This window comes from Dermacentor andersoni, chromosome 1 (assembly GCF_023375885.2).
Source record: "Dermacentor andersoni chromosome 1, qqDerAnde1_hic_scaffold, whole genome shotgun sequence".
NCBI lineage: Eukaryota > Metazoa > Arthropoda > Arachnida > Ixodida > Ixodidae > Dermacentor > Dermacentor andersoni.
In genome coordinates, this window is record NC_092814.1 from 95,125,413 (window position 1) to 95,343,729 (window position 218,317).

The 218,317-nt window shown below is 44.7% G+C and overlaps 1 protein-coding gene and 2 long non-coding RNA genes across 3 annotated transcripts; 1 reads left to right on the forward strand and 2 right to left on the reverse strand.

The window, feature by feature from the left end:
• Positions 1-31,216: 31,216 nt before the first annotated feature.
• LOC126545817 (uncharacterized) lies at positions 31,217-40,073 on the reverse strand. Its single transcript, XR_007602445.3, has 2 exons — positions 36,406-40,073; positions 31,217-31,421 (listed from the first exon to the last, which is right to left on the reverse strand). It is a non-coding gene; the product is annotated as an uncharacterized lncRNA (long non-coding RNA).
• A 20,527-nt stretch (positions 40,074-60,600) lies between these two features.
• LOC126545794 (uncharacterized) lies at positions 60,601-216,556 on the reverse strand. The gene is made up of 21 exons (XM_050193791.3): positions 216,470-216,556; positions 201,493-201,644; positions 200,996-201,293; positions 197,707-197,910; positions 194,585-194,881; positions 184,066-184,202; positions 183,861-183,988; positions 179,931-180,135; positions 157,208-157,352; positions 153,745-153,828; positions 150,214-150,501; positions 134,975-135,236; positions 134,469-134,908; positions 130,968-131,120; positions 129,508-129,741; positions 119,200-119,328; positions 118,502-118,731; positions 105,331-105,584; positions 89,724-89,971; positions 88,801-89,083; positions 60,601-74,354 (listed from the first exon to the last, which is right to left on the reverse strand). The coding sequence occupies exons 3-21, from the start codon at positions 201,290-201,292 to the stop codon at positions 73,285-73,287; spliced, it is 5,088 nt and encodes a 1,695-aa protein (XP_050049748.1). The 5' UTR covers position 201,293; positions 201,493-201,644; positions 216,470-216,556; the 3' UTR covers positions 60,601-73,284.
• LOC140216115 (uncharacterized) lies at positions 129,581-133,833 on the forward strand. The gene is made up of 2 exons (XR_011892782.1): positions 129,581-129,665; positions 132,099-133,833. It is a non-coding gene; the product is annotated as an uncharacterized lncRNA (long non-coding RNA).
• Positions 216,557-218,317: the final 1,761 nt, after the last annotated feature.

Here is a 218,317-nt window from a genome sequence, read left to right on the forward strand (position 1 = left end):
GCCTTGCTCGCGTTTCCTTTCTTGAAAACTCGGCGCTCGCTACTTTCCTGTCGAGAATGCGATGCCATGCTGATAACGCGCATGCCGTTCGTGACTGGGAAGTACCGGGCTCGCCGCGTTAAAGAAAGGAAACGCGGGTAAGACAGAGGACGATTATTGTTGTGGGACAAGATACGCCCCAAAGGGTGTAAATTTTTCTAAGATTGTAAGAGTGCAGGCATTTTCTCGCACACTCTTAGAAAAATTTACACCCTTTGGCGCTTATCTTGTCCCACAACGATAATCGTCATCTAGCTGTCTTGCCCGCGTTTCCATACTTTAACGCTGCGAGCCCGGTACTTCCCAGTTACGAACGGCATGTGCGTTATCAGTGTGGCGCAGCATTCTCGACAGGAAAGTAGCGAACGCGGCATTTTCAAGAAAGGAAACGCAGGCAAGGCAGATGATGATTATCATTGTGGGACAAATATACACCCCAAAGGGTGCAACAGTTTTAAGGTTGCACTCTTAAGCAAAATTACACCCTTTTGTCACACCACGATACTCGTCATCTGCCTTGCTTGCGTTCGTTCATGTTCGTCTGTGCACGCTGACACCATGCTTGTTAATGTAGTCAGTAATTTTGTTAAGCATATACACTTGGAACGAATTCTGAGAATATATGGCACCGGTTTCAAGATATGTGCCGTCAAACTTGCGATAAAAATGCACTGTTATTCCACTTACATTGCTATGAAAGTGATTTTTTATGCACTGAACACAAACGTAACTGGAACGCCAATTCATTTCGTCCGACACTTCAAAATGTATCTCGAAACTGCTGTAGTCTTGAGAATTCCTTCCAAGTTGATGCACCTTGCGAACTCGCCTGAGATATAATGCGTAGATTGAAATATGTTCTGTAGGGTGATTAATCAAAAACGTCAATTAGTCCAATTATGTTAATTATTGAATTAAGCATTTTGATTTCTCGAAGAAGTAATTGTCACCTCGTCGTGTAATTTAGCTCAGGGGTTAGAATTGTGCTATCTCCCACAGGCAATTTTTAAAATTTTGGTGCAGCTAAAGAAACACCTGGTATAAAAACAAATACGTATATAAACGAGCGGCCTACCAAATTTTGCTAATTAACACCGGGACAAGCGTGGACCTACTGTGGCTAACAGTTGGCCAGGTTGGTCATTCAGGTGGGCCCAATGTCGCTGGCCATAACGTCGACCAACGCGAGTCCAGTGTCAAAGCCCCAATGTGGGCCGCGCTCGGCAACTGACCATAGGCTGTTAGGAATGGCCGTACGGGGTGGCAACGTGCCAGCTATTTCAGCCCGCTGCACGTGTTCCAATCCAACCAGAAGGGGCGCACTTCAGAGAACTGCGGATAACCGGCAGCCACGTGGCGTGGGGTCAGCTCAGGAATGTGGTACCCGGCCGCGTCACCCGGGACGGAGCAGAGTTCTACGAAGCCCCTCTGACGTCTGCTCCAGACCTTTACACCTGTGTGTGTGTGCAACACGAGTATGTGAGGCCGCCTCCTACAAAAGCGCGGGTCATCTTCGGTGACGTCGAACGGTGACGTCGAAGGATGACTGGACGAACGTTTCCGTTCACTTGGAATCAAGGGGGGACCAAGTGCTTATAAGCAGCGGTTGTCGGTTGCTAGTGCGTGCTCGTTGTGTGCTCGTCGTAGTGAGCTGTGTGCTCGTTGTGTGCTCGTCGTAGTGAGCTGTGTGCTCGTAAGCTGTTTGCTGTATGTTAGTCTTGCGGGCTCCATATGGGAGTCACGCTAGACTGTCGATGTATATGTCTTGTCTAAAATGTAAATACTGCTAATAAATCCTGCTCGCCTAGCCCTGTCGTCCCAAGGTCCTCCCTACAACTACGACCGCTCCAATCCCAATAAGGCCCATAGGCCGAGTTCGGTCAGGTCGGCCAGTGACATCGGGCCAACGTAGTGCCGAGCACTTTTGTGCCATTGCGAAGCGAGTGTTTACAACATTATACGGCCGATAAAACTAATATATATCCTTACTTATTATGGATATGCCTACTAATTTCCTATCGCAATCGATGCTTCGTCTTTCGGACGAAAGTGTGAATTTTTTATAGCCTCGTAGCGCCTCTACTGATGATGATGATGATGAGGTGGTGCCTTTCGCTTTGAAGACAAGCAAACAAGAAAAAAGTAAGGCCAGTTCCACGCAGTGAAAGCTGTCAAAACAGCGAAGCTGGTGGTCGTTTTCGTAAGTTTGAACTCGTGTTTAGTGCGATTTTCATTGAAGTCTTTTGTCTCCTTGTCGTCGTTTTGCTAGATTCGAGCTTCGGTTCGGGATTGCGCTCACTCTTCAGTTGCGTGAGGTTGTGATCAAACCACAAGTCTATCTCGCAGCTTGCAGCTGTGGCCGCACTCACGGTCGAGGAATTCTCTCTTAAACCACCTATCGGAGCCCTCTGGGTCGACGTCTCTGCTCGGCCTACACTGTAAAATAATTTACACCCTAAAAAGTGAAAAAGGGGGGTGTAAATGTGTCTATAACTCACACCCTTATAGGGTGTTATCTATATAACGGACACCATAAGGGTGTGAGTTATAGACAAGTTTACACCCTTATTCACTTTTAGGGTGTAAATTATTTTACTGTGTACTATCCTCGAAGTTGGTAGCGTGCCTCTGCTGGCGCTTGGCTTGGGTTGCCTTCTCTTGAAAGTGGGGGCTGGCTTGCCTCCACCGGTGCTTGGCTTGCGCTTCCCGTTCCCGATCCTCGGTAGTAGCGGCTTCCCTCTGCTGGCGCTTTGCTTGCGTTTCTCGCTCTCGAAGCTCGGGACTAGCGCGACGTCGGCACTGCTGCTCGTGCCTTGCGGAATCCATGAGGCGAAAGGGGCTCGCGCCGACGAAACACCTGCACATATACCCCTCTCCTCCCACCTCCCCTGGCGCGCCCTCTGATTGGTCCGCTCCCATCCTGGTTGGGCCCCGGATGTATGGATGGATGGATGTTATGAGAGTCCCCTTTGGAACGGGGCGGTGATTTGCTCCACCAAGCTCTTGTTATTTTATTGCCTAATGTCCTACCTATGTTAAATAAACAAAAAAGAAACTACGATCAATTCTCATAACCAAAGTTTCCGGACCCCTATTGTAAACTTTGTTTTTGTACGCCTCCGTTGTTTGTCGTGTCCCTACTTTTATTCTACCAATCTTACAATCGCCACTTACTAATCTCTACTGCGGACATCTGTACTTTCCTCTTGCTCTTACTGAACCCAAGGGCTTCAAGGAGGCCAGTAATACTTAAATCGACTGCTGGGCAGGTATCTTCACATTCGAATACAACATGCTCCATCGTTTCGCTAGCTTTACTGCAGCAAGCACATGCTTCTTCTTCCTTCTTATATCTCGCTGTATAAGTGCGTGTTCTAAGGCACCCTGATCTCGCTTCGAAAAGTAATGAGCTTCCCTTTGAGTTATCATAAATTGTTTCTTTCCTGATTTCGTTTTTTCCTCTTAAGTGGAAAAAACTCATGGCAGGTCTCCTTTCCATTGCCGCCACCCGTGCGATTATCTCAGCCTCTCTGACTTTCCGCTTGACGTTCTTTGTTGCTGCGTTGTTCATCATACGTACAGGCCGCATACTTGCTGGTAAGCTTCCTATAGTTATTTTTCACCACTGTGAATTAATGTTATTCCTATACAAATACCTGAGCACTCTACCAGCCCATTTACTTTCTTCCATATTCCTCAGTCGTTCTCCATAGTTAATTTTACTGCAAGCTTCCCTCACTACAAAACTTGTCCAGCCCATATCACCCTGCACAGCTTCATTTGTAGTCTTCCCGTGAGCGCCCAATGCGAGGCGTCCCACTGATCTTTGGTTGCCATCGAGTCCTGATTGTACCCCTGATTTCAAGCAAACAACCGCATTTCCAAATGTAAGTCCTGGAACCATTACACCTTTCCACGTACCCCGGAACATCTCCTACCAATTGTATCCCCATAGCGCTCTGTGTTCCATTATGGCCGCATTTCTCTTCCTTTTTACTGTTATTGTTTTTTCCTGTGTTTCCACATATCTATTGCCTTCGTTTTTCCATATACCAAGGTATTTATATTATTTTACGCGAGGTATTCCCTGGTCTTGTAATGTCACTGTCTGTCGTTCGGAAAGCTCCGATGCATGAGACAGGCAGCCGAGACCGTGAACTGTTTGGTGTACATCCCTCCAGACGCGACTAGTGAATTCGCGGTAAGCGCTGGGTTTTTTCATTTTCTTATTTTCTTTTTTTCCACACTACCTTTAAGTGCTGTTCAATTCCGCCGACAACATATCGTGTATCTAGCCGCGTTCATGGCCGCTTGCGTACGCGAGACTCCGAAACCACGATGTTAGAACCATTTAGAAATACTATGCCGTGCCACCTGCCGCGATCATCAAAACTCGTATACCGCGGATAATTCAAGCATGTTTTCAGGCATTTGAGATATACTATTGGAGTTAAACTGACTCCTCTACCAACATGCCTCACGCTGACTTTTTAGTGAGAGCCCCCCCCCCCCCCCAAAAAAAAAGTTGTAGCACTAAAGGAACAGAAAAATTGATGAGAAGGTTTGCAGTAGCACGCAAACAATAAGAAAAAATAATGTAATGACAACAGTTGCCAAGTTCACATACAGATTTTCATCAAAAAAAAGTCGTAGTTTGCGTCCAGTTATTTCTACATTTTCACTTATATTCGTTTTCGCGAGTTTCCGTTTGTACTCCTGTAGATCACAGGCATGTATTAGCAACTGTGAAAGGTCGTCGGTACGCCTGTAGGGTTGGCCTAGTTGATTTCACGGCCGTCTACGCACGTGCGATTCCGGAACTACGATGCCAGAACCATTTAGAAATCGTTCTATATTACGGAGTTTTAGAATAGGGGCCCCAATATTTTGGGGCCCCAAAGAGCTTTGCGGGTGTTAGCGTTGGGGCACGCACGAGTGAAGAGGTTTAGAATAGGGCTTTGCGTTTGCAGATAGCGCCTTGCGCTGACAGCGCCACTACGGCGTCTAAGAAAAACGATTAAAAATAATTAAATAAAATATACCATCTTATGATATGAATAGTAATTTTGACTTGCGTGTATTCGCGTTTAATTACAATTTAGAGGTTATTCTTCAAGCAGCAAACAATTAGTTGTGCTTAGTTTGGAGCAACAAAACCAACTTTACGTGCCTTCACCCAAGCTTAGCCGTGTTAGGCCTACGAGCCATAAAATCCACACTCGAATTCGGAACCAGCGGCGTCTAATGAATCAATCTTCATAACACACGCTAGTTGAGAGAAAGCGATAACTGCAGTCACTTCTCCTAGCTTGCGAACTTCACGCATTACCGCGAATCGAACCCAGTTTGGTGCTAGGTTAGAGCCGTCGCTTAGATGGGTGCCGCCATGTTTGTTGACGCAAAGCTTTTGGGAACGCTATTTGAGCTCCCGCTAAATCGGTGAAATAGCGTTGCCAACGCAAAACCCAAACGCAGTTTGCGTCTCGCGCATGCGCAGTGGCTTCGACGCTATTTCTTTGGGGCCCCAAAACGTTTGGGGCCCCTATTCTAAAACTCTCTATTAATTAAGTTACCCATCGCGATCAGGAAAACACATCACGGATAAACCAAAGAAGGTTTTAGGCACGTAGGGCCCTCTGGGCTGTACTCGTCGGCGATAAGGTAGCTTCGCCACCTAAGGGATTACCTTAATGAGCTATGTCGAATGCTCGGATGCCATAGTCAGAAGTTCGAATCCTTCTATAAGGGTCCTTTTAAATTTTAATTTGACGACAGGGAACTTGAAATTCACCTCCTCCAGTGCACTACATCTGCAGGCTTGGAGTAACGCCTCACACCGGCAAAAGATGCCGAGAGCGAGTGGGACTATACTGATCCAGGTACAACCAAATTAGGAAGGCCCGCTAAGCTTCAACAAGGACACTCCCTCACCAGAACAGCAATTCACCTCCCTAGTGCAGTATTCGGCAATTACCTCTCAAATGATTCCTACAATTAACGCATGGCCTTCAGTACCCAGCAGCTGGAGTGCAACTGACCAAGGCGGCGGTCAGACCTGTAACGCAGCAGAGCGTGCTAAGAATCTCTGGGTCCGGACAGGTAGCAAATAAAAACTGACCCTGTCAACCTTTAATTGCCGAACTCTGTCGAGTGAGGCCAGCTTAGCAGTACTCTGAGGAACTATCAGACATGATTTGGGACATCATCGGCCTATGTGAGATTAGAAGAACTGATGGCTTATACAGTGCTGACTAACGGCCATGTCCTCTGCTATAGAGGTCTCCCAGATAAGAATTAAGCAATACGGTGTAGGATTCCTAATCCATAAGGACATAGCGGGCAACATTGACGAATTCTACAGCATTAATGAGAGGGTGGCTGCAGTCGTAATCAAACTTAATAAGATGTATAGAATAAAGGTAGTACAAGCCTACGCTCCAACATCCAGTCACGATGATGAGGAAGTAGATCAGTTTTATCAAGATGTTGGATTAGCGATGAGAAAACTGCAAACTCAGTATACTGTAGTAATTGACGACTTCAATGCAAAAGTGGAGGAAAAGCAGGCTGATGAACAAGCAATTGGCAACTACGGCGTCGATTATAGGAACGCTATAGAGTAGAGATGCTGGTAGAATTCGCCGAAAGGAGAATAAGCTTCGAACAATGAACACCATTTTCAGGAAGCGTAACAACAGAAAGTGGACCTGGAAAAGCCATAATGGTGAAACAAGAAATTAATGAAATTGACTTCATACTTTCTGCTAATCCCAGCATAGTTCAGGATGTAGAAGTGATACGTAGGGTAAAGTGCAGTGATCATAGATTATTGAGGGCTAGGATTCACCTCAATTTGAAGAGAGAAAGAGTAAAATTGGTAAAGAAGAAACAGGTCAACCTAGAGGCAGTAAGGGTAAAAGCAGACAAAGTCAGGCTGGTACTTGCATACAAATATGCAGCCTTAGAACAGAGAGATGAATATCACATAGAGGTAATGAATGAAACCGTAACTAGGCCTTCAGAGACAGCAATTGAAGTGGGAGGCAAGGCACCGCGGCAACCAGTAGGCAAGCTCTCCCAAGTAACAAAGGACCTAATAAGGAAACGACAAAAAATGAAAGTCTCCAACTTAAGAGATCAGACAGAATTCGCGGAACTGTCAAAAGTGATCAACAAAGCGAAAATTAGTGATATTCGAAACTATACCGTGAGAAAGACTGAAGCCATAAAAATGGACGCAGCCTGAAATCAGTGAGAAAGAAACTTGGCATAGAACAAACCAAGGTGTATGCACTAAAAGATAAGCAGGGTAATATCATCAGCAATCTCAAATATATAGTAAAAGCAGCGGAATAATTCTATACTGACCTGTACAGTACCCAAAGCAGCCACGATACCTCCATTCGAAGTAGTAATGAATAGGTCACAGAGGCTCTTTCTATAACTAGCAATGAAGTTAGAAGGACCTCGCAAGATATGGAAGGGGGCAAAGCGTCAGGAGAAGATGGACTACCAGAAGATGAAAGAGACATAATGCTTGAAAAACTAGCGGCCCTTTATACGAACTGTCTATCGACTTCAAGGGTCCCAGAGAATTGGAAGAATGCCAACATTATACTAATCCACAAAAAGGAAGACATTAAAGAATTGAAAAATTATAAGCCCATTAGCTTACTCCCAGTATTATATAAAATATTTACCGAAATAATCTCCAATAGAATAAGGGTAACACTGGACTTTAGCCAACCAAGGGAACAGGCTGGCTTCAGGAAGGGATACTCTACAATCGATCACATCCATGTCAATAATCAGGTTATCGAGAAATCCGCAGAGTACAATAAGCCTCTCTATATGGCTTTCATAGATGACATTTTATATATAACATTCATAGAAAATGCATTTGATTCAGTAGAGATACCAGCAGTCATAGAGGCGTTACGTAATCAAGGCGTGTAGAACGCTTACGTAAATACCTTGGAAAATATCTACAGAGCTTCTACAGCTGCCTTAATTCTACACAAGAAACGCAGGCATATACCTGTAAAGAAAGGGGTCAGACAGGGAGACACAATCTCTCCAATGTTATTCACTGCGTGCTTGGAACAAGTATTCAAGCTATTAAACTGGGAAGGCTTAGGAGTGAGGATAGATGGCGAATATCTCGGGAACCTTCGGTTTGCCGATGACATTGTTCTATTCAGCAGCAATGCAGGCGAGTTGCAACAAATGATTCAGGACCTTAACAGAGAGAGCGCAAGAGTGGGGTTGAATATTAATATGCAGAAGAGAGAGAGAGAAAAACTTGCTCTGGCCTGCAACTCTACTCTGGGGAAAAGAGACGGGGAGGGAAAGGGCTGATGAATGATGATGGTATAAGGAAGAGATGCGTATATACAAATTCACAGAGTTGTGGTATCTCTAAAGCCGTGCGTCCAGCCCAGTGGCTTGGAGAAAAGCTATAGCGGCTCTTGTTACCAGTGCTGCGCTGGTTGCATTAGGCCAAGAACCTAAAAGAAACTTTGAGAAAGCTCTTTTTCTTGCTTTCCTCCTTTTTCTGTTTTCGACGGCGATGCTCTTCTGACGTTCCCCTAGGAGACCTTCTTCATTACTATCTACTCTGACCTCCTGAGCGCCCGCGGGCCCCTTAAAAAAGCAACAGCGCGACCACCAAGTCACCAGCCCACTTCTCGTGCCAGCCTGTAATTGAAGTGGATCCCGTCTCATTTAAAACCACCACAACTTCTCACTTCCCTGTTTACTTCGACAACCTCGAAGCCTTTCTCTCGGCTCATTTTCCATATTGCCTCATTAGAGCCGCTACGGCTCTTTGTATGTGACTGTCACGTACAGGCACCTCCGGCATCGTGCACACCACGATCTGAACCTGAGGGGATAGCTCGCGCAAGTCGTCCACCCCCTTCTCCAAGCGCTGGGCTAGTCCCGTCCCTTTCCTGTTTAGGACGTCATTTAGCCCACCTGCTACTATGACAAGGTTGCGCACTTGGGCATTTTCTGCGAGCTTTTCTTTTGCTCGCTCCATGACAGAACTCAGTGTCCGCCCTGGAAATGTCCCTACCGCCACTCTTTTGTCGCCTTTCACCCTCTCCACAATTGCATTTGAGCACCCAGCCAGGTTTGAGTCGCCAGCGATAATCACCCTTTCACTCTCTCCTACCTCGCCCTGCTTCCCTTTGTCCTTTTCCGCGTGATTCGGACTCGACAAGGGGCATTGTCCCCTGGGCTCCTGCTGTTTCCGCGTGGCGGCCTCAAGGTAGGTGCTGCTCTTTCCAGGAAACCCTTCATCACCCTGCATGCGTTCAACGTATTTCGCTGACCCCCCCTCGCCTGTCGCGTCGGGGGTCTGCGTTCCATTGTCACGCACGTTTTCGTTCACAATGGCGGCCCTGTTCAGCTTTTCCTCGGCTGCTTCAAGTCTCTTTTCGACTACCTTCCGTGCATCACGCTCCCTGTTTAGCTCATTTTTGAGCTCTTGCACCTGTTTGCGAAGCTCTTCCTGGAAAGCCTCCATTTTCTGCAACCTAGTATCGGCATCACATTGTGTGCCGGTTGATTCGATGCCCTCTCCGTGCTCATCCGTCTCCTCATCTGCCTTGAGGGACCCCCCGCGCACTGTTTGCTTTAGCGTCTTTCTCGCCATGTATTGCACGGCTTTTTGCAAATGCTACAATACTACAATAATGCTACTACTGATGCAAATATTATAATACTATATCAATGCAGAGCGCGTGCCTTTTAGCAAAGACCGATACGCACACGATCCAAATCCTCCAGATGTCGCAAAGCAACTCTCACCACTGTTTCCAAAACAATCAATGCCGCGGAGACAGAAGGTATGACACGCTCTCGCACGCGCTCAACCACGCGGCCACGCTCTCACTTTCCTACCAAAACACGCACAGTAAAACCACTAATAGCTATTTGTCTTGCCACTTCCAAGCTACCATTTAAAGACTACAAATACTCAACGTCCCACCCGGCTGCACGTGTTGGAGCACGTGGCACGAAAGGACTCTCTAACCATCCTGCAATAACATATGTACACGAAGCACACCCGCGCACTCGAAATACGAGAGACAAAAAAACAAGGAAAGCAAAAGAAAACCACCCAATTACTACTTAAAGGCAAAAAATCAGCAAATAAAAAACAGAAGCAAGCTCAAAGCATGCAGAAACACTTACGATTTCGTCGCCGCCACGGAGCCCCGAAAAGCACGTCCATTCGCCACAAAATCCAAACAAGACACCTGATTTTAACATAGCGCCCTCTGGCGGCGAAGTCCGTAACATGCCCCCCTGCGCGACACCGAACGCTGAACGGCGAAGGCTCGACTTAGAAATACAAAGGTGTGCTCCACGATGAGTGGACGACTTCGGGCCCTCAACGCAGACCCACACTGCCACGAATACAATTCTGCCCCGGTCTTTCATTGACGCTTTTGGCAGTCACCTGCTTTGCAGTGTTGTTGCGCTCCACTTTTCAAGGCGTCGCTTAGTTCTGGACACTGCTTAAACCACTTGATAATTTTAAAGTACTGACACTCTCCTCTGCGCGTCGCCTTCCTCCTCGATTCTCATTACGCGCTGGTTGTGTGCGATGCAAACGGCACGCTTTTTCTCCTTGGCTCCCGCGGACGGGCCGGAGCAGTCGATGTAGGCGCGTGATTCCGGGCCAGTTGCGCGGCCCATTGGTGTAGAAAATGTTGCGGAAAAATGGTGATAACAGCATGCTGGTTTCTTTCCTAAAGCCGTATGAATGGGACATAGTGATGTAAAAGAAGCTTTGAGGCGAGTTCTATACTCCAGACAAGCACGTACCCAAGGGGGGGCTCGGGGGAGCCCCCCCCCCCCCCCCCGAAATTAAGACGCATACCCCCCCCCCCCCCCTCCCCGCCCACGCCACCAATTTTCACACACATTCTTAAAGCGCCGCGAAATCAATGTTGAAACTTGACAGCAATTCGGCGGTCAACATTTTGCTGCCTTTTTCACTCCTTTTGGATGGCGGTAGTTATCGGCATTTTTTGGGGGGTGTGAAGGCCAGTTTCCCCATCGATTCGGTGCGCACGTGATTAACTCGAGATGCGTTCAGTTGTCACCATCTTTTCGACGGTCACGCGCTTCGCTGTTGCTTCGTTAGTGCAACCTTCTTCGTTTAGACTCATCCAGGGACCAAGAAAGGGATTCGGTTCGTGATCAGCTGGTCTGTATGCACGTGGAACAAGTTGGGGCCAGAGAAAACGTCAATTGCGTTTAGCTTTTCCTTTTGCTTCATTATTTCCTCGAGTAACGGCTCGCCGCGACGCTGACAGATTCTCGGAACCATATACCCGCGATATGGGTTAGATAAGGTGAAAAATAAGATAATGCGAAACAGCGTCCATCATCAAACCCTGCAATAACCGTTAAATCCATAAGCAATATGAATGCAATCCGTTACCTCGTCTGATTTTTGTCTAATTGTAGAGCACTTTTCATGCAAAATTGCCAACCGGGAACAAGAGCCGCAAGGTGTTAGAAAATTAAGCGATCTACTAAGGAATCCATTGTCGGCAATCGAGGCAACAGCCAAACAGGAAGAAAAAGCGAAAGTTAACAAATTTAACCGTTGTGTATGAAAATATGAAAAGAAATATGAAAATTGATCAACATCTTTTTATTCAAAGAGGAAGTAGAAAAAACGCCGCCGGAAGTGGAGAACAATTCCTTGTGTTTTGAATGACACTTCTACAGTTATCAGTCGAGCCGCCTGACGTAGCCACTTCTCTGCTGTGCTTATGTAAGTGTCTTTCTAAGCTTCCGCGGTGGGCGTAGTACGTCTAGAATCGCAGCGTCCTGCGCTCTACGAGGTTGTACTGGACTGGCAGCCACGCATCATTACGTAACTTCCCAAATAACAATACGAGTCATTTGCGGCACTTGGTAGAACATAAATGAGGGATCCAAAAGAACTGTGACGGTTCCGCAAATATATATTTCTCTATAGTTCTTCCAGAGCTAACTCAAAAACCGCTACTATAGTCGGATACAAATGAAGTCTGCAGTGAAGCCTCTCCACGCCCTCATAACCGCCAGCCACTGTTCCTCCGGGAGGCTGCAAATAATTCGTACTTCAAACTTCTTCTGTTATCCAAATAAAGCGGTAACCACAAAAATAAAATGATTAGCGCGTAATTCTGTACCTTTTGCCTCGCCTATTATAGTGGAATGGCCAAACCCTAATTCTTTATTGAACTGAAATAATATGCTTGCTTTGCTGCAACTATTTATTGTCAAGTTTCACTTTAGTTGGCAGTGAAGTTTCATGAGTAAAATGGGTTCAGCAGTAAAATGAACGGCACCGCAGACTTTTGAAGAGTGAAATGCTCAGACTCCATACACTTTGTCCATGTCTATTGCACACCTCATTGCTTCCGCCGATGAAAAGACTCTTCAAGAACAGTAGACGCTCCGGAGGTATCAAGTACGACGCCATTTTGAAAAGGCCGCATGACGACGATTTTATTTGCTTCTGTGATTGGCTGGCGAAGTAAAACAACCCCGCGCGGTTTGTGTGCCTTGATTGCCAACTGCTGTTTTTTTTTTTAAGTTGTATTCTACTAGAGTAATCTTTATTTTACACTTTGGCTCCTTTACTTGTCCTTGGCAGTGTTCTTCCTGCGCTTCTTTCTTGCGCAAGTCCCTTTGATGTAGTTCCTTGTTTGCCAAGTGAAGGAGAGGTGTATCGCACTGGGCGTACCTGTAAATATTTTTTCATTTCTCCTTTGTGGGTTTACGCGTTTTTATGACGAATGGTGGACGTTATTCACATTTGTACTAGTTAAGTACCCTCATTTGCATAAAAGTTAACTTGGGTTGCCCCCCCCCCCCCCCCGAAATCCTGCGTACATGCCTGACTCCAGACATTTATCTGCTACATGATAAGATTCTTTACTTTGTGCATCTGATCTAGTACTGCTTGTGGCACATACCTCTGTGTTCGGTTTTTTTTTTCTTGGCGGTTCTTGCCGACTGAATATAACAGTTGACGACGTCCTAGGTGATGGAGTCCCACCAGAATATTCAGCATACTGAGGACAGCCCCATATGTTTACGCAACGCACAAATTGTCGCAGCAACAACGCTGATGAGCAGGCCGGAATGCTTTGATAGCAGCAATAAGAAAGGCGCCTTACATCGCAAACACTTTGTCGGAACAAAGTTATTTCGACCACTGCTGTCCAGCCACTGCTTCTTGCGCAAGCCGTCACGCTTTCCTTGTGGCATCATAAAAACTGCATAACCATCTTCAGGCTTCTTGCTGCCGTTATATGCGCTACGTACAGCACGGCACAGCGCTAGCACAACACAGTTACGCAGGAAACACAGCGTGCAACGTTCGCTGCGCCAAGCCAGCCACGCTGACAAAAATTACGCCAACGAAAAAGAACACAAACAAAACGCAAGGCGCGCGTGTTTCCAAGGGCAACAGCAGGGAGACCAATCTAAGACCATAAGATGGAACTTTGGGCGAGCCGGTGATTCAATATCGACATGTTTGCACAGCGCAAAAGACGAGGACTGAAGGAAGAACACAACACAGGTGCAGACTTCAACTGATCTTTATTAGCTGATTAGCTCAGATGAGAACACACAAGCCACAAAAAATATTGTCGGCTGTTTCACTCCGTGAATATGGTTAACCAGAGAAGCTGAAACGTGTGGCCCTGTGTTTATCACTGAGTTTATCCCGAGGGTTCATTAAAGTATTTCTCAATTATGAGGTACATACACAATCGGCTGCGACGGAGACAACGACGTCACTGACGGTATGCCCGCAGTCCGCCGTTGTCGCTTGCGTTCGATGTCTCAAGTTTGCTCGGCGGCGTGGTTAGCAGCCTTCACCCGCCATTTGCCCCTTGTGATTCTTCAAAAGTAAATCTGTCCGTTACTTAAGACAATGAGTGGCTCATGGTTTCCCACGGGACATCCGCGCCAAAATCACGGTCCGACCTATACCCAGAAACTTACACCCCGAAAACAACAAGGGCAGATGACAAGCGAGAGGACAATTCCTCCTTAACCAAGCCTTGGCGAACCGCGAACGCTCAGCTTTTGCGGACGCGGCGGCATACGCGGGAAACAAAGCTTTCGCAGTGGCGGTTGTGGACAGCCGCGGAAGACATGCAGCCATGGTAATTGCAAGGAAGCCTGAACAGGCTGCGATCGCTGTTGCGCTCACCGACGACAATCTTTCTCACATCAACAGCGACTCCATAGCCGCTATCAGGGCTTTCCAAAAGGGCACGGTCTGCGCAAAGGCTCTCAGAATTGTCACAAAGAAAGAGATTAATAACCACGTCGTATACTGGTTCCTGGCACACTTAGGACCAAAGATCGGCGACGTCCCCAACCTTAACGAGGCGGCACACGAGGCTGCGCGCGCGCTTACAGACTGCGCGGATTCACCCGACCACTCGTAGAACAAGGATGCCCCCACTACATACAATGAAATCACTAAACACTAATACTTACAACGTAGAGAGTATAGCATGCCACACCACACGCTCACTCGAGCTCAAGCGGTTACACTCAGAATGCTACAGACAGTCACATACCCCACGCAAAACAGACTACACCACTACATGCCTGAGCTCTATGACAAGTCTTATTGCAACAATTGCAATACATCCCTTAACGTCTACCAGTTCCTCTGGCCGTGATCTCAAGCTCACATAAACTCCGAACCGGACAAGCGCAAGTTTGAAGAATCAATGCGGAGCGATCGAAGAGCTCGCTCCCCAACTCTGGGCCGTCCAGCAGGTCCACGACGCTGCCAGGAAACTCAACCTCCCGGTTCCGTCGTGGGAGACGCCCATTCCATGAGAGCCCAAAGCTCTTGTGGCCTGTAGGGCCTTGAATAAAGTTGATTTCCTTCCTTCATACTCCCTTAAGCAATGGCTCATACCCCCGTAAACGCGGCCTCCCTATTACGACGAATAAATTGAAATTCTACGCTGAAATGATGAACGGCAACGCAGTGATCTGTGGAAGCTAGACGACGACGATGAACGCGGGAGCAGTGGCACGAGCGCGTGCCGTGGATTTCGCAGAGTTCCCGGTCGGCACGTGGAATCGCCGTTCCACGCCGATCGAAGCGTCGCATTGCTGGGAGCACAGAAAATGTGGCGCGCCGAACTGTCGACATCGTTCCTATAGCCGAAACTTGCCAAGGTTGACGACTGGGCGCGCATGTCGGTATAGCATATTAGAGGTTGGATTAGGCAACATTTTGACGAGACACACACAAGAGAAACACACACCACAGAGCGCTATTTGCAACTATCGTTTTATTCCCTTGTCAGTGGAATAAATATAGGAAGATACTCAGGGGGGGGGGAGGGCGGTAGCGACAAAAAAATAATAAAAATAAATGAAATGTTTGTCACGTTTGTCAAAACATTCGTTTTATTTGTTTTTTTGTCGCACGGCAGCTGGCACGATTTCATGAGCCACGCTACTGCACGGAGACCCCATCTCATGGGTGAGCCTCCGAAGAAGCTGCATGGGAAGAGGCCGAAGAAGTCAGTTCCTGGCTTCAACGACGACTCGGAGCACCGACCCAGGTAGCACACAAAGTCTTGAAAACGTCGTATTACGGGATTCAACGTCTGAAACGGATTTTTGACCAAAATCGACGCATCAAAGACGTCCCAAACAAGATAGCTTAAAAACGAGGGGTGAATACGTTTTGATAACGTTGGAAGCCAGGCAGCTTAAAAACGAGGGGTGAATACGTTCTGAAAACGACTCAAGGCGCCACCGCCACGCCACGGCGCGTCAGCCTCTTTAGCGGCTTCTACAATATTCAACAAACCATCAACGCGATCCAACCTTGCGCAAGGTGGCGATACCGTCGTCAAATCATGTGACCAAGATGGCCACGTGATTCGTGATGCCGGGCGAGCCACCTGAACATCGCCCCCGAGGGCTCCGTGGTCGCTGCGCATGCGTTAGCTGAGAGAAGGTGAGAAAGGAGGACAAGTTGGCTTTACCGGATGTGACGTCACATTGTTGTTTGTTTTTGCTTTTATGAAATAACTACTCTCAAACTCAGACGGCACGGCTCGCGTCTCGTTCGCGCGCGTACGTATGGATGTGGGCTTGATGACATTTGTTGCCCAGCTGATGGTGCTACCGCGACGTACTTGGAACAACGGTAAGTGTTGTGCGATTACCCGTTCTCTTGCTGACACGTAAAAAACCGGTTGCGCATTCGAGCTGTGGTCGATGTGATCTCGAAATTCGAAGGAACACGAAACGGTTGTCGCAGGTGCCGCAGTGATCGCAGTATAATTTATTCGTTCGTGCCTTCAACGCTGCAGTTCCTATGCGTTGCACCGATGTAAAAAAATGAACAAAAAAACAGCGACATCTTCCACGCGCCAGAAATGCATGCACTCAACTAGCGTGGATGTAGTCCTATGATGTTTATCGCGTTCTTAAGTCTATTTTTTTCCATCTCTATAGGATGACTACGCTATGCCCTTCTTATTTACCCATGCAGCGCATTGCTGCATTGAATTACCTTTCTCACTGCTGACCGCGGTATGGGCGTCAGAGGCTTTCATTCGTTGCAGTGAGATAACGAAAGCGTATTTCCTTCACTTAAAGCTTCTTAGTAGCTCCTTTGCGAGCCGTGGAGTTAAATCATACAATGCGTACGTTGTGAGCGAGCTGGTAAACGAAACCACTTTGCTGCTGCTACTACTATCACTAAAATTTTACGGGAACTTTCAAAATTAAACATATATGAGTATGAATCGGCTCACCAAACTTTATATGCACGACCGTTGCTTTCGTTCATAGATCATGTGCGTAGCTTTGCAACCGTGACCGATATTGTAAAAACAGTAAGACAGATGACACAAGTAATGTGTCTGCTTTAATTGTTGTATGTGCTGTGTTTAGAATATCAACCAACCCCGCGCAGTCGTGCTGTTTACAGCTAAAACGTGTTTTTTCTTGTTGCATGAGGAGCATTTGCTTCTAATTGTGGCAGTAACGTTGTGAATTGTCCTCGGCCCAGATCGCTGACTGTCTGCAAACTTGTCTAATTTGTTTCACTTTGCTGCTGTCTTTACAGCTTCTGCTTATTTCCTCTGCCTGCACCTTATATTTGTTGTGTTTATCGAGACCTGGCCTGTCTCTGCCTCGTTGAAGACAAATGGACACAAGTACTGGTTGCTGTTGGTTTGTTTGGTTTGCTCAGTCTGAGCGTGGTATGTATATCCATGCTCACTCTGAGCGTGGTATGTATATCCATTTGCTAAAAGGGTATGCAGCTGCATCTAATGCAGGTACTGCTCATCTAAAGGTAGATTTAATAAGTAGTGGTTTGAATGAGAATTAGTTGCTTTGAGTGATGTATGACACCAGAGAGTTATTGTTCTAGAAAGGTGACAAAGCTGGTCCACAAATTTAAGGTATGGAGATGCTGAACCATTTAAGTGTTCTAAGTTGCCATGAAGTATTACACACATTTAAAATTTCAATTGCAAAAGACATAGTAGAAGAAGAATCTAGAGGATTTGCTGCCAGATGTCTTGCGACAATAAACTAGAGAAAGCATTATAATGTGAGCTGCCAATGATTGTCGTCAGCTCTAACCCATTTTTCTATATAGTCACTGTTGCTTCATTGTCTGTTGCCATCACATGCTTGTTATAAACAAAAAATTGAGCTGCATGATTCCCCTGATTTTTCTTGCTCATAAGATACAAATGTTTTGATTTCGGCTGCCTTGGGGCCTCATGGTAGAAAACGAGTGTTTATTAGCCAGTTGTCAGCTTCTAAGATCATGTGCTTTGCAATGTGGGTGTTTTAAAGGATACTACACGTCTGCCATCATAACTGTGAGTGCTGCTGCCTAGCACTCCCACGGCTTTGCTTAGTACATATGCGCAGCTATCCAAGAAAATTGACGTTGGGACAACTGCCGTTGAAGCTCACTTGGTAGAGCATTGCAAGCACAAGGCAGAAAACGTGGGTTCAGCTTCGTTGTCTCTTATGCAAAGCATTATCATGAGCTGTCTCCTGGCTTCTTCGTACATCCAGTCAGATAGGCTCAATAATAGTTAGTAACGTGCCTGATAGTGGGTCGTTAATCTGGGTCGTTCGTGCAGCAGCCCAATTCTTTACCCATTAGGCTAAAGATGCATGCATAGCGCGCCAGATTAATCTCATTGGTTCTCTCGTAGCTAATTTTTTCAGATGTTATGTGACACAGAGTTTGGGATTCACCCGTTTCAGCTCAGACGCAACAAAGCAGGTGTTGTGTCTATTTCGGTGAGAAGTGTGTGCAGTTGTTTTGGTTTCTCTGTGTTGACGTAGTGTGCTTTGTATTTCATGTGGTGTTAGGCATTACCTCAATTGCAGCTTCAATGCTGTGCCCATAAAAGCAGTTGTAGGTAGGTGCTCAGGAGTAACGGGAAGCTCATTCTTCCTCATTCTCTCTTGCATACAGCAGGTAGTGCGTCCAGTTTAGTGCCATGCACCTGTGTGGGGCATTTCCTCGTTCTTATTCTGCTGATGTGTTGTACATAGGGGGAAAGTCAATCCTCTACATCATGGTTGTCAGTGCCCCTGAATACAGTGCAGTCTCAGTCTCGCTGCCTTGAAATGTCATAAGAGGTGACATCTGGGGGTAAAGTAGCATCTTGCTGTACCTTGTCATCGGGCATAGCCAATGTTGTGGTTGCGCAACCCAAGGATCCTGGAACTTTCTGTGGGACCAATGGCACCGATGTTGAAAAGTGGGTGGCTATATACGAACGTGTGAGCGGAATCAACATATGGGACCCCACGCATGTGCTAGTTAACCTGTTGTTCTCCCTAAGAGGCATGGCAAAGGTGTGGTATGAAAACCACGAAAAGGAGCTAACCAGCTGGGACCAATGCAAAGAGAAGTTGACAGAGTTGTTTGGCAAACCAGCCGGCCGTAAAGTTGACGCAAAACAGGAATAGGCCTCCTGTACCCAATCTCCCACGGAGTCCTATCTCTGTACATCCAAGACATGCTGGCACTTTGTCGTAAAGCAAACCCGATCACTCATGACAGAAGCTGAGAAGGTCGGGCGTGTGCTTAAGGGTTGCTGACGACGCCTTTAATCTGCTCATGTGCAAAAGCTGCTCTACAGTTGATGTTATCTTTAAAGAGTGCCAACAATTCCAGCACGCCAAAAGCCGATGCGTCTTGCAACCATTCGCCAGACTTCCCACTACTGCTGCAACGCCAACGTGTGAAGATCAACCCACACAGCAGCATGCGTCGCCATCGGAGGATGTGGTGCGAATCGTTGACGTGAACTGGATGCGATGGCGCCTGCATTTCTGTTTGCCTATCCCTGATGCTACAACATTTTCAGCCCCCTTCTTACAAGCCATCATTCACCAGGAACTTGAAAACATTGGCTTACGTTCTGTCTGTGCTGTTGCCAATCCCAGAGCTAACAAATGCCCTTCTACTATTTTTGCTCCACCCCGACGCTTCTCTCCGCGTTATCGCAACCCGACTGAGTAGAGAACTGCGGACGACCAGCCGATATGTTTCACCTGCTGCCACATTGGTCATGTCGCCTGATACTGTCACAACTCGTGGCCCTTAACACTTTGCATGCCGACCAACCTGAGCCGTTGTGATGAAAATGCCCGCGATGTTTCGCCCACCGCCGAATCTAACAGCGCCAACTCTGCTAGGAACATGTGGTACAGTCGCTCACCATCGCCGCACGGACACCAGTCTCGTTCACCGCAAACACGTCGCCCATCTTCGCGTTCGCCACAGCCACGTCGCCTTTCGTCCCCTGTGGCGTTTGGCTGCACCCGTTCGTAAAACTAAGAAATGCAGCCCTCGGAGGTGGTGCTGCATTGCCTAATGCTGCAGCAAATCCTCTGTCTATGCACACAAGGAGAAGTGTAATTGGCGTTAAAATAGACAGCATAGCTGTCCAAGCACTCATCGACAGTGGAGCCCACATACCTGTGATGAGTGCTAGCCTGCATAGTCGTTTAAAGAAGGTCCTCGCCCCAGCAGCTGCCCGAGTGCTTCATATGGCTGACGGTGGAATGCTGGTTCTTGGAATGTGTACTGCAAGTATAGCTGGCCGCCCTACTTCTGTTCTCTTTACTGTGAGCAACATCTTCCCTCACAACGTTATTCTAGGATTTGACTTTTTATCCACTCATTCTGCTCTCCTCGACTGCACGGCCGACGTTCTTCAGTTAGAACTGCCTCAACTCGCCGATGCTCCGAGCACCGCCCCACCGCACTTGTGCTCGCTTCGTGATGTGCGTCTGTCACTCGAAGCAGTTACTTACGTCACTTTGACCGCCCAGCCACAGTTTCCTGATGGTGAATATGTGCTTCGCCTCATCATCGATGTGCTTTGAACCGGTCACGGTTACTAATAATGACATTGTTTTAACTCTTCTGAATTTGAGCCTGTGCCCTCAAGTGATTCCGGCCAGCATGTTCTTGGACAGCGTTTCTAGTGGTTCTGAATTTGATATTGTGAGTCTGAATTCTGAGAGTGGTTTATTAGTGCCAATCGCAGCGCCCAGCTCTGGTTCCTTAATGGACGACTTTGCGAAAATGACTGCACTTAACCTCACCTCTGCACAGGCCAGGGACATACGTCTCCTGCTTGAATCGTACAGTGGAATCTTTGATTTCGGCAACAGGCCTTTAGGCTGAACATCTGTTGTTCACTACCATATAAACACTGGAGACACAAATCCTATTTGTCAGCGTCCCTATCGTGCATCGCATGCTGAACGTCGAGTCATCCAATCAGAGGTGGGCAAAACGCTCCGCAAAGGGGTCATCGAGCCATCAGCCAGCCCTACGCCTGTCGTCCGTGTGAAAAAAGAAAGATGGTGCCTGGCATATTTTCGTCGATTATTGCCACTTAAATGAGATCACGCGAAAAGACGTCTACCCACTACCATGCATCGATGACGCCTTGGACTGCTTGCACAGAGCTAAATACTTATCGTCCATCGATCTTCGATCCAGCTACTGGCAGATTTCGGTTGATGAAATAGTTGGAGAAGACAGCCTTCATCACACCGGATGGCTTATATCAATTCAAAGTCATTCCCTTTTGCCTATGCAATGCACCTGCGACATTTGAACTTGTGATGGACTCTCTTCTGCGATGCTACAAATGGACCACCCGTCTTTGTTACCTTGACGAAGCTGTTTTTCCTCCCATGTTGGGCAGCTGCCTTACCCGACTCACTGCCATTATTGCGGTCTTCTGAAAAGCTGGCCTCCAACTCCACGAAGTGTCAATTTGGGCACCGTCAGATTACCGTGTTGGGGCACCTCATTGATGCATCCGGTGTCCAACCAGATTCGGAAAAAGTTCGTGCCATACGCAGTTTCCCTGTGCCACATTCTGCTTATGACGTGCGCTGCTTCTTCGGCCTGTGTTCTTACTTTCATCGTTTCATCAAAAACCTTGCCAACATTGCTCGGCCTTTGACAGATCAAAAAGAAGAACACACCATTCTCATGGGGCCCGGAGCAGGCTCATGCGTTTGCCGCTCTCATCAGGTTTCTGACCACCCTTCCCATACTTGCCCACTCTGATCCATCTGCACCGACCGAAGTCTACACTGGCGCAAGCGGCCATGGCATCGGCGCTGTTCTCGATCAACAACAGAATGGTACGATGTGCGTGATAGCTTACGCCAGCCGCCTGCTGTCACTTGCCGAGAGAAATTACCCCATCACCGAGTGGGAGTGCTTCGCTTTAGTTTGGGCTGTCGTCAAGTTCCGGCCATATTTGTACGGCCGTACATTTTCGGTCGTTACAGACCACCACGCACTCTGCCGGCTGTCTTCCCTCCGGGACCCGACAGGACGGCTTGGTGGCTGGGCTTTGTGGCTCCAGGAATTTTCATTTATTTTCAATTACAAGACTGGATGCCTCCACAAGGACACTAACTGCCTCTCGTCACCCCGTGGATCCACTTGATCCTTCTGTGCATGATCCGGTGACCTGCGTGATGGCTTTCACTGACATGACTGACATGCGCACCGAACAACAACGCAACGAGTCCTTAAAGTCCATCATTGCCGGAGTGCAATCACTCCGACAGCACTGACGGCACATGCCGCATGTTCTTGCCGCGCAACGGCAACCTCTACCACTGCAATATGAACGCTGATGGCCCTGAGTTGCTCCTTGGCCGTCCTCATCATCTGCAATCTGTTGCTCTTGAACAACTTCACGATGCACCGACGGTGGGACACCTTGAAGTTTTGCATACATACGATCATGTACAACGCCGGTTCTTCTGGCCAGGTCTCTACTGCTTTGTGCACTGTTATGTCGCAACTTGCGAATTGTGTCAGTGCCGGAAGAAACCTCCCCTACCACCTGTCGGATGACTCCATCCAGTTGAAGTTCCCTGTGAACCGTTCTCTCGCTTAGGCCTTGACTTACCTGGCACTTTTCCGACGATGACTAGAGCTAACAAGTCGACTGCCATCGCTACTGATTACACGACACGCTATGCGATAACAAAGGCGTTGCCGACTAGCTGTGCAACAGACGTCGTCGATATTCTCCTCCACGACGTCATTCTCCACCATGGTGCACCTCGACAGTTATTACAGACCGCAGCTGCTCATTCTTGTCTCTAGTTGTCGACGGCCTCGTCCGCTCTTGTGCCACTGAGCATAAGCTGTCCACCGCCTACCACCCACAAAGAAACGGTCTTATGGAATGTCTCAACCGAACAGTCACAGAGATGCTGTCGATGTAGGTCTCCAACGATCACCGCGACTGGGACACCACGCTGGCCTTACTGCAGTTTGTGTATAACTTGTCCCGACGTGACACTGCAGGATATTCACCCTTTTATCTTTTGTATGGTTGCAACCCCACTTTGCCCTTTGACACCATAATCCCTTCTGTGCCACGTGTTGCAACTGACCATGCTCATGAAGTCATCGATCGCGCTCACAGGGCATGTCAAGTCGCCCGATCTCGTTTATTAGCCCCGCAGCATATACCAAAAGAGTTATGACTGATGCCATCGCGATGTTAAGTTCGCACCAGGTGCTTGGATGCTCCTTTGGTCACCATGTCGTCGGGTTGGCCTCTCCCAGAAGCTTCTCTCTCACTACACAGGGCCTTATGAAGTCCTAAGTCAAGTTAACAACGTAAATTACGAGATTTCGCCACTTCAGTTTGATGCATCCTCAAGTCTGACGCCTGTTGACGTCGTGCATGTTTCGTGGCTGAAGCCATACTTCGCTCGCGATTCTTTGCCTACCATGAGCCAAGACGGCGCTTCACCTCCCGGGGGTCCTGTTACGGAAGGATGAAAAAAGAGAGGAAGAAGACCGCAGCACGCTGGCTGCTGCGTGCTGATGGTGGTCAGCCATCTTAACTACTCTGCCTCATCTTGTATATTGACACGTGTACTTCTTTATCTTTATTGGGTGAACACTTCTCGCCGCCTAACAAATGTTATCGCACAGCACAGGACGCGCCTGCATGTAAAAGAAGGTTCTGGAATGTTATCGATGGTTCCGTCCACTGTCTTTCACTGCAACTTGTGTTATCTGATTGCATGTGTGCGCGACGCGAATAATGTGGAACATTGTGGAAGGCACGCAGGTCCCAGTGACTGCTCTGGAACATTCGACGACAGATGTATAAAAGCCGACGCGCTTGACCCGCTCATCAGATTTTCGACGACCGCCGATCGTGTTCGCCGCTACCATCCTTCTTTGAGTGTAGCCTCTTTTGAGGGCACAAGTTCGCCGAATAAAACGCTTGTTTCGTTAATCATAGTTTTGCTGCCTTCTCAACCGTCACTACCACGTGACAATATATATTGTAAATACAGTCTTTCTATACTCCCAACATCCCCGTAACAGTATGCTTTGCCTCTGGCATGTTCATGATCTCCGATGGTATATAAAACTGATGCAGACTAAGCTTCACAAAGAATTATGTTCCGTCTCTTCCTTACAGGCTGCTGTGTTTCAGCTAAATCTGCTTTTCCTGTGTCCAGTGGTCTTGTCGCTCAATTAGTGCTTGCCTATTTCTGTTACACTGCAACCTCTCTTCTCCTCTCTCCTCTTGTCCTCCTGTCCTTTAAACTGCTGCAAGCTTTTAGATTTCAATACTCGAATGATTAATACAAAGATTGATGCTACCATATAATATGTGACGGCTGTCATGACGGCAATAATTTAGGTGGACCTGAAACTAAATGAAAAAACAAAAAACAAAACAGGCATGTGTGAATAGGAATAACTTCCTTGTGACAAAACTGACTCCATGCTAAACTTTGCCTCAAGGAAATTGGTCTTAAAAGTCTCAAACCCATTTGCGCATACTGCATAAGCCAAGTTTTCCACTCGTCAAAACAGCAGCCGCCACAAAGTGCTAGGAAAGAGGCAAAGAAACCATGCCTTTGCATTCGTACTCTCCTCACAAAGCTTGTGTCATATATGCAATCACTCACCATACACAAACACATTGGTCAACACTGCAATGTTTGGAAGAACCCGAACCAACACTATGTAGCCATTTACCTGCAGTATGCCTCCTGTAACATGAATCCCCACTGTGCTTGGAATCTACATAACTTTTTTTATTTTCTCAGGCATTTAGTGGTAGAGGCCAATGCATTAGACAGAAATCCTGCTGCACTGCAGCAATGTTCAGAATGTAGTATGATGTACTCTGTCTGGCTGGAAGTTGAAGATAGAAATTGTATTAGTCGTTAAAATATAGTAGCCAGTATTGAAACTACACATGCACTCAAGGCTGAGCCACATCATGGGAACACGGAAGAGCAGACACACACGGTGGTCACTTGAGCTGGCATTGTGTAGCTTTACCAACAAGCCCAGCTGTACACTGAAGTAAGGCATGTTTTGGGCTAGTCAGCTCGTAGCTTCAGCAAAATTTTAAACTCTGCGAGGAAGACAGGACATGAACAAAAACATAGATGCATGCACAAAGTGTAGACTTCCGACTGGCTTTGTTTGGTGAAGGCAGAGAGTTTATAAGGTTCTTCAAAATGGCAAAACAAAGAACATTCGCAAAGAAATTGTGCACGAGGAAGTGACAAAAAATAGCAAGGCCACCTGTGCACTAAGAGCGCAGTAGAGTCCCAATGTGCCCATCTAAGAATTCTATTTCTTTCCTTGATAGGGATCAAGAAGGTGAGCTAACTTAGTTGTCACACCTTTTAGCGATGTGGAATGCATTGATGACTTCTCTTTCTGTTCTTGAGTTTGCCTTCGAAAGGAATTTATTCTGTTCCTCATAAGGCAGGCAGCTTTTGCTGTCGCAGCTCCTACACTGCAAGAGGAGATTCTCAAGGAAAGAATTGAAGTCTTAGATGGGCACATTAAGACTCTCCTGCACTCTTAATGCATACATGGCCTTGATATTTTTCGTCAATACCTCGTGCACAAATTATTTGCAATTGCTCCTTGTTTTGCTATATTGAAGTACCTTATATATTCTTTGCTTTCACAAAATAAAACCAGTTGGAAGCCTGTGCTTTGTGTGTGTCTATGTTTCAGTTCACGTCCTGTCTTACTCGCGCAGTTTAAAATTTTGCTTAAACAGTTGTCTAGCTTGTGTATACGATGAGTAATTAATATTATGATGACTGCAGCACAGCAATGGTCTAGTGGCATAGTGTCGACATAGTATAGAGATGGTACTAAGTTAAAAATTTGGAAATGCCATAAATTGTGCAATCAACCCTTATCCCTCGGTTTCCTACAGCTGCAGAGCACTTGACCACTGCAGCAGTCAAGCATGCTGTATATTGGGCAGTGCCAGGAATTGCGAGATCAAGACAGGCTGCCACTAGAAGTTCCTTGGGCCAGGTGATAACTCAAATACATCCAAATATTTCTATATTTCACTATATGAACCTTTGTAGAATGAGGAGAGAGAGAGAAACTTTATTGAAATTGTAAAGATTTGAAGGAGGGGTGGTCGGAGCCTCTCAGTTTAGGGCCCCACTGGCCTCTGCCGCCTGCTTGACCTGGCTAATTAAGGACTTTTGTCCTGCCAGATCGGAGCTGGCGAGCTGTGCCTCCCACTGCTCCATTGTCCTACTGGTATTTGGCCTATGAGGGTGCTTAGTGCACTCCCAGGTTATGTGTATTAGGGTAGGTATGCCACCGCACCAAGGACAGTTGGCCCTATAACGAGTGGGATACATGGCGTTTAGCAACTTTAAATGGGGGGAACACCCCGGTCTGTATTTTACGCCAATCGGCGGCCTCTTCGCCGTTAAGTTGTGGGTGAGGCGGCGGGTATTTTCTTCGGACTCCACGCTGATCAGCAAGGATGTCTTTGGCATTTAAATTGGTGGAATTTTGTGAGGGGTAGTGCGGGTGGTTGGGGTTAGAAGAGGACGCCGTCGCTCGGTTAGTGAACCCTCGAGCTAACGCGTTAGCCTTTTCGTTCCCCTGTACCCCCGCGTGGCCTTTGCGAACGCTCCGCGTGAGCGAGTGCGATCGCCACTGCTAATATTTCAGCCGAGGTGGGGGATCCCGCCGTGGCCGACGCGGTAATATGCTGTTGGCTGATAGCGTTCATGACTGCCAGGGCGTACCTCCTTTGGTAGCGCTGCCCGGTCGCCTCTGCATACAGAGCTGCATCTGTGTAGTACGTGTTGTACCTATGGTTATTAGAGTAGGCTGATTGAATGTGTTGTGCGTGCGCTTTGCGCCTTTCTTTGTTGTACTCGGGATGCATATTCTTTGGAATTGGGGCTACTGTAATTTTGGATCTAATCGAAGGAGGGAGAGGTACGGCCTGCTCTGTGAGATAAATGGGGTATGCTGGCATATTGAGTCTAGCCAATATTGCCCTACCAGTTTTTGTGAAGCTGAGGCGCTCCCTCTGTCGCATCAGGGTGGCCTGCCTCAGTTCGTCGAAAGTATTGTGCACTCCCAAAGCTAACATGCGCTCCGTTGAAGTACATTTAGGCAGGCCCAGAGCAGCTTTGAAAGCGGTTCGGATTATTGTGTTAGCCTGCTTTTCCTCCTCCCTGTTCAGGATTTGGTACGATTAGCCATACGTTATTCGACTAACCACTAAAGCCTGTACGAGCCTTAGGGTATCGTCTTCTCGCATTCCCGCTTTTCGATACGTCACGCGACATATCATTTGGGCTATGTTGTTGGCTGTGGATTTGAGGGTCTTGAGTGTCTGTACTGCTCTCCCGTCGCTCTGAAGCCACAAACCCAGGACTCGCATCGTGGGTACCTCTCGGACTGATCGGCCCTCAACCACGATGTTAATCGATCCTCTGGATTTGTAGCCTTTCGTGTGTATCCGGATAACCTCAGATTTTTCGGGTGCGCACTTCAGGCCACTCCGTCTAGAAAATTTCTCCACCGCTAATACTGCACTTTGGAGCGTATATTCCTTATCCCCTAGTGAACCTCTGCTCGTCCACAGCGTCATGTCGTCTGCGTAGAGCGTGTAACCTAGGTCGGGTATCCGATCCAGATCGCGCGCGAGGCGACACATCGCCATGTTGAAGGGAAAATGAGGAACTTTTCAAGGGTGAAGTTGTTTCACACAAAGGAAAAGTATTACTAAATAGTGACCAGTTCCTTTTGTTTTGTAAGCCAGATTGCATGTATTTGACATTGCTTACTGACTCTTAATCATTCTCGCTGTCCAATACAAGCATATGCACTCACATATGTTTTCAAACAAAATTATTGTGTGGAGCCATGTTTGTGGTGGAATAAAATTGGTCCCAATACAGAGCTTTGTGGCACACCAGATCTTACTAGCGATCGCGGAGAAGAAAGTTAATTAGTAGTTACAAATTGGTACCGGTTAGTTAAGAATTTACTAATCCAATTCGTAGTCCTGTCAATTCGAAGTTTACTGTCGTTTGTGTATCGGACCAAGCCGATGACCCCTGGCCTGGGCGGTCCCTGGCGCTTCACCTAGTGGTGGCCTTTGAAAATAGCAGTGTGGCACCAGTGGTTGCATCAGGATCTAGGCTCATGAAGATAGACAGCAACGTGCACAGGGCAAGGAGTTTGGTGGCCTGGTACTCGTCACATTTGTGGAGAACACTATAGTTTTTGCGAGTCCTAGCCCCTACCTAGGGTACCAGTCTGTGCACTGCGCGTGTGTATATATATATATATATATATATATATAATATGTTGTGTAGGATTGCTCGTTGGCAGCACGTGCTCATGCAGCAGCTGACGGGCCTTCGATGTGTTTCGCCCTGGTAGTGCGGTCGTCTTTGTGGTTCTAGAGCTGCGCTGGCATTGCCCAAGAACAGGATATATTGGCATGGTGCAGAATTGCAGAGTGGGGCGCTCCATTCTATTCCCACTTCATTCCTTCAGAGTTGTGGTTTATGTGATTCCAGTCCTTTTGTTGGGGTTCTGACAGTTGAACCATTCCCACTCCTTGAGTGGTCGAACTAATCTGCTCCAATCCTCCAATTACAGTAAATAAAACGCTTTCTGTATAATTACTTACTACTTGCGCCCCGATGCGATAGCGTAGAGGTAGAGCATCTGCCTCACGTGCAAAAGGACTGTGGTTCAAATCCCGGTGCCACGCAATTTTCCACTGGATAAAAAAAAATCCACATGTTGATACAGCTGTATAAACAGGCCTGGTGGCCTGACCCCGGTGACCAGAACCGGTAATGCACTCCCTCACCAGAGCAGGATTGACCACCTTGGTGCAGTACTTGGCCAGTCCTTGACCTTCTGTATGAATAGAACAATCAAACCTCGGCCCTCAGTCCCCAGCAGCTACTAAGCAACTGACCATTGCGGCAGTCAGACCTGTGATGCAGCAGAGCGTGCTAAGAATCTCTGGATCTGGACAGGCCGCCATTGGAATCTGAACCTGGCAATGTTTAACGCTAGAACATTTTCTAGTGAGGAGAGTCTAACAGTGCTATTGGAGGAATTAGCGGGCATTAAATGGGATATAATAGAGCTCAGTGAGGTTGGGAGGACAAATGAAGCATATACAGTGCTAAAAAGCGGGCACATGCTGTGCCACCAGGGCTTAGCGGAGAGACGAGAACTAGGAGTCGGATTCCTGTTTAATAAGGATATAGCTGGTAACATACAGGAATTGTATAGCATTAACGAGAGGGTGGCAGGTCTTAATTGTTGTGAAACTTAATAAGAGGTACAAATTGAAGGCCGTACAGGTCTACACCCCTACATCCAGTCATGATAACCAGGAAGTCGAAAGCTTCTATGAAGACGTGGAATCGAGCTAGGTAAAGTCAAAACAAAATACACTATACTGATGGGCGACTTCAATGCCAGGGTAGGCAAGAAGCAGGCTGGAGAAAAGTCATTGGGGGAATATGGCAAAGGTTCTAGGAATAGTAGGGAAGAGTTATTAGTAGAGTTTGCAGAACGGAATAATTTGCGGACAATGAATACCTTCTTCCGCAAGCGGGATAACCGAAAGTGGACGTGGAGGAGCCCTAATGGCGAGACTAAAAATGAAATAGACCTCATACCCTGTGCTAACCCTGGCATCATACAAGATGTGTATGTGCTCGGCAAGGTGCGCTGCAGTGACCATAGGATGGTAAGATCTCGAATTAGCCTAGACTTGAGGAGGGAATGGAAAAAACTGGTACATAAGAAGCCGATCAATGAGTTAGCGGTAAGAGGGAAAATAGAGGAATGTCGGATCAAGCTACAGAAGAGGTATAGGGCTTTAACTCGGGAAGAGAACCTTAGTGTTGAAGCAATGAACGAAAATCTTATGGGCATCATTAAGGAGTATGCAATAGAAGTCGGTTGTAACTTCGTTAGACAGGATACCAGTAAGCTATCGCAGGAGACGAAAGATCTAATTTTAATACCACCACTTATACATAGCTTTCATTGATTACAAGAAAGTGTTTGATTCAGTCAAAACCTCAGCAGTCATGCAGGCATTATGCAGTTGGGGTGTAGACGAGCCATATGTAAATATAGTGAAAGATATCTACAGCAGCTCCACAGCCACCGTAGTCCTTCATAAAGAAAGCAACAAAATCCCAATAAAGAAGGGTGTTAGGCAGGAAGATACGAACTCTCCAATGCTATTCACAGCATGTTTACAGGAGGTTTTCAGAGACCTGAATTGGGAAGAATTGGGGATAAGAGTTAATGGAGAATACCTTAGTTACTTGCGATTCGCTGATGATATTGCCTTGCTTAGTAACTCATGGGACCAATTGCAATGCATGCTCACTGACCCGCAGAGGCAAAGCAGAATGGTAGGTCTGAAAATTAATCTGCAGAAAACTAAAGTAATTTTTAACAGTCTCGGAAGAGAACAGCAGTTTACGATAGGTAGCGAGGCACTGGAAGTGGTAAGGGAATACATCTACTTAGGGCAGGCAGTGACCGCGAGTCTGGATCATGAGACTGAAATAATCAGAAGGATAAGAATGGGCTGGGGTGCGTTTGGCAGGCATTCTCAGATCATGAACAGCAGGTTGCCATTATCCCTGAAGAGAAAAGTGTATAACTGGTGTGTCTTACCAGTGCTCACCTACGGGGCAGAAACCTGGAGGCTTACAAAAAGGGTTCTACTTAAACTGAGGACGACACATCGAGCTATGAAAAGAAGAATGATGGGTGTAACGTTAAGGGGATAAGATGAGAGCAGATTGGGTGAGGGAACAAACGCGAGTTAATGATATCTTACTTGAAATCAAGAAAAATGGGCATGGGCAGGGCATGTAATGAGGAGGGAAGATAACCGATGGTCATTAAGGGTTATGGACTGGATTCCAAGAGAGGGGAAGCGTAGCAAGGGGCAGCAGAAAGTTAGGTGGGCGGATGAGATTAAGAAGTTTGCAGGGGCAGCATCGCCACAATTAGCGCATGACCGGGGTAGTTGCTGTTTATTCAAGCATTTTGCAAATGTGGCTTGCTTCTAAGCACCCCTTCTTATCTCTAAAAAAAAAAAAAAAAACAGAAATGAACATCCAGTATTCTTTTTTAACTTTCACTAAGCTTATCGTATAGCTCAGTGTTAACATACAGGTTAACATACAGTATTTACAGGTGAGGTTACAGAAAGCAGTAATAATTGACAGTAAACACTGCTTGGGTGGTGAAAAACATGGGAATCAGGTCATTTTATTTTCGACAATTTTTTTTGGCATAGGAGGCTAAGCAAATGGTGATGTAGCAACACTGTAAAGACTGAATAAGATGGATGTGGAATGCCTTGATGACTTCTCTTTCTGTTTTTTATTTTGCCTTCGAAAGGAATTTATTCTGTTCCAGATAAGGGAGGCAGCTTTTGCATCTGCAACAGAACATTGGTGGATGTTGTGTGAAGCACTTTCTCCATGCTTTTTCACTACCTGAGCAAGGTAACTTTCTTGGTGCTTCATCACGCAATTTATACAATCAACTTCCATTAATTCTACCCTCACGAGACTGACGGGTCGAATTAAGATGCAAAAACCTGCTGAAGCACTGTTGATTCATTTGGCAATATGTGCTTGAGTAAAACGCCTCTGAAACGAATGTGCATCAAATTCTATTCTATTCTATTCTATTCTGTTCTATTTGTCCACAGTATAAAACTAAAGTAGAAATGACTTAACTCCAAACCAAAGTAGAAACCTACGCGTACCTCATTTTTTAGAATGCCAGCTGATTTTCCAAAGCCAGCTTCGCCGTATTACAGCCATGATATGTGGTAAAGCATATGAATGGTGCAACCACGGTTTTAGTTTCGCAATCGATTGCACAGCTAGGCAATTTGCGTCTCAATGTCCTTCGAAAACAAAAAGTGTTCGTTAGAATCAGATAAGTACCACAATCGGACATTGTCAGCTACCGTTACTGCTTGAAAATCTTTCTCGGGTGGGTCAAAAATAGGCATTTCAGAGAGATGGCATTTGTTTAACGCATTCACTGTCCCCTAAGCTCTACTGAGACATGGGCTGCCACTAAAAGGGGTCATTATTGGGGTCTGGTCAAGTTCGCATTATCCGGCAAATGCCAGTTTTAGGATCGAAATGATGAATGTTTAATTCCATAGAAATGCATGGGCGTCGGCCAGGTTCGAATTAACTGAAAAAATTAAATTAACCGGAGTCAGATTATTGGAAGTTTACTATACACCCTTTTCTGTTCTCCAAGAAGTTGCCATTTTAATATGTAGTCTTCTACTATCAGTGTGGCAATGGTGCTAAATTTAGCATTTGTTTGAATCATCCATTGTTCCAAGGACAATTAAGCTACAAAGTAGGGGCACACTTTGAGACTTGAAACATTTCCACATATAAAGGCAGGGCATGTTAACATCTGTACAATTAACATAAGTTGGCTGTATTGTCTACATAGCATGTGGTTGCTTTTTTGGAATGTGGTCTTTCTGTAAAACAAAGTTGCATATGTTTCAAATAAATTGCTGAACCATTGCTTGTGTGTTTTCCTGTGCTCTCTGTGCTGATTGCGCTTTTGAAAGTGCAGTGAGCAACTGCAGACTGAAATGCACAAGGCTTCACTTTATCATGCCAGGAAGCATTTTGGCTTGACAAAGGAGCCTTAATGAACCCCTTCCATGCACACACTTTTTTTGTATAAACACATCAAATGAAAGACAGTGACCTCTTCTCATGTATTTTAAAGCCTGGCAGTGTTAAAGACAGAGTGAAGTTGTACAAATACAATTTACTGTTAAGTATTGCTGCTAAAACCTCATGCTTGTGTATAGTATATGCATGCAGTGCTGGCTATGCCGTGGTAGAGCCGTGAAACAGCTTTCACTACACTGTTTGCTATAGCATTGCTGTGTTCTGCAACCTGAGGTCAAAACTATAAATCTCTAGATGTTCAGCAGCACAGTTGACAGCTATTTCCGTATGTTCGATGCACTCCTGGCCAGGGACTTCTCGTCCTGTAGGCAAAATAGATGGCTGCCTCGGATGCTGTTTTGGAAAGAGCGCAGCATACCTCGAAAGCTTGCTCACAATGCTTCACCAGCAGGTTTTGCCAGCGAGAGTGGAGGGGGGCACAATAATTTGACTTTACATGGTGTGGCACAATACCTTAAAATGCTGCTGCTTCTGGCTTCCACTTACTATGACATGCTGGTGCACCTCAACATGGAGCAACCCCATTTTACTAAAATTCTGAATTCTTCTACCAACATGGTGTGGTGTGGCTATCTATGATCACTGTATAAAACCGGGGCAAACAGCATGTCTAAAAAGTACAAAAGCTGGTATAACTGTAATGAATGACCTGCAGTCATCCGAAATGTGCAAAATCGCAAGAATTGGTCAAACTCAAACACTGCACAGTTTAAGTAGTCCTGGCACAATTTTTTTCTTATGCGTGTGTAGCTGTCATTCAGTTAACTACACTACAAAACTTCAAATTCCTTCTATGCGCAACAAATATATCCTTAATGCCAACATTTAAACATGTGCCAAAGGCAGTATGGCCCCATAATCTGGTGACAACATTGCATGGTAGGTCACAAACAAATGATGCATGCTGCAGTTGTTCATGAGTAAGCCATGCCATTATTAGGTCATTGAAAACTGAGCATGTTAGGACCACTATGCAGCACAACATTGGTCTTTGTCTTGGTGCACACTGTGGAGTGGGTGCATGTTAAAAACCTCAGGCGATTAAAGTTAAGCCGGAGTCTGCAACTATGGCATGCCTCGTAATCGTATCGTGGTTGTGACTTATAGAACACTAGAAGTAAATTAATTTGAATTTAGATGTTTGAGAAGAGTCATAAGAAAATTTATTTAGTGAAGCAAGTCTTAGCACACATCAAGAATCGCTCAAAGCACATGCAGCTTTCAGTGGCATGGTGTGGCCATAAAAGCTGCCATTTGGAACCAGATTAATATAAAAAAAATTCAGTCCAAAAGTTTAATGTCAGTGCTCCTTTACATGTAAGCATGAGGGACACATCTTTAAAGGCATCATCTAAATCCTGTGGAAGTATTTATTGGTGAATATCAAATGCCCTACATCTAAGGAAGTTATAGGGTGTTGTGATAACAGGAAGCCACAAGATTTTTGTTGCGCACTCTTCCTATATAGGAAGAGTGCACAATATAGGGCAGCAACAAAATAGTTGGGCCTAGTTAAGAATTCATTCAAGATCCTTGCCAATTTGGCAGGTTCACTATGATTAGAGATAATGAAGGCCAAGCACCTTGAAATGCATGCCCAAACCTCATCAGCATTGCATCACTTATTTCAAATAACTTTCATTTTGTAATTTTGCCAGATTAAAAGTTCTCAAAAACCTGCTTGACTGGTTTCAAGAACTTTTCGACAACGGTTTGGTTCCATTCGAATGCAGCATTGTCAGTCTTTAGTGAACTAGACCCATCTTTACTGATATGCAATTAGGTAGATCAAAGCAGATGCTGTCAAAGTGCATGTGCAAGTGTGTTTGGAGTGGGCATGCCTGGGTTATGTTGCCAAGAAGGGAGTTTTGAGCTTAATGCACACAGCAGCTATAGATATGAAAACCAGCACTTTATTATTTTTTTAGATACCACAGACCTTTAGCAGGGCTTGAGCTAATGCTGGTCATAATCTACTATAATTTCCACCATATATGGCCCTTGTCATCACAAGTTTTTTTATGGTCCTACAGTTTATTCCCGCCGTGTACAATCAAAATCTCTGCCAAAGACAACAGAAACAGTATGATTGGAAACTGCAGAATTCTCCATCTGCGGAGGTGGCTGGCTGATTGCCGTATTAGATGCTTTGTGAGCTGGCATTGATGTGTAAATCTCAACTCATCTGCAAGCATACAAAATAGGCTTTGGGATACTTTTACCACAAGAAGAGAGACTAGGATGACTGTTGCCTGTGACATATGGCACATACCCATGATGAGGGATCGGCTAGGATTCCCCATGGATACAACATCAAATAGCTTTATATTCCCACTAACTTGATAGTACATAATACTGATATGTAAGAAAAATAAACAACAAGGTAACTGAAAAACGAACAGGTATACTACGATTGAGCCACAAGGGGAAAGATGGAAACATTTGTGTTAATTGTATGAAAAAAATGTGCCTAAGATGTCATCTTCCCAGCAGCAACAATATGATCATGCACAAACTAGCATTGCTCTTCAGGCACACACCAGGCTGCTCACACCATTTTCTACAAGATTTGAAGCCCAACAGGCAAAAGGGGTGAATACCTTCAGCATAAAAGAAGAAAGTTATTCTATTCCATATCCTCACATGAAACACAGCAATATTGTTACAAGCCATTTTCACACATTGAAGGCATCAGCAATGTGATGAAGACAATTGAAGCACTCGTGTTCTTATTTCCATTGCAATACAAACCTACACTTGGTCATATGAAGGTGCATGTGCCAAATTCAACCGTGTACTGTTATGAGGCACATGGAACAGACATTCCAAGGAAGTGAAATATTTGTAATGCAGTTACTTAATTTGTCCAGTCAGAAGGGCAATGCGCTAAATACAAAAAAAAACCCTACAGGCCCACTATGCAATGCTTTTGCCAAACTATCCAAAACTTCAATGTGTGCAAGTCCACAATGACCAGGAAAAGAAGTAAACAAATTTCTTGAAGATGGAATGAAAAAGAAATGTTGCAACAATTGAGAAATGAGTTCCTTGCTTTTCAGTGGCACACGGATCCGTGTGCCACTGAAAAGCATCTGACCAGTAAGTAGTTGAGCATGACTAGGGGAAATATGATCAATTTCACAAATAGCACCATTCCAAAAGAACTGGCACACTGCATTGATTTCTCAGGTGACAACTATTTTTCGAAAAGCCTCTGAGCGCGTTAATACAACCTGAGGCAGCTTAAATCTAGGTCACATGGAATCGAAAAATACAGCAGCGGGTGTAACACTTAAATTTGCTATCTCGCGAACATGAGCGAAAACTTCAATTTGAAAAGGTTTGCTCGAAAGGAAAACTCACGGCCGTAACGCTGCTGCCCATCGCCAGTTGTGTGAATAAAAAAAAAAACATCTGCACGATCAATAGACACTTCGTCGATATTTGAAGCAGATCGTTAGTGAATATCAAGAAATGTGCACTGGATAAGAGCGAAACATCTAACCGACTGACTGACGGAAGTAAGGCTCACAGGATAAGTTTTCTCTATCTGCACCGATAATGCAGCACGTACTGTGCAATTAAATCGCCCGTAATGCGCAGCAATTACCGCACTCGATTGAAGTCACCATCGCAGCGAAGCGCTATTTATTTCAGTACCACGAAAAACAAGGTATTCACCTAAGTACAGCGGCGGTTTACCTGTCGGCAAGCCCCTAACTCGCATATGACGAAAGCAAATGTCACGGAGTCCAAACCCACGATTGCTCAAGTCAAACTGCGCTCGCACGAATATCGCGCACGTTATACGCTTTCGACACGCACAAAAGCGCGCCAAGCGCGCGCAGAACGTCTTGCAGCCGACACGACGGCAATGGCTAATCTACGTTCGAGAGTAGCTCTTTCAAAAAAGTAAAAACAAGCAACAATGTGACGTCACATCCTGCGAAAAAGAGTTGTTCTCCTTTCTCACCTTCTCTCACCTCACGCATGCGCAGCGATCACGGAGCACTCGGGGGCGATGTTCAAGTGGCGAGCCGGGCATAGTCGCGTCGTCATGGCGTCGTCGCGTCACCGCACTCGTATTGCGCTGTGGTGTGTTTGCGGCTGTTCTGAATGTGCTGCCGCTGCCCTTTGCTATGTAAGTGTTGCAGTGTTTTGCTGTCAAGAAAACGATATTCTGTGATCAGTTTGGGTTGTGCGATATGTTTGTGTGGTTTTAATTTGGAAATCAGTAGTGTTTTCAATTGTTATGTGACCAAGGCGGCCATGTTATTCGTGAAGCCGGGCATAGTTGCGTTATCGCACTCGCATGGCACTATGGTCTGTTTGCGACTGTTCTGAATGTGCTGCCGCTGCCCTTTGTCATGTAAGTGTTGCAGTGCTTTGCTGTCAAGAAAACGACATTCTGTGATTAGTTTGGGTTGTGCGATCTGTTTGTGTAGTTTAATTTCGAAATCAGTAGTGTTTTCAATTGGAGGGCGCGGAGTGGAGGGCACTAATCAGCTCTTCAAGTTCATTGTCATGTTATGTGAGGTGCCTTTTCACTGACGCTGTAATTAAGGCGTTAAGGGCAGTATAAGGACGAAAGTTAGAGGGACGAAATCGTGCCTGTGTGTCCCTAGCGTCGGGATCGGCCGCTATGCGTGATCCTAACAAGAAAGCATTTTGCAGAATGCGAAGAAAGGCGGCAAAATTTCTGCCTGTGCGCACCTTGCCGATCTCCGCAATATAGAGCCGTCATCGTGGTATTTTAGTCTCCCGTTTAGCAAGACTGTTGCAGACAAGGGAACTGGTTCAAACAGGCTTTTTTTTTAATGATTCAGTACTAGTGCGGTATCCCAAAAGGTGAGGTCAAGTGCTCGCCCTATTTTCTTCCCTCGCGCTACAGCGCACTGACAGAATTTTGCGTGCACCATACCGTGCTTTTATCGTTTGCGCTTCAGGTTCTCGATTGTGTTTTCGCCCCCTTTACCCACGTGATGGGTATTTCATGGTATTACCGGGTACCACATGTGTCCATATATTGTGTCCAATATATGAAACGGCCAAATTCGATTTTATTTGACGCCTCAAATGGTAGTAATGTATTGAGTCCCTTGTAGCTTTGTGCTTGTTATCAATTTTACTATTTGGCGAATGGATACAGCATGTACGCTGCATAACTCGCTTGTGGATACTGCATACATGAGTCGAGTATGCCCTTGGTATAAAATAACTTGTATGCTTTAGGTAGTACGATTGTTTGCAGTTTGGGACGTGTGTCGGAATGTACGCTGTGCGCCCTTCGCGCTTTCGGCGGCCTGGCGAGTTCGTGCGGGTGCCATGTGTGCGCATGGAGTTCGCGAAGCGCTCTCGCAGTTTTTTTTTATATATATATACATGTGTTCTGTTCGCGCGCTTCGCACAACAGGGCATGTCGCAGTTCTTTGTCCTTGTGCAACACATTTTCCTAGCGTACGTCTGTGCATTATTTGATACCGGTTTCACACGGGGCTCTTTTAGCCGCTATCCAGTCCGTTACAAATCGAATTTCTCGGTCGTGATTGGCTCCTCTGCGCAAGCTACGAGAGTGAGCCAGTCGCATCGATAATTTCGATCCGGATCGGGCGTGATCGCGATCGAGAGTGGTCGTGTGACACCGGTTTTACACATGGCTCCCACATAGGGAACATTTTAAGTTCAATGCTACTGAGTGAAGAGCAAGTGCATATATATATGCCAGTGGTGGTATGTGGGCAAATCTCTCTGGTGAAGCCAATACTTGTGCATTCAATACATTTTAATTACCAGCGTAGTGCATCAATGTGTCTACTTCGACAAAACGGAGCACCAGTGCAGATATCTGAGCATACCTGTCCAGGGCAGCAAGTGTGTCTACATTGAAACCACTACCAGCATATGCGGCAGTTCTATTTCCAGCAGCGGGACTGCACAATAATCAGTAGGGTGCTCTCAAGCTGTTTATCTATGAAGCTCTGCCTGGACTGTGTGCCAAATATTTTTGGACGTGAAAGTGGGGGTGAATTGGTAAACATCAGTGGAACTGTGCCTGGACTTTGTGGCAAATGTTTTTGGATGTGAAAGTGTGAGTGAACTGGCAAAGAACTTGCTCTGCATGGGCTACATGCGTTAAACGTTTTTCTCATTCAGAGTGCTTTTTTTTTACTTTAGGAGACTGGAGATGTGCGCAAAGTGTGACATGTCAGTGTGCTAATTAATGTATTTGCTGGTTTGCAAATTATTCGTTGCAACTTTGTTTTTGCCAGAGAGGTACAACTTTGCCTCTTGTAAAGGGCTTTTTAGATAAAACACATACTATTTATTATGACCATTGCTTCCTTTGTTACACAAATGCAGCTTCCAGTGCATTCCAGTTTATTTCCATGTTTATGTAAGTTTCTAATATGAGGCTTGCATATTCATTTCTCACGTTCTGGAGTGGCAAGATGCAGCATTACTGTCTCATCGTTCGCTGTACTACAGTAGTGTTCACTTGTTACACTGAATCCCCCGTTTAAGTATTCTGTACTAATTTCACTTTTTGCTTTTTTGTTGTATGGTTATTTTTTCTCGCCATTACCTTCTTTGATATATCCTAAAGGCAATATTTCCAATTTTGCATTGTTCCCATTTTTTTTATTTCTGTCACAGGAATGGTATGCGGTGGTACTTCTTTTTATGCTCTTTTCAAGCTTCTAGCTGATAGGTAACATTGCTTGGAGGCAGTTACCATCCGATTCATACTCTTGCATTTTTCAGTCTACTTCTTCCATTCGCTCCGATGTCACTTCTGCATAACTCTAGTCCATCTAATAGCACGTGCACTTTACTATGATAAATTAGGCACTTTAGTACACTCCAGGTTTTTCTGTTCAATTTTGTATGTGTACTTGGAATTTTGTTTATGTGCTAGTGAATGTTCACTTTCGAGTTCATTACGAATCCTTTCTGCGACTTCTGTCATTGTTGATGTACCTTTACTTCTATTTGCATTTCTCACACAGTTTGTTCGAACCTTGCATAAGCATTACATTTTAATAAAGTGTTTTTGCTTTGTCACAATGTTCTCATTTCATGCACTCTTGGCATGAAGGGCTTGGTCTGGCCACCTGCCAAGACGTGGCCATTTGTTCTTTGCAGGATGTCATTCCCATTGTGGTTGTAAGCATCGTAGCTTACTAAAGGCGGTATTAAGGATTTATTATTCCTAACAGGCTCATTTTCGTGCGACTTGGTAGAGGATGCGCCGGCCATGCGGGGAACAGTGCTTGGCACTGCGCCGTGGCTCTTACAGTCAACACCGACGCTTCGACTCATCTGGGGCGCGATTGGAGATCGTTGTTCGAAACGCCCGATCAGTTTCACCTCACGCGATTGGCCTAGGCCGTGTCAACGGGTGCCGCTGACGACGTCTGCGCGGCATAGGCCAGTCGCGTGAGGTGAAACTAAACGCGTGTTTTGAACAACGATGTCTGATCGCGCCCGTCACCCGCGAAAATTAGCTTCAGGTGATCGTAAACCTTTCAAGACCGCTTCTAGACCAGCTTTTTGTTAACGTCCTAAAAACGTTTAGAAATTGGTTACGAATAGTTTTGCCAAAGGGATTACTTGTGTCTTTCCCAATCCTATTTCTAGACCAGCTTTTCAAATACGTCTTGCAGACCTGTTCTAGATCGTCTCACGAAAGTAATTAAGCCGGACATTAGCAGAGATATACGACGTTTTCCCGCCGAAGTTCTCTCATTCGTGTCTTCTTTAACCCGTTTTTATCGTCTTGGATAAACGCTACGAAAACGTTACGTATCTCTTTTGTGCTACCTGGGGACGAGCCCGGCAGCACCAGCCACGTGGACAGCAACCACGCACCGGCAGATCGTCTCCAGCGTTAGGATGGGAGCGCGGGCTGAAAGCACGTACGCTACGTGCACTGTCGGCTGACTCGACGAGCTCCATGCCGTCATGCCCGCCTACGCAAGTGAGTGCGACGCCTTCCGCGCGCGCCCCAATTGCCCTGGATGCTCCCTTCCGCGCGTTTCCATTTGATGCGCCGAAGACGACTCCCAGCGGCCAACACGCCGCACCGTCCGCTTCAACGGACACCACCGCAGAGGCCCCCACCTCGGCTGCCTCTACCGACGACGGTGCCAGCTGCCCGTCGACCGGCGACACCGACGAGAGTGCCGGCACCTTCTTCTTGCCAACCGCAAGCATGATTGGTGCCGACACTACGTCCTCCCGTACGGACGCGACCACCTCGCCCGAGGCAAGTCCTGACCGGCCGGTTTCTCCACCACTGTTGTCGCCGGCGGCCTGCTCGTCGCCCCCGCTCACCAACACCGAGCCCACTGCACCTGCGGCGGAGAAGGGCTCGCGCTCGGCGGCGGTGGCTGCTCCCGTCGACGACGACGACCCAGCTGACGGCCCCTCGTACAACGAGAGCCGGCCGAGAGCGCCCACCCCTGCCCCAGCTGCTGAGGGAACAGGGGAGCTCACCCCCAGAAACTCTCCGCTGCTGCTCGCGGCCGCCGAGGACGCCCAAGCCTGCCAGCCGGCAGTGGTACAGCCAAAACAAGCCGCAAGAAGGAGACGCCGTTACCGACGGTTCGTCGACTTCGAGCCGTACACCCCACCCGTTGACGACGGCGTCGCTCGCGATACCGCCGTCACGGTCCTCTACCGTCCCATCGGGCGCAAAGCGACTTTTCTCGCACTCTCAAGGGACGGTATCGCTGCCCAGCTCTCCTCTGTGCCAGGCGTGAGACGCGTTCGCGTGAACTTCCGCCGGAATGTGGTGGCTGCTGACGTGACGCGCGGTGCCGACTTGGCGCCCCTCCTCGAAGTGTGCGACATCGGCGGCGTGGCGGTGCGCCCCAAGGCGCTACACAGCAACTCCTGTGTGGGTGTCATCCATGGGGTCGACACTTCTTTCGACGCCCGCACGCTTCGCGAAAACCTTGAGGCCCCCGTCGCGGTGCTGTCATGTTCACGGAGTGGCGCGAGCGTCACCGTAACCTTCGTCGGGAGCGTCGTACCCACAAGCATGCGGCTGTTCAATCAGCTGCGCGCCGTTCGTGCTCGTCTGCCCCGACCACTCCAATGCGACCGCTGCGGCGTTTTCGGCCATGTCGGCGCCACCTGTTTCTACGACGCCCGCTGCGGTGAGTCGCATGCCACTGGAGACTGCCCCGCAGAGAAGCCACGGTGCATTAATTGCGGCGGCCGTCACTCGACGACTGAGCCGAGCTGCCCTGAGTGGCAGCGCGAGAGAAAGGCGGCCATGTTGCTGTCATCGTCCGAGCGGCCCCTTTCGCGCAAGAAAGCGTTAGAGCTGGCCGGCGCCGCATCGACCGAGCCGCATACAGCCGCTCCGTCCACATCTCGCACCCCGCAGGGCCGATCTTACAGTGACGCCCTGCGCGGCCGCAACATCCAGACAGCCGCCGCTGAGCCATCACTCGGCCCTTCAACCGCTCCGAGCAGCGACCCCAGGGACGCTTTGATAGCCGCTCTCGCGGCTGCACTCCGTGCCCTCCTTGTCCAGTGCCCAGCTATCGACGGCAACGTACGTCAAATGTGTGACGCGGCTCTCGCCGCGCAGGAAGCACTGCTTCATCATGACTAGGCGCATCACCGCGCCACATAAGCGAAGGTCACCAACTTGCCCGCGCACGCCATTCTGGCCGCCGCCGCCGCCGCGTCTCTTTCACCCCTCTTTCAATTCCCTCTCCCTCTTGTACAGCGCGGTTGAGGTGTCCTCATCTGACAGACAGTTACTGCGCTGCACTTTACCCCATGTTTTTCCTTCCCAAACCAAGAATCTCTATCTCACCTCTCCACCCGAGCTCTCTTCCGCTGAGCGCTTCATCGCCGCGGCTGATGCTCACAGGCCCGATTTTATGGACCCAAAGTTGGTTCTTTATTCTATGATGGGGTCCGCACCGAGTTCGCTACATGGGACCTTTGCTCCCGCGACTCCTCGTTCTCGCGCTTGGTGGACTGCTTACCGGTTTGCCCTAGCGCAGCGGGCGCGCGTACTCGATCGGTCTTGCGGTGAGCCTCTGTTCAGTCCTCTGTTCACCCTGGGCGAAATCGGGTATCGTTGCAGCGATACTTCGGAGCACGCGTTCGGTTGCACCGCGCGTGCCGAACAAAGATTCCCGATTGCGCCCTCGTATCAAGGACCTGTCTTCCTTTCTTGCTATTTCGGCAGCCCGGACGATGAAAAATATGCTGTCTTCCAAGCGTCGTTCTCGTCTGAAACCGTTCTGTAGCTCTGTGAGACGACACTCAGATTCTGCCCAGCCTTCAATCCATCCCTTCAAAGCCCGACTCTGTATAGAGGACGCTTGTTACCGTTATGGGTCGGTAGTCTCAGAGCTTCTCTGCTTCTCCTCCGCATTTCAGAATGAGGGACACTCTGCCCTGGCGCCAGTGGCTATAGGTATTGTCATTCCAGTTAGGATTCCCGTGAATAAATCGGCCACCTGTTCTCTTGAGTTGGGACCCTTTCACAAGGCGGGCCGAGATGCCGTCCTGATCAGACGCTGTTTGTGTGCGGATGCACGATATTGCACGATCAATGTTGGAAAGCGTAAACTCCCACCTTGGTCTCTCGTTATCATCGTCTCGGTCGATCAGTTCCGACTGCATCATTGTACATGGAAACTCCGCTGCATTTAACCAGTACATTCTCTCAAAATGGTAAGTTACGCATTCCTAACTGAGGTCCGTGACTGGCTGGCCTGTTACATCTGTTGTCTGCACAGAGTACCGGTTCTGTCTATCCAAGAACCGGACATATCACCAGAAACTCTGCGCAGTCGATTTGCCGTCGGCCCGGAGGCTCGAACATTTGGCGCACGTTCGCCTCCGCAAGTTTAGCCTGCACCATCGCCTGCATTACTCTCTTGGGCTGGATGTAGTGTTTCCAGGTAATTCCTGAGGACTCCGCATCCCCGGCTTTGAGTGTTCGTCGATGCTCTTCGTTTGCCTGGCGTCTCGCGCGCCACGTCTCCACAACCTCTCTCCCCCACCATCCGTTTCTTCGTGCTTTCCGACCATACACCAATGCATATATGGCGCCGCATGATCCCACTGAGCACTGATACATATTCCTCGTACGACGTTGCAGCACGCCGCTCTCCACTCTGCTCAAACTCCGTGGCCACAAGTTCAACGGCACTGTTAAATTTGGTAGGAACTTTCTACACATGGGGTGCCCCGATTGTTCTATACTGCTTTGCGCTGATCCCGGCTGAAATACGTGCTGCGCAGGCGGTTGAGATCACTTCTCAGGCCGTGTATGCCTCCCTCGTCAATAGCAACGATGCATGTCGCGCTGCCGTGCGCGCACCATGTGTACTGTCCTTGACAGCGTGAACTCAAGCCAGGCGCCGCCTTCTATTGAGGACTGCAGGGTATGGGAGAAAATGCCTGCACTCATTTGTGGTGCGAGTTCGCATATTGTTTTTTATACGTAATCTTGCCGAATATGCTGAGGTGGTTGCCTTAGACGTGTTTTTACCGCATCTTCTGAGTGGGATGCACAAAGGTTATCCATCCGAGTGACACTGTGCCGTCTATTGTTGACTGCACCAACAACCAGCGAACGAGGCAGCTGCTCATGAGAGTGTCCTGCGATCCTTGTATTGCTGGGATGGGTGTACTCGTTTTGTTGTCCTAACCTATACGCGATGCTATGCGTCTTGCCTTCCCGCGCTGCATGCCTGCGATGACAGCGTAGAAGTGCCGTTTAATATGTTATGTCGTCGACGGCGGCCTGCGCGGCGACGGAGGATCGAGACGCCGTAGAACAACGGGGATCGCGCCGCAGGTCGTCGACTGACGACATGGAAGGAACAAGTGAACGGTCGAAGAACCCCTCGTAATATCTATGGTTTCACATGGTTTAATCATGGCGACGCATGTATAAATAGGCATAACACCAGGTGACTCCAACGGCTCTTGGTCAGTGCCGCTCTGGGGCGTCCCAGTCGGTGCATAATGGACGACACCACATTAAGACCTCTCGGCGTACTTTACTTTGGCTCTGCTGGGTTCACTTTCCGAACGGAAAACTCACGGAGGTCAACCCGTACCCAAAACTGCGTTTTGAATACGAAAGAAAGGTAAGCGGAAAGCGTCCGGGATCGAGTGTCGACTTGTACCGATCAGTGGAGTAGCCAGGAATTTCGTTCGGGGGGCTCACGTTGCAGTTCGGCCTCCTCCTTACAGAATTTGTCGAGGGATCAAATACATAAATAATAACTGCATTGCAATTGATGCTGCAAACGAATTTTCGAACGCTACGCACTGTCAAGACAAGTAAAATATGTATTTTTTCATAAAAGAATATACTCGTATGTCCCAAAAATTGTGCCCGAAATAACTTATATCAATGCTTCCATGTTTTTTTTTGTCTATTTAATAAATAAAGAAAATATCACACGAACTTTAGAACTATATCAGTTCGAAACCAGCAAAGCAGTGCATGCCGCTGATATGAAAAATGTCGTGAAATGAAGAAGTTGAGGACAAATATTTTAATGAAACTTTGTCATTCAAGAACCTTGTTTACATTTTTGTACAGATGCAACAGCCAGGAAAAAATATAAATGACGCTGTCCTTCGTTCCAATGTATTGCGCAAAAGGAGCTGTCACCGCACGTGTATTGTGAGTAATTGCGCCGAAATTATAGTCTCAACAGAGAGCACATATAAAAAGCAGGAGCTCTGCAAAATATACGAAGGCGAGTCAAATGAACGTGAGCCAATGCGAATATGACAAACGGGGCACTTCATTTCAAGGTAGTCTCCATGAGCATTGAGACATTTGTCCCACTGCCTGACGAGTCGCGTGATTCTCGTGTCATAAAGCTTCTTAGGTTGCTGCTTCAAAAAGTATGTCACAGACTCCTTCACGTCATCGTCCGACACGAATCTGATTCCTTTGAGCTGTTTTTTTTCGATTGCCTAATATTGTGGAAGTCGCAGAGCGACAGGTCTGGGCTGTTTGACGGCTGTTGCAGCGTTTCGCACTTGAACTTTGCCAGTTTTGTGTTAGCCACATCAACAACGTGGGGATGGGCATTGTCGTGGAGCAAGATGACCCCATTCGTCAATTTTCCACGTCGTTTGTTCTTGATTGCGACACGCAGCCGATCCGGCGTTTCACAACATCCGAAACGATTGATAGTGTCTCCAGGTTTAGCAAATTCGATCCAGTAATGGCGATCCAGTTCAGTAATGGCCTCTGACGATCGAAAAAAAAAAAAATTCAACAACACCTTTCCGGCGGAAATGACGGCCTCTTCTAAGAAGATTTTTGGGGGCGGTGACTTCGAATGTTTTCACTGTAAGCAGTGCCGTTGTGTTTCAGGCTCGTAATAGTGGCGCCATGATTCGTCCCCGGTCACAATTTCAGACAAGAAGTCGTCACCCTCATTGTGATACCGGATCATATGAGTCAAGGCAGCGCCGAACCTCTCCGTCTTCTAGCGGTGGTTCAAAATCTTGGGCGTCCATTGCGCACAGAAAAGCCGATAACCGAGATGTTCATGAGTTATGGTGTGAACCGAACGATGACTGAGCTCACACTCTCTGCCAGTTCATCGATGCTTATCCTCCATTCTTGTCTAATCAGCTCATTAGCCTTTGCAATACGTTGGGGCTGATTGCACGGTGGAGTTTGGCCCGGTCTTGGATCGTCTTTGCAACTTTCACGTCCTTCTTTGAACCATTTGCTCCAATTAATGCTTCACAGTGGCCAATGAAATGCAACGTTCAACGTACACGGCAGCCATACGGCGACTAATATCGTTTATTGGAAACACCTTCAGCTGTCAAAAACTTGACGACACTACGCTGTTCAACTTTTGGAGCGTCCATTATGTCCCGCAACCATGTTCAACCCAGTGTATGAGAGCATTAAAGAGCATTTATCCTCACACCTGCGTGTCGGTTTTCGAAGTGAGAGATGCCTGTGTGCTACGCGCATGCCTCGCAGATAATGAACCGAACCAGTATTGCGCGGGGTTGGTTTACTCACTTTCATTTGACTGGCCCTCGTATACTAGCTAGAAATGAGAAGATACGATGGAATATACAAATGCGAAGATACAGCTTGATAAGGGGCAAAGTGTCACTGGAAACAATTTAAAGTTCACTGCACATATACACAAAACCTTGCTACAAGATATTTAAATATACGTATAAGTCTCCAATAAATCTACATATCTAAGAAAGTCACTGTATATAATGCGTCAAACAAGGCAAATAAATATTATGCAAAAAAGAGGTGAGGCGTGCAGACAGGACACAAGAGTAGAGAAGTGGACAACACGAACGCCGGCTGTCAACTCAAGGGAGCACTGAGGCGAAAAAAGAAAGAAGACACAAAACTCGTCTGCACAAGCTGATCAGGAATGGTATCACCACGTGTCAGTCGGGTACATGTGCCGGTCTACGAGAGAGATAACTGTTAAGGCACTTAATCTCTTCCTTATGTAAGGTAATCAAAGGCTGGCTCACGCATGCACTTCCACCATTATAGATATGCCATGCCTCTACCATATAAGACGCGTATCTTCATTCTTATGCCTGTACAATATCGCACATTCATCTAACTCTGGCGTGCAGTTACAATCTTGGCAATGTAGCGAAAGATTAGAAGGCGATCCGCCAGTTAACGACCTTTTATGTTCCATTAGCCTCTGATTGATACAACGTCCCTTTTGCCCTACGCAGAACTGGCCACAGCTAAGGGGAATTTTATGAACCACACCCATACGACAGTCAGTAAAACTGTTGTTCTTATTGTGTTTCACTGGACAAATATCTGTTCTTATTTTTTTTGCCTTCTACCTGCTCCTTTTCCCTCTGTACGGCAGCGCATATCTTACCTAGCTTATTACTCTTACTTATTACTTAGTACTCCCCAAGATCTTCGAAGCCGTTGCTAAACTTTCAATCCAAGCATTCCAAAGTAGTAAAAAAACGCTTGGTGTTGGGCTGCTGAGCACGAGGTCGCGGGATCGAATCCCGGCCACGGCGGCCGCATTTCGATGGAGGCGAAATGCGAAAACACCCGTGTGCTTAGATTTAGGTGCACGTTAAAGAACCCCAGGTGGTCGAAATTTCCGGAGCCCTTCACTACGGCGTGCCTCATAATCAGAAAGTGGTTTTGGCACGTAAAACCCCATAATTTAATTTTTAATTAAAAAAAAAAACGCTATTGCCATGTCATGCCTTAAGTCTTCTCTCACCAGATCCTGCATGCACAAAATGAGCGCCAGCTTTAATGCGCAGGTCCGGCGCCTTAGAAGCAGGTTATCCCAGTGTAGCAGTGGCCACTGTGGCTGAGCGCCTAAAGAAGTCGGTTTCGAGGGGGGCGGACGTGATTACAGAAAGCAGTAATAGCAAAAAAAAAAAAAAAGAGTAGTGGCTATTCCGTACATGCATTCAGTGTCGCACAGGCTTAAAAAAGTTGCAAGTAGATATGTTAATGTTGCTTTCACTGCTCCCAATAAGCTAGCTAAGATATGCGCTGCCGTACAGAGGAAAAAGGAGCAGGTAAAAGGCAAAAAGAGAACAGATATTTGTCCAGTGAAGCACAATAAGAACAACTGACTGTCGTATGGGTGTGGTTTATAAAATTCCCCTTAGCTGTGGCCAGTTCTACGTAGGGCAAACGGGACATTGTATCAATCAGAGGCTAATGGAACATAAAAGGTTGTTAACCGGTTAATCTTTCGCTACATTGCCAAGATTGTAACTGCACGCCAGAGTTAGCTGAATGCGCGATATTGTACAGGCATAATAATGAAGATACGCGTCTTATATGGTAGAGACATGGCATATCTATAATGGTGGAAGTGCGTGCGAGTCAGTTTTCGATTACTTTACACAAGGAACAGATTAAGTGCCTTAACAGTTATCTCTCACGTAGACCGGCACATGTATACCCGACTGACACATGGTGATACCATTCCTGAGCTTGCGCAGATGAGTTTTGTGTCTTTCTTTTTTCGCCTCAGTGCTCCCTTCAGTTGATAGTCGGCGTTCGTGTTGTCTACTTCTCTACTCTTGTGTCCTGTCTGCACGCCTCAGCTCTTTTTTGCATAATTGGCTTGTTTCTTCCTTTCTATGTTGCGCTAAACCAGTTTTAGAATGCAATACCAACTCGCCCAATCCTCAACCCTAGTGCACGTCCAGCCGCCAACTTGTTCAGCACTACCGCGCCCCGCGACTTATGCAACACTGCAGTCAGAACTTTCCCTCTGACGGTACGTCGAACAGACTTTCTCGCGCCTGCGGCGCTGGTACTGGCCGGGTCAGTCATCGTTACCGGCGGCCTTTCAGCCACTTGAGGTTCAACCGCGGTTGCTAAGGCGCTCTGCCTTCGAGATTTTCGATATATGCGGCCCGGGCACCACTACGGTCGTTACTGATCTCACAGAAACATCTGTGATGTTACTTACAAGGTACATCGCCGTAACGCGCGAGAAAGCTACGATCCGCCACGACTTAGCTGGCTGCTTCACCTACTTCACCGCGCCAGCAGCCAGCGTCCGAGCGTAAACAAATTCGACCCCACTCCGCTTGCCGGCACGCCTAGGGACACACGCCTACAACACGCGCTAACTAACCTCCTGCGTAGCACATACATTCGAGGAGCAAAAGCCCCCAGACTTTCTCTCGCGCCCGCTATTACTGGCGCCTGCGCACAAACGACGTACTGGCAATCCCTCAAATGAACGTCTCGTGAAGTCGCGAAGTTGGTGTTTTGGCGCGTATTTTTGAAGCACCGTAAACTTTGTGTGCTCGACCCGTCCGCACGAGAAAAACAGCGAAAACAGGTATGTACTACTTCTGATTGTTAATATGTAGGCTAAAACAAACTGTAATATAAATTTAATCAAGTCATGTCTGTTTAAGGTAATAGAAAGGAAACTGAAATGTTGATACTTCGCGGAGTAACTGTGACACGCCAACTGTCGCAAGTTACCCGACTGTTTTTAATTTAAATTATATGTTGTTTTGTTGATTTTGCAGCGTTTAAGAGAGATGAGGAATTATAAAAGGAAGCTTGGTGCACGGCCGTATCAAAATTATACCCAAGAAACGTTGAATAATGCCGTTCAGTTGGTCCTTTCAAAGAAATTGTCATTGAGGGCAGCATCTGAAAGGTTTGCGAGTACTATTAAAACAACTTTCTTTTTCTTGTTTTTAGGCCCTTACCTATGCATTACCGTTACCTATGTCTTATGTGTTTTGTTTTTCCTCTTAGGTTCAATAATCATCGGAAAACCTTGTGGTTGAAGACCAAAGAGGCTCGGGGTTTAGTCGTTCGACCGGCTCAAAAAGGTGGTTGTCAACCTGTTTTTACAGAAGAGGAGGAGCAGAGGTTGATTGCTCATGCAATCGCAATGTCTTCATTTGGCTTCCCAATGACTAAGTTTGTGGTGAAGGCGTATCTCTACCGAACGGGAAGAAAAGTGTCTGCTTTCAAAGATAACTTTCCCGGTAAGGAGTGGGCAAACTCTTTCATGAAACGACACAAAGATATCCTCTCTGAACGCGTGTCAAAAAACATCACATATGCAAGGGCCTCAACGGATGCAGAAGTAATTGACATGTTTTTCGGCCATCTGGAGAAAGAGCTAGATGGTATTCCGGACGAAAACATTTGGAACTACGACGAAACAAATGTACAGGATGATCCAGGGAGCCAAAAAGTGATAACTAGAAGAGGAGCCGAGTATCCAGAAAAAATTCAATGCATCAAAAGCCTGTACTTCGATTATGGTTTGTGGAAGTGCTGTGGGAGAGTTGACTCCGCTTTACATCAATTACAAAGCAGAAAAGCTTGGGTCGACGTGGACAGAAAATGGACCAGAGGAGGCCCGGTATAATCGAACGAAATCTGGTTGGTTTGATCCAACTTTTCAAAGACTGGTTCATGTCACCTATGCTCCCCATATTGAAAAAGCAAGATGGTCCAAAAGCTCTAATCGGGGACAATTTGAGTTGCCACATTAGCCTCGAAGTGCTTCGTCTGTGGGAAAAAAATAATGTAAAGTTTATCACGCTCCCATCGAATGAGACTCATCTACTGCAGCCTCTCGATGTCACCGTTTTTCATAGCCTAAAAATAATTTGGCATTCACTTTTGGCGGAATGGAAAGAGTCAACCTCTGGAAGCCACTGCACATCCGTGCCAAAGGACAAATTGCCCGGTCGACTAAAAAAAATGACGATCAAATTGGAGGAAAGTATTAAAACAAACCTGAAGTCAGGATTCTGGAAGACCGGGATTTTCCCCCTGGACAAGACCAAGGTTCTCCAACTGCTTCCTAAATCAGTCCTCGAGAAAGGCTTGAAATCCATGACAGATGTTGTAGGGGACGTCTTTTTGGAGGAATTAAGAAAAGAGGTGACTGGAAAGCGGGCCACCAAGAGGAGGAAGATGCTCAATGTACCAGTGGGGAAAAGCATATCGGTTGCCGAAGTAGAAGAAGCCAGCAGGATGGGAAAACCGACAACCGGAAAGAAGGGCAGCTTTTCCTCCGGTATCAGAGCTAGACGACCTAGGAAGATCTTCTCTTGAGGACGACAGCGCAGAAGAAATCGGTGACAGCGAATCGTCTTCAGATGGTCAGCACGGCGACAACAAAAGGTGGTTGGAAGCAGATACAAGTGATTCCGAGGTACTCTCCGGAAGTCTTCACAACCTATCGCAAATGGACACTCGTACCGCTTCCGCGATTCCAAATACTAGCAACGTCCTGAGGGTCCGCGATACGGGTTCCGGAGAAAGCCCCTTCAAGGGGGATGACTTTGTTGTAGTAAACTTCGGACAACTTTTCCCGGGAAGAGTGATGGAAGTCAAACCTGAGGGGTACATCGTCAGCACTATGGAGAGGACCAAAAAGAATTGGAGATGGCCGGACCGCGAAAACACTGTTGTACTCAAAAGAAGAAATTTTGTACACAATTGAATTCCCTAGGCCGGTAGGCAAGCGAGGCATCTTTGAGGTAAAAGATCTTGATTGAGGAGGTACATGTGTGAATAATTTGTAATACAATTGTAATGTTGCCAGAGCAGAAACCAACAGTAGATATTGCAAATAAACTTTTGATGGGGTAACTTTATGCCAGCCCCTTTTTTTTCCAATCATATTCAGCTAAAAACAACGTTGTCACAAAGTTGCCCCACACGACGGGGCAACTTTGTGACAGCTTTTAACCTAAATATAGGTGTTTGTATTAAAGTTGCAGATTTGTAGAACATACCGTCGTGTGAGGGAAGGTTTTAGCAACGTTGTGCCATTATTCATTCGCCTTTATGTTAATTGTTCAGCGAGAGAATGAAAACGTACAAAATCTCACCAAGTAACCCCATTTTACGCTAATGTTGCTGTGTGTGTTCGTTGTTCGTGTGAAATGCTGCTCATATACTTGCTTCGTGTCAAAGTCTTACATAAACATGTAGGAGCTAGAGGTTTCCCTGAGACTGTATGTAGCTTACCGAATATAGTAAAAAAAAACTTTTATCATACTCGTATTTCGACCATATTACATGCTAAAATCACATGGTGATCGAGATGAAAAAGCAGGGTAAAAATGCAGCACAATGTACAATGGTAGCATGCAGCTCAAATATGATACGCGTCTTTAAAAAAAAGTATAGCATACGAGATGTCTAGTCTCTTTCATACAGTGCCCCAAGCCTGAAGAAGCATGCATAGTTAGGCAGATCTTGGAAGAAAGCGTGACCAACTGCATGGCGTCGCTTCATGTAGATGCCAGCTAGAGTCTAGTCTGCCCATTTTTTTTTATTGATTTTTTTCCCATGCGAGCATTCTGAAAACTCTTGTAGGCATGCAGCTGCATGGTGCTCACCCAAGAAGGTTACAAATGTAAAATATAAATATGATATAACCTCCTTGTGCTCCCCCTAGCAAAAATCCTAATACACATTTGTATTAGTCTAAATAATAAAGCATTTATTTGTGGCGATGCTTTTTTGGCATCGCCATTCTGTATACAAGTGGATGTGACCATGAAGGTGCCTGGAGTGAGGAGAAACGTGTGGCGTGACCTCTTGGATATGGATGATGCGAGAAACTAGGAGAGGCCAGAGCATTGACTGTTTGTCCCGTTGTGCGGCCTCAGTCCAATTTTCCCAAGTGGCATTGTGGGGGACGTAGAATTTCTTGAGTAGAATGGTGATGAACGTGATCAGGGGCAGATCCAATACGTGTGGAGAGTGTCAGGGTAACCCCCACATGCCATTCTGAAGCAACTTCAACCTTACCTAGAATCCAGCGACTTCTTTCCCAAAACAATGTTTGGATTCCAGCCCAACCTTCCTACCCATGACATCCTTCTTTAGCTGAAGGAATAGGCATCAATAGGCATCGACTCGCTCAGAACCCCGACATTACCGACTCGCAACAAAGGATCCCCACAAGGTGCTATTCTGTCACCCACCCTTCCCAACATTGCTATGACGAAATTACCTGACACAGTCGATGCAATACCAAGATTCAGGCACGCAATGTATGCCGGTGATATCAGTATCTGGACCACCACTGGTTCCGAAGGAGAGCAACAATACGCTCTCCAACAAACGACCGATGTCGTCCAGCAATATGCAAAAACAAGTGGTCTCCGATGCTCCCTCGAGAAGTCGGAACTATTAGTCATTTGACAGAAATCACAAAGAAAACTCAATGAAATAAGTTGTTTACGATGTAAGCAACTTATTGCCTAAATTAGTGGCTACAAATATTCAGGGATGCCTTAATTTCTGCAGTCATTAGTTGGACTTTATAAGGCAGGTGGTGTAGCATATTTATCATTTCTCTAGCGTGCAGTTCATGATCTGGTCAAACATCTCCTTTACTTTTCAGGTTGTCAAGGGCTCGCCGTGTCATAGAAGATGTTTTCGGCATATTGGTGAACTGCTTCCGGTGTTTGCACAGTTATCAATGCATCTCTAGAGAGAGCGACTGCCATCGTCAGTGTGGCATGTCTGCTGCACAACTTTCTCGGCAACAATGTCATCAGAATGCCAGACTTAAGTGTCGAAACAAGCCCTGCTGGGTAACTGCTGTCCGAGCAACCAGCGTCGCATGGTAGAATTGGTGCTGTTGTGCTGCAGTGCGTGATAAACTTTGTTCGTTCTTCAATGACATCAATTTGCCCACTCGTATGTGAGCATCTACAGAAAACTTCGGAAGTGAATGTAATTGTCAACGCTGAAATGGAATGTACATTTTAGTTCTCCTGTATTTTATTAAACTTGCATGTATTGTTCCATAACCTTCAGCATTTACATTTGGCATGACAGATGCCTTGGTTTGGGTATTGCCTGCATGGTCACAGCGACAAGCTTGCCAAAGTGTTCACAAGCATCATGGAACAGTGCAGGTTGTGCTGGCTGCATGTTTACAGTTATTTTCTCGAGCACTTTTTGTCGCTGCAACCATATTTCTTCAGGTGGCAAAAGGGGATTGCAATTTCTCTTTTTTTTTTTTCGGGTTGGTACATTATTTAACATGGATGTACTTGGTGGTGCGAAGAGGTTGGTGTTGGATTCATTCTCTCTGCATGGTGCAGCCTTCATCATCTAGACAGCCTCATCCACTGCGGCCGCCTCTTGTATCTCAGCAGCGACATGCCACAGGAAGCTGTAACAAAGGGGTTAAGACACAAATAAATTGCAAAAGAACGAAATGTTTTGCCTGCAGCAAAAACAAAACATTTTACTGCAATTACATTAATGCTTGGCAGGACCAAATTCATTCTCGTAATGCGTAATATTGGATGCATCTGAATATGGCTACAAAACGTGCAGTCATTATTGAACACAACTGAATCGCCCTTCTGGGCACAAGGTGCATCTTGAAATAATATTTAATATTTCAAAAGACTGGCAACGAGTTGCTTAAAACATACCATTTCTGGCTTGGCCATCTTTTGCCGAGGTTGGCCCATTAATGAGCGGCATACTTCAGTTTTCACAGCATCAAGGAATTTCAACGCCTTGAAGAATTTCCATCGGCCTACAGAGACGTTGCTGGCGGGTTGGCCGCTCTTAGTCTGCTCCATTTATTTTCCACTCCAACCGGCACATTCTCCTCTTATTATCAAAAAAAACTTTTCAGCAACTCTGCAGTAAAGTACAGTAATTAATAACACTCGCGTGGCATCATGCATTGCTACTGAACGCTCTGTTGTCACTATTCTGGTTGAATCACTTCTTGCAGCCTGGGCATCTATATTGTAGTGATGCTTTTACCCATGTTGCCTCTTCATATTTTTCATGCTTCATAAGTGGTCAAAGTGACGGTACACCCACGAGTGGGCGATGCACGACTAGAAAGGCTTATAATAGAGCAGAAGCACCACTGCAAAATAAGGCCCCTGCATTGTTTTCAATGTCAGTCACGGAACAGCAAATGCATTGTCTCAAGTTGCTGTAACATCGTATCGCTTTCCCAGGCACTGGAATATGTCAAAGTACTTACCGAGGCTGTATGACCCATAGGTTGGCCAATTCTCCTTCATCTCTTCGATGATCTGTTCTCAGATTGATTGTTTCTTTACAGTGTCCGCATAATCTGCATGGCTGAGGTTCCACAATCGAGGAAACTCTTCCACGATGTGGATGAAATAAAAGGCAGCATCATTGCACAAATTCATTGTTAATTAGAAGCTGTATAAATGTCATTCCACTACGAATGACGTGAAGTATGAAGCACTGAGATCAACTGAACCATATGCCAACAAATGAACGACTGATGCTGATTGCCATGTGGCTGCCCTCGAGCAGGAGAAAAGTGTACTCGTTGTCAGACACTGCGTGTTTATAAGCCATAGCTGCAGCTTTACCCTGCCAGAATCCAGATGTGAAAAGGGGGTTGGCATTATCCATTGAGGAAGGAAAATGGTAGGAGGGAGCATACTGCAATGCGACTGAAGCCAACCTGGTGGCCCGACACGTGATCGCAGGTCAAAGTTTGCGGTTAGTTTTAGTGTTCCCACTCTGCAGACAGAGCCACGGCAAGGCAGCTGAACAAGCGCGCACCGAATAAAAACTACCGGAATAGCTACTGGGAACCAAATGCCTCGGCAAATCTTGATTCTTCGTCCGTGATATTGACGCAAGAAGTCGTGTTGGGCCACCACTGTGGCTTCACGGAGTGTTCGTTTACCAAGGCTGGCTGCATGACTTTATGCTCGCTCCTATATTTTTACTTCCTCCATGGCATTATCCGTCTGCGCTACTAACGGACAAGGTGCAGACGAAGCAAATTGCTGATGTGGGGTCACGTGACGTGCCGTCCAACGCTGCAAATCTGGATTTGGTCCATTGTCTGGATGCACCATAAGCCGCATCCGCATCCTCAGCCTCCACATACAACAGGACAGCCGAGGTGAATACACCATCCAATGTCTCAAGCAGACCACCTTCCAAATTATGCATACGGTCAGCCACATCACCACCAAACAATATGGATTGAAAGACGACATAACACAGCTCGTACAGGCCCTGATAATCAGCCACATCGCCTTACACAGCCCCGTACCTAACCCTCACTCCCAAAGAGAAAGATCAAATAGACATACTTCTGAGGAAAGCATACAAGCAAGCGCTCAGCCTACCACCGGGAACAGCCACACAGAAGCTTGAAGCCCTAGGACTCCATAACACAATAAGAGAAATCATAGACGAGGCGCAGAGAATCGCGCAGCTGGAGAGGCTGTCGAACACCGTAACGGGAAGACGAATCCTAGACATGCTCGGGATTCGATATCACGAGGCGCGTGGACTGAAGGAATCACTGCTACTGGAAGTCAGGGACGCCATACAGACGGAAAACATGCCGAAGAATATGCACCCGGTGCATGACGTGCAAAGACTTATACACAGGGCGGTAGCAATCCTCGAGAAGCATGGAAGACGAGTAGGCGTCCTCTTTGTCGATGCAGCCAGGTACCCGCGACCAGTCGGTGACTCTGATGGCGACGAGGGACGTCGACCACCACCGCCGCTACAAGGGAACGTGTGAGACGAACCGCAGTTACCAGCACCACCATCACTACTACTATTACGACAAAAATGGCAGCAGCAGCAGCGGCAACATCGACACGGCTGGCCGATGGCGGCGGCGCCCGCCTTCTCCATGGCAATCGTAGATACAAAGGGAACGATCCGAGTCGCGGCATCAGCGAGGCTGCCGTCGGCAGAAGCAGTGGAAGAGATGGCCATAGCCCTCGCGGTACTCCATGGAGATGCGGAGGATAACCTGATCATCAGCGACTCCAAATCAGCGATTCGGAACTACACCAAAGGTTGGGTGTCCGCCGATGTGGCGCGCATGATCAACACCCAGGCCGGGGACTTCGGATCTGGCACGATTACAAACAAGTCCCTCAAGTGGTTCCCCACGCACATCGGGGAGCTTGGCAATAACAACAACAACAGCCGCGACAATAATGACAACAATGCTAATGGCCGAAGACGCACCTACACTCCACCCAACCACAACGAGCGTGCCCACCTCGTCGCGAGGCTGCTTACCCGCCGCGACGCGGTCCCCCAGAGGGCAGCTGCTGCCGTTGTTGTGCGGGACCCCAGCAAAAGAGTGACGGCGGCAGCCACCCCGTCTGGCCCGGCCGCTGTAGTTACCAACACAACACAAATCGCGGCGGACGGAGCTGGGGATCACGCGGATGCCGACTGTGATGTCAAGGAGTTTCCGGCAACGTACAGAGAGGTGCTTGGCCACTATAGGAAAGAACGAAGAAAATATCCATAACCCCACGGGCGCCTAGACAGGTCCCAGGTGGTCGACCTGAGACGGTTGCAGACGGGCACTTTCACCAACCCCTACCACCAGCACCGCCTGTGGCCCGTGCTGCACCCGTCGCGCGGCTGCCCTTGGTGCGAGCACGAACGGGCCGATATGGCCCATGTGCTTTGGGAATGCCAATGCCATGAGGAAGAAGGACAAGGATGAAGGAAGAAGACAACATCAGGACCCTCTAAAGCGGGGCGCCTCAGTGAGATGGCAAGCCGCCCTCCTGAGCGAGGCACCCGAAGACCAGGAGTGGGCTGTCCAGCGGGCCAGGGCCGTTGCCGAGGATCTCGAAAAATTTTCCTCGGGCGATGGACCCCTGGCAGCCAAGCCCCGGGCACCAACATCAATAACTGTTGGACAAAAAAAGTTTATTCCTATCCTATCCTATAGACGCCCACCTCACAAGCCAATGAGACCGAAAGAGCGGTCCTAGTGCACCTAGGCTACCCCACACAGGGCAAAGGCCATGAACAAGCAATCTATCTGGCCCCCACCATCCGGGAGCACACCAAGATAGCCCCTATCCCCCAGAAGCATGCACCCGGAACATGATGCCCCACCTTGGCCTATTAGAAGGAGGGAGGGGAAAGGAGGGTGCAAATCTAATGTCGTCATCAGTTCCATGTCCATGATGGCCTTTAATGTTGCTTTTGCCTACTATAGAACAGGAAATTGTGCTGCCTGTCAGCTATGCTTCGATCATTCAGAATCAGTCAAAATAATGCAGGCCTTTCCTTTAAATTAAAGGCGAAAGGATATGTAGGCGGTAGAACCTTTACTGACTAACCATGTTTGTTAGTGTCCCGACTCGTCAGTGCCTACTGCCTTGAAAAGCATAGTACAAGATCTTTATGGAAGTTTTCTTTTTGAATAAATAAGGTGTAAATGTTTCAAGGTGCCTTTGTGCTAAGGAGAGCTTTGAGAAGAAACCTACACATTTATGAATGCATGACAATCAACACATTGTGAACTTTCTTGTACAAAAAGAGAAACCCGTCAACATTGCTTCTTTGCACCAGTTAGTATCATAATGTGTACTGCATGGTTGCAGGTACTTTGAGCTGAGCTGTGATAAGTGTGATAAGCAGTTATTGAATACCGTATTTACTCTATTCTAAGCACCCTCTTTTTTTCACGATCGCGATGCCCGAAGTGAGGGGGGGGTGCTTAGATACGAAAAATCTAGAATGACCCCCCCCCCTCGCTTTCTCTTTTCGCTGCGACGGGTGCGAGAAATAACATTTTATTTTGCAAACATTCAAAAGAAAAATCAGTGCAGACAGTGAACCAACCGCTTGTGTAGGATTCTCAGTCACTATCACTGCCACTCGAGTTCGTCACACCGCTTGAACCGCTGCTCTCGGTATCCCACAGCAGGTCGTCTTCCGTTCCGTCGAAGTTGTTTGTGATCGAGCACTTCTTAAATCATTTGACCACAACGTCCACTTGGACCCTCTTCCATGCGTCCGAAATCCACTTTGCGATGGTTGATGGGGACGCTTTCTACAGCTTTCCCGTCGGCGTCTTCTTCCGGTCAGGGTTTCACATCCACTCTTCCTACTCCTGTCGGAGATTGGCTTTGAAGGGCTTGTTGACTGAAACATCGAGGGGTTGCAGCACTGGCGTCATGCCACCCGGAATCACAACCTAGTCGCTATTGATGTTCCGAAGCTTTGTCTTTAACTCCGGGGTCATATGGCCGCGAAACGCGTCGAACGGAAGCATCGACCGCGTGCCTGCAGGTCCATCGAGCAATGATTCCAGAGTGAGCAAGCTTGTTTGGCGGCCTTGGCTACGCGTTCTTCCTAACAAATAGGGGGGTGCTTAGATTCGCATGCAAACTTTTCTCCAAACTTTTTCGCGAAAATAGAGGGGGGTGCTTAGAATCGGGAGGTGCTTAGAATCTCGAAAATACGGTATATAACTAACTATGATAGGTGGCTTTTCATTTCACATTGAATATCCGTGAAATGTCCCAAGGTGGACTGCACACAAAAAAAGAAAGTCAATTAGGAGGGAGGAGAGGGGGGCACTGCAAGGAAATTCGGCCCCCTAATAAAAAGCCCTGCACCTGCCTGTGAATAATGCCTGTACAGTTCGATAGTGCTTGCTGATAGACTAATCGAAATTCCAGTAAAGAAATAAACATGGGTCCGATGGTTTTTCAATAGGACACCACACTTAAATTGTTTTGTGTCTGACTGGTTCCAATTGGACACCAAGATGGGTCCAATTGGTGTTGCGATAGTTCCAAGTGCACAATGTTATGGGCCCAGATGGTATTTAGCATTCGAATAGGACATTATATTGCAAATACAATTGGCATTAAGACAATTCCAATTAGGCCTTGTTGCTTGTACAGTTCCAAATGTTTCTCGTAGTGTGTCCCATTGGGAAATATTTGAGGGGAAATGTTGCTCAATCGTGTTGTGTCGTTGAGCAAAATAGGGGCGGAAGGGAACAATGTTGACTGAACAGACGCTCGATCGGTAATCCAGGGGCTTCCAGAGGCACTGTTAGGAATCTACAATTATCTACTGGTCTTAATGGGACCTTAAATGACAGCTGGTTTTGATTAGACTTTTTTTGTATGCCAATTGGTCTCAATTTGAAGTCACGCAGATGAGCGATGCCATGAAACAACAAAATAGTTATAAAAATATTACAACTTAAGAACAAGTCTTGAATTGGTTGTTGTAGTTTGGCATGATCAATTGAGAGCAGCATTTAGCTCTTTTGGGTTATGTCAGAGATAAACCTTTTTTAAAAAACTAGTGTTCCTATCTGGGCCAGAATTTGCTGCATATATATTGCGAGTCAGATTGCATTTAGAGAAATGAGGGGTGCCTCAGTGAAATAATTAATTTTCCGTTCCAGTTCAGTACACATGCAATGCATTCATGTGTGTTCATGCAATGATCGAACAGGGTAATTATAAGAGTGCTTGGAAGGAGTTTGAACTTCCTTAAAATTAGATTCAGTAATACAAAAGCTTAGCACGTTATTGCCAAACTATTTTATTTACTGCCAAGAAAACATGACAACCGACGGATGTAGTTTGCAAAAGAACACTGTGACATATCAGCACAGCTTGGTTCATTTCTGAACTTGCCCAGGTGAGAAAAAAGATAAAGAAAGAACAGACACATGCACATACAGTCAATCCCGGATATTTCATACCGAAAGGGTGTTACAAAGCAGTTGGGTATACTGATAATTCGAAATACAGCTCTTTGAAGCTCATCTGAAAACTAAGCATGCCTTGGGCAACTGCCCGAGACCATGAAAAATGGGAATTTACCTATTTGTATCAGCAAATGCCATGTTGAATGAACAAAAGTTTTCTAATTTTACAGCAAAGTTGTTAAAGGGAGTTCTGCAATGGTTTTTATGCAGCGATGGTGAAAGCTGTCCGTGAAGTCCGGTGTGTGACAGTATCAAAGGTCAATGAAACAGCAGCAATGCAGCCTCCGTCGCAGTTCAGAATTTCGTTCGAAATGTTTACCAATGATTATAAAATAAAAGCTACCTTGCATATACCTCACTCAAATAGGGAACTTCATTGCATGGCTTATTTTAGCCAGTAATCCTGGCTAAATTTTTAGCCAGTAATTTTTGTTCCTCAGAGTACGTTTCACCCGCTCCACGTAGGGATGTCAGCTAGGAGGGATCGAAATCGACAAGCATTTTGCAGATGTTGTTTCTGGGCCTTTTGGCTAAGGTAAGCTTTATCAGCAGTATGTCTGAACTGCCCCCTTCAGTAGACAAATCAGCATGCTCTGAGGCCTTTGTGAGAATGCTGGATTTTGTGGCCTTAGAATAAACTGTTTCACTTCTTTTGGCCATTGTCCATGGGACTGCTTCACGTGGCTTCTAGTTATTGCTGGTGCTTTTTGCCTATGGCACAAATGCTGCGATGCAGTTCCCACAGGCAGTCGTCACCACGCTTTTTGCCATCCTAGAATGGCTGCATTCCGAGCTTCTATCAGTTCTCTTGGAGGAGCTCTTCTTCCTCAGTGTAAAGGAATTCCTCTGGCGATGGACCGGTCCTTCTGTTCGTCTCTGATGGGCACATGAAACTTGTTTTTCAGCTTGCCTGGTTTTGGTAGGTGGATGCACTCGTTCTTATTGGTAGCAATGACATTTATATACTTTAAATGTACATATTCATGCCTCATTCCCATGTTTGTCACTAGAGCATCAATGTACATATGTATACCAATCTGTTGCATATCCATTTTACATGTGTACATATCTGTGACATAATTTGTACATGCTGTTACATCGATGTCATTGTCTATGTAAGTCTATGTGTCAAGCTTGTGGGTTACTGTTTTGTGATTCTTGTGGAACTACAGTGCACTGGACAAGCATTTTCCAGGCTGTGTACAAAATATAGGGTGCATTGCTGTTATTCGATTTTGATCGTCTATGAAGCAATAAAATACTTCTAAATACAATCTGTTCTATGAGTATGTTCATGCCATACCATATTTTTTTTTTTTTTTTTTAAGTATGCGGCAGTTTGACCAGGGTGTCAGTGAGAATGTGCAACTGGACACCGGCTTCGGTAGAGCCGGTATACAGAAGCTTGTGTCAGATATAACGAACAGTATAAAAGTACTAAGCTACAATGTAGTGAAGTGTTTACAAAGTATTGGTTAGATTTCAGGCAATAGCAAAACAAACCTCTGACTTCCAAAAGGTGTGAAAACTTCTTTGTACAGCTTTGCTGTCTTTTACTTACGAGTCGCCCGAATTGAAATGCATCTGCAAGGGTTATTTTTGCACACACATGTCGCAACTCGCGCTGCAGGATGGTTTTTGATGTACCTTCTGTTGCAATGTTACCGTAAATAGCCTGCATTGCCTGGCTGCAAGACTGGTGCACCTTGCGCGCATTAAAATACACTTGAACCTCGTTATAACAAAATGGGATACAACAAAGTAAATTCTCCTTGAAATCCCCATAGAGATCCATGTATTTAAAATCTTGTTTTAACGAAGTGAAATTGTGCTGCCAATGGATATAACGAACTAGATTAGTTTCTAAAAGAAAAAAAAATACCCGACCATTGAGCACCGAGTACATCGCTTTCCGCAGGGTTTTGCACTCATTCGCCGCGGCAGTTCAAAACTCCCACGTCCCCGCAACAAATACGTCATCGAGCAACATTGGTCTTTCTCACCGCCACGCGTAGCTGCCTGCCTGTGCAGAAGGAGCATGAGCTATCGCACTTTTCCACTGACCTCTCTCTCTTGCGCGTGCCTGGCTGTACGAGCCGTGCAGCTAGACACCGCGGTGCGAAAGATTAGCACATTTACTTCTACTGCGTAGCACACCCCACAGGCAGGCAGGTGCAGCTGGGCCTGCCCTCCAGGATCTCCTGGCGCAACCTCAGGGGTCACACGCAAGCCTGCACGGGTGACGCCATGCTACGCGGCTCAGCGCAGCTACACATTGTGGTGCCAAAAGATTAGTGCATTCACTTCTCTTTCGCTACTGGGCCTGGCCTCGGAGGTCTCCCCAGTGCAATCTCGGAGGTCATGCCCAGGTCGTGCATTCACTTCTCCCTCTCCCTCCAGCATGCCGTGCGGGCTGGTGCGGCTTCAGAGATCGCATTGGCATCGGTGGAATCTCGGAGGCCACAAGCCACGAGAGAGGGGTGCGGTGCAGCGTTCGTTATATTGAATGTGCCGGTGAACGCGAGTTTATACAGGCATAGTACGGTGGCATACTTTTGCATGGGATATCCAAGGGCATGTTAAGACTTTGATATAGACAATCATTCAATATGTTCACGCTTGATATATCCGGGATCAACTGTACGAGCACATACATAACATGGTTAGAGTGTTATATTTATATACAGGATATACAAGTTGCACTTATAACAATACTAACATTGTATGAAAATATTTACATATGACAACCTTTTTACAAAATATTCACAGCATTTATAATGATATATATACACAGGCACATTCTAGCATTTACTTGAATGCATTTTAAATGTTTCAGCAAGGTCCACAAGCCACCTGTTGTCTATGTAGTCCCACAAACAGCAGGGAAAAATGGAACTGCAGGTGGTGTCAATTGGAAAGAGAGACAGAATTAAGCCCCACAGTTATTGCACAGCTGCTTCCTGTGGTTTGTCACTGAGCCGTTGGCACCTCTGAGGCTTCACCAAGATGGAGTGTAATCCGCTTCCAGAAGGAACATGTCACAACACTTGGTCCGCACTCAAAACAGCACGAAGTAATGCTGTGCCAATCATTCTAACTTGTCAATGTAGCAACCAATGCATAAAAGATCAAGATAACATACAGCTTTCTTTACATCTCATTCAGATGCGAACATTTTTTCATTCCGATGCGAACATGGTAAAAACTTGTGATCCAACTCGGACACAATAGCAGACGAGATACAGGTGTATCAAGTACCATTGTTCCATATGCTGGTGCTGCTTAGAACACAGACAAGATGTTTGTGTGCTGCCTTTAATACTCGATTCTGCAGTACTTTTCAAGATCGCCGTGTCTGAGCAATGACTTCAGTACCAGTCAAGAGAATGGGCCAGCAATTTACCAGCAATCTGCACACCACTGGAATAAATATATCGTTTTTTCCTGTTATATAGGGTCATGTTGCCAGCACTTCTCAAAGACTCCAAACAAGTAATTTACAAAAACAGATTTCAGTACGTAGCATAGTCATTGAACCGTGTAAGTATTGGGTATGAATGTAAATCATGTAATCAATTAAAAAGGCCTTACTCAAACTGAATGAAAAATGGAACTGTTCCATGCTCACAGCTTGGCAGACAAAACAGGCACATACTGCACAGCTTGAGTAGGGTTGTATAACTATTAAATTTTTAGAATATGAATATTTAACTTCAAATACAAATTGAATAAAGAAATGCATTTACCACAACTTTTTTATTTAGCACACTGAGATGTCAATTATTTGAGAATGAAAAATTAGTGTCCAATTACGGTTAATATTTGTTAATTTGACAATCGCTAATTCAGATTTACCGCCTCACCACCAACCTGTCTACGATACTATGGCATCAAACATTATTTTCTTTACCTCCAAGATATTTGGCCCAGGAATGCAGAATAAATGACAAGGAACAAGCGAAGTAAAGGTGGAGACAAAAAATAATGAGGTGCGCTTGGTTGTGAAAAGCATGCTTCTTCAGATGACGATGCACTTGCGTGCTGCTGCATTCACTGCATTGTGAAAGTTCCAAGGCCATCACCTCTTTACCGGTTTTCCTGACAGTTTCCGGAAAAAGTCAGATTTTTGATTCCCCATTTTGCATTCTCTGCTCTTGGAGAAGTTCCTTGTCAGGGGTTTTGTGGACCGCAGCTGAAAGGTGTCTACGCCACTATAAGCCACCTCACCTCTAGCCCACTTGTGGGAGGGAGACAGGGCTGACAGCTGCCTGGTTCATTGGCAGTGTTGTATGCTATCAAAACCTTTTGTGTAAATGTGCATTTAATGTAATATTACCTTTCTAATTGCAAGCATTTCCATTATACAAATTGGCCTGTGGAGAGCTCACTCTAAAAGTGCAGTATGCCATGGCATAAGTGTGAGAAGCAGTATGAAATTGGGCAAATGGTCCCAAAACTGACATAAACAAACAATGCCTGCTGCTGCACGGTTGCCAATAACAAATTATGGCTATAGCCACCACGCTGCTATGCCGATGAGCCTTGCAAAGAAAATCAAATTAAAAAGTAGTGCTTGAGAATGTACTCTCGAATTTTTATTTGGTTCTCAATATTGTGTCGAATGCATTAAAGCTATAGAATCCACAGGTTTTCACTGAATATGAATATTAAAAGTATATTAGATTCATATTCAAAACTTTACACTAGCAAATACCTAGCCTTAGGTTAATGGATGTTTAAGTTCCCATAAATTTAATGAAGGTTTATATAATGCTTCACCCATAAATTTTGTTACCACACGACACCCCTATGCATCGCTCTTTTTATTAGGCGATTTTAATTTCCCGTCAATTTCATGGACTGCCATACTTCCGGCATTAATCTTGTCCTCTACTCAATGTATCGAATTTTTAGACCTGTGCTCTTTATTTTCGTTATCCCAACTAATTCGTAGGGCCCACTAGAATCACATGTGGAAGCACAAATACCCTCGATCTAGTGCTGACTACCAACCCCAAACTTGTCTCTGAAGTATCTTACTTACCAGGACTTCGCAATCACTTGCTCTTCTCATTTGAAGTTAGCATCCCTGTCACAAAAACAATCAGCAAAACTAAACTAATACACGACTACCGCAACGCAAACTTTGAAATTATTAACATCGAACTTTTCCGCTTTCTTGGCCCTTTCCTATACAACTTTAATGAAAGAACGGTTGAAAATAACTGGAACGCCTTCAAGAACAAAGTGCATGAGATGACGACAAAATACACTCCCTTGAGTAGTCTTCGTTCTAACCCAAAAGCATCATGGTACAACGTCCGCCTTAAACGGCTATCTAATCGTAAGAAACGTTTCTTCAGGGCAGCTAAACGCTTTCCCTCCGAACAGCGTAGAGCTTTCTATAAGCTCGCTTACAGTGCTTACATTGACGAACTAAGACATGCAAAAAGTAATTACCGTCAATACACATTGCCCTCAATGCTTAATAACGATCCTAAAAAGTTTTGGCGCGTTATTATTCCTCCCAAATATAACTCCATTCAGCTAGTCGAACCCAGTGGCTCTCCTATACCAAATGTCGATTGCCCATCTGCACTCAAGTGTTTTCTGTAAAAATTTTGTAACCTCTTCTAGTAATTTGCCTCATTGTGAGGCCAACTATGAGTACCTGCCAATGAATACCATTATAATTGACCCACATGGTGTTGCCAAAATAATTGAATTGTTGAAAGTGTCATCAAGTCCCCGCTCTGACCTTATTACTGTTAAGTTCCTAAGGAGCACTGTTTTGTATTCGTCTATTATTCTGGCTAATATTTTTCAGCAGTCACTGGACACCCACACAATCCTTGCTGATTGGAAGGTCGGGAAGGTGGTGCCCATCCATAAATCCGGTAAAAGGACTCGCCTAACTATTATTTACCCATATCACTAACAAACCTACCAAGTAAAATCCTCGAACACATCTTGTACTCACATTTAGTAACTTTCCTTGAATCAAATTCTTTTTTTTTTTCACCTTATCAACAAGGTTTCAGGAAGACTTCCTTGTGCGACGCTCAGTTACTCTGTTTCACCCATAAACTTAATCTCATTCTAGATCGCAGCTCATGTGCAGGTTGCCTTTTCCTCTATTTCTCGAAAGCATTCAATAAAGCCTGCCATAAATCACTTCTCTTTAACCCTTTGAGGGTCAATGACGTAAATATATGGTGCCGCGAATAAGTCCAAAAATGGTCGGTGCCGTATATTTACAGTGCCGTCTGTACAATTAAAAAGCGCGCCAATTTCTCAATTTTTTCTTTTCTGTCATGTGCTGCCACTATGTGGGAATACAGGGAATTTTTTTCGCACACCTGCCTCTCTCAGTTTTTGCTGCATAGTTTGTTTTAGAGCTAGTTTGCTCCTACGCGTCATTACACTACCGCTCGCGCATTGGGGCGCGCGCGGGCGGGCGGTGGTTTGGGCTTCTTGCGCCTGCAAAACTGATGGCTATTTTGTTACTAATTGCTCAAAGGGCAACCGCTTGTTTCGCTCTCGTTTAGTGCTCACAGGGGTATGCATAGGAAGGATGCCGCCGTGCATGCATTTCTGTTGCTTCTTTTTTTCTTTTTTTGACACTCGCGAAAACTAATTGCCTCTGGTTGGCGATAAGATTAGCAGAAGTTTGTCACACGTTTTGCTTTTTTGGTGGGCACAAAACCACACGGTTTTCTTGAGTGCGCGCACCTAAGCAGTTCGATTACGCTATGAATGTACATGTTAGAGTTCAGAGCAGGAACATTTGAGTCTTGCGAAATATTCTCGTGTGTGCATTTTCAAAGCCTTGAACTATGTATATAACAATGCATCATATTTTAAATTCTTATAAGTTTATTTACTTTTTTATTGTTGTTATTCATCAATTAAGAGTACTTACCATATTTACACGATTGTAAGTCGACCACTTTTTTTTAAATTTGAAAATCTGAAGTGGGGGGGGGGGGGAGTGGAGGGTCGACTTACAATCAAAACCAAAACATGGCACCGCCAAAAAAGCGAGACCAACGGGAGCTACAACGTAGTTACAATTTTATGTTTGCTCTATGGCCCTATCCGTAGCTTTTCGCTATTCCGCGTGTTTGTTCGCTTTCCGGAAGGTTTTTCAACATTTATGAGAGTTTTACAGTGCACGCAACAATTATGGGGGGGGGGGGGGTCGATAGTTGATGGGAGCGCCGCTGTTCCCATTCGCGGCGCCACCTTCAGAACGACGGCGCTTGCGGGAGTAGACACCGCTCGCGGGTTTCTCTTTACCCGTTGCGGTTAGCTTTGTTTGACGCGTTCCACTTGACTGCCGGCTACGTGCTACTTCTATGCTTCCTCAGTCAGTGGGTGGAAACTCCCCGGTCTCGGTGGCAGAGGTAATTGGTGCCATCTCTGTATTGGGCGAACCCGAAAAACCGTTTCACTTGCATGGCCTCGTAGATCGTCGCGCGCACGCGGGCCGATCGTGGTGGCCGAGCCCTTCCCCTCAACTCCTCTCCAATCGCCCTCCCTCGTTACTCCCTCCGCGCACGCCATGCGGCCCCGCCGGCCCGGCGCCAGCTCAGCCCGCTGCATGACGTTTCATGTTTCGTTATCTGCTGTTATCGCGAAGCGTGCGCTGCTGTGCGTTCACCGGCGTGGGTAGTTTCGTCAGTTTCGTGGTCCTCGGTAACTGTGTGCTTGTGCTCCGCGATGTTTCACCCGTTTCACGACTCGTACCGCTCGTGCATCGTGCAGTGATACACAAATACCTCAAAAAACAAGCCCTGCAGGGTTGTTCCGGGTGCCTAAAGACAACAGGTGAGCGCTCAGACCCAAGGACATCAGAAGGCGCATGTACACGAACCCAGCCCTGTCCATGTGTGTGCTTCATGAGGCTCCGGACGTTGTTGCACCTTGATTGTGCTACACTTGCCTCTTGCCGGTAGAGAAAGCTGAAAAATACATGTTCCTGCTCATTGTCACCTGGTCTATGACTTGTGTTTTTCTGTGCCAAGTCCAACTTCAGTAACTTGCCCAGCTTTCCATAGCGCCCTCAGTGCTTTTTCTGTGTGTCACGTTCTACAAACGTACTAACAGCTGAAAAATTACTGTTCGTGTTTGTGTACTATCTCATTAACCGCCGATGGGAAAATCACGCGAACAACCTTCATGTGTAGGCATGATACGCTTTTTTTTTCTTCTGAAAAGCATGAGCATTGCAAGTGTCCTACATGCAGATTTTTGCAGTTCGTGTTTATTATACAAAGGAGAGTGCCCAGTAGGAACCGACTTAGTGCCTTAAGTGACGTAATTTTATTGCTAAGCATTGCATTCGGGTCGAAAGAAAAGTCGTGTTGTTGGCTTATTTTACCTGGTCTTTGATTGAGGAATAAGCCTTTCTGCGAATGTTTTCTATGTGCTGCTGCAAAGGCCGACTACCTTCTGTTCCCCTTGCCACCGTTACTCAAGTTGTGGCGAAGTGCAAAATAATGTGTATTTCAGTTTTTAGCACAATGTTTGTTCTGCCATGTCTTTTTCAATTTATTCAGCAGTAATGAACATATCACGCATTTCATATACTTTCGTGCAGATTTATAAGCTCTTTTTTTTGGTATGGCTCTCCATCAATGTTAACATTTTGTTTTTTTAGGTATATTGCGTGTCATTGTTTTTGCCATTACCAGTGAGTTTTCACTTTTTATAGTTGTCATGACTATGTCATACACGCCGTCCAATTTTGTGCAATATCTTAGTGCATATATCAGAAGCTCGTCTACATTTCAGTCTTGAGGGCGTTATATAAACATCTTTTTTTTTTTTATGTGTGTGTACATGAAACGGCCTTCGCGTTTTCTAGCGCTTTCTTTTGTTATTCCACCGTCTGTGAACTTTTGTGTTTAGCACTCTTGTATATGTCATGCACCTTTCACTTTTGCTCATTTTTTGAGCGTGTATCTCACCACGTTATAAGAAAAATCTGTTTTCGGAAACGAAGTCAATAAAGTGAGACTAAACATCTGTTGTGTTGGAAGTGGAATTGTTTTTATGTCCCGGCACATGCTGGTATAATATAAGTATGGGCAAGACTGCGTGCGTGCCAACGCATAGCCCACGCGCCAGCTCGCAAGCAATGCCAATGCGCTGCGTAGCGCGCGCATTGCTTGCGAGCTGGCGCGTGGTGCGCCGTAGCACGCCCGCGATAAAAAAAAAAAAAAAAAAAAAGCGCGCCGTGTACAAGTAAAAGGCGGGGGGGGGGGGGTAAGCGGCGCGCGCGGCATGGGGGAAAGGGTGAAAGTGAGCGGAGCGGGTCGGCATAACAAACAAAAAGAAAAAAAAAACGTTTGGAAGAGGAGGTGTCGCGCGGCTACTATTCCTGTTGCCATGACAACGTAAACAATCGTGTGCGCCGCCATTTAGCTTCTGCGTCGCCCATTGGTTAGGGCCCTAACTGAAGGGGACCTTGGCTCTAGCGTCGAAAGAGCGTCTGCTCGAAAACAACCAATGGCAGCCATGCGGAGATTCACCCCCCCTGCCTCAGTCGTCATGAGTGCTCCAGGCCCACTAATCATTCGGCACCCGTTCACAACAGCGTTCAAGGGGGCTGCCTTCCTTTACGCCGAAGAAACAAATCACTGCGCAGCAGGCCGCAAGTTCGATGTTTCTGAACGGGTGGTGCGAGAGTGGCGACTGCAGCGAAGCGAAATTTTCACCTGTGACGGCAAGTGAAAAATTTCCCACGTGCCGAAGTCTGGACGCTTTCCGGAGCTGCAGGCTAAGCTTGCGGCGTACGTCACTGAAATGCGTGATCGGTCCCTGCCAGTGAAGTGCGACATGGTCATGAACCAAGCCCGGACCTTCGCCTTTTAAGGACCTGCTCCGCCGTGAGTACAACGAGTGGCTGGCGGCAGAAGACCGCGAAATTACGCCAACCGGACCTGTCAAAAGAGCCTCCCTGACGGCTGCGTGTGGTTGGGTGCATTCGGCGTGGGCTGCTGTTCCACAAGATGTCGTGGTGCGGTCGTTTGCCAAATGTGAAATTTCGCTAGACGACGACGCGCTGTGGGACCGTAGCAACGGTGACGATGGCAGCACTAGTGAAGACGAGTAGTCCAGTGACCATGTCAGCTACTAATAAATTTTCGTTATCGAATGTGCCCTCGGGTATGCTCTTTTTTTTTTTTTCCTGTCACGCGATATGGGTGGGGGGGGAGGGGGGTCGACTTACAATCGTGTAAATACGGTATATGCCAACGCAAAATATTTTTTCTCACTTTACGGTCACCCTAGAAAAATAAAGGTAAATCTTCGAAATAAGTCCCCAAGAAGAATTGGAATTTGCAATAAAAAAAATTGACCCTGGGCGGTCGCATATGGCGAAAAAAATCGACCCTCAAAGGGTTAAACTTAGTCAATTTAACATAGATATTAAATTTTTTTTTTCATGGATAGAACAATTTCTTCTGAACTGCTCGCAGTATGTAACATGTAATGACCAAGAATCCTTTTCTAGCCCTGTTCATTCTGGGGTGCCGCATATTAGGTCCCCTTCTCTTTTTGATTTATATTAATGATCTTCCTGCTTGTGTTTCGTCTAATATTAACCTGTTTGCCGATGGCTGCATTGTTTTTCGTGAAATTACAGACCATAACGACATTAACATGCTACAAAATGATATTGATGCAGTGCCTGCATGGTGTAGGAAGTGGCACATGGAACTGAACACTACTAAATGCAAAGTTATGCGTGTCTCCTGTGTGGCATCTTTTCCTGCCCTCTATCATCTTAACAACGTACTGCTTGAAACCTAAACATCATACCGATACTTAGATGTTCACATAATATCTTCACTTTCATGGTCCCTGCACATTGAACAAATAGTTACCAACGCCAACTGCACGCTTGGCTACATTTGTCGCAACTATTCATCCGCCCCGATTTCACTGAAGACACTCTTGCACACCACTTTAGTAAGGGCAAAATTAGAATACGCTGCTTCAATATGGTATCCAGGGACTGAAGTTCTAATTAAATCTCTTGAACTCGTTCAGAGCAACGCTGCACGGTTTATTACAGGAAATTACAGCAGAGCAGCCAGTGTAATATCTATGAAAAATACATTGCGCCTGCCTCAGCTCGATTATCGCCGTCAGTATTTTTGTCGTTGTTTATTTCATAAAATTTATTATCACAATCCCTACTTGCGATCCATCTTGATATCCAAACCTTCACATGTCTCTGCCCGCACTGATCACCAATATAAAGTTACACTCATTTCTTGTCGAACAAAATTTTGTTTTCAGTCTTTCATTCTCTGTACAGCATAAAACTGGAACCACCTTCCTGGACCAACCGCCACCATTGAAGACAATTGCCTGTTTCGCACTACCTTAGCTAATACTGTTACTTCAGGAGCCACCTAGATATGTTATACACTAACTTTTTGCTGCATTTTCTTGTTTTTCAAATTTTTGTACCCACCCCCTTCTGTAATGCCTTTGGCCTTGAGGGTAAATAAGTGAAATGAAATGAAAGTTGATTCATTTGACCGTTGCAACAGTAACCAAAAACAAATATAATGCCCCATTTGTTTACTAATGATATGACCTTTATAAAAGCTGCGACAAAAAGGAACCTGATTTCATGCTACATCTTATCAAATCCATCCCATGCAGGGAAGGCTATTGTGTCAACTAACCAGGAAAGAAAACCAGAAGAAGGGCTTCGCCACTGTGATCCACTAATCTACTGCGCAACATAAGTTAAGTGGAATGGTCACAGAAGAGTCAGTAGCACAGAGTGGACAAGTCCTTCTCCCTTCTTTGAAACCAGCAGCTGGCTTTTGTTCCAGATTGGCTGACACCAGCCATGGCTTTCCTGCATTGCATTGCGCAGTGTTGGAGTGATGGAGTATAGTTTCGAGTTACTTATTCCACTTTAGATGTATTACATGCGGCTAGAACGTTCGGTGCTTGTCATTATCTTGTAAAGGCAATGTAACATTGTTCTATGCAATAGGGAAAGATATTTCCACCTTACACACATCTGCTACCCCATGCAAATTTTTCCTCATGCAAGACAGAGAGACAGAAAGTAAAGAAACAAAACAAGACACCTAAATAAGTAGAAAAAGATGCTGCACGGTGTGGGTACCTAAGAGGGGAAGGCAACAATGGATTTGTAATTATGTGCTGACAGACACTGAAGAGTTATGCACATCGAAGAGGCTATGCTGTAAAGCTGGCAAATAACAAGAAACAGTTCTATCATTTTACATGGCTAGCTTCTGCACTGTTGCATAAGATGACTCTGACAAAACAAAACTTCAATACACTTATATCAAGAAGGAATAAGAAGGGACTTAACACTTAAATATACTACAGCACTTGAAACCACTTTCATTCACACCAGGTTTTAACATTCAAAATAAATACTTGCACTTTGTTAGCACATTCACGTAAAGAGAAGTGTGAAACTACACGTCACACATCAGGTTTCTGGCTCTTTGGAAGTGGCCTCATCTCCTTTGTGTACCCTTCTGATATGTACCATAAGGTTGCACTTCTGAGTAAACTGACTCCCACATGCATCACATTTGAAAGGTTTCTCACCAGTGTGCTTGATGAGGTGCACAAGTAGGGCATTGTTCTGATTAAATGATTTGTTGCACAGGTTGCATTGGAAAGGTCGCTCACCCGTGTGAATTCGCTCATGTCTCTTTAGTTGGCTAGGCTTTGCAAATGCCTTAGGGCACTCTTGGCATTGGTATGGAGCTTTCTTCCCTTTATCATCCTTGCTTTTGTGCGACTCTAGATGCTCTTTGAGATGGCTGGCCCTTTTGTAGGATTTTCCACACTGATCACACACATGAACCCGCGCTCCATCCCCATCATCCGCCGTTTTCCTACGTTTCTCCCCGGCACCCTCTGTAATGGCTGCAGGTGCCACCAGGTCAGCTGCATCTATGACTGTGCTTTCCATGAGACTGCCTTCAGCTGCAGCCAGCTCATCAAGGCCCAGCTCAGCAGCAGCCACCTGTGCTGCAGGCTCTTGGTTTGGGCCAGTGGGCTCCACCACTGTAAATGTCACTGCTCCATTTTTGCCCTCTGATGCAACCAGAGGCAGCGACTGGTCAAGTACTACTGAGCCACCACCAGAACCATCCTGCTGAATAAGAAATGATGCAGCATCTAGTTGCTGCTCCACATCTGTACCACTGGAGTCTGCTGATGGAGTTATGGAGATGTTGATGTTGCCCTGTTGCTGCAGTTGTTGCAAATGCTGCAGGAAGGTGGCATCAATCTGCACTGTCTGTGTAGAAGGGTTGAGGCCTGTAATCTGGATACCTGGAGCTAGCTGCAGCTGTATCTCCTCCATGATTCCCTCTGCATCAGTGGGCTCTTCCAGAATGGCCACCTGTGGAGCCTTCTCTTCTCGTGGCTGCAGACGACTGCGGCGCCGCACGCCTCCACTCTTGAAATGTGTCAGAATGTGGCTTTTGCGATGACCAGATGTCCGAAAACGAAGGTCGCAGTGGGGGCACTTGAAAGGACGGGACCCTGCAAGTAAAAGAGGGAGTGAAACAAGCACATTTGGAGACTGTACCACTACTATATATCGATGAAATTAAAACATACACTTGCCAAGAGTACAATGAAAAGCCAAAAAGTTGACATTTTGGGGTCCATACCAGTCCCTTGTTCACAATGACAGCAACTAAAATTGTCTTGCTCAAGTACGGGCGAGATGGCGCACTGTGCGGGCATAAATTCTGGGCAGATTACCATGTGTCCTGTTAATTGCTTGGCACGTCGTCTATTGATTGTCACGTTCTAGCGACACTGAAGAAAGCAGCAAAACTGGGAATGACGAAACTAGTGTTTTATTGGGCAAACTTGTGCCCTCAAAAACAGGCTACACTCAAAGGACGGCGACAGCAGCAAACACAGTCGGCGATCGCCGAAAATCTGATCTGCCGGTCAAGCGCATCGTCTTTTACACACAAGTCATCGAAGGTTCCAGAGTAATGAGTGGTGCCCGCGTGTCTTCCTGAAAGTTCTACACAATTCGCATCGCACATGCAATCAAATTACACAAGCTTCGGTGACAACAGAACTATCGATAACATTTGAGAAACTTCCGATACATGCAGCTGCGCCCTCCGCAGACCGATAACATTCGTTAGACGGTGAAAAGCTTTCGCCCGTAAAAGATAAACAAGTCCACGTGTCAATATGCAGCGATTCTAATAGTAAACATGAAAGTAAGAGCTTCTCCGTGGCGATAACAGGCGTCAAGTCCCAGTCCATGGTATCTCATGGTGCTCAGGTAATGTGTTCGAAACAGTGTCGCCTTCTGCGACGTCGTATTGATGCTGCTTTAGGGACCTTCTGAAGTTTCCAGATTTGCTAATATAGGATGCACCATATTCTTTGCATGGAACTTTATACATAATAATAACTTCATTTCCATCAGTGATGGAGGAGACTGCGGGTAAAAGTTGCTTTAGAGGCAAGCGACTTGACTAGAGCCCGCAGCCTCCTTTACAAGGCAAACAGCGATTGAACAGGAGATACATATACATAGCAATTGACCACATGTGAAATTTGCACAAAAAATAAACACAAAAACACAAATTACCTGAAAAACGCTCTTCAATTATTTAAGAAAGATTGAGAGACAAAATGTTGACGTAAAGCTTGTACATCAGTTATATAAATATCAAGACTTGATTTCAGAAACAAATTTAAAAGTGTACCATTGGTAGTGTGTATGATATCTTTTGTGTAGAATAATTGGCACGCGGAGTGACTGCCTTCCACTGTTCCGTACACCTTGTGATGTAAGAATGTGTGTTCCTGGTCAGATTAGATAACTCATGAAGAAACTTTAAATTCTCTTTTATCTCCCGTTTGAAAGCTTGACTTAACTTGTAATGATAAAGGTTAAACACGGGCATTATATTTGCTTTCGGAAATAAAGTCTGATGTGTGGGCATTGTAAGGCAGGTTAAATAGTACTCGCAAAAACTAGGATAAAGCAATCTTGCCAAGGGGCCCTTTATACACACCAGTTGACCAGGTAACTTGCTAGAAGGGACATGTGCTGCCCAAACGTTGTAGTCATTATAGTCGGATAAAACATAAGTCTGCAGTAAAGTATTGCCCACACCCTCATAACCGCCAGCCACTGTTCTTCCACGAGGCTGCATATAGTTCGTACTTCAAACTTTTCCTGTTACCTAAATAAGGCAGTAACCACAAAAATAAAGTTATAAGCACGTAATTTTATACGTTTTCACTCGTCTTTTATAGTGGAATGGCAAAAGCCTAATTCTTTATATGAACTGAAATAAAATGCTTGCTTCACTGCAATTATTTACTGTCGAGTTTCACTTCAGTTGACAGTGAAGTGTCACGAGTAAAATGGGTTCAGCAGTGAAATGAATGGCACCGCAGACTTTTGAAGAGTGAAATGCTCAGACTCCATACACTTTGTCCACGTATGTTGCACACCTCATAGCTTCCGCCGATGAAAAGACTCTTCAGGAACAGCAGACGCTCCGGAGGTATCAAATACGACGCCATTCTGAAAACATCACATGACGACAACTTTGTTTGCTTATGTGATTGGCTAGCGGAGTAACACAATGTCATGCAGTCCGTGTGCCTTGGTTGCCAACTGCTGTTTCTTTTTAAGTTGTATCCTACTATAAACACTCTGGTGAAAGCCTTCCTCATGACATGTGCATAGGAAATGGCAGTGCGTTTTTTTTTTTTTTTTCTTGGCACCATAGGTGGTTGGGTGTTGAGGCATGACACTCTTGCTCCCTAAGCAGTTTAGGTGGGTAGCCATCATTGGTCAGGGCCTTCCGTAGCAAGATCAACTCTGCTATGCACTTTGTAGGACTTGAGCAGTGATGGAAAGCGCGGTCGAACACTGTAAACTTCAAGGATGTAAAGAAGATACCGTATTTTCCAGTCTATAAGTCGCACCCCCCTTAAAATTAGTTTTTCAGGATTAAAAAAAAGAGGAAAAAAAAGACGTATATAAGTCACACTGATGTATAAGGCACCTGTTCATTCAATAAGCGATTTAAAAGATATACAGTGATGTTTCACTTCGTGAATGCGGGTCATGCGCAAGCGTATCGGTGCCATTTGTATAGAATTGTGATAGCAATGATGTGGACACTCCAGGCGCATTTCTGCTGTCGTGGTTGGTGCGATGTTCTGTATAAAGTCTAAGGGCCAAAGCATCGTCCCCACATGTCCAATCCTGTATGTGCGAGTGAAAGCGTGCAATGGTGAGCAGAATCGCGCAAAAGGGAGGAAAGCGGGAAGGCAGCTTGGGACGGAGGGAGGGTGGCTTTTACTCTGGTAGCAACTGCATAGTTTGCGCAGTGGTTTGTGCCATATCTTGAAAGCAATCTGCCGATCCAACGACTTTTAGAGTTGGTCGACTCGCGGTTGCCGCCGCTTGCCTTGCTGCTCCACCCTTCTAACACGGCGCTTGGTAACTCGGTCACAAGAAGAACCTGGTACCTCTATAGCCCGCACACAACCCGTAGAAACTGCCAAAGGAGGTTCAACACAGTGCGCTTCGCATGGCCATAGAATCTAATCCAATTTTGATGGCAGTTTTTTCCGAAAAGAAAAAAAATGCATATAAGTCACACCATTCTGTAAGACGAACCGACAAAAAATTCAGAAAAAAGCCGCAAGTTATACACCAGAAGATATGGTAAATATATAGCTGAACACCGAAAGACTAGAGCATGCAGTCCCTCACATATGCCTTTGCATTAGTATTTTACAATGCCAGTAACTAAGTGCTGCCTCTGCACTTGGCAACTGACCACGGCGGCGGTCAGACCTGCGACGCTGCAGAGGGTGCTAAGAATCCCTGGCTCCGGACAGGCCACCATTGGAATATGAACCTGGCAACGTTTAACGTTAGAACGCTATCTAGTGAGGCGAGTCTAGCAGTGTTATTGGAGGAATTAGAGGGTAGTAAATGGGATATAATAGGGCTCAGTGAGGTTAGGAGGACAAAAGAAGCATATACAGTGCTAAAAAGCGGGCATGTACTGTGTTACAGGGGGCTTAGCGGAGAGACGAGAACTAGGAGTCGGATTCCTGATTAATAAGGAAATAGCTGGTAACATACAGGAATTCTATAGCATTAACAAGAGGGTGGCAGGTCTCGTTGTCACACCTAATAAGAGGTACAAAATGAAGGTTGTACAGGTCTACTCCCCTACATCTAGTCATGATGACCAGGAAGTCGAAAGCTTCTATGAAGACGTGGAATCGGCGGTGGGTAAAGTCAAAACAAAACACACTATACTGATGGACGACTTCAATGCCAAGGTAGGCAAGAAGCAGGCTGGAGACAAGGCAGTGGGGGAATATGGCATAGGCACTAGAAATAGCAGGGGAGAGTTATTAGTAGAGTTTGTGGAACAGAATAATATGCGGATAATGAATACCTTCTTCCGCAAGCGAGATAGCCGAAAATGGACATGGAGGAGCCCGAACGGCGAGACTAGAAATGAAATAGACTTCATACTCTGCGCTAACCCTGGCATCATACAAGATGTGGACGTGCTCAGCAAGGTGCGCTGCAGTGACCATAGGATGGTAAGAACTCGAATTAGCCTAGATCTGAGGAGGGAACGGAAGCAACTGGTACATAGGAAGTCGATCAATGAGTTAGCGGTAAGAGGGAAAATAGAGGAATTCCAGATCAAGCTACAGAACAGGTATTCGGCTTTGACTCAGGAAGAGGACCTTAGTGTTGAAGCAATGAATGACAATCTTGTGGGCATCATTAAGGAGTGTGCAATAGAAGTCGGTGGTAACTCCGTTAGACAGGATACCAGTAAGCTATCGCAGGAGACGAAAGAACTGATCAAGAAACGCCAATGTATAAAAGCCTCTAACCCTACAGCTAGAATAGAACTGGCAGAACTTTCGAAGTTAATCAACAAGCGTAAGACAGCTGACATAAGGAAGTATAACATGGATAGAATTGAACATGCTCTCAGGAACAGAGGAAGCCTAAAAGCAGTGAAGAAGAAACTAGGTATTGGCAAGAATCAGGTGTATGCGTTAAGAGACAAAGTCGGCAATATCATTACTAATATGGATGAGATAGTTCAAGTGGCTGAGGAGTTCTATAGAGATTTATACAGTACCAGTGGCACCCACGACGATCATGGAAGAGTGAATAGTCTAGAGGAATTGGAAATCCCACAGGTAACACTGGAAGAAGTAAAGAAAGCCTTGGGAGCTATGCAAAGGGGGAAGGCAGCTGGGGAGGATCAGGTAACAGCAGGTTTGTTGAAGGATGGTGGGCAGATTGTTCTAGAGAAACTGGCCACCCTGTATACGCAATGCCTCAGGACTTCGAGCGTACCGGAATCTTGGAAAAACGCTAACATAATCCTAATCCATAAGTAAGGGGACGCCAAAGACTTGAAAAATTATAGACCGATCAGTTTACTGTCCGTTGCCTACAAAGTATTTACTAAGGTAATTGCAAATAGAATCAGGAACACCTTAGACTTCCGTCAACCAAAGGACCAGGCAGGATTCCGTAAAGGCTACTCAACAATAGACCATATTCACACTATCAATCAGGTGATAGAAAAATGTGCGGAATATAACCAACCTTTATATATAGCTTTCATTGATTACGAAAAAGCGTTTGATTCAGTCGAAACCTCAGCAGTCATGGAGGCATTGCGGAATCAGGGTGTAGACGAGCCGTATGTAAAAATACTGAAACATATCTATAGCGGCTCTACAGCCACCGTAGTCCTTCATAAAGAAAGCAACAAAATCCCAATAAAGAAAGGCGTCAGGCAGGGAGATACGATCTCTCCAATGTTATTCACAGCGTGTTTACAGGAGGTATTCAGAGACCTGGATTGGGAAGAATTGGGGATAAAAGTTAATGGAGAATACCTCAGTAACTTGCGATTCGCTGATGATATTGCCTTGCTTAGTAACTCAGGGGACCAACTGCAATGCATGCTCACTGACCTGGAGAGGCAAAGCCGAAGGGTGGATCTAAAAATTAATCTGCAGAAAACGAAAGTAATGTTTAACAGTCTCGGAAGAGAGCAGCAGTTTACAATAGGTAGTGAGGCACTGGAAGTGGTAAGGGAATACATCTACTTTGGACAGGTAGTGACTGCGGATCCGGATCATGAGACTGAAATAATCAGAAGAATTAGAATGGGCTGGGGTGCGTTTGGCAGGCATTCTCAGATCATGAACAGCAGGTTGCCATTATCCCTTAAGAGAAAAGTGTATAACAGCTGTGTCTTACTAGTACTCACGTACGGGGCAGAAACCTGGAGGCTTACGAAAAGGGTTCTACTTAAATTGAGGACGACGCAACGAGCTATGGAAAGAAGAATGATAGTAACGTTAAGGGATAAGAAAAGAGCAGATTGGGTGAAGGAACAAACGCGAGTTAATGATATCTTAGTTGAAATCAAGAAAAGGAAATTGGCATGGGCAGGACACTTAATGAGGAGGGAAGATAACCGATGGTCATTAAGAGTTACGGAATGGATTCCAGGGGAAGGAAAGCGTAGTAGAGGGCGGCAGAAAGTTAGGTGGGCGGATGAGATTAAGAAGTTTGCAGGGACAACATGGCCACAATTAGTACATGACCGGGGTAGTTGGAGAAGTATGGGAGAGGCCTTTGCCCTGCAGTGGGCATAACCAGGCTGCTGCTGCTGATGATGATGAAGTGCTGCCTCTCATTGTTGCCCGTGAAAACCATTCTTATAGTTACACTTATGGCACCATTTCAAAGTGCCAGACAATTTTTGGAGTTTAACATCCAAAAGCAGCATGCACTGTGGGCTATGAGGGATGTGGTAGTGAGGCTTCTACATCAATTTGGACCCTACGGCACTTCTTCACATGCACACACAAGCATCTTTGCATACCCCCAATATGGCCACCATGACTGGACTCATCCAACATTCCACCAGAATGTTGTCCTGAGGTCAGCAAGGCAACATTCTTTAAAAAGGTACTTGAAAATTTTTATCTTAGTGTACGAAAACCACCAAAGTAGAGGGAAAAAAGGGTTCAAGTCCTCGCTACAAGGTAACATGCCAGTTCATGGCTAGCAAGATCAGATTGAGCTCTTGTTCAAGAACAGATGTATAACTAAGAAAAGTAGTTTATAGGTAGGGTACTTCAGTTTTCAAGTAAAACACGATTATGACGCACTAGTTTTGCCGAAACCTGCAAGGTGGAGAGAAGTAATTAATAAAGAGAAAATGATACATCCACCCAAACGCAGCTAAGTGCTACAAAGGAAACCCATACGGGCTCCTTAAAAGAAAAGCTTCGCAGCTGAAAAAAAAAATTATTCAAGTGCAATGTTTTCTTTCGAGGAACCTGTACGGGTTTCCTTTGTCGCACTTAGCTACGTCTGGGTGGATGTGTCATTTTCCCTTTATTAAAACACGATTATGCCATATTTTTGCACCTTGAACAAGTTTTATGAAAATTGGGTTAAACCCGATTTCTCCCCAAAGATCTGCCCTGCCTGATGGGCAACAGGCATTACAAAAGCAGTCAACATTGCCTGCCTTATGTGAGCAAGTGGTCAAGATATACATACTATATGGGAACAAATATATTCTATTGCGATAAATATTGCAACAATGTCAGCATGAAGTGGGGGCATGACATTGCAGAGAAATGCCAATGATACAGATGACAATAATCTTAATGTATGGCGACTCAGTGCAGTTTTGGCTGCCTGTTGGAAGTAATCCTTCATTGACTATGCCTCTCTGCCAAGTTACGTCAATACTGATGTACTTTCTCTAAAGGATGAGTCTGAACAACATTTCTGAGAATGAAGCCCCGAGTAGAGCATTCACATGTTGGCCTACTGGCAGGACACCATTGCCCGCTACCCTAACCTAGCGAAAGCAGCGCTGACACTGCTCTGCATTACGGACAGCAACTGCCACTTTGAGTTGTTTTCCCAATTAAGGTATGCAAGTTCAAAGGCCCAACTGATATAATATAGACACACAAATGCTCAAAATGTGAATGATTATGTATGTCAACAAGAGCTTGTAAGATAAGAAAAAGCATCACGTCTCTTACAAAGTATGCCTATAAGCACTACTATTTGTCATTTTGTCCCCCTTTGTTTTTAAAGTAAGTGCAGATAACAAAGTAAACAAGGTGTCACCAAGCACATCTGCATTTCTTTTGTTCATGTGGCTTTCTTAAAAAAGTTGCAGTTTTCCCCTAAAGGGGAAGCATTGATTGCAAGAGCAAATTATTAGACAGCTATACTAAGTAATGTTAGTAGTTTATCGGTCGTGTATGGTGCAGTAAATTTTCACTTGCTAACTAAATTAACAAGCGGTCATGCGTGCAAAAGAAAATATGATCAGATCTCACTTGATGAACCCGGACACTTGCTGTGAGAACGCTGGCATGAAAAAAGCAGCAGCAGTAGTGAGCGAATGCTTCGTGCTGCCTCTAGCTTTAATGTGCCTCTGAAACTTAATTACGTTACCTCCAACACTAGGTGTGCAAGAACACAGGACACACGAAGCCACAAGCCATTTCAGGCCCCGGAGCCTTTGTACCCGCTGCAGATTACTTCCAAGATAGGGAGCGCATGGCCACGCTCAGTCGTGCCACGCGCAGCATTAATTGGGCTAGCACACTGACTTGCTACCTTTTATCTTCCACCGCCTTTCGCGCACAACAGTGGTTGAGCGGAAAGACAGTGCACATCAAGCCACCTTCCTTCTCAGCTCGTCCCTTACGTTTTCCCTCGCACCTACAGCATATGGTGCCGGGAGCATGACAGGATCTTAACGCATTGGACTTTACACGAAACATCACAGCCATGGCGATGACAAAAATTCACCTGGTGTGTTCCTATAGCTGCTATAACAATAAAAGTGCAAATAAAGTTGGCCAACGGGGATTTCTATATAGATAAGTTCATCACATGACTTCGAGAAGATTTATTTTTGTCATTATATGTTGCTGCGAGTGAGTTTAATTGTTTAAATGAAATGTTGGTGTCCAAAAGCAGACCATTGCTTCAGTTAATTGTTTGTGAAACTTCCAGAAAAATCCCAAACTTTGGGTCACCAGACAACAAAAACTATTTCTCCTCGATATTCCTATTTAAAAATAACACCCGATTTTGCCGCCCAATATTTAGAAACATACAGGGTTTGTCTAGAAAGTATGGGGAACAAGTGTTTTCCGACATTACTGTACGTCACAGCACGTTTGCACTGTGCATGCACCGCGCATGCACAGTGTTAAGGGATGTGACCTTCAAAACACATTAAGCACCAGTCGCCTGCAAGCGTCCGTTCAGGTTAGATTGTGTTTTCAGTGGACTTCCGTAGAGTCAACTGAAAAGTAGTGGGTGCAAGCACAAAATGCAACAAACAATTGAACAGCGCTACTCCACCAAATTTTGTGTTGGATTAGGGAAATCAGGTACGGAGACATTGGGCATGATTCGCCAAGTGTTCAAGGATGAAAGCTTGTCACAAACTGCAGTTTTTAAGTGGCACAAGCTATTCAAAGATGGCTGAGAGAGTGTAGAGGATGAGCCCTGCGCTGGAAGGCCGTCGACGTCAAGAACCGACGACAATGTGCAACGTGTGCATGAAGTGCTGCATTCAAATCGTCGTTTAAGTGTGCAGGTGGTTGCAGATGAAATTGGCATTGATAGGATGACAGCGCACAGTATTATAACTCAAAATTTGGCGATGCGCAAGATCCGCGCTAAACTCGTCCCGAATGCCTTGATGGACGAGCAAAAGCAGAGGTGAGTGTCTGCGTGCGAAGACCTTCTGTAACACATTGAAGAAGATCCCGGCTTTTTGGACAACATAATCATGGGAGACGAAACTTGGGTATTTGAATATGACCCGGAAATAAAGCAGCAAAGTTCCAAATGGCACACTCCGGCATCAGCTCGTCTAAAAAAGGCTTGAATGAGCAAATCCAGAGTGAAAGTCGTGCTTATCGTTTTCTTTGACGCAAAAGGGGGTGGTCCACTACAAATTTGTACCTGAGGGGCAGACAGATAATGGTGCTTTTTACCTAAAAGTGCTAAGGAGACTGAAGAGAAGGGTCAACCGGTTGAGGCCAGCCAGCGCCAGAAATTGGAAATTGCATCACAACAATGCAACCAGCCACATCTGCACCAACGTCAGCGGCTACATGATGATAAACAGCATTGCGACAATTCCCAAACTCCCTTACTGCCCTGACTTGGCACCAGCAGAGTATTTCCTATTCCCAAAAGTGAAATCCTCCCTCAAAGGACACCACCATGGAAACCTAAGTGCCCTCAAAGAAACTTGTACGTGTGCCCTTAAGGACCTTCCAGAATCCACCTGCCTTCAAGTCGTGGAAAAGCTGTTGGCAAAAGTGCGTAGATGCTCAAGGGATGTGCTTTGAAGACTTTTGAGGCATTGTAGCAATATATCTAATAAATCTATCTTTCCGAAACATTTCCCAATGCTTCTTATACAAACCCTGTAAAACCAGAAAACGAAGGACCCTACTTATAGGCCCTAGTAGCAGTAAAATACAATTAGGGTTCAGGCTGGAATTGAAGAGTGAACAATGCTAAGTGCATATGCAGGTTGAATATTGCATGCCTCAACTGCCAGCTACACACCAAAACACAATAAGAAAATTCATTATTTCTCCATGCTAACAGTTCCCAAAGTATTGCCAACATTGCATTTAATGTAGTACATAACTGCAATGTACACTGCTGTAAAATGTGCATTTGGTGTGTACAAATGCCCATTTCTGACGTGGAAGGTTTGAGTTTCCACTGCATGACCTACCACAGGAAAGGTTGTTCAACATTATTCCTTCTTTTCATTGTCATGGGAAGTGAACTTTGTCTGGTTTGGTGTTTGTGCTGGTGCGAATGGCCATTGGCGAATTTTTTTCCCTGCTCCCAACATTTACAAATGAGGGGATGCAGGCCTTAAATGAGTGAGGGTACGCCATATATGAGTAATATGGTATTACTGAACATTCCACACTTGTTGTTTATGTACTAACTTCTGAACTGTGCAAAATTCAGTTTAATTTCATTACATTTACTGCATTATAATGTCACTGCAATATTTTTTCGCAAAGGCAACAACATTACTGTAGAGCTTCAATAAAACTTCAATTGGGGCTAGTTGGTACATACTCTTATGAAGGTGAAAAATTCAGTCCAAACCCAGGATAACCCACAAAGAGGAGACGAAACAAGCACTGGCGCTGCTTGTCTTGCCAGTGCTTGTCTAGTCTCTTCTTTGCTGGTTGTCCTGGGTTTTGTGCTGAATTTTTACTTTCAAATTACCATAGAGCAACGGCTCAAACGGGTGGGCCGACACGATACTGCACTGGTAAGTGCAATCAACTACTATATATTGATTTAACAACTTCATGTTTCTATGTGCACCCAGATCGTGCTTGGTCTATGGACAGCTTTCCTTGCTTCAAAGGTACCTTGTAAACCACACCTTTCAAACCTTCCACATCACCTGGCACTCTCCTGGTGGTAGCCATACTTCTGAAGATTAACAATATTTGATGAAAGAGGTCAAATTTCTTGTGATTATCTGATTGAGTAATGGATTGACTGCTTGAATGATGAGTCTTAATGTCCCAGAGAAACACAAGGGCTGTGGGAGAAGCTGTATTGGAGGGCTCAAGATTAATTTTGGCCAATTGGGTTTCTGTATAGTAATGCATGTACAAAGCTCAGTACATGTTTCTGTATTCCACCCCCATCAACATATGACTTCCCCAACCCGGAATCGAACCTACGACCTTGTGCTCAGCAGCAGATCGCAACAAAGCCAGATTCTGCTGGCATCCTACTGGCAACACTGAAAATCAGTATAGTTAGTCCTTGCTTTTGTGATGATATTGCCTTGTCTCTTACTTGAGTACTTACGCACACAAAAATGCTTCAATTTTTTAATTCATTCATCTTCATGCAAAGGAACTGCCATGGTGGCATTATGGCTATGGCATTGTGCTACTAAGCTTGAGGATGCGAGATCCTATCCCGGCCGCAGTGGCCGCATTTCGATGGGGGTGAAATGCAAAAGAACCCCAAGTGGTCAAAATACATTTGGAGTCCTTCACTACGGTGTGCCTCATGATCAAATTTTGGCTTTGGCACTTAAGACCCCATAATTTAATTTGCTGACATTTTTCTATGGGTATTACACCTTCAGGATACATTTAATTTCCTTTATTCATTATGGTGTAATGTTTCATGGTACAGTAAAACCTCGTTAAACCGTACCCACTTAAACAATAGTTTCATTTTAAAAGTAGTAAAGTCAACTCTGACTCAGCGGCCATTGAACAAAACACGTGTTGCATCCGCATAAACCACACCAGCTTATTGTGCACGTATCGAGTAGCACATAGTTTTTTTCATTTTTCGTTGTGCAATCACGGCAGTGCGTCATCCCTATTGAGCGGCCTGGTAGAACAAACCTCAGAGATTGGAACAACGGCCTCCAAGCTCCCTATACTTTTGAGCCTAAAGCCACATCAACATCATTTCAGCACCGTGCCAGAGAGCATTGTGGCCATGGTTGCGGCGTCGTGCAAGCTAGGGCTGGCATCACGACGAAGCTCGGATAAAAACATCGGGTGCTCAGCATAAAAGAAAAATTGGACATCATTCTACTATCGAACGTGGCACGAAGAAACCGGTGCTGGCATGCGACAGGGATCTACCATTGACTACGGTGTGTGGCATTTGGAATACGAAGAAGTTGCTTGGCAGCGCTGCTGCAACAACGAAAAGATGTCAGCTACGAGGTTAGACTTTTCGCCATCGTAACCCCTGCTGTTGCCAAAGCGTCGCCTTACGACAGTGATAAAGACGACACGGGAAGCAACAAATTCAGGCCCGACAGTGGCAAAAGAGAGAGAGAGATAGAGAGAGACTCTTTATTAGAAAAACAGAGAATTTTGCCGGCGCATATATAACCGCTCGTATATGCATTATGTCAGCCTCATGAATGAAATTGGCACAAGAACAGCACCCTACAATGCAAAAGGCGCCCCGCGACTTCTACAGCGCTACCGTGCCCGTCCACAGAGAATATTCAATGCAAATGAGGAATCTGTCATGCAAATGTTTGCCGAGAAGAGGGGGCTGGCTGAAAAGCTGGCTCGCAGCTTTGAGTTTAAGGCCTCTGTCGTCGCTGCTAAGCCGCTGCAACATGAAACGAAAATACCACTTTTGTTGCACGAAGTGAATAAATACTGCATGTTTTTGCCCCTTCATCGCACTCTCTCTGAGTTCCCATTTCTGACAGGTAAGTGGGTGATCTCATGCTATTTCAGTTAAGCAGTACTACCGTTTAATACATACTTTTTCAGAGCTCTGGCCAACTATGGTTTAACGAGGTTTCACTGTAATTCAAAAGATGCTAAATTTACTACATGTTTGTTTTTCCAGACTTCTCTTTTTTTTTTGTGAAAACAGTATGGAACCGCATGGATCAGGGATGTTGTAGTAGAAAGTAACACATTTTTTTTTAACTACTGTATTTATGTACTATTATAGCAGACAACTTTCGGTGCAATTTTCTTTTTAAGAGAAGGTGCGCATTAGAATTGGGTAAATACCACAATCCAACATTGTGAGCTACGGTTATTGCTTGAAAATCTTCCTAGGGTGGTCTGAAAATAGGTGTTCTTGACAAGAGATGACATGTACTCAATGCACTCACTGTCCCCTGAGCTCCCCTGGGAAAGATGTCGCCACTAAAGGGGATCGCTATCTGGGTCACTACCTGGGTCACTATCTGGGTCACCATAAGGGTCAGGCGCATGCGTGCTGACTGGGCAAGCTCAAATTATCCAGTAAAGACCAATTTTAGGATCAAGATAATGAAAATATGGGCCTATAGGGGTTTCGCATGCACACATTCTTGTGCAGATGCAAAACCGGCAGTGCAGATAACATGCTAGCATCCATTCCCCTCGCCTCACCATAAATTCACTGTTGCTTGCAAGTTCTCAGTTAGGCTCAGTTCATTTGAATAATGAAGGCTTGTGCTTCCTCTACTCTTACCTTGACCACAAAGGCTTTGTGATAAAAGTTCTCTTTCCTAAAGACAATATGGCAATTTTACATTCGTAGGCCCAGCAGGGAGGCCTCACTGTAGAAATGTCAGTAGGTGGACTTCTCAAATGAGTGCGTTTTTTTTTTCTCAAAGCAGCAAAATTTTGCTTGTGGCAATAGGAAAAAGGCAAAGTCATCACAAACTTTTCCACTAAAACCTTTGTTGTTGTTCCACAGCTGTGGTGCTGCGACAGTGAAATAAGCCCATGAGGACGAGAAAACAATCCAGACTACTTGGCGATATGATACATGTGCACAAGCTCCAAGCTTGCAGCTTTCACTTCAATGCCATAGAAAGTCATCACTGGGTATAGATAGCCTCACTCTGTACAGCATCATACAAACGGCCAGATAATGTCACAACAAGGACTAGTGTAAAGAGTGCAATCAACAAGAGGCAGTGTCCGGTGACTAGGAAACCAAGCCATCAATGCTGTGCCAGGTTTGTGTTGTGTTTTGATTTGGCCATCAGAAAGTGGATACTGCCAAATCAAGGAATGATGTTAAAAGTGAAAGCATCACTTGGTGCCTGGAGAAGTAAGTGTTCATTGCTGCAAATGATTTGCATTACGCCTTTTTGGTCATCAAATGGTGCTGGCGAAGCAAGATTTCTGATGTTAAGTGCACTCAAGAAATTGTCTGACTATGCCAGAGAGTGCAGTTTCCACTCCCATCTCCTGCTCCAAGCTGAAGGATAACAATTTCTCTGGTAGATGAAAGTCAACACTGCCAATAAGCAATGATCATATATCTAAGAAATGAGACAGGTTTCATGGACTTAAACAGACCTAGCTGACTAACCTGTATGCAGCCGCATGTGCACTTTGAGGCTGCCCATGGTGGAGAAAAAGGAAGAGCAGATGTGGCAGGGGTAGTTGCGTTCGCCTCGGTGGGTGCGACGGTGTGTGTCGAGAGTGGACTTCACCGTGAAGGACTTTTGGCATATCTCGCATGAGAAAGGCCGCTCACCAGTGTGGATGCGTATGTGCCGTGCCAAGTCACTTGGCTTCCGAAAACTCTTGGGGCACATATCACATCGGTTGGGGTGCTCAGCAACGGGTGGCTTTTCCCACTCTTGTGTCTCCTGCACACCATTAAGGTCCTCACGATTGAAACGTACAACAAGGCTTAGTTTTAGCAAAGTGAACAAAATGCGACAACTAATGTTTTCATTGTTGTCCACTACTCACTACTACTGTCATTATCTGTAATTATCTATCTACTGTCATTTTGATCATACATTATGATAAAAAAATTAACCTAGTATATTTTAAATTCCCTTAGAGATAAATAAAACGACTGGCCGTTTAAAACAATGAGACAATGCATGTGCTAGTGCAGTGGAAGATGTACCCACGAAGACTTGGTGGTAAAAGCAAAATTCTAATAATAAAATACTAGTTATGTTGCTCCTTTTCTGGACGTCATGACAGAAGGTGAACACAACTAATTAAAGTAACCAATTATTTGAATTAAAGTATGCGAGTTAATGGCAATAAGATTTTTACTGTATGCCCAGTACTGTTACTTATGCTTACACGTTTGTTTTCACTATCTTTCATTTATTTCTTTATTTTTAAGCCCTCAACACTGCTATTTGTTGGCAATCTAGCCCTCTGGCCCAAAAGTTTGAAGATCCCTGTGCTAGTGAAACCTGCAAACCATAGCCATTACCCAAAGTTTTTAATGCTCAAATATTTCATACTTGATGCTTATGTTCTCACCCGATCCTTTTCAGCAGCAGTAGCAATCAGGGCTCTTTCCGAAACAGATAAAGTAGATTCTTTAGGATCCTTCTGTGCCAATTCTCTTGACTGCTCCTCTGTAAATTTGACAAATTTACGTTGTGTGCTTGAAGCATTCACTTTCTCAGCCAGACGTTTTGACACCCTTTGAGATTCATCAACAGCCACAGTTGGCTCCGTGTTCTCAGCCGGTAAGTCTTCAGCTGCCTTTTCTTTGTCAGCTGCATCTAAAAAAGAAAGAGAGAATTACTAAAAAAAATTCTGCCCTGCGAAGGTGGATGACCAGTGGAGCTGTAAACATTATGGTAAGAAAACTTGTGGTAAAGACTTTATTGCATCACTCATTGTCAGTTAGTAATGACGGTCACAATGGCTTTCTGGTCGCTATGATATACACTGATCAGCATACTTGCAACTGCAGGCACATTCTTTGATAATGTCAAATCGATGCATGTACACTGCTGGGAGGTCGAATGGGTTGGATCAGTGCAGCATCGTAAGCGAAGTGTCTTTAACATGAAACGCGTAAACAGCTCCCTTTTCAGTCCTGACACATCCACATTGAAATCACCCACAACTACAAGAAGTGTAGTGTCATCGCAACTAACTCACGCAAAGTGAGTAGCCATGTACCTTTCGAGATCGCATTTCGACATCGAAGAGACTTTTGTGTCTTTGCCGCATTCTCTCATTTGCGACATGCGTCGTCCCACCTGCTGAATCTAGCTGAATACACTAAGACGTCAACGTACTGCTGAATTTCGTCCATCAGTGCTTACCGCCACTAGAGCAATTGATCAATGATACTTAGGTGAAGCACCTAATGTTAAAAAAAATAAAGAAGTGTGAAATGAGCCTTGCTTGTGTTTCCTTTCTTCAAAACACTGCACTCACTGCTTTCGTGTTGAGAATGCTATGCCACACCGATAACACGCATGCCGTTGTTCGTCACTTGGAAGTACCGGGCACCTAACACTTGGAAGTGTTAAAAAAAAAAAAATGCAGGCAAGACAGATGGCGCTATTGTTATGGGACAAGATACGCCCCAAAGGCTGCAAACATTTATTTTAAGAGTTTACTGGCCAGTGTGCTGTGCAGTGAAGGGTGATAAATTGTCCAGTTCACTTTCAAGGCCACTGAAAATTTCCTCAATTTAAACACAATTTTATCAAAACACTATGGAACATCATCTCATTATATTCTAATCAAAGAAAATGTTTCACTGGCATCTCGATTGCCATTGTCCTTTCAATGCTGGAACCTCCATCCAAGACCAGCTCACCACTGATAATGGGCTTCTGTGCACCTTTGCACATTTTTGGTGCTAGAGCAGCACTGTTGCAGTAATATAGTATCTGCATTCTACCTTTACAGCCACTTAACAAGAAGGAAGAACTCAAAACCTGTTAGTACAAGAACTTCCTCACCTTTTGCTGAAAGCAAGACACTGTCAGGCAACATTACTCTTTTTCACCAGACACATTTCATGTGGGCAATATGTCGCCAATAGTACCTGCTTGAGAAAGCCTCGAGAGTTCTTGAACTCCAGGGGTGCACACATTATTCACCAGAAAATGTAGTGCAGCAGTCAGCACTTGGGCTGCAGCTTTGTGACTGGCATGCTTGGTATGTTGGTATGTACACTAGCACAAGCTGCCATGTCAGTGGTTTGAATCGTGGCAAGTAATTGTTTTCTTTCTTTTATGCTTTCTGCTTTGACAGCAGCGATAGGCCCAGTAAGTGCTATCATGTGGTTGATACGTTACTATAAGCTGGCTGTACACTGTCTGATCAAAACTCATGCAGCAATATTCAATATTGCAAAGATTATGACACTTTTTTCCATGTATAGTCCAGCAAAGCTGCTCTAGAGGCTAGCTGGAATGTTGAAAGAATAGAGGTAGTAATTTTGGTCCGAAGTTTACTAAATAAACAATAGACATGATGAAAAAAAAAGAATAGTGCACACACAGTAAGCGCATCCCGTGCTTATTAAGTGTGCACATTGTGTTTGACATGTACATAGGTGTAATGACCAGAAAAGGAGCAAGACTGACTTCGTGAATGAGAAGAAAGAAGAAGGACAGGGCAGAGAAGAAGAGGACATATCAATCTCTATGACTGTTAGAGATGGCAGAATAAACGGAATATTATATTTAGGTGCAGTTGCACAGCTTTGTGATATGTGGGTCTCGTTCATGATTACCCGACATGAAGACAGCCATCTACTTGCCAAGACATACTAGGAAGACGGAGACGTTGCCATCGACCTTCCAGAACAGGTCAGCAAACTGGACTTCTTGATGTTTTTAGCTCACAAGGCTAACATCACCCTTGAAGAAATGGACTTCAAAGGTTCAGTCAGAGTTCTGTGCAGGAGACCGAGTTCGAACAGTGGGTCCACAGACCAAGTAGCCATGACATAGTGACAATCAAGGAGCAAGAAGTTAGCCTAGTTGTGCAGCACTTTTTGTGTAAACAGGAGCAGCTAATGCAACAAAGTGAACAGCTGCTGAGGGTTTTAATGCCAGCATTCAACTTCCCAAGGCATGCAACGCGAGAAGTGGTAGTTCCAGATTTTTTTTTTTACGGTACACAATTGAGACCCTTGGTCTGGCTTCAGTTTTTTGAGTATGCATGCTTGCAAAATAATTGGACTGATGAATGTGATCGCATCAACAATATGCATCGTTTTCTTGCGGGAAATGCTAGGAAATGGTTCAATTTGAGGATACCAAACCATGCATTGGAGCTGTGGGTCGAATGGAAAAACTGTTTCATTCATGCATTTGACCAGAATTCTATTGAATGTTGGGACAAGGCTATTTCTTTCGAGCATAAAGAGGGAACAGCTGTTGACTACTTCTCTGAAAAACTATTCTTGCAACTTGCCGACTGGAACCTATCTGAACCATCCATAGTCATGCTAATAATTCATGGGATGATGAAGAGTTCTCAGCACAAAGTTCTTCCTAGACTACACGCAACAGTAGAACAACTATGGCATTCCCTGAGGAATATTTCCACCAATGTGTTACCACCCTTTTACCAAACAAGGAACGGCAACGGCCGATCACCTGCCATAAGTTTAATGTGTAACCAGAGGTACTCTTGCTGCAACAATTCTTGTGGTCACACCACAGTGCAAGAATCAGATTTAAAGGGTAATCCTGAGCAGAATGACTGGGAAAATCAGGGCGCTCCATTCTACCCAGCAGCACAGAAAGAAACAGTTCATTTGGCAAAGTCAGTAGAAGGTTTGCTCTACGCCTGAATAACCATCAACGGAAGGCCAACCGAAGTCTGACACCAGGGCATCGGTCAGCATTGTCAACCCCCCGACTGATTTCTCCAAAAAAGACATTCACCGGCAAGGTTGTCGATGCGCGGAGCTACGACGGAACCTCTCAAATAACTGATAGATGAGCGAGGGTATGTGTGGAATACCAAGGCAGCAAGAAGGATGTTCAGGCACTCATTATACAGGACGCTGCATACAGTTTTCTCTTGGCTTGTCCTGACTTGGAAAGGATGCAAATAAATATATTGTGGCGGGATGATGTAGAAGTGGAGCACTCGTTTGAAACAATACATACAGGTGCTGGAGTGCAAGCAAAGCTAGTAACTGCAAATGAAGAGATGCCGAACCAGTACCCACAACTAATATGCGTCGGACAGTATCCACCAGGGGCCAAAGCTCTAAAGGTGACTTTCAAGCTCAGGGACACGACTGCTGTCCGGAAGAAACCACATGGCATGTCCTACGAAAAGAAGAAATGGTTGAAGCAAGAATTGCACGACTTACTCAGCGCTGAGATTATTCAGCCTTCTGCACCTTCGTTCGCGTCAGCGATTAATATAGTGCCCAAAGACAACAGGACATTTAGAATGCGTACTGACTACAGACTCGTAAACTGTCAGACTGAGTTATTTCCCTACCCAATGCCAAGAATCGATGATATAATCAACGAAACAGGTGGTTCTTCCTGGTTTTCCCAAATCAATCTTTGCAGAGGATACTGGCAAGTTCCGCTCTAGAAAAGTTCAAACACTTCACAGTTTTTGTCACGCCTTTGAATGTCTTCGAATATAACAGGCCATCATTTGGGTAGAATTCTGAAGCATGGTTCCAAAGAATGATGAAGAACATGCTTCGTGATTTCACAGGTAACTTCAGCAACATCTACATGGATGACATCATTGTTTACTCGAAAACATATGACGACTACTGCTCGCGCTTGTCCAAGGTGTTAAATGCATTAAGTGAAGCCGGACGGTCAACGTTGCTCACAGGCTAGGACAGGAGCTGCATGATGCCTACACAAAGTCAAGGCTACTGATACCTCCAAATGCCGAGAGGCATGTGAACCAACTTCTCTGGGACGGCACGGAAGATATGGCTTTCAAGGATGGTAGACTGCACATTCCTAATATGAGCATCGTAAGAATCTTGCAGCTTTACTATGACTCCCATGATTCTGGTAGCCATGACGGTTTCTGGAGAACATACTGGAAAATCAAGCAAAAATTCTACTGGAGCACAATGAAGCAGAATATATCTGAATATGCCAGAACTTGTTACCAATGCCAAATCAGCAAAGCAAAATTCAAGCCTCGCGGGAGCGTAATGATCCTAACAAAGTATTCAAGCAAGCCTTTTGAAACTGTGCACCTTGATTTCGCGGAGCTCAAGAAAAAACGGGAGGGAGTGAGAACTACGCAAGCATTTCTTTTGGCGATCAACGAATGCATGCGAATGGTTACGTGTAGGGCAGGAAAAGAGGATGCCAACAGTGTCATATTGCTACTCAGTCGTAAAATGTTCAGAAATGTCGAAGTCACTGTGGCTGACAATTGTCCTGCTTTCAGAAGTGAGTGCTTGAAACAGTGGACTAAACGAAATATACAACATCGTTTTGCTGCACCCTATCATCTGAAAGCCAATGGGTTGGCCGAGAGAGCGATAAGAGATATAAATTAGTTTATCACACTCTATCTGGAATTCCAAGGTGGTTGGAAGTGCACTCTTGAAGCAGCTGCTAATCACCATAATCACTCTCATACGGCTTTGGGATCCATATTTCACTTACGATGGGAAATTGAACTGGCTTCCAGCTGATCAGTTCCTTGGCCTCACAAACGTGTTGACCCTTCAAGAGCGCAAGAAATCGGTAGAAGAGTACGAGAAATATAAGGTCGCCATGAAGCACAACTATGACTGTGATTACTTCACAAAGGCACCTGACGTCAAAGTTGGAGATTGTATTCTGGTTCAAAGAGGTTTACAAAGCTTAAAAGCTCCTTTCACAGGTCTTTATGTCATGCTGAAGATAACCAGCCAACAAGGATTCTTGAAATCCATTTGGTACAGTGGACCAAAAAACGTGACAGAGAAGGCAACGGTCGGCAATGTGGTTGCTTAACAGCCCAGGAGAGTTGACGCTCAAGGGGGGCCTGTGTAACAACCAGAAAAGGAGCAAGACTGACTTCATGAATGAGATGAAAGAAGAGGGACAGGGCAGAGACGAAGAGGAAGTATGAATCTCTCTGACTGTTAGAGATGGCAGAATAAAGAAAACATCATAATGTGTTTTAGTAAACTTTGCAGCATAAATTGCCGGTATGGTTTTTAAAGATCCTTTGCTTACATAAACCTGTTTCGTTTTTCATATTGTTACATTACATTTCAAACAACATTACACCTATTCATTCTTGAACGTCTTAAATTTAGGGGCGTTTAAATACTAAAATTTAAAAAAAATCAAATATGAATATATGGAAATTATTGGCTTTAAACAATAGAATCGAACACCTTATAAACATTCAAGAGGAAAATAAGAACAGAGTAGGTAAAAAAAAGAAAAGAAAGAAAGTTGCTGGTAGAGACCCGTTGGTCTGAATGTGGAGGTAAATGAACATAAGACCAATTGCATAGCTCAAGAATGGGAGGCATTCGAAAAATGACTGCAGCTCATGTGACCAACAAAATAAAAACAAGAGAACACAGTAAGGACGCACAATCCAATACGCACACAACGTTCCACTGAAACCATAACTTGCAATTTAAAATGGTATCATTTCTTCTAAAAGGTGACTAAATTTAACTTAGTAGTACACACCACTATATGCTATTTTACTGATGCAAATATAGCATGTGGACTCCGCCAGGTGAACCCAAGTTTATTCTGTACTAAAAGTTTGCCAAGAACATTAAAAAAGAGACTTTTTCGTCGGACAACCACAAGTTCTACATGCTTGACTTCACTTATGCGGCAATGGCATCCTCCTGGAGCCAAAACATTAATTCACTTGGAACAGAGCTTGCACAAAGGGCTAAGTACTCTAACTGATTGGAGTTAAGAGGAAGCTTTAGCTCGAGGCCAACTTCAATGCAGACTATTCAAATACATTTGAAAGACAAAAAAGTTTTTTTGAGATAACCCCTAAACCAATTTTGATGAAATTTGTTGCATTTGATAGAGAAAGTTAAATTCTAGTGCCTCCTGGAAGCGGAATTTCGATTTAGGGCCTCAATTTTGTTACAAGAATTTTCAAAATTTCGAAAGGTTGAAAAAAATAGAAGCATTAAATTTACAAATAATTAGCTCCGCGTCAAGAAGAGATATCACGGTTCTGTAAATGGCATCCATTAGGTCAATCAAAGCGGACAGATTTGATATGTCATTTTATATCTTATGTGAATTTGTTACATTGTGCACAAGGGTTCTGCAAAACCTGTATTTTCATATTACAAAGTTTTCAAAGATTCACGTGTAACATATCAATTTTGTCCGCTTTAAATATGCTATTAGATGCAATTCATAGAATTCTGGTATTATTTTTCATTGCTGAGTTAGAGTTGTAAACTTCATAGTCTTGATTTTTGGAAATTTTCCATTTTGCCCATTTTTAATAAAAAATTGACGATATAAATAAAAAATTTGAAGCCAACAGTTACTAGATTTTACGTTTTTCTTTTAAATGCAACAAACCTCGCCAAATTTGGTCCAGTGGTTGCCGAGAAAAACGAATTCTCCTTTTACATGTATTTAGATAGGAGCACCCGAGCTAAAGCTTCTTCTTAACAGCAAACAGCAGGCTTTTTGACCTGCCACACAGTTTACATTTATATAGATGTTTGCCTCGTGCATCGCCTCGTGCATCCATGTTTGCCTTGTTACCCATCGTGATCAGGAAAACATATCTATCGCGGATAAATCAAAAGTTTTTGGGCACGTAGGGCCCTCTGGATCATACTTGTCGGTGATAAGGTAGCCTCGCCACCTACGGGATTATCCGACTGAGGTATGTCGAATGCTCGGTTGCCATAGTCGGAAGTTCATATCCTTCTATCAGTTTTTTTTTTTTTTTTTTGAAATTCACCTCTTCCAGCACACAACATCTGTAGGCTTGGAGTGATGCCTGACACCGGTAAAAGACGCCGAGAGCAAGTGGGTCTATACTAATCCAGGTACAACCAAATTAGGAAGGCCCGCTAAGCTTCAACAAAGACACTCCCTCACCAGAACAGGAATTGGCCTCCCTGGTGCAGTAGTAGGCCACTACCTCCCAAATGATTCCTACAATTAACCCATGGCCCTCAGTACCCAGCAGCTGCGGAGCACCTGACCAAGGCGGCGGTCAGACCTGTGACGCAGCAGAGGGTGCTAAGAATCTCTGGGTCCGGACAGGCCGCCAATGGAAACTGACCCTGTCAACCTTTATTTGCTGAACTCTGTCAAGTGAAGCTAGCTTAGCAGGACTTCTTGAGGAACTATCAGACACTCTTTGGGATATCATCGGCCTTAGTGAGATTAGAAGAACTGGTGAGGCTTAGACATTGCTGAATAACCGCCATGTCTTCTGCTATAGAGGTCTCCCGGATAAGAAGCAATAAGGGGTAGGATTCCTAATCCATAAGGGCATAACGGGCAACATTAACGAATTCTGCAGCATTAATGAGAGGGTAGCTGTAGTCGTAATCAAACTTAATAAGAGGTATAGACCAAAGGTAGTACAAGCCTATGCTCCAACATCCAGTCACGATGATGAAGAAGTAGATCAGTTTTATGAAGATGTTGAATTAGCGATGAGAAAGGTGCAAACTCAGTATGCTGTAGTAATTATGGTCGACTTCAATGCAAAAGTGGGGGAAAAGCAGGCTGGTGAACAAGCAATTGGCAACTACAGCGTTGATTCTAGGAACGCTATAGAGGAGAGATGCTGGTAGAATTTGCAGAAAGGAATAAGCTTAGAATAATGAACACCTTTTTCAGGAAGCGTAGCAACAGAAAGTGGACCTGGAAAAGCCCTAATGGTGAAACAAGAAATGAAATTGACTTCATACTTTCTGCTGATCCCAGCATAGTGCAGGATGTAGAAGTGGTAGGTAGGGTAAACTGCAGTGATTATAAGTTAGCGAGGGCTAGGATTCAGCTCAATTTAAAGAAAGAAAGAAAGAGTAAAATTGGTCAAGAAGAAGCAGGTCAACCTAAAGGCAATAAGGGTAAAAGTAGACAAATTCAGGCTGGTACTTGCAAACACATATGCCGCCTTAGAACAGAGACATGAAGATGACATAGAGGTAATGAATGAAACCGTAACTAGGCTGGCTTCAGAAGCAGCAATTAAAGTGGGAGGCAAGGCGCCAAGGCAACCAGTAGGCAAGCTCTCACAAGTAGCGAAGGAACTAATAAAGAAAGGACAAAGAATGAAAGTGTCCAACTCGTAAGATAAGATAGAATTTGCAGAACTGTCAAAACTGATCAACAAGGCGAAAATAAGTGGTATTCGAAACTATAATGTGAGAAAGACTGAACAAGCTATAAAGAATGGACGCAGCCTGAAATCAGTAAGGAAACTTGCCATAGGACAAACCAAGATCTATGCACTGAAAGATAAGCAGGGTAATATCGTCAGCAATCTCGAAGATATAGTAAAAGCAGCGGAAGAATTCTATACTGTACAGTACCCAAAGGAGTTGGGATACCTCAATTAGAAACAGTAATGAACGGGATACAGAAACTCCTCCTATAACTAGCGATGAGGTCAGAAGGGCCTTGCAAGACATGAAACGAGGAAGAGTAGAGGGAGAAGATGGAATAACAGTCGATTTAATCAAAGATAGAGGAGACATAATGCTTGGAAAACTGGCGGCTCTCTATACAAACTGTCTATCGACTGCAATGTTCCCAGAAAACTGGAAGATTTAAAACATTATACTAATCCACAAAAAGGGAGACATTAAAGAATTGAAAAATTATAGGCCCATTAGCTTACTCCCAGTATTATATAAAATATTTACCAAAATAATTTCCAATAGAATAAGGGTAACACTGGACTTTAGTCAACCAAGGGAACAGGCTGGCTTCAGGAAGGGATACTTTACAATGGATCACATCCGTGTCATTAATCAGGTTATCGAAAAATCCACAGAGTACAATAAGCCTCTCTATATGGCTTTCATAAACTACGAAAAGGCATTTGATTCAGTAGAGATACCAGCAGTCATTGAGGCATAACATAATCAAGGAATACAGACCGCTTACGTAAATACCTTGGAATATATCTACAGAGCATCTAAAGCTACCTTAATTCTACACAAGAAATGCAGGAAGATACCTGTAAAGAAAGGGGTCAGACAGGGAGACACAATCTCTCCAATGCTGTTCACTGCGTGCTTGAAAGAAGTATTCAAGCTATTAAACTGGGAAGGCTTAGGAGTAAGGATCGACGGCGAATATCTCAGCAACCTTCGGTCTGCGGATGACATTGTTCTATTCAGCAGCAATGCAGGCGAGTTGCAACAAATGATTGAGGACCTTAACAGAGAGAGTGTGAGAGTGGGGTTGAAGATTAATATGCAGAAGACAAAGATAATGATGAATAGCCGGGCAAGGGAACAAGAGTTCAAGATCGCCAGTCAGCCTCTAGAGTCTGTGAAGGAGTATGTTTACCTAGGTCAATTAACCACAAGGAACCCTGATCATGAGAAGAAAATTCATAGAATAAAAATGGGTTGGATCGCATATTGCAGACACTGTCAGCTCCTGACTGGAAGCTTATCATTGTCATTGAAAAGAAATGTGTACAGTCAGTGTCTTTTACCAGTGCTGACCTAGGGGCAGAGACTTGGAGACTGACAAAGAAGCTTAAAAACAAGTTAAGGACGGTGCAAACAGCGATGGAATGAAGATTGCTAAGCATAACGTTAAGAGACAGAAAGAGAGCGGTCTGGATCAGAGAGCAAATGGGTATAACCGATATTCTAATTGACATCAAGAGAAAAAAATGTAGTTGGGTAGGTCATGTAACGTGCCGTTTAGATAACCGTTGGACCATTAGTGTTACAGAATGGGTACCAAGAGAAGGGAAACGCAGTCGAGGACGGCAGAAAACAAGGTGGAGCGATGAAATTAGGAAATTCATGGGCGCTAGTTGGAATCTGTTGGCACAGGACAAGGGTAATTGGAGATCGCAGGGAGAGGCCTTCGTCCTGCAGTGGATATAAAACAGGCTGATAATGATGATGACTGCCTCGCACAGGCACTAGTTATACCTACCTCATTATATATTCACCCAAATAAAAAATCATAATATATCAAATTTTGGAGTCTAATAGTGGAACTATAACATTTATATTCGAAATATTGAACATTCACCCAGCCCTATTTGAATTGTTTTCTAAAATTGTGCACATTTCTTCTCCTTTGCTATTCACTGCTCTCTATCAACAACAGTACTAACCTCAACTTAATGTGAATTCAAGCTCCTCCCCCAGAGACACTAGTCATCTCACTTTCAACCTACTATATACAGCTAAGCCTCGATATAATGAACTTGAATATAACAAAATTCTCAATATAACGAAGTATTTAACTTTTAGTAACCTCTTGTCCATAGAACACCAGGTATTTAGAACCTCAATATAACGATGTGTGTTTGTATGCAATTTCAATATAATGAAATTTCACTGCCACCAAAAAGGAATGCCGAGACAATACATGGAAAATGGAAACTTCCATGGACACAGATGGTCAAATGATTGAATTACAAGCGGTTGCTTGCAAATGCACCTCTCAAATCCGCCGAAGTGAAGCCGCACCATGTTCCGAAAGTCCAAGTGTGATAATATCCTATCGCACCCAGCGCACTGCGTCTTAGATGCGAGTGAAAGTGTGCGAGGGTGAGGCAAGAAAGATGGTGGCTTCACAAGTGATCCCGCGTGAGAGAAGGGAAAGAGAGGCAGGGGAGTGAGCTTCTAGTAACGTGATCAAGTGCGCACCACGAAGGTGTGGGCCAGGGGGTGGATTGGGGGGTAAGTTGGTGTGTGTCGTCTCGACTGTGGCTGCGCGCACGGCTGAGCACATATGCAGCTGCGTACCCTGCTTTAGAGATCATCTGCCGCGTGTGCAAAGAGTGGGCGTGCCGAGATGGCATGGCACCATGTAAGACATCTTCCTATGCATTTAGTATAGGAGGTTGCGCAATCTCGAGTTTCGGTGACCCGTTGGAGTGCGAGGCAGATGAAGAATTCACTACTCCCTGCTACCAGCGCTTCTCCTGGTAGCGTCATCGCAGTGCGGGCGACAATATCAGCCGTGGCGGCGGAGTGCACGCGAAAGCACGGCTGGCTTCACTTAATTCATACCTCCAATGTGAAGATATAGTTGACTAACTGATCTGCCGGTCAAGCGTGTCGGCTTTTATACATGAGTCATCGAAGGTTCCAGAGTAATCACAGGTGCCAGCATGTCTTCCAGAAAGTTCTACACCATTTGCATCATACATGCAATCAGATTACGCAAGCTTCAGTGACATCAGACAGCAGATAGAACCATCGATAACATTCGAGAAACTTCCAAAACATAGGGGCGCATCCCGCGATGAGTGATGACATTTGTTAGACGGTGAAAAGTGGTCACCCAAAAGAAAGATAAACAAATACACATGTCAATATGTACTCCAGATGTGATATAATATAACCACATCTGGTGCACGATTACAATAAAAGTAAATGAAAAAGAGGAAAGGCTCATCCCATATGCATTTAGTCGAGTTTAGTGCTCATTCAAAAGGCTACAGACAATACTAAAGCACCAGGTCAAATAATAAATTGCTTTGTTTTAACCGAGACAGCGAGTTAATAGGCTGCCTAAGATGAGACATCGTTACTCGATGGCTGTTTGTGTGCACATCTCCATTTTCATCAAACTCTTTCCCTGTAGACTGGAAGAACTGTTGCTGTCCCTCATAGTATTCGTATGAAACTATAAGAATGGGCCTTGAGGATGCATCATAGATCCGGGTGTTGAGGTGCCGACAATGATAACAGCGGCCGCACCGTTCCGTGCTGGCTCCCTTTTTTTCCTCTGTACACTTTCTGTATGTCTTTGTATGTCTTCGGAGAGAGCACGACATTCACATTGTATTGCAAAAATTACAACTTCAACCTTCTAGTTTATAGCCAAGAAAGCAGCTAGCAATTTACATTTCACTCAGTGTTCTGCTTTTTTTTTTTTTTTTTTTAAGTAAAAGCAAGACATTGATCTTCCTCAACGATGAACAAGGAGAGTTTATGCTAAATACCTCGACATTCTCTCTTACACGACTGCAAGTGGCGCAGAGTTTTGCGCCGATTTGGAAATGTCCAAATCATGCACATTGTGTCCTAGAAATATTTATATTTCTAAAATAAAAAATTACTGTAATTTGCTTGGAAGTGCCAAACGCATATTGAACCAAGGCACGCAACAAAAAGGACATTTCCCCTGTTGTTAAGCACCGTTTAGCCACGCAATGAGATGGTGACAGCATTGATACTAGTGACCGCAGTGTTACTGTTACAAGAAGCCGTACTGATGAACTCGTTGGTTTTCTTATTTTTCCTTCTAGAGAACACTATCATCTTTGCTATCCATACATGCTGGTGTGTGTCTTATACGGTTTATCTAGTAATAGTGGCAAGCTGACCCATAATGGCTGAATTGGGAGCTTTAACAGACACGGTGATTCTGCAGAGCCCATGAAACAATGTTTTGGCCATGGGACAGAACTGGTATGTCTGAGTTCAGAAGTGTAAGTATTCCTGCCTAGGTCTATCCACATTATAGCATGCAATGCAACTTGGGAGTAATCACAAACTACTAGTGGGGTGTGCTGACTGAAGAAGTAAATATTTTGAAGAATCGTTTATCTATTGAGGACCCATATATGCCATTGAGCCCCTTATATATATACACAGTGGAATCTCGATAAATGGAAATCACTTAACCGGAACTGCCTCTGAAACGGAACATCATCCTCATGGTTGGTTGGTTTTGTATTCATCCAATCGTATTTCAGCTTTGTCTCTCAGTAAATGGAACTCCTGATAAACGGAATCAATTTCTCTGGTTCCTTGAGGTTCCATTTAAACAGAGTCTACTGTATATATGCTTGAACCATTTCGTGTCGAACCAGTAACCATTATTATTGTTTTCAGTCCACGTTTTGTTCAGGTTCAGGCACATTCTAAGCATATTGGTTAGGGTTTGGGTTCAGTTCTGGCTAAAATTGTTGTTCGGGTACGGTTTTCGGTTCGAGTTTGGGTTCAATTTGACGCCCTGGTGCTGGCATGTGCAAAATGGCCATTGGAAACAGTGGGGCTATGCTGTTAGTAATCACTAGGTGGGCCAATGCAGAAGTCTGCAGCCTACCACAGAAGGACCACGAAAGATTCTTTTCTGCCATGTCTTTGTCAGCAAGATGACTGCTTCCTCTGATGCAGCTATCAATGCTAATCCATCTTCACAATTGTCATATACCCTCAAGCAGTGGCGTAACGAGTCTTACAGTGTTTCGTGAGCATGCCAGTAGAGTGGTACAAGCTTCTGATTTCATACAACACTCGTCAACACACACAAGCATATGCTTATAAACAACAAAAAAGTATTTCTTAATGCTGGCATCTAGCGATGGGCGTTGTATTGAATGGGAGACTACCAGCACTCTACCAGCACATTAAATAAATGCTGATATCTGAGCAATCGGCGAGAACATGAGCAGTGCTTGCTATTTTTAACAATCCATTTCATTTTGGATTAGAAAACGTTCATTATGAACTAAAAAAGGTTTGTTATATCCATTTAAGAGTATTTTTTTCTTTGTTAAAACAGTATTTTAAATGCCTGTTTTAATTGGTACGATTATTCCATCACATTCGTTAGTTTGTTATCATCCATTTCGTTATGAGATTTGACTGCAGCTTCTCAGCATCATGTGAGCAGGCAAACTGTTTAGTTTCTGTGAGAAATAACGCATCCTACATTTAGCCAACCTGACACGTTTACTCTGCCAGTAGCAGAGTACCACAATTCTGTTTACTCTATTATGAGCAGATACACTTTACTATGCATTAGTAGGGCATTTCTGTAGTGTCAAGTATTAGCCTTTACAACACCTGATCATGGGCACCAGAGGACTACACAGTAGTACTCATAGAAGAATGAAAGTTTGAGCTTTTGCACGGGAATGTCAGAAAGTGCATCTATGAAGTTAGAGCAAAATGTCATTAGTGTGTACTGAGAAGTGATAAGACCTAACGCAGACCTGCCAACCTTAAAACTTGAAAAATACTGCAAATAAAGGTAAAAAGATACCAAAAATTCTTCCACTACTCATCCTGTTGACTGTTTATTACATAAATTGCAAACTGTGCTTTCTAAGGATGCAGTTCACTCTGCCCAAGAGCAGCAGCCAGAATGATCTGTGCCACAAATGGAAATATTCATGAAGTTTATTCATGAAATATTAATGTAATAACAGCCTAAATATTAGCTGTCATTATACATTTGTTCTATGCAATGGGTGGCAGTGCTATGGGTAGATCCTATGCAATCGAGTACGTCTGAAAAATCTGGTGCTACAAATTGAATTCGTGATGGTTTACACAAATCGGTCTTTCTTTAAACTGTATGCGGATAAAAAAATTTGATATTATTTATGTAAGTAAGACAATTGTACACAAGCTCTAAAAATTGTTCATTTTATGATAAAAGTGTAATAGTTGGCAGGTGTGCTAAGATTAATTTAAGAGTAATCCCTTTACTGCAGATATCTTTTCAGAGGCTACTACAATAAGAGATTGTTATCGGAAAACAATTGAAACTTTCGAGACAAACATTATGTTAGAGAATCAGACATCACTTCGGTAGCCTTCTTGGAATGTAATGCATCCGAAATTACTGAACTGCAAAAAGATAGAGAGAATGGCTTTCCTGTTATTGATAGGTTGTTTGATGGTGTTCCGATGTTCCAAAGCAACACTGGACTGCAAAAGGTGCAGTAGTGGACGGTTGTGGAATAATTTTGATTGCCTGGGCTTCTTTATCACCCATGTAAATCTAAAAGCATGGGCATTTAAAAAAAATTTTTTAACATTTTGTTCCCCCTGAAGTGTAGCCAGAGCGGCCAAGAATTAGATAAGCAACTTCACACTCAGCAGCAGCTTGCCATAGCCACAGAGCCACCGCGAGTTTGCTGCTACTAAGAAAATTCTATCCGAGCAACAAAGCAACTGCAGATAAAGCACAAGAAGATTACTCACGATGCTGACAAGCATGTCGTCGAAGCTCTGCAGCAGTTGGTACAGCAAGGGAGCAAACTGCGCAGATATAACTGTCACAGTGCAACTCCTGCGTGTGACTAACAGCATGTCGTTTCAGAGAGAAAGCTGTGGTGAAGCATGCACCGCATTGCTGGCATATGTAATTCTTCTGAGAGGCCATGCGTGCAAAGTGGCACCGCATGTGAGACTTCAGATATGTAGATCGCTTGAATCGCTTGTCACAGACTGTGCACCTGCAAAGAACAGAAGAGCCTGCTAAAGTAATATGAATGGAAAACTGCTAGTCTAGGACATCAAGGTGGGCTTGCTGGCAATTCCAGACCTTCTTCATGTGCACTGTTAAACAATCTGCCAGTCTAAGTTGCTGCAATGCTCTATGCTGCAGTATCTTAAGAACAGCAAGAACACAAGCAACCAGCACCCATCACAGGAGGCTGGACAGTCAGCCTCCTGTGTGAAAAGATGGAGTATATTATGGTTGAGCTGGGATTGGTAATAAGAATATGTGTGCAAGAAGAGACTAGTGGAATAGGAGGATGAAGCAGTGAGTAAGCATGTGACAGGACTATACCAAATATTCATGTTCCCGCACGTAGTTCAAAGCTTTCTATATACACGAGAACACACACACGAACTTGCTACGCACACTCGTGGTAGTTGCTAGCTGGTCGCCTCAGATTCAAGCGGCACTTTAACAGCAATCAAAACATTACTTGTGACCTGGAGACCGATAGCTGATGAGCCGCCTGTATGAACATGTCAGCGGCACACTTTTCACAGCGACTGGTGGCTTGTTATCACATCAGCCAGCAGGCAAATTTTGTGATAGGCACACACTGCTTCATCAGGTGTCGCCATGGAGTAGGAAACAAAATAGGAGAGGCCCTGATGTTTGAAGCGGGATGGGAAGGCTACACCACCATGGTAACACATCGTCCTCCACATCCTTTTTCTATACTTTCTGTCACACCCTTTCCCAAATACCCACAAGTTTGCCTCACCTCAGCCGCACAAGCCTGCCATGCAACCGAGCTAGCGTTTCAGTGATTGCCGTCTACAGTGCCAAAGGAAATGGTATGCAAACACACTGTGCGCGATGCCAGCATTGCATGTGCCACTTCGGTGCATTGTACAAGCTCCGACGAGTCAACGGTCTTGCACACCTCACCTGAATAGGCGACCAAGATGCGGCTCCTATTACAAATTTGATGTTTGGACCTCCAGTCCCGTCTGTTCCATCTGTCTCAGTCACGCCATGTTCACTGCAGTTACTCATTTTCTTCAGATATGTACCAACCAGCCCAAGTTAGCATGTTATCCCATTGTTCCTTTGCGAAAACGATGTGCAACTTCCGCCACACTTTCTCCAACCACTGTTCCAATGCAGTGAGGCTGGCCAGAGCTGCTTTCCTTACATCGTGGGTATCAGCAATTTATGTTGCGATTTGATGCCAAATCGATGCAGATCTATTCACAGTGGATGCACGACATTCAGAAGGCCAACAAACTGCCTCACCAACAAAAGCAAGTCTATGGGATGGCACCAATGTTGTTCACAGCCACCAGCTTTGCAACACACCATACAGCCAGTACGGCTATCATTGGTTCCAGACACTGTTCGTAGACATATTGGTCCCTCCTATTAACTTCAAACACCACATCACAAGACTAGCTTTGCATTTACGCACCGGGCATGAATTGACATACTGCGCTGAGTGCATTTGCACAGACTGTGGGCAATGCACAAATTTTCAGTGGCCCTACCGATTTCAGAACCTTTGACAAGTAGCAAACGATGCCAAACCTTGCAGTGAAAAAACATCTACCCTTTACTGCCTGTGCTGTGGGCAGCCTACCTGTGCTGTGCACAGATGTCTATGCGTGGAATGGTGAGGTTGAGGCATGTGATGTGCAGTTTGTGCTTTTGTATGTTGGCCTTAACAATTTGACGATAACCCAGAGAACCCACATGTGAGAAAAATGGAAGGACTAGAAAGCAAAACTTTCTCAGCAATACTAATAGAATGCTATGAAGCACAGCTATGAAGCACTATTAAACTGACACTATTCAGGACAACATAACTCCACTATATCTTCAGCTTCAAAGGGAGAAAAGCACTTGATTGTATTCAACAAACATTCTATAGATTTTTAAAAAATTTACAGACGTTCATATATGAACTGAGCTGTAACCAGTGCTGGGATATTAATTTGGTGTTCCCTTTAAAAGGGGACGTGGGTCCTAAAACTTTTTTTTCTTATTTTTGGGTGAATCTTTAATAAACTCCACTGTCTGCGGTAATTTTTCGTGCTGATTTCAGATCTGTAATTAGATTTTTTATAGCTGTAGCAGTTCAAAAAATATTGAGGTGTGAAGTCAAATTAATTTCAATCTCGATACGGGGCTTTTTGATGATTCCTTCTTGCTAAACCAAAAACTAAATGCATGACACCATTGCTAAAGACCTACTGTAGGGGTTGATGCTACTTTTATTCATTTGGAGGCATTTTACGGACAAGAAAACAATTTTGCATTTATTATGAATTTTTTTTTCTAATTAGCAGCGAGTACTATACCTGAATGTAATTTTCATGACGGCGCAAGAGTAATAAAAAAAAGCATCACCCCCCAGATCATTTTAATACGAATAAAATGATACGACCCTTATCATTTTTGGCCAAAAACAACCCAGACAAAACAGCTGTAAGGCTGAGTACGGTGTGCAAAAACATCGAACTGAAATAAACACATATGAAGTCAAACAAATGTAGCTTTCGCTGAAGTGAATCTACAGCAATACAAATGGCACCGTTTTGAAGCTCTATGTTTTGTTAGAATGGCCATACTAAATGTGTGACTGCACACTCTCAAAATAATAGCACACTGGCCACTGAACTAGCACAAGAAACATTATTAGGCACCATTCTCTACAAAGAGCATGGTGCCTGGGTTTCAAACCGAGGTGCAGAACTCTGTGTGGGCATGAATATAGTTCCAGTGTTGTACCTGCAGGCTGCCTGATTGATAGCAGTCTCCAAAACAATCAGTGAGGCATTTCTTTTCAATTTGCAGAATTGACCATGTTACTGAATGAAGGCTCTGAGTGTAAGTAGCCTTCCAAGTCATCTTCACCTAACAATGACTTAGGATCAGAGAGCCAGTTATAGATATGCAGCTGCTAGGTGCTTTCCAGAATTGTACTTTTGTATGATGCCCCGATCACTTCTGCAGCCAGATGCTGTGCCAGCCCAAGGGGCCTAGTTAAGAGCTGATGATGAGGTTCTCTTTATGAAGGCGGGGGGGGGTATGATAGATATTGTTACGAGCTATTGTGACAATATGATCATAGAGTGAACGCGCAGTATGCTTGGTTCCGGGTCCGAGATGCCGACGCGCGAAATGCCTTGCCGCAGATACAAGGAGTCGACGCTCGATGTGCTTAGATGCGCAGTCCGAGGTGCAGACGCGCGAAATGCCTAGACGCGGGCTCGAGGAGTCGACACTCGATGCTCTTGTTCGCGCAGTCGGAGGCGCCGATGCACAAAATGATTAGATGAGGATCCGAGAAGTCCGCGCGCGATGTGCATGATCGCCGAGTCGGAGACACCCTATGCGCGAAATGTTTAGCCGCGTGTCCGAGGATTGCGTGTGCGACGTGCGTTGTCCCGAATTCCGAAACACCGAGTGCTGAAAGGCTTAGCCGCATGTCCGAGGATTCCGCGCGTGAATCTTGGTCGCGAAGACCGCGTCGCCGATGCTCGGAATGCTTAGCCGCGAGTCTGGAACGTCCACAAGCGTAGGAATCGGCCATGCTACTGCGATGTACGCGTAGCGCCCGTTTTGACACGTCGAGATTACGGCGAGTGAAGACGTTCAGACTCGCGCGGTGTAAAGAGCCGAGCAGACGACGCGAGCGCTGGCCCAATGGCGAACCACCCTGGAGTCACGTGGCGGGCGCGGCCAATCGCAGACTCCGGTACGACCTTCAATCATTTGCTTTTTGTGCGCTTGTTACTGTATGGAGGACATCGCTGAAGCGGCAAGTTCGAAGACGGAGAAATGCGCTTTTCAACGAGACCAAGATGGCGGCGCTCGCGCGCGCCGTTCAGGAGATATTGTGGCGTGAAAAACGCTGTTCTTTCTTGATTTCCGCGAAATTTTTCGCCACCTTGGCTGATAAAACAAATTTTTTAGAGCACTTCTCATGGTTTATATGGATGATATATCGGAGTCGGATAGAAAAAGAGTTATAGAAACTGAAAATGTGATTTTCAAAAAATCATTTTTTTTTGCCATTTTTCGCGATGTAAAACCCGCGTCCCCCCCAACATGAGTAGGCCATACTGTACATTTTAATTCCCAGTTGCGAAAGTTATTGATAGCTAGCAACATTCTCCTATGCAATGAGAGTAGACTCCCGGGCATGTGCAGCATCTGGTTTTCTTGAGTAAAATTTATAGGCATTACACCTTGCGTTCGTTTTCTCATATCCAATTTGATATTTGGCTTTTTCTTATTTTTGCTTGATTCTATTACATTCGAAATTTCCTATTTGGTATTTACACACCCCTAATTTTTATTGCTATCAAATGATCATGCCTCTCAGGCCCAAAAGTAGAAACTTCTTTTTTTTAAATCACCAAAAAATTTATGCGTTAAGTTAGAGTCACAGTGTCTTTCGCCACTTCCTGCCGATCAAATTCTTGTTCCCATGGCCTTCACAACCACACTTCCTTTTCCTTACTGAAGGCTTCTTCGCCCTCTGACGTGCACCGCATGCTTTGGAAGCATTAACAGCTTTTGAGACTACATAGTTGCACCAATTTCATGGCGGCTTAGCCAGAATTCATCTAAGCAATCTTCTACATGCTTATGTTCAGTACGTACACCCATAAGCGCCGACTTAAGTTTTCCGAGGAAAGGGGGGGGCAAATTCCCACCACCCCACCCCACCCCCTGCGTTGCTGAAGTCCACGCCTCCTTCCCCCCCACCCCATTCCACCCCCCCACAGACACACCTAAAGTGTCATTACCAGAGCTTTGTCACCCACATCATCTGAGGTTTCTTTTGACTTGCCTCGACCTTTTCACTTGAAATTTTATTCGGGCTAACGGCTTACTTTTAATTCGTACTTCCGCTTTATTTCTGCAAATCCTGACACTAGGACAACAAGCACATTAGAAGCACTAGCGGTGGCTGCCTCATCCGTATTTTCTCACTTAAACATGGTTTTAAATTTCCACTGTAAACACCATGTGCATACACAATATATTTAAATATACACACAGGACAAAGTTTATTATATTTTTGAAAGAGAAGGAGGTAACCAATTAAAAATTATTTCTAAAGGTACGGATAGCCTATGTCTAGAGAAAAAATACGTTGCTGTATGTTCACCTCACTTCAAATTGCTTTGCACACATTTCTGACCATGAAAAAAGCATATAGACTTCAGTGATAATTTCGGAAGAGTTTTTTATCAACGGAGTGTGAAATGCACGTGAATGATGTGTGTCTGAGTAATGCTTGTCTTTCCAGTAAGCAATGCTAATGACTCATGAAAAAAAAAAAAACATTTCTAATAATTTACATTTATTAGGGATGGAAACATTGTCACTTGCATGCAAAGGTCATAAATATATACAAGGTGTCCCAATTAACTATCATGCGCCAAGATTTAAAAATAGAGCAATGTGTAACTCGAAGAAAACCTAGTGCATATTGTTTTCAGTACAGTGGAGTAGCTGTCAGTAATTTTTTTTGTTACTGAGATTTAATTAGGTAATCATAATTATCTAACTCGAGACATACCATCCTCATTATCGAAGTGTCAATGAGGCATTTGCAGGCACAACCAAGGGACATCTAACTGCAGTATTTTCAGCGACGTACTAATTGCATACTAACTTTTTTTGCGACTGATAAACACCACGAAATATGGAGAATACCACGTGACTATGCTCCCACCCAGATCATAAAGCAGCGCCCTCGAATAGGGTCCCTTTGAGTTATCCAGAACGAAATAAAGAAAAACATCGCAATCAAGCTAGTGCCTTATGTGCTGCGCCCCGATCAAAGTAACACATCGCATTTGGTGTTAGTTGGAAACAACCTGTGATAGCTGTTGTCTTAGTGTAGGTAAAGTGCACAAATGTCACCACAAAAGTGAATTGACAACGTTAGTACAGAGTTTAAAGGTGAGTTTTGTTTCGACCCAGTCGCCATCTCTTTCTCTAATGAGCAGAAGGCAAACATGATCCTTGCCTTGGGAGCTCCAAATGGCAACAGGAGGAAAGCCGCAAATATATATCAGTCATGGAAGTGTGGTGGTAGACCAAATGCATCGCCTATTATCCGAAATTATGAAAACCTGAGACAAACCGGCAGCTTCCAGAAACAGCAGCGGAGAACTCCATTTTTGAGTCCTAGCCTACGCATGGATGTTCTAGCATTTATGGCCTCTAACCCTCGTACTAGTGTGCAGGATGTGGCCACCCAGGTACCAATTTCCACGTCACCAGTTTGGAGGATTCTAAATGATGGCCTTTCACCCATCCCACCTTAACCAGCACCAATGCTTGGAAGATAGGTACCTGTAGAATGGTCTAGATTTCTCAAATTCGGTCCTCACAAAAGCCGATGAGTCACCGGACTTTTTGAGAAACATCGTGTGCACAGATGAAGTCAATTTTTGCAGGAACGCCTAGGTAAATTTGCATAATGCACACGATTGGATAAAGCGCAATCAGCTCCAGTACCAGTGGTCACTCAATGTGTGGTTCACAATTTATGCCGGTGCTATAATCGGTCCCATCTTCGATCACACACTGACTGGTCAGCGTTACATGAACGAAATCCTTGAAGGAGAGGTGGATGAGTTTCTTTGCGAAGCCCCGCTGTCATGTCTTCCCTTTCTGTGGTATCAGCAAGATGGGGCACCCGCACACAGCAGCAGCTGAGCACGAAACTGGCTGGATGCGACTTTTCATGCGCAATAGATTGGAAGGCACAGGCTAGTAAATTGGCTGGCTAGGTCACCTGACCTCTCTCCACTCAATTTCTTTCTTTGGGGTTATGTGAAAGATTGTGCTTACATGATCGAGACGGATGCCAGATTAGTTCAAGGCAAAGATAGCGGATGTCTGCCATAGAATTCTGGCATCTGTCATAAAGAAAGCCACTAAAAATGTTATAAAACGGACACAGTACTGTGTAGCTGCGAAAAAAAGAGATTTATTCGAACACGTCCTCTAGGCAGGTGTTCAACGGAGCTTACCAATTGATAGATAATAAGGGCACACTAAAATCTGATGGTGTTCTTTTTTCTTTTTTGTGCAGACATCCCGATTGCCAATTCGGCTCATTTAGAAGTGGTATACAGTTAAACCTGGAAATAACGAAATTGACAAATGTAGAACATTTTCGTTAGAAAGAGGTTTTCATTATATGCAGTTTCAGCATTAAAATCCGAAAAAGAAATACACAAATTAAACAAAGGGGAACTGGAGGTACTCACCCACAATGCATTTATTTAGCGGCAAAAAACTGCATTATTTTGCTCTGTTGCTTGTTTGTGAGGGACGGCAACACTGAACACTCATAAGAAATCAAGGTACACAACGCTGTTCCATCATCGTCTAGTGAGCCCGCGACGCAGTGCAAGACGTCAATGGCATCCAGCACTTCCTTCGGGGAAGGCAATGCACATGATGAATCAAGCTCCGAAGATGTGTCGTCGTCACTATGATATCGGATATATTCCACCAGCGCGTCGTCCACCATCTCTTCGGTAGTGACGGTGCAGTCGTCTGCATACAAAAAATCGCTAAGCTGCACGTCATTCGGGGCAGCAGTGATTTCGCACGCAGTGAAACCCAAGCTTCGGCGAGATCAGGCGGGCCTGAAAGCTCTTCCTCTCCACTGTCAGTTTCCACAGCCTGAACCACTTTTGTGAGCCGGCCCTTGCTGAAGCAGTTCATAATAATTCACTTGTTTCCCGCCAGGATGCTTCAAGCATCTCAACTGCTTGAAAAATTTCCACCTTTGTTTCCTGCTGAAGACGAATGTTCATAAGCAGCCTTTGGATTAGTCTACGCCGGTAGGAGCACTTCACACTGTTAATTCCTCTGTCAAGGGGCTGAATGAGCGAGGTACAGTTCGCGGGTAAAAACTCCAGTTCAATGTTAGACAGCTCGAGGCCTTCAACATGGTGCGAAGTACAGTTGTCTACGAATAGACAAATTCTACGGCCTTGTTTCTTAATATCTTTGTCAAGCTCTCTCAACCAGTCACTAAATATGCCCAGTGTCATCCACGCTTTCGCATTTACCACGTATTTCACAGGCATTCTGTGTGTCCCTTTAAAGGGCCCCTAACCAGGCCCCATAGCAAATTTTGGTCATACGCTGGAAGTTGTTACGTGTCCTCTAGGGAGCGTTCTGCCGAAAAAAAATTTCAAATCGGCTTATTAATAGCCGAGGTAGAAATAGTTCAGTGCCACGAACCCATGATTTCAGCAGGCAGGTTTCACTGCCAAGCAAGACGCTCTCTCCACTCGCCCCGTCTAGTCCTCGCAAGCGAAATTCCTTCCCTGTGTTCTCCTGTACCAGACCTCGAGAATCATGTGACGCATACGTCACAGGCCGCGCCTTCATTTTTTTTTTCTCCTCACTTTTGTTTTTTTTCCTGTGCTACGCATTTCTGCTGACCACGCCACACGCGAGCCGTTGTCTCATTCGCGCAGCACACGATTTTGCGCACTGTGCACAAGGAAACATGACTCGCGGTATAATTCAGTGCTACACGAATAGTAAGGCAGAACAAGCGGATTGCAGAGCGTGATCATGCGCTGGAACATGGTAGAAAATGGCATAGTTTCGGTACCTGTGCATGTGAGCGCACAACAGTGGGAACAAGGAGCTGAAGCGGAAGTACTGTATATCTCTCTTGCTTCGGTGCTAAGTAAAACAGAAAACACAGACATTCCATTTGTGTGTTTTATTATTTCTCTAAACTTCAATTCGTAAATTCAAGCAATAGATCACACAGATAACAGACGTCTTGAATAATTCTAGAAGTCGTGTGTCACCACGAGCGACGTCACACTGGGGACACGATTACGTAGGAGCAGGGGCACGATTACATCACCGTCCAGCTTGGAGTGCGGCTGCCACAAGTGAAGAGGGAAACAGTGTTCGGATTGAAATTTCAGATTTTTCCGCAGCACGTAGCGATGTAATAGTCTGCAGACATGATTGTTATCGCGCAATGTGTGCTTTGCGCTTGTCAGCTCAATATGGCCAGACCTGGTGAGGGGCCCTTTAAAGCATCTGGGCAGGGCGCTTTTGCCGATAACCAGCGGAACTCGCTTGTCGCTTCTGTCCGAATTTACGCAGAGAAAAATAGTCAAGCGACGTTTACTCTGCTTGCTGCCGTGGCAGACGTCTCCTTTTAGCGTAAGCGTGTGGTTTAAAAGGAATTCATAAAGAAGGGTTGTCTTGTCAGCGTTGTACGTATCACATGCGTTGTAACACTCCAAAATGCCTGGTAGCTTGGGCTCAATCCAAGAAGTGGAACCATCGCTGTCCGCAGAGGAGGACTCACTGCTAATTACTTTGCCAACGATTCCATACCTGCTTTTGAAGCCTTGAAGCCACTCGTTACTTGCTTTTAAATCATTGCAGCCCAAGATACAAGCATATTCACTTGCTTTTGGCTGCAAAACAGCGCCGCTGATGGGAACATTTCGTCCTCTCATGCCCATGAACCAAGTAAACACCACCTTGTCAACGTCAGTGTATGTTGCTGGCTTCTGCTTCTTCTTGCAGTCGGCATCTGACTCCACTGCACAGCGAATCACATCTTTTGCGTTCAGAATTATAGACAGAGAACTAGCTGGGATGCCAAATTTGGCAGCTATATCTTTCTTTTTTTTCGCCTCCAGAAACAGCATCCAAGATGGCCACTTTGTCTTCAAGAGTCAATATTTTGTTTCTTCATCAAGGCACTCATCCTTGGAATGATACACCGAAGTGAGAGGATGCGTGGACACAGCAGCCAGCTCGCACATGCGTACGGCGTCAAAAACGAAGAAACAAAGAGTGACCACAACTCCACGAGACATAAAAAGCAATCCTTTTTTTCTTAGTAGTGTCACCTGGTGTCAGGTTAACGAAGTGAGGTGCAGACACTTCTGTAGCTACCAAAGAGTGGCGCTGCCATCGTGCCGCCGGCAACCGGCAAGCGGCAGCAATGTTACTTAGAACGAGCGGCGGGATGTTTGAAAGGAGGAGGAAATAAGGACACGGCCACAGCGATGCTTTGCTGTGCTCCCTCATGGCTTGCAGAATCAAGCGTCTTTCCCTTCCTTAGATCACTATCATCAAGAATTGCGTTGCTGGCCGGCTCAAGGGATGCAGGGGGTGCCTCAATGCATGTGTAGCGCCTCTTCCTTTTCATAATCAAATCCTCTCTCGGCCGGCTCAAGGGACGCAGGGGGTGCATAAATGCACATGTAGACAAGTGCGGACAAGCGTTGATCCTCCCTACTCTCTGGGGCGTGTTGCTCCGTGCTTCCCTGCGTGTTGTGCCAGCAGCACTCTGCGGAAGTCTCGCTGTCGCCGGGGCTACTACATGCATGCCAAGCGGGATGACTGCGCTTCGCGCTCCGTCGTCGGCGGGGCAACCGCAGGAGATGCATGCGGCTGTTGCTCGTGCTAATATAACACAATTTGGGGCAAAATCCACTAGGTGGTTGGCGAAGGGAATTCATTATTTCCAGGGTGTCTCTTGCTGCCACTTTGTTACATAGAGGTCACAAATACATGTGCTTCTATGGAGTGACGGCGGGGAATACAAAAACTTCGGAATATCGAAGAATTCATTGTATAGAGGTTCGTTATACGCAGGTTTGACTGTATCTACTTTCTTGAATGCATCGGTTTTGCCTTTTCTTGAGACATTGGTTGCTTCCTGGTCTGTTTATTTCGCTTTTATTTTTTTACACGAACCTGTTTTTGAAGCACATATACACTTTCATGAAAAGTAAAATGGTAACTTTAATTTGGCTTTGGTCCGAAGCAAGTTTCGGGTACAAAAAATAGCTTCGCACACATTCTTTCAGTGCGGTGCAGGCAAAGCCGGGATTTTGAAACATTCTATGCCTATTACATTGCTTTTCGCATTTTGTCGTGGTCAGAGCAGTGCTTTGGCCATGTTATCAAGAGGATTTTGTTATTAATGTGATCAGTCGGCCTTGAGAGAAGGATAATAAGTGTGACGTAGAAATGAAAGGGAGGAATAGCTGCGAAACCTGCTGTTGGTGCTCCTTCCGTACCATTATCAAGGTGATGCTCTGTTTCTTCAGGTTTGCGACAGACAATGCAGTTGCTTTCAATCAGCTTATTTGAGGGCACTGTTTTACGATGCGGGTAGGAGCGCACTCACGTGGTATTTTTCATATTTCGTGAGGTTTCTTTACCAGTCAGAAAAAAATGTACGCGATTAGTATGTCGCTGAAAACACTGCAGTCAGATGTCACTTAGGGGTGCCTACAAATGCCTCATTGATACTTTGAAGATTAGGAAAGTACTTCTCGAGTTAGATAATTAATTGCAACTACTGAATTACCTCTCAGTAACAAAAAAACTACTGGTGGCTACTCCAATGTACTGGAAACAATATGCACTAGGTTTACTTTGAGTTACAGAATTGCTCTTTCTTTAAGTCTTGGTGCATGATAGTTGGGGAACACTGTATAATCCACTCAGTAACAGAAATCAGGCCAAGTCGGATTCACTCGAAATCAGAATCAACAGCAGTCATGCACAGAAGCGCTTATACTTGGACACACAGAAAAAGAAAAGTAGACAGAGAGAGAGCGAGAGGCTGCAGTTTCGCCGAAAAGGTGAAGCAGTATTAGTGATAGCCAAGTATCGGACAATTGCATAAAGGAAGATTACACCACCGAGAGGACTCAGGCTGTGAAAGTGAACTGTCTCCTACTATGAGGTTTTGTATATACTCATATAACGCCGTCAATTCAGAGATCAATTCTTCGAGGTCACACGAAGTTTCTTCTAGTGCAAGAAAAAAAAAATATATATATATATCAGAAAGCTGGTCGGGCCCCAGCCTACCCCGAAAAAATGAAAACTCTCCGCCTATGTGTACCCCATAATATCATTGTTCAACATGTTTCTAGTCATAAAATAATAGCAGCCAATTTTTAAAGTGAATTCAGCTATTTTTGCTTAGTTTTGTGAGCCTCTACAAATGTTTCCAATGTTTAGTACAGGTAGACCTGGATTCAATAAATATGTACTTGTAGCCAAAATTTTCTTTACACCACAATTTCCTTTACACCACAAAGCCCAAACACCATTCCACACAAAAGAAAATTAAAACAAGTTGTTCCTCTTCAATCTTGGCCATGAAGAGTACATTCATAAAAAAAGAAAGCAAGCAATGTTTTTCTAGTTATAAACTATTTATTACAGTGCTAATTAATCAGTAACTGGTTTGCTGTACTATCTACAGCTTAAGCTTTCCTTGTACATGTCAAAAATGCTACTATGGGCTTTACATTAATTTCCCATGCTTAAGTGAGAATTTGAGGTACCAAACTCGGTTAACAGAAATGATACATTGGGCATTCTGGGGTTAAATTGAAAACTTCATTGAACTGACGTTGCAATATTTTAGGAGCAAACATTTCATATATTCTTATAACATTCTTTTTGGCTAATGTACGAGTGTACACACTTGAGCTCTAGAAACACATAACTGAACTAGCACCACATGGTGAAAGCATGACATCGGTTTAATTAAGCTGGCACCATACTTCAAACACGTTGAAGGAAATGAAGTTTTCAGCACCAAGTCGCCTTATTTTGTGCACAGAAATTTCATAACAAGTCATCATTTGTGCTGGACTTAGAAATTATCTTCGATTGCTCATTGTTACGCTGAGCTTGCCCACATAGTCCATAAAAGACTGCACGTCTATAAATGCAAAAGTAAAACAAGCATTACATCAGCACATTTGACATGGAATTGTGCTATGATCACACATATGAGACTACTGCCATGAGCAGGGCTGCATTTGCCCGCTATAAACCTGCCAGCAAACAGCAAAGTTGCCCACTCACACAAAAGGCTTGTCATCATCTCCTGTATCCACTTCTGTGCCACGCAGAGCATCTTGTGCTACCTGCTGCAGCGTTGACTCTTGTGATAAGGTCGGATTAGCATCATCATGGGCTACTGGGAGCTCACCAACCAGCTCATTTTCAGGCGTGCCTGAAGCAAGCTCAGTTGGTGTACCAAGTGATGATGTCACAAAACTGTTAGCCAGAGTGCCCACATCCAAGGCATCACCCTGAAGAAAAGACAAAGATAACCCATGAAATTTACTTCACCTGGAAATGGGGCACCTAAGCAAGAATGTTTAAGCACTCCTAGAAATTAGTCCATGTGCTGCCAGCATGAGCTCTTAGTATTAGACATGCTCAAAGAAGGTTTCATGTGCATCTTTGTGTTTCATATGCCAGGAGCTTCTATGCTTCGTTCTATAGAAAACATTTTTCACCAGTGAAATGTTACCAACACCAGCCCGATTCCACTCAAGCGTAACCTGGTTGAGAGGATCAAAAGGTTTGAGAACATCTGTCATATTCAAATTCTATATTACAAGCACTGCAAGTGCATACAAAACAAATCAAGACATAATAAATTACTGCTCCATATACGTATACTACCACAAGTATATTACTACAAGTATATGTAATGGTGTGGCACAGTTTCTAGAAGTCAGTAAATAGAGAATTACATATAGAAATACACTCACTTGCAGTGTGAGCTGTGGCAATGTTTGTGAGAAGAAGCCATTTTGTGAGAACACCTGTGTCGCCTGTCCAAGGTCCACTTGGTCATTCTGGCCACCAAACAAGGTCCCTTGTAACTGCTGCAAGTTGTCCTGGTTCACACAAGATGCACAAATTACCACAGAACGCCATACACCAGAAATCTGTGACACGGCAATGGCCCGAACTGTGACAGTTAAGTGTGTCATGCGTCTTTCAGCAAAGCTGCACAGATGCTAGACGATACAAAAAAAAAAATAATAATAATAATAATAATAATAAACACTGAATGGCAGGCAGGCTTGCACATAACTTGAATACTTTGTTCAAGTCAATGTAAATATATACTTTCATTGGTAGCTTGGTAACTTCCAAACTACTTTTGTGAGTCAGTTATTGGTACTTCTACTTAATTAGTTTTTTTCTGGTAACGTATACTAAGTAAATGGGTTACTTGCAAGTTACTCTTCGAGTCATGGGAAGCCACAGCGACCGCATTTTGATGGGGGCGAAATGCAAGAACACCAGCGTACTTGTATTTAGGTGCACATTAAAGAACCCCAGGTGGTCCAAATTATTCCGGAACCCCCCCCTGCGGGGTGCCTCACAATAGAATTGTGGTTTTGGCACGTAAAATTCTATGATTTATTTATTTTGAGTCATGGGAAATGATCTTTGTTTGCAGCCTTCAGCTGTGTAGCTCGCATTCCTGCCAAAATCAAGCACATATTTAGGCAGTGTGAAAAGCGTGAGAAGTTTGACATTGCTACAGAAGTGGCCCACATTGTTCTTGGTCCTGTAGCCTGTTTCTCAGCAATTTAAGAGAAGTAGAAGTGAGTCTTGAAGCTTGCCGGAAGAGCCGTGACACAAGAGTAGCCCAGTGCTGCCCCACAAAGACTTGATTGCATCCCAAAATTTTTGACTTACGAAAATGAGACTGCGCAAAACGCACAAGAATGAAAAGGCAGAGACAAAGACTAGCGAAAATTTTCAACTTTGATCAGTACCTTTTTGCACAGTATCTTCTTTCTAAGCGTTATGAAGCAATTTGCCCAGCAACAAGTTTTATTGAGTTTCTGGCTTAACCTAGCCTAAACATGCTCCACTGCACAGCTTAAGGCAAGAAACATGCCGTAAAGCCTTCCCCCTCCATTTCAACAACTTAAGGATGAACAACCTTTTTGTTCTGCAGTTTGCTCATGACTCTGCACCAGTGCGGCAACGCCACAAGATGCACAGCAGCATTACTCCCCATACTACTGTCCGTGACACTGTGTTGCTCCCCAGCTCTGCCTATGCACTTGTGTATGTTGATGCCCCATATACACAAATGCCTGCAAAGAAAGAAAATGCTAGAAAATAGGTGTGACTGCCTTCAACAACTGGCTTCAAGAACTGCCTTCAACCTTGCAGTAAAAGGACAGAGATAGAATGGTTGAATATGAAAAAAAAAAAAAAAAAAAAAGCTTGCTGAACACCCCAAAATGTCCAACTCAAGGCTGACATCAGTCAGCAGTAGTGGGCAAAGGGACGAGGAGAAAAGAGGACAAAGCAATAGATTAACTGCATATTATAGTCTATACAATCTGTAGTTTAAACATGTTTGAAGTGTTAACGAAGTTAATTTAGATGTACAAATTGTTTCCTGTGTCAAAAATAAAGTGAGTGAACAAAGTGAATCAAACAAGACATGCATTACCCGTTATGAAAATTTTGAAAACTTAACCTTCAATGCACTTTTTAACAGCAGTGAAATCACAAGAAGTGCAAAGCAACTTTCGTGCTTTGAGCTCAATAGCTTAATTACTTTTTCTGAGAAATTGTTCATATCTCGTGGCACACCTAATCATACCGCAGGTAGCATCAGGGAATGCATGACAGTATGTGAAGACATCAGTGGCAAACATGATCCACATGAATAAGGAAATACAGAGAACACTACTGAAGTCACAACAAAATTTTACATGATAAATCTACCTTATCTACACAGATACCATTAGGCACACAAATGCAAAAAAAGACAAACAAAACCAAAGAATAAATTTTTAAACTACAACAGTGCTGCAAATGCCATCCTAGCCTATCAATGTACATTATGTGCATGTTGATGTGGCATCGACTTGATGCGTAGATGAGGAATATTTTTCAATTAAAATTCAGTTGCACGCTCAGAGCTATCCCATGTGTTCCTTATTGCGTGACTTATAGAGTTACTCATGCAGTTTTTATTTTATCATGCAGCATTAACAAATGGCCCAGGCTTCCATGCTCTTAATATCATGAGTTACAGTCACAGTGAAAACAAGCCAGTTGCTCACAAACTATTATGAGGGTCAAACGGCCTTAGTGAAGAGCTGCCACTAAAGAGAATTCAGATGTCATACTAGAGAACCAAGTGACACAAACTCAAAGAAAGCCCATAAACTGAGCTAGCCTTACGTGGATAAATCCCCATAATTCCTGGAAAGTAAGACATATTAGCATCATTATTTGTTTACATAGCTTTCTAAGGAATTACAATATAACAGAGGTATTCAAAAGCTACTTCAATTTAACTGCATAATAAAACAACATAAAATTATGCCGACAGGTAACCAATGAAATATATTATTACTATAAGCTGAAATAGGTCACCTTTAAACAAGAGCACTGAAGAAAATGCACAGCACAGGTCAAGCACTTCTCCCATCATGTGTGTTTTATTCTGTACACTTATAATAAAAGCAAACCAACTAGTTTGCACCCAAATGTTGCTGCAATGAGCTAATACTTATATTACCACATTTGAGCACCACATTTTCCGGTGTACAAGTCGCATTTTTTTTCCTGAATTTTTCGTCGGCGCAACTTGCAGAACAGTGCGACTTATATACGTTGTTTTTTTTTTTTTTTTTTTTTCAGAAAAACACTGCCGTCAAAATCAGATTGGATGCTATGGCCACACTAAGTGCACTGGGATGACCTCCTCTGAAACTTTGTACAGGTTGTGTGTGCGCCATGGTGGTGCCGGGTTCTTCTTGTGATCGAGTTGCCGAGCGCTGTGTGACACGTACGGAGCAGCAACACAAACGGCGGCAGGCCGAGTGCGAGTCGAGCGACTCCAAGGTTGTCACATCTGCAGATCGCTTTCAAGATAAGCGCGCACCCCTGCGCAAACTGCACAGTTGCTGCCAGAGTACAAGCTGCCCCCCCTCCCCTCCCCCTTCTCCCTCCCGCACTGCCTTCGCACTTTCCGCCATTGTGCGCGATTTGGCTCACCGTCACACTCCTTCGTTCGCACATGACAGCATACGGCATGCTGGGACGATGTTATTGCCTTTGGACTATGTCACGGCGACCACGACGGCAGAAATGCGGCTGGAATGTCAATATCGTTGCTGTCGCAATTCTACAGGAACGGCACCAATATGCTTGTGCGTATTGTGGTGGTGGTGTTTCGGTGGTGTTGTAGTCACGCAATAAAACCCAGTTGCTCCCAGGGCAGAGCAGCTGCAGGAAAGGGTGGTTTGATGAGTAGACAGCTGCGTCGGTGCCAGAGCGCAAGTCATTAGCAAGGATTCTAGCTGTATAGGTGCGTGCTCACGCCACGTGCGCAACCAATCAGAGCCGTTTTGCTTCTGCCTGAGAGGGAAAGGGCAGGAAAGGGTTTCACATGCGCTGCCTTCCACCCCACCGCCCCCGGCTTCATTTCCGTTCAGTTCATTCACAGAAAACAGATGAGATGGCCACACGTTGTGCGTTCCCCCAAGGAACTGGCAGCCTTCGACAACCGGCGGCAAGAACTAGGCCGTGAAACGGCTCACCGATCCAGCCGTTAGAGCCGCCCAAGCCCAGGCAATCCCACAGTAACGAGAAGATCCCGAGCTGAGGGAGCGGGAGGCTGAAGCGATCCGGCACCGTTACCTGTAGTGGATTACCTAAAGAGACCCTGAAACGACTTTGACGATTTTGCACAAACGTACCGAGTCAAAGTAGGTCCTTCTGATCATTAATTGACGCATCTAAGTGCTCCGCGTAAAGCATGTAATTTATTATAGGGTTTTAAATACGTACATTGCTGCCGATCACAGCACATCGTTCGGCTGAATTTTAAGCCGCCCCTACCCATTTGACGTCATTTAATCCAATGACATTAGTAAGGCGAGCTATCCGATTGGCTGCCCAGGGCGTGTCATCAATTATTTTTCCAACTTTATGGCGAACAAATGTTGTTTGTAATAGCTGGATGTGTGTTAATTTGTTTCCATAAAAAGAAAGTAACAGAAAAAGAATGCACAAGAACAATTTCGCACTACACTTAAGCACTTCCGGAACACAGCAAGCGTCGTCTGCTTGTGTTACAACATGCTCCATTTTGATGAGAGCTGCACGGTCAGAGTCGGTCTCAGTCTTTGCGCAAGCACCATGATTCGACTTTGTTGCGTTGTGGGCTGCAAACGTAGCGACTGGCAATATGTCAAGCTGCAACATCGTGTCCCTCTGCAAGGCAGCAGATGAGCGGACTGGCTGCAGCGCATCGGACTGCCGCTATCTGATTGGTGCCAGGATTTGTGCATTTGCGGCCGTCGCTTTACACCGGAGGATTACGAACGCAATAGCGTTTTGCGAGTTCGGTATTCTGGTAAACGCAAGCGTAAGGGGACAGGACCTGGCAATTTGACCGTGCCGTTTCTCGGGATGAGCAGAAGCACAAACGTGAATGGTCTGCATGGTGCAGCCACCTGGTAGCACTGAGCTCAACCACACACAGTAGCAGTAACGAAATGTATTCTTCTTTGCTGCTGGTGCAAATTTTTTGCAGGAGTGTAATCATCAAGACAATGTTTTTGTAAATGTCTAAAATATTTTACTTAGAGCAATATTAGCGCTTTGTTTGACTGGTTAAGCTCTGTGCCAACAGGTGCAGAGCGTTACACACCGATCAGGCCGCTCAGGTACGTCTACACTAAAGTTCCTTCACCAGCTTGAGTTTATGCCTCCAGCCATCCATGAAAATGCCCAGCTCGCCTGCGGTTACCGGAATACCAGACACGTTCGCGATGTGACAGAATGCTCACAATGCACGCTGCTTCGATAGCTTTCACTTGGGATGGACTACCAAGCAGCTGGCGGAGAGTTTGGAGAAGCTTTTCACACTCGCTGCTAGAGTACCGGAAGTCGACGACACGACGTGCCATCATGACGCAGAGTCAGTGAAGGCGGAGCTTACCCTGAACACTCGGCAAACGAGTTGAGGAGAAAATGCATGACTATGGAGGAGGATAACTTGTAATCATCCGTAGCTCTCTTAATATGAGACACTTCACACAAATTGTGGTGCGAATGAATAACTTTAGCTGTACCCTATGCGTCTATAAAATTTGTCCGATCCGTTTCAGGGGCCCTTTAACTGTGACGAAGGTCAGGTGCACACAGGACAAGCTTCACTTATGCCTATTTTCTGGTAGGGGAAGGGTTGGTCATTTTTTTTATTGCATTTTATTGCTATGTATGTTTTTTCCCGGAAAAACTGCCATTTTGAAGGGGGTGCAACTTATACAAAGGTGCGACTTATAGACCGAAAAATACGGTACTCTTTCAATCAGCCTGAACATAAAAATAAACAAAAGTAAAAAAATTGCCCAAGTTTTGTGAAACGTCATCATTAACACAATGAAATCAACGCTTCAGCAAAATACAACAAAAGGTGCTGGCAAGAGTCAGGTTCTCCAAATGAATACTCCGCCTTGGAAGTTAAAAAAGAAAGAGAGAAAAGCATATCACTGCATCTCAGGTGAATAACAGATGTCATTAGATATTAAGCCAATACAGAAAAAGTAAAAGCAATATTAAAACAAGTTACCTCGTGCAAAGAATGAACAGGGGTGGTATTCTGTAAGAGTCCACCTAGTGGACTGTCCATTTCGGCCGCTGCTGATTGGATGCAGCTGTACGAGCGAGGAGGAGACGGGCGGCCCTAGTCAATCGGCAATGGCCAAAATGGACAGTCCACTAGGTGGACTCTTACACAATACCTCCCCAGCAGTTAAAACAACGAAGTGCGGTCTTGTGAAAATGACACTAAAGAGAAATGTGGAGCTAAACAAGAATTGCTGTGTTTCTGAAACACTAAATATCAATAAGTTTAAACCTGAGCAGAGGCTTAAGTTAGAAATGAAAGAAAAACGATAGACAGGTTGCAACGCCAATTTAAGGGGGGACGTGGGTCCTAAAATTTTTTTTCTTATTTTTGGGTGAATCTTTAATAAACTCCACTGTCTGCGGTAATTTTTCGTGCTGATTTCAGATCTGTAATTAGATTTTTGATAGCTGTAGCAGTTAAAAAAATATTGAGGTCTGAAGTCAAATTAATTTCAAACTCCTTACGGGGCTTTTTGATGATTTCGTCTTGCTAAACCAAAAACTAAATGCATGACACCATTGCTAAAGACCTACTGTAGGGGGTGATGCTATTTTTATTCATTTGGAAGTATTTTGCGGGCAAGAAAACAATCTTGCATTTATTATAAACATTTTTTTCCAATTAGCAGCGATTACTATACCTGAATGTAATTTTCATGACGGTGCAAGAGTAATAAAAATAGTATCACCCCCCCAGATCATTTCAATACAAATAAAATGATACCACCCTTGTCATTTTTGGCCAAAAACAACCCAGAAGACACCCGTAAGGCGGAGTACAGTGTGCAAAAACATCGAACTGAAATAAACGCATTCGAAGTTTCAAACAAATGTAGCTTTTGCTGAAGTGAATCTACAGCAATACAAATGGCACCATTTTGAAGCTCTATGTTTTGTAAGAATGGCCATACTAAATGTGTGACTGCACACTTTCAAAATAATAGCACACTGGCCACTGAACTAGCACAAGAAACTTTATTAGGCACCATGCTCTACAAAGAGCATGGTGCCTGGGTTTCAAACCGAGGTGCAGAACTCTGTGTGGGCATGAATATAGTTCCAGTTGTACATGCAGGCTGCCTGATTGATAGCAGTCTCCATTACAATCAGTGAGGCATTTTTTTTTTATTTGGTAGAATTGACCATGTTACTGAATGAAGCCTCTGAGTGTAAGTAGCCTTCCAAGTCATCTTCACCTGACAGTGGCTGTGGAACTTGGGATCAGAGAGCCAGTGATAGATATGCAGCTGCTAGGTGCTTTCCAGAATTTTACTTTTGTATGATGCCTCAATCACTTCTGCAGCCAGGTGTGTGCCAGCTCAAGGGGCCTAGTGAACAGAGCTCATGATGAGGTTCTCTTTATGAAGGGGTGGTATGATAGATATTCTTACGAGCTATCGTGACAATATGATAATAGAGTGAACGCGCAATGGGGTGCTTGGTTGCGAGTCCGAAGTGCCGATGTGCGAAATGCATAGCTGCAGATACAAGGAGCCGACGCGCGATGCGCTTATTCGCGCAGTCCGAGGTGCCGACGCGCGAGATGCCTAGCCGCGTGCTCGAGGAGTCGACCCTCGATGCGCTTATTCGCGCAGTCCGATGTGCCGACGCGCGAGATGCCTAGCCGCGGGCTCGAGGAGTCGACCCTCGATGCGCTTATTCGCGCAGTCCGAGGTGCCGACGCGCGAAATGCCTAGTCGCGGGCTCGAGGAGTCGACCCTCGATGCGCTTATTCGCGCAGTCCGAGGTGCCGATGCGCGAAATGCCTAGCCGCGTGCTCGAGGAGTCGACCCTCGATGCGCTTATTCGCGCAGTCCGATGTGCCGACGCGCGAGATGCCTAGCCGCGGGCTCGAGGAGTCGACCCTCGATGCGCTTATTCGCGCAGTCCGATGTGCCGACGCGCGAGATGCCTAGCCGCGGGCTCGAGGAGTCGACCCTCGATGCGCTTATTCGCGCAGTCCGAGGTGCCGACGCGCGAAATGCCTAGCCGCGTGCTCGAGGAGTCGACCCTCGATGCGCTTATTCGCGCAGTCCGATGTGCCGACGCGCTTGATGCCTAGCCGCGGGCTCGAGGAGTCGACCCTCGATGCGCTTATTCGCGCAGTCCGAGGTGCCGACGCGCGAGATGCCTAGCCGCGGGCTCGAGGAGTCGACCCTCGATGCGCTTATTCGCGCAGTCCGAGGTGCCGACGCGCGAGATGCCTAGCCGCGGGCTCGAGGAGTCGACCCTCGATGCGCTTATTCGCGCAGTCCGAGGTGCCGATGCGCGAAATGCCTAGTCGCGGGCTCGAGGAGTCGACCCTCGATGCGCTTATTCGCGCAGTCCGACGTGCCGACGCGCGAAATGCGTAGCCGCGGGCTCGAGGAGTCGACCCTCGATGCGCTTATTCGCGCAGTCCGAGGTGCCGACGCACGAAATTCCTAGTCGCGGGCTCGAGGAGTCGACACTCGATGCGCTTGTTCGCGCAGTCGGAGGCGCCGATGCACAAAATGATTAGGTGACGGTCCAAGAAGTCCGCGCGCGATGTGCATGATCGCCGAGTCGGAGACTCCCTATGCGCGAAATGTTTAGCCGCGTTTCCGAGGATTGCGTGCGCGATACGAATTTGTCACGAATTCGAAACACCGAGTGCTGTTAGATGCATGTCCGAGGATTCCGCGCGTGAATCTAGGTCGCGAAGTCCGCGTCGCCGATGCTCGGAATGCTTAGCCGCGGGTCTGAAACGTCCACAAGCGTAGGGATCGGCCACGCTACTGCGATGTCCGCGTTGCGCCCGTTTTGACACGTCGAGATTACGGCGAGTGGAGACTTAAACTCGCGAGGTGCAAAGAGCCGAGCAGACGACGCGAGCGCCGGACCAATGGCGAGCCGCGCTGGAGTCACGTGGCGGGCGCGCCCAATCGCAGACTCCGGTACGACCTTCAATCATTTGCTTTTTGTGCTCTTGTTTCTGTATGGAGGAGATCGCTGAAGCGGCAAATTTGAAGACGGAGCAATGCGCTTTCCAACGAGACCAAGATAGCAGCACTCGGTCGCGCTGTTCCGGAGATATTGTGGCGTGAAAAACGCAGTTATTTCTTGATTTCCGCGAGATTTTTCGCCACCTTGGCTAATAAAACGAATTTTTAGAGCACTTCTTGGTGGTTTACAGGGATGATATTTGGGTATCAGATAGAAAAAGGGTTATAAAAACTGAAAATGTGATTTTCAAAAAATCCATTTTTGGCCATTTTTCGCGATGTAAAACGCGCGACCCCCCTAAGAGGCCCTGAATCTTTTTGAAGATACTAAGAAAAAGTTGCCGACTTGTCGTAGAGGCTGCTGTGAACATGTGAGCCAAATATTACTGCACTGCATGCAGCAGGTAAGTTACAATCTTGAGTCGAAAACAGCGAAAAACCAACTGCCCTCGCTGCCACTATGCTGTCAGTCAGCGTGATCGAAAGCAGCTGGATCCACCAACGCTAGTGGCTGATTTGGTAGTTGCTAGAGCATTCACAGTAATACATAACTGCTAATTCTGAATTAAATAGACACAAAATATATATGACTGCGATCTCAAAGATACATAAAAATAATTTCATCTTTGCACTGTGTGTAGCTGCGTCTACTGCACGTGGTCTCCGAAATGGCAGCAGCGTGCCATATAGCATAGTCTACCGCAGCCACCACGGGGTGCCGCGATGAGCCTTTTCACCGCTGCAACGCCCTATTTTTGGCCAGGGCTTTGCCCACTTGGCTTCTCTGCTGTGTAGCTTCCAGCACGCTAGCGGAGACGAAGAGAGAGAGAAAGCCAGGTATTGGTGAGATAATGCCACTTATAGTTGAAGGATTCGAAAAAGTTTTGTGGCATGAGATTCGTGAGACATTGTCCTTTAATAGTGAGGCCAATCTATTAGTTTGAAAAGTGTTTCAGGGCCCCTTTAAAATTTACACAGCAGCTCCCTTTTGGGAAAGTATTTTGACAGCATCTTGTTGGAATTGGCCAACTGCTTATTAACATGGAAAGGTAATGTTTTCGAAAGCTGGCAAAGATCTAACCTAGAATCTTTCTTGACTCTTCCTGGAAAATAAAGGTGGGTTAGGCAGAAAGAAAAGAGCGAAAATGACCTGAAATGTGTGTTACCACACGCACTTTAGGTGCCATGGTTTGTGCACAATGTTTAAAATAGGATGTCTAGCCTTTATTTCACTTGTCAAGAATGAACTATTTTCTGCAATGAAATGAAATTATACGTCTGCAGAGGATCCACTTCATACTCATTCAGTGTTTCTCTTTAGTGTCCCTTTAATGCATGTCAATGAGAACTGTCATTTGCTTTCACATGAGTGGCACCACCATCACATTTTTGGAGAAGACATGCATGTAGAATGACTCTCTGTCTCACCTGCACTAAAACCTCTTGTGCAACAAAGCCACCAGGATCACCTGGTTCAACAGAACTGCCCTGTACAAGCTCCTCCACAACAGGGACTGCTGCATCCAGGTCACTGTGGTTCTGGCCCATAACCTCATCAGGGTTAACAGGCACCAAAGCCTCCACAAGTGAGTCAGAGAGAACAGCAGCTGCTGTGCTGTCCACTTGTTCCCCTTGGGTCTGTGAACCACTCCTCTGCAGGATCTGCAGTAGCAACAGCAGTTGTAAAAACCACAATGCACACCAATGTAACACTGTAACAATGTAGCATAGTACCGTTTGTGATCTCAGTCAAAGCAAGCAGCCTGTGGAGACATTCCTGCCACTGCTGCTATTTACACTGTTCCTGTTAATTGCCAACAGATAATCAGTTCCCACATCTGCACAGTCTCTCTTCTCTGACAGCAAGGTGCGCGTACAGTGGCGGTTTTCCATTCTTTTGCAGATAAATTGGGCAAATAAACATGCTATGTGTTCTCCATGTGGACCAAAAAATGCAATGGTACTGCGAAATTTCGGTGCAAGGAAATATGTTTTTTTTAAGTTCTTAGGATAAGGTCACTTACAACCAAGCTAAGAATAGATAAAAAATTCCAAAAGAAATATAATGTTCCAGCTTATCCCTAACCCTTTCAGTTTTACTGACATGCCGGAACGTTTCCCACCATGGTATGCCCCACCATGACAGTGACGTACCCATACATTCTGCCCTCTCTCCACTTGGATGTACGGAGTAACACGAAATTGGCGAGCTCAGAGATGGTTCTGCTATCAGTTCTATACTTCTAAAAGCCTATTTTCCCTCATTTCTCCTCTCAGTGAAGCATGTGCGTCCACAGATGGGGCTGCTGTTTTCGCTATGCCATGCCTCCTTTCCAGCAACAAGGGTACTTCTTTTGTCGGTGTGCTTTCTCCAGGATGACTCTGCTATTTGTTGTATCTCTTTCATCTGTTGCTCTCTTTGCTTTGTCTGGCTGAGTGAGAATAAATGAAAGTACTCTTTCCCTGAGCATGGCTGCGTGATCGCTTTGAGATGGCTGCTCGCGCGGGAACTTCAACTGCTGATTGGAACGGCAGCTCTTCCGACTCCGAATACAACTCAAGCTCAGATTCAGAAGATGACAGTGTGTTGTCCGAGGAAGAGGCAACTTCGACCATGTCAGATTCTAACCCTCACACTGCAAAAAAGTACCGAGAACAATTATGGTTTTGAGTCCGCTGCACGTTTTTTAGATAGGAATGTCAGAACCATAACAAGAGTGCATTTGACATTATCCATGTCTTCTCTTTTTCTCTTCTGCATAAGCAAACCATTGTGCTTGTTTTATATCTGCAAAAAAAGCATCCTACTGGGGTTGCGTCACCTCTGAAAAGATCGGACACTGAAAGGGTTAACAAACTAATTTTTAAACCAGGACCCCATAGCCTACCAGCTCTCCACGGTGAATTTTCATATGCTTCTTGCAGCTCACTGAGGTCTTGAAGGTCTTTTGACAGTATGGGCACATGAATGGCCTGGCACTTGTGTGAGTGCACATGTGCCGCTTCAAGGAACCATTAGTAGTAAATGTTGCATCACAAATCTGAAATAACAAACAAGATGCAGTTGCAAGTGTAAGAATATAACTTTGCTTTGCTTTCAAAAGCAGCTTAAGGCTGTATTCAGTGTGAACATTTTTCTGTCACAGTAGCTTAAGAAAATATTATAACATTAAAGATTATTTTTCTCAGCCTGCATTTATGGTCATGGCCAGGTTATTATGAGCATTTCAAAATAAGCCCACAAGATTGTTCTTTCAACTTGGCCAATTAACACTTGATGTTCACATGGTGTTGAATTAGCCCAGAGAGGATGTATCCAATTGTGTTGTATGTAATGGAAATAAGATCCCAGGAAATGAGCGACTCGGACATTAGCCTACTTCCCTATTCTTTTAATGCAAGGTTAAAACAAAAGTGAGGGCTAAAATGTTCACCAACACAGAACTACTTTTTATGCAGGAATTAGATGATTTAGGCAGAAGCGCTAAAAAATGGAATAATATGAATAAATGAATAAGAGAACAAAGTTCCCACTTATTAACAACTGGACTAACTTTAGCTTCTGGGGCAGATACAACTCTGTATCTTCAGGTCTCCTCAATGTTGCTGCAACTGCTGCAATGTGCAGTAGTTCAGGAGCACAACACTCTCGCAGCTGTATGATATGGCAGTACAGCACATGCCACCCACACCATGACAGTTAATTTGCTGTCATTCAAGGGCCACTTTTACAATAGTTCTCAGCACTCAAGAAACTTGCATTGTGCTAATACAGGCATCTTTAACTGGCTTGTTGCACACTACATGGTACTGCACTTCTTGGTTACCATGCAGATGGAATCGTTTCCCAGTTTAGATTACTGCACTCTTTGGTTAATCATGCAGAGATTTCCCACTTTAGGTTAAAATCGTCACATGGTGCAGAGCACATAAGTTTACAAATGCTGCACAGTTGCCAGGGTACACTTGTAATGGCTTATGACAAAGTGCTAAACTCTTGATGTGTATCTTTTTCTCAGGGCTACAACAAAGATCATCCTGGAAGCGACACTTCTTAGAGAGAAGGCCGGACTTTGTGAAGACTGTATCTGTTCTGATGGTGCACCATGAAATAGAGCAATGTGGCATAATATAGGCATTAACAGAAGCATCAAAAGTGTTCAGTGCAAGATGGAGCAAGCCATCTGACAAGGATACATGTTTCCACTTTATATTGGGCTACGCACATCTTCTGAAATGCAAGTGAAACATAATGTTGAAGCAAGGTTTTGATAGTTATATAGGCAAGGTATTCCCAATTCAAATCTTTCTTGTCTCTGAAATTGGCAACCTCAGAATGACCTACCGAAACAAACTTAAATGTTACAGGTCCACTGGGATCATGTTTTGACAGCTTGGAAGTTTGACAGCCACGTCACCAGTCTCAAAGTTGTGCCCAGATTAACAAGGCTGCATGTATATATATCCAAACGTGTTTGAACAAAAATGCAAGTACATCTGGCTTTCTACATCTACAGCACTTCGGTAGTGAGCATTATGAGTTTCTATAAGGAAGGGATTGAAGAACAGTATCCGAATCCTAAACCAATGAAAACCTTTATTACTATAATGGCTCAATTCACAGAAGTCATGACATCAATTCCCAGCAAAAGCACTGGGGTATTACTACTGCAATATTTTCCATGTGCAAAGAAATTGCATTTTCTGTGCTGTTTCAGACCTGGCAGTGTAAAAGAAGGTGCACTTGACAGAATTGCCCGCTTCTTGGATGAATGGGAGGCCCATGCAAAAGGGCTTGGTTACCTGAGCAAGATACCTTGGAAGGCCTTCTTTGACACACAATGCCACGAAGGACCTCCCGAGTATTTGACTGAAAAAATTGGCTTCAAATACTTGATGATGCCGCACTTTACTAGGACTGCTTTGAAGGTTTCTTTGGAATACCTAGTATGGCAGGCCAGTAGTGCAAATGACCACCTTCATCATTATCATCAGGTGTTTATATATTTTCGTGGAGGAAGAAAACCTATGCAAACTGTTTAGGACTATTCTTTGGATACATGCAGGTGCATGAATTTCCTGAGCCTTGCCAAGAGCCTGAAAGATAGGAATGTGCTGCCAGGACTTTTGGCATCCCTACTCTCTATAGAGGAGGCATTACATAAAAGATTCAACAAGAAGCTCTGGATAATTCTGCAGTTCCCATGGAGGCAGCAGAAGGGGCCATAGACCATGCTGATTACACAAAGCAATGAAGCGATGCTCGCCTTATGTACTAGTATATCGTAAGCTATGTGGCAAAAAGTAGGTGCTTCCAGCAAACTGAATTATGCTGGTATGCCTCCATTGTGCCAAGGGACACTGCTGTAGCAGACCTGGCAACTGATGCATTGAAGGAATGGAACCTTGGAGGACTTCTGCACCCATTAGAGCCAGTGTACAACTTGATTCAGACTGTTGAAAGAAAGCTAATCCATGTGTTTGCACAATGCATGTGCATTCAAAGATTGCAAGCAGCCTACTGCAGGCAATAAGCTGCAGCATGCCACAAATTGGCTACACCAAGCACTGTACAGAACTAACCAGATCCATTGTCAGGTTTTCTTCTATTACAAGGCTTCACTTCCTTTTAAAGGGGCTCAACTAAGCAGAGTGAAAAATTATCAAGAGGTTGAAGCCATGTTATGCAAGCAACATCCACCAGTGACTCTCTGATAATCGAATTGCTGATAATAAAGTTATATGTTAAAGCCATGACACATAGTAGTCTCAATTTTTGTACAACTTTGAGCATACTGGTTCCGTGATAGCACAATGTTAGGTGCAACTCAAAGGTGCTGTTGAGTAAAAGAGAAGGCCATAAATGAACATGGTTACTCACAACATTAAAATCTGTAAACTTTGCTGAATGCAGCAGTAATAGCCATGAATGTCTCAGAGGTTAGAACACGCTAATTTCAGAGAAATTAAATGATAAAATATTGGTGACTGAGTGTTTCCTATAGAAGAAGGGCCATAAAGCTAGAACAACCTCTTTTAGGACTATTCTACTTTGCTATGTCAATAAATCATATAAAGATGTGTAGAGACCATTTCATCTTCACAAAATTTGTAATAAATTGTGGTACCTTCAAAATAGCACTTTATCGAAGAATGGTTACAGTATGGTGGATTGTTCTAGCTCGCTTGACTAAGGTTATGCATATGTTTGAATTTATTATTATTATTATTATTATTATTATTATTATTATTATTATTGTTGTTGTTGTTGTTGTTGTAGTAACTGAAGCTAGTTAGGTTTTAATGAACATACCCCATAAAGTAAAAAATATTTGATGAAATTGAGCAGCGGCAAAGTTTGTGCCTGCTCACAGTGCATTCATACTTACATTACACTTGTGTTCCCTGATGCCTGTATGAGTCTTTACGTGAGCCTTGAGAACACCATTGGAGACAAAATTCCGTTGGCATTCATTGCATTGGAAGGGCTTTTCGCCTGTGTGCGAGCGGATGTGCTGCTTCAGGTGGCTGGACTTCTTGAACCCCAGTGGGCAAATGCTGCACTTGTAAGGTCGTTCCTGAATAGCTGGTGGTCTCTTGAGATCTCCATCATCAAGGGCTGCCTCACCAGTGGCTTCAGAGATGAAGATGGGCTCTTGAATGGGAATGAATGACGAGAGATCGTCTGAAAGGACCCCTGTGCCACTGTGAAGGTTTGCAGAAAAACGTGAATTCTCCCCATCTCGACAATGTGAGGCCACATGCATCTTGCAGCGCCCAGATGAGCTGAAGCTCTTGTTGCAAATTCCGCATGTGTATGGTTTGTCCCCTGCAAAACACAGACAGATAGTAGTGAATGTAGTGAAACATAAGGGAAATGAGAGGGGCAACCAACCTGTGTGGATTCGCATGTGGACTTTCAAGGAGCCTCTTGTAGAGAACAGGTGCTGGCAGGTGGGGCACTGAAATTGTTTGACACCCAGATGGGTTGCCCGAGTGTGTGCCGTCAGGGTGCTCTTGACAGCGAAGGCACGAAAGCAGTTACTACACTTGTAAGGCTTTTCTTGAGTGTGTATCCGGATATGCCGCACAAGATCACTTGGTTTTTTAAACTCCTTGGTGCAATACATGCACTGGTGCCAGCGCACATTTCCCACCTGCAGAAAATGGGTGAAGTGAGTTTATTGCAGCGAAGCATTAACATTCAGCTGCTAGCTACCATTTCAGGTCAGGTCAGGGCAAAGCATATGACCTTATGCCACACAGGCGAATTATAGGCTGCGCTTCCACATCTGGCAAGAGCTCTAGCAATCAAGTGCCTCTGAGTGGCTTTTGTTCTATAAGTGTGTGTTTATGTTTTTACCTTCATCCCAACTATTTCAGAACTGTAAAAATTTTCAGCACACAGCACAGCATAAATACACAAGCACAGGAAAAAAGACAACATCACGCTGACTATAAATTGCATAATTTCACCATTAGCCCCAATAAATTTACAGGTGACTGAAAAATAAACAACTGAATGAGACAAGTATGTGATTCAATTATCAACAAATGAACTGTGTGCTTTTGTACATCTCTGCAGTGTTTAACAATATATTGTGCCAGCACCAAATGGTCAATTGGTCGGCACCATACAAACACTCAAACAACGAAATAGCAGATGACCATGAAACTGCCATTTACTAGACTGCTGCAATAATCCTTGCTACTTATCAGCTCATGCTGCTACTTGTTGCACACTACTGGTCATGATAGCATAAGCTAAGCAGTATACAGCATGCTGCAAATTGCTGTTTGCTTTTACACTATCTTCATTATAGTTATTACTAATGTGTACTAGTCTCTGCTTGCTTGTGGGTTTATTATTCGCAGGCTAACAGCATAAGACAGTATTCTAGCAAATGATGGTGGTATTGTATCCTTTACACCTACATGCATACTCCTGTTTTGCCATCGTATTCCATATAATGGCATTGACAGACTGGCTAGCTGATGTTTGAATAATTTTCTGAAAAACTCTGGAGGGTCCACATACTGTCCTACGCATACTTGAGTGTATATTTTCATGTTCTTATATCATATTAACACAACACAAGAACCCGCCATGCACAAGTCAAGCTGATATGTGCAACCATTCTCAATGCAATGCCTTGCTAAGAATGTCACCGAATGAGCCTATACAACAGTTTCCAACTTGCTTTAGCTAGATGCTCAGGCAAGGCTTGTTGAGCGCAACCTAACTGCAAATGTATAGCCTATGTTTTCTTTTTAAAGTAAAAAGTAAGAAGGTGGGGCAAGGGACTTCAAGGGTCTTGTATTTAAGTTTTACAGACTTCCACACTAATTTTCAGTAAGATATTTGTTGTAGCTACATCGCACAGTTTATTTATTTATTTATTTATTTATTTAGTATAACTACCCTCAATTGCCAAAGCTGTAAAGAGAGGAGTGGGTGTACAATTGAAAAAGCAATTGAAGATTCAGAAGAAAAAAGAAGGTGGCAACATTTATAGTGTTAAGAAATATAAGAAAACTGGAAAACATTAATTATAACAAACAGTAGAGTTGTGAAAGTCCTGACACTAATCACTTCATTTCTGTCAGAAAAACATTGTCAACAAGTATTTATAATTTATACAGACCTGCCCATGTTAAAATTGGAAAAATACTGCAATGAAAAAAAAGAAAGAGGCAGAAGAGGTACTGCAATGAAAAAAAAGAAAGAGGCAGTGTGTGTGTGTGTGTGTGTGTGTGTGTGTGTGTGTGTGTGTGTGTGTGTGTGTGTGTGTGTGTGTGTGTGTGTGTGTGTGTGTGTGTGTGTGTGTGTGTGTGTGTGTGTGTGTGTGTGTGTGTGTGTGTGTGTGTGTGTGTGTGTGTGTGTGTGTGTGTGTGTGTGTGTGTGTGTGTGTGTGTGTGTGTGTGTGTGTGTGTGTGTGTGTGTGTGTGTGTGTGTGTGTGTGTGTGTGTGTGTGTGTGTGTGTGTGTGTGTGTGTGTGTGTGTGTGTGTGTGTGTGTGTGTGTGTGTGTGTGTGTGTGTGTGTGTGTGTGTGTGTGTGTGTGTGTGTGTGTGTGTGTGTGTGTGTGTGTGTGTGTGTGTGTGTGTGTGTGTGTGTGTGTGTGTGTGTGTGTGTGTGTGTGTGTGTGTGTGTGTGTGTGTGTGTGTGTGTGTGTGTGTGTGTGTGTGTGTGTGTGTGTGTGTGTGTGTGTGTGTGTGTGTGTGTGTGTGTGTGTGTGTGTGTGTGTGTGTGTGTGTGTGTGTGTGTGTGTGTGTGTGTGTGTGTGTGTGTGTGTGTGTGTGTGTGTGTTTATATACATGTATATAAGAAACAGTAACATTTTGTGGAAACTATTCATAATTGTTTTAGTAGTCAGTATTTGGATTACTTATTAAAGGTGTGTCAATGTTCGTGTCATCAGTGATGGTGATGTGTATTGAGCCAGCCGGCATTACAGTAGCTGGCCGCAACAGCACAGATGTCGCTTGAACCTATTTTTTAGCCAACAGGAAAATCTTGCAGTTACGTGGGGGAAAGCTTCCAGAAAATGGTGGATCGCAAGGCGCCATATATGCTGCTAGTGTACATAATTGCTGCATAAATCCATTGTTGTTTCTTTACTTTTTTTCACCACTTTTGCAATTGCCTTTGGGTTCTACTAAACGAACATTAGATGGTTGTATATAGGGGAAGTTTCACCATTTCATGACATATCACGGGCCTAATTTTGAATAAAGCTCACTTTGGATGTAACTGACCTTTCATGCTAGATTATTATGGTCCATTGTAACGAGTATCAGAAGTATACATACTTGAAGATGTGGCTATCATCACAAAAATGATTTAACCTAAAATTTAAGAATGATGATAACTTGGGACCATAGTACACCAAAATTTGCTTTGCAAGCATCAGATCATTGGTTCCACTCCAAACTTTAAACACTGCATTTTAGTAAGAGTCTGCAAAAACGTACCAAAACTCTAATTAAAATGAACATTATACTGGGTGTTCCACGTAAATTAAACGAAGTTTTAAAGAAAAGTGGTACATCTTAGGTGATTGAGACCGATGCCATATTGCTCAGTCATCCCGAGTTACTCATAGTATTTCTTGAAGTGAGATTAGTAAAGCAATTATATGCTGAATAATGCAAATTTTTAAATATTCATTTTAGTGCGTAATTGCGACTGTAGAAGTTGTAGAGCATGCTCAATCAAACCCAATGAACTTGTTTCGATGAAGCTATCTTTTACATAATTCTATTTTTCAGGTTCTGAAGGAAGCTCGCTAAATATTTTTTAAATGATGGCACTATGCACTTGCACCCCTGGTTTGCAGTGCTCTCAACCATGTTTCCCAAGATCAAAGGTTGCGTGCTCCTTTGTAAAAGAAAGTGATAGGCACTGGCATTTAGGCAGCGATGCTACCACAGTCCAAAATAATAAAGTGGCCGGCACCAAAAGTGGATTGTAACATACTCATCAGTTTCTTTTAAGATGGGCATGAGGGCTTTGTTCTTTGAAAACATGGCTGAGAGCACTACATACCAGATGCGCAGGAGCGCAATGATGTCACTTTTTTTTTTCATATTTCATAGACTTTTTTCAGAGCCTGCAGAAAGGAACAATGTAAATGACAATAAAAAGATTTAGCATGTCCGTGAACATATCAGCATTTTAAGAATACTAGATTGCCACGAAGGTCTACGGTAGCAACAATGCAGGTAGCAACATCTTATTATGCAAAGTTTAACCAGAGAACAAGGTTAATACAGTCAACTTCCATTTATTATACCCTTACAGGACCGAAATAATTTATTGAATTATTCAGTGGGTTGAATTAATTAAGATGCAGAAAAAAATACGCGGAAACACCACTGATTTGTTTGGCAGTACTATTTTCCCAATTTTAAACGCTCCTGAATAAAACGCACACCCACTTTCTATATGTCAAAAGTAGAAAAATAATGCAGAAATGACATTAATGCTTCTAAACACTGCATAAATCTAATGCACATATAATTTTTTAGCAAGTAAAATGGGAAAGCGTACAGATTATGTTGCACATTGGCACCCGGTTTTCCTAAGGTAAGCTTCACCGCAGTACAGCCACGTTAAGCGGTAGAGCATACAAATGCCACGAACTCTGTTATGGTTTTGTATCCGATTGCACTATGCAAGCAATCTTCAACCCAATTTTCTGTTAGAATTGGCAGATAACATAATCAGACATTGTGATCTAGCGTTATTACTTGGAAATATTCCTAGGCCAGGCAGAAAAACAGGCGTTTTCGACAGCAAATAACATCTGTTCAATGCATTCACCGTCCCTTAAGCTCCGTCAAGACATGCTGCCACTAGAGCGGTCACTGTCAGTCGCGTGAATGCTGACTCGTCAAGTTTCAATCATCCAGCGAAGGCGTATTTTAGGATTGAAATAACGAAAGTATGAGCCCATACAAATGCATGGGCGCCGGCCGGGACCTTCAGTCAGGATCGAATTAATCGAAAAATCTAATTAACCGAAGTTGAATGACTATAAGACTACTGTACTGCAGCGATTTATGAAGTTCTACTTAAGTTCTGGTGTAAAGCGTTGGTAGCGACATAGTCAACATGCAGTCCTTTTCAGAATTTCCTTCGATAAGAACGCCGACGTGTGACAAATATTTTCAAACACATTGTGGCTGGAAAAGGCATCAAAAAATGTCACTACAGTCAACGACCGATTTTCCGGACGCCCAATTTTTTGGACATGCTTGATAACTCGGACGCCTTCGTGGCATCGCCATGTACTGTACCCCATAGGATCAATGTATAAGAACGTCTGAAAATTTCGGACGCAAAGAAACTTTGCCATCTGATTTTCCGGAATTTTTCACAGGACCGCAGCTCCGAAACTGCATTACTTTTAAACCCCATGGAAGTGATCTTGAGCGCGACAGCGACAAGTGATGCAATGCAGATCGCTGTCACGTTCGCTCGTCGCCTACGTCGTACCCCATGCGAGCGATGACTTCGAGCGACATCGCCCCAGTGTTGCCAGAATGAGGGCAGCAATATAGGTGCCGAAACTAGCGTGATGCGTGCTTTATTAACTTAAGTTGATGTGTTTTACTGTGAAAAGCAGCATAAAATATTTTTGAAGGTCTTGCAGTAGGTTCTTACCCTAATCAAAGCCACCGCCGCCAACGTTTTGATTATATCCCCGCCTCCAGGGCCGGATTAAGAAAAATGGGGGTCCGGGGCTAATGCGCATGCAGGCCCCCTTTCCCTATACTGACCCCCCCCCCCCCCCCCCCCCCCCCTGTCACCTGCTACGCTACTGGAAATATGCCATGTTTAATTCTACCAAATTAAAAAGAATCAAATGCGATCAACAGGATTATTATTATTTTTATTATTATAAGGAAAACAACAAAACTTGCTTGAAACGTATGCTGTTGTAAACACCAACACATATGTTCACTTTTTGATTAATCTGCATTCTGTTTTCAGCAAAAGCTAAGCTTTGAGGAAAAGTTTAGTGCACTCAAGACGAACAAGAACGTAGAAAAGACAACACAGCTCAGAGGTCGATCCTTCTGAAACTAGGCTTTGTTTGCATCGCTAAGTTTAATCCCGTGAGGAGACACATGGTTGTGTCCAAAACATACTTTATTATAATTCAAGCATCAGACTGCACTAATCGTTATACACTTTACTCCATAAATATGCAATAGATATATACAATACTTAAGGCAATACAAACACCATAAAATTTCACTAGGATACAGATGAAAATTACCAACTGTAATTACAAAACATTATTTGAAAATATTTTCGTTAAATGTAAGAAAAGCAAGGACGACACGAAATAAACGTGGCACTATCAAAAACAACAAAAATACAGTTCTTTATAAGCACGCTAAATACCACAAGAAGAACAAACAAGAGACGAACAATGAAGATTTGCATATCTTGAATTACACTGCTCAGCGTTTCATTGGCAACGTGGAGGCTGGGAGGCGACACAACGAACATATTGGAACTATTCATGTGTAGCGCAAACAGTCCTCTTTTAATATGGCATCTTTCGCGCCTTCACTTTGGCGAAATCAGATATAGTCTGTTCGAAGGATAGATCGTGGAGGAGGTCACTTTCAATGGACATGATAGCAAGCGAGTTCACCCTGTCGTCAGGGGGGCTCGAACGAAGGCGATTTTTTATCAGCGACAACTTGGAAAACCATCCTTCGGTCTCACAGTTTGCCACGGGTATGCTTAATATGCTTAAGTACATTCGCAAAGCAATAGAAAGGTTCGAAAACACATTAATAAGCTTTCTTTCGTGCAGCAACTTCATTATTCCCAGGGGGCTCGTGTCCAGGCACACATAGTTGTGCAGAAAGTTCGCAAACTGAACGATTTCAGTGGAAAATGCTGGCTCCAAATCATTTTTGTAGTTTTTCACCAACTTCTCAGCCTGCTGTGCCAGAAAGCCTCGCTCCCAACTTCTGTCAGCATTTTAAGAATCCGAACATTTCGCAATATTCAGTGTAGGCAGCCTTTCGCACTCGCAAAGCAGAGCCCAGACTGTCAAGTACAACATTGTAGGTCTCTACGATAAACTTTTTTCGACCTTGTAGCACACTATCACTTTTTCCGTCTGGGTGCTTACTCAAAACGATGCGTTTGCCCTCATCCTGACAACATTGATTGGTACTTAGCGTGCGTGCTCTCTCTTCGAAGGTATCAAAGAGAGGTCGCAAAGAATTAACAAAGCCTTCTATAGAGCTCGGCAGGTCTACAGCAGTTGAAATGTCTAGGCCTGGTTTCTGAAGTGCTATGCTCGTTTTGTCAAAGCGCTCCAAGATTTCACTCCAGAAAATCGCCATGAATGCAGTCTCTAGTTTTGTTATTTTCTTGAAGAGAGAGGGCGCTTCGTTCCTAGTGTCACAGTTTTTTTCCTCGTTCTTTGATATAGCTTCAAGGCAACATAAGACTGCATTGAATTTTTTCAGAATGGCCTTACGTGATTCAGCGTGTCTTGACCACCTGGTCTCAGAGAGACTTTTTAAAACAAGCTGCTGGCCAGTTCCGCCCATGGTGTCCAAAAGATACCTCCATCGCTTAGGTGAGGCAGCAAAGAACACATACAGTCTCTGAATTACAATGAAAAATTTGACTGCCTCAAGGCAACTGTCAACGCTACACGCGCCAACTAAGTTCAGTGAATGACCAGCACACGGGACGTAGACTGCCAATTCATTCAGGTGTTTGCTTTGAGCTTGCAGTCCTTTGTATTTTCCTGACATATTACTCGCATTATCATAAGCTTGGCCGCTACAATCATCAATTGAGATGCCATTGGTCATCAAGAGGGAGATCATGGTATCGAAAAGATACCATGAACCATGATACCATGAGGTTCTTGCTGACTTGCCGAATTTCTGCCTTTACCGGAAAGACTGCGAACTCTCACGAGGTGGTGGTGTGCTAATCGCCGCGCATCACCATTTATTGTGCACGCTTGCAACCATTGAGGCTGACTTGGAAATAACATGGTTAATTTGCCGCGCTTCACCACAGACTGTTCTCTTGGGCGTTTGTTACAGACCACCACATAACACTCCTGATTTTTCGCATAAACTTAATAACATCTTCAGCAAACTTAGTGAAAAACACCCTAATGCAGAAATCCTGCTTTTCGGCGACTTTAATTTTCCACAAATCAACTGGACTAACAATAGTGCTTTAATCACAGGCAATGAAGCTGCTAAAGAATTTGTTAATGTGTGTCTTAATTTCAGTCTAACTCAACTTGTGCTAGAGCCTACGCGGGTTACAAAAGACACATCTAATGTACTCGACCTTATACTAAGCAGCCATCCTGACAGTCTATCATCCATAACTTACCTCAGTGAGGTAAGTGATCATAAAGTAATCCATGCCACCTTCACCTTTCAACCCATGCGACAAAGAAAATCCAACAAAACTATATGCCTATATGATACAGGGAACTACGAAGCTATTAATTACGAGTTAGGTGACTTCTTTCCAACTTTTGAGACATTATTCCATACGCACTCGCCTCAAGAAAACTGGACACTATTTAAAAATAAAATTAATGAACTCGTAAACAAACATATACCAAAAATAACTATGCACACCAATCAAAATAAGCCATGGTTCACCACAGCTTTCAAGAAGCTTGAAAACCAAGAGAAACGTCGCTTCTGGCTAGCCACGCGTCTTGGAAGCACCGAAGCTTGGTCAAAATACTACACGGCAGAGAACGCCTACCTGAGTGCCCTTCGCACTGCTAAAAAATCTTTTTGTAACGTCGACCTGCTCCAGCTACTTACTCAAAATCCTCGGCAGTTCTGGCGCATTTTAAGTCCCCAAGAAGCTCGTACCATCAGCGTGACAAATGCAGCAGGCGACACCGCCACGGACGCCGAGTGCGCCGATATATTCAACAAAGCATTTTTTTCCGTGTTTACAAAAGAAACTACCACTCCAGACTTTCCACTACCTACTAACATAACATCACATATGCCCCCCATTGTATTTTCGATAGATGGTATACTATCAATCATTGAAAAAAACAAATTATGTACTTCTTCTGGTGTAGACGAAATTAACTCAAAGACCCTAATGAATACTAAGCATATATCTGCGGCATGTTTCACTCTGCTGTTCACGCAATCATTGTCTACAGGTACTTTACCGGATGATTGGAAAGTGGGAAAGGTCGTTCCAGTATTCAAAGCAGGTAACAAGGACTCCCCCTTAAACTACCGCCCCATTTCATTAACTAGTGTCCCTTGCAAAATCATGGAACATGTCATATACTCGCATATTATGAACTTTTTAGACTCGGCAAACTTCTTTCATCCTTGTCAACATGGTTTTCGTAAAGGGCTTTCATGTGAAACACAACTAGCTATCTTCCTTAATGATCTTCACGTTAATCTGATAACAACGTTCAAACCGATGCCATCTTTCTAGACTACTCTAAAGCTTTTGACACAGTGCCTCATAACCGCTTGCTAATAAAATTATCTAGGTTGAACTTGGATCCTCTTGTAGTACAATGGATAAAAGAATTCCTTACTAATCGTTCCCAGTTCATCCTTGTCAATAACGTCTCCTCCGAACCCCTCCCTGTCACTTCGGGTGTCCCTCAAGGCTCAGTCTTAGGACCGCTTTTTTTCTTAATATACATTAACGATCTTCCGCTGCATGTATCTTGTCCTATTCGCATGTTCGCTGATGACTGTGTGATTTATCGTACTGTGACTAACATCTCTGACCAAGCATCTCTCCAGAATGACCTTAATAACGTGCAGGACTGGTGCAACCGTTGGCAAATGGCCTTGAACCCTAACAAGTGCAAATTTATTTCAATTTCCCGCCGTCGTAATCCTTATCTGTCTACTTACACAATTGCAAACGTCCCAGTAGAACCAGTTCTAGCCTATAAGTACTTAGGCGTAACCCTGTCCCACGACCTCTCCTGGAATGCGCATGCGACTAACGTAATCTCGTCAGCGAACAAGTCCCTTGGGTTCATGAGGCGTCATCTTTGTCATGCTCCACAGCACGTCAAACTACTCGCATACAAATCATTTGTCAGACCACAACTGGAATATGCTGCTGCCATCTGGAACCCTCATCAAACATATATCATCAATGCACTCGAGTCAGTTCAGAATCGAACGACTAGATTCATCCATTCTTCATATTCATATAACATCAGCATTTCACACTTAAAGGCACAATCTAGCTTGGCATCTCTTGCTTTTCGTCGTTGCATCGCCACTCTCTCTCTTTATCACAAATTTTTTTACAGCTCACTAAGCCGCCCGCCTTACCTCACGCCATCATCTTCACGCATGTCACAGCGCACCAGTCATCAACTCCAAGTTTCTCGTCCTCGAACACGAACTGTCACTTTTCAATCATCATTTTTTCCTCGAGCTGCCAAGGACTGGAACGACCTACCCATTAATGTCGCTGCCATCACCCCCCCCATGTCATTCACAATTTCTAGAAACTGTTGAAACTTGTATTTCAATGTAACACCTGCCTTTTCTTGTGTTCACATATTAACCACCCCTTATGTAATACCCCGAATAGGGTCTTTAAGGTAATAAAATGAAATGAAATAGAAACCGGTATGCGATTAAATTAGAACAAATCCAAGAAAATGTTCGTACACTTTCCCATTCAAATAGTATCGTAAAACAACTAACAGCTGACCAACGCGAGTAAGGTCTGGAGTCGAATCAACAATTAAAGAGAAGTATTTTGCCTGTTTCACTTCGTCAACGAGACATACCCTGACAGCCTTTCCCATATGCTCGATAAATTCATCACAAATGGTTTTTGACAGATACGATGGGTGACCTTTTCCTTTGTTCCCGGAGCATTTGATGTGCTCCTCTAGAAAGGGATCAAACTTGGCAATGGCCTCAAGCACTCCCATATAATTGCCATTTCTCAGTGAACTAAAGATCTCCTCACTGCCTCTAAACGCTAGGTTGCGCTCAGCTAGAAGCTTAACTGCAACGACTACGCGCTTAAACACATCTATCCAGTAAGCGGTGTCAGTGACAAGATGCTTAACAAGCTCCTTGTCAATTGTGCTGCTCGAGTTAGAGCGGGCAAGCCATGCTGCCACGTAGTTCCGGTACTCGACGCTATTTTCATGTGCGCAAACCTTTCCTTCTGCTCTTTTCCAATCAGAAAAGCCATGCGTGGTGAAAGCACTGGGGTTGCTTGAAATCGAAAATAGTTTGCAGATGAAACAGTAAATGGAACCTTTGGACTCCGAGTACATTAACCAGTGTCGCTCGTACGCCTCCCCATTTACAGCCTTTCGCACGAAAAGATGAGGTGACATACAGCGTTTCTGAGTTTTGTATTGTTTTTCGGAAGACGGAAAATTTTCTGCCCGATTCTGAAAATACAATGGCCCTTTCTCAAGGCATACACTCCGAAAGCTGTCAGTAATAATGTCCGACCACTTAGCAGGGTCACGTCAGAGAATCTCGCAACGTACCTCTTGCTGCGGGGGTGTCTGTACTTCTCTGTTGCCGCAACGAGAAGCCGTCTCATCCGTCCTCTTGAGGCACACTTTGTGGGTGGGAACATGATTATTTGAAGCCAAACTAACAGGAAGCAAGTGAGTCAATTCTTGGAGTGTTGTTTCCTGGCGCTCGTCAGTAGAAGGAGGCTCATCGGGGAGGTTTGGCACCTGTCGATCAGCAGTAGTAGAAATCGGGCGTGGCGGACAGGACACCTGCAGCTCTGTGGCAGGGGCCCAGCCGAGTAGCATAGTCGTTGCTGACTCAGGAACAGGACAGGGCTCGGTTAGCATCAGTTGCTCAGAAATATGGACGACCGAGGTTGACACCGTTTTCACAGGATCCAGATAACCAAGATGAGTCATACCTTGCTTCTTGCCAGGAAGCCGTGGTGATGGGGTTGGCAAGTCCTCCACAGAAGCACAGTCGGTACTATTGGGAGCTTGACGCGGACTCTAGGTAGAGCGATCACACTGCTCCGCGAAAGCTGCATTCAGTAGGTAATTTGTCATTTTTGGTAGCTTCTTTTCACGCTCTTCTCTTTCTAACTTTACCTTTCATTTAGACGTACCACTTTGATGCTTCCGACCGAGCATTTTCGCATGAATGGATGCTAACTGTTCACGCGGCACTTCGTCAGTCCGACGCGACCGCAGGTGTCCAATGGTGGCCGTCCCGATGACTGGTGCATGCTGCCTGGATGGTCCATGGTTGGCCGAGACTGGTGCGTCCCCCAGGAGCTCCTCAGTGGGCGGGCTTATGCAAGCTTAACCGGCGGTTCGGGGCTGAATCGCAGCCCGCAATCAACTTCCACTTATAGACGCGCCCCGCGACTGTCTGTTACTAGTGCCAAAGCAGGCGTCCACATACGCATAGAGTTCCTTGTACAAATTCCCTCCTTCTCCGTACAAAGTCACTCCTTCTCCTGTTCCGGTCTCATCTTCCTATTGGCTAGGAGCAATCGTCTGTTCTGGGAGGTTCTCGATTTTTCTTTTGCCCCGTCGACGCAGAGCGCGAGAACGAAGGGGAGAGGGCGACTACTAGCGCGGGCAAGGTTACGCGCCCTTCGTCGCCTCTGAGTCATCTTGTTCTACTTCTTTCTGGAAAGTTCGGCGGCCAGTCTGACCAACTTTTTTCGTCGAGCGCGCACGAGGGTGCACAGCCCCTAGGCAGGAATGGGCCCTGGAGACAGGCCTTTGTGTCCAGCTTTCCAACTTCCCCCTTCACTCTTCCACAACCCTAGCCCGAACAGTGAAAATTCCATGCCCCACGGCACGTGGACAAAAGCACATGTGACGTATTCTTTCCTTTCCTGTCTACACTCTGCCATCAGACTCATCATGATCTGCTATCGGACTCATCCTCCCCCGCCCAAATTACCATCACGGTAAAGAAAAGTTGAATGGGAGGCACTGTTGGGTACTGCAGCACATCCTTTTTATGAAAAGGACAGCAGCGGAACTATTTGAGAGGTGGAGGGTGGCGTGGTGGTGACGAGGGGCAAGGGAGATTTAGGTCCTCATCCCACATTACATGTTTTAGGTGTTTCCCCCTTGCCCCTCCTCTCCAGACATCACTGGACAGACGGACTGACAGCAAACCACGAAAACTCTTCCAAGCAAACGCACCTCACTTCGTAAGAAAGAGGGCGCCGCCGGGATGGTGGGGGATTACTGTTTTTGCAGCTCGACAAGCTCTCCCCAAATGATCAGGCTAAACGCATGCTGTTACATTAGGCGGGGGGCCCCGTCTGCTCGTTCTGGTTTTCTCGCTTCATACATGTCGCTCGAAGTTCCATTGCCCATGGTTCCATATACTAAGCAGGTTAGAATAAATGGGCCCCCTTCTCCTACTGTCCGAGGTGAGGCCCTGGGCTGCAGCCCCCTTAGCCCCCCCCCCCCCCCCCCTTCATGTAGCGCTGCCCGCCTCGAACAAGCGCTCTTGCCAGCAGATCCGCTGGCAGCCATAGCCACCACCAAAGCAACGCTAGGCCTAGCTGTTGCGACATTCGCTACCAGTCTTGGTGTTCGGTGCCGTGTTTTTCAATTAAACAATTAGCCGCTGTTAGCAATGGCGCTGACTCCACCATCGTAATCCTCGCCAATGGCTTTGAATGGTGGAAAGCATGACGCGTTGCATAATGCCGGTTCCCGAAAGTCAGCTTCGCCTCATTACAGCAGCTTATGCGGTGAAGCATACTAACAGTGGGATGGGGCAATTGTCACGGGACACGTCATCATAATCATCATCAGCCTATTTTATGTCCACTGCAGGCGTCTCTCCGCGATCTCCAATTACCCCTGTCCTGCGCGAGCAGATTCCAACTAGCACCCGCAAATTTCCTAATTCATCGCACCACCTAGTCTTCTGTCCTCTACTGCAATTCCCTTCTCTGTCACCTTAATGGTCCAACGGTTATCTACTCTACACATTACATGACCTGGCCAGTGCCATTTTTTTCTCTTCATGTCAATTAGAATGTCGTCTATACCCATTTGCTCTCTGATCCAAACCGCTCTCTTTCTGTCTCTTAAAGTTATGCCTAGCCTTCTTCGTTCCATTGCTCTTTGCGCAGTCCTTAACTCATTCTCAGGCTTCTTTGTCAGTCTCCAAGTCTCTGCCCCATATGTCAGCACTGGTAAAATGCACTGATTGTATACCTTCCTTTTCAATGATAACGGTAAGCTTTCAGTCAGGAGCTCACGATGCCTGCCGTATGCGATCCAGCCCATTTTTATTCTTCTGTGAATTTCCGTCTCATGGTCAGGGTTCCCTGTGATTAGTTGACCTATGTAAACGTACTCCTTCACAGACTCTAGAGGCTCACTGGCAATCCTGAATTCTTGTTCCTTTGCCTGGTTATTTATCATTATCTTTGTCTTCTGCATATTAATCATCAGCCCCACCCTTACACTCTCTCTGTTACGGTTCTCCATGATTTGTTGTAATTCGTCGGCACTGTTGCTGAACAGGACAATGTTATCTGCAAACCGAAGGTTGCCGAGATATTTGCCGTCGATCCTTAGTCCTAAGCCTTCCCAGTTTAATAGCTTGAAAATTTCTTCTAAGCATGCAGTGAATAGCATGGGAGAGATTGTGTCTCCTTGTCCAACTCCATTCTTTACAGGTATCTTCCTGCTTTTCTTGTGTAAAATTAAGGTGGCTGTGGAATCTCTGTAGATATTTTCCGAGGTATTTATGTAAGCGGTCTGTACTCCTTGATTACCTAATGCCTCTATGACTGCTGGTATCTCTACAGAATCAAATGCTTTTTTGTAATCTATGAAAGCTCAGGACACGGCATGCAATACTTAATTATACATGTGTGCACCCGCCGTCTCTTATCACAGTATGATCACCGATACGCCTAATAAGTGTACTGGCAGGCGTTTAGAGCTATTTCGGACGTGCCTGTGGCGATTTGAGCCCTTGGGGGCAGTAAAAACCAAGCACTTACTTTTTTCGGACAGCCCGATTTTTCGGACGTTTTCGCGGCTCCTAGGGAGTCCGAAATATCAGATGTTGACTGTACCACCTTTGCTATTGCCGTCCACAGCTCTGGTAACCCGGTAATCCATGAGCATTAAGAAGTTTGCGGACAGACCAAAATTTTTTTCATATCATGAAAAGAATTTCCTAGGGCGTTACGGAGAATGCTCCACAGCATTTACAATCATATTTATGCTCTAAAACAAATATTTAAAAGTTTACGTTATTAACTTAGCTAGTTAACAAACTAATCACACTGCAAAAAATACTCTCACTCGGAATGACTATGAACAATATGCAGTTAGTCTTAATCAGCTAAGACATACCACATATTTTAAAGCTTGGTTAAAGTTGCATAAAACAACCATACACAGTGTTTCAAAAACTAGAGCTACCTTAAAACAGCTACAGTATCAATAAAGTTCACTCCAGTCCAGCAACACTGCCTAAAACAAATGCCGAAGAAGGCATTGTTGTTACTGTCTACATAAAAGCATTGCCACATAAATACAGCAATTCTGAGAGATACTGTCCAAGGCTAAGGAAACGAAAATAAATGAAAATTGACTTGCCATCCTATAGATGTGCATCTTGATTTGACCTGTTGCAGTGTCAGCAACAGACATCACCATTGCACGCTCAGTTGTAGAAGCCACCTTTTCCACTGCTGTCTCAACTGGATTGGAAGGAGGTGGCAATAAGCTGTCCTTTGTGACAGATGGTACTTCTTGTAGCGGTGGCGGGGGTAGTGGTAGTGGTGGTGGTGGCAGCGGTGGTGGCAGTGGTAGTGGTGATGGTGTTTTCTTTGCCTCGGCATTGTTTGTAGAAGGACTGTGAGTGAGCCCACTGTTGACAAGCACCTACAAAAAAAATGGGGAACAGAATCAAACATATTTTTGTAGATGCACAACTTCAAAAGCAACTGTCCCTAGTCTGAATAGCATTTTTTTTTTTCAATATCCACTATGGCATGCTAGCAAATGTACAAAATAGTTATGTTATTAGATTTTCAAAAGCTGAGGAAGAAAAAATTTTTCCATGTTAAAATCATTTATCCAAACTTAGGTTAGTATTTGTCCACAAATTGATTTCAGTTTTAGGTTCTACATCAATCCTCTCCTCTACTGATGTGTACCTTATACCTGAGTAACATTGTGCATTTTCGATAGTGATTGAGCCCAACCAGGATTCAATTTCTCAACCACAATTAGTTCCTTTAGCAAAGGTGTCAACCTCGATCACGATTGAAAGTGCACCATGAGATCAGTGCATTAAACTAAGTGTGGTGAGTTACTGTTTATTAGTGAAATTAAAATATGGGCCTTAAAGTTAGGGGCGCAATGAAGTTTGCGCACATTCAGGAATACTAGAGTTACAAGTTATACAACAAGGTTACAGTGACACAACGGCTATAAGCAAACCTAAGGTAAATGTAAGCTAAAAACAACAGCTCTGCTTACTATATTTAAGGCAGAAAGCTGGGCTAGTTGGTGGTTATTCGTGTAAGGGGACGTCGCACTAGCACGTAAAAAAGGACACGGACAAGAACATGAATAAAGAAACACCGCTAGCATTCAGTGTGTCTTTTTTCGTGCTAGTATGATGTCCCCTTATACGCTTACTATATGTATTTCACTGTTAACATCCACTCAGGATATTCATGTGCAGCCAATTCCCGTCAACTGGATTTGGAAGCAGGATCATCTCCACCTGCTTGCAATAGCAGCAGACAATTGTAAATACTTAGGGTCTTTCGTTTTCGGGTAAAAACGAAATTTCTCCCTGAAGTTACACCCTTTCACAAAGGGTAAGAGTAAGTGCAGGTGTTACCAAATCAATGAATGTTGCCCATGCTGTGTGAGAAAGTGATCGAGATACATTACACCTTTAATATTATTCAGATATGAATATATTTGCTTCCTTTCTGCTTAGCATTTAAATGAAAACTGGCATATACATAATATATAGGCAGCACCTGCCAGCCGTGAGTGAAAGAAAGCTGGTCACTCATTTTTGTTGCCATGTTTACATGACTGCAACAGTGGCGCGTCACATCGCATTTTACACACTTTTCATACATGTAAACAGTGTTAATGCAAACAGTACCTGTGATGGTGAGAAGATTTCCTTGCTAAGGTACATTCAAAGGTTCAATGGGTCTAGGATGGGTACACAAATGTTCAAAATTCAAATGATAATGCATGCCAACAAGAGTTTGAAAATAAGGAAAAGAATTGCACTTCTTGAAAAGTATGCTCGTGTGTACTACTATATTTTTTTTCTTTTTTTTTTTTCCTCTGTCAAAAAAAAAGTGCAGAAACCTAAGTAAACAAAGGCTCGCCAAGCACGTCACATTTTGTTTTATTTTATAGGCGTTTGTGAATATTCTAACCTGGTTTTGGCAGGCTTAAAGTAAGAAAATAACAGTGCACCTGAATGCAAGATTTACCTGAATGTGACATGAGTCCATTTTATAAAAGAAAAATATAGCGTGTCCCGACGTTCGCGGTTAGAAAAGAAAGAGACATGCAGGATTTACCTTCATGGAAGGGAAACATTTTTTTTAAATGAACATTCATAATGAAAGCAGCATACTGTCGTTGCAATTTGCGCTTTATTGGCCACAGATACCAAGCACACAACAGTATGCTTGAGAGATCACTTTTAGAGATACAGCTATCACTTTCATGAATTTTACGTGACTGTGTGTCGAACTTGTCGAGATATGTGGCCGAGAGTATTCCTGGCACTCTGTGCTGACAGCGAGCTTTGCACAGCGCCAGAAATGCTGGCAGCCGTATACGTGGACACACCTGGTGCCAAGTCCTGAAAACTCAAGCGAAAGTGATAGTAGTCAAGCACAAAATTAACCCACAGCAATGTAAGAAAGTGTGCTCTGCCGCCGTCTCGTGATGGCAATGACGGCCCGTCTGACAGTTCCGACGATAGGCTGTTGCCAACATGGTTTTGGTTTCATACTCCACTGTAAAGCGCAGGTAATTTTCGGATCCATCTTTTCTAAAAAAAGATGTCCGTTAGACTCGCGCAAATATGGTATGCCAATGTTTTATACAAATTCCTCAACTATTCTCATTATGTTTGAGCAGAAAGTTGGTTTGGGCTAGTTGGAAAGTCATACTCAAAGAAAATCATGGTGCAAACTAGACAAGGATACAGAACCCATATGCCATATGTGTTCTATGCTTTTGTCAAGCTTATGCCAAATACTTCTTTGAATTATACACTTGAAAAGTCTTCTACACTAATTATTCACTTTGACTTTGCTTCAAACCAAAATATTAATATTCACACAAGCCTATTGTTTTTCTTTATGTTAAAAATTGTAAATCATACCTGCCAATGAGGACTTGTATAGATAAGTTCCTCACCTACCACACTGTAGCTCAGTGGCTATGGTGTTGCACTGCTGAGCACGAGGTTGAGCGTTCAACCCTGGCCATGGCAACAGCATTCTGATGGGGTCAGAATGCAAGAACGCTAATGGACCGCACTTTTGGTGTACATTAAAGAACCTCAGGTGGTAAAAGTTAATTCACAGCCCTCTACTGTGGCATCCCTCACAAACCATCCCTGAGCAAATAGTTTGAGCGCAGGTTTAAGTACAAGAAATTATTAATAAAGAAACTGTCACTCAGATACATTTGATGTGCGTGTTATGTAAATGTGTTCACGTAGTTGAATTTGCAAGCTGCGAGAGAAATGCATCATCATGTCAACACCTACATTGTAGCGATGGATAAGAATAGATTTATAAAAATCAAAAAACAGGCAGCAATATGAGTTCAAAAATAGGCTTAATGTGCAAGTCATGGGGGACATTTACAACTGTTCACACTGCTTTCTTCTGCAATCAGTAAGATCCAATTTACTTTGACTTAATTTTTTGTTTTTAGTATAGGGACCATTCCAATGACTAGCAAAAAAAAAGCCACATAAGGTTCAGCCTCACATTATAGGCAGTTTTACCGTAAGTGGCTTAGAACACATCCAGTTTGACATTTTTCTGCCTTCCACCTCTAAATAACTTTTCAGACAAGCTTCATCAACATTCCAGGACCTTGCAGAAACAAAAAGTTACATACTTGCTGTAAGAGGTCCGCATTGCTCTGGTTCAACAGGTCTTTCTTATCCAAGTCTTCACGGCAGATGTCCACGACAACTGAAGTCTAGACAGGATGAGAGGAGTAAGCCAGATTATTGGCTAGTTGTTAATAGCCATTCAAGACACAGTAAACATAAGACAATCTCTGTTTGCACAATATACCGTATTTATTAGATTATAAAGCGAGGTTTTTTTCCAAGGATACTTAGCCTTGATGTCAACCACCACCTCATATCTGAGGCTGATTGAGCTAGTAACTGTTTTAATATGGCAACTGGCAGCGCCACATTTCTGGTAATCCAGATTTTAAAGGTCAGCGTAAATGGTCAAAACTAATTTGGCATGTGAGGCAGTACCGCATTTTTGTGCGTATACCCTATATAAAAAATTAGAACATTTTTACAGGAGAGTCGGAGTATGGGTTGCGTGCGAATTTTGCCTTGAGATGTGGCTTCACAGCAGTGCAAATTTCACCTAAATTTATGGGTTCGAGGCATTGCGGCACGTACTGATGTCAAGCCACACCTCAGAAAAAAAAAATCCTCACAAACGCAGTTTCGTTATCTCCTGAACCGTACCCTCTCCCCACCTCCACTTGGTTAATGGTTCCTTTCTCCAGATTTCATGGTTGCCATTTTGCATTTTGGCTGTGCTAGTAATTCAATACTTCGAGCAATCCCAGCCAAGTCTGCATAATCTGTTGGCTACTCTACATCACTGCATATTAGTGTGCCTACTTAAGTTCTTTTAAAGGGAAGCTTTCTTTGCCTCTTCCTTTGACTTTTCCACTACTGCTGCTACTGTCACTGCCTTGCATGCCGCGTTGGGAGGTGGTTCAGAGCTTGTATATACATTGCAGGAGCATGACTGGGAGCAAAGGCGATGTGAGAAGCTCATCGGGACTTTTCTATTGCATAGACACAATGCCCTCTGAAGCTCCCTAAGTGCCATCACAATACCCTCTTGACTACAGTAATTATCCATGACCCCCGCAAAAGCATTGCAGAAGGTGCAGCAATCACCTTCGTACTAAAATGCAATAGTCAAGAAGGGAGGTAGGGAGAGGAGAAAGAGAATGGGTAGAACTGAAACAGCCAGGAAACGAGTGAATAACAGCCTTACCATGGTTCGCATGCAGCTCGCATAAATGGGGGAGGGCAGGACAGGGAAATGTTGACGCAAGAAGGGAAGAAAATGCTGCTAGACACGACAGCGGTTGCAGACAAACGCAATAAAATTAAGTTCAAGGTACGGAACAGTACATTTCTACTATTTCTGAAAAATAAACACTGTGCAAATTTGTCTAGCGGACAACTGATGCACGGCGTGCAGACGTAAAGTCTCATTAAAACACCACAGCGTCTAGGCAACACCACAGAAGCGGCGGCACATCAAATCAGCATTTCTGTGCTTGCCGCAGTAGCTTTGCAGCTATGGTATTGTTCATGGTGGCGGATTTGATCCCAAACACAGCAGCCACACTTTGACATGGGTGAAATACAAAAAGACTCATGTATATATGTTTAAGAGCCTGTTAAACTGCAGGGGATCAAAACTAATCCCGTGTCCACCACTACAGTGCGCCTGATAATCCAATTGTGGTTTAACACAAGTTTAACACTTTGGAAATGATGCAATGTGCCATGTGAGGAAATTACAATGTTAACCTTCTCAGAGGTTATGGACAATGGCACAAAATAATGCCTCAAGCAAACACATCTTGGTGTGTGTTCTGTGTACTGCACAGACAAATAGCAGTGGTGCACCCAAGGTAACTAACGTTCAACATCAACTCAACAATCACGTATAGCACTAAACGCTGAATAAATTAAACATGTGCCATCAACATCATCGCTAATTATCATAAATTGCAAACAGCTTGGAAAGCTTCCCTTACGTCAATTTCCACAGTACGTGGGATCCACATAATTTTTTTTCTTGCGTCTCCCAAGTGCACCTTCGCCTTATATTTGCGACCATATTATAATAGAATAAATAAGGTAATTCAAGTAACGTGCAGCAACAGGAAAGCAATGTCTCGTTTTAAGACCATAATACTTTTTCATTTTGTCTCATACTTCCCAAGCAACAAATGACCCCTTTGCCTCTTGACACAAGATGCTGATGTCAAACTACCAAAAACTCCATGAAAACTAAACGAGTGCAGCTGTCATTCATACGTTCACCCTACAAAGTTTATGGTTAAGTTGAAGAATTAAAAGGGACATTCCCAAATTACTTTTCCAAAGCTAGTATATACAGTGTGGGGCGAATCTAAAAGGGAAAAGCCAACAGCTAAGAACGCCCAATACAACTGTAACACTACTACAACATTTATTTTCCTAAATGCTTGTAAAGTGTGTTAGGCAGGTAATTACAGTACAGCCTCGTTGATACGATTCATTTTGTAAAATTTCCCGGCGCCAACATTCCCGATCGAGAACACAAAAATGACCCAATACAGTTACGCTTCCTTTTACTGGTTAATACATTTGTATTATACGTTTTCCAGCCGCTAGTTCCAATATGAACAAAGAAATGCCCGCACGCACTCAGTAGCTTTTCCTGTACCAGCAAATCTCCTCGGGGGTGGTGACACGTCACATTCACAACTATCGCTGCGAACCCTTACTGCGATGAGCATCTTCACCTATCTCTTTCACAGTGCATGTGGCGCAGTGCAGTTGGAAGTATAGTGCACGCTTTTAATAGGCAATAAGCCAAATGCGTCACTGTTCCCTTTTGCAGGCGGTGCGAAGTGGGTGTCAGATTTCGCACTGGCATCATTTTACTCTGGCGACGCCCATCAGCTCGATTTCATTTTGGCTTCCCATCACTGCCTTAAAACACTACGCAATAGTAAAATGACAAAGTGTGCCTCGGTCTGTTTGGGCCCCATTTGTCATGTCGCAACAATTCTCGCTGAGTGGGCATGTCAAAACTTTCCGCCAAAATGCCTCACCCAAGGAAGCTGCTGACCCAGGCCAAATTTGAGAAGCTTAAACATAAGCTTGCCGAAGCTGCAAAACCAACAATGTGCATTTCGAGCCGCTCAGGCTCCACCAGCGTGGCACATGTCAATGTCTAGTGCTGCTACGATTCATGCAACACTTTGCCTTACGTAGATGTCAACTACAGTCGAGTCTGCCAAATTTTTTAATGACTTTAGATCATAAGGTTTCCTGTTTAGTGCTTTTTTTTCCCCCTTTTTTTTCTTCAGCATATGAATGAGGTTCTATAGTATGCATAAAAAAATTGTCATCAGGTGTTCATTCCACACCTCAATTGTAATCAATCATGCAGCCAGCAGTAGCTGGGTGTTCTAAGTGGACTATTGTGTGCAAGTGCACATACTTAGTCTCCTGGAGAATGAAACAGGGCTGCACAGGTGGATCACTCCTGAAATAAAAGCAAGCTAATATGCTCAGGCACCTGCTGCTCACCTGCTGGTGCAGACTTTTGGACAGCGACTCCAATGCTTCCTTCTTTGATAGGTTGGTTGACAGGCTCATCTGGCCGGAATGCACTCGGCTCATGTGTGCATTCAGGCTGCCCAGCCGCCGAAAAGTGCATGCACACTCTTGACACCTGCATGCCCCCCAATCACCAAATCTGTGCAATCACTTTACATTGAAGTCTCAAATAAATACCATAGAGAAGAAGAGGGGAAGAGAGACAATAAAAGCATTCAATACATCAATAATTTTAATTTCTGAAAATGCTGCAACATGTCAAGAAAAAGCAGTAAGATTGTTCCTTTACATTTACAAAGCGTAAAAAATTTCTCTGCTAAATTTGAAGCAGCAGGCAACACAGGAAATCTAATTTCTATGGTGTTGGCTGAAATCAGTCAATCAAAGCAAGGGCAGGATAGTGAACTACTACGGTGGTCACATGTATGCCATAAGAGATTCACTTGCAGTGGACATGCAGATAAGGCATTATCTCAAATTTCTGTAAAATTATAGGATGACTGTTTTGTTTCTATGCTTTCTATGTACAATTTCAGAAATAAATAGGCAGACCCCACAGAGGCAACACAAAAGCATGGAGCATATTTGCAATGACAGTCAAAATAAATTTTAAAAATTTTCCATAGGAAGCAAGTATTGTAAAGGAAAGATGATGTGGGTACGCTCGACTGTTTCATGCCTCCTAATGTGGTTTTCCCCACATGGTTCTCACATCTCCTGTAATTCAGCTTCCCCGCATAGTTATGCAACATCTGCAGTCGGTGTAGTTGCAGTATAGTATGACAGATGGTGCAAGTGATGCGCGACTGATGCCACCTAAGAGCAGGGTTACTTGGGGACAAAAGGGAGTAACACCTTCCTTTTGGCTTGGGATCAGCGGCATGCACAGGTGTTTTGCACGCGCAATGGCAAGCTTCGCAGAACTTTCCTGTGATGGGCTTCAGAGCGGGGCATCGGGATGGATGAACACGATCATTCGAATGCATCACCATTCGTGTGACTGTACACACTAACAATTAGGCATTAGTGTCCGGATTGGGGAAAATATATTCGCTTGATATCCTGTCGTGGTGAGTTGGGCTTTCTCAATTCGTTAGCGTCCATTAGCATGTTCTATTGTTTGTGATTCAGCTAACTGGTACTGGCATATAGAAGGTGCAATAAATGTTCTTTTGTTTGTTTCCACTACTCTGTTGTCGTTCCTTCGTCCCAAGAGCGCGTTTGAGACCCCACAATGGCTGCCGAGCGTGGAGATCTTGTGGCATCGGACAATAGTTTTGACAGTTTTGCTCTGTTCGAGACAACCTTTGTTTGAACTGAAGCATAGGCCTATTAATGATTTTGATCGCTAGCGTTGGAGCGGTGCTTGCCTGAGAGTTAGGCGATGGTTTCTGCGGTGTGTTTGAACTTATCGACACGCTAAGCCTTTTCCAAAGTTCTTGGAAGATATCTGTCGGTACGAGAGCCACATGGTCTGCATCCTGGGAGAGCGAGGCCTAGCGCCTGTGGAGCATTGGCAAGTCTGAAGTGAGTGAGTACAATAGCCTTGTGGGTGGTCCAAGTTTCTTACGTAAATAGCTTCTTCAATCCCTTTGACTATGGGAGTCGCGGCTCTCGGAGCCAGGTGGCCATGCGTCCATGGGTGCCACTACGGGCTCTCAGGTATAGGCACTGGGTGCAGGCTGAGTTTACACTGGTGACACTTTCATGCGGCAGCACCACTAATATAATGGCATATGACGGCTGTCTGGCACAGCAGGCGCAGCTGACAGCTATGTTGGTTGAGTATGTTCCATTATTACTTCTGTATTGCGCTGCCGAAATACTATGTAGAACCAAATCCGAAGAAATATGTTGCGTTTTTGGGTGCACGAACAGCTATTCAAACGAGTCTGAAGCTGGTGAGGCTATTCAATTTACTGGTTTTCGTCACGGCTTAACCAGATGGATCATCGGAATTAGCTTGAATATGCACGGTATTTACGCAACAGTATGTACATTTGCAACATTGCATTGCTTTTGTCTAGTTGTTCCAACATAAATAAAGGAGACGTTCATTCAATAGAAGCTTCGTCTTCCATGTAAATTGTGTCTTCACCTCCATAGGTGTGATGGCACTGGGGCTTGGACACCGAAATTGAACACGTGAATTTTTAGTAGTGATTTTGCCATCCTCTCAGTGGCTCGGTCTTTTTATTTTAGTATTTTAGGTCATATCTTTCTTCCTTGAATTTCCCAGCTCCGGTGGCGTCTGGTACACTGTGTGCTCTGCATCGACGGTGAACTCCAATGCACCGGTATGTTCACCCTCACCGTTATTGCCGGCTTTACACATGCACTGGCTGCCGCCGCCGGTTCTCATTACTCAAAGCTGTGTGAAATAGACAAAGGATGAAGATTGGGCTAGTTTCTAAGACATTAGAATCAGAGAAGCAATGAAAAAAAAAACATACAGAACCAAAACATAACATATGTGCAATCGGCAAAGCATCGGAAAAAAAAAAAAAAACGAGACATACGTTTACCTTTATCCGTGGCAATGTTAGCGTGCACAAAAAAAAAAACAACATCTGCAATATAACTTGGGAGTCCTACATCATAGCTTGCCGTGGCTAGCTTTGTTTGCGCGGTTCATTTGGGTGGTAATTTGCACTCGTTTCCTGCTTCATATTGACACATATACTTTATCCTTAACGGGTGGCCACATTTCCCCGGCTAAATATGTTACCGCTCAGTGCAGGACACGCCTGCATGTATCAAAACTTCCTCGAATGTTATCGATGGTCCTATCCACTGCGTGTTGTCACCAAACCTTGTGTAATCTGATTGCATGTATGCACGACACGAATAGTGTAGTACTTTGAATTAATGTTTAATGGCCCAAGGGCCAGGTATGGCCAAAGAGCACCATGCTAGTGTTAATGAGTTTGCAGTGGACTGATGGGTTCTGTGAAGTTATGTGACTTGGCTGTAAAGGGGCCTAAAAGAGTTGATGTAAATTGCATAAAATCTACGTGTAATAAAATTATGGCAATAACTAAAGGCAAGTACTATAACATTAAAACGCACTGCGAAAGAATGATGCAATATACAAAATATGATATGCTAAAATTGGCTAGAGCACAAACGCCTCACCAGAACCCTTGAAACACAAGGGCCTAGAGGCATGTGCTATACAAAGAAAACTACCATAGCGGCATCTTCTGGAAAGAGGATGCGCTACGAATTTAATGGGCTTATAACATGTAAAACAACATCATTCAAGAAAGCGAGGACTGCTTTGGTCTTAAAAAGCAGTTCCCCAAGAAACATAGCCGGATGTAGAGGGACACAATAGTGGTATGCAAAAGGAAAATGTTTCCTCCCGTCTCTTTCAGCTTCCCGACGCTCCAGGAAGACGTGGAGGACGGTCAGCCTTTCACCACATCTACCACAGGTTGGACGCTCGTTACCAGTCAAGAGAGAGTTATCTGTGCCAAATGTGTGTCCTATTCTTAGTCTAGTCAATAGGACATCTGTTCTTCGTGTTTTCTCAGTTAGGTGCCAGAAACCTAACTTTGGCTTAATTGCGTGAAACTTATTACTCGTTTCAGCGTCCCACAAGCGTTGCAAGTGGCTTCGCAGTTTGTTTCGTAGGAAAGGCTTCATGTCTGTGGCAGAGTGAGGAGCAGAACGAATACCCTGCAATACTGTTGATTTGGCGATCTCATTGGCAAGCACATTACCTTCGATTCCTCTATGGCCAAGAACCCAGCATATTACTACATGTCTATGCGATAAATAGATGTTGCATAAGAGTGAGTAAAGTTCATTGAAAATAGGATTTGTGAGCTTTTGTAAAGAAATAAGCACTTTTACAAGACTTAATGAGTCTGTGAATATGATTGCTCTGTCAAGTTTTAATTTCTTCATATGTTTTACCGCAGACAGTATTGCATAGGCTTCTGCAGTGAAGATACTTGTTAGGGGGTTCAACACGTCAGATTCAGAAAAAGAGGGACCAACAGCAGCGCAAGATATGCTAACATGTGATTTTGACGCATCTGTGTAGAATTCGCAGCAGTACTACTTCAATTGAAGTTCTCAGAAATGTATAGCGATTTCAAGGTCAGGAACGTGCTTTGTGACCTCTACGAAGGATACATCACAGTCTATCACCTGCCACTGCCAGGGCAGTAAGAGATTAGCTGGAGCCATTAGGCGATGTTCAAGAAATGGGACATCCATTTCGTTGCTTTCTTTTACACGGAGTGAGAAAGGTAATCTCATAGAGGGTCTATTACAAAAAAGTGTTTCACACGTCAAGTTGTTAACGGTTGTGAAACACAGATGTTCCTTATTTGAGCACACTTTCAGAAAATAGGTAAAGCTGGTGTATGTTCTCTGAAAATACAATGGAGTGACAACTCATCTGACTCTACGTATAGACTTTCGACAGAGCTTGTTCTAAATGCGCCACTGGCCAGGCGGATACCCAGATGGTGGACAGGGTCTAACATCTTTAGCGCGCTCGGGGCGGCACAGTGATCAACCATGGCACCGAAGTCCAGTCCTGATCGAACTAGGCTCGTGTAAAGATTCAATAAACACTTGCTGTCACTACCCTAATGTTATATGGGATAAGATTTAAAGTAAGACCATTGTTTTTAGACATTTCGCTTTTAGACATCTTATGTGCAGAATGAAAGTAAGCCTGCAGTCAAGTATAGCATCTAGAAATTTGTGCTCTTTGTTGACAGATATTTGTTGTTCGCACAGTTCTACAAAAGGATCTGGAACCTGGCCTCTCTTTCTTGTTAAGAGAACACAAGAAAATTTTGGGGGGTTGATTTTAAATACATTTTGGTCTGCTCACTTCAACACCTTGTTTAAGCCCTGCTGTACCCATCTCTCACACAGTGTAAGGTTTGTTAGATACGGGACCGTTTTGTTAGCCTACTTCGAGTTCCCCAGACCACATCGAATTGCACCACAGCTAATTAAGGAGCGCAGAAGCACGGATACCACATTCCTGAGGCACGGCACGTGCAAACAAGTTGGCGGACCCCACTTCGTGTGCAGCCGGTGGAGCTATTCACTGCTTGGCTCTTCCCGAAAGTGAAGCGAGAGCCTGGCACTGTGGCGGGTAAAGTGGGTCCCAAAGCAAGACGGCTGTAATGCGCCGTGAAAACCTGGCGTCGTCGCCCCCATCCATGTATTGTGACGGCGCATTGCAAGTCAGCAAGGCAAGACCGCAGGAAGAAGAAAGCCCTCGGACAAACACACGAGCACGACTCTCTTCGCCGGGTGTGACTCCATCGCACGGGCGCCTACCATTGGCCGAAAATGACGACACTCGAGCGGGCTCGTCGATTGGCCGAAAATGGCGTCACCTGAGCGGGCTCTCCCATTGGCCGAACGTGACGTGTCTTCGAGACACCGAAGGGCTTAAAAGACGCAGACTGGGAGCAGCAAGAGAGCATTCCTAGAGCATTCCTTGTTTCATCTCTTTCGAACTTCTTGCGACTGGCCGCAGCATCCAAGTTGCTGCCGGCCCGTAATGACTCTATGACTGTTAATTGACTCTCACTGTAAATAATGTAAATAAACCACCTTCCAAGTTTTAATCCCGAAGTCCTCCTCAACTCCTACAGGTTGCAGGATTTGAAACCTATTTGTATGTCGTCTACGCAGACAGAATAAAAAATAGCTGTTGGTAATGATGTACAAAGCATGTTCATCTTAATGACAAAGACGGTACAACTGAGTGTGCCACCCTGGGGTACCCCAGTTTCCTGAATGAATGTATGCGACAGTGCATTACCTATTTTCACCCGAAATGTACGGTTGTGTAGGTAGCTTTTGATAATGTTTAACATATTGCCGCTGATGCCCAGCGCCAACAGGTTCTGCCTGGAGGTCGATGGTCCCATCTTCGAGGGTGGCGGAACAGCAGAAGCTATAGCCGCCGGGAAGCCGGATGGCGTCACAACGTGCTCACTGCGTGCAGGCTGAACAGCCGCCAGAAACCATTGTGCCGCTGCCCCCTGACGCGTCACATCGGCAAAAGTGTTCTTGGGCAGCTGGGATACCCGCCTGCGTTCCTCCTTGAAACTTATGTTTTCCTTTACTTGAATTGTTACAATTTCCTTTTCTTTTTTCTAGGATGGGCACGACCGTGAGTATGCGGTGTGCGCCCCATCACAGTTTACACAGTGGAGAGAGTTCTCGCAAGCTTCAGAGGTGTGTTCATGGGCACTGCATTTCGCACAAATTTGGCGCCCTCCGCAGCTCTGTGAACTGTGGCCGAAACGCTGGCATTTGAAACATCGGAGGGGATTTGGCACGTATGGCCTAACATGGAGCTTGGTGTACCCAGCCTCGATTGACTCGAGCAGGACACTTGAACCGAAGGTGATTATCAGGTGCTTGGTTTGGATTTCTTTGCGATCCCGCCTCATCTTAACTCTTTTTACATTGATAACAGTCTGTTCACTGAAGCCCTCCAAGAGTTCAGCCTCAGTGAACTCCAGCAAGTCATCGCCCGAGACAACGCCACAGGTGGTGTTCATAGTGCGGTGCAAGGTTACTACTACTTGGGTCTCCCCAAATGTGACTAGATTGGGCAGTTTTTTGTACTGTTTCTGGTCGCGGAGCTCCAAGAGGAGATCACCACTTGCCATCCTCAATGCCTCATAACCTGTACCAAAAACTTCCGTAAGAGACCTCGAAACAAGGAATGGTTAAATTGTTCGCACTGGTTTATCTGGTTTCTGAGAATTAATGACATGGAAACGGGGGAAAGATTTTTTTCGCCTACCAAAAAATTGGAATACTTCATCGGTACACCCTCTTTACTGAGGGCCATCAGCGAGTGGGGGAAAAGAACTAGCCATAAGGATATGTTGAGATTTCGGCAGCAACGCCAGCCACCCACCATGGAGTCCTACAAGGGAACGCTGCAGGAGCCATGAAAGAGGTCCTGCAAACGCCAGCAGTATGTTACCACAATAACCGAATATGACATAACCTAGGTAGGCTGGCACAGGGTTCACCCTCGCCTAGAACATAGGAAGTGATGCAGAAGAGAGGAGAAGACAGAAAAGGTTAAAAGTGAGGGAGAAAGACGAAGATTGGAGAGGAGGATAGGAAAAGGCAACTACTAATTTCCCCCGGATGGGTCAGTCTGGGGGTGCCGTCTATGTGAAGCCGAGGCCAAAGACGTTTGTTGTATCCGCCGAGGGGCCTTAAAGGTCCAAACACTCGGCATCGGCTTAACCCCCAGGATACCCTTTTCCCCGGACACGGCTAAGCCACGTACGGTTAAATGTGGGAGGGGCCAAACCTCGTGTGCTCGGGTACATGGTGTCGCAACACACCAAACGCCTGCTGACGCAGACGCCCCTGCGGGGATTGCGTAGTACTTTGTGGAACACACGCGGGCACCAGCAATTACTTGGAAACTTCAATGACTCATGTATAAAAGCTGACGCGCTTGACCCGCTAATCAGATTTTGACGATCGCAAACTGTGTTTGCCACTATCGTTGTGCTTTGAGTGTAACTTGTTTTTGTGGGCACAGGTTTGCCCAATAAAAACTTAGTTTTGTCATTCACAGTTTTGCTACTGTGTTCTTTACCATCATTACTACGTGACAAGGAAGGAAGGAAAAGGTGGAGAAGGAAAGGCAGGGAGGTTAACCAGTTTAGCTTAACCGGTTTGCTACCCTACACATGGGAGCATGATGGGGAGGAGAGAGAGAGAGCACATAACACAGCACACACATCGTCAGTTACAGTCCGTCACTCTTGCACGGTACATGACATCACTGTCACAGCCGCTTGTCCAAGCCCATCTCTTTTAAAAACCGAAGTAGTCCCTTTGTCGACTTCAGCTGCGATGTCTTCTGTCGGCGATATGTGAAAATAGTTGCAACTGACAATGGTCTATTGTCAAGGTGCGCTAGAATGGACACCAGGGACTGTCTCTGAACATTATATTCAGGACAGTGGCACAGAATGTGTTCTAGCATCTTCTCGCAAAGACAGGGATTGCAGAGAGCGGTGCCGGCCATTCCAATGCAACGCGAGTAAGATTTCGTGAAGGCCACCCCTAGCCATAAGCGATAAAGCAGAGTGGCCTCTCTTCGGCGGAGTCCAGTTGGCATACAGAGATGCATGAAAGAGGGCAGGTCGTATTGACGATTGCTCCGGTTGGTCTGGCTGCTTGGTGTGCACCATAGAGAGAGCGTGATCTCCTGTGTAAGCACTCGAAGTCTGCTGGCTGCGTCGGACCGTGAAAGTGGTATGGCCTCTTTCTGTGCGTCTTCAAGAGCTGCCCATGCGGCATTATCGGCGTCTACGTTTCCTATGACGCCAGAGTGACTAGGCAGCCACTGAAACGTCACGTGTGTGGGAGATATGGGGTTCTCCTCCGTACTCTTGGGACAAAGGAACGACAACACAGTAGTGCAAACAATCACAAGGGCATTTATTGCACCTTTCATAGATCAATGCCAGCTAGCAGAGTTGCTATCCACAAAACATGGCGATGGGCGCGCGACAAATCTACAAGTCTGACTCACCGAGCGACTGGATAGCGAGCGAATATGTTCGCCCCATGCTGGATCCCAACACCTGATCGTTCGCGTGTACAGTCACGCGAATGGTGGCACGTTCGAAGGCGGCCACGCGAGACAGTCTCGCAGAAGCATCGGACGGCGCCCGCGCGGACGTCCGCGCCCGCCGACGATCTCGAACCAAAGAGACCAAGCGCCTTCCTCTCGGCGCCCAAGTAACCTCGCCTGTCGGCGGCGTTAGCAGCGCAACACTCGCGCCATCTCTCGCACTGCGCTTCAACCACTCCGACCGCCGCGGGCGCCAGGCCACGCGGCGGGCGAAGCCGCCCTGTAGGAATGAGCTATGCGGGAAAACTAGATCTCAGGGGAGGCGTGAGAGTCACGCATCCCCACACGTGGTGTCCATTCTCCTGTGATGTATGGAGTAGGCATCTAATATCAAATACGAGCTGTTCAAATGGCCCGCGACGCAGAGCTGATAGCACAGATTGTAGGGCTGCCTTTGAGTCGCTGAAGATTGACCATTGTCGAGGTGGTACCCGATTGACGAAACAAAGTGCAGCGCAAAGAGCAGCTAGTTCTGCAGATGTCGATATTGTTGGGTGGTCAGTCCTAAAGCTTATGGTAATAGCTCTTGCTGGTACAACCACAGAGCCGGACTGGATGTTTGTGGAACTATCACTATAAATATATACACTGTCTGCGTACCCCTCGTGCAGAAGAAGCAGAGACAGCTGTTTCAGCATAGGCGACGACAGCTCAGAATTTTTCCCGATTCCTGGTACACTGAGATGGACTGTGGGGCTGATAAGACACCAAGGAGGTATCGATGGTTTAGACGCAGCAGTGAAGCCCGAGGGAAGTTTGTCATTGTACTTGACGATAGTTTTGGAGAATGATGCTTGGTGCCTGTCTGAAGGTAGTGTTGCAAGGTGGTGATAGGGGGCACGTGCAAAATGTCTGATGTGCGTTCTCAGGGCTTCCACCGTAATGTGAGCTTGCATTGGATGGTCCTGAGCCATCACAATAGTTGCCTCTGTTGACGTGCATCTGTGCAAACCAAGGCACACTCTGAGTGCGTGAGCTTGCAGATAGGTAACTTGCAATCCACAGAAAGACTCGACGACCTAGGCCAACTGTCGCAAGAGCGTCGAGAATGACCTCATGCAATACGTTATCGTATGCCCCTTTTACATCTCAGAATAAAGATTGTTACGGCACAACCAGGAGTGGCCCCCAGTCAGAAGACGACGATTTGATGCATAGAGGTGGAATCGGTCTCGACAGCCATCTTGTTTGTGCATCATTGTCTCTCTTGTAAATATTGTAGATACATCTTTATATGCGACTTCTGCAGCGTAACAAATTGGTGAGAGGAGCTGGGTACCCATGAGAAACAACAACGGAGCTCTGCAGTGGTTGTCACCTTGAAGTGGACAATGTGACGGACAAAACAGGACCCGACATGGCACGGCCCACATCAATGCCTACAACCCGGACAGTTGTGCTGGCTCAGCTGCGAAATCCAGGAACGTTCTGCCGCACTGACCACATCGACGTGGAAGACTGGATTGCCACGTATGAGCGCCCGCAACAAATGGGATCTGACAATTATTTTGGCTGACTTGGTCTTCTACCTACAAGGCACGGCGAAGGTATGGTATGAAAACTACGAGGATGAGCTTAACAACTGGGACCTGTGCAAACAGAAGCTGAGGGACTTGTTCGGCTGTCCCGCTGGGCAAAAGAGCACTGCTAAGAAAGAACTAGCCACCAGCGCCCAGATATCCACAGAACAATACATCTCTTACATCCAGGACATGCTGGCTCTGTACTGTAAGGCCAACAGCAATATGGCTGAGTCAGACAAGGTTGGGCATGTACTGAAGGGAATTGCTGACGATGTTCTCAACCCGCTTAAGTGCACAAATTGTGAAACAGTAAAGGACATCATAAAAGAGTCTCAACGCTTTAAGCAGGCGAAGAGCCACCACATTGCAATGCCATTTGTATGTCTGCTGAGCACAGCTTCAACATTTTCCTGTGACAATAGGCTAGGAGTGCAGCAACCATCATCATCAGATGACCTGACGTGGATAGTGCAGCGAGAACTTGAAGCCATGGCTCTTGCAAGCTCTTTTTTCCTGCCCCAGTGAGCTGAACAACTTGCCTATAGCACCATTTGTGCAGGCAGTAGTCCGTGAAGAACTCGCAAATCTTGGAGTTCATTCTGTATGTGCCGTTGCAGCTTCACAGCTGTTGCATGCTCGAGGTCCATCGACTGGTCTGCGGTATCCTGCATGGTACCGAAATCCAGCCGAGTGGCAAACCACAGGCGATCAGCCAATCTGTTTTGCCTGCCAGTATCGGTCATGTTTCTTGCCATTGTAACAACCGTACTGTTTCCTCCCCTCTGCGACCGCCATTCACCAGTTATTCGCCCTGAACAGAGCGTTGTTACCAGCCTCCACTGGCACTGCAATTGCCAAACAATGACACTAGTGCTCCTTGGAACAGTTCCTTGTCGTCATTCCGACGTCGCCACTCCCGTTCGCCACCAGCTCGTCGACCATTCTCCCTATTGCTGCAGGCTCATTGCCCACCATACCCGAAGCAACCCCGACGGCCATCTCTGGAAAACTAAGTGATGCAGCTCCCGGAAGCGATGCCGCATTGATGACTCGACCGCAAAACCCTCTAATCACTTTGCTGACCAAAGAGAACTTGATGGACATTTAGTCGATGGCATCAGTGTCCCAGCACTCATAGACACTGGCGCGCCACATATCTGTAATGAATGCTCAATTGCGCCGATGCCTAAACAAAGTTCTGACACCCGCTGCATCACTTATCCTCCGCGTTGCCGACGGAGGAACGCCTACTGTGCTTGGTATGTGCACTGCTCGCATTAACATTGCAGGGCGCCTAACAACTGTTTTGTTTGCCGTTTTGGAACAATGCCCTTACTATGTTATACTCGGTTTAGACTTTTTTCGTCCCATTCAGCCCTCTTTGATTCCATGTCTAGTGTCATTCAGCTTGAACTGCCCCACGGCTGCTATACTCCACCAGTCACACAACCACAGTTGTGCTCTCCCAAAGACATCCACCTGTAACCTCAAGCCACTACGTACGTCACTTTACCGTTGTTCCCATCTGTTCCTGATAGCGTCTATGTATTGTGAAACCTCGTTAAACCGTAGTTGGCCGGAGCTCAGAAAAAGTATGTACTAAATGGTAGTACTGCTTAACCAAAATTGCATGAGATTGCCCACTTATCTGTCGAAAATGGAATTCAGGGAGACTGCAATGAAACGGCAAAATCATGCAGTGTTTATTCACTTCGCACGACAAAAGTCTGTTATTTTCGTTTGATGCCGCAACAACCTAGCAGCGACGACAGCGGCCTTAAACTTCCTGAAGCTGCGAGCCAGCTTTTCAACCAGCCCCCTTTTCTCTGAAAACATTCGCATGGTAGATTCCTCGTTGGTGTTGCATATTCTCCTTGCATGGAGTGCAGCAGCGTTGCAGAAGTTGCAGGGCGCCTTTTATATTGCAGGGTGCTGGGGCCATATGCTGAAACATTCGCCTTCCGTGATAGTTTCGCCACCGCGATAGTCACATTCAATAAATCAAGCGACTGCTTACCCGTGACGTCAGCGTGCACTATTACCACGCGCTCTCGAACGCTTCACATCGCATGAGAGAGCGCACTGTGCGAGCGCAGAGTGGCTCGAGTGTGTTGTTTTCGAGTGTAGTGGCCACAGTACGGGTTCCACGCAGTGACTACGGTTGGTTACGACTGATTTAGATAAAATAAATTGAAAAAGTAAGTGTGAAATGGTTTATTTTAAATGAATCAACAAATATCGCCGCGAAACAATGCGAGTAAGATGCCACCAAAAGGACTACTACAAACTACCACCACTCATACATCTACTACACTCCCCCATCAACCAAACGCCAAAAGACGTGTTCGTTTATTCAATACATGTCGAGAGCACCCATCGACACCATGACGTTAAAATGATGTAGACCGCAACTATTAGATGGTGCTGTTTATTTTTCGGTTTTGCTATAACAGTCAATCATTGCGTGCCATGGGCAGAGGCGTGGCCAAAGCGATAGTTTCGCGGAAGGTGAACGTTTCAGAATACGCGCCCTGTTCTCATAGCGACGATTGCATTCATGAGGCTGATGTAATGCACAGCTTCTGCAACTGTCGGGCCAGAACCACCCGTGCTGTCGCTTTTCGTGCCGTCCTCATCACTGTCGTTAGGCGACACTTTGACAACAGAGGTTACGATGGCGAAAAGTCGAACCTCGCAGCTGACATCTTTTCACTGTCGCAGCAGCGCTGCCGAGCAACTTCTTCACATTCCAAATGCCACACACTGTAGTCAATGGTAGATCCCTGTCGCATGCCAGCGCCGGTTTCTTCGTGCCACATTCAATAGTAGAATGATGTCCAATTTTTCTTCTATGCTGAGCACTCGGTGTTTTTATCCGAGCTTTGGCATGACGCAAGTCCCTGCTTGCACGATGCCGAAATGATGTTAATGATGATGTGGCTTCACACGCAAATGCAGAGGGCGCTTGGAGGCCGTTGTTCCGATCTCTGAGGCTTGTTGTTCTGACACTCGATATGGACGACACCACGCCTCTATTGCACAACAAAAAGTGGAAACACTACGTGTTCACCAATACGTATGCAATAAGCTCGTACGGTTTATGTGGATACAGAACGCATTATGTTTAATGGCTGCTGAGTCGGAGATTTGACTTTACTACTTTAAAACGAAAGTACCGTTTAAGCGGGTACGGTTTGATGAGGTTTTACTGTGCTAAGTCCCACCACTGACACACTGCTTTGAAGAAAGTTGGCCATTCCCCATACAGTGCTCATTGTTACAGGCAATCAAGCTTTGCTCTCTCTCCTTAATTTTAACTGCTCGAATCAAATTATTACCAGAGGCATGTCTTTGGCCGACATCTCGCCTGTGAGGCTTTTGACGCCGAAATTCCGTCGCCCTCTACAGGAACCTACGATTTAATGACTCTCCACCACGAACTTAGCAAGATGATTGTGCCTGGTCTTCCGGCACAAGCTGCTGACCTCCACCGTCTCTTGGAAACTTACCACGACATTTTTGACTGTGACGGCCAGCCTTTAGCCCAGACATCGGTGGTCACCCATTGTATTTACACTGGAGAAGCCAATCCAATACGCCACCGGGCCTACCATGTTTCACATGCTGAACGACAAGTGATACAACGAGATGTCGACAAGATGTTGACTAAAGGCATTATCGAGCCACCTTGCAGTCCGAGGGCATCCCCTGTTGTTCTTGTCAAGAAGAAAGACGGCACTTGGTGCTTTTGTGCAAATTACAGACACCTCAACAAAATCACATGCAAGGCTGTCTACCCCTTGCCGCGTATTGATGATATCTTGGATTGCTTGCATGGAGCCAAGCACTTTCCATCGACAGACCTCCGATCAGGCTATTGGAAAATTTCGGTAGATGACATGGTCCGTGAGAAAACGGCCTTCGTAACAGTAACACCTGACAGCCTCTACCAATTCAAGGTTATGCCATCCGGCCTTTGTAATGCCTCGGTAACCTTCGAAAGAATGATGGACTCCTTACTTCGTGGCTATAAATGGTCCCCATGTCTGTGTTATCTAGACGATGCCACAGTCTTTTCAACAGCTTTCATGAGTCATCTAACGCGTCTATCAGCTAATCTTGCTGTTTTCTGCCGTGCCGGCCTGCCAATAAACTCATCCAAGTGCCACTTTGGACGCTGTAAAATTACCGTTCTTAGCCCTCTCATCAGTGCCGCTGGCGTTCAACCCTACCCTGACAAGATTCGCGCTGTCCAGAACTTTCCTATTCTATCTTCCACTGCAGACATAAGAAGCTTTGTTGGGCTATGCTCGTATTTCCATCGTTTTATCAAGAATTTTGCCGAAACCACTTGCCCACTGACCGACTTGCTTAAGAAGCATATTGCTTTCACATGGAGCCTTACTCAAACCAAAGCCTTCTCCACTCTAATATGCTTGCTCATGGCTCCACCATTGCTGGCTCATTATGATGCATCTCCCACTCCTGAACTTCACAAGGATGCCAGTGGCCAAGGAATTGGGGCTGTACTTGTTCAATTGGGGCTGTACTTGTACCTGTCACCTGCTGAGAGGAATTTTTCAATTACCGAACGGGAGTGCCTGGCATTAATTTGGGCAGTTGCCAAATTCCGCGCCTGCTTGTATGGCCACACATTTTCTGTGGTTACCGATCACCATGCCTTGTGCTGGCTCTCCTCAATTAAAGACCCCGTTGGACGATTGGGTAGATGGGCACTACGGGCACTCGAAGAATATTCATTTGATGTTTTATACAAGTTAGGCTGTTTGCACAAGGACGCCGACTGCCCCTCCAGTCATCCTATCGACCGTCCTGAATATGATGTGCAAGACACCGACTCTTGTGTTCTGACCATTTCTAATCAGCACGACATCCGCACTGAACAACGGCGTGATGACTGCCTATGTGTTCTCATGAATCGTCTAAATTCTGGGCATTTGAGGCCCACACTGCTCATGTTCGTGCTCCGTGACGACGTTCTCCACTGTTGGAGCTCTTAAGCCTTGAGGGACCAGAATTTCTACTCATTGTACCATGCCATCTCCGGATATCAGTTCTTCAGCAGTTGCATGACGCCCACACTACAGGCCACCTCGGCGTTTTGCGTACTTACGACCGCATATGGCGCCAGTTCTACTGGCCAGGCCTGTGCTGCTCTGTGCACTGCTACGTTGCAGCCAGTGTGCTCTGTCAGTGTCGTAAAAAACCTGCTGTGCTGCCCGCTGGATGCCTTCACCCGATCGATGCGCCCTCAGAACCATTCTTTCGCGTTGGTCTCAATCTTCTCGGCTATTTTCCGACGTCGAAATCTGGCAATAATTGGGTCGTTGTCGCGACTGATTATGCGACCCGCTACGTGATCCCCCCAAGCTTTGCGCACAAGCTGTGCGAGTGAGGTGGCAGATTTACTTTTACATGATGTCATCCTCCATCCCGGCTCACCCCGCCAGCTCCTCATTGATCGTGGCCGCACCTTCTTGTTCCAAGAAGTTTAAGACGTTCTTCGCTCCTGTTCTGCCAAGCACAAGCTTTCCACCGCTTACCAGCCGCAGACAAATGAACTGACAGAGCTGCAATTGCACGTTGACAGAAATGCTGTCTATGTACATTTCTAACGGCCACCGTGATTGGGACAGCACATTACCCTTCGTGACCTTCGCCTATAATTCGTCCCATCATGAGGCCATTGGCTTTTCACTCCTTTACCTTCTGTTCCACCGCCACCATTCCATGCCCTCTGACACACTGCTTCCTTCCTCGACGAACACTACTACCGAATATGCTCAATACATGTTCAGCTGGGCTCACAAGGCACACCAGATTGCTGGCTCCCGGCTCACTGAGTCTCAAGTCGCACAAAAGATCCAGTATGACAGCTGACATAGGGACATTTGATTTCCTCCTGGCTCCGTTGTCCTCCTATGCCGCATCGGCTTGTCCAAAAAGCTGCTGACATGCTACACGGGGCCCCACACGATATTGCGTCAGCTTGGCAATGTGAACGTGATCACTCCGCAGGACTTGTGTCACCCCAGGACATTGTGCATGTGTCCTGGCTGAAGCCTTACTTTGCCGCAAGTTCACCTCCCTTATAGTCGGCGCCAAGACAGCGCCTTTCAAGGAGGGGGTTATGTCGCAGCCCAAACAACAGTGGCCCCAGTCAGAAAAAGACGATCTGACCTATAAAGGTGGAATCGATCTCGACAGCAATCTTGTTTATGCATCGTTCTCTCTCTTGTAAATATTGTAGATACATCTTTATGTGCGACTTCTGCAACGTAACAATATATTAATGTCATGAATCTGACCTGCCTCGTACAAGCGGCAACCTTTCCCAAGAGAAGACGCGAGAAAATGCGTTTTCCATTTCATCAGGCCTTAAAGACTACAGCGTGAAATGACTGAAAGCCCCATGTCCACCTCCACCCCGTCGTCTGCATCACATGCCAGTGCTCGTACTGCTTCCGTTTGCGGCGCTGTTTGCCAGCGCGCTGCTGGAGTCTTACAATGGCTGCACTGTGCCTATTGCGACCTGGCACCGGGTGCCCCAACACCGTCTCGGATGGTGGATGCCACCCGCTCAGATGCTGTGTGCAGCGAACAGGGTAGAGCAATTTCACAGAGCTCACGTCTCCTCGCATCTGCCTGTTTTGTGCCTGTTTTGGGTGTTGTTTTTGAATGCTGGATGTAGCAGTCACTCATTTGGCCTGAGGCTTTTCGGAGCTGCCTGTCGCACGTGCAGGGACACAACCTGGTGAACTACGGCAGTGAGGTAGGTGTTGCCCTTCTCGTCCCTCATTCTAGTCACCTTCGCACAAATTGAAATTACTTGTTCAACTCAAGAAAGCGAGCTTTGTTAACGTGAACTTAGTATCTCAGTAGCCGCCCGATATTTTGCTAGTCAAATTGAACATTGTGAAACGTGGGCTGCGCGAACACATAATTGCTTGCCCATGCACTACATACTTCAGTGTTTGACGAGTGTGTTGAGTGTATGCACCGTGAGCGGAGTCATTCCTGGCTTGCTGCCCTCTGCACATCGTCTGCACTGCCACCTGCTGCCTGGGCTATGATCGAGTTGGGTTATGATTTTGGCGCAGTGGCCGCCTTTGTTGGCTTGCAATGCTCAGCACCTGGCACAGAAGCCAGCAGTCACCAGTGGCTGCTGCGGCTTTCTCGGCAGGAAGGCGTGTCGGTGCAAGCGATGCTTGCTTGTGCCAACTACTACATCGCCGTTTCCCAAATCCTGGCATAGAATTGTGCTGTTGAGTCTACAGACACACTATGTGCAGAGTTGCTGCTGTAAGCAGTGGACGCCAGCGGCCTACCCCAGAGACACTGTCGGCGCGTGTCATGGGCAAAAGTGCATGGAGATTTCCTTGGCACGGCCACTACCACATGTACTACTACTTGTTCGCAAAGCACACGTTGATGTTAGACCTTGTGCCATGTCTTATCGGAGTACGTAGCGTACTAAGGCTGGGGAGATCGAGTGTCCCCACAACAATTATGCATAAACAATTTGGGCCTGAGGCTGTAATAGAGAGGCATCTGTCATTCAAAAGCTTATTTCACACCTATAAGCAGTCTGCTCAAACTGAAAGCTGTAGCAGTACTAAGATTTATTCTGGAAAAGGCGCGTGGAATAAACAACAAGGTAGAGAAGGAAGACTTTGTCATACCTCATCAGTTTCATGTGCCTTTTCCAGAAAAACTCAGTAGTGAATTGCCCAGTTCACCATTTTTTCTTTTTAACTCTGCAATTCACTTGCAGCAGGTATGAAGGAATGTTCACAACTACATTAATCATATGCTACAAACTGTATACAGTAGACTTTTGTTAATTCAACTCCGGTTAATTAGATTCTTTGGCTGAATTGAATTCTGGGGTTTTACGTACCAAAACACCGATTTGATTTTGAGGCAGGCTGTAGTGGATTAACTTTGACTACCTGGGGATCCTGCATGGGCCACGGGCGTTTTTACATTCTACCCCCATCGAAATGCTGCCACCGCAGCCGGGATTTGTTCCTGCGACCCCGTGGCCAACCACTAGGCCACTGCGGCAGGTCGATATTGCGGCTAATTCGATCCCAACTGAAGGTCCCGGTGGGCGCCCACACATTTTCATGAGCTATAACTTCTGTTATTTCCATTTCAAAATTGGCTTTTGCCAGATAATTCGAACTTAGCTATTCAGCTTCACCGTGATATGGCCATGTTATGTGGCGAAGCATACCAAGAATGGAATGGTAAAGGGCCACTGTCACAAGACATATTATGTGTTTCTTAATTATACAGGCAAGCATGCACCATCTCTGGTCAAAGTAGGAGCACCTAGACGCCTAACAAGCATACCAGCAGCCATTGAGAGCTGTTTCTCATGTTGCTGTGGCAATTTGAGCCCTCGTTTCACCCGCCATGCAGGTCTCATACATGGAACTGTTAACGGGGCCTAATACAAGTTCTTTAATTATATGCATGTGCATGCACATGCCATGCACAGAGAAGCGCGGAAAAGCCATTTATGTTTTGGGAAAGCTAGTGAAGAGGAAGGCGGGAAGATGAAAGACCTCTGAAAGTGAAAAGGGATGTTTAAAGCCAACAAAAGAGCAGGGGTTTATCTAAAAGTCTGAAGGCCTGCCAGTAAACTTATTAGGCATCTAGGTGCTCGTACTGTGACCGTAGAAGGCACATGTGTGTGCGTAAATTATGGAAAACATGTTATGTCCCATAACAGTAGCACCTTTACCCGCTTGGTATGCTTCACTGCATAACTTTAACGGCAATACAGTCAAATCTCGTCACTACAAACCCCACATTAATGTATTTCTCAAATTTACGTATATGTTAAATATCCCTGCCAGATTGCCTATATTCCGTGGGGATGCGCGACTCTCACGCATTCCCTGATATGTTGTTTTCTCGCATAGCTCCCGTTTTCCGTAACCTGGCTTTGCTGCGTGGCTTTACTGCGGCAGTCGGTATGCTTGCAGGGTAGTACGAGAGATGGCGCGAGTGTTGCTCTGCTAACGCCACCTCACGATGGGGTCACTTAGGCGCAAGAGGGAGAAGGCTCTTCCTCTTTGGCTCGGGATCGGCAAGCGACGTGGACGTTCTGCACATGCGCCGATCCATGCTTCTGCGAGACCGTCTCGCAAGGCTTACCCAGGAATGGACGAACACGATCATTCAAACCCACCACCGTTCGCGTGACTATACACGCCAACGACCAAACGTTGGTGTCCAGCATGGGGCAAACACATTAGCTCGTTATCCGGTCGCGGTGAGTCGAACTTCCGCAATTTGTCACGCACCCAACAGTATGTTTTGTGGACAGCAACTCGCCTAGCAGGCATTAATCTACGAAAGGTGCAATAAGTGCCCTTGTGATTGTTTGCACTACTGTGTTGTTGTTCCTTTGTCCCAAGAGCACGGGTGAGAGCCCCACAATTTTCAATGTAAGAAAACTCAGTGCACTTCCAATTTGTGAAGAAGGATGACCAGCGAAGCTGTGTATGTGGGCCTCTTAATGACAAACTGCACCTCCGATGCGGGTCGGCCCGGCATTGCACTATCTTCGGGATCGGCCCACGTATGGGGAGTGCTTAACACCTGCTTCACCTACGCCGCGGGTCGGCCCGGAATTGCACTATCTTCGGGATCAGCCCACGTATGGGGAGTGCTTAACCGCGGCGGCCCACGGCGGAGGTGACCGACCGTATGGGAGTGCTTAACCGACCTGCGGCGGAGGTGAAGCAGGCGTTAAGCCTGCTTCACCTCCGCCGCGGGTCGGGCCGGTATTGCACTATATTTGGGATCCGCCCACGTATGGGGAGTGCTTAATGCCTGCTTCACCTCCGCCGCGGGTCGGGCCGGTATTGCACTATCTTCGGGATCCGACCACGTATGGGAAGTGCTTATGCCTGCTTCACCTCTGCCGCAGGTCAGCCCAACATTGCACTATCTTCAGGATCGGCCCACGTATGGGGAGTGCTTAACACCTGCTTCACCTACGCCACGGGTCGGCCCGGAATTGCACTATCTTCGGGATCAGCCCACGTATGGAGAAAGCTTAACGCCTGCTTCACCTCCGCCACGAGTCGGGCCGGTATTGCATTATCTCCGGGACCGGCCCACGTAAGGGGAGCTTTTTGCTGACGACACGAAAATTTCCTCGGAAGGTAGAGGTATACAGCTTCGCTGTAAAATATTTCAGAACTATGAATTACAATACAGTGCATAATTCAGAATAAAGCACATAGTTTATTTTCCGCTTTACAACCAAGGAATAACAGTATTACGAATTCGGCTAAAAGTAACAGCGCCACAACTCTCGCGTGAAACAAACTGAGTGTGCAATAGCTATCATCATCATCACCACATCGAACGCCAACTGCTTCCCCACAAACTTCACCAAGAACTTCACGACAAAGGTTTGGCGATGTTCGCGCGAGATACAATGATGAAGCCGCTAGCGATGGCGTCAAGAAGTGAAAGCAGTTTTCACTCCAGGACAAATTGGACATATTGAAGGAAATCAACGCAGGGAAAAGGCAAATCGAAGTGTGCAGACAATGTGGCATTGCCCCAATGACTGTCGCAACCATTTTGAAAGACCAAAACAACATTGTCAAGCTTCACGACTTGCTCCTACGAGGAAATGGCTGCGACTGGGAAACTGTCAAAATGTGCACCAAGCTGTTCTCACATGGTTCAAAGATACCAGGCTGCAAAACGTTCACGTGTCTGGCCTAATGCTCCAAGAAAAAGCCTGCAAATTTGCCGATGCACTTGAAATAACTGGGTTCGATGCCAGTGCGGGTTGGCTTTTTCGTTTCCGCCAAAAAAACGAAATAACTTGGCAGGTAGTGTCAGGCGAAAAAAAGGTTGCTGACAGAGAAGGCGCGGATTCCTGGTGCAATGATCGTTTTCTAGAGGTGGCTGAATCGTACTCTGAAGAAGATATTTTCAACGCGGATGAGACTGCATGTTTTTATCAGCTCCTGTCAAACTGGATGATGCACTTCAAAGGGCAGCAGTGCAAAGGAGGGAAAAGTCACATCTTTGCGTGACAGTCCTGCTCTGCTGCAATGCAACAGGCACGAAGAAAATTAAACCGCTCGTCATCGGCACATACGCGAAGCCTCACTGCATGAAAAACGTCATATCGTTACCGTATGACTACCGCGCCAACAAACCAAGCCTAGATAACCAGATAACTTTTTTGCAAGTGGCTCAACAAACTCGACAACCAAATGAGAAGGGATGACGGAAGAATTCTACTGGTTGTCGACAACTGCTCTGCTCATATTGTGAATGTTCGCTTGATGCACATTCGCTTGAAGTTTCTGCCGCCAAACAACACGTCCTTGCTGCAACCCCAAGACCAGGGCATTATAAAGAGTATGAAAACAGAATTTCGTAAGCGCCTTGTGCAACAGTTGATTATCAACCTAAGCCTAAAGCAGCCGACTGCAACCAATATTCATCAGGCAGCGGAAATGCTCATAGGAGCTTGGTGGAACTTGAAGGCATCTACCATTAGCAACTTCTGGCGAAAATCAGGGCTCGTCAAAGTGCCCATGCAGCTTTAAGATGACCCGTAGGTAACCAAAAACAACCTAGGAGACCTGTGGACTGAGGTTGCAGAACTGCTGCCTGCCGTCTCTTTCTTCAACGACTGCGTGGAGAGCGACAGCGCAGCAATAACGGCGGCGGACCTGACAAAGCAAAAGATTGTTAACTGCACTCTAAAAATCTCCAGTGACGATGATGAACCAAAGGAAGACGACTGTGGGTAACCGAACACAGAAGATGAGATCGTGTCGAACACTGATGTTTTAGTGCACATGAACAAAGTCCGCACTTTCATCGCTCGGTGCAATGACATACCCGATGAGGCATTGCACAAAGTGGAAGATGTAGACGCATTCCTAATTGGTCGCGCGTGCTGCACGCGCCAGAAGAAAATCACTGATTTCTTCAAATAAAGCAGCTTTGAAGTGAGCGAAGCATTTTTATTTGTGAGTATGCTTGTCTGCACACGCAGCTATTGCAAAGGTACGCAATTTTCGTTCCTAGGTTTGCCCACTGGCTTAAAACCGCAAGTTTTTCGTTAGAACGGTATTTCAAAATAACGAACGATTTTCGGCAGTCCCACGTGAATCGTTATATCGAGATTCGACTTTACTGCTAAGTGAATGAACTGTAAGTTTCGATGATGTTTTTTTTTTTTTTTTCGTTTGTTTAGCTTGACCCGCCGGATAATTCAACCAGTTTCGTCAGCCCCATCAGGATCAAACTAACACAAGTCGACTGTATGGTTTCGTCAGCCCCATCAGGATCGAACTAACACAAGTCGACTGTATGATGGTCCGAATGATTTATAAGTAGGGCGTGCCAATTACTTGAAACTTTGTGCCTTGACACTTAAGAGGCAAAACAAATAAATAGCAAAGAAAGCCATTATACTTGCACGCACCTGAACATGGGTGTGTTCTGGTCACTGGGTGGCGCAGAATGAACCCTCTGGATGTGGGCACGCAGGTTGCCCCTTTGAGAGAAAGCAGCTGAGCAGAACTCACAGCGATGTGGTCTCAACCCACTGTGTTTACTCAAGTGAATTTGGAGAGCTCCTTTCTGATTGAATGTCTTGTGGCAAATCTTGCACTCAAAGGGCCGCTCTCCTGCACAAAAGGATATTCAGCTCATCACAATGCATCATCACAATATACTAGCACCAATATAATTTGAAGACATTTCTGTTGTGTTGGAGCAAATATTTTTTTGCACAGCAGCAACTGTTTTTGCTGACTAACCCATGGTGAATTCGCATACCATGTTTGCACAAATCAACCACGAATATAACATTAAGCGAGGCTTTTAGCCCAAACTCTGCTTAGATTAATCTGTACTCTTTTTTTGGGCTGTTTTGCACGCACAGCCAATAGCGGCCCCTTACTTTGGTTTCACTAAATCTAAAATGCCCATTTAGTGTTGTAACTATAATGGGAACTAAGGACACAGAATATTTGACCAAAGCCATAGTCTAAAACAGAATATTTTAGCAACCCATGACATGCGGTCTGCTACACTTATGCATGCCCGTGCAGGATCAATACACAGGCACGCACCAATACACAGGCACACATCGGTGCCTATGAAGGCCCACATCATGTTACCACAACATGCTGCACGAAGGGGCCAAATGCACATGCACCAGGGTAGCAGCATCAGCAAAGCCTATGTGAGCATGCACTGCAATTGTAGGCCTGGCCCTATATCCTTTGTTGTGCTTTCACTTTCTTACAGAACACAGATGACTGAGAATAATCATAGTACACAGCCTCACTATCGTGCATTTCACAGGTTCCCCCAGAAGAGGTCTATGGAGTTTTTGTTTTTAAAGATTATTTAGTAGAAACCATGTCATACCATGACATGTCAAAAAGGCGAATGTCTACCACTCTACATCAGATGGTAAAGAGTATATGACCTTTACCATACCATGCATGGATGTGTACAATATCACATCTAAGTGAGTACACAACTGAAACTGACAATCTTTTTTTCTTTTAATTGCTTCTAGATCTGTTGGTAGGAAATTTTTTTGTTAAAACAAGCCAACAAATACGCATATGTATTTTTATAGAGATAGCAGGCAAAATTTAGTTTCTTTATAGGCATTCTTGTGTTTAGCTAAGACACTTTTCTGTATCCTATTTCCACTTACCAACCTAACCTATCACTTCAATAAAAAAAGTTACCAGCATCGATTCTGAACTCATTTGTCACATTGGTATTCCTTGAGTGAATTTATCATTAGAAAACTGTTCCTTTGACTTCAGACTTCACTTGTTGCAATTACAAAATGAAACATCACACAAAGTTTTATTTACTAAACCTTTGTTGAATTCAATGTCCAACTGTAATGCATAATTGGAATACAAAATTATGGGTTTTTACGTGCCAAAACCACTTCCTGATTATGAGGCACGCTATAGTGGAGGACTCCGGAAATTTTGACTACCTGAGGTTCTTTAACGTGCACCTAGATCTAAGTACACAGATGTTTTCGCATTTCGCCCCCATCGAAATGCGGCCGCCATGGCCGGGATTCGATCCCGCGACCTCGTGCTCAGCAGCCCAACACCATAGCCACTGAGCAACCACGGCGGGTCATAATTGGAATACCATCATGTGCACAAAAGGTATTTCATCAATACATTTCATCATACTAGTTATAATCTCATAAATCAGGATGGGACGTTTCAGCAAGAAAAGCATGTTTTGCATCTGTGTACACTGGAGCGCCGGTTATGTGTCGCCTGATTTTGCAACGTCCTGTGTTTCACGACAGATTAGTGATGTCCTGGTGAACTACCCACACAGACAATGCAACAATGCTTTAAAAACCTTGATTATACAATGCGAGATTAAACACACCCTGTCTCATACGACGATCCGTGCAAAACTGCAAAGCCAATGGCAGGCATGTGACAAGTGCCGCCATCCTCCAGCAGCTCTCTTGTGGCGCCATCCCCTCTGTCAGGAGAGGGACAGCACCCCTTCGCATGTGGAAAGCTGACTGGTTTCCGGGCTCACTTTTCCTTCCTTCACGTATGTGGCCCCCTCATTGTCTGTCTCTCTTCCCCGTCATCATTTCGCTCAAGCACCGGCCGCCTTAATCCCTTCTTTGTTTTTTATGTTGACTGCCCGCCCTGGTACCTCTATGTTCCTTTTTTTTTTTTTTTTTTCGTACCAAGCTCACTATCTTTGCACAGTACCAAGAGAACTGCCAGCTATATACTTCAACACGTGCAGTGCCGAGTCTTGCGAAAGTGAAACTACATGTATCTCCGAAGAATGCTGCCCTGCGTGTATGGAAAACACAAAAACATGTGCAAGGATAGAACCGAAAAGCCACCGGAAGGCATGCAGATCGTATTAAATACGCGAGTATACATGCACAGTTCAGAGCTTCGTCTACGTGCGAGCATACAAGACTTCTCATGCCACAGATGGTACTGTGCCTGTGCCTACATTCGCGGATGTGCTACGCAGCATCGATGAAATTCGGAGGTTTCTCTGCGCAGGCGTTGCTGTAGGTAACCTACTTGCAGACACTGCTGCACTTGAAATGAAGCTGTTGCTGAGTGGCTATAAGAAACTGACAGATGTCTTAAAAGTGTGTCGGTGAGAAAAAAAAACATTTTAGCATGGTGGCAGGTGAAGTATGCAGCACCTCAAATAAAACGTGACTGGCACCTGCAAAGCAGAATTCTTTTCACATTGACTTTATTGGTGGTTTTTGTTTCCGAGTGCTGCTGAGCATTAGCCTATAGCTTAAATTGAAGCTCCTTGCGACACTGTCATGTAGAGTCATGAATTATAGACATAATTTTTGTTGGCCGGAATATATGATGCCCGGATTACACGACATTCTTGCGCAGTCCCGAGAGAGTCATATGATCAAGGTTTCACTGTACAAGGTGTGCTGGCCAATACCAAGCCAGTATGTCCAAAAGCATGTCATACATCACAAAGCTAGGATTTTGGAATACAATCTACGCTCGTTACAACGGACTCGTGTACAAGTGACTTTCGGATATAACGGACCACATTTCAGCCTTAGTTTGTTCTACCTATTTTATTAATTCAATGAAGTTCGCTTTTAACGGACCACGGTACAATGGCCTATCAGCTACAGCAAAGAAATTAGCAAGCAATTTTTTTCAAGATCGGGCGTATAAAACAAACTTTTGCCATGTCGACATGGGCTGACAACTGACCTGCGAGGGTCAGCCGATGAGTATGGCTTAATATCGCGTGATCGAGGGATGAAGGCAGGGTGGAAATGTGCAGTCTTCTTTCACGTGCGAGACACGAGGGAGGGGGGTCGGCGAGAGAGAGGGGTTCTACTTCGGCGGCTGCTGCTTACAGTGCGGCCGCCGTATCTTGAAAGCGATCTGCGATGTGCACAAAGTGCACACAGTGCCAGTAGCTTTGTATGCGCTGTGCTTTTGACATTTAGTTTGCGTTGAAGCAAGAGAGCGCACGAAGATGAATTTGCTCGCTGCTGCTGCCGCCGTGCTTATCTTGCTTAATTTGCTATCACAATTGATGCTTCGCCTTTCAGGCGAAACTAAGACTTTTTTATTTTTCACTTTGTATCACTTTGGACGTTCGTCACTCACTCTTTACAATAAAGTTGTTAGACATTGCGATGTAACTTTCGGATACTACGGACTTTGCATAAGATGTACATCCTTTTTTTCGGATTATCAGGGTCTGTTGTAACGCGAGTGGACTGTATTACTTTAGCGCTGCACAGGCCAAACAAAATTAACAGAAGTGTTAGTGATTCCTATGCAGTAACCATAATGTTTCAAATGGGATTCTGGAGACATACCTGTGTGTATCCGGATGTGCCTCAACAGCTGGCTGGGCTTCTGAAATTGCTTTTTGCATGTTGTACATTTATGAGAGAATGATGAGCGATCAATATTTTTCTTGTATGTGCGATGGGAGAGGGATGCCCTGAAAATGAAAAATTATGAATAAAGAATCCTTTTGACTTCAATATACTAATAAAATTGAGCATTAGGCATCCTCACTTAATTTTGTAGTGCATTTTCATGTGCTCTTTAAGAAGCGGCTGCTTGCAGAACCTTTGGGGGCACTGTCGGCAGAAGTAGAACTTCACCTTAGAAAGCTCATCCTTGTGCTCCTGGGCATGGCGGTCAAGGCGTGCCTGCATGGTACATGGTGCAAAACTGTTGAGTACCTTTAATGCTTTAATGCACTGCTGTAATGCTAGTATGCAGTACTATTAGAGGCAAGTTAACCAATAGAACATTCAACACACACTTGTGTATGAAACAATTACAATCAACTTCATTACTTAGACACTGGCTGACTCAACTTTTTACTCAACTTTACTGGGTTCAAAAGTTCCAGTGTTTACAAATTTCTGTACTGGCAAAATGCTCTAAAATGCCATATGTCAGTTAAAAGATAGAGAAACAGCAGGGTGCAATATGTAAGTACATCAGCCTCACCAACTGTCCAAACACAGTAGTCTCCCTTTGAGATGAACTCGAAGGGACCATGAAAATTTGTTCATCTTATCAGAAGTTCATCTTAACAGAAGAATAATTGGCAATATGACCAGGTGCATTGAAATATCTTACTTCCACATGATAAATGAAGTAGACTTACAACTGGGGGGAAATGACATAAAAGACACCTATTTAGCTGAACTTAATAGAAAACTGTCCGCAAGTGGAACTGATGATGATGTATGGATTTCATTGGTGCAAGGGCCAGATATGGCCAAAGAGTACCAAGCCAAATATAGTAAGTGAAGTGCCGATGGTAGAAGATTACAAATGTCAGGGTTGCGAATCAGGATGTGAATGGTACATGTAACTTGGCTGTAGAAAGGCCTAAAATTAGTCGCTGTATAGTGCGTAAAATGTACAGGCATTAAAATAATGACAATGACTAGTGGCATATGGTATGAACATAAACGTTCCATTAAGGGATTATATGCTGAACAAATGAGTAACAGTAGCACTCATACCTCACCAGTGAGCCGTTCAATGCAAGGGCTGGGAGGCATCTGCTTCAAAAATGCTATCGTAGCAGCAGCCTCTAGTAAGAAAATGTGCTATGTATACCTTGGTCTGATCACTTGCAATGTGCCAACATCTCGCAAAAATGTTAAAACTAACTTCTTGTCAGATAGTGGTTCAATGCCAAAAACATTGCGATGTGGAGGGAAATGTGTTGTCTGTCTGCCGAGAAAAAGTACTTTTGTCGTTGGACTTCTACTTCTCGACACTCTAAAAGGACGTGAACAACCGTAAACGTCTCGCCACATTTATCGCAGACAGGAAGATCATCATCAGTTAATAGGTAGAGGAGTGAGCTCCATAAGTATGACCTATCCTATGGCAACAGAAAATTGCCTCAGTCTGTCATGTCTTTGTTAGTGGTGGCCAGTTCCCTACGTTTGGCTTGATAACATGAAGTTTATTAAGCATTTCAGTGTCCCACGTACGTTGCCAATGGCCCCTCAGTTTCTTGCGTAAGAAGGGCCTTAAATCTGCAACAGGTATAGCTAAGGAAGAATTACATGGTTTTATTGTCACTGTTGTAGCTATGCGGTCAGCAACCATATTACCCTCAATGCCTCTGTGGCCAAGTATCCAGCACAATATGATATCTTGATGAGATGCGTACAAAGTGTGGAGGATTGAAATAAGTTCAGTAAAGACAGGATTTTTATTCTTTCATAGAGGAATTAAGGCTTTGACAAAGCTCAATGAATCTGTAAATATTATTACTTTTTCTAGTTTTGTTTCCTTGACGTGCCGTACAGCCAACAAGAGTGCATAGGCCTCCGCCGTAAAGATGCTCGTTTCTGAGTGCAAACAGCCTAATTCTGAGAAGGATGGGCCGACTGCGGCATAAGAAACGTTACCATGCATCTTTGAAGCATCTATGTAAAATTCTGGGCATGAGTACTTTGATAGAATTTCTAGGAAGTGCGTTTTTATGTGTATTTCTGGGGCATTCTTTGTAACTTCTACAAAAGACACATCACAATCTATCAGCTGCCACAGCCATGGTGGTAATGGCTTGGCTGGAGCCATTAGCGAGTTTTCAAAAAGTGGCACAGCCATTACTTTGCTGAGGCTCCTCACACGCAGCGAAAAAGGCTATCTTCTCTCACCCTTGGACAATTGTGGAAAAGTGTAGAACAAGTTGTATTGTTTAGGGTTTCGTTACAAGGTTGTTCTGGGTTAGAGTGGGTTTTCAAGAAATACACGAAACTGGACAACGACCTTTGCAGGTGGAGTGACCACTCATTGGACTCTACATACAGACTTTGTACCGGGCTAGTTGTGAAAGCTCCTGTGGCCAGGCGAATTCCTAAATGATGAACAGGGTCAAGCATTTTTTAGGGCACTCGGTGTAGAAGATTGATACACCACAGCACCGTAGTCTAGACACAATCGTACGAGACTCTTGTAGAGATTAAGTAAACATCTTCTGTCACTGCCCGAGTTGGTGTGGGAGAGAATTTTCAGGATGTTCATTGTTTTCAGGCACTTGGCCTTGAGGTATGTGATGTGGGGGATGAAACTTAGTTTCGGATCGAGTATGACACCTAGGAATTTATGTTCTTTGTTCACAGGAATGTGCTGTCCTTGCAGTTCGATAGTGGGATCAGGGTGCAGCCCTCTCTTGAAAAAATGACACAGGAGCTTTTATGTGGGTTGATCTTAAATCCACTTTCATCTGCCCATTTGGATACTTTCATTAGTCCAAGCTGGACCTGCCTCTCGCAGACTGCAAGGCTACCGGATTTAAAACCAATCTGTATGTCATCTACATAAACAGAATAGAAAATGCCTGTAGGTAGTGAATAACGGAGCGTGTTCATCTTCACAATAGAAAGCGTGCAACTGAGGATGCCTCCCTGGGGTACTCCAGTTTCCTGTATAAATGAACAAGAGAGTGTGTTGCCTATTTTTACACAGAAAGTATGTTTCGTGAGGTAACTCTCAATAACGTTTAGCATGTTCCCCCTGATACCCATTTGTGACAGGTCTCAAAGGATTCCGTACTGCCACGTGGTGTCATAGGCCTTTTCCATGTCAAGAAAAATGGATAAGAACTGCTTATGCACAAAAGTATCACGAATATTGGCCTCAATACAAACGAGATGGTCAGTTGTTGACCGAACCTCTTTAAATCCGCATTGGTACGGATCAAGCATTTCATTCGATTCAAGGTAATGTAGAAGGCGACGATTTATAAGTTTTTCAAACAACTTGCACAGGCAACTTGTTAGCGCTATCGGACAATAGTTCGTTACTGAGACAGGATCTTTGCCCTGTTTTAACACATGGATGACAATGGCTTCTTTCCATGAAGATGGAAGATGCCCAGCTGCCCAGAGAGTATTAAAGAGTGCGAGTAGTGTGATTTTATTTTATTTATTTATTTTTATTTCGAGATATTGTCAATCCTTGGTGGTATGGTAAAAGGGGTGGGTCTTTTGTGTGTCTTTGTGAAGGTGTTTAATCATCCCGTACATAACTCTGTCGGGACCCGGAGCAGAATTCTGACATGTGTTTAAGGAAAGCTTTCAGCTCAGCAATGCAGAAAGGCTGGTTAAAAATTTGTTTGGGATACATTTGCAGTGGAATGGCTTCCATTCCTTGGTTTTTTTGTATTTCAGGAAAGACAAGGAATAATGCATAGAGCTAGAAAAACACTTAAAGTGCTCACCAAAAGAGCCAGTTTGGTCCTTCAGACTGTCCTCTTGTTCATTTACCAAGGGCAACGGATGGATTTGCTGTCCCTTCAGCCTTCCCAGCCCGTCCCATACTTTCACCTCCTGTGTGTACAAACTAATACCAGAAAGAAATCTCTCCCAGCTTGCCCTCCTTGCTTGCCTTCATGTCCTCCTTCCCTGCGATTTCATCTGTTTGAATGCTATAAGGTTTTCCGCATTAGGATATGGACGAAAAATGCCCATGCTTTGTTTTGTTTTTTTCGCACCTGCCTACAGTCATCATTCCACCAGGGGACTCGTCTTTTGCATGGGTTCCCATTTGTCTGCGGGATGCATCTTTCTGCTGCGTCTATTATAAAACTGGTAAAACACACTACTGTGTCGTCTATGCTAAATTCATTAATAAAATCTTTTGATATATAACTTGATTCTTTATATTGATCCCAGTCGGCAGATGATAGTTTCCACCGAGGAACATGTGGAGGGCATTCGTATTGCTGTATCAGGTTTAGGGTTACAGGGAAGTGGTCACTTCCAAAGGGATTTTATAATACACTCCATTCTAAATACTGAAAGATGGCTGCAGAGCCAACTGCTAAATCTATTGAAGAGTACGAATTATGTAGGACACTGTAATACGTGGGCTCTTTTATTAAAAAGGCACGTACCAGTGGATGCAAGAAAGTTTTCTATTAGCCGGCCTCTCATGTCACATCGTGAGTCTTACCACATCGTGTGGCGAGCGTTAAAATCTTTCACGAGTATGTAAGGCTCAGGAAGCAGATCAATAAGGTTATAAAAGTGTTTTCACGAGACGATGATTCGGGGGTATATAAATGGAACATACAGTGACCAATTCATTTTAAAAAATGGCCCGAACTGACACTGCCTCAAGGGGCACCTGAAGAGTGATGTGTCGGCAAGCTACAGACATGTCAGCTACTATGGCTACACTGCCGGAAGCGTTAGCCTCATCGCGGTCTTTTCGGAAGATGCTGTAATAATGAAGAAAATTGGTGTTCATAGGTTTCAGATGTGTCTCTTGAACACACCGCAACTTTGGATTGTGTTTGTGTAGTAGTTCTGTAATGTCATCGAGGTTATGAAGAAGTCCTCTGACATTTCATTGTAGTATTTGTGTTTCCATTATGATAAATGTGTTTTGTGCTGTGTGTTTAAGAGACGGAGATTAGCTCACGGCCCTTTTCAGGCGCCATGACGTGAGGTTTGTCTTTTTTGAAGAAATCGCAAGTCTTGCTGCTCCCTAGGTGCTGGCAGTGCTGTCTGGCTGGTTGTTGTGTCCATCACCTCTTGCGAGGCGCTGGCTTCCGAGCGCAGTGTTTGATGTGAAGGCCTCGACAAGTCGGACAAGACCTTTGAGGCCACGGGCCTGGAGGTCGATGTTCCCTTCTTCTGGGGTGGCGGAACAGCGCTAGCTTAGCAGCCAGGGGCCAGATGGCGCCACCGCCGGCTCATTGCGTGTGGGCCGGACAGCCGCCGGAAGCCGTTATGTCACCGCCCCCTGACGCGTGAGATCAGCAAAGGTGTTCTTGGGCAGGTAGGATACCCACCTGCATGCCTCCTTGAAAGTTATGTTTTCCTTTACTTTAATTATTACTATTTCCTTTTCCTTTTTTCATGATGGGTACAACCATGAGTATGCAGCGTGCTCCCCGTCACAGTTTACACAGTGGAGAGAGTTCTCGCAAGATTCAGAGGTATGTTTATGGGCACTGCACTTCGCACAAGTTTGGCAGCCTCGGCAGCTCTGTGAACTGTGGCCCAAACACTGGCATTTGAAACATCTGAGAAGATTTGGCACATATGGCCTAACATGGAGCTTGATGTGCCCAGCCTCGACGGACTTGGGCAGAACATTTGTGCCAAAAGTAAGTATCAGGTGTTTGGTCTGGATTTCCTTCTTGTCACGCCTCATCTTAATTCATTTAACGTTGATGATGTTCTGCTCACTAAAGCCCTCCACAGGTTCAGCTTCAGTCAGCTAAAACAGGTGATCATCTCAGACTACGCCACGGGTGGTATTCATAGTACGGTGTGGGGTTACTGTTACTTGGGCGTCTCCAAATGACTGTAGATTGGGTAGCTTTTCATATTCCTTACCAAAAACTTCGGTAAGAGACTTGGGTAAACGAGGAACGGTGAGATTGTTCGCGCGGGTTTGTCTGGTTTTTCAGAGTGAATTACACGAAAATGGGGAAAGGTTCTTTTTGACAACCAAAAAACTCGAAGACTTCATCAGTGCACCTCCTCTTCAGGGAGCTATCAGGTAGTGGAGGGAAAGAAGCAGCCATAAGCGAGTGTATTTTTTTCGGCAATAACTCCAGCCACCCACCGTGGAGCCCTACAAGGAGACGCTGCAGGGACTGTAAAAACAGGTCCTGCAAACGCCAGCTGTATGTTACCGCTATAACCGAATATGAAATAACCTACGTTGGCTATTCACACAAGGTTAACCCTTGCTGCCTGGAAAAATTGGAAGTAAGGGGAAGCCAGGAGAAGACAGGAAAGATGGAAAGTTAGAGAAAGACGAAAGTTGGAAGGAGAGAGAGACAGGAAAATGCGACTACCGATCTCCCCTAGGTGGGTCAGTCCGGGGGTGCCATCTACGGGAAGCCAAAGCCAAAGTGTTGCGTCCACCGAGGGGCCTTAAAGGTCCTAACACTCAGCATCAGCTCAACCCCCAGGATACCCTTTTCCCCGGATACGGCTAAGCCACGCACGGTTAAACGCGGGTCAGTTCTTGGTCAGTTGTACAGTCAACGTCCGATTTTTCGGGCTTCCTAGGGGCCGCGAAAATGTCCGAAAAATCGGGCAGTTCGAAAAAATGAATGCATTTTACTGCCATTCAAGGCTCAAATCGCCGCAGGCACATCCGAAGAGGCCTGCCGGTGCACTTATTAGGCATATCAGTGCTCGTACTGTGACACGAGATGGCGGGTACACGCGTGTATAATTAAGGAATACATACTGCATCCCGTGACCATTGCCCCTTCCCACGCTTGTTATGCTTCACCGCCTAACACAACTACAATGAGGCGAAGCTCACTTTTGGGAACCGGCATTATGCAACACACCGTGCTTTCCGAGGTTCGAAGCCAATCGCGAGGACTACAAAGGCGGAGTCGGTGCCATTGCTGACAGCGGCGAATTCTTTCAATGAAAAATACGGGGCTGAACGGCAAGAAGCTTAATAGCGAACGTCGAAGCAGCTAGGCCTAGCGTTTGCCGCGGTGGTGGCAACGGCTGCCAGCGGATCTGCGTGCGAGAGCGCCGTTTCGAGATGGCGAGGTAATCAAAACGGCGGCAGTGGTGGCTTTGCTTAATGCCGTTTCGGATCTGCGGTCACGGCAAAAAGTATGGCAAATCGTACGGCGAAGGATTCTTGTCTCCGAAATTTAAGACGTTCTAATACACCGACTCTATGGGGTACGTGGTGGTGCCGCGAAGCCGTGTGAATGTTCGGCCGTCCGGAAAGTCGGTCGTTGACTGTATGTACACTGGCAACTCCTCCATCAGACGACATGGCGTCAAAGACAATGCGTTACGATCCCTCTCTGTTACTCGAGCAAGCATTACCGCGACTTTCATTCCCTTTAATAAAATTACAGCTAATTTTCCCTGACAGAAGCATAAATTGCCTGAGTTTTCCCTGAGTATTTCCAGACTTTTCAAAATACCTGAGAATTCCCGGTTTTCCCGGTTGGTAGACACCCTGTCTATAGAGCAAATTCATGACTGGCTCTGTGCCAACCACATGCGCACAATAATGAGGGGCCCTTTTATAGCAAAATCAAACCATGCATGTTTCATAGCCAGCAATGCTTTTCTGCTCATTTGCTATCCCACCTCCGTAATTGCCAAGCTTCCTGGCATACCATCCTACTCTTGGGGCTTTTGTGGCAGGGCCCTTCACGAGATTATTCACCAACCCAATCTAGAAAATGTTCAGAATGCAAGCAAACATTAAGGTTATCTGCACAGCTCATATTTTTCCAGCGCCCTATAATTCAGCCTTCACATAATATGAATCTGCTCCACATGTCCTTCTAATGTTGAATTAACAGACCCTTTATATGAAATAATCACACCTCCACCTTTAAATTACCAATTTGTACAAATGCTATAATATATAAATGCAACAAACAATAAAATTACAGCAGCAGTAATGACTAACCACAGAGCAGTATACAAAAGCTGTTTTTCATTCAATGCCACTTATTCAATTCAAGGCGTACAGGGACACTAAAAAGAAACACTAAATCAATTTATACTGCTAAAGTATTTCTTTAAACATCTATTTTCACTAATTGCACAGTGATATGTTGATTATTAGAACAGAAAATGAAGGTCCAAGATCCAATTTTTTAACACTGTGTTGAAGCCCAACTGTCAGTACGTCGGTGTGAGATCACAGATTTAGAAGTATTTTTTTCGTACTTGGGCGACTGTGTCTAATTAAATGTTCTTCATACTTGCCAAATTCAGTTACGGGCTCTTTTAGAAAACAACATAGTCCATCTTTATGGATATAACATTAACTAGGCCACAGCAGACGCCTTCAAAATCCATGACGTCACAGTGAGCTCATGCAGGAACTTCCGCTGCCACCCATCTTTTGTTTTTTTTCGTCTATTCTGGCTTATTAAGCCTCTACTCATGGCAAAAATGCTTTTATTTGTAATGCAGAAAGGTAAGTTCAAATAATTTTTCCCTTCAATGCCCCTATAAGAAATCCTCTATGGAAAAGGGTATCAACTGCAGATAGTAAGAATCAATGACTTGAAATACAGTGTAACCTCAATTTAACAAACCTCGATATAATGAAATGCACAATGTAACAAACTGTTTTCATTTCCCAATCTAGTTCCATTAAGAATTGTGTATTCCTTTTTGCGATTTAACGAAGTAATTTCGTGACACAGTTCTGATACGTATGACGAAATTTTCAGCCATTTCAAGCATGTACTTGTATGGCTGGTAAATCTAGGAAAAGAACTATAAAAAATGTCAGCCAAGGAAAAGTTATTTGCAAGCGTTCTTCCACAGGAAATGTTTGAGCGATAGAAACAATGCTGAAGTGTGCACATTGGGACACAGCATGCAGTAAACAGCGTTGTGCCATTTCTCACATAACAACACGTGGAGAAGCAGCTCAGAGCGCGTGAAGAAACATGAGAGATGATGATTTCTTCAGTGCAAGGGGGGTAAGGAAGAAGTGAGCGCCCGGTGACGTGATGAAGCATGCGGTAGAGGGGAGTGGGGAGGGGGGAGTGGGTGGAGCAGGAGGTGAAGGGGACACATGCCAATCCGCTCTCTCCCCCTATCGTGCGTCTCCTTTCCTCTACCCTTGCTGTAGCTGTGCATGGCTCTTCATATGCAGGCCACACGCCATATCTTGGAGGTAATGTCCGGCAAGTCCAAAGGGCGAGCTGAGATGGTTAGTGCATTCATGCACATTTTGTTACGGCGCATCTAGTGTTGCCAATCGCATAATCTTAAGTTTCTAAGGCACAGTGCAAAGCGTTTGCTTGCATTGCAACGGCAAGAGTTCCTGGTCCTTGAGCTAGATCTTTGCCTAGGCATGTGTGACACCAATAGAACTATGAACCTTACTTTGTGCACTTTTTTCTTTGCTATTGCCATCAATGCTCCGCCTTTCTGGTGAAACTCCAGCATTCTTTTTATCGGGACAAATTTCAGAATTTTTTCGCACTTTTGTTTTAAATTTGAGGGCGCCATCCGCTGACGGCTGTGGGCACTAAGTGCAGTTAGCGACAGCATCTAATATTTACGGCACCACGTGACACAACATGCTAATTTCAGACACCGTGAGCCATACTGATGCACTGCTCTCGGAGCGATCTGCATAGCATGCGCTGGCGTTCATGAACACGCTATTATGGCCAGACCGATTTGTTCATCGGTGATTACTGACAAGATGCTATCCACCAGCAATGTTCTAGGAATTTGTGAAATTATTTTTGCAAAAACCTCTAATTAACAAAATTTGCAATTTAACTAAGTTTTTCACTGAAAGGACAACTCGGTTATAACAAGGTTTGAATGTAACGAGAAAAACAAGCAGCAACGCTTTACCAAGCTATGCCTTCTTTACTTTCTTTCTTTGTTTCTTTCTTTTTCTTACAAACAAAGTTAAATGAAATGAGCCTCCATACATGCAAAGGCTTATACAGGGTGTCTTAGCTAATGTCAGCGAAGCTGTTAAAAAAAAGTTAGTGCAATATATGATTATCACACCTATGATGTTCAGTTATCAGTCTTCTTCTGCCACCAAGTTAACTTTTGTGTCCTAATTATTTGAATAATTATAAAATATTGATTATATAACTTTTTAAAATTAGGAGCATGACTTTCTATGAGAAACCTGTTAGTGCATCCTAAAACATCCCAGTAAGACATTTTCAGCGTACTATGTCCTGTGCAGTTAATTTTTCTGCGCATTACTAGTAGCATGTAAAACACGAAAAGTGCCACATAATTATGCTCTCGTGCCATGACACCAGTGGCCCCAAAAGTGATGTTAAAGAACAAACTCCGCTCACTACCTGACTCGAGAATCGCTTGGTCATTGTATTTTATTCCCCTCTGCATCAGAAACAACAAGGTGATTACAATGTTGCGCATGTCATTACAATGTACAAAAGCAAAGACAACTTGGAAGCACGTAAAGGTGGCTTGCTTAGCATGCACTATAAAAAAGATTTCTCCCTATTTACACTACACAAAGGCTAGCGCAAAAAAAGATGCCAATAGAAATATGAAACATATCCACTCCGGCTTGCCTGTGTACTAAACTCGTCGCCACACTCAGCACAGATCAGATTCTCCTCCTTCTGGTGCAGCATCAGGTGTGCCTTGAGGCTGGCCAGGCGTGCAAACGATTTGCCACACTCTGGGCAGGATGGCTGTCCCGGACCCGGATGGGTGGCCATGTGCAGCCGAAGGTTCAACTCCTGGTTGAAAGATGCTTCGCACCTTGAACATTTGAAAGGTTTGTCTTCGGCATGTGCACGCTCATGCCGCTGTAGCTGGCTCCACTTCGGGAACTCCGTGCTGCAGACACTGCACTTGAATGGGCCCTGCAGAGTAGACAGAGTTGGCTCTACACGGCCCATTTAACTTTAACAAAGACGAGGTCGCATAGGAGCTGTGTGTGCTTTAAGCTCACAAGCAAGCTGGAAAGTTAACACTAGAAAGCTGCTCACAGATTTCTATCACATTTCAAATAGGAAAAATGTGTCACATGCTGTGAAGCACCATTCAAGCATGACACACAAAAGTAGTACAGTCAAGCCCAGATATAACAAACTCCTTCAATGAACAAAACGTGTCAGCTATACAAGGTGTCCCACATAATTTGAGCCAAGAATTTAAAAAGGAAAGGCGCGTCGGAAGCGAATTGAATGGAACGCATACTATTCACAACAGCCTATAGTTACTCAGACATTTTTTTGTTTTCCCCATAACTCACTAATTCATTAAGTTTAATTACCCAACTTTTTTAATTACTGGCTAAGGACCCCAAGTATGATATACAGATTTGTAGAGCACCTTCAGAAACCACCGATCGAGTTGTTTCCTTTATGATACATCTCACGTAGTCCTTTTTTCCGGGTTGCAAAGAAAGCCCACGAAATATCAAAAAAGCCACGTGACCGAGCGCTTGTGCAGTGTTATCGTGCTGCTCTCAAGCGTGCATTCAGTGAACAAGGTTGGCTCCGGTCGGATGACGGCGAAAATGCATGCTGCTGGCCGAGCGCTGCCAATGAGATAAAGAACACCCTTCCGCTTCCTCGTTGCCAGTCACGATGCAGCCGACCTTGTTCACTGAATGCACGCTTGAGAGTAGCACAATACCACTGCCAAACGCTCTATCATGGGGCTCGTCAGTATGCGCTGAACTTTCTTCTTTTCAATATCTGTGAAAACATTCTTCTGAGAGTTAGAAAAAGAAGCTGCCATTTCCTCACTCAATTGGGCAGTGGCGCACTGCTAGTCGGCGGGGTCGCACTGCCGCAGCAGCCTTTTACTGCTGCCAGCGCACCGCATCCATTTTTTCTCCACTGTGGCTTCGGCATAACAGGTTCATGGGTCGTTGGAATGTTATTTAAGCAAATACACTGGAATATAAAGTTTTGATCTCTAGAAATACAAGTAAAAGCCCACTTCTGAAGATGCACTAGACTTAACAGACAGACTATGCCGCCACCTCACCCGGGGCTTACCCGGAAGGAGGCAGTGTTATACCGGCAATTACAGACGGGGTCCCTGCTCACCCCGGTGCTAGCTAAACACGTGTGTCCGAGCGTGTACGCGAGTGACGTATGTAGACTGTGCGCTAAGGAGAGAGCCACCGCGGCTCACATCCTTTGGGACTGTCGTATAAATCCACAAGAAGCCAGCGAGAAAACGACGATCCCGCCGCAGCTAGAGGCTGCAACGAAGATATATGACCAAGATACACAACTCAAGGCCGGAGAGGCAGCGACCTCGCGAAACCGAGGAGAAAGGGGGCAGCACCCCGAGGAAGGGGGCGGCGGCCCTCTCGGATCCGCGGAAGTAGCGAGGAACCAAGCCCTCGAGGAGCACAATGCACGAGATTGACGTAGTGGCCGCGTCGCGGTAAAAGCTTGTCCTCCCTGCGTGGAGGGAGCCTAACCGACTCTGCAGGCATTTTCCCTAAAGTTGTTCTCTCTCTCTCTCTCTCATCAAATTTACAGTGAAAACACGATCGCAATAACTGTATGAAAATGTGTTACTCCTATGGGACGGCAGCCGGGAAAAGGAAGTATTATCCCGAGAAATTTATTATAAGATCAATAAGATTCCACTGCATGGATATGTATATATAATGACTAAAGCTGAAACATAAGAGTTCCTGCCAATTGTATAGTTATATGAATAAATCCACACTGAAAAAAGAACTTATTTTAAACATTTCAGCCGGATATATCCCACGCACGCGCGCTCACACACACGCACACACACACACACACACACACACACACACACACACACACACACACACACACATATATACAGTTGACGCTCGTTACGATGGACCCGCGTACAACAGACTTTAGGATATAACGGACCATATTTCCGCGTTAGTTTGTTCTACCTATTTTATAAATGCAACAAAGTTCGTTTTTAACAGAGCACGCTAGAACGGACTATCGGCTGATGTGGACGAAATTACCGGCAATTTTTGTCAAAATCTGGCTTATTAGACGGACTTTTGCCGTGTCGACACAGGCTGGCAACTGACTTGCGAGGGTTAGCCGATGATCGCGGCTCAATATCTTGCGCGTGAGGGAAGGAGAAAAGCGGAGTGGAAGCGCGCCATCTTTCGCGTGCGAGGCGGGGGAGGGGGGAGGCGAGAGAAAGAGGGGGGGTTATAGTCCTGTGGCTGCTGTTAACAGCGTGGCCATGCACGGGCATCGTATCTTGAAAGCGATCTGCAATGTGGACAAAGTGCGCCCAGTGCCAGTAGCTTCTTATGTGCTGGGCTTTCAATGTTTAGTTCACGTTGAAGTAAGAGACAGCACGAAGGTCAATTCACTCGCTGCTGCCGCCGCACTTGTCTTGCTTAATTTGCTATCGCAATTGATGCTTCCCCTATCAAGTGAAACTGCGACTTCTTTTGTTTGTTTTTTACTTTGGACGTTCGTCACTCACTCACTCTGTGCAATAAAATTGTTAGACATCGCGACCAAAGTTTCGGATATTACGGCTGTCGGATAAAACGGACATTTTTTTTCAAATTATCAGGGTCCATTGCAACAAGAGTCGACTGTATATACATGCGCCGCAATACCGAATTACCAACTCATCTGCAGACGATAGCAACCACATCAAACCTGAAAGGGTAGGCAAGGAAAGCTTCGATATAAAGACAACATGCCTTGCCAACAGGTGGCCCAACGTCGTCGACTTTTAGGACTGCAAGTGGCATTTTTTTAGCAGTGTCTGCTTCAGGCAGTGTAATCAGTGGCATGCCTGCAGGCACGTTTGTGCTCAACTCCATTAGAGGTGCTGTGCCACTGCTTTCCAAGCTAGCCATGTCTTGCGGTTGGAGCACTACCACTTGCTCTGTGTCATCATTGCCCTAAGAAAAGAAAAAACAAGCTTTGGTCATTGTCTAAAGAAAGGGAAAATATGTGCATCAAGCTAAGCCTGTTGTATTAGTGCCAGTAATCATAGAGAAGAAAGAAGGTTGACCGAGGGGCCCGATTTTTATTCATATTAATATTAATGATGCCAGTAATCATAAAAAACAAGCCTACATCCCATCCTCCTTACTTTCCCACAAGCTAACATTCAAGGCAAGAGATAAGAATTATCTCATTTTTGCAATAGTCATCTTTTCTGACAAACCTTAAACATTAGTTTTATTTGTAGAAACAAAACCAAAAATATTTCTACTTGATACAGCTAGAAGGCAGTGCTTTCCATAGCACTAAGCAGTAACATCCAATTAATAACAACACTTTCATATCCAACAATGCAATTAAACAGTACAGGCTCACTTTCCTTCCCTATACTAGCAACAAGCTGTTCACACAAAACAGTAATCATATTCTTTTCATATTAATTAATATCATGTACTTCAGAAATGCTATTCCTTTGTACGCTGAACGAACAAAACTTTGGCTTAGTAAAAAATTAACTTTGAGACGCCTAAAGGTCTCTGTCAAACTCGTAAATTAGTGGAGCACAATATAATTTTGGTGTATTCATGAAAAGCATCACTTTTTGTGAAAATGTGCCAATTTTTAATATTCTCACATGAATTTTCATAATTTCGTCCAAACAATTGTGCAACTGCATCAGCGAAAACTTAAGTTTTTGTCCAATTAACTCTGGGCTGTTATTTCATTCTCCACACACAAAAAAATTTGAACTGGACATTCATCACAACATGAAGCAAGCACTGAGGTACAAGTGCCCATCACTGTTAAGAAAAGATATACACAATTTGGCCTGGGAGAGTTCTAGACTGAACTTGAGGCAAGCTGAGGTAGACTTTGCACAGCAACTGTAGACAGAAGTGCTATTCACATTCATGGCACTATTCTAGCAGCGTCCACACCTCAACTAAATTAATTGCCATGACACAAAAAAATGTCAGTGCCCTTCCTTTGTAAAGAAGGATGACCAGCAAAGCTGTGTATATGTGGGCCCCTTAATGGCGAACTGCACCTCCGTCATGGGTCGGCCCAGCATTGCACTATCTACGGGAACAGCACACGTATGGAGACTGCTTAACACCTGCTTCATCTACGCCGCAAATCAGCCCAGCATTGCCCTGTTATCAGGATCGGCCCACGTGTGGGGAGTTTTGTGTCTACACATGGACACGATCCTGGCAAAATTAGCCTTTAACAGCTTCGCTGTAATTCGCTGTAAAATTGGTTAAGTCTTTGTGTTTCTCAATTAATTAATTAGTTAAATAATTCATTAATTACTTAACAGCAAATGCGGGAGCAGTGGCATGAGCGCGTTCGCGTGGTAGCGCCGAGGGGTGCCAATGAGCCAGCTGTGGAAGACGACGACCCTGGAGCCAATCGTTATGATAGTCTGGTGTTAATACACGGACACAATCCTGGGGGAACTAGCCCTTAACAGCTTTGCTGTAAAAGCATATCTATAAAATTAATTTTATTTTATATTCTTTATTAGTTCATGCTTCCAGTCGAACAGGTGCCTAAATGTTTCAACAATTAGAAATTAGGGCATGATATTGAGAAAGAAAATTTTATTTGAGGAGATTTTCAGTGGATGAATCACTATTTCATATAGCAAATTGTCACTGTTGAGAGATGGCTGCATAGCTATGATAAGAAAAAACAGCATTAATGCCAGCACTCTAATTCCCCACAATTAAAGAGAGCTGTATCACTAAGATCAGTCCTAAGTTCAAACAAGAAATATGCAAGAAGGTTAAGAGAAATTAAGGGACTCAACATTTCTTATAAGCTATAAGAAGCCAACACACAATGAAGCCAAGGAAAGTATAGAGGAAATTAACCATTTTGTTTACAACATTTCACTTCTACTTCATTATTTTCATGAACACGGTATGATAAACAAATGTTACCAGTGCATGTTGCTGTGATTTAAAAGGCAGTGATAAATAGTAAAAGAAGAGAGCTTGCAAGCTCCAAGAAGGTGCATTGCTTTGTACAAGAATATTCTTGCTGTGAAAACGTCCAAAACTATACATATATTCAATATATTCACGGCCTTATGACAAGATATTGCTCAGTTGATTTTCTATGCAAAAACTGAGAAAATTGTTGAAGGGAACAAAAGTTTGACATGTTTTTATTATTTACATTTAGTTGTTTATTTTTTACTACACCTATTCCTGCGTTCAATGTTTTGTATTTATTTCTGTGTTCACCACTTTTTCATTTGCACTTCAGTTTCAAGCTGTGCACCACTATAATGACGTCAAGCTGACAGTGGTCACTTAATAAATGATATTGGAGAGAGTGTTACAGTAGATCTCAGTGATCTCAGTCACCACCAATTATCTTTCCTCGCTGCGACCACCCTAACAAAGTGAAATGCATTTTGTGTCGGTCATCAACTTTCGCTCAATCCTTCATACCACGCACTATCATCGATTGGAACGATTTACACTCATACAAAGCCATGGAAACAGACATAGCTAAATTTAAGGAAATAATTTGCACTACTGTGACATGCCGTTAAAAATGTTGTGTTTTCTTAAGTGTGTTTTCTTGATATTTTTGATGCTTTGAGAGTTGTTGCTTGCTCCTCATAATCTTATGTACGTTGTGTTTTGGTTCAATTTCACATATGATAACTACACTGCCTTGTTGAGCGGTAAAAATTTCTTGTAAATGTTTTTCTTTTTATGTATGCTGTACCTGAATGTACACTTGTGTTGTTTCTTGTAGCCCCTCCCCCCCCATGTAATACCCTCCTTCGAGGGCCTTTAGGGGTATCGTAAATAAATAAATTAATTAATCACTATCTGTGATGGCTATAAGTTATTCATCAGGCTGACAACTTACAGTATCCTTGTTCCCATGTGCACGCTAAAGAGTTAATCATGATGTGGAACCCATTAACAAAAGTTCACCAGCACAATGTAATCTTGATAAAATATGAATTCTGTGTCCACTGGTAATACTATTACAAATTGTACAGCCACATTCTACCTGGACAGTGAGTTGGAGAACCCCGTCTGCAAAGACACCACTGGAGCTAAGCAGGGACAGGTGAGCAGCGTCCACTACAAATGCTCCTGATCCATCCTGGGTGGTCCCAATCATGATGCCTTGTGTGCCGCTGAGAAAAGGAATGCTCAAGTTGACCACAGGCAAGGCAGTCACTGCCGTCTCCCCGGGCGATGCCTCTGTGAGAAGTGCAGAGGCATCCGCCAAGATGCCATTCTCCGTAAGGCTGCGCACATCTTGAATCTCCATTGCACTATGTTGCATGTAACTTCGATTCATTCTGCGAACATAAAAACAAAAAGAAGACAAATTACTCTGTAGCTGCGTATACTGGGCAACAAATGATGCAGTGCAGTATGGTAGATGCAACTGAGTGTAGCCACACGTGCACCATACTTGTAGCACAAAAATCTCTTCTATGACAGGCCACACACACACTTTCACCCCCTGCATGTTTTCTCCCTTCAACATATTCTCACGTGGGCAGAGGAAGCTCCTCTCTGGAGATTTCAGGCTGGACTGGCCCTCCTTTCTTCCGTCAGCTGGGCATAAGGTTCAGCATTTGAAGAGGCCGCGAACTGTCCAAAGTGCGCTGCCCACATTTGCAATGGATGCTTCGCACGTGGTGTGGCTGTGTACAAAGAATACAAAAAGAAAGTGCTTACAGCTGCTCTAGTACAGACATACCAGCCTGAAAACAATGTGTGTGTGCTCAGGATCAACTACTTTCACAAGCCATTTATCCAATTTATGCATGAAGCAGGCCTGCAAATTTTTGTTCAAACACATTATTAGCACATGTGAGAAAAATAGGAGGAATCAAGGAGCCTGACATTTCGTAGAAAGCATAAGAAGTCAACACAGAGTAAAGCCAAGGAAAGTATATGGGAGACTAACCATTTTCGTAAGGTCTTCTACATTATGTTTTAATAGGCAGTACAGGGGTAACTGTAGATCGCAGGGAGAGGCCTTCGTCCTGCGGTGGACATAATAGATGATGATGATGATGATGATGATGATGATGATGATGATGACCCTTAGCTCCTACAACAAACAGAACACACTAAGTGCATCTGGTGGCCAGCCCTTCTTAACTTCATTACTGCCACAGTGGTAGAGTGGCAGATACTTTACAGTTGTTTTTCACTTACAAGCTCTTCAGTTGATCTTAACAGTACAGCTGTGAATGGCATTAAGTGTATCAATGTACTGAAGCCTTTTCTTACCAGACTCCACAATTCATTTTGTATTCAATATTGTTTGGAAATGACAAAATATTCCTTATTTAGTACAATATTCAAAAGTAATTGTTCTTTAACATTCGCATTCAATTCGATTAGGAATTTTTGATATTTGAACAGTCGTACTAAGCATTTTTCGGTTCTTTGTTTTACCAAGCCTTCTAAAAAAATTCCACCATTTTTTTCCTTACTCTTAACTTCAACCTCACTTTCACTTAACAAACACTGTTTCACAAAACATTTTGCTGCAATGCACTTTAAGTAAAAGGTAGAAGTGGGCCAAGGTTTATCCCTTTACAATAAGAAGTGGTTGTTATGGCGAGATGGGCGTCAGAAAATTATTTTTCATATTTTGTTTGCAATATTAAGATTGAACATTATATTTGTATTTGAGAAAAAGAAAAGAAGAAAAACCAAGGCATTTCTCAAACCAAGAGATTGAAAAACTAGAAACACTATTCTAATTGAAGCATGGTAGCTGTAGGGGCTTCCGTCTTTCCATTCATGCTTGACTAATGAGAATCACATGCACAAGTTTCCCCTAGATGGCATTAGCCTGGGCTGAGTTGGCACATACTCATTTTCCAATTTTCAATGGTGCTCAGGTGAAAGTCATGCTTTATATAGAAGAGGCTGATAGATGAAATGCTGTTGTCTTGCTGTGCTAATTACAAAACCCAAAATATGTCCGTGTCTCAACAGAAAGATTTAGTTACTGTGACTGAAAAGAAGATTCACTTTACAGATTGTTGTGGAGATACAGCCACTTCAATAGTCATACTGTGGTTCAACAAGGGCCGCAAGGATTTTGAGAAAGTTCTAGAGATAGCTTCCAGAGGTTGCAAGGGTATAACCTATGCAGACAGAGAATTTTGAAGTTTTAATTTGCTTCTGGAAAGACTAGCGTATGTTCTGGAAAGAATTCATGCAAACTGATCATCTGCAGTATTAATACGAATGTACAAAGAATTTAAACTTTGTTTTTCTTTTTGTTTTCAATCTTTGGCTGATTTTACTGCTTGTTCACAAAAATTCTTTAACTTATTGCAACTCAATCTTGGCCAAATTTTGTATTCATATGCACAAGTATGCTTGGAAACACAAGTAGGCATAGTGTTCAAGCTATTAAACTGGGAAGGTTTAGGAGTAAGTATCAACGGCGAATACCTCAGCAACCTTCGGTTTGCCGATGACATTGTTCTATTCAGCAACAATGCAAATGAGTTACAACAAATGACTGAGGACCTTAACAGGGAGAGTGTAAGAGTGAGGCTGAAGATTAATATGCAGAAGACAAAGATAATGATAAATAACTGGGCAAGGAAACAAGAGTTCGAGGTGGCAAGTCAGCCTCTAGAGTTTGTGGAGGAGTACATTTACCTAGGTCAACTAATCACAGGGAACCCTGACCATGAGAAGGAAATTCACAGAAGAATAAAAATCGGTTGGATCGCATACGGCAGGCATCGTGAACTCCTGACTGGGAGCTTACCGTTATCATCGAAAAGGAAAGTATACAATCAGTGCATTTTACCGGTGCTGACATATGGCGCAGAGACTTGGAGACTGACAAAGGAGCTTGAGAACAAGTTAAAGGGACCTTGAAACGATTTTGACGATATTGTACAAACATACTGAGTCGTTACAGTATGACCTGATAATTAGCGGACCCATCTAAGTGCTCCGCATAAAGCGTGTAATTTATTATAAGGTTTTAAAAATCTACATCGCTGCCGATCGCAGCACACTGCTCGACGGAATTTTCAGCCACCCCTACCAATATGAAGTAAATCACCCAATTGACGTCAGTAGGGCGAGCTATCTGATTGGCTGCCCAGGGCGCGTCCGATAATTTTTCCACCTTTATGGTGAACAAATGATGTTCGTTGGAATGTTAGTTAAATTGTTTCTATTTCTCACTATGCTTAAGGACTTCCGGCACACAGCAATTGTCATCTGCTTGTGTTACAATGTGCTCTATGTTGAGTGTTGATGAGAGCTCCGTGGTTCGCCCTAGTTACAATGTGGGCTGCAAACGTAGCGACTGCCAATATGTCAAGCTGCGACATTGTGTCCCTCTGCAAGGTAGCACACGAGTGGGTGGCTGCAGTGCATCGGTCTGTTGGTATCCGATCGGCACCAGGATTTACGTTTTGCAGCCGTCACTTTACGCCGGAGGATTATTACCACAATAGTGTTTTGTGTGTCCGGTATTTGGGTAAATGCAAGTGCAAGTGGACTGGGCCTGGGAGTTTCATGGGATGAGCGGAGGTGCAAACATGAGTGGTCTGCACGGTGCAGCCACCTGGTGGCACAGAGCTCAACCACACACAGTAGCAGTAACGAAGTGTATTCTTCTTTGCTGCTGGTGTAAATTTTTCGCAGGAGTGTAATCGTTAAAATGTTGCTTTTATAAATGTTTAAAATGTTTTATACTTGGTTAGAGCAATTTTAGCTCTTTGTATGGCTGGTTAAGCTCTGCAACAACGGGTGGCTGGACCGTGGAGACCAATCAGGCAAGACCAATCAGGCAGCTCACGTACGTCTACGCTAAAGTTCCTTCATCAGCTTGAGTTTAAAGGGACCCTGAAACGCTTTTGACGATTTTCTACAAGCGTACTGAGTCGTTAGTGTAGGTCCTTCTGATCATTAATTGACACATCTAAGTGCTCTGCGTAAAGCGTGTAATTTATTATAAGGTTTTAAAAATGCACATCGCTGCCGATCGCAGCGCACTGCTCGGCGGAATTTTAAGCCGCCCCTACCCATATGACCGAAATAACCCATATGACGTCAGTGGGGCGAGCTATCCGATTGGCTGACCAAGGCGCGTGATCGATAATTTTTCCAACTTTATGGTAAACAAATGATCTTCGTAATAGTTGGAATGTTAGTTAATTTGTTTTTATAAAGAGAAAGTAGCAGAAAGAGAATGCACAAGAACAATTTTTCAGTACACTTAAGCACTTCCGGCACACAGCAAGTGTCGTCTGCTTGTGTTACAACGTACTCCATTTTGACGAGAGCTCCGCGGTCAGAGTTGGTCTCAGTCTTTTCGCGAGCACTATGATTCGACTTTGTTGCCTTGTGGACTGCAAACGTAGCGACTGGCAATATGTCAAGCTGTGACATCGTGTCCCTCTGCAGGGCAGCGTACGAGCGAACTGGCTGCTGCGCATCGGACTGCCGCTATCCGATCGGCGTCAGGATTTGCACGTTTGTAGCCGTCACTTTACACCGGAAGATTATTAACGCACTAGCGTTTCGCGAGTCCCGTATTAAGGCAAACGTAAGCGCAAGGGGACAGGGTCTGGCCGCTTGACTGTGCCGTAACGGGATGAGCCGAGATGAGCAGAAGGGCAAAGGTGAATGGTCTGCATGGTGCAGCCACCTGGTGGCATAGAGCTCAACCATACACAGTAGCAGCAACGAAGCGTATTCTTTTTTGCTGCTCGTGCGTATTTTTCGCAGGAGTGTAATCATCAACACGTTGTTTTTATAAATGTTTAAACTGTTTTACACTTGGCTAGAGCAATATTAACGCTTTGTTTGGCTGGTTAAGCGCTGCGCCAACAAGTGTCTGGACCGTGCAGACCGATCAGGCCGCTCACGTACGTCTGCGCCAAAGTTCCTTCATCAGCTTGAGTTTATGCCTCCAGTCATTTGCCGATATGACCAGCTTGCCTGTGGCTAACGGAATACCAGACACGGTCGGCGCTACGACAGAATGCTCGCAATGCACGCTGCTTCGATAGCTCTCGCTTGGGGTCGACAGCCAAGCGGCTAGCGGAGAGGTTTCGCGCGGGCGGGGGCGGGCTTCAAAACAACCGGAAGTTGACGATGTGACGTCGCATCGTGACGCAGGACCAGTGAAGGCGGAGCTTAGCCCCACTCGCTCGGCGAACGAGTTGAGGAGGAAAAGCATGGCTGGGGAGGAGGGTAACTTCTAATCGCGTGTAGCTCCATTAATACGTAACGCCTCACTTAAATTGTGGTGCGAATGTTCTACTTAAGCTGTACCCTACACGTCTACAAAATTTGTCCGAACCGTTTCAGGGGCCCTTTAAGCCTCCACCATTCCGTTGAAATGCTCAGCTCGCCTGTGGTTACCGGAATACCAGACAGCTTCGGCGCTGCGACAGAATGCTCACAACGCGTGCTGCTTAGATAGCTCTCGCTTGGGGTCGACTGCCAAGCAGCTGGCTGAGAGTTTGGAAAGGCTTCGCGCGCTCGCTCCTAGAGAACCGGAAGTCGACGACACGACGTGCCATCATGACACTGAGCCAGTGAAGGCGGAGCTTAGCCCCGATCACTCGGCGAACAAGTTGAGGAGAAAATGCATGACTATGGAGGAGGGTAACTTGTAATCGTCCGTAGCTCTCTTAATATGAGACGTTTCACACAAATGGTGGTGCGGATGATTAACTTTAGCTGTACCCTACACGTCTACAAAATTTGTCCGAATCATTTCAGGGGCCCTTTAAGGACCGCGCAAAGAGCAATAGAATGAAGAATGCTAGGCATAACTTTAAGGGACAGAAAGAGAGAAGTTTGGATCAGAGAGAAAACGGGAATAGCCAATATTCTAATTGACATTAAGAGAAAAAAATGGAGCTGGGCAGGTCATCTAATGCGTAGGTCAGATAACTGGTCGACCATTAGGGTTACAGTATGGGTACCAAGAGAAGGGAAGCGCAGTAGAGGACGGCAGAAGACTAGGTGGTGCGACGAATTTAGGAAATTTGTGGGTGCTAGTTGGAATCGGTTGGCGCAGCACAGGGGTAATTGGAGATCGCAGGAAGAGGCCTTCGTCCTGCAGCGGACATAAATAGGCTGATGATGATGATGATGCACAAGTATGTGTATAATGCAAGTATTGAGGCTTTATTGTACTATAAAGAAGTTTTGGTCATGTGCAATATAGGCAACCAATCATTAATGTTTTCCATAACTATGGTTGAGATTAACAATTTCTTTTTAATTAGTAGAGTGAAAACAAAATAATTTTTTATCTTACTTGCAATGAACCGTCTACGAGGAGCAATATGTGCTATTTTATGACTCTCCTAGACTTAATGTGAAGTCCCAACCAAGGAGGTTAAAGAAAAACTGCTGGAGTGGAAGTTCCCATAGCTTCTTACCAAGAAAGGTGAAGCCAATGCTTGCCCCTCCTTCACCTGAAAAAGAACCTTGTCGAATGATCTCCACTCACAGATTAAGTGATTTGGCTCTGTTATTGTAATGCTAGGCTAATTAGAACATAAAAGCTGGTTGTTCCCAACGAAAATAATTATTTCTTCTGAATATTGACGACGTTCTTCCCAATACGTTCTTCCCATGTATATGCCAGGATATTCAGATTTCACCCTAAAACCAGTAGTGCATACAGAGAAACATGTAGATACACGTCTGGTAAAATAAGCCATGATTAAGTAAAGAGGTTGATTAACTCGTGGGAAGTGTGTGAAAAGCACTTCACCATTTTTTATCACTTATGTATAGCTTTACATGCCTCTCCTGTGCGGCTTCACCTTCGGGACATCGTTTCCACTCTAGCAGTTTTTCTTTATGACCTCCTTGGTCCCAAACTTGCGCAAGAGGCTGTACTTTTCCCACTTTCTAGAGGCACAAAAAAAAAACAAGGTAAAATATTGAGAAACTAAAGCTTATTTGAAAGTAAGAGAATAAACTATATTCTGCATAAATTTCATCTAGTTATCTGTATTATTAACGAACGTGGATCTCTGAGGCGCATCTACCCCCTAGCCCGAAGAAAGCAGCTGTAGACAGTTTTAATCAGACTGTCTAATGTCAAGACACTCCACCTATTGAGACTTCACATCTCAAAAGCAACACACAGTTGAGTGTGCTTAGATAAGGACAGTCACTTGGGTGTCCCAACAATTTTTTTTTTATTTCAACAAAATTTTTATGATTGCCATACCTGCCAATCAGGGGACCTCAATATTTAGGAGATTAGCCAAAGGGAAAGAGGGATGGGAGGACAAAAGGAAAAATATAGCTTTTTTTCTTGGAGGGGGGGGGGAGGGTGCATTGCAACATCTGAAGGAGCTCTGAATGGCCTCCAGTACAATTATTAGATGTCTCGATGCTCGTACTGTGACCATAGACAGTGCATGCATAGGTGTATAATTATGGAACATGTACTATGTCCCATGAAAGTGGCCCCTTTCCACTCTTAATATGATTCACTGCTCAAGAAGACCATACAGCTGCAAAGCTGACCTGAGGAAACCAGTCATTATACAATGTGCATAAGACCATTGCCGCCCTCTACACATCTCTACCTGAAGCGACCAGAGTTAGGACTAAGCTGCCTACACACAGACAGCTTGGATTTAAATCTGACAGTTACCTATCACATAATGTCAATAACGATATGAATGTGCTACTTGACATTGTTTTACTTTCATTTTTATTTTTTCCCTCCATGTTGGGGTTGGGGCACTTTTTCGGTTGATTTATGGCCCTGTCCGTACAATCGGGAAGATTTGTCAAAATTCAGGAGTCTCCCAGACAAATCAGGAGAGTTAGCAGGTGTGGATAGCAAATCACCGCATACTTCAGAATTGAGCTTATGTTTTCTATGCATGCCTTTGTCTCACCTGAAAAATTCTTAACTGAGACAAGCTGGTAAATACAGACTATGCAATTGCATGATGCTCAGACTTTGAAAAAATAACCTAAAAAGGTATTTTTGAGCTACCTGTTCAAAAGCTGTTTTTTTTCAGGTGGGGGGGGAGGGGGGGGGTGTTGTGAGCTTGTGTAAAAATTGTATTTTATTTCAATTTACGATGTTGTATAAACAAGATAAATAAAAAGTATGACAGTATTGAAAAAATTGTTTTCTACTCTCTTTCAATGTTGGAGCAAGAGGGTTGCTTTGGAATCAACACCTAAAATGCAGACATCCCAAGTTCTCTTGCAACGCCAAGAGAGTCGACGTGGAGCTAGGCTCTTACTGATGACATGTGTCATGACTCAGTGCACGTGAAGGCTTGGTTATAGTAAATATTAAATAAAGAATATTACTGAAGGGGACCTCTCAATTTACAGAAAGCTAATCTTCCTAATAATGGAGCGGCCAAGTAAGGTACAAAAAGTATAAAAATTTAAAAAAAAATTATTAAACAATCTTTTTGCTTTTTCAAGGTTGGGCCATTCTGCAATTATATTGTCCTCATTTTTCACACTGTCTCAGTCAAGATGTTTCATGCTGAAACAAAGGCATGCAGAGAAAAATAAGCTCGGTTCTGATGTAGAAAGTAATTTTGCAATTTCATATAAAAATTTTGTTAAAACCCAAATATAGTTAGGACTGCCCCCCCCCCTGTGACTGTCCTCATCAAGCTATTGCAACAGCAGCACGTAACATGATCTGTTTCATCACTGTTGTGGGTACACCCGGAATGCGCTGACTTAAAGGCCAGTGTTCTCATATTAATTTTAACGATTTATCTCTAATCTCTTGATGTTAACTTGCTAAAGAGAAAGGACAAGGCAGGGGACAAGAAAGGACCTGCCAACCAGTAAACCTTAAATTTCATAAAAATGCCACGGTCATCACACCTGAAGGAGAGAGGAAGTGGAATATCACGTATTAAAAAAAAAATGCTTGCCTTGAGCATGCGCCTTCTGTAGAATACATATGCACTATATTAAAGATGATTATCCTTTAGACGCAGCACACAAGCAGCAGCAAACTCAATTGCAACAGCCCACACTGCCAAGTGGCCACTGTTTATAGACCATAGTGACTTCAGCAACTGTGCTGTTGCCGATTTTGCCTACTACAGAAACATGTCTGAATAAACTAGCTTGAAGCCAGGAACCTATCTAGTGTCCTTTCACAATCGGAAGCCTTCCAAGGGTTATGGCTGGAGTATGATGAGTGAAATTTCATGATAAACTGTGATAAACTTCATGAAAAATTCTGAAGTGCTGGCAGGTATGCAGATAGGGAAGCACAGACTGCACATGAGGAAAAGGTAGCCGTTCCACTAGAGGTCTCAAGAGAATGATGAAGAAATAACTTTATTTTTACAAAAAATGGAGCCGCCGATCTTGTGTATGATGCCCTCGGGAATATTATACTGCTTCATGTAAGGCTTTTGCACCAAGAGCATAAATAAAGGCTGCTGTGAGATAAACGTGATGCAGCCTGGATGGTTTCAAGTGATTTTTGTATTATTGCCTGATGTCTTTTGTTGTTTAAGCAAGAGTCCTATCAGAAAAGCACACATAGGGATATTTTACTCTGAAAACACTACAGCAACTATGCTACAGTTCAGCAACAAGTAATCTGCAGCCATGAAACCTGTCGCATTAAACTGCTGCCACTCTCTGAACCACCCAACAAATAATCTGCCAATTAATGCTCTGCACCATGTGATAATGCGAAAATGAGTGACTGCATCTTTTGGCAGTGGAAATGGTAAAAGAGACTGTGGCAATATAGTCCAAAGCATTTTTTTTTTCCAATGCAGGTAAACAATTTGAGTTCCACTGATGAAAACACTATCAGCGCTGTTTTTAAGAGGTAAAAAGATTGTTGTTACTAAAAAGCGCACTAGTCACCGAATACCACCAAAACGAATCCGGCTGACGTTTTTGTGATCATTAAGTCATGGAAAAGGGTCCGGTCTATTTTTTATACTGGTTAGTGAGCTGTGCCTCTTCAGTAGTGGTCATAAAAACCTGCCAGACAATGGTACGTCAAATTCTACAATAAAAGGTTGTTTTGGTATAGAATCTTGCAACAGCTGCAACTTTTTCTCCAATACTGTGCACAAAAAACTGATGTGTAGCTATTACACATAATGATAACATGCTGCCACTTGTATTTCTGGTGCTTCCAGTGCATCACAAGAACGGTTCCATTCCCATTTCTCATTTTCTGGGCCATCGAGAATGTTTCGGTATTTTCGTTTATTTCTTTTAGTTTTCGGACATATAATATTGTGACAACTAAAAACTGCACACAGGTACAGCAGCCTGATTGTGTCGGCCCCATGCTCAAATACTCACATTTAATGCTAATGCCACTTCAGAATGCATTTAATGTTTAAAGTTTAATGTTTAAAGTTTAAGCATGTTTGTTCTTTTTGTAGAGTAAAAAACTCCTACATGACCCACTGTATGTGCTCTATATAGTCAACATGCTTGGTGCACATTTTTTACAACTTATTTAATGAAGAAAGTAGCCGATTACTAGTGACTAATTACAAAAAATATTTGCAGAATTACCACATCACTGCTTAAAAACTGTAATGGATTAATTACAAGTTAATAAAATATGCATGACAATTACATGTTGCTGGACTCCTGAAACTTCAAACGAGTCAAGTGTCCTTAATGTGGGCAGTTTCGCATTTGGCACAGCTAGCATGAAATGCATATGTTCATGAGTGTAACCTACTTTCCGTAAGCATGTTTCTGCTCTGTGACTTTAATGCTCCAAGTGTTGCATGACCATCAATGTCAATTACTGGTTACGTGAACTCTGTATGCAAAGCTCTACTTAACATCTCAATTTCCTGTAATCTAAAACAAATAGTGGAATGAAGTACTATTTTAGATTGTTTTTGTTAGTGAACACTTAGCAGATACTGATTATACATGCAAGGACACTGACAGAATCTCACACCTTATAAAGCAGTGCTGGTTTCACTTTGTCTATGTTCCTGAATCTCATATCGTTTATTCTGATCTCCTTGATTCTCACGAGCACGTAGCACCTCTGGGATTGATCACAGACTTGCTCACTTTTAAGATTTAGGAAACTTAGCGCACTTAGTGATGCTGAGGTTTTAGTCACTTACTTTGAGAACATTGTTCAGACATACATCAAAAGATATGTACCCCTCAGAACAAAGAAAAAGAATACCAAGAACGCCTGGATCACAAGAGATATTTAGCAGTTATCTCGTCGTGTTGCTAGATTAAACTGCTAAAGACGGGACAGTGACCCATTAATACTACAGCAATTTAATGCTGCTAAGGGACTGAGGCATAAAACATATTCAGCAAAAAAATTTATTTCACAGACACACCTTGCCAAATTTAATAAGAACCAATCGAAGGAAATTTTGGCAAATAATGTCACTAGCTGGGACATCAATTGGGTGATACATCCATGATTAATAAAGTAATATCTAAGGAGCCACCTCAAATGCAAATGCACTTAATTCTTATTTTGAGTCAGTTTTTACGATAGATAACTTCCAAATCCCTGCATTTGATATCTCTTCTGACTGCTTAATTGATGCCACAGTGACTGAACAAGGCATACTAAATCTCATATCAAATCTAGATAATAAAATATCTGCTGGTCCTGATAACATTCCAAATTCTTTTCGTGTGCATTACTCTCTCTGGACAAGCAAGTACCTAACAACTATTCTTCAGAAACTGTAGTCTACCTGTAGAGTTCCTACCTCATGGAAGGTCGCAAAGGTTCTTCCTAAGTACAAGTCTAAGGACAAGTACAAGGACGAGCACAACTTGACAAATTACCGGCCAACTTCTTTGACATCTCAATGTAGAAAATTACTAGAACATATCTACAATTTCATTGCTACGTTTATGGATGCCAATGACATTTTATCAAGCTTTCAACATGAGTTTCATAGTGGCCTCAGTATTGTAAGTCACTTAATATTTGCCCATGATATAAATTATTCTCTAGGTTTAGCTAACCAAGTCAATGCCATATTTATTGACTTTTCAAAAGCCATTAATGTGGTCGTACGCTCCACTTTTTTGTATATCTAGTCAAACGGCTTTAAGGTTTGCTTGTCTCAGCGATATCAGTTTGTATTTTTGAGCTCTAGCAAATCACATATAGAAAATGTATTATCTGGTGTTCCACAGTGTTCAGTGTTAGGCCCTCTGCTATCTCTTGCATATATAAACGAGTTACTTATCAATGTCCACATCACTTGCATAATTTAACATGTTTTTCAATCTCCTACCAATAATGTCATGCTTAACAATTGTTTTGAAAATTTCTGTAACTGGTGCAGGTAGCCAACATCTATTTTAGTAAAACTGTCTTTTTCGAGACGTGAATGCCCTTCCTCATTTTCCTACTAATTTAATGGTTCACCTTTGCAAAAGGTATTAGAACATAAGTATTTAGGACTTCTGTTTTCTCACGACATGCCTTGGTCCAAACACCTCGATTTAACATGCAACAAGGCACTTAGAAAACTTGGTTATCCTCAGCGTACGCAATACACTGTTGCTAAATAAGCTGAACATTTGACCTATAAAACTCTAGTTCGTCTAACTTTAGAGTATGTGTCTGCTGTGTGGAGTCCACACAAACAAAAAAACATTAACAGCTTAGAATCAGTGCAAATGAGAGCCTTACGACTTATATATCATAGATACGACAAAGAAATTTACCTTTGTCCACTTTAAATACTCTAGGTCTAACCTCATTGCAATCCCCACGCCACACTAAATGCTTAATGCTGTTTACACTCACCACATTACACTTCCCTAGATTTTATCAAAGTTTAAAAACCTTCAATAACAAGCCACCACCACTACCTGAACATTTTATCATTTCACCCTCATACACATCCTCAACTATTTGTCCATAGTTTTTTTTTTTCCCCCTACAGTATAGACCACTGGAATTTGCTGTCTGGCTGTGTTCGCGAATTGCCACTTAATGTGTTTCTAAAATCTACTAAATGTTAGTGCTGCGCACCTTGTTTTATTGTATTTGTCTTTGATTGTTTCTTACTAGATTGTTTTGTGTCTTTGCATTATTCCACTCTGGCTATGGCTTATATTTGGGCCACAGTATGTACAAATAAAATAAAAAATACAGGATTAAACTGCAATAAGAATTTTTCCATAAAGAATTTTTCCACATAAAACGTTAGATTTTGCATTTCTCCATTCATAAACACAAAATCCAACATTTAAGTGCATTATCCACTCCTGACTATTGCTCAGGGAAGGTAGTATCTAGGGTGATGCCTTCCCCTTCACCCCTATATCACCTTTTTCACAGCAGAAATGGGAGCGGGGAGTATTCTGTAAGTGTCCACCTAGTGGACTGTCCCATTCAGTCGCCGCTGAATAGCTGGAGCTGCACAAATGAGAAGACAGGCTGGAGGGGGGGGGGGGGGGGGGGGGGGCTACCTCCTTCTCATTTGTACCTCAGCCCAGCCAATCAGCACTTCCATTAGCAGCCGAAATGGACAGCACACTAGGTGGACAGTTACAAAATAACCCCCCCCCCCCCCCCCCCAAGGAGTAGAGTACACAAGTTTGCTGTAATAGTGCAAGCTGTACTGCTGCAAGCCTGTATTTAAAAGCATACGAAGAGTTGCAGCACAAGGTCTTCTATTCTTTACAACTATCCATGGAGAGCATCTTTTGAGGAAAGGGTGTATAGCACAGTTTCCTTATTGATACACCATTTCCGCACTGTATCTTTTGTAAAACAAAGCATCAGTTGCATATGCACATGCAAACACAATACATAGAAGTAAGAGAAGCCATTCAAGCAAGCCCAAAATAATACGAACTCATCTTAAGGCCTTTCGTTTTCGAGATTCTCTAAAAAGTAGATATTCTCAGCGACAAAAGCAAGTGACAGGAAGCACAAGCACATCACAGAGAATATGTGCAAACAATGCAATGTGATGACGATTTAAGCACCAATATGACAAAGGTGCTGTAGATACCTTGCACTAGGTCAGGTTTTATTTTATAAGGATGGTCCTGTAGTTAGCTGTACATTGTATAATTACAAACATGTACAAATTCAATGTGCATACACACAGGAATTATTTGGGTACTGTTGTGTTTTCTGTCACATGAATTTCAATGTTCACAAATACACGCTTGTAAAATTGTACTTTGTAGTCCCGAGCCACAATGCAGACGTGAAAGAATGCAGACGAAAAACCTTGGTTATGTGCTACTTATAGTAGTTGAACTGTTGTCTTCATATACTTAAATGATGACTAACTTAACACATGGACAGGAAAGCCTGTCAAGTGTAGTGTCCAACATCATTACGGTCTTTCACTAAAAACATCCTGCCTCTGAACTGTGCGACATGAGTGGCTCGAAGGGCTTTTGCCCACAGCTGCTTACGCCATCTGAAATTAGTGCTTAAATGCGTGGACGTAGCACTAAAACAGTACTACGTGATTACTTAATTATACTAAAAACTTCACATTGTCAGATAAGGTATGCACTCCTGTAATAAACTGTGATTAACGATTCGACACGGTCCTCTCACAGCCGCCTACTCACCAAATCAATAATAAAACAGAAAGCCTAACACAGACGCCGCAAAACTAGCGTCGACTACAAGTAAAACACTTCACCGTGGAACGTAGCAGCACGCTGCGCAAAACAGAAAAATAAAAAAGAAATTCAAAACCGTCAAGTGAGCAGGTGGGGAGGGGGCAGATGCGCCTCTTAGGACACTAAAGGAATGCTGACAGTATCACTGCGTATACTAAATTGGAAATGGCACACACATACACACAAATAATAATAATAATGGAAGCTTTCGCTCGTTCAGGATTACTAACCATACGCAGTGTTCAATACTACCTCTCCCGGACACTTTGAGCTGTGCTTTATTGGACCGGTCTTGTCGCTTAACCATGGGACTTTCGAACATGCACATTTCATCGAGTGAAGAAGTTGTGCTAACCAACCCTCATACAACGGAAATGGAGGATCCCAATAGTAGGCGTAAAAACAATTACACGCGTACTTCCGACATGATAAAGGCTAGGCATGCGTCTGATATAGGATTTGCCAACAACTCGATTGGCATACTTGTAATGTTACTGTTCGCAAGAATAACCCAATAACGTCGTTTTATTCACTCGCCATACCATCAAAACACTCCTGGTAGGGCACGAAGAGCCGCATGTGAAGTAACACTCCTCATTACTGAAGAACGTGCGAAATGATGACATCTAACGTTATGTATATTTCATTTTAGCGCGAAGTATACCAGCACGACGCGACAGCGCCCACCTGCGATACGCCATATTTGCATGAACAACGTATCAATCCGCCCGAATGAAATATTTCACACTACATTCATCCGCTACGCGAAGTCTGCTACCGGGTGTCCTCGAAAGCTCGAATTCACAATGTACCATCAAAGCACGATAACGAGGGGACCAAAATAAAGAAAACGTACCGTAGAAGAGTCAACAAAGTGAAGGCGGTGCAACAATTCTTTTTAAGAGCGTATTTTTTCGCAAAATGGCGATCAACAAGGCGCCCGGATGTCACCAACGTGTGGGTAGATGGCGCAGCCTACGTGAAAACAGTGAGCTCGTTAACATATGAGCGAAGTGGACGTATGGGCTAAATTTAATTGTAAGAGCCGATGCTGTTAACCGCGTCGTGTAACGCTGTCGTTAGTTACGATGAACAGCGGCTGGACTGCCGTTTCTTTACGCGGGTTATTTGCTGGTGCTAAAAATTGATCGAGCCAAAAATGTCATTTTATCAATGTTTTTTCTTTGCGGTGAGCCTTTCAATCACGTTGCGGAAACACGTACAAGTTCGCTGAAATGCGCTTCTAGATTTTTCGTTCGTTCGAGCGTGTCCTCTTTCACGCGCTAACATATCCGCCACGCGATGCTTCTATCTTTACTTTCCCATACTAGTTTCGGGCTGTTTATTTGCCACTCGATGCGCGTCCACGGCGGGCTGTCAATCGGCTGCGTGATAGTCCACAACGCTTATTTTTATTATGATACGTCGCACTAACCGCCACAATGGCCAGCCAGTGCAAAGACCACCGGCAAGAGATGAAACAAGTGACCTTTTTCTCGTTAAAAATTGTTGATGCCGCTGCATCAAAACTTTACAAATGGGCAAAATTCCTGTATGAGAATTTTAGGATTTAAGGAGTTAATCCGTGTCTAAAAATCACGGAATGAAACCGCAAATGCCTCGACGTGACGAATAATTAATGATAACAGCGTCAACTGCTTTCGTTTATCACGCCACTTCAAAACGCGCGCTAAGATCGATAGCTAGGCGAGCGCTGAGGGGCGATGTTGCAGAAATGACTTTTTTCATGCCAATGCCTTTTCGCGTGACGTCAGCGATTTTGGAAATTGTGGTTGCGTAAGCACGCTTCTTGGATCGTCCAATCAGAAGCTCCCTTCATTCGCGACAAAAGAGTGGCGGTAGGGACATCAGGGGACATTTCCAGGGCGGACACCGAGTTCTGTCATGGAGCGAGCAAAAGAAAAGCTCGCAGAAAATGCCCAAGTGCGCAACCTTGTCATAGTAGCAGGTGGGCTAAATGACGTCCTAAACAGGAAAGGGACTGGACTAGCCCAGCGCTTGGCGAAGGGGGTGGACGACTTGCGCGAGCTATCCCCTCAGGTTCAGATCGTGGTGTGCACGATGCCGGAGGTGCCTGTACGTGACAGTCACGTACAAAGAGCCGTAGTGGGTGCTAATTAGGCAATATGAAAAATTAGCCGAGAGAAAGGCTTCGAGGTTGTCGAAGGAAACAGGGAAGTGAGAAGTTAATTGTGGTGGTTTTAAACGAGACGGGATCCACTTCCATTACAGGCTGGCACGAGAAGTGTGCTGGCGACTTGGTAGTCGCGCTGTTGCTTTTTTATGGAGCCCGCGGGCGCTCAGAAGGCCAGATTAGATAGAGAGTTTTAGTTTAGGGGACGCAAGGCGTTGGGGTCCCTAGCACTTGGGTGCGTTTGCGTTAGCGTACGCAAGCAGAAACACGTTAGCGGCCCCAAACGCAAGCCACAGTGAGGTCGCATGCGCTCGCAGCGCCATCAACGTCTGATCTTTGTTTGCGTTATCATTTTTTAAAACATCAAATCAAGCATATGAAGTAAAGCACATAAAACTATTCTTATTAAAAGCACTTAATAGAGAGGTTTAGAGTGTCCGGTATTCGGGTAAACGCAGGCTGGGGCGTTGGGGCGGAGTCATGAACGGGAGCGGCCTGCATGGTGCAGCCACTTGGTGGCGCAAAGCTCAAACAGACAAAAGCAGCTGA

Coding starts and splice junctions, on each gene's coding strand:
- LOC126545794 (XM_050193791.3), bottom strand. CDS start 201,292: ATGAATCGAAGTTACATGCAACATAGTGCAATGGAGATTCAAGATGTG. Junction 183,989..184,065: donor AAAATGCACTACAAAATTAA/GTGAGGATGCCT, acceptor TTTCATTTTCAG/GGCATCCCTCTCCCATCGCA. Junction 131,121..134,468: donor TCAGGGAACACAAGTGTAAT/GTAAGTATGAAT, acceptor TTGTTATTTCAG/ATTTGTGATGCAACATTTAC.